The sequence below is a fragment of the Rissa tridactyla genome, chromosome 4 (assembly GCF_028500815.1).
Source record: "Rissa tridactyla isolate bRisTri1 chromosome 4, bRisTri1.patW.cur.20221130, whole genome shotgun sequence".
Lineage (NCBI taxonomy): Eukaryota > Metazoa > Chordata > Aves > Charadriiformes > Laridae > Rissa > Rissa tridactyla.
The window spans coordinates 42,297,276-42,541,068 of record NC_071469.1 but is presented as its reverse complement, the minus strand read 5'-3'; the positions used below and the strand labels follow the sequence as shown (position 1 = coordinate 42,541,068).

General features: G+C 39.1%; 1 protein-coding gene across 18 annotated transcripts; it reads right to left on the bottom strand.

Annotated features, from left to right (window-relative positions):
- Positions 1-522: 522 nt before the first annotated feature.
- SIPA1L1 (signal induced proliferation associated 1 like 1) lies at positions 523-219,867 on the bottom strand. Of its 18 annotated transcripts, none has more exons than XM_054197966.1 (26): positions 219,735-219,830; positions 219,120-219,338; positions 197,610-197,712; positions 195,068-195,127; positions 150,294-150,390; positions 134,264-134,340; positions 76,246-78,066; positions 67,338-67,468; positions 66,502-66,690; positions 58,970-59,144; positions 51,649-51,752; positions 50,920-51,077; positions 46,759-47,335; positions 45,375-45,649; positions 41,690-41,968; positions 32,165-32,314; positions 27,163-27,287; positions 24,262-24,380; positions 21,318-21,757; positions 14,560-14,799; positions 13,310-13,475; positions 9,732-9,975; positions 6,561-6,707; positions 3,951-4,065; positions 3,387-3,468; positions 523-2,619 (listed from the first exon to the last, which is right to left on the bottom strand). In XM_054197966.1, exons 7-26 carry the CDS (start codon positions 77,741-77,743, stop codon positions 2,476-2,478), a joined length of 5,358 nt encoding a protein of 1,785 aa, XP_054053941.1. In that variant the 5' UTR covers positions 77,744-78,066; positions 134,264-134,340; positions 150,294-150,390; positions 195,068-195,127; positions 197,610-197,712; positions 219,120-219,338; positions 219,735-219,830; the 3' UTR covers positions 523-2,475. The 18 variants fall into 18 exon arrangements, with proteins under 18 accessions (XP_054053941.1, XP_054053938.1, XP_054053943.1 ...); XM_054197963.1 differs by lacking the exon at positions 195,068-195,127 and adding an exon at positions 145,979-146,049; XM_054197968.1 differs by lacking the exons at positions 134,264-134,340; positions 195,068-195,127 and adding an exon at positions 145,979-146,049.
- Positions 219,868-243,793: the final 23,926 nt, after the last annotated feature.

The window sequence follows — 243,793 nt, the reverse complement described above, 5'->3', positions numbered from 1 at the left end:
AAAAAAAGCTCTGTTCAAAACATGTCCACGGTCATATCCCAAGTCAACGGAGGAGATCTGGAAAACAAAACAAACTGAACTCCTATTGTTGCATGCTCACAGGTTTGGCTCTGGGATGCTGAAAGCTATGTGTACTCTTGGGCAGATGTGCCGGCAAGGTTGGGTTTGACCTAAATCAGCTTCAATTTTTCCTGGTAAATAATAAACAAAGCACTACCCCTCTGTTACTGTATCAGTCTGGTGAAGCTCAGAGTCACTGTTAAAGGTAGCAAAACCTTGTAAATGGAGGAAGAAAATACATTTGTGCAGTAACAGAAGTAAAAAGACACGGGATGAAGGGCGTGCAAACATACCGAGTAACGGCCTTCAAAGGGATAAAAAGTAGAAAACTGATAGAGAACAAAACTCTTCTTTCGCCAAGCACTGAGAAAAGTGGTAGAAGAAGAAAGCAGAAAGAAATGTACATTCTGGAAAGTCTTAAACAACAAACCCAACAAAATCAGAAGAAAACGGTTTAGAAGAGCCTTTAAAATGAGTTTTATTGTCAGAATTTTACAAGTAGCCTTCAGTGGCATCATACAAGAAGAACTCTGTTGCAAAACTCTAATAAATAGTCTGCCCCAAGTCCCAAAATATTTTTTGAAATAAAATAAAAACCAAACTTAAAAATAAAAGAGAATAAAAGCAAGACTTCAGGATGCTCAGAGATGTTAGCAATATTTCCCATTTACAAATAATATCAGGCATTATATAAATCTCCTTCATACAAGTCATTAAAAAACCCAAGACATTCTAAACCTTTACAAAAGCACTCCAGAAATAGTTCCAAAGAGATCCATTTCCATGACAAAACATTAGAGAAGAACTCCATGGGGATTAGCATCACAAATGAAGTTTGAGGTTGAAGTGTAGTGTGTACTTGCGTGGAGCAAGATTAAAGAGCATGAAAAAAGGATTTGAAAAGAGCATGGAAGTTTCCATGACAAGACTATGCCCGATGATTTTAATCTGTCTATTGGAGAATGTGGTAAAGGGGAGGGAGTGGACGCTCTTGAAATTAACCCCTAAATATACTGCACTTTATGCAAGGCAATATTAATTAGGGTGGTGACTGTATCCTCAGAAGGGAGTAGAAAAGGTTTCTCAGCATGCTGCACAGTTCAATGCCTGTGCAGACTGCGCTGCTTGAAAGTCGTATTCTGAACACCCAAAAGGTATTTTCTGGAGAGGTAACACATTGTGGCAAGTTAGCTGTTCCTTCAAAGAACAAGAAATTAACTTTCCTGGCATGAGGCAGTTTGGGAAATCTCATGCTAGACATTTTCACTGGGGATTGGGGATTTCAGAGCTCCAATCCTATCCCAGTACTTTGAAAAATATACTTCTCTAATTCACCTTCACATATTCCTCTGCCTACCGTAGTAAAGATTTTATAAGACCTCTCGTGTAATAAAACACAAGCTGAATAAACATTTCTCAAATCTGTTGTGATTTGAGAAGTCCAGAGAAATAGAATGGGAGGGCAGGTGCATGGAGATGGTTTATGTGGGGCTTCATGGAAACAAGTCAGGGGAAAGAAATCTTAATCTCTTTACAACTTCAGCCTAAGTCTTCTACACATATGCAAGTACCGGATTCCCCTGGAAGGGAAGGGGACTATACTTAAGCGGTACAGCAACAGTACTCAGTATCTCTCAGCCTGCCTGATACAGTATGAACTGCAGCATGCCTAGTTTTGCTGTTTGTAAAGTTACTTGCAGCCATTGTTTCCACGGGAAACAAAGGCTACCAGAAATGCTAATGCAATAGATGTGTGATAATATGCCTCACCCATGGCTCCCGTCTCTAGTCTCTCTCCGAATGTTATGACGCTGGTTGTACTGTACCATACACGATGGACACGCGTTCTCTGTAAAGTATGGGAAGGTAGCACTAGCAATCAAGCGCAATTTGCTAAGGAGACACCTAAAACATTGCATTACATCCCCTTGTCTGTGGCATACTTCAGAAAACAATGTAAGAAGAGCAGTAAAATAAACATTTCTTTCTAAATTTCTAGATGTCATAATATTTGCCAAAGCTGCAAGGAAAAGCAGATTACCTGAAACAGAGAGAAAGGAGTTAATGGAAACAGAGGCAGATGGAACAGCAAGCCTGATCCCGCCTCCAAATCATTTTGTACATAACAGATAAAGAGACAATGTGCAAAAAATAGACATTCACATTTTAGCAGTTAAACTTTTATTTTACCTTTTTAAAATTATTTACTTTGTTTTTTTCTACAAAAGGCAGACACTGATTGTTGATCTGCAATTGTTCTGAGTGCGCGCAGAGATGCAAAAAAGGGTTACTGGAGGATGAAGGACAGAGAAGTGCTCTGACTATACTTTCACATGTCATGATTAAGGTGGCATTAAAGCTTAAGTCCCAGTAATAATATTCATAACAGATAGTTTCCTGCCCCGTACGCTGTTGTCAGTTCATATCAATTGTGTTGAAAACCCATTCGGTGAATTTCTTCAGTTTCTCGGTTGCATTCTGGGATTCCTCCTGTAACCTCAAGTTGTCTTCCCGCAAATGTTGCACTTCAGCCTGAAGACTGGCCTTGTCCTCTTTTTCCTTAGGCATGAGGAAAAATACAGATCTTAGTGGAAATTTTAGGTCATGCTTCCTACCTATATAGAGAGGCAAGAGTCGCTTAAGAGAGCATGAGTCTCATTTTTTATATGGATTTTTTGTGCGGTAACACATGGTTTTTATATATAAGGGACATCTGTGACATTTCATTCCTCACTTCTTGCTTGAATGAGCATGACTTCTCTATATTACATTCTAATACAGAAGCTGGGTCCCCAAGTGGTGAAATAAAATTGGGCATGCCGTGTTTTGTATGTACAACTGCTGATGGTCAACTAAATAAGGGATAGGAAATACTCCTGCAAATACTTCCCCAGCTAAGAGACTTTTTATCTGACCACAGTAGATCCTTCTTGGACCAAAGCAGGCAGTAAGACAATACAGGAAGTTTCCACAGTAGAAATTATATGTTTAGATAATACTTTCACTTTTCAACATCAGCAGGATATATTTACACAGACTAACTTCAAGCCTTCTGCAGTGTCACCTGAATTAGGAGCGGAGGTACTCCAAATCACCCTCCGAATTTAAGCACAGGAATCAGATGCCTGCTACTTTAGACACTCCACCCTAACCTTGCAATAATGAGAAGTATGGCCTGAGAAAAGTAGTAAAGAAATGTTGTCGTCTTATACAAGGACGAGACTGTCACAGGCTCAGACACAGCAAAGCAGGATTCCACAGTTATTAGCATCACCTATCAGCACTAAATATGTATCTTACAGATTTTCCGTAGATGAAATGTTTACCTTCCTTAAATCCTCTTGCAGCATCTTCAGCAAACCTTCCAGTTGGTCCACTTTAGAGGCGAGAGTTGGAGGAGATTCTTTACTGTTGAAAGCAGGAAACAAGAATATGATTTACTGTCTTCACAGAGGGCAGCTAACAGCCTTGACTCTACCAAGCGGCTTTATGTAGGTATGCACTCAGGTACACTAAGAATTCACAAAATGAACAAAAAGAACCTGACAAAGAGTACATGGGACACATGCAGCACATTAATCAACAGAACAAATTTAACTCATGATTAACTGGGGCCATCCCATCACATGACTTCTCTCTACTTCTACTCGTCATATGTGCTTTGAATTACCATTGCTTTGGAAGCATTCGGGAACATCTCAGACAATAACGGACCTGCAAAAAGGTTCAACTGTACTTACAATTCTTCTATTTTCACTACCCACCACCATCTTCATGAGAACTTATGAAGAGTTCTGTGAAGCCTGAAGATGGCTTCCAAATAAAGATACTCCTACTCTTTTCCTCAGTTTGTAGCAGAGGAAGCCTGGGTATCTGGTGTATCTACTTACCCTGTATAAGGCTTTATCTGTGCAGTAAGCTGGTCCTCAGCCTGGTCACTACTGGAGGCAACGCTCACAGGTCTGTGATTTTCATCAGCAGCAGCAAAGAATGAAGCTCGCTGAACTGAGAAAGCAAACATATAGAGAAAAACAATGGCAGCAGTAATGATCATCTGTTCATGCACAGCGCAACAGCTACACTGCAGGATCTCAAAGCAATCTAAGAAGTCTGTCTCAAGCAAGAGAAGATGATGATATGACATACCAACATCCACTTGACATGAGCAAACTGGCATTTGCAAGTGTTTGTGCCAGGTTCTTCACTGTATGGGATTCAACAAGCGAGCGCTAGCTCTGGCACAGCAGTGGAAGCTCACGCAGATCGTGCATCACCCTCAGGCTAAGCAGCTCTCCCGGAGGGAGATGCTAGGGAGTGCAAAGCAGAGATACCCCAGCAGCGCTCGCAGAGTCCACCCAAGGCCAGTTCCAAGAAAGGCAAGAAGCCAAGCTGGAACAAGAAGAGCTGTGCAGAACTTCCTGAGCACAACTGAATGACACTACTCAATAACTCAGTAACTATATTTAGCTTCCTTCACTTCATAAAGGATCCCTTTTGAGGAAAGAAGAGCTCACTGTGCGCAATTTACAGGCGGCCAGTAAAATGACCAATGTAATTTTTCAGTACCCAAAATTTTTTCCTTATGCCTTAAACAATGTTTTCAGATTGAAACATGAAACCTCTTTGCTGCCTTTTGTCTATACTTTTTTGGCCTGTAACAACTGCTCATCTGTTTTAACACATCTCTAAATCGCTATCACATGAGTTGTGACTGTAAACTACCCACCATCCCTACCTCTGGAGTTTCCTAGTACAAACACTAACATAAACGCTTTTTAGTTTAATAAACTCTCCCACAGCAGCTGCTGGCCTCTTGCTGGAAATAGAACAGTATTGTTTTTTTCTGCTTGGTAAATTTTTATTCTTTGCTTTCAACAAGGCTGAAATTAACATGCCTTGGTATTTGATGGAATTTTTCCGGCTTCTCTTTTTTTTTTTCCTTTGAATGAAAATACTGAAGGTTGGTGTAGCTCAGAGATCCAAGCAGCTTTTGTTTCACCTGACCACGGATATCACTATCTGTAACTTTGTGGGCTTGTGCTGAAGATGCCAGCCAACGACGTAGAACAGAGGTGTCCAGAATCACAAATCAGAATTTAGGCTGCCTGGTACTTGTCAATCCCTACTGGCACCTGGCAGAGACTAGAGACTGGGATTATACTGACATCTGACAGCTGTTCCCTCTCCAAGTCAAATCCTAGTATAACAGCAGTGCGGTGAAGGTGTCAGCCCAGCACATTACCCCAGCTTTTCTTCATCTGACCTGCCAGTTTGTTACCTTCACCACACTGACTCTGTTCACACTTCTAGAGAGAAATACAAGTGAGTTTGGCGTCTACAAAAGCGAGAGATTCAGGTTAATGAGGACAGCCAAATAAATCTAACCAAAAAAGGGGATCTTTTAAATAGAAATTGCCGACCACAGCGAAACGCATTAAAATCTGGGTTTCATCCCTATGTGGTGGTGAAAAAACCATCACTACCAATTCATCTCCTCTTGAGGATAAGACTTGCTTCAAATACTCTTTCCCAAGACTGCACAGCAGAAATATGAGACATGCTGATCCTACAACTCCTATGGCAATAGAGCAGAGCACACATGTACATCTTGAACTCCAGCTTTGACGTGCGCTGTCTTAATGATGTATATGGCTACTACCAGAGAACAGCCAAGAAAGCAAGTTACTTCACAGCCTTCTCCAACCATGCAGAATAACGTCTAAAAGATTCAGGATCAGCCAAAACACTTTGATGAAGGTGGGACAGCGTTTATGCAGAGATTAGGAAAAGGCACTTCTGCTTAATGCACTTAGAAGACTTTTCCATCAGATTATAGTGACTGTAAGGTAAACTCCCTTTGGGCTGAAGCGTATTTAATTTTAAATTCAAATACATCTAGGCAGCTTACAGTTCTCTTCAGTTTACTAAGTGTCAAGGAGATGGAAAGTGCCGTAGGATGAAACGACACTTAGGTGCAAGTCTATGTATTCAGAGTATGCAAAGGGAAGAATGGCAATGGAAAAGGGTATGCCAACAAGGCATATTTCCCAAATTACCTTGGCAGCGCACTTCAGCTGCACTGCAGAAACTTCTTGCTAGTGCAGTAAGCAAGCAATCATTAGTGTGCTCGTAGGCTTTTCCCCTGCTATTTGACTTTACTTTTGCACTTCCGTGCCAGATGTCTTTCCACTCTAGCTGTGATGTCTGCAACTGCTCTGCATGAAATGAAAACTAGCCAGTTTCACAGAGATTTGGCAAAACCGTAGCACAGAGGGATTCCAGTATGAAGAAGAAATGGTATCTGAGTATTACATACAAAGTTTTAGGCTGTTATGAACTGAGTTGCTATTTTAAATGAGCTTAAGCTTCAGACTAAGTAGAAACAGTAACAGCAAAAGCAAAAGTCAATATTAAAAACAAAACCAAAACCAACCCCCCCATTCCTTAATGAAGCATGCACAAAGACCATCTTTTCTAAGTATTATATTCTGAAAGCTTACCTTCAAAGGCTTTGGCAGCATCTACCAAGTTTGACCAGTCCAGATCAGAGGCAGAATCAGGCAATGGCATAAGACCAGGGTCTGGCATAGGCTGCCGTCTTTGCTCCTGGATATCTGTGAGGGAGCTGTCTGAAGCAGAAAACTCTCCTAGAGTAACACAGAACAAATTATGAACTTCATTAAAAAAACTCCCAAATTCCCTTCCTAATGCTAAATGCATCCCTATTTCAGATTTTTCTAGGATAGCACTTTTGGAACCAGGTCTCAGTAGAATGTTTGATCAACTGTAGCTGACCAGATACAGCATGTTACAAGCCAGTTTTCTGAAACAGTGCTCCTCACCAGGACGTTCGGCTCCCTCCTAACCTGCCTGAATCTTTGCAGCTTAGCACATCAAAAGCCAATCTCTGCCTGCCGCCAGCACTGGTACTCTTCTACCCAGCAATTTCTGCCTCTGCACAAGCTGAAAACACTTTGGAGCTCTGCAGCTTCTACGCTCCCTGGCACCTATTTGCTCCTATAAAAATACAAAAACTGTAGTTTTTTTTTCCCTCCTCTCTTTACAACCTCATAAACCAATGGGAGCAGACTTAGGCCTTCCAAGATGAATCAGAACAAGAAAACCCTTAAAATGACTTCCAAAGCATTGCACATCTCAGCAGTTTAGCGAAACCTCGTGATCTTTACTGAAAAATACTACCCACACCCACCCTTAAGTTGGTACATGGCCTGCTATGGAAAAAACACTGGCAAGCTTGAAAGAAGGGTGTAAAGGCCCTGTAATTTTTGTGCAAACTGATGCCTAGCAAAGGGAAACACCTGAATTATTGCCACTAATGAGGGAAAGATTGTGAAGCAGCAATTATCTACTTTATTTCAGTTTACTGGCCGGACAATCAAAAAATGTGCAATGCCTCATCAGTCAGCACATGTGTAAGCACAGAAGCAGCAACAACTTTCTTCCTCATGCCCTCTTGTCAGGGCGTAAAGAAAGTTTTGAAAAATTTGTAGGTGGTATTAGAACAACAGAGCTGTAGGGGTGAGAAGATGGACTGGGCACCTGGGAAGAAGCTGCAGAGAGAAGAGTATAGGAAAGAGTCCATTTGGACCACAGAGAACAGAAATACAGTGTGGTGGGCAGGATACAAGCCCATTGGAAGACAAATGCCACTAGCTGTATTGTTTATTTTTGTGTCCCCCCTCCCCAACAGTGTAATAAAAATGGAACTTCAATAACTAATATAACTTTTTAATAAATTCAGCTAAATAATATTGCTGCCTGGGAAACAATGACCAGAAATGCTACACTGCATTCACTTCTTTGCTCAAAAATCTTAAATTTTTTTTTCTCTCTCTGTGCGTACATTTGTCTGGCTCTGTACATTTTATAAATGCAAGTTCAGCTCAGTACTAACACTGAGGATTCTTGTATTATCTCCCCAGAAGAGGGCAGTTATTTGGGAAGTTCTTAACATGAAAATATTTATAATTAGTGAAGAGATACACAGAATTAGAAGAAAAAATTAACCATTTGAAAAATGTCTTGTTTTAAAAGTGTGAGTTCGATTGTTAATTAAGACAGATGAGTAAATAACATTTTTAGTTCTTTGTTTTCCCTCTTCAACACAAATGAAGGTGCTCTGGAATGGCTGTTCTTTATTACTAAGATCTTTGAATTAAAAGAATTTTGAATAGCTGGAAGCCAACAAGTACTTGTGATATTAAATAGCCAACTCTATTTAATCCTTCTCTCAGCAAAGGCAAGTGTGTGTGGGGGACAATTCAAGTGTCACTCAAATAGCTGGTCCTATAATGATGCAAGTCCTACATTTTGTAGGCAATGGAAAAATCTTATTTTGTTGACAAATGTAGAAAGCTTATGTGCTAGCAGAAGTAATTGGTTTGGTGTGGAAAAGACCATGAGAGTGAAAGGTTTTGTGGTTTTCTTTTGGAAAAATACAGGCATCTAAACAAAAAGAGACCAAGTGCTGCTTTCCACTTCTACTCAGATGGCATCATTAATTTTCTGACCCCAAGCCCTCAGAAGCCAAATCCACCAGCCAGTTAAGAAGGGTAACCAAGACTCAAAGTTATTTTAGTTCATATAAAAACCAGAAGTGAAGAGAGCTCAGTTTCCTAACTCTTATGCAAGAAAGATGTTATGCAGAAACAACAGCTCATGAAAATGTCAGGTTCAACACGGAAAACTGATGCCTGGTGATCACAGACAGATGAAAAGAATTTAAAATAGATTTCTTCAGCAGCCTTCACTGTCAAATGTATCTTGTGTATCTAAATACAGACCGTGCTTAGGACCCACTATAGTGAGTTGAATCTATTGATAGTCTTGTGTTTTCCTCTTGAAACATACTAAAACATGAATAAATCAGAGCAGATATGTACTACTTCAGCAAACATTGCAGAATCCTACACTGTGAGATCTGGCTCTATTTCTGGAAAACACATTTAGTACACATTTCGTTATGAGGTACAGCAGGAACCTGTGAAAATTCCCTTTCTCACCAACTGAGACATTCACAAGCAGCAACACACAACCTATCAGATAATCCTACTGAGACTTTTCAGTTAACTAATGGGGGAAAGCTGAGCGCCTTCTTGACAGCAGTTTACCAAGTAACTTTTTCTTGGTAGCTGTTGATGTGTGCCTAAAATAAGTAACTCGAGTCCTGTAAAATGAATAGGGTAAGGGCGTGAATTTAAGAACAGTTGGTGCAATAAAAGCAGTACGTCCGAATGTCCACTAGTATTTATCCATTTTTATATTGTTCTTTTCCTAATAGTATTTTGTTCCCATAATCCCACACTAAAGGAACCAACATCTGAAGTTGTCACTGGTGGATAACCAGGCACACATTATTTGCCCATTGGTCCAAATGACTCCTGGAAGACATGGTGAAAACTTACAGCCAATGAGGCAAATTTTTATGCTCCCTCCACAAGGTAACTGCATGACCAGTCATGTAGTCTTATACCCACTGAAGCGAGGAAAAAAAATTCCCATCCTATTTTATATTTTCAGGCATTTGACTTGACTCTCCTTATTTTAGCAAAATCAAGATGGAAGTACTAATTGCTGTAATAAACATTATCCCTTGACATGATTCACAAAGGATTCCTTTGAAAGGAAGAAAAAATGGGAAATCCACTTACCATGTAGTGATTTCATTCCCAAAGTATACGATGGTCTCCGTAACGGCAGCGACTTTGGGAGAGAAGGGTATGTGCTGGTGAATAGGACATCATTTGGCATGGCTTGGTCCAAGAGCGAGGCCCGCGAGGTGAAGAAGTGGTCCCTTTGACCACTGTAAATACTCTCATCTGACAAAGTCCTTTGCAAGGCACGCCTTGTGGTAGGAGTGCTGGGAAAGGGAGACTGACAGGACAGAGTGTGTGACTATACATTCATAAAAACAAATAAAAAGAAATGAGAAAAAAAGAAATCAATAAAGAAACTTCTGCAGTCTATGTTGAAATCACTTTTTAAAACTTTTTGTTTTTTTACATAAGAAAGTAAGTGTTAACATAGTATTTTTTTCAGAGTGGATAGGAAAAAGAAGTAAAGGAATCGGCTTTGAAGTAAATTATAACTAAATAACATATATAGGTCGTTTTTAGCCTATCTCACATTCTACTTTTTAAAAACCCTTCAAACTTCTCCTGAAGTGGAAACCTCAGGCAGCCGTATGGGTTCTAAAGCTGACGTGTAGCAGAGATAATGTTTACAGAAACAGACTGAACGCAGCATAAACCAGTGCTCTCCCTCGTGCCTGGGGGAGGCTGCCTTCCTGCAGGCAGAACACCAGCAAATGCCAACTAATCAGAAGCCTCATATTACTGAACAACTAGGAACACTCACCACCGCTTTGATTCTTCAGAAGAATTTGAATCAAAATTAACTAAATAAGTCCCATGAGTAAGAGAACTTGTGCCTTACCCCCACCATCATCCCAGCTTCCTCCATGCTCCACAAAGGAGAAAGGAATGCTGTGGTTAGCCTGGAGTTACGTACTCTGGCCAGTGACAGTGAGCTGCTATCAAAGAACACATAACCATTCCCATCAGCAGAGCCACTGATTTTCATGAAACGTGTAGCAACATAACTATCTCCAAGACATAACATTTCTTTATGGTTTCGTTGAAATCTGGTCCAGAGGCTGTCATGGAAAAATGGCAAACAGAAAGGAAGACCTCGCTGCCTTCATTTACTCTGGTGGCAAGTTTAAACAAAAAAGGAGATAATATGATTTCCAGGAAGAGCGATTAAACATTATAGAGAGTTGCCGATTTGCACATAAAAATAGTTCTTTCTTTTCAGAAAGAGGTAAACAGACGGTACTCTATTCCTGTGATCAGAATCCCACGCTATAAGGTGGGAGAAGAACATGGAGGAGGGTCTATTGGTACTGTACAGTTGAAGACAATCTGACATTTCTTTTGCCAAAATGTTACAAATTTTAATAATATTAAAAGACTGCTGCATGTTTTGGTTGTATGATTAAGGATCAGAAACAATTAAGATTACTTCCAAAAACCTGCTATCATCAAAAGACAAGGAAGGAAAGAGAAGCCATGTCCCACGCCAACTTTCTATTTCATCAAATCCTCCCTTCTGCGTTGCCTCCCGCAGGACACGACCATGACAGTATGAACCTTGCATATACAGTTAACACTAAAAAATGACAACTTCTGATACACAGCTGTCACTATGATACATTGAAAATCAAGCTGCTTTTTTTCCCTGAAATCTAAAAGCTCTATCAGCAGGTTCATGTTCTGATCCAGTGAAATCTCCCAGTACCCGTCCTGAAGTGGCAAATGAAAAGAAAGAGCTGCTACGTCGAGCAGCATTTACTCAAGGGTGGTATAGTTCACTTAGTGTTAAAGAATTAGGAGCTGGAACCACCGGTTAATATCAGACGTTGAGATTAAAAGGCTGCACAGATATGACCATCTGATGGAGTCAGAATAGAGGCAACACAATGGTGATAGAGCAGAGGGAAGAGAAAAAGAAGGGTGACTTGTCTGAGAAGACATAATGCATAAGTAGTAGGTAAGGAGATAAGCAAGGCTAGGAAGATAATAAAAAGATGCACAAGACACACAAAATCACAGCCTAGAACAAACTCTACCAGCAAACAAAGCCTTTGGCAGCCAACAGACAGGAAGGAGGATGATTTTTGGTCTTTGTACAGTGAACTAATGAAGGACATTATAATTCTTTTTCTTTTTTTTTCTTTTTTAACTGTCGAAAAAATTTATGCCATAAGAGCAACTTTTTTTGGAAGATAAATCATGCAGTGGGCAGAAATTACAGTTACTTTTAAAATGGAAAAGATTTAATTTATTCGTGTGAGAGAATGTTATTAACTTGCTGAAATTTAACAAAAGTGTAACCTGAGTTAACATACTTGTTGCAGTCACGAGGAAATAAAGATCAGGGTAAGAATTGATTCACTAACCCCCAAAGCAGAAAAACAACATACACAGACACTTCTCACAGTCTTCAGGTCACCTCTGAACAGAATGGAATTTCTTGGAATGAGAACAATCCCCTTGCTCAAAACAACGAACAGGAGACGCTCATGTTGCCCATGTCCCACTCCACTCAGAACTACCACAAACCTAAGAAAAAGGTATCTCGCCACTGGCAAGGTTTTTTTCTTTTCTCCATCCTCAAAGGTAACATCTGAAATAATCTGTGTATGGAACCTAGCACTTACAAGTTTTAACAAGCCACTTTGGGTTTTTACAAGCAAAGAAAGAAGTTGCAGCTCTCTCTTCTGCATGGTTGCTGTGGAAACCGTTTGGGCTCTAGGTGATGAGCCTGAGCTGTTAAACATTGACTATACGTGGAAACTGCAGAAAGGAAGAAGTTTTCTTCAAAATGATGGCTTTTTAAAATTAATATATGCACTTTTCTGTTATTATACACATTTTGAAACACATCAGGAAATGTTTCTAACTATATATTCTGTATAAATATTTGCTGAAGTTTAGGGAGCATTCTTGGTCCTTGCATAGTAACAGGATTAGAGGCATAAAAGTGTGCTTTTTGCAAGGAGTTTGAATACTGTCAACAAGTCATTGCCTTGTGGTGCAATCAGAGAACAATTCAAATCCGTAAGACAACACTACAGGATTTTCCATGAGCCAGAAGTCCTAAATATTCTTTGCAAGTTGACATACTAGTCTTAAATTTGCACAAAAAACTGTGATAATATTTCAGTGACTGTAATAATGGAACTGTTCTCCAAATGTATTTCTGTGGTAGGTAAGTCTGTGACAAATGGATGACCTTTTGTCTGTAATGAAAATTCAGGGAATGCCTTGCATTCTATTTTCCTGTTATGGGTGAGAATAGAAAAGATCCTATCTGAGAAACTCTTCGAGTCCAAGGCAAAGTCCAACCGAGTAAGCTCTGTATGAATGAACGCTTCAGCTTTGACTGCTTTGAAAGCACTCAGCATTTTCTACACAGAAATCTGAGCTTCATGGCTTTCAGCCTCTTCCAAATTGTGAAGCATTTGCTGTATTAGTTGATATGCCTAGGCAGCAATGAACTGAATCATCACATTCTTACAAAGTGTAGCTTTACACATTTCTATGTTGTAACAACAGAACTATGACTTGCATCAGAAGAGGACCTGTGCAATGCTCTTCAGGTATTCCCAGATTTCACTTAACTGTGACAAGAGATAGCCAGATGACAGACTCTCTCTTTAACATACCTTAAAATTCTTCTGGGACTCAGGTGTTGGGCTATCAAGATCTATCAATTTCTTCAGCTCTTCTTCAACAGTGGACTTGGATGCTCGTTTGGGTGATGCTCGTAAATCTCTTGCTGAAGCACGCAGCCGAGGGTGGGCCATTTCATTGCCATCACTCTGGTGACGTCTTAAATGAAATGGAACAGACACATTCAGGTCTCAAAGCCCTGGGGCAGGAGGCATGAATGAAACAAGAATTATAGCACCCTCAAGATTTCCAAAGAAAAAACCTAGGTAGGGGGCATGGAGGAGGGAAGGAGTTTCACTAATACAGCAGAGCCTCATCTTAATGAATACCTGTTGAAGCAATAAACTTGTTTAAAAACATCAACTAGCAATACACTTAAAGGTTATCATAATAGATTTTCCCAATAAGGGACTGAATTTATTAAAATATTGTGTATTTTGTACAAAACTAAAAAATATAAATGTCTTCAATGAGCCCAAAAGCAGCAAATCCCTAAGTTTCTTTAATCTTTTAACTAGCTTTCTATAAATGCAGTTATCACAAAGATTCACCATCTCCTTTTGACAGCCAGTTATTGGCATCATCTAGGGCTACTGTGCTTGACCCAGTAAGAGTCAAGAAGGGTTGAATAAATTACTTTGAAATGGGTTTTCTGAACCACTTGCTTTCCAAGTCATACTAGACTTAAAAGGAACAATACTTTCGCTAGTAAGCTGTTTCTCAATTTCTCTTCCGAAGGAGATGGTTGCATATTGTAACGGAGAGAGATCTTGGCTTGCTTTAAGCCAGTTAGACTGGATACTGGCAACAATCTTAACAAGGCGACATGGGAGTGCCAAAGAGCTAATGCACAGCACGCTCGGCACTACTGCATGTATGACAGGCTTAAGGAAAACTCAGGCTCTACGTTAAGAGGATTTTTAATATTTGCTCAAATAGCAATTGGAGTACCCTTTAAGAAGTCCCAAGGAAAGATAAGTTTTAATAGGACTGAAATCCATACAGCTCTCTAGAAATGATATAAAAAAAAATTTTTTTACAACTTAACAGGGAACGAGATTAGCTAACTATCAAATATTTAAGCCTAACTGCAGAACTCTAGATTACAGATTAAGTTCTACAGAAGACTAAGCGTTCGATTAAATGGACTTGAGCTCTTCTATACAGAGAAGTGTCACAGATACCAATGCTTCTTTACAATTAAAGCAAATAATCAAAAAAGAGAACCAAAAAACAGTCTTACTTTCTTGAATCCATAAACCCCACTGAGTTTATTGTCCCTTCTGGCTTTTTCCATCCGATCAGATACTTGCTAGTAGCACCCTGGCGAGGGTAGAAAGTCCTAGGACCAGATGAGGAGGAAGAGGAGGAGGAGAAAGAAGGTGCGAGCTGGGGAGAAGTAGCAGAATGAAGCTCCTCTTTAGGTGAGCTTCTGGCACTGGTGAAAACAACTGGGCTGGCAGAATGTCGTGAGCTCATGGTACTAGGAGAAAAACATAATAAAGACAAAATTTGCCTCAAATGTGTATATATGCACCTTGATTTTTAAAGCAGAACTCTGGGCACAAGATGTTACTCTTATCATAGAATCACAGAATTGTTAGGGTTGGAAGGGACCTTAAAGATCATCTAGTTCCAACCCCCCTGCCATGGGCAGGGACACCTCCCACTAGATCAAGTTGCTCAGAGACCCATCCAGCCTGGCCTTGAACACTTCCAGGGATGGGGCTTCCACCACCTCTCTGGGCAACCTGTGCCAGTGTCTCACCACCCTCATGGTGAAGAACTTCTTCCTAACATCCAGTCTGAATCGACCCATCTCTAGTTTTAATCCATTCCCTCTAGTCCTGCCATTGCCCGACATGTTAAAAAGTCCCTTCACCAGTTTCCTTGCAGGCCCCCTTAAGATACTGGTAGGCCACTATAATGTCTCCTCGGAGCCTTCTTTTTTCCAGACTGTACAAGCCCAGCTCTCTCAGTCTGTCCTCATAGCAGAGGTGCTCCAGCCCTCTGATCATCCTCGTGGCCCTTCTCTGGACACGTTCCAGCACGTCCATATCTTTCTTGTAGTAGGGGCTCCAGAATTGGATGCAGTACTCAATCATGGGTAGAGTAGCAAAATCAGTCTGCTCTTCTTAAAGGGCCTTCCACCAATGTTTCATTCAAAACATCTCACATAGTAATGAAAAATTTTGTAAGCAACTTTAAGGATGCAATATACCACCGACCCCTTGTTTCCCTTCACAAATGGGAAATCTAGGGTTCACTGTCATTAGGCACCTTAAAAATAACACAAGAGATTGTAGCTGAATTAGCAAAAAGAACCCAAGTCCAATTTGTTGCTGGAATTCCTGGCTGTGGAAGAAAACATATTCTGAAGGAACTTAAGCAACAGGAAACATCTCTTTAAGACCCCAGAACAAACCAAAGAAGAAACCCACACATCTTTCAAAAGAGGGCTTCCTGGATTTTGACTGGAAAGCAGTTACCATTTGAAAAAAAACCAAAAAAACCAAAAAACCAAAAAAAAAAGACTCTTAAATTGAGAAGTCTGAGCAGGCCTCTAACATATATCACAATTCGTCTAGACAGAAAAAAGAGTTGGGCTGACCAAGTGCAGGTTATTGTTGGAAGATGGAGTGTGGCTTTAGATGGGAGCTACTCTTCAGTTATGCTGATATTCAAAACTGACGCATCTTGCATAACACCAGGAGCACTAGGGCTTAAGACAATATTTACTATAACAACCTTAAAAGGTCAGGCATTTCTTAGTAGAGCTATAGGAAAACTTTGTGTACTGCCTTATTACTGAAATAGCATTTTATATTTGGAGACCAGTTTTCTATCAGCTCTCTATACAACTTAGCCACATTTTCATCCCCATATCCAACACTGCAAGGAAGGAATTTGAAACAGATGGCCCCGCGGTAAAGAACGGTTTCTGACTGAGAAATAAAAATTAGCTGGAAGGCTGAATAAAGTCATTTTTCTTTCTTAGCTTAACCGAAAATTCTTCCCCACTCTTTTCATATCTTGATTAAACAATGCTTTTTCACATCTCTCTCTCTTACTGAAACACAAAAAAGAATTTAAGGTTAAATTTATGTTGCTACCTGGGAAAATAGTCTCACCTACATTTAGCCTTATAGCAGTCAGTTATCTAATCTATGCCACTAGTCTGGCTCCTGCTGTAGTCAATAGAGAAATATCCTTAGGAGGTGATTCTCCTCATCTAAAATTAGGTGTCTCAGATACACAGGAAGAATTAATGCTTTGGAATTACTCCTCACTCTCTATTGACAACAGATGGCGTCTAAAAAGTCACCTTTAACTACGTTTCATTTTCATATGGCTCAAGTTAAGCACCATGAGTCCCAACAGTAAAGTGCTGTGGATTTAATGAGGAGTCCCAGTGGACTGTGGTCTCCCCACCTCAAACAGCACCGGCTGCTGCAGCCCACGCTCCCATCTAATGTACATGGAGGTGGCTGGGAAGTCCCTCACATCAGGGGCAAGATGCATCTCCCCATACGTATGCAGATCAAATGACAATAATACAGATTTTGTATCATAGAATTATTTTTTTTTTCTTCCCTCCATCTGTACATTTGAAAGGCCTATACAAAAGGTGGCAGATCGGGAAAATATAGGAAGAGATTTTCCTGTCTATCAAGCCCATGTATTTGGCGCTGCACATCACAACACTCGTAACGGATATAAGTAAACATAATTTATGGCAAGAAAGCAGAGAAAAATAAGAGCTAGGGGGAGAGGCAGTAAATTTCTCTTCATTCCCCCTTCTCCCTTCTTTTTCAATACCAAAAGAAAACTCCTACACATGCTGAGTAAACCAGCCCATCTGTGAGGCATCACCACCACAAAATTAAACTGCCAAGATTTAGGGAAGATGCACGTTGTTGAAGAAAATGTATGGGGCTTTTCTTTATTTTCTTTTTCATTTTTGCCCCCTTCTAAATACACTCAAGAAGTGGAGCAGTCTTTTGCTTCAGTGTAAGAAACGCGAAGTTCTGATCTTGTTTCAGAATTCTTTAACCTATCTGGCAGTTCTCAAGGAAGTGCTAGTTATGAGAAAACATTTCATGATAAAAACCACCAACAACTAGACAGGACGGTAGTGTTGATCCTTAAATATTACTAGGCAAACAGGGTAAAAAATGATGTTCAGTATGCTCTACATAAAACCTATATATAAAACACATATGTATATATTAAAATAATTATAACACATAATTAGATATAATATTGTGTATACACATTGTGTATTTTAAGTATTATTATTTTAATATTTGTTATAATATGTATCATATAATAGATGCCAAGAGCAGCCCAGCAAATAAGCAAGAAAATTAGCATACAGTTTTAAATACACTTTTCTTTAAAGTGCATTGCATGTTTTGAGCTGTGGTTTTCCAATATAGTATTTTGGGAGGATGCTCTGCTTCAGGAACTATGCACAGACCTGTGGATACGACTGAAGCTTTCCACCCTACAAGTAAAGACAGGCAGGGCAATGGGACACCGCCACACCTGTTAACTGAGAGCGTATCTGGAGAGCGAAAGGCTTTAGATAAAGTCTAGAAAAACTAAATCGGAGCTGGAGCACTGTAGTAGTAATGGGAAGTTATTAAGAGTCTTCGACACCAGGAAGCATGCAGAGGAGTCCCCACGCTGTAACAGACACCTGGATTAGCTTGATTATTTCTGGAAGAAATTCAGTCCTCAGTCTCAGGACACAGAGATAGCCACTGTTGGTCCCCCACCTCCCCATCTCAATTATCGAGACATCAAGGATTAAGGAAAAATCCAAAAACTACATGACAATCTGCAAGAATTGCAGATGAGCCATTCATAAAAGTATTCTACAATCATGAAATAATATTTTAAGTATCTTAAAATTATTAGAAGTAATGAAAAAGATACTTGTTTAGAAATAGTCATGATTTTCCTTTTAGTTTGGTAAGAGGACCATAAGAAGTCATGTAGTTTAGGTGGAAATGAAAGTTTGATTTAATTTTTTTTCCTAGGGAATTCATGCCATCAGCGCATATGGCTTCATTTAATGACATTCAGCTATAATGATTCTGTATAATTACTGGCCTACATAATGCAATTCTCCTGGGATGCTATGAGAAATCTGCACAATCATCAGGAAGGACTTTGGGAATGGGGGTGGAGAAGAAAAATAAAACCCAGCCAGAAGCTCTGCTGTAAAAGTTAATCACTATAATTTACATTTTGCCACCAATTCTCAGGTACAAGTTCTTTTATGCACCATCAAATGATCTGAACGCTAATTATCGCTCCTGTCTTCTACAGACACAAACACTCTAATTTGTGGTTATTTTCTTTTCTTTTGTCACCGAGTTCTTTTTAGGGCCAAATTCCTTTTCTTCTTGCTCAGAAATTCGACTCTAAAGACATTACAGACATTCTGGCATCCACAGGCAAAAGGTAAAGAAGCGAGAAGCAACAACGGATAACAATTTAGAAACTGATAGAGAAACACACCAATTAAGCTGTTCATTTCTCACGAAAAGTAGTCAGTTCAGAATCATCCTTTAGCCTCCCCTCCTTCACCTCCCTGATGCAGGCAGCTGTGGTTACATTTTGGAAGTGCCAGTTCAACAAGCCTCCAGCTCCAAGCTGTTGTGCCTCCATAGAAAGAGCTATGGGAGAGCTGGGAGCAAACAGCTGGAGCCAGGGTCTCCTCAGGCCCGCACTGCTGTTCAGCGCGCAACCACCAACAGAGGATGTCATGAGAAACAAAATGAAAGCTTTTTTAGCCCAGACTGTGCCTTTGCTTTATTGTGAGGCATGAAACACATGTTCTAGTTTTCAAAAATAAGAAATAATAAAGAAGGAACACAAGTCAATCTGTTTTTTTCTCCACCAAAATAAATGATGTGGGTGCAAGGATCACAGTATTTCTCAAGTATCATGCCCTTACATGTGTTCTACAAATTGCTACTACTCCTCTTTCCAAAGAGCTGTGTTCTTAACATCTGATTTTTAAATGGAACTGGAAAAAAGAACCCAATGCTTTTCTCTAGCATAAAGCCTGGGGAACCTTTATCTGGAAATTTCAGTAACAGCCCCCCAAAACCACTAGAGAATCATTTCAGTATCATCACATAAATTAGTCCAAATCAACCAGAGAAAATACCATGTTTGGAGACACAATGCTATCATATAATCAACAATGAGACAGCATCCTGGACTTAAGTTTGCAATCAAATTGAAAAGTATATCCATGGAAGACAAAGATGAGAGCTGTCAGGGTATGCCTGCCCTGCAAAGACAGGTTTCTATTAAATTTTCTCAGCTTTTCTACTGAACTAACCCTATTGGGTGTCCAGAGAAGAGGAAACCAGAACCTCAGATGTACAAAGATGCCATTAGGCACACCTTTACAATAAAGCTTCCAAGAGTTACATGTACATTTTCCAGGCTTCTTTAAGTCACTTCTGAAAAAATCCTTCCAAATGGAAATGCTACTAACAACTTTATTACAATCAGCATTTTGTACAAGAATCTCACATTTAACGCTACTGCTAGTTACATTCAGACAAGTATCACAGGGCACATGGCAAATTCTAATGAACGTTAAAAAAATGCATATAAACATACTTGTCTTAAAATTAAAGGTATAAAACTGTAGATGACCACCATATAGATTTTTACCTTCAAAAAAGGGGCACATGCTAACATTGCCCAAAATCTAAGTAAATCCCTCCGCATAGTTTTTTCTACAGACTTGCTCAAGTCCTTCATGCAAGCACAGCTACTGGAAACACCAGTCTCAAAGACCTGGCTGGGATTTATACCAACTGAACATGAGCTCTAGTGCTAAAAATGGCCAACCACAAGAGGCAGAAAAACAGAGCAGGACCAGCATTGATAGACTGTTTAGTCAAAATTACCATGACAAAGTACATGGAGACCGTTCACTGCATTAGAGTCTCTATGACAACCCCCTATTTGCAGCTACTGTATGAGGAGTTGTTAAAACTGTCTGATAAACATCTAGCCTTGTATGAACGTAGCTTTGCTCGAAACAATTAACAAAAATTGCTTCAGACTTACAGCCTGTAGGTATTTTAGCTGCACACTCAAAACAGATGTGCCTTAAAAATAAAAGTGCAACACGCAGGCTCTGCAAGGCCAACAAATTATGATGATCACACATCTTCCTTGAAAGACCCGTGGTTTTTTCTTGTTGCTAATGTGATACAATATGAGTATTTTTCAAAAAGCGCACTGAATACTTCTTGGGAAATGGGTTAGGAAAATGGTCTAAAATATTTTCTGCCTCTTGCAGCTCTGATTAAATTGTAAAGTGTGTATCTTCCATCTGAGGTGTTCAAGCACATTATACATGTACTTGATATTGCCAATTTTACAAGTGGCAAAACTGAGGGAGAAAGGGAAGGTGACTGCAATGTGTCATACCAACAAGCTTGCAGCAGAATGAGATTAAAATCTACACGCTAGGACTTCCAAGCAACTTGCTCTCAGCCTTGATCATACTGACTGCAGGCAGATTTCTAAACAAAGACTGGGGAAAAAAATGCAAAACATCTGAAACGCATACTGAAAAAGAACCTCATATTAAACACACACATATTAAATATTATGTTCATTAATAAAATGAACTCATCTCCTTTCTGATCCATATATGAACCGCAGTTTTTGCAATATATTCCTTATAAACACATCAGACTTGTCTGTCTTATGTTAGTTTAGTAGCAGCAGTATGGAATATGCTCTCAAAGACATTCTTTATTGTCATAAGCAGTAGCAGATGCGAAGACTAAAGGTGGTCTTAATTTTCAAGCATTCTGCACAGCGAGATCTTTCAAAACACTGGTTAGCATAAGTAGAAACCTCTGTTCAACATCAGTTTCTCACTGTTGATAGGCTAGAGAGTGAGAATGGGAAAACGAGTGCGGAGGGTTCAATCTCATAAGAGGTGAAAATTACCTTGTATGCGAGACGGCATCACTAAGACTATAAGCACTATTCTCCCTCGTTAGAGGATTGGAGGCTGGTTGACTCTTGCTGTGAATATCCAGACTCAGTGAAGACTCGGTCTTTCGGTCTATGTGGCTCTCTTTTTCCAGTGTCCTGTCTGCAATGGAGACCACTTCGCTGGAGCTGTGCCACAGGGGTGCCACCTTCTCCTTTGTTAGCCCCGTACGGGGAGATGTTGCTGCTCCCAGGGAGGCAGTGCTGCCATGGCTAGGTCCGTAAGAAGTGGTATCTATGCCACTGTCGGCTGAAGTCCCTTGAAGGTAGTTGTAGCTGTTCAGCTCTGACTCGGTGCGCTCTCCGCTGTCGTACCATTTCTCATCACTGTGAGCACTGGAGGCATTGCTGGAGAGAGTATTGCTGCTGGAATGGCTGGAGTAGTGGCTGTCAGACTACAGAAGCAACAACAATCAGAAAAACCCAACACTTGTAGGTTTATTTCAGAATTACGGCAATAAAAAAGAAAAGGAAATAAACGATTACAGAAGTCACCACTGCACAAAAGGAGCTCTTCTACCCTTGAGGTATTGGATAGGTACATTGACGAGAGTAATAAACTCTAAAAATTTCTTTCCGACACAATGCATGTGCTCTGTTCTGGGTGCACATAAAAAAAAAAAATCTTTCATATGGATATAGAAGCCATGTCTTAAGTATTCAGGGAAAGCCTGAGTTGTTTGTATTTTGTCTTTACATTATTCTGCTCAGCCCAGTCCAATGAAATTGGCTGAACTGTGTAGACTTTGCCTTTGTTTATAACCACTATAATTAAAAATATTCTGATTTTAAGAATCCAATGTTTTATAACATGAAACATAACTAATCCACAGAAAGCGCACATGTTATTTTAATAATCCAATTACCTATCAAAAGGTTAAAGCAGGGCAAAATAACCACTGCTCTTCTCACCCCTTTGTAGTAGGGTGTATTTCCTCCTTAGCAGGAGCGTTCTTTGCAAATGACCACTGAAATGCCGTTTAACTAATCTGAAATGGTTTTCCAAAAGGCAAAATTGCAAGAAAGGAAGCTTTAATGCAGTGCTTTGAAGTTGTCCCACCAGCGCATGCCAGCGTCTGGCTGGTTTGTGTGTTCTGTCCTCGGTTACAGACAGCTGTTATGAAGAAACCGGAAGCCCTCAATTCCATAGTGGACACCGGTGGAATATCCCATTATAGGAAGAATGTCTTGCCATACACTCATCATTGCTTAGTAGCTCACCTCCCTTTGGGCTATTTATATCCATCTGAATTCCTTAATTTTAGTTTCCATCTACAGAATTTATCTACGCTCTGATCGCCTATATAATCAGAACCAGAGCAGTTTTTTCATAGACAGTGGCCTTGTTTGGTGACCAGATGGCCCAGGAATAAGGGGAGGGATGGAAAGGAGACTTAGAACCACCTTTCCTATTTGTCTGCCCCTGGAGTTTTACTGAACAGGCACAGGCAGAGATCCCAGCCAAGTATAAAAGATCAGATAGTTTCTGTTTTCACTGGAAAAGAGGGAAAACAGACAGTGGATGTACAGTGGACAGAGAGCAAGAAGTTTCAGCATTTGCATTTCTTATTATACTAAAGAAAGAACTGACAGAAAAACAGGCGGAATATTAAGCTGACCTGGACTTATAGTTATCTGCAATTAAAGTTAGTGCTCTTCATTACGAACTGCATCACTCCCCCCCATCCATCTGTCCACATAATAAAGACTTTAACAATGACTAAATGAGAAGAACGCAAGCATTAATAATCCCAGCACTGCACTTTGCACGCAAGCTAATGAGTTATGTATGACATCATTATACGGTCAAATACATTTCATGGAAAACAGGACAATCTAAATATAAAAACTAGTTTGTGCTCCTAAAAATACGAAGACAGGTGTGGTGGTGTCGGGATTTTTTGGGGTGTGTGCGTGTGGTTTGTGTTTCTTTTTTCTTTTTTAATAAATAATAAAGATGTGTTGTTATGAATTAATATCCTAAAAGCAACACTGCCAACTGTATTGAAAGAAGAATGCTGGTAAGCAGGAGCAAGTAACAGGAACCAATTAAAGACTTTCTCACACCTAAATAAATGCAACTAATACTTTCAGCATAATCATGCAACACAACTCTGTATTTTAGCTGACTGTACAAATAAATAAAAAAACACAAGTGATGCAGCTTTTTAGGTAATTTAAAGGGTGGGGGTTTTGAGTCTAGTGACTTAAATAATCTTCGAGACATTTTGAATTTATGACCATTACTGCATTTATCTATCTCTCCGTTTGTAAATCAGGAAGCGACAGTCTCCAAAAGGTGTAAATATCTAACTCTGCAAAGACAGAAAAGCAGAATTTACCACTTAGCCACTAAACAGAAATAAAACAAGAAAGACTTTTTTCCAGCAGGATTCCAGCAGACTTTTCAGACAAAGTCTTCCAACACTGTGCAAGGTAGGTTATGGAAATGAAGTTGCACGAGATGAGGAAAGTGGAGAAAATACAAAACCAAAAGCAAGATCACTATTCTGTTCTAAAGCAGCAGCTTTCCGAGTCTTGCATTAAGAAATATATTAGTAAACTTTAAGTCTCACATGTGAGGCCTAGGAATAGTTCTGCAAACTCCCACAAATCCTCTACTTATCACAAGACAACAGACAAGACATTGCTGTTCAACTGGCAACAAAACTTTTATTAACTAATAAATATTTCAGTAGGCTGTGCTTAGCTTCTGTAGGATTCAGAAAATAACAGGTCTGCTCTACTCCTTCCTCCATGTTCTAGTAAGGAACAGGGCTTGAGGATGTTTTTTCTTTCTTAACTGACACTCTAAATATAACTTTGAACAACACTTTTGGTATCAAGAGCTTATGAAGCATTGAAACATTAAATTAATTCCTTTTTTAGGGTAACTTACATGACCCTGCTTATTTGGAGACAAGTGAACCACAGGATCCTGTCTCATCAGTCTTCCGCTGGGGCTTTCTCTGAAGGATGGCAGTACTTTTGATACCGCTGGGAGATGGCACGTTGGTTCTGCAATACAGCACACAACGATGTACTGAAGGGCACACGCAGTGCAACAAGCTAAGAAAATGCGTAACCTAATTTTACACTGCATTTTTTCCCAAGACTACCATTAGCCAAAAAACTTTGGATACCTAATACAAAATTCATTCCAAATTAAAAAAAAAAACAAACATATTACAACAAGACAGGTGAGTAAGTGAGGGCCCAATTCCTGCCTGGCGTAAATCATTAAGACTTCATGAAAAACCAGCAGCCACCGCCCTGGCTTTTGTTAGAACAACCTGAATGGTACCATGCCCCCATTGTCCAACAGCACTGTATCAGAGCATTAAAACAGCAGAATATTCATTTTTCACAGTGTATTGACATTGTATCTCTACATGCACGTTGCTTGTGGACAAGAGATTAAAAAAACCTGAAGATCCACATTTCCTTAAATTGTATTCTATGCAAGGCAGGACAATAGCGAAAGTCTACAGTGATCACATTTTCTCCACAACTAGTACACATATTTCCTGTCAAAGTTAAGGTGAGTTAAATAAACACTTTCTAACTGAAGAGATAGCAAAAATCTGTTGAAATCACAATATTCCCTTAAAAATTGATGGCTGTGAATGTGGAAACTGCATAGATGTACAAAAGGAATATTTATTAAACTAAACCTGATGAAAGTGTATGGAATTCTTATCGCTGTCTTACATGGACGCTCAGAGGAGTGCTCTTTGACAGTTAAACTTATTTTTTCCCAGGAGATAACTATGGAGGTCTAGAGCGTATTCAGACACAGCCCATCAGGCAGGTAAGTGCCTTCTCAGAGCCCAAGGTCAGTATTTTAAAGAGCCTCTCTGAGTTGTGACTTTTTATATGTATCTTCTCTCCTGTGGTTATGCAATATTCCGCACTGCTAAAAACACTGATTTTTAAATAGAATATGTGCGTATGAACATCAAGTACTTAAGAATATGCATGGAAATTAGCAGTGCTTTCCCCAACGCAACTACAGTTCAGTTTGTTCTCCTTGATCTGCAGCATTACTAGCTTTTTAAAAAAACAAATTAATATTTTTTTAATATTAAAAAAAATATAAAAAAAATTAAAACTTGATTCCCCCGGCAAGTGGTAGCAAGCAGTGTTGGTGCACAGAGAACAAAGGTCTTCTGTAGCTAAGAATGGACGACAAAGGAGTGAGTGTGGGGATTCACTGCACCTGATGCCTTATTTACCTTGAGACAGATTATCCCAAGTGGAAATGTGCTTATTTGGCAAAGAACCAAACTTTCACCTAGATTCACCAGACTGGCAATAAAGTCTCCAGTTAGAGATGCAGCTTCCAACTGCGACTCTATGAATGCAGGACAATACACAAGAGATAAAATAAAGGGATTATGTGTCAGTATGCATTTCTCAGCCTTTGCCAAATGCCAGAGCCATCGCTTCTACCACACAATTTTTCCTGTTCTTTCCTGTTTATTTATTTATTTATTTTGCTAATACGGTGACACCTGACATTGTACAACAGAACTTGCTGGCAGCTCCACGCAGTGCCAGCATCAACACCCAACTGTTGGTCTGCAAAAGTAATGCTGAGCAAAAGATCAGTTTTACATGCATCGTTACCATCACAACAGTATCAAAACATATGCGATTAAAAATCATTCTGTCAAAATCAGAACTGCAGATGAGTATAATCACAGCTTTTCAGTGAGAGGTATGGGGGGGAGTTGTGAGGGAGGGACTGACAGATGGCTCCAATAACAAGGCACAGCTCACTGAGGCTGTGAAGGTATGTGAACAAAGCACATCTCCGGGGCTTGAGGCTGCCATTTGCCTTAAACTCCTGCTGATCTCACTGAACCTTATTCTGTGTTCAACTCTAGTCCATTTATATGGAACAAAAGCTGTGATGCAGTAAAATGATGCTCTATGTGTACAATAGAAAAATTATCGAATTGTTTAATCTATGGTAACAAAGTTAGAAAAAACCAATGTAGCAATCTTGACCACGGTCATCATGTTGGATCAATGTTGTTTGTAGACAGGACATTTCATGGGTGTCATCTCATCGGTATCCACTCAAGTCAAGTCATAGCTGTAGCAAAAGGTCTATGTGCAGAAACTTCAAATGAAGGCTTAACAATGCAAATTCTCAGTACCCAGCTGTTTTATGTAGTTAATATGTTCCCTCAGCTGACAGCTTAATTGCCAACTGCAATGAAAATGTATACACTGGCGGAAGGCGATTACCAAGCTATAGATTTACTTCACTATTTAAACTTTAATTGCATTTTTTACATTTTTGTACATGGTATTTTTATAGCTTCAATGATCAAACAATCAATTTGCATTTATATAGCACCATTTGAAAGGGTGCATCACAAACGCTTCAGACAAACTAAACAAAAATTAAACTAAGCCAAGCCACTCGGGAGAGTAGGTGAGGTCAAACAAGTCCTCAACCAGCAAGACAAATTAGTAAGTGTGCCTACCCAACCTCTTCTAAACAGACAGAGTGTTTCAGGGTAAGAGCATTAAGGTAGATTTAGTTCTGCAATCAAATGAAGAACTGAAATCAGTTCTTTCTCAGGTGATGCTCATAGATCTCAAGGAAACAGACTGGAGAAGCTAGTATATGCTCCAGACCTAATTATTCATCCTGATGAACAAGGTTAACTTTCAAAGACACTGAAAACACGGTGCTTAAGAGGGTTTTCTCTCTGCATGGAGAGATATTGCCAAAGTCACCTTGTGGTTAGCACCACTTGCTCATTGTAAAGAATTAATTACCTACCCATCTGGTCAGCGATACTGTCCTCACTTCTTTGCCAGCTGGGTGTGGATTTGCCGCTACCACCTGTATCGGATTGCGTGTTCTGCCTGTCAATGGAAGCAGGGGATCTACGGCTAATTCCAAACCTGTTGTGACATCCCAAAAAACAAAGCAGTGAGGGATTTATAATGCTTTTCCATTTAATTTTTGTGCCAACTCTCAGGACCCATTTAGCACCCTTAATGTATAAGATTACAGTACACAATTTATTGAGCACCTTTGATCAAGAACATCTGGTTACGGTGCATAGCATTAAAAAAACCACACCAAAACAACAGACCAAAACATCCAGAAATAAAATTATTAGTCTTCATTTACATAGATGTTTACATGGAGAGGTAACCAGACCGTTACACGGTTACAGAAAATTGACCACAATGAGTAAAACTTAAAAGTTTGGATAAAAGCCACATATGGAAATGAGGTGTGTTTATTGGGAAAAGATATCAAGAATGGATCCTTTTAACTGGGAAGGCACTACCTCGAACTAGTCAACGTGAGCATCAGAAAGTTTGTTGGGACAATCCCGTGGATCTCAGCCACTTTCCTGGGTTCTAAGCAAAAGACTAGTAAGGTCATACCTAGGTGACGCAGACATATATACAAACAATATAGGTTCATTTGGCACTGCCAGATATTTTAAATAAGTGTTTATAAAATTGACTGTATTAGTTCTGGATTCCCAAAACCCGGGGGTTATATATTCTGTAAATTATTAAGTTATTTTACCATAAAATAATTTGAGTTGGTTATTGTAAACTAAATACAGTTGTAGGAAAGCAGTGAGACAAGTACACCTACTGCTGTAGAAGAAAGCATACAGAGCAAAAGGAAAACTGCGTTCAATGGACTTTGTTTGCAAATCCTGCTGGATTAGTCAGATGGATTTTGGAAAGTTCAATGAAGATACAGTAAACTCAAGGAGAACGATCTAATGACAAAGGACACACACAGTGCCCCTGTGCCATACCTGTCTACATGCCCTATATGCCTAAAAGCCTGTAAGAATTAAATCTATAATTCTGTATTGCATAAAAATCACTTACAAGTCTATATGAATTATAACTGAGTTCAGAATTAGCAGATCAATCATTAAGAATTTGTCAAGAATAATGCATTTCCGAGGTGCTTTTTTTTTTTTGTACCAGACATACCCTGAAGGCAAAACAATTCCCAAAACTCTACATGCACAGAGTAACACCCAAAAGAATTACGAGCCGATATATTCTATATATATCAAGCAGTTTCTCTATCTCAAAGTGGCTAACGTAATAACAGAAAATAAAATACTCAAACTGTGCTTTCTACTCACTCAACTCGCTACAGACTGCCCCACACGACCTCCAATGTCGAACGGACATCTGCCAAACTGCCAGAACAAGTTCAATGCGGTTGTGCCATTTGAAAGGTCATGTACTTGTTAACTCAGACGAACCCACCAAAGAAACATCGTATGACTCAGAACAACAACATCTCACTCCCACCCCTAAAGACAAGCAGCTGGAACATGCCTGTACATGCAGCACAGCTCCAAAATGCCACATTTTGAAATTCGGGCCTTCTAAATTTTAACCAAACATGACCCTACTTCCCCTTTTTGTTCACCACTCCCTGGTACAGTCAACATACGGTTTGATGAATAAAAAAAAGTGAAGAAAACCTGGGTATATTTGCCTTCTGAATGCAAACAATTTACACTGAAATTGCATGAAGTGAGTAATGCTTTTCCTTTTCTATTCACACGGACTAGCTAGGATTTCACTTAATCAAATACCTAAATCAAACACGATGAATTTGATACCAATTCGACAGGTACATAAAAAGTCCAAACACAACATTTCAAAAGCTGATTGAATCTTTAAACACTGATCTGAGGTAGTTTTCAAACTTTAGGACTTGTATTTTGGGAAGAATATCTTTTCAGGATAAAATAACTAGAAGTTGGTATCTAAAAGAAATAGCCCAAACCCCAAGAAACCTTGGTGTTATGAAATCGTGCTGCACCAATATTTTACTTTCTAAGCATTGTCCTCTTACCTAAACCCCATAATGTTCGTACGTATAAAAGCAGTCAGGTTTGCATTTGGCATATTTTATGGAGTGGGATCTTTTTTTCAAGATTAGAGATACACAAAATCACCACGTTTCTCATTTTATTTCATTAAAATCACTGCTCTACTAATTAAGGAGCAAGAAATGTCTTTAGATGGCTCTTTTTACACGAAGTGGGCTATCTAAAAGCAGGAATAATAAATGCAGGTGGCGCCATATTCTATACTGCTTAAATATATAAAATATATAGTCTAACACGGTATGTAGGAATGAACCCAAAAAACTCAAAGGAGAAATCAATCTGGATTATAAGATCAGTGAAACTGTTTAAATATTCAATTTTATATATATGTCATAAGAAGAAACTCATTACTTCAGTATTTTTTAATTTCGTTTTTACATTCTGCAGCCCATTACTACATATACATACCTTCAGGTAACACAGGATAAGTATACAAAACGCACAGAAATAGATCAAGACCAATCTGGAAATTCTTGAAGTCAGTGAAGTTTTTGCCCATACCCAACTCAGGATATGGACCAATAATCTGGAAGAGGCAGCAGTTACTGCTCTTACCGATGTCTGACAGACGTTGGACTCATACCCATGCTTTCCAAATCTGGCCAAAAATCTATCATGCAACAAAAAAAAAACGCATACACAAATTATGCAGTTGAGATTTCCTGCACTGGGAAATCTCAGGGACTGGCAGACGTAGAGCCCACTGGAGCCTCACCTGGGGGAGATTACCTTCAGGACGTGGTGCCCCCTCGGCCCCTACTCCAGTCCATCTTTCTCTCCAACTTCTTAGCAATTGAACACTACAATCTCTCTCCCCTATTTTAACAAGATATACGGGCTGACTGTTGAACAGCTCTGCCTGGTACATCAAACATCGCTACAGCGCTGCCCTGAATCTGGTCTCTCAGACAAATCTCAACAGAAGACGGACAGGGAACTGCAATGATTTTTAGTAACGTGACACATTACTTTACTTATTGAGGCAAGGGAAAGTTTCCTGCATAATTACATTTTTCATGTTTTCCATTTAGCCTGGTAGAAAATGTTTGGAAAGTCCTGAGTAAATATGATTCGTGTGTATGGACAGACAGTATGAGAGGCAAAATGCTTTTCCTATAAGAATAGAACATAATAGTCAAATAACTGGACTTTAATAAGTGATTTTTCTTTTTTTTTTTCTTAAAAAAAAGCATCCAATAAGAAGCACGCAAAGTTCACGTATTAATTACTTCTTCCATTATTCCATTGAAACAGGGTTTCCTTGCACCAAATTAAAACTTCAAAACCAAAAAGACTATATACGCAAGGTTTCTAGGACACATCTCTGCTGAACCAAAGAATGCTGTAGTGAACGTATGTGTATAATTGACTTAAAAGATGGAAAAGGGTTGGGATGGGTGCTGGTGTGTTCTGAGGCCAATTCAAAACAAAAATCCCAGCGTGTCTGAAAATCCCTTCCTACTCAAGCTGTTATGGTTGTGATGGTCAAAGGACATATGGCAGCAATACCTTTTTTGTAGAGCAAATGACGTAGTTGGAAAAGAGCAGACAAGATATCGGGAGCACAAGCTGCTCTTCAGAATTCAAGGCAACACAAGTGCTGCTGGCATGAATGAGCCTGGAAGTACGCAGTGTATAAAGAGGTTAAGTGCTTTTTCCAGCTGCAGAGCTCTGGACACATTTCTATTTAGTTTCCTTACAGCGAAGTTTAATGGCTTCAGAGCCAATCTCCTAATAGTCAGCATGACTTAAGCACAAACTTAAATAATGACCTGAACAGGCCTGATATTCCCATGAATCAAAGCCTTTATGAAGGCATGCAGCACGGAAGAGAAGGTCTTTTCAGAAAGCCTCACACTGAGCTGCAAGAAGGACAGGGAAGACAAAGCTTCAGTGCTCTGGAGCAAGAAGTAGCCCTTGTTCAAACACATGCTCAGAACAGCATTCTCTGGCCCAACACAGAGCACTGTCCCCATAACAGGCACAAGACAGTGCCTTGTGCTAAGCAGTTCCTGAAAACTACTAATTATTTTTTTTTAAATAGAGAAAAAGACACTTCTACCTTATAAAAGACCCAAACTAGAATGGGATTACACACAATGACCTGCAACGTGCTCAAGAAGACTTCAGAGAGAAGATCTGCAGTGTGAACTATCAGCAGTTTCGACACTTCATCTTCTCTATAGGAAGTAATTTGGAATGTGGTAGACAGCTCTTCTGCCGCCAATTATTTTTTTCCCTACTTGGAGATGCTTGATTTATTGTTCCTTTCAGTGCTCTCTGAAAATGATACAGATTTAATTTCTTCCTCTACAAGTTGCCCCTTACGTTGACACTGGATCACTTCAGAGTTTGAAGATTTCTGGGAAGTTGGAAGAGAGCACCTTAAAAGAGGATGACTCTGAATATGTGAAAAAAATGCCAGCTGTGGATTCCTTATCACTTTTGTGCCTACACATCTGAAGCCTTAGTGGCACTCAACGCTACCTTGCTCCAACTATTAGCACAGACTGCAAAGTCCCAAACAGATAATTTATTTTATTTTAGAATCGAAGCCTGTAAAATGAAGCGATTTGCAACATGAAACCAGTACCTTTACTGAAGATTTTTAAATACATTAAGGTCCCTTTGTATAGTAACCTGAGCTGTTGTAGACTAGGATCAGAGAGAGAGGTTAGGTCGCAAAGGGAAAAGGTGGAAGTAAGGGATTTTTAAAACAGTTTTTCCAAGAAGCATGACGGTGATTTTTGAAAACAAGCATGTTTTTAATGCACATAAACAACAGCTGAAAGGAGGCTGTGTAAGCACTCCTTTAGTTCAATATACAACAAATGTAACAGAGAACAAAAAACCTGCCTAAAAAGAGTACGAAAAAAGTCTGGTGCCTACCCTTCTGGCATAGATTTTTGTCTGTATGTGCCCCCACCAGAGCCAGTCTCACTTGAGGATGATAAGTTGCTTGGAGAATTACGGCATTGTTGCGATCTTGCTAAGGCAATGGATGAGACTGTGACGTACACATCGGAACCGGGAGACAACCTGTTCAGAGCAAATGAACCAGTCAAATCAGCAATACTGAACAGCAACATCATAGCGCAAAGCAAGAAGGACAACATTATGCAAACTGTCACATCAGCAAAGAACATGGCACCATGGAGACAGCAGAAATGAAGTCAGTTGAAGGATCAGACATTTTTCTCTTATTAACCTATTGGAAACCATGGAAAATCAGCTCTAAAAAGCTGAATGCAGAGGAGTAAATGAAGAGAGGCAAGTCTGGGAAGAAATTCCCGACACACACTAGGAAAACACCCCATTTTCTCAAGTCTTGATTTGTTTTTACAGATTGCTTGTAAGGAATAATGAAGCATGACATTCCTCACACAAATAACAAACAGTAAAAATATTTCTAATTCTCAAAACAGACACTTGCCTGAAATTTAAACTAACTGTAGTGAGCCGTCTCTGTGAACTCTTCCAAGAGTATCAAGCTTATTTCTATGCCGTCAAGCTTGTCCATATTAAATCACAAGGAATAAAAAATGTAACGTGATTTATAAATACCTTAACCCCACCCCCTAAAAACTTAACGTTCTAACATAAAAACATCTCAATGTATCAGAACTCTGTTTGAAAATACAGACCTGAGTCACATGAAGCCTTCTCCTGTCGGAATAACCACACAGCAAATAAATGGGCTAGAATTGCAACACCTGTACCTGGGCAGAATGGCTGGAAGCAGCAGGCTTATACTGCTCAACTCGTATATCCTGTTCTGTAGTTAAAGGCTTTTTTAGATCATTTTCTCCTTTGTGCATTTTGTTTCCCAAACCCCAACTGAATTCACTGCTGCCAGCTAGTTCTTTGCTCTACTTGGTGGTAACTGAAGCCATTGAGAACTTCTGCAGTGATTTAAGTGGAATTTGAATTACGCCATCCATGAACATCAAAATCCTACTGTGAATGCAAACCTTTATTCATTTTAACTGGGAAAAATACTATAACTTACACGAGTTAAATAGCAATTTAACTTTTAACATTTAAAAAATGCATACTGACTTCAGTGAAACACGCGGAGTTGTCTCGGTAGACAACTGGGGTCTGGGGATTTACAATACCTTAGCCCAGCTGCCTAATTGGTAAAGGAGTGGCAGATTTTAACCAGCTCTCATCACAATACTGTAAGAGCTTTTAAAATTCAAAAACTCTTTTGAAAATGAAAAAAACATTGCACTAATTAATGTTACTTATGTATGTGTATATATCCAAAGACTGGGTGTGTGTACATGTATCAAATGTGCACTTGTCCCCCTCAACACTTTGCAAAAAAGCAGTAAATAAAGTCTGAAAATGGAAAGAGCGGTAGGACTGGACCAAACATCTTGATCATCTGGAATTTCATAAAGCGCATATGACTAAGAATAACTCTTCTTCCCAGACAAGAAAGGAATGATCTAACACCTGACCATCACAAGTACCATACCAAATCCAGCAATTCCTTTCTAGTCTACCAAACCAAATTGAACTTCTCACATCTATCAAGCAACAATTCTGAAACATTTGATTGCAAAGAACACAGTTCAAGAGTTGGAAACTCGGGGAGCCATAAGCCAAGCAGTTCATTTTCCCAGTGACACTCTTATAAAGAGGAAAAAAAAAAACAAAACAGTTCAGGCAACGAAAATATGTGCTTTCAATAGCATTCACTCACCTGTGTGGGCACACACGTTTAAACTCAATTATGCTTGCAGAGCAACACACAGTTTAAAAGCGTGACCTTTTTTCCCAATACTAAATTAGAATTTATGGCCAGGAAACCAATTACTTCTCGAATAATTTCTCTAAAATTATTTCCTGTTGGAAAATGCTTACATTTTCACTTCAGACTCAGCTATGCCTTTTCTTTACTTCCTGTGCCTTACCAAAAAGTGACAGCACTGTTCAGAAGGAATGTCAAGATTTCAGAACTATGTCATGGAGTTATAACTCATTTACAAAGATGAAAGACCTCGAGGGCAAACAAAATTGTATTATAAATGTAATCTGAACAACAGCACTGAACAACCAGTCAGGTAGGACATCCTGTTATTTAAAGCAGCAATACATTTTGTTGGTACAGGTCACAATAGCACTAAAATCTTTAATAGTGAGAGACATTTAATTTTATGTGAAACATAAATAAGACAAAAGAACTTTAGAGTAAATTAGTTCGAATTGACTTTTTGAGCTGCTTTGAAATCTATTGATGAAAGGCACTTCCCAAGACAAAAGGAGTATTGTGTTAGCAGTACGCCCCTATAGTTAAGATATTCTGTGCTTCTCTTTTATTTATAATTAAAAACCAAACTAAAACAAGCTATTATCTATTTCAAAAGACAGCTTTAAGAAGAAATTCCAAAATGGTTAAGCGCTTGAGTCCCATAATTGAATTTAAAAATAGGCCAAGCGTCCATTGCATTAAACAGATACAATTACATTGCAGACAATTGAACTGGGATTACACCGCGCATGACTTAGTTCTAACAGATCTAGTTCATCCTGAAAGGACTGGTTGAGCCTTGCCAAGTATGGGAAGAAAATCATCTTTTGTGAAGGCAGTGAGTGGGATGGGCATACTTTTGTGTTTAGTATGACAACACAGACATCGAAAGCATCCACCTCGCTCTTAACAAATTAATTTCCATGCCATTAGCTGTAATTTTCCTCACGTCTTCAGTATGCATAGGTATGTAATATACACATCACAAGAAAAACGTCCGTCTGGCACACTTTGTGCCTATGGCCTAAGGCAGTCTTTAGTTACACGACCATACACAGGTGCATTCTCCCTTAGGACCTCTGCCCCATGCACTTCTATTCCGCGCTACACCTTCTCCTGCCAGAGCTGCCCAGCTGGGAAGCAAAGGAGGCAGAAGTTGGCAGAAAAGGAAGGGTGACCTTATAGTCAAGGCATTTCAGCGCTGGCTTTGCAAACTGAATTCTGATCTTGCACTTGCTGCAGCACTCCGATATGACCACTGGCATATTTGTTAAAGAAAATCTTTCATTCATTGTCACTAATTGCAAGTTTCTCAAAGGCCTTATTTGATTCCAAGGCCCGATTTACTTCTGAGCTGAAAACTTACGGAAGCAGCTGAAGTCAATTGAAGCTGTAATTTGAATATATAAAACATTAACAATGCTGGGCACACTTCCAAACATGAGATGCCCAAAATAAGACACAGCAAGTGATTAGAACATAATTTCTGTCTCTACCTTTGTTCTTAATCTGAAGAGGGCCAAAGACATCTCTTCTCACAGAAGAGTTTCGAAAATTAAGTTTAATTAATACCCGTGAAGCATTCAGAAACTACAGTAATGGGCACCACTGTAAAGCTTAGAGGGGAATTAATAATTGCATCTTTACAGGAGGATTTGAATGCCATCCAGTAAATAAGGGATGGAGTAATGAAGAGGAAAATAAAATATTAAATAGCTCTTTTAATGAGCTGCATTCACTGTGTGAACTGAATGAGGCAGATGTACTCTGTTAAAAGAAATTCTCATAATTTAATCAAAGGAAGTATCAGAAAATACAGTTACACAAGAGTTCTGAATAAAATTGCACAGCAAATCTTAATTCTGGCATGCTTACCTTCCACGTGTTTGATTTTTGCACTCCTAATAATACCGCAAGATGTGACAGTTCTCTGAAAACACTGACTCAATGCTCTCATGTTAAATAGGAAACCAAACCGTTCAAAAAGGAAAAAAAGAACATTGGCAATTTTGGGGAAGGGGGAGAGCGAATGAAACAGAAAATGCAGGTATGCTGTCATATTGTACCCTCTCACACCACATTGTACACCCTCTCAAGTACTTTTCTTCAATTTGACCATTGCATTTCAGAAAATATGTATTATAACAAGAAAAGATCTAGACGTAGGCAATGGAACAACCAGAGACAGAAACTGGTTTCCATATGAAGAAACACTGAACAGCCTATATGGCTCCACAGATTATAGAGAATTTTATCATATCTGCTTCAATCCATCCAAACATGAATTATATTGGACCAAGTAAACAACGATTATTCATTATCCCTCGTGACAAAAGAACAATTAGGAGACCTGGAACTATCAAGAGACCAATTAGCAGGCCCCTGGATGAAGAGCTGCCATCCACAGCTGTTAAACACAGCAGTACAGGTCCATCTGGCCCCAGGTGATCTCAAAGTGCAGCCAGCCAGGTGACTGTCCGACCTGGTAAGGATCCTTTCTTTATACCTGTAAGCATTTCTTATGCTTTTCCCTGGTCCCTGCTGATGGCCGCTGCCAAACAGGAGAGATCAACTCTTGAAATGACACAGCGTGGCTCTACTGAGGTGTTTTTGGAACACACGAGTTTGGCCATCCAGCCAGGTGCACCAACAAACCTTTCCTTTTCCACGGCTACATCCAACTCTAGGTCCTGGTGCCGGTAGGAAATGCATAATATATAATCTCATGTTAGTACATGTTTTAATTTGACGAATGTGATAAAAACTTTAAAGTAAGAAATCCTCAGACCCTGTGACGCAGGCAGTGCATGTGCCACAATGCTCACTTGACAGGTGGCAAGATGAGCACAGACACCTGCTTGTTTATACTAGGAAAAACGTCGCTGATCAAAGCTAGGCAGCAGCAGATTAGGATTTTTATATCATGTGGAAACAGTTTAAACTAGAATCTATCTGCAGGAATTAACCCATAAACTACTACTGGTACAGTTACTGTCACTGACTACACACAGGCATCGTTCAAAGAAGCATGCAGGTGTAGGGCAAGACTGTGCTCCAAAGTCCTCAATAAGATTTAGAAGCAGTCTCAATGAGTATTGTTCTGATACTTCCATGCAGTGGAATTTTACAGCCAGTGCTTGACTGCAGTTATGCCGTAATTCAGTTTTCCATTTGGTTTAAAATATTGACTGTGCTCAGAAATTTGCAAGTTAGAGCCTTGAGCTTCCATCCAGAACAGCACTGAAGTGCACGTGAAGTGCATGAGTCCAGCAGCGTGCTTTGCTCACTGGTTCACACTCTTCCCAAACGTTTGTTCAATCAAGTTTTAGTTAAGACTGGTTCCAGTTTACGATAAGTTAATTAAGAAGAGATTATCATCTAACACTATCTCATCTCCTTTCCCTGCACATTTATTTCTTAGTAAGTCTGGAAACCAAGTGTACAAAACAAAAACTGAAAACTGGGAGGAGAAAAAAAAATAATATCAAGCTCTAAAACGACATCTTCTCCAATAACATTAGCTCTGACATACTTCACATATATGTGGTTTATGGTATCACTCTGATATTTATTCTGGGTTATAGGCTTCATAGGGTCCCGTGTGGACTAATTAATGTTGTGAAAGAAGCCATAACTTGGAATTTATTGCATTTGCATTATTAGACTTTTCAGTCTTTAATGTTGCAGTAACATTAGAGATTCATTTTAAGATTTATAAACTTTTGGTTATTTTTTCCTGCCTACAAATATGCACATCAATCATTAATACATTCAAGGACCCAGGATAGTATGAGAAACAGGGAGAATTGAACTATAAGCTAGTGAGTTGGATACATGAGGACAAACCAATAAAGGCAAGTTTAAGTACTCTGCTGATGAGGCAGAGGACTGGGCATTTGTCTGCCTTCTCAGCAGACTGCCAAGCAAGTTACTCTCCCACCTACAATACCAGGTCCCCCAGGGAGGCAAGATATGTTCCCATATATGAAGTGAAGTCCCCCTGTTCTCTGGACCAGTAATGCAGCTTTTATCTGTTTTTAACATTGTTAAATGGACTAAAGTGAAAATATCAACTGGGGCAAAAATTATTATTTCACTCAGTATTCATATTTAGAGACGCTAGCTATACAAAGTGATCATCAGTCAGATATCACTAGTAGGTAACGCCAAGAGGGTTACACCTGTACTCCCAATACTCTGAGAACACTTTGTACTCAAAGAGGGAAACCCTTGTCTGTTAGGCTGGTTTTGTCTAAACTAAATCCCTCAAAACTTCAGGTTTTTTTTTTCTGAATACTTGATATAAGTCATGGATTTATTGCTGATATGTTACCATTAAAAGGAGTACCACATCAGGTCTGATACATCAGAAATATTATAATGCCTCTGTTTCATTCTTTGAAATCCCACCCTCTGGAGTTATGGCTAACGATGGTACCGACCTTCTGTTCTCCTGGGCAACGGCTACCAGCGCTAGTTCCAAAATCATCTCAGATTCGGAACTCAGAGAGACACATGGATGAATTTACTACGGCTTTCTCAGCTGCCACGTCCCTTAAAACATAGATCACAAACTATAGATTGCTGTTTCTTAGTGGCAGACGAGGTCTGCCACCACCGTCACTGCGCCTGGCTCCCTAAATGAAGAACGTGCGGTCAAAAGGCCAGAGCACAGAGGGATAAATGCCAACTCCAGTCTCCAACTAAGTATTAAGATCAAACATCAGCAAATCTGAACTGTAGGTTGGCACCGCAGAGACACAAGTGATAGCTAGTGATATCTAGACCACAACCAAAGATTAAAATTGAGCTTACAGCTTTAATTTTGTACTGAAATGACTTAGTGATGCTGAGCTTCATAGGTAAGTTTCCAGCCCCACTGACACTTCGCTAGTACCTCCTTTTCGAAAGTGAAGCTCTAATGGTAGTAAGGAAATCTAGGCTATCTGTACTGCTTTGCTAATAAGCCGTAATTACAGCTGCTTTTTTTCCAAAAAACTCCTTAAAATTCTATCTAGAACATAAATACTGCAGAGACTGGTTACTGCAAAGTAACCATTTTGTATATGGTGGGGTCATGTTTATAACCATGTTAATGAGGGCCCTTTTTGGATCACAGGGACCACCAGTACAGATTCCGGTACCCATATTATAAGGTTATCCTTGGTCCTCCGTTTCTCCAACCAAGAGCTGAGCAAAGAATAAATCGTAGGGAGCAAAGGCCAGCAGAACACCATCGCTGTGACCTGCACCAGAAACACTCAGATTCCAGCACCTCCTCATAGCTGATTTTTACACTATGGAAAGTATGAAAGTTAGTGGTGTAAAATCAAATGAAACAGTAGTTAAGAGGGCTACGCAAATCTCATCTCTGTTGATTTTAGAGATTTTACACAATGAGAATAGAAGTATCTGAACTTGCCCAAAAGCAAAGGTTTCTTTTATCATGCAGAGAAAATAAAAATGAGTCTTGGAGCAAGCTTAATGCCTTTTTTTCCCCCTCCAGTAGTCCTTTAAAATGACAAAAATGTATTTTTCCTCACTTTAACTGGAAACATGTTACCCTTATGCAGCTGCTATTATATTTAAACTTGATCCAGCCAAGAATAACATGTTTAGCAGACCAGAAAGATAAGAGAGAAGACATTTTTCAGGCATCCAAAAAAATTCCCAGCCAAACTTAAAAGCTACTTTGATAATATACTTTTAAGGATGAAAAAATCCAATAGAACCCTTTTTGAATAATAATAATGAAAATACTTAAAAGAATGTCTAGAGGAGAAAAACCCCAGCTACATGCCTTGAAAATGAAGGAAATGGAAAGTCAAAGTTTCACTTTTTGAAAACAAATGCTGAGTAGATGGAAATTTAATTTTCACTTTGCAAACATTTGTCAGGCCGTAACCCCCCTCTAGAAGCATTCAGTGACTGGCAAAATCTTGGATGCTTTAGGTGTGCGGTGTTGCCCATATAGGATTTTATGCAGAAGAAAGCCACAGTTGTTAATAACCCATCTCTCAGTGCAGCCAAAGGCTCAATCTCCTTGGCACGAGTTGGGGAACAGCCAACTCAAGACTCCAGACAAAGCTCTTTGGTTAATAACATGGAGAGATGGAAGTGCCTGAAAAAAACAGCAACTCAACTGCATCTGATCTTCTGCCACTGCCTCAAACTTTGCCCAGGTATCGCTACGCCTTCCATAACTCCAGAGTGACATTCTACAGCACTGGAGAGAGCAGAAAAAACCCATCACCCCAGCTCCTATTCCTTCAAATTTAGCATCTGCCTGTCTTCAGCTGTAACAGGCAGACATGGCCCGAAGCCACGCAGTTTTTATGTTGGTCCAAATATACCATTAGAGAGCTAAGTCTGGTGTCTCGCTGGCTTCTGCAACCTTTTTCACAGACAAATTTATCAGGTTGTCTGTGAAATTATTAGTGCTTTCAGTGTTGCAAATCTTCTTTTGCAACTCACGCTGATGGGAGCTTTAAGTACACATCTACTGAACTGAAATAAAGCTACAACTGGGGGGGCACTCTCTAATCAGTTTGAGTGCAGAAGTATGATAGTGTCTAACGGTAGCGTCTAATAAAAAAGAAAGTAAGAAAATGAAGTCTTTAGCAACTATTGCAATTTCTTAACAAGGTGTCCTACACCGAAATGTCAATTTCACCTTGGTAGTTTCTTGGTCTTGGCTGTACCATCTTTGAACTGTTCTTTTTTATCCCCAGTTCTTCAAGATGTGAAAAATGCTTTCAGTTAATTCATTAGAACTCTTTAAATTTTCTACAATATCCATCTTATTTCCACTGCTTTATATTTTTCAGCAACGTAAAGTGTGATTAGAATCTGTCTACAGCTTCTTTTTTTTAAGGAATTGTTCAAAATAAGAAATACAAGCTATGAGCTTGTTTCCCTCAACAGATCTCTTTGTAAATGCAGAGACAGTGACAGATTTGTATAGATAATCAAAACAATGGCAGTTCATTTGAATACTATCAAATACATCTTTTTCCATGAAAGAATGAAAATACTGTGACAGGATGTGCCTGATACCTTTTATCTTAATAATAATCACTTTCTTGTTTAAAAAAGACATAACAACAAAAAACCCAAATCACCCTGGAGAAATGCAAACTTAAACCAATCTCTTCTCTGGCCTAAAATGTTCAGAAACTCACAAATCAGATAAATTTGCTTTCTCTGCTTTCTTGCTGTTTAGGTACGCTAATTCTCTTGCTAAACACCCTGTTGGATGCTATTGCTGCCTTGGGAGCTCTAGGTGATTCCACCAAGTCTATAAGCAAGCTAAAATTCTGATTTACTTCTTCAAAATCCAGAAGTCCAGGAACACTTAGATCTAAAACTTCAATTGTAACTCATTTAAAACTTTAATAACCATACAGCAGTTTTAGCATACCACCCAACAAAGGGAAATGTAGCCTAACAATCCCATAATGCTTCATTTTGTGGTTAATCATGCCAGGAAAGGTATTTCCTTTTGGCTACTGTTTCGCTCATATTCATGTTGGCTTTTGGCTCATTAAAACCAAGATTAAAAGGAGTCTTCAGATACTTAGATAATATCTATTGTGCTTTTTTCCAGACATGATTCTGAGCAGCAATGTAAAGCCATTAGTGAAGAACACACGTACCTCCGGCTCTCCAACGGGCGCCCATCACTAGAGATGCTTCGTGGGATGTTGGCTGCTCGTTCTGGGGGTGGCATTTTCCCTTCTCCTTTTCCAGAGGCAATCCTAGATGTTACTGGACTTTGTATCTGGGATGGTACCTGAGCCACATGAGGTCCCTGTCCTTTGCTTGCATTTCGCTGCCATTTGTTATTATTTCTGAAGGGAAATTTGAATTCATACGACATTCCTTCATTCACTTTGTATTCCATCACTGGCATACGGTAGTTTTCTGAAGAACTCCTGGAAATGAAGGAATTTAACATGCTGCTGTAAAAAATAAAATAAATATATCCTGTTCACAAGGATAGAAACCTGAAGACAGAAGCTGAATCAATTCTATGAAACAGTACCTGTAAGATTTTGCTTTTTAGAAACATGTATTTAACTAGTTTTGATACTATTCAGCTGATTATTGGTTATAAAAGCTAAAAAAAAAAAAAAAAATCTGCTAGAAGGGTATCTCCCCTTCCTAATTTAAAGAAGTAATGGGCTTTAGAATTTGCTAGCACACAGACAAATAAGACACAAAATGTTTGTTCTTTTTGAGATAAATCTTCCTGATGCACAGATACCCATGAAAAGACAATATTTCCATCAAATAATGCATTACACTTCATTTTTAAACATCTTTGGCTTTGGAGTATCTCAGCTGATAAATTTGCACATTATGAAAACAAAACACTTGCTAAAAATTGTGGATGCCAAGCCCAAATGATGCCCTCTGCTTCCTGAGGATGTACAGGAACAGGACAGCATAAAAATTGGAGTAAAATAGGACATAAGCTAATGCAGTCCACGTAAGATGCAGGGCAAACTTCCGCATACATTGAAAAGGGGATTTGAAGAGTAGATGTGACCTTGAACTTCGGTAAGGATAATTTTGGTACTTCTCTTGACGAATGTAAATACCTCTACTTAAGTGAATTTTTTATTGTGATTACTTTGTTTATTTACACACATCGTTATCTAATGGGAAAGCAAAACAAACAATCAGTACAAAATTTTCTACTTCTAGCTCTTCCTCTAAGTGATTACACTGTTAGTGCTGAGAGATATCAATATCCCTTCCCAGCTACAAAACAAAACAGTTAACTTGTTATCCTGCTATGCTGACATTAGCAAGTTGTGCGGTCTAATAGGAGCAGACGAAGTGAAAGGGGACGCTGAGGTTCTGCTGTCCACACTACACACATTCTGTGGTTTTACTTTGGTCTATCCTCTAGTCTTGACCTGCAGATTAAGTTAGCAGCTGGAAGGCAGGAGGTGTGCTTCTGAGGCACGTGTAATTCAGCTTCATCTGAAAAGAAATGTCTGTGTGCTCCCAGAGCACTCTGTGATGTGAACCACTCCATGGTAGATGGAGATGATCAGGAGATTTGTTTTCAAAGTCCACTCACAACCTAACTAAAATCTCGATACTCTTGTTTTTTCTGTTCTCTTCCTATTTTAAGTCTCTGCTACTCTTTTCCTAGCTATTACATACTTTAGTTGTTTGGGTTTCTCTTTTTTTTTTTTTCCCCAGAGATAGCTACAGTTTCAGAAGCAAGAATACACAATATCTTCTTGCTGCTGTGTCCTTAACTTCAAGGTCAGCAATCAGTCCACTAAATTAGTTTAGTGGCAATGTTTTAACGACCATCTTTTAGTAGAGATATAACCATAAGAAGGCCCGCCTCTGTGTAGGGCATTAGATTGTGAATCAGGGTATTTGGATATATTTTTGTATCTGCTACTGACCTTGTACATGTGCCTGCTGGCAAGCCATCTTATCTAATGGCACCCCTGCTCTTCCTCCAACTTCATGCCAGCCGATTTATTAGGATAGGGACTGCTTCTCATATGAATGTACTATACCAAGCAGAACTGATCTTCATTTTAGTTACGGTCTGTAGAAGTTACTGAAATACTAAATGACCTCCAGGGGACACAACGAAAGGGCTCCAATTTTGTAAAACTGATTGCCAAAAGAGAAATTACTTTGTGCAAAGATTTAAGTTGAGTCTCTGGTAATGTATGTAGGATAGCTACAAATTCAAGCCACAGTTCCTAAACCTTAATGATCTTGGACACAGCAAGCAGGATAAAGAGTTGCTTTATGAAATTTTATAACTAGGCAATAACTCACCATGAACATTTGCTCACTACAAGACAACAACAAAACTCACTGATGCCGAGTATAGTATTTCAAGAAGTACAGTAATTTGTCTTTCTGCTATGGGTTTGGATATACTAAAGCTAAGCCTGCTTTTGGCTGTACTTAATTTAGTTCAGGAATAATAGGATCTGTGCTTTCCACACAGATTTTTCTGCTCTAATCCTTTTGCTATGATTGCAGCTGAACTTTCCATTTGCTTGGGCTGCTAAATACTGTACAAAAGCTTTCCAAATACCTCATGGGTGACCTTATGCCACTGCTCATTTTAATCCCTGACATGTATTCAATTTTCCAGTGACAACTAAAGGACAAATAAAACTCCTTTTCTCTCTGGTCCTGTTTTGCTACCAGTTGCAAAAGGAGTTAATATGGTTCACAGTAAAAACAAACACGGATTCTTCTTTTATACAAGTACAAGGTCTTTGCTCAGAGACACAATTTCATATCAATGTAATAAATATGCAATGAAGTTTAGCCCCAACCTTAAGGATACACAGATTTAGCATATACCCCTACCAAAGATATTTCCTGATTAGAAAACAGCAGTGTGAGCCAGTCTCTCACTGCAAGGAACACACTGAACTTTGATAACTGTACTTGCTTCTTTTTGGCAAATCTAGCCTAAACCTTGAGCTAGCCTGCAGGCAAATTTAGTCTATTAAAGATCATTCCATTTTAATCATATAGCACTTGCAAGATATTAATACGGGATGTCAGGAATATGGGAATCAGATTTAGTGATGTGGCTGAACGCTACAGACAACTGCAGAGATTTCAGATGGGAACAGAAAAAATTATGAAAAGCTTTAGTGTGAGTTCAGGAAAACCAGAGGGACTTAATGTCCAATTTAGAAAAAAAGCACATATTACTGCTTATTTCTGATCAAGCAACATTTTAAAGCTATAAAAGCAATAATACAGTTGACACAAGCCTCAGGCTTAACGTGGATGAGAAGCCAGAGAGATGCAGCAAGATCTACTACTGAGTAAAGAAGAATTACTATCTGCAGCAATTTCTCTGACCAGATCCACACCTTTGATAAACTCTCATCATTTACAGCCTTACTTATTTGTGAAAGTAGAGAATTTAAGCCTATTCTTAGCTTTCAAGAATTACATCCACAGACATTGCAAACTACCAAGAAATGGGAAAGTAGGGAGGGAAATGTACAATTAATTCTGATGTATCATAAACACACAACTGTAAACAAAAAGGTGTTTGATTTCCATGTTAAATTCCATGGAATTTAAAGGATACATGAGGTTCCTCACAGATTTTATTAAACCGGTATTCAATTAATATTTTGTAGGGTCTCTAGTCTGAATATGGGCAATTTTTCCTGCCCTCCTTTTTCACCTTACAATACTGGATACTGTATTATAACCATGCCATGTTTTTTGGAAGTTACCACTTATTCTGTGGTGTTTCTTTCACCCCAACCCTACAAATCAACATATTATTTCAGCCCAAACATAGCTATTATACAATACCTGCGTGGCGTGCAGTCCTCATACGGAGGGACAATGACGACCTTCACTGTTACTGATGTTCTCAGCAGATCAATCATTTGCTCGTGACTCAGAGTGGCCACAGCCACCTTGCAGATTTCCACCAGCCGGCTGCCTTGTCGCAGTCCTGCCTGCCACGCGTAGCCATAGGGCTCAACGTCTGCCACAATGCCTTCATAGTTTACATGGAAACCAAGCTGGCCCAGACCATTCCTACGCAGAGTCATCTCCACTGTTTCACAGCCCTTAGTCACGAGCTGTGAATTGAAATGAAGACAGAATTTAATGCATGGAGAGACCTTCAGTGCTAATAGAGGTTTAAGGGCTCCATTTTTGTACAATCAACCAACTCTCAAGACAATGGTCGGACACGATCAAGGAATATATATCACAGTCCTGGGTACACAATCAGCTGAAATGGGTCTCATCACTCAAGCTAGAATTTTCAGTAGAGTCCGATTATCCAATTGTCTTGAAATTTTTACTGAAACCATATAAATTTTAGGAGATACATGGCAGCACACAACAGAAAAACCATATGGTGTTACACAAGCATCTCTGCTTTATCTTTGACACTTCGGTAACCAACCAACCATTCCACATCTCCAGCTGTTTGAGCAAACTGTAAGATTACTTTTAGTCAGAATGTGGTGGCAGGCAGCTATCAAGCACAGTAAACTGGGGTCTATGCCAACTCTTCTATGTACCACGAGCATGAATACCTTCAAGAGCAATTTAATAGGGCATGGTTTCCCCTTTTTTCTGGTCATTATACAGCTACAGTTGTGAAATTACAGGAAAGACAGCAAAACATAACACATTCTTTCATAACTTAATTGGATAAAAAATAAGCATGGACAGATGTTTTATAGACAGATACCATGATTCACTGCATTTTATCACATGCATTCTGAGAATATCTGAAGGTTGCAATAGTGATTGGGACTGCACCCTGCTGGCAATGTAATAAGTCAGTCTCAAGGATATTACAGCTTCATTTGAAACAAGATACAACAAGCCTATAAAACAGAGAAGGAAAGGAAAACAAGGAAAAGAAATAAGGCAACACGTCTGTACTTATTGTGTGGGAGTAATTTATGCATCTGAAGGCCCTGCTTTTTTTTGGTTTTAATATATTGAGACATTTTTGACACACACACACACCAAACTGAGGTTTGTTGGTATCTGATAAAAGTGAAAGCAATATTGCATTTGAGAAATAAAAAGCAGGGAAGTATAGATTTCATGATAAACAATTAGAACAGATTTAGGGATCCCAAACATTACTCAAATTGAAGCCTTACTCTGCCATGGGGTGAGAGGAGAAAGCAAAGAAGGGGAACCAAACAAGAGAATACATTCTAACCTCCAGCCTTTTGACGATCTCTTTGATATCATCAATGTTGCTGATGAAGCTCTCCAAAGAAACACATTCACCTCTTTCATAGAATATTTTGATATTTGTGTCCGTTGAAGTCCACCCTATCACATCTCGACAGGAGCAATTGAACACCACGCTTTTCGTGTCGTGTTCAATGAGGACTACAAACTCATTAGAGATGCCTAGGAGACAGTCTATTTCCATACCCTTGCTGTAGTCTTTTGCATGGACACTCCATACAATAGCACCAGAACTATAGATCTCTGCTCCTGGATAAGGCTTGGACTTTTCTTTCTTTTTCGAAGCAAGTGAGATGAAGGGGAACTTGCCAGAAGGGTCAATAGGTGTGTTGGTGACATTCTTCTCTGCCAAGTCTTTCAAGTACTCTTGACGGGTCCTGGTGGCCATCGCACGGAACTTTTCTGATTTATGAGCAGCATTCTCTGCATTAATGACTTTGGCTAGTAAGAAGTCCCTGAACACATTCGATTTAGGAAACGTGACACCTTTTGGAATAGGTGGTCCAAAGGATGGTACATCTCTGGATCTTGTTACAGCAACACTAAGACACAAAAGAAAAAGGAAGAAGCAGAGTGTTCCACTGTATGCAAATTCACCGGGTTTTGAATACAGAAAACACATTTCCTGTTTTCCTTAAGCCCTCATTTTTTCTCTCCTTTTCTCAGCAATATGCCTGTACTTATATTTTATTCTTGTTGGTGTGGAGATTATGCCCCCCTTACCACTTATTTTTGCATCTAGGCATTTCTGAGCCATTCACAGTACCACAGCTTAAAGAGAACTTCAAGTGCAAAATTGTGCTCTTTTGATAAACTAATCACTCACGTATGGCAGTTCTGAATTTTGTTTTCACTACAAACAGAAAATTTCTAATACATACTATTACAAAGGCTATCTTATAATTTAGCTACCTAAAGCTGAAAGGCTCATCTGAAAGCAATGTAAGTGTAAAAATCAATACCAGAAATATAGATAAAATGGAAGCATTAAAAAGATAAAGGCAATAAAGTCGTCTCACAATGCCAGTTTCACCGAGAGAATCATCTTCTGGTGACTGAATGCATATATACATGACACTACTAATCATGTTTTAAATTTCTGGACTGAAAACTGCAGTAGCTGATATGGCAAGCTAGTGATACAAGCAGACTCCAAAAACACTTGAACTAAGAAATTTCTTAGAAGTTTGGAGACATATATTATTAATAGATGCTTCCTTTTTCAACTCTTCCTTTTACTTCCTGTACAAAGTGATGGACTGACAAAAAGACTGCCTTAGGCAATGCCGATGAGGTTAACTATTCTCCCTGGTCAATTCTCTTTTGATACAGAGCGGATGAGAGTTGTTTGGCATCACTGAAGATTTGCCATTCCAGTCCAGTATCATTCACTTAGCAGTCCATCCTAAGAAGAGACTGACCGCTGTACTTCAACAATTTTGAGACAAGAAATGCTCAACAATTTTGAGACAAGAAACGCTCCAACAGTTTGAATATGATTTGCTACGTAGCTATAACTGAATCTGAAAAAGCATTAACTATTTTTGGCCAAAATATCACGGTAATGGAGTTTCATAAAGAAAAACAGGATGGAACTTGAGCACACTAGAAATGTATGTGGTGTTTCATTTGAAAGACTGGTGGGTATTATTTTCACACTTTGTTCTAACTTATCTGAATCCTTAAACATAATCAGAGAAACGCACCCAAAAATCAACAACTGAGATTGCAGAAATACTAGTAAAGGGTTCATTTTGGGGGTGTGGGGGGCACACAGAAACACCAAAAATAAAAATTAAGTTACACAATCTTTAACCCTATTTTCTGTTTTTGGGTGGTGGGGTGTTTTATTTGTTTGGTTTTGTTGGTTTTGGTTTTTCTAATTATGTTTTCTGGCAACTAATACTGAAAGATGTCATCAACTGTTATATTTGCTTCAAATATATCGAAAAGTATACAACAGGGGGTGCTCATGATGCAACCATCTGACTCCTGATCATCTTCAGTGGCCCTAAAGGGTCTATTGTTAAGAGACAGAAGCCTCAGCGTTAAACACAATTACTGGATGTAATGAAAAACTACCAGTGACATTTTGTTTGATTAGGTTTTCAATATCATGAATCACAGGCATAAGAATTTAATCTTTAACATATGCAGGAGAAGTTTTAAAAAGTGAATGATGCTGACAGAGAAGCCAGGCTTTTGAAATATTGTTTATCTTAGTTGAGAGGGAGAATCACTGGCCAAGACAGTGCTTGATTTTATTCCTTTTATGTAGTTTTTAATATAAATTCCAGTACATTTTTATGCTATACGGCTTCCTGTTTTGTCTAGAATTATGAATCTATGAAAGTGTTCCAAATAATTCAGCAAAAAGAGGTCAAATTTACTTTGAAAAGTTTCCTAGAAAAACTTTTCATAATGGAATTCTATAAATTTAAATCAAGTGTTTGCACTGAGAGGATAAGAAAAGAAAGGATTTTAATCTTAAAGACAGTATACAGAACATACAATGCTCTGGCGGTCTCCTGTATCAAAATGAACACCGACACTCACAGGTTTTTCTCATACCCGCTCACCCTCCCCTTAAAGTTTAAGCCTATAGCATCGCTAAAGCTAAAATTCTGAAATTTTATTCACTAATAGCAACCAGTAAGGTTCCAGCCCTTGTGGTTGTGAAGACTTGAAAAATGAAAGCAATTCAGTAGGCTGAAGGTCCAAAATAGAATCCTGAGATATTTAAATTTATTACAGTATAGCAAGTATAAATCTTTCCCATGCCTTTTAAAAGGAAGAAATGGAAAATATGCAGTCGTATTATTTAAAATAATAACCACAAGCAGATCTTTATCTGTGTTTGTAATACCCAAGACAAATGGAAAATGCATCTGTAGCCCTTGTGGATGTATTTCCTACTTTCCCTTTACTTCAAAATCAGTTTCCATACAGAGTAAGAGTCTAAAATTTAAGAACAGGCTACGTCTACAAAAATTACGCAGCAGTGGAATTTGTCAATAAGCTGCCTTAAAATGGGCATCAACATGAACATGTCTGCTCCAGGAGAGTTTAATGCACGTACAAAGTTCAGCATCAGTTCCAGAAGTGCCACGTGAGCTTTACCAAAAACTTAAGGTGAGCAGAAAGCCTTTAAACTATACTTACTTGAAAAACTTGAATATACCACCTCAGACAGTGCAGTCTCAGCTCTTCCTCTAAATAAGCACTTGACTGAATGAAACACTTAGGTGAACGTTTGTCTTTCAGTAAAGACAAGTAAATTCTAAGGCTACCTCATTTTCAAGATAAATACTCTAAATCAATTACTCTGACACCTCATATTTTAAATAAAGAAGCTTTAGAAAAGATTGCTGATATCAGTCAATATCTAAAAATAAAAATACAGTAAGAGTTCAGGACATAACAAAGGTAAGAAGTTTTACTGATCATAAAAAGAAGGGTAACTCAAAAACTTTATTTCTATATGCTTTCAATTTGGTTTTAAAAATATGTTAAATAGGAATCTCATCTTGCAATTCTTTATTATAGTTACTATCCATTACCATTTTCTATTTTAATCATATTGACTTTAAGGTCACACCAAGTTGGTTTTTTTGTTGCATAATGCTCTGGAATTTCTTTGTTGGAATGAAATGAGATATGAAATGAAGGCAAAATATTTCCTAGATCTTAGCTTCTCTCTGAAAGGTTAGTCATACTTTTTTACTGTCTTAATTTCAAAAATGGAATATAAGCCCAGATGCAAAAAAAAAAAAAGAGTGAATTATTAAGAATCAAATTAGAAATATTCTTCTAGCATACTCTTAATGAAGAGAATAGAAAGGAAATGAAAATGGCATTTTAAAACCACTCCCAAATGCTTGATTCTATATGTACATATACGTGTGTGTGTGGACACACATACTGCCAGGACTAATTTCCTCATTGGGTGTGTTTCTTTTACATACTCATATGCGTCTACTTTTTAAAAAGGTTTCTGAATTCACATGACCCAAAATCTCCTCGACACCTATCTTTCGTTATGTTTCCCTACTGAGAATTTAAAAGAAGAATGACACCTCCCTTTGCACTCAAACTCCATGTTTTCAGTGAAACTAGGGATAGCTACCTGTAACAAACGCTGTCAGTACAGGGACCATGCACTCTTACAATGACAAAGACGTGCTGGAAGTGGGATCGAATGTTCTTTGGGCTGAATGGTTGTGCTCCAGGCTCCTGGAAAACTATTGTCACAATATCATTTCCAATATGCCGTTTTCTCAGAAGCTTTAACAGAAAAAGAGATTCATAGGTTAAAACACAGCCTTTTCACAATTTTCAGTTATTTATTTGTCATTATTATAAATTACTCTTGTTCATTTTTTTTATTCCAAATCCTTCAAGCTGGAAACTGAATCAGTTGAAGATTTATATGACAAGTACCGGAATGTCAGTTATTCACCTAATAAATTTCAGGCTGAATTTAATCCTTAAAGTGCAACAGATTTTGCTGCAGAAGGTTGAAAAATCACATCAAACGCACTATGATCCTGTTGACATAAGACATGAACTCCTATTTATGTAACACAGACGTATTACTGACATTATTGCACAGTATTCACATTAAACACTTTAAAAATCAGAAGTATCAAAAGAGAAACTAGCCCTCTCTGTGTCAGGAAGATGAGCAAATCAGATCATTGTAGGTACATCACAGGCAGATTTTTCTCCATAGGACTGTCTTCTATTTAATTATTTCTTCACTAGTAACAAATAAAAGTTGTCCTACATTTTTAAAAGTTCAGCTATTTTTGAGATGGAGGAAAAATTAATTTTAAGTAGGCATGGTCCACCTTACCTGTTGCTTGTTGTTTGGAGTATATGGCAACATAGTGGAAACGTGGAACATAATTTCATAGTCCTTGTACGTTGTGTACAGAGAGTGAGTACCCGTTGAATCAGCTTCAGTTAAAAAAAAAAGAAAAAACAAAAGCATCGTTGAAAATAAAAGTTTTAAAACAAATTTTCGTTATTATCAAAGAAAATCATCAGGCAAGACAAGAATTCCTACTCATCCTTGATCCTAGCTGAAATGTCAGCAAGTAAAAACTTACCTGGAGTTCATTCACCTGCCAAAGCAAACAACATATATAGATGGCATATATAATTTTGCGTACTTTTCCCAATGACGAACTTGTTAGGAATAGGGAATTTATACCAGAAAACCCTGAAGAAAGCCTATTTAAGCATGAAAAGTGGTAACAAAGTCTGAAGTAATTTTCAGACACCACCCAATATCTCAGGCTAACCGGAATGAAACTGAACCGGAAGGAATGTGAAAAGGACTTCAGAAAGGAAGGAAGGCAGATACTGCAAATGAATACCATGCATAATTAAGTATCAATGGACACATAACCCACAATATATATGAAAGAACAGAATAGCTTCTTTTAAACATAAATATCAGGACTCTAAATTAACTGTAACAAAGTCAGATAAAACCTTCACTTAAACAGGTGCTTTATGGATAGGTGCAGTCAAAAACCCGAAGAGGATGGTGGCATGCTTACAGCTGAGGATGGAAAAAGCCCACAACAATGACATTATGATGCTAGTATATTAATCAAAGGTACTCTCACCTGTTTTGGGTTCTGGCCACCCTATTTTAAAAGTTATAGAAGAAAGAGAAGGGATCCAGAAACAGGCCACAAAAATAATTATACGTGGATGGAGAGACTTCCATGTGGAGAGAAAATGATAAAAACTAGGATTATGAAGTTTAGAAAGAAAAAAAGAAGAGGGGATATTATTAAAGTGTTGGATGAAGACAACACTTGATTACAGACAAATTGGGAACTTCTGTTTTTACTTTTTTTCTCTCTCTCTCAAAAAAAAAAAAAGAGACCTTGAAAAATGTTCCATTAATTTAAGTAGTAATGCATTTAAAGCTGAAATAGCGAATATATTCTATTAAATATAACTGCTGTCCACAGTGCAAAAAGCCCGGTTTCAAACAGAATTTTAAAAATAACAAAATTTATATATGGAAAAAAGCATCCTGGTTATTTGAAGTTATATAAACATGCTACTATATTATATAATCCAGCTATTTATAGCAATATATTTTAAAAAGCTGTTAAATACTACACCTTGGCATTTTTTATTAGCAGAGAGATCCTGTTACTAAGGAGATAATAGCTTAGAGATTCATGAGGCATTTACAATAACATAAACACACAATTTATTTACTCAGATTTTGGGTATTAGCTTTGACAAGAAGTTTTCATTTTCTGTCAAATTCAGAATCATTGAATTGAGGTAGCTTTGCTGTAAATGAAAAACCACAACACCATCCACAAAATGAAATGGAAAGTTTCCTACATTACAGCTGAATAGAGATTTTGCATTTCCAAATCATCTATATAAAACAGAATGGGAATAAGGTGGGGGGCAGGGAGATTCCTAGAGTTTTGTAAGAAAAAAAAAAATTCAGTTAATGTTTCAAGGAGACTGGGCTCTCTTTTCTAGCACTCGACATTGCCCTTATGAAAAACTAGCTAACTACTAAATATTTTCCTTTTAAAGCTAATTACAACAGCGCGACAGCTGAAAGGGAATAATTTCATCTTGCACTCTACTGTCTGTCTGATCATTCCAACGCACACTGAAGGAGGCAGATGCACCTGGAAGTCCCCTAAACATCAACAAACTGGCTTTTTTGGGTCTAACTAAATATGGTAATTTGTACATCATCTTTCATCAATAGAGCATACAAAAATATTACAAAGAACTGGAAAGGGGGAGCAGGTGCAAAAAATAAAGGGAAGTGGGTAAGAAGACAGACAGGGGAAGGAAGGCCCCAAAAGAGGGGAAGGGGGCCAAATGGGGTTGGGGGGGAAGAGGAAAAGAATAAAGCAATTCTGACAAATAATATGCCAAAACAACACCTATGCATTTAAGCCAAACTTTCAGCTTTCCTGGACAGACTTCATTTCAGGCAGAAAGAGCTCTTTCTCAGAACAGCACTGGTTCTGCAGACTAAGTAATAAGGCTACAATCCAAGTGACACATTTAATGGTTCCAACTATTTACAAGTACTTCACAGGTTAAATACCTGTTATTCAAATTCAACTACAAAGAGAAGCCTGTAACCATTACGGAGTGCGTATCTTTCTCATCATTCAGATTTCTTTGTTCTTACAAGTCCAGAATACTTTTTCTGAAGTACAACACAATAATTACAGGTGTTTGCTTTAAATCAAATCACTGCCATTGCAGTAAAAGCCAAGACTGTGCACTGGAGTAGTATCCATCATTTCAAGGTCAGAACTGTAAACTAGCACTGCAATCTACTTTGACTTGCTTGTATTTAATGGAGGCCTGAGGGAGCTACAAATTCATTAGCACCTTTTCACACTGAAGACATCCCCGCCTCCCCCCATCAGCTTATGGCATACCTATGGATGCTGCCTTCTCAGTCTTGTCCCATTACTGGACTTTGTTACTTTGCTGAGGACTTGTCTGATCTTCTTTTCCTTCCATCCTTATTCACCTTTAAAAATCCACCTTATTCTTCTCTCCTTCCAATGTTTCTCAGTTATCTTCACAAGGCCTGTCTTAACAGACTCCCATTTAAGTGTTTTTTCCAACACCAACAGCACTCAAAACTGTGACCAACGCCAACAGCGTACTGCTGATAAATTGACCTCACTGAAGCCACAGGACTTCAGTGTCAGCCTGCTTCTATGGCAGCTTTTAAAACCTCTGCACTAGAAAACTGTATAAAAAGCAGTACGAGTAGAAAATCTAACTCACTGTTTCAAAGGGGAAGAAATAAATGATAAAATAAACAATACTAATGAGGCAGGAGAAGGAACAGCCATTGCTAAAAATTGCAGCAGTGCTCGCAATTAAAGGCACGAGAAGAAGTTGTTTCAGAGCTTAATGTTGTTCCCATCTACCTTGGCTGTTAAAATGCCCTGCCTTATTTCTAGTTTCTCCTAGTTATTGGCCCAAATTCAGCACCTGTCAAACCTGCTCTCCTTTCTGTTATACACACGGATTACGCCAAGCACTCATGTTCAACTTCTGTAGTACCCAAGTTCTTTTACGACACTATTTCCTAAGGACAGAATCCTTTATTTCTGCTTCTTAAGCAATCAAGGAACCTCTGACCTTCTTTGGCCACTGGTGTCCCTGCCAAGTGTTTGAGACCCAGCAGCTTCCACGTAGTTGAAAAGATGTTAAATAGTACAAGTTAAGAAGGTAATCGATCTGTATTATTTCATTAGAAACGTTGGGGTTTACTGAAAACCCCTAAATGAAAAGTCAATTTGAAGTCCATTAATTCCCTAAATTTTTAATCTATATATCTTCTGTGCTGTTTTTATGTTCTTTGCATGTCTTAACCAAATGTCATGCAGTATAAACATCTAATACAGAAACCTACCATTATTAGCTAAGTTTATAATCTCATCAAATAGATAGTTCATAAACTCCTACAACTCCCATTAATCAATCTCCTTCATTTCCTGCGCCAACCACTCTGTGGACACACGTGCCAGGTTACCAGGCCTAGCATTACCCAGCTGATCCCATTTACCAATCTAAAATATTGAGAAACAAGACTAAATGAGGGAGAGAGAAATAGAGCATGCATTACAATTAGAAAATAAAGTAAAATGACTGAAGTTATAATTTGAAAGATTACTGTGATGTTTATTACTTTAAAGTGATGCCCATAAACTTCCTAGCAACCGTAGGATAGATGACATTTTCAAGGTCTGTTTCCTATCCAAAGTCTGCAGGCTGCCAGGAGATAGACTGCTTCCCCTCTGGTAATTCTAGAAATACACAAACAAACTTTAAAAGTAGCAGCTCTTTTCCACAGTGGCGCTGGCAAAGATCCAAAGCTAAAGCCCTTGAAGGATCCAATATACTTAAATAGGCTTTCAGTTAATAGGATGCATGAGATTCCTCTTTTTAAAAACTGGCTCTGTTACGGATACTTACCAATTAGGCCCCTAATTCTAAAAATTTCTAAGAACAACAACTGTTCTGAAACTGCATTTTGCTAGAGTAACTTTACTTTTCTAACTTTGCATAAATTAAGAACATCTTGTGAAAATTTCCAGAGTACATACACAAATCAGCTTTCCTCCACACTGAGAAAATCTTCCATCGTGTGTTACATCACGCATCTGCTTTTCATAAGTTGCAAAGTATTGCCAAAGGTACAGGAACGAGCAAAATAGCCTACATAGCTCTGACCTTTCTTGCAAGTTAATGAATAGACATTTGTTTTTAAGAGCATCTTTGCAATCAACTGTACTGACATTAAACAGAATTTTTATGCAGGAAAATTTCCCAAGTAATGAGACCACACGAACTATTTCATGACAGTGACCTCTAGCAACAGAAGAGCAGAGAGCTGGAAAAGGGAGAAGCTCACTTCCTAGCTGTAGACCTAGCTGTTTCAACAAAACCCTATAAACCTAATTCATGGTAAAAACCACAACCTCCTCCCTTTGCAGGCCTTTTTGTGTTAGGGCCAAGGCAGAAAGGACTGACTGATTACTTCGGGTAGCTATTGAAGATGTACCACCTGTCTGTATTCTACCGTTCACATATTCCCCATAACAAAGATGCAGCCCTTGCAGCCATCTCTGGTCTGGCATTTTGCCCACCTCAAGGTGGCTTTTTTTTTTTTTTTTGCCATTTCCTATGCAGAATATGCAATAAGGGTTTCTGAATGTAGCTATCCAAAGAGCTTAGTGTTGTACCCCCAAAACAACACGTTCTCTTCCACCACTTCCAGTCTGTGCTTTGCGTACTGGCAGAAAGGAAAACATAGCACCATCAAGCTATATTATAAAAGTTTGTTGCCATTGTTCACATTTGCTGCTGTCAAAACCTGCTTGTTAAAGAACTCATTTATGCTGTGTAGCCACGTGTTTCCTCAGTGAGCCTGCAGACAACATAACCCAAAAAACTTCAGACAATGTAGGAGTTCCTAAACAGTTCCAACTGATGAGGTCCCAGGCATGTGAGACTGTAAACCTTGAATGAAAGAAAATGTAGGAAACCCTTTGTGAAAGAAGCAGTTTCCACTCAGAGCATTCCCCCTTCCTCTTGTAAAGCTTCTCTATTTTTTGTATTTTTAAATACAGAATGGAGCTGGTAGGTCTACTGGGCAATGTGAAAGACACATCAGCTCTCAACATGGAGTAGAAAACCTTCATTACCAGAAGACAACTCTTAAAACCAAGAGAGATTCAGGCAATTAAAAATTTACATACGTGTCCATTCAAAAGCTGCTACATTGATAGTACATAAAATCAAAACCTGACAAAATTCTCTCCCTCAGTCAGAAGCAACAAGAAGGAACTCAAACATTACTGGAAAATTCTGCTCTTTAAAAGAAAATTTCAAATGAGCTTAAGACACAGTTACAGCTTTCATCGGCATATCTGAGCAGATGAGTCAACTCTTAATCATACAGCATTTACATGTACTAGAAACCAGCGTGTGTGGACTGACACCAAAAGAGGTTTTTTTTTCAGATGTCTTAAATACCTAAACCAGAAGAAAGGGAACAGAGGATTTTACTTTAACTACTGAAAGTAAACAGGAGGTCAAAATATAAAACCAGAGGCTATGAAATAACAAATACTTTATCTGTTTTCCATACACATTTGATTTTTGACCTAGCTTATTTTTACAACTGATAAAATAATGCTTTGGAGCTGCAGAAAAGGAAAACCCAGCCTGACAATTTGTGTAATTCCAGTACAGGCAAGGAAATGCTACAGCAAGAAACTGCCTGCATCTCATCTGGAATCATGTATATAATCCTAGCTACTAAAATTAAGGAGACTGAATTCAAACTCGGACGAGTGCATAGGAAGGTTACCAGGTAATACTGCGGGGGGAGAGCGGGAGCAGAGAAATCCACGTCTCCCATACCAATAAGAGAGACTTGGCTTATTAAGGGTAACATCAGAGGAGACACAACTGCTGTGTGTGCATGCACTCAAGGGAATAACCACAACAGAGAGAATATAAGTATTGCAACTAAAAGAAAGCTGTCTCAATGGTAAATGTGTGTGAAATAGGTATTCATTTAGGTTTAAAACCACAGGAAGTTTTATGACCCTCTAAGGAGTCATGATTAGGCTGATCAAGACAGCCTGAGGAGATGGCAACGTGATCCCTGTGAGAATCAGGACACAAGGCAGAATGGCAGAGCACTAAAGCACAGCAAGTTACTGTACTTGTGATAGGAGATTCATGACAAGAGCACAGTTTTTGCTGCACTGAAGCAGATGAATGCTTTTCAGCTTTCATGAATCGACTCCTTATTTAATTTCCTTCGCTGCAAGTGGGCAAAATAACAAAAGATTTCCATAGGAATTGGTTAGTTCCAATACTCAAAGAAAAGGCCAAAATTTTCCTCTGAGTATTTTTAAACAGATTTACAAATTGAATATAGCATGCACTAGCTGACAAACAGGTATTTCACAAGCTTGAGTCCAAAAGTAGGGAATTTCTTTTATAGATACTGTCATCCAAGATCATCTTTTCCACTGGATTTTTTTTGCAATATGTTTTACTGTTAAAGCTGATAATATAGCTGCCAAAACCAGTTTAATTTCCATAACTCAAAAGAAAAATCACCGAGGGAGGAATACATTTGATAGCAGGAGTAAGACAAAACTGCCTAGAAGAAAAACTACGTGCAAGAGATACAGCAGAAAAGCAACTGATCAACTTGTCAAGGTGGAGTTACATAGATGGGTTCTCAAAACTTTTCTTGAGGCTGCCTATCAGCATATCATTAAAAAAAATTATGGCATACCAACTGCATTGATTACTCTCATTAAACAACACCCTCATGATGGATTTGCAATGCTGATAATGATTCCATAGTTACTGGTTTCTTATTGCAGCTTTGGTGATAATTTCCTAACAAATTAGTACAAAAATTCAGTAAGTATCAGGGTTGAAAGACCAAATGGGTATGGGTCAAATTACATACTTGCTCTGCTTTCACTTCCAATATTGAGCAACTGCCTTCCTATAGCAAAGTGGTGATTTTTAAGACCTCTCTACAAAATGTCAGTTAGCAACCATATGATGCATTTTGTTCACTTATGGGAAAACAAATGAAAAAGCCTTACTCTTTGTATCCAGCTGAGCACGATACTTTTCAAATCCCTTGAGTCGAACCCGTTCTCCCAAGAGCTGAAGAAACTCCTCAAAGGCTGGACCTGCTGATTCATTATTATACATTTCCTCTTCTGTGCTTTGCCCAGCTTTGCAGTACATGATACCCACCTTAAGCTGGTAACTTAACTGCAAAGGGAAAAAGATGAAAATGTTATATGTACACCAAGTGATGCAGCAACTTATTTATTGAATTCACTTCAGAGTTTTTATTAAACCCATAATTCACAAAGCAAAAACCCCACCTAATTACCAGTCTAATTTAAAATGTTAGTCTAGTTCCAAATACTCTCATTGTTTTACACCGTAATTGCCTCGATGATGGCATATTTAATCTGAAGATGTCAAAATGCTTCCTGAATTGAAACAAACATTAGTGTGCCTTATTTTCAGGAGGACAACACTGCAGCAGGCAAATGATGAACGTCTTACACTGAGCCACGTGACAAGTGTTGGCTGAGAAACATCAGGAACTCAACTCTCAGGCTGGTTCCATGGTTACTATCCTATACTAAACCTTCCATGCAGAAGGATAGGGCACAGCATGTGCTCATTTCCATAGTAAGTGACAAAACTAACATTCCCTCACTTCAAAAAGAAGATAAAAATTATTCACCTATCAGTGCATTCATCTGTTAGCAATGTTGGAAGAGTCCATGGCATTCAGTTGGCCTTCTCTGACTTAAAAATGCAGTAAACGAAGAAAACAGCTAAATTGACAAAACCTGGGAATACTTTGAAGATACTATATACCACCATAGACTTTCAAACATATTTGTGCTTTTTGGTTTCATTTTTCCTCTAATTTGGTGTTTGACGTTCCTAAAACAGCAGAAACTGTAGATTTCAATAAAGTAATTTTTTACACAACCATAATTGTGATTCTTCAGAGCAAACTATTCGCGCCAATTCCAAATTGATGCACACACAAAAGGACCACATCTGTGCCCTTTATGTCTAGACGGCAGAAGTTACAGAAGGGAAGAAAGCAGCCATTTACTGCCATCTCCAAAACCAATTTCATAGGCAGGAACTCTGACTGTCAGAGTGCAAAGGAGAGCCTTGGAGTTTATGCATGTAATTCATCTAGTAAAAATGCATACTTATTGCAGGGTAAATAATCTTCCCTCCCATGCATGAATTTCTGCAGAGGCTCCATTTTAAATAAATATCAAGCAGATCCGACAAAGCAAAATCACAAGAAAATCTATCAAAACTGGCATGAGATGTACAAGTTTGAGCTACAGTTTATCGGGAAGTGAAAACAGTTATTTGCAAAGGCACTGGAAACAGAGTGATCTGAATATACTCTGATTTGCTCTCAAAGCTTCTGTCACAGGCTGTGACACAAAAAGTTTTGAAAGTTGCTGGAATGACACACTTAATTAAACTGAAATGCATTAACTTCAACTTATTATATTTACAGTGAGATAATATAAAAGCCCTTAAAAGTGGTCCTACTCTGTCACTAGGACCACTTTTGGAACTTTACTGTATTTTTGCAGCTTTACTGTATTTTTCTTTTACTACCAAGGATCAGTGACGCAAGGGATAAAGTATTAGTAGTAGGAAAATAAAGAGGGAAAAAAGAAGGGTAAAGATCAACCTGGCTTGATTACTCACACTGAAGAAGTTAAGCACATGTAATGATTCACAGTTCTAGGTTGTGTCTTTTTTACCCTCCAGAACGTCCCCCATTTTATCATCTGACACAACTACCTGACTTGCATCTTCTAAATACGTCCAAATTTCTTATGATAAAATATCGTATCTACAGCGTAGAATCACAGAATGGTTTGGGTTGGAAGGAACCTTAAAGATCGTCTAGTTCCAACCCCCCTGCCATGGGCAGGCACACCTCCCACTAGACCAGGCTGCTCAAAGCCCCATCCAGCCTGGCCTTGAACACTTCCAGGGATGGGGCATCTACAACTTCCCTGGGCAACCTGTGCCAGTGCCTCACCGCCCTCACAGTAAAGAATTTCTTCCTAATATCTAACCTAAATCTTCCCTCTTTCAGTTTAAAACTGTTACCCCTCAATCCTATCGCTACACTCCCTCATAAAGAGTTCCCTCCCCATCTTTCCTGTAGGCCCCCCTTAAGTACTGAAAGGCTGCTATAAGGTCTCCCCAGAGCCTTCTCTTCTCCAGGCTGAACAACCCAAACTCTCCCAGACTGTCCTCATCTCAATATATTTCTTATCAAAAAGAAACATTCACAGGCCAACTTCCAAAATTGCAACTGAAAGGAATAATACTGATTAAAAAAAATTATCAATTTTTTGCCTTGAAGTCATGTTTCTATTTCCTTTTCTCTCATTGTTAACTATTTTAAATGCTTTCTGTGTAACTATAAAGGAAATATGCTCTTTCAGCACTACAGACCCAACCAAAAATATTCACCTTGAAGAATGAACACTGCATAATTTGAGCACCAAGATATTAAGACTTGAAGCAAAGACATTTATTGTTAAAACAAATACCAAGCACATGCAAATTAATGTTACAATTTTATTATTATGATTATTTATTTCAACTCCCTATTCACTAAAAAAAAAAAACCAAAGTTCAAAACAACCGTCAGTGTACACAATGCTCAAAACAATCCCGACACAGATGGATGGCACATGCTTTTTTTTTTTTGTGGTGATATATTCTGCATGATAACTGTTTAATTAAGATTTAAATTTTTTCTGGAATCACAGGAGCTACATGGGATTTGCAGGTACATTTTTACGATCTCTGCTTAGCTAGCAAACTACATGATCCCACTCACTGCAAGCTGATTGCCTCACAGAAGCCAAACTTGGCCAACAGGCTATGTGCTCTACAGAGAACCTGGACCAGCTACTGGTGACACGTGGGAAGGGAGGAGAGAGGAGGGGCGCGAGGACGGGTGGCAAGAGGTAGCACTGCTGCTGCTTCTGCCAGAACAACTGCCATCACTTCCCATATCATCAGTAGCAGGTCCCTTCTTGGACCATTCAGGCAACATTTACTTCTCAGATATGCTCTCTTTCCACTCCCAGCGAAATGTTTCATGGGACCACAATGCTTTAGCTGCACTGCTAATTACAGTAGTTTCTAGTAATTTAACTTAAGTTGGGACAAAGAAAAACATTCTCACTGAGCATGCCTACACAATTTAAGCTTCGAGTGGGGGAAGTATTTTTAAGGGCATAAACATAAATGGGATCTGCAGCATCCACGAGCAACCAAACAGCTGTCCCTTATTGCTTCAAAAATGTCAGCCTAAGAAACTAAATAAGGGCTACAGAAAGAGCATGATATGCCTTCTAGCTGTGTTCTTAGATTTGCTGAACTTCAAAAAAAAAAGTTTCATAAGGACAACACAAGCTGGTGTTCCTGAATCAAAAAAAGCGGATCTGAGGGAAGAAAGGCATGCAGTCCCCATTACTACACCTGCTTCTGATAAATCTACGGTCCTTAAAAGTGTATTAACTCCAAGTAAAAGCTAAAAAAGGAGTTGAAGGATGAATTCTGCTGTGGTAAAACTCCTAAAGTAGCAGCTTCATTTTAATAATCTTAAAGTATTTACATATTTATATGTGGGAAAAGTGCACTCCAAGTATTTGTCTAGCACTCAGTGAAAGACAGCAGAAAGCACATCTTGGATTTAACCAGTCAGCAAGTTCATATTATAAATACGGAATTATATTAAAAACTGACTGACGTTTTGCAGTATTTCTGTGAATAAGGAATTGCCATAAAGATAAACTTCTTCTGGAATAAATCAGTAATTGCCCTGATATTCAAATTTTTAAATCATATTTGGAAGTAAACCTAAAGTAAGTTACCATGAACTCTGCATTCAAGGCAAAGATTAGTAGATGGTAATTAGCCAGGAAGCTAGTGCAGCCCTACGGAATGATTGGATTGCTTTTTAACACAGAACCATTCAGATGAATGCATTTTAATAAAGCCAATAAAAGAACAGCTAGATGACAAGCAATGTGGGCCATATGTACAGAACAGCAGATGTTCCCGTGACTCTAGCAATCCAAGGGGAAGTAAGGATCATGCAGCCTGACATACAACACCAGTACAAAATTGGGGCAAGAAAAATATTCCCATTCTGACACTAGATGTCATATTCAGATATTGAAAAAGTTCAAGAGACAGAACTCAGCCATATTAGTGATAAGAAATTCAGAGAAAATATGTTGCAGTGAAAGACTTGAAAAGTGCAATCTGTTTAGTTTATCATAAACAAGACCAACAGATGATTTAATTGCTGCATACAAAAACCTTTGCTGGAAAAAATCTCACACCATAATGACTCTTAAGATGTAACAGAGAAAGATATCAGAAGTCTGGAAGTCGAAAGCAGATAAATTCAAATAAAGAACTGCAAATTCTTAAATATGAAAACAACCAACTGCTTTAAAACCTCACTCAAAATATATAAAAAGAGAGCCTATCTTAATCAAAACTGGTGCACGCAAATTTGCTCACTGAAGGGGTTACTGGGTGAAATTTAACTGCTAAGTCAGGCTAAGGTCACTTTATAATCTTAACTCTTAAATTTACAAAACATCTTGTTTGCTATATCAAACAGGCACCTGTTTGTGCAGTAATCAAACAGTGCGACACTCAGCAAGAAGTGATAAACATTCTGTATACCTAATTAGTGGAGCAGCTGTTACCCAAATTTTTCTGTTAGCTTGGAATTGATAAAAAAATGCAGCTTCTAATTAGTACAGAGTGTGCTTATCTTTTTCTGTTAGAAGTGTCAAACTGTTTCATTACCACACAAAACCAGAAAATACCTTGATGTAGATAATACAATTTTAACTATCACTTGTCCTTAATGATTTTCAAAAGTTCAAGTAGTAACAGAAAATCATACTATACACTATGCTGTGGGAGCTTAATGACATACAGGATATGAAATAAACATAATTTAATCTCACACTTTTTTAGACATAACTGACTTCTGAAGCAAGTTACACTAAATTACTTTTCAAATTAGGTATTTACTGGAAATAATTTTGGAATTTATTTCTTTAATTAGAACTTTTTGCTAGATTTTTTTTTTGTTTGTTTGTGAAAGTCTTCCCATCAGCACTATTGGACTTGCAGACTCTCAATGGGCATATCTGGAAAGTACCGATCCTTGAATCCAAAGGCTCAGTTATGGAGCCATATTAAATTAAATTCCAACTTTGGAAAGAGACCGAAAGATATCCTTGAGTCTTCAAGTGCCTGATAAAGTTGATTCTGGATGAAGGGTAGATTAGGTTTAGGCTCAGATACCAAATCATAAATACTGAATATGTGCATATTTGGAATCACTGCTCTAATCATCTAAGGAAAACACTCAGGCCTCCAACTTACTAGGATCTCATCACGTGAAAGAGAATAGTTATAGTAAGAAGCATAAGCATCTAAAAATTCCGTCCTTCTTTTAGCAGGCTATGTGGTAAACCTCCCTTCCTCAACCTTGTTGTCTGCAGGCTCATCGCAGTGTTGTTCTCTGTGGGAGCCAATAAGCACATGCAGGAGATACAGCTGATACAGAGTATACTTGAATTTCCAAGAGACATTTAACAAAGTTTCCTCTTCAGAAAGTCTTAAAAACCCTGAATAGCCAGGGTACAGAAAAGGAGCTCACTTAGACGCGTAACTTGCTAAAAACCAAAAAGGAGCTGAAGAAAATGATCAGTACAGTAAGGCAGGAACGTGAACTTGGATATACAGTATTTGACACACGCTTTAGCAATCTGATAGATGAAATGAATAGTAAGGTAACTAATTTGCTAACGTTACCTAATTATTACTCTACAGTACTGGAGTTGACAACTGGCTATGAGAGCTACCAAAGGAATTTATGATGGTGGATAACTGGGCAGATGAACCTCTATTCAAGTAAAGCTTGAAGTGATCTATGTGGTACAAAGATACCCAACTTTGTATCCACAGCAACAAGTTCTGACACCCATAAGGAACAAGATCTTAAGCGCTCATGAAAAGATACTTTCAGTGTTCAGTAGTAGCCATAATGAAATAAAAGTATCAGTTAATATTAGAGAGAAGAAAGCATAAGAAAGCATAGCAAACCAAATTTTTTCCCCATTTTCAAAGCTGCACTGTTTTGAAATAGATGTGGGAGAGGAGGAGGGGAACTGGAAAGCTCCAGAGAAAGGCAAAAGCATGACCAGAAGTACAGAACAACTTCTGCATGACAACTAACTAAACTAGTACTCATCAAGCTGGTAAAGCAGAGGGGTAGGATAGAGAGCCCTATAAAAGCCTACAAGCTATCAGGAGCTAGTAAAGCATCCCTCCATGTTCCTCCTGTTCTCATACCCTTAGCCAGGCACCACCGTTGGTCGTGGTCGGTGACAACACTGGGCTGCACCTACCTTGGGCTGACCACAGATAACCAATTCCCGGTTAGCATGGATGCTCTGTGATAGCCACAGCTACCCATTTCCTCATCCTCTTGTATCTTGTTCTTAGTGAAATAGATGAGGTTTGAAACTAACTAGAGGAAAAGGCGTTTTGCTCAAGTTTTGCTTCTGGTAGGTATTTATTTGGGGATTCTCTATCTTGTCCATTTTAACAACCAAACCACAAGGAGGCTGACAAAATCTTCATAATAATCACTTATAAATCTGTTCAGAATAGCTACATGCTCTCCCTTGTGAGGCAGATGATGATTAGACCTTTTTTAATTTTATGATGGCAATGTCAGATTGACAGCAAGAAGAAATAATAACATAGATACTAATTCCATGCAGGAAAGTCTGATCACGAGAAGCAAAAAGGACCAGGAGAAAGAGAGTCTCAGTACTCAGAGCTGTTAAATGTCACTGTCAAAGTTTTTTATCACTTTACTCATGGTCTTTCATATTTTGCTAAGTCTAAGCTATACAGCTAAAGAGCCTCGGTTCCATCTTTAAGACACCAGGGGACTATTACCTAATTGAAAACTGCTCGCATGAAGAAGTGGCGTAGAATATTTTGCGATGTAGCTTGGTTTCAGGGGAAGGAGAAAAAAAAAAAGAAAGAAAAAAAAGACAGGCAGTACCCTAGCAATGGTTGTGCCAATACAATATTACAACAAAACATATAGTAACATGGGAGATTTCTAGTCTCATTATAATAGCAATAAAACAACCAGAACAGAACTCACTCCTCCCCAACTCTCTTTGAAAAACAATCACTTAGTCTCTTTTAAAGTAAATCAGAATGGACAATTGCCGTAATATTAATCTAAAACTTCAGACTACTTAGACCAATTAACTTGATTGCATACATACCAAATGTATATACCAAATATTCTGCAAAACCTGGGGGAAAGACATGCAACAACTCTCCCTACAGATGACAAGCTTTAGTTTAAATGAGGCATTTTAATTGACTGCCTCTAATCACTTAAAACTAAAAGGCAATTTTGCAGTTTATGGCAATAATCTGACAGTTTACGGCAATCTGTCTTGTTCTGTAACTCTGCACTTACCCCTTGTTCATCCAGCTTCATAAGCTGTTCTGTGACTTTCGGCGTGTTGAAGGCCAGCCTTAGGCAATGGATATTCAGCTCAGGAACCACATATTCCAGCACTTCTTTTAGGGGAAGTCCCCTGGCTGTGCAATGCTTTGCAGTTGAAGGGATAGCATCTTCCAGCACAGAGCCTCTTAATGTCATAAGCTAAGCATACAAAACAAAACTAGCTTATATATTGAATTATGCACTGAGAAAGGGTTGCTTAGCAATAGTAGTGGAGCAAAACGTCCTGTTTTTCTAATTCTCAATAAAGACTGAGGACATTAAGTAACTTATGTTGCATGAAACACACTGATACGCAATATGTCACTCACTCTGATAGCTAAGAGTAGTCAGAATATTTCAAATGATTTAACAGATTTAAGTTTTAGAGGAAACTAATACCTGGAAAAGATTAGCAACAGTATTTCTAGCAGAGCATTTCCAAGTAATAAAAGCATGCTTCCCAGGTCTACCTACTGTCACATAAAAGAGTGGAGAAGGTAGTTTTCCTCCTCTTTGTTTGCTTGTAGCTAATAGAGCTCCTGTAAGTTTCTCAAGCTTTAACCAAAACAACCTTCACAGTTTCCTCTGTATTGGATGTTACGGAATAACTCACTCACTGATAAGCTTACTTGTATTCTGTGTAATATAAACATGCAGCATAACTCTGTCAGGAGATTCCTGGATTATGAGTAGTAGAGGAGACAGAAATCTATTATTAATGCTGAAAAGCACACAAACCCACACATACCACCAGGTTTTGCCTGCTGACTTCTAGCTTTTTTTACTATCATTCCTGAACTGCTTACCTCACTGGTTCTGAATATGATCCGGTAGTTGTATTGAGGTCCATTTTCTTTGATTTCCTCTGGCTTCTCTCTTCTTATACTCACAGCTACTGGACCCAGGTTCTCATCTGCCCCAAAATAGTTCCAGTGTTCTTGCATACAAAAAAAAAAAATAATAAAGAACACAGAAATAAGAGATAAAACTCCATCTTAGCTTTTACACTTCAACTGTATTTTCATGCTTAGTTGTTATATTGGAAACAAACTGCCCGCGTAACTAGGGTCAGTAAGAGCATGTCTTCAGTGGTACCAGGATTTCATTCTCGTGCTTCAGCTTTCTAATGAGCTCTGTTCATACAAGAAGGCTGAAATCCAACATTTCATCTCTGCTTAAACAGACCTAAACCAGGATACACCTCTTACATTGGCTTGTATATCAAAATCTGTTTCATTCACATTGAGTACAATGAATTTCCCCCCCTTAGAAATAAAAACAAGGAAGCCAAATGCACCGAAGTGGGAAACTCAACACTCTTAAGTTAAAATGGGAATGGCAAACAATTGTACTTAGCAAAGGATGTAATTTATTTTTATACGGAAAAAGCAAAACACAGTCAAACAAGTTACCCAATTATAAAAGGGGAAAAACTGACGAAGCTGAAAAAGAAGTTACAGACTTGTTCATAATAAAAAAAAAAAAATCAAAGCATAGTACCAAAGAAAAACAGAATAAAGCACAAGAAACATAGGGACTAGCATAAATATTTAACAGTGAAGCGCTGAAGAACCATAGGATTAAATTTAAAGTGCTAAGAGTTGAGTCTAAAACTAGCCTCATTGGGAAGATGGCAGAGAGGAGAATACAGGGCTGGAGAAATTGCTCACTAGCGCAACAGTAGATTATTTGAGATACATTTTTATATCTGTTTAGCTATACACATGTAAAGCCAAGCTTTACATGAAAAAAATATTAGAAGAGTGCATTTATAAAAATTAAAGCTTAACGATTTAAGAGATTGGTGTTGAAGGCTCTTCTGTTGAGCCTTCTGAGTATTATGAACTATCTTGACTGATGACAGAGGTATGTTACCATGAATGCATCAACATATAAACAAAGTTAGGATCATTGAATTGTTTAGATTGGAAAAGACCCTTAAGATCATCGAGTCCAGCTGTTAACCTAGCACTGCCAAGTCCACCACTAAACCATGTTCTTAAGTGCCACATCTACTAGTTTTTTAAATACCTCCAGGGATGGTGACTCAACCACTTCCCTGGGCAGCCTGTTCCAATGCTTCACAACCCTTTCAGTGAAGAAATTTTTCCTAATATCCAATCTAAATCTTCCCTGGCACAACTTGAGGCCATTTCTTCTTGTCCTATTGCCTGTTACTTGGCAGAAGAGACCAACCCCCACCTCACTACAACCTCCTTTCAGGTAGTTGTAGAAAGCGACAAAGTCTCCCCTCAGCCTCCTTTTCTCCAGGCTAAACAGCCCCAGTTCTCTCAGCTGCTTCTCATAGGACTTTTTCTCTAGACTCCTCACCAGCTTTGTTGCCCTTCTCCAAACATGCTCCAGTACCTCAGTGTCACCCCTGTAGTGAGGGGCCCAAAACTGAACACAGTACTCAAGGCGCAGCTTCACCAGTGCTGAGCAGGGCAGTACAATCACTCCCGAGTGTTGCTGGCCACACTATTTCTAGTACAAGCCAGGATGCTATTGGATTTCTTGGCCATCTGGGCATGCTGCTGGCTCATATTCGGCCAGCTGTTGACCGATATCCCCCAGGTCCTTCTGCACCAAGCAGCTTTCCAGACACACTTTCCAAAGCCTGTAGCATTGCACGGGTTTGTGATGATCCAAGTATAGGACCCAGCACTTGGCCTTGTTGAACCTCATACCACTGGCCTTGGCCCATCGATCCACCCTGCCCAGATCCCGCTGCAGAGCCATCCTACCCTCAAGCAGATCAACACTCCTGCCCACTGTGGTGTCACCTGCAAACTTACTGAGGGTGCACTCGATCACCTCGTCCAGGTCATTGATAAAATTGATAAAGATATTAAACAGAACAGGCCCCAGTACTGAGCCCCGGGGAACATCACTTATGACTGACCGCCAACTGGATTTAACTCCATTCACCACAACTCTTTGGGCCCAGCCATCCAGCCATTTTTTATTTTTTTTTACCCAGCAAAGAACACATCCATCCAAGACATAAGCAGCCAGTTTTCTCCAGGAGAATGTTGTGGGAAATGGTGTCAAAGGCTTTCCTAAAGTCTAGGTAGACAACATCCACAGTCTTTCCCTCATCCACTACGTGGGTTGCCTTGTTACAGAAGGACATCAGGTTAGTCAAGCAGGACCTGCCTTTCATAAACCCATGCTGACTGGGCCTGGTCACCTGGCTGTCCTATACATGATGGTACTCAGATGATCTGCTCCAGAACCTTCCCCAGTGCCGAGGTCAAACTGACAGGCCTGTAGTTCCCCAATCCTCCTTCCTGCCCTTCTTGTAGATAGTCATCACATTTGCTAACTTCCAGTCAACTGGGGCCTCCTCAGTTAGCCAGGACCTGCTGATAAATGACAGAAAGTGGCTCGGTGAGCACTTCCGCCAGATCCCTCAGTACCCTTGGTTGGATCCCATCTGGCCCCAGAGACTTGTGTGTGTAACAGGTCATTTCCTTAATCGTTTCCCCTTGGATTATGGGGGCTTCATTCTGCTCCCTGTCTCCCAGCTCAGGATGCTGGGTAATGGGAGAATACCCGATCTTACTATTAAAGACTGAGGCAAAGGCAGCACTAAGTACCTCAGCCTTTTCCTCATCCTTGGTCACTATGCTTCCCCCCAACATCCAATACAGGATGGAGATTCTCCTTAGCCCTCCTTTAGTTGCTAATGGATATGTTGCACGTATCTCAAGTGACAACAACTGAATTCAAACATACAATACCTGATAGTAAAATTTAAGAGCAACTGTTGAAAAACAGAATTCGAGCATTGTACAAGAAAAATAAGTCCTATGTCATCACTTTCCATATGCTACATATCTGCATATATGAATTTATACATGCACAAAAATAGAAAGTTAGAGCTATCTGAAAATTCAACAATTCAAAGAAGAAATGTGAAATTCAGTGGAATGAAAAAAAGATGTAACTGCCCTGAAAGGAAACATAACCATACTGCCTGAACAACTGTATTCTGATTACTTGTTATTCTTAAAATCAGAACTTTAAAACAAGAACTTTAAGAGCAGTCTAATATGAGCTATAGAGATAAAAAGTGAAATATTTTATTATCATCATCATCAAGAACTGCATCTTTAAAGATACTAAAAATAGATATTGAAATACACGCCATCCAAAGCAACGGCAGTCATTTTTCCCAATGAATAATCACTTGCAGTGTTAAAAATTTGAGTGCTATTTTTTTCTGCTATTTCTTTTTAAAATTATACTTACTGGTTCTTGCTATACTTTCCTGCAACACACTAAATGCTTTTAAAGTAGGTGCTCTCTCCTTGTGAGCTCACTTGTGCCCTAGAATCACACCTTTGCTTTCACACAGCTGTCCACCCCTTTAAGCCCTTGGGGGCTCTATTTTATTCCCCAGTATCTGGTATTTCATTACCCTTTCCTCAAAGTTTTCCACTTAATATTTCAGAGCATACAAGACATAAAAGGAACATGCTCACAGCTTTATACAGCTTGCCTTCTACCAAATTCCTCCATGAGTCACCAAAAGCCAATACTCTGCACAGAGGCAATTAAGATTCAAAATTCTTTTAACATCTTGTGGAATGTCCTGTAAATATTGGCGTAAGTTTTGGGTGACTGGTTAGTCATGAGTGGGGAAATTATGAACAAGTTAGACCATCCACGTAAGCCTAATTAAATCTTTATACTACTCCACTGATACGAGCCCTGTAAAAGCCACAGAGATCTTCTGTTGTTTAAAACCCCAAACCATTAGCACCCTAGCTTTTCTTCTCCCTCCATTAAGTAACTTGCTATTTTCAGGACGCTTATAGCTCACCAAACAGTTTATGCAGAGATGGTCAATGCAGATGCACAATCACTGAGAATGTGAGATCAATTTTCTATGAGCACATTAAGCAGCTTCCACAACCTGAGATAGCTTGGCCATCTCCACACTAAACTGCTTCGTGACTTAAAAACATTGATGTAACTTTTAAAGAAAGAAAATACGCTGGTAATACATACTAAGAGGGTCCAAAAATTACATTAGTTTTCTGTACTGAAAACTGCACAAATGATAAAATGTGTGTATCTTGTAACCAGTCTAGCCGGCAATTCAGACGGGGATTTTTCTGAGGATAAATTATTCTACATCTGGAAAAAAAATTAGGAAAGATAGTTAAGAGGATCATTTGAAGCTGCATGAAAATACACATACAATTCTGTATCATTTGATTAAGTTTTTTATCTAGCTCCTACTCATTTTGAAAAACGCACTAAGAAGTGTGAAATTTTACACTTCTGTGCTATTAGGAAGTGTCTTTTATCCTCTCTCCCTTCACTCTACACTGGGCAGTTGTCTTTCTAGCTCTCCTGTACATCTCCTCAGTCCTCTCTTCTATTCACATTGTCCTCTTCTCTATTCACATTTACTACAGGGTCATCCATTCTTCACCTTCGCCTTTATTCTCTTTCTCCTCCTCTACCCCACCTCTGTATTCATTCTGCAACCTACAGTATATACCCTCCTATCTGACTATTTTTCCCTGTGGTACAGAGTTTCTTGCATCTCCACCTGATTTTCCTTGCCTCCAATCATTTTCTCTTTCCTGTAGTAGGAAAAGCAGTAGCAGGATTTAAGTGCACAAAGCTTATTATCCAACCTAAAGGTAGTTAATTCAGAGTTCTATTGTAAAAACAAGGGCTACTTCACAACTATAATTCACTAATTTTATTCCAAACATGAATAGCACAGAAGACAGCTTTTTCCTCCACCCCACACAGAACCTCATTGAAATGAGCACTTCTCAAGCTTGACAGTATTTCATTTAAACTACTGTTGAAAAATTATTTAATTAAAAGACATTCAGGAGACAAATAGCAACAGCCAGAAATTAATTTGTAAATCCATGCCAAAAGGAAATAATTAATTCCTTGCACCTGGTCATTAAAACAGATTATACATTCTTTTAAAAATAGTTAAATAGTTATCATATAATTCAAAAGACACTTCCAGTGAAAGAATTTAAGTGATAATACTCATTTTCCTGGCAGATATTTACAAGTTTCCCTTGCAAAGGAAATCCAAGAAAATGCACTTGATTTTGAGCGAGGAGGGTTTTTTTTATGTTTTTATGATATTTACCTTTGGATATCATGTTCAATTGATGTATTTTGTGTAATCAGACTAGAAGTAAAAATCCCATTTAGCTTCAGAATGAAACTCTGCATCAAGCATTTTCCTCTAATCCTACCGCAGCATTTACAGCGCTGGAAAACTCTACCCAGCAGTTCTCCGGAAGCAAGACAGCAGCATTTTTACACATTAGTCCTATAATGTCTTCAGACTGTTGCTCATGACCAGACTGCTAACTGTAAGTTTTCTGTAAGTCTAGCCACATACTTGAAAGGTAGTGATTTGGGTATAGAATATGCAGCAACTTAAAGCATAAGAGCAAAGGGTTTTTTTATTGGCTGCCAACTGTTAAGGAAAAGCTGACCTACAGCTCATTTGTTATAAAACCAGCTCAGGAAACTATTAACTTCTCAGTCAAGTCTTTCATTCTAAGCCAGTAACTCAAATTTCTCCTAAATTGTAACGATGTTAGCGACTACTGCCTGCTGATGACCATAGCTAAACGGATGCTCTGGGTTCTTTCCATGAGAACTGCAATTCTCAGACACAACTGGGGGGACAGAGAATCAACTGCTCCTCCAGAGTGATACGCTCCCTTTTTTAAGCAGCACTTAGACAAGCTGATGGAAACAGATTTTTAATTCCATATAATTAAAGATTTCAGTCAAGTCACCATCAGCATCTCACCAAATTACCCTGGAGAAATTAAAAAGAACTATATCAATACAATGACTTTTATTCTTTTTTCCTTCTTTTTCTAAGACAAGAAAGATTAATAGTGTGGCTTTTTTTTGTGAGGAGACCTACTTTTCATTAAATCATGCTGACTGGCATCATTAATGTTTTTTAACTGGCTGTTCTTTATTGATATAGTCCCAAATTACCTGCCTTCTTATTTCAAGTCAGAATGAAAACAAACTAAAGGATTACAATTCTATGGGTCATCGCTTTTTATTCTTCACAAGCTTTAGAATTACTTCAGTAGTTCTCCAATTCTATGAGATTTTCCTCGTTTGAGATCTTTAAAAGTTATTGTTGCTGAATCAGAATTCTCTGCTTCATAATTTTAAGACTATAAAACTACCTGAGGCCTGCTGACTTGACTAGCTGATCCCACTGAAACTGTCTTTCATTACTTTCTATTCCATTCATAACATCACAAAGATTCAACCTCCTCTTCAAATAAGGCAGTTTCTGCATCATTACTTGCTTCATGTTATAAAAACTTTCATTTACAACTGCCTGCCTTGATTTTTTTTTTCCCTATAATGCTGCTTTAAGTTTTATCACTATCCCATCTCCTTCAGATTAGTCTCACGTTTGCTCACATTAGTCTCACGATACGCCGGATGGCCAACAAAATGTGTTTGGTACTTGTAGAACTGTGGGGTCTGGGCACATCTGATGAGGTTTCTGAAGTATACCTCTTTTCAGACAAAAACCTCTGGTAGGAACAACACCCCAGCTCTCGCTTGCTGGACTGAACACAAGCACAGCGAATTTAAAATCCAGTTTTAGGGCTTAAGGAAAAATAAAAATAATCACAGCTTCTTCTCTCCCTCCAAACCCACTCCACACACATACTGACACTTTTATATCTGGTTACCCCTCACCAATACCCTTAGGACTAGGTTATGCCAATTTTCTCTATTTCATCTTAATTACGACTAGAAAGAAAAGGAGATATAATGGTGACTGGCACTGTAGTAGCATGACAGTTGGTTTCCCTTAAGGATAAGCCAAACTAATAAATCGCTGTTACTCACACCTCCTTCCTCTTCTGCTGTTCTTTCACATTTCTTACCTGAAACTAGGCTTTGACACTTCTCTGACTGCAAGGAAAGCTGATTTGACCCACTAAAACTGCAGAGAAATAACCAAGCAATGACAAGCAAATTTATTGCGATGGCAAGATTTCTGCTTGGTTAGTGAACTGAACTGGCTTATCAAGTTTTCAGAAAACAAGAGAACTGGTACAAGAAAGGGGGAGGAATAGTCTTCTCCTTTTAGTGATGAAATGCTGTTAAATCAGGCCAGCTGTAACACAAAACTGCACCTTTAGTTGCTCATTGCAAAACTCACCAGAGTGATAAGGAATCAAATCGTTCCAGAGGGAGAGTTAAGAAGGTAATCACAGGCAAAGGTCTCTAATCTCAGGCTCTCCTCTCCAAACGTACCTCATCCTATATTATGCACCTGGTTCACTGTTCTCAGAAAACTAGTATTTTTCCTCACTCTTTTCTCTCCAAAGGACGTGGATCCGCACTCTCAAAAACCATGCAGCAATGGCTACCTCTCAGCCCTAGAAAGACTGCAGGTGTGATAAGAGCCACCCAACCAAGAGACAATGCTGGGAAGAGGCGGCAAGATACAGACATGTTTTGAGGCAAGGGGAAAAATGGGAGATGAGATTATTAGCTGTAACAAGTTTTTTTTGAACTGACCATGACTTATTTTAACCGGACATCCCCGTTGCATTAATCTGTATGAAACAAGCTCTTTTGAGCTGCTTTCACTAAAGAGATGAAACCCAATCCTGATCCATTGGTAGCTAAGGAACAAGCACCCTTCAGGTCAGTCATTAGACCAATCCTGTCCATCGGGAGATACCACAGCAAGGCACACAATCCTGCAGAGAGAATTCAAACTTTAGAGGACTTCGGTCTGCACTCCTTTTTGATCATTTTCAGAATCAGGAAGAAGAGACAATGAGATCTGCATCTTGCAGTGCCAGCATCATTTTGGTGGTGGGGATATCTGGGTAATGTTTAAGTTTCGCTTGTTTCTATAGGTCAAAAATCTTTGATCTGGATTGGGTTTTTTTGTGTGCGTATGGCTGTTTGTTTTTTTCCTGCATACCTCCAATGCAAATTATAATCCTTGGTTTCAGTAGAACCATGTAATAAGAGAACTGTATTCTGGTTTTCCAGATACACTGTTGTAATTGCAACGTATATGTGTGTGTGTATAGTTATGTATATAGTGACAGTTTCTTTCTGCAGAATCCAACAAATCAGACATTTCTTTCTAGAATGATGGTTATAATGAAAATAGTGAGGAAGACAGATTTTCATCTTTATTTATATGATATTATTGACTTAAAATAAGTACACCCCCACCCCGTTTTGAAATGAATGATTAAGATACTAAAATGTCCAAAGATTATTGTAAATGCTAACTTTCCAAGCTGCACATTGCATTAAATCCTCAGCACATCAAGTCTTGATGTGGAGGGAAGAAAGTTCTCATATTTTAAGATTTTATTTCCTTTTTTCAATCTTTCAAATGCCAGCCTCCCCCTCACTCCCATGGACACCAAAGCTGTGTCTCAAGACATTTATGATTTGTAGCCACTGCTAACTGTTATGTATAACAGTACTAAAATCATCAACAACTTTTTACTCCAACACTGCAAGAGACCATTAGACATAGCATGTACTGATTGGTAAAATCTACCATGTTTAAGCACTGATGATTAAAAAAAATACATAATTCTTGCAAATGCTACTATACATCAGCTGAATTTTGTATGTTGGTAAAACAAAAAAATCATTACTAAAACACAAGGAGAAATAAAATTTACCTACCTTTCTGATAGAAGAATTTTCGATAGTAATATGCACCAAGGTCTACATGTTCAACAATGTATCTTTTCACTCTGTCCAGATGTAAAATCAGATTCTCCTTGGGAACTTCCAGAACTGCTACTCCAGCATTTGTGCAATGAGAACTGAGAGTCGACTCAAACGAGGCACTTTCACATCCACTGAAGGAACCTGAATTAGATTTGGAAAGGCTGATCTTCCTCTCCCCTTCCCCACCAATTTCATTACGAAAATAAGGACAACTCATCACAAGTTCATTGCTTTTATCATCCCCCTGGTCCATATTGAGACTTCCTTTTGAATTCAGGTCTTCAGTGCTGCCCATTGGAGAATTGAAACTTGCAGAATGCGACAAGGGGCCAGAGACAAGTGATGCGACAGCAGCAGCAGATGCACCTGTGGTTGTGTTCCTTCTTTTAATGACATTATGCCTGTTGATTGCTGCTTCATTTAAATCAAATAAAATACTCTGTACATCATAATGAGCAAAACACTTTGGGCAAGTCCAAGGCTTGACACTATCTTCTGACCTGTTATCTTCAAGATCTGAAGACTTCCCAAGCTCCCCTTCACCTTTGGCATTGCGCAGCTTACGAAAAATGGACGAATCTCCCGTCTCTGATTTTGAGCGCCTCTTGAGTGGCTTCTCCCTTTCCTTAAAGAGTCTCAGGTTTTCCCTTTGAGTAATAGGTCCATCTATCACATCTAGAGAGAATTCTGAACCCTTGCTTCCACTGGCAATCAGGAGTTCACTGAGCTTAGATGTGGCTGGGCTTCTCTGATCAGATTTTTCATCTTTATAGCCCTTCAGTAAGTCAAAAAAACTTTCCCCTGAAGTTCCCTGCTTATCTATGGAAGATGTGCTGCCATACTCCCTGTGCAGAGACGGTCCAGATTTAAAAGTGGGTGAAATACATTCATCAAAACTATCCACATCAAGCTCACTTATGGTAATGTCACTGTTGCTGCGCTGTCTTATTCTGCGAAGAGCTTTCCTTGGGGAACTGGGATAGACATCAGGTGTAAGAAACCTGGAGTCTAGATTCTCAGATTGTCTGGTCTTGTTTTTAAGTGTGCTCTGGATGCTCTTTAACATGACGGAATCACTAGCATTCAGGTTAACAGAGCTTCCCTGACTCCCAGGACTGCTTTTAGAAGACATGCTGTCAAGGCAACTTGATGTTTCAATATCTTGACTAGATCTGCTTGCTTCCTTGATGTTCTCCTTCCTTGGGGGCCAATCGGCAATCCTTGCCCTGACCCCCATTTTAGGGACTCCAGGGGTAGAGGTAACATGATGGGAACTTTCATTCCGAGGAGGTCCAACTGGCGCCATGACTGCAGATCCTAAGCTGCCGTTCTGTGACCTAAATCGCCTCATATAAAAGTCATCCGAGTGGACTTTTGAGGTGCCATCTGTTCCGACTGATACCCCAGTGGCAACAGCCCTTTCGGTCTGGGACCGCTTCAAGCTGGTCATGATCTTTCAGTATGTTCGACCTTAGTAAGTTCCAAGAGAAAACACACTCATTTCTGCTTTTTAAATGCACAGTTCTCTTTTGGAGAATAGTCTCCAAAATATACAATGGTTGCATGAGATCTTGATCATGGACATTTAAGGACACAGTTAAATGCAGGATGTCTAGAAAATTCAGATATTCAGTAGGTTTTGATAAGCAATAATTTCCTTTAACTTTTGCATTTTAAGTAGCTGCCATGCTCCAATACATTCAAATTGTTTTAACATCACTTGTGCTCCAAAATGTCAGAGTTGTAATCCAATCGCTTATGCTTCTTTTAAGCCTAGAAGAGAAAGAGGGAGATAAAAGCATTAATCATTTCATATATATTTTTTTGTAACTGAACCTATCAAAGTAATAATTACACAGAACTAATATTTCTAACAAACGTGCTTTTAAATCTTGTCGATCATCATCTCAAAAATGCAGAGCTGTGTTATATGGTGCTGAAGAGTTTTCTAGGTATTGTTGGTTTGCCTTCTGAAAAAATACTTTTTAGTTAGGTTAGTGGACAGTTTTACAAAAGGTAAGTAGGGAGCTAATTTCCTCAGCTGAAGGACACATACAGCATACATTTCCTGTAGAAACTATAGAGGAGCCAGATGAGGACTCCAAATTTTGTTTATAAACGCTTTAAAGAATTTACCATTTAAAGGTCATACATCCTTGGTTGCAATTAGGTATTAACAATGTCTATTCAACTTCTCCATTACTGTAAATAACTATGATATGCTAACAAAAAAAGGAAGGAAGTTAATTAGCAAAAAGATTACAAAATTATAATAGAGAGAATGGCTGTCAGTAACATTTATTCTGTGTTTTGCACAGTCTTATTTGCAGATTAGATGGATAGTCCAGAAAGTACGTATTCCCTCTGCCCAGATTTCACAACATGTATAAACACATACTTTCAAATAACTTGAGACAAAAAGTTCCATTTACTTCCCTGGCTAACAAAACACTGTCTGCCACAGCTCCTGTATGATCCAGCTTTACAAAGCCATGGAAATTAAATGCTTTCCCATACCTCATCAGTACCGAAGTGATTACCAAAGCAGTTAGTATACTACTCTTTGAGAAGCTAAAAAAAAATAATCCACAAAACATTCCTTGCTGGTAGAAGACAAAAGCGTGAGACTGTCAAGATAGAATCTTGCATTGCTGTGTACATCCTTTAACACAAAGAAGTTAATAATTTTCAAAGGCTGAACCAATTACACAAAATGTGGCCTTTAAATATTTGCCAAATGTGTGCAGAGAGATGCTGCTGAACCAGCATCGTGTTGACAATAGAGTATTGTTTAGGAATCAAGGCTTTCTGATGCTTCCAGGGAAACTAGTACTTTCTGTAGTCTCTTCTCAAAACTATGGAGTACTTTGCTCCACACTAATTAAATATTAAGCCAGGGCACTTTCTGCCTCCAAAGGCAACATGTTTTAACTTCACTTGCCATAGACAGCACCTCTTTGAAATAGCTGCTATTTATATAAAGCTGAACACATAAGGAAAACTTAAAAATGCAAGTTGAATGCATCACATACAACAAGAGCGGTGCAAGTGATCTAGGGTATTATTGTATTTGCACAGCTATTTACTAAGCACAGTTACTTTCCTTCTAGTTCTGCTACAATGGTACTGCTGAAACAATATTTTTTTTCTACCCATGTAATTAGAATAACTTTAGAAAGGCAGTCTATCCATGCAGCTGTTGCAAAACTACTCAGTTTTCAGCTGTAACTTTTTACAAATTTCAAATGCTCTCCAGTTTAAGAGCTGATCAAGCTGGTGAAACAACTTCATGGACGAATCACATCAAGGAAGGAAAAATGCCAACACTGTGCGCCATCGTATAACCTAATGTTCTGTCTTGTGCTTTTCAACGGCATCATAGCAAGTATGGTTTATGCAATAAACTCTATGAAATGGGAACATTGCATAGCCCTTTCTAAAGAACTATATCGACTTGCTTTTATAGGGAGAATGGAAGTAAAATAGAATAAAAACTGATAAGGATTTAAAGGCAGGAAGACGACAGGCTAAAAGGGTTAGTAAAGGAAGAGTCCAGCTGAGGGTGGAACACAAAACAAGCAGAAGTACAAGTGACCGCTACCACACACTCCTCATAGCCTGCAATGAAAAGATTTCTGCCCTTCACTCTTCCTCTTTCCCCATCAATATCTCTGAAAGAAAAGTATACATCGCCTCCCCCTCAAGTGCTGGTCCTTACAGAAACAGATAACCTACTAGTACAAGTTTCTCATTAACTTAAGGGCAGAAGTCCATGCAGTAGCCCTAAAAAATTCTCAAGCCTGGAGTTAACCATATAAGCTACCCAGGTGTTGTGTCCTGTCCTGCCTCCCCCCAGTTACTTTTTTTTATCTTTAATAATTTCAGGGACAACCATCCTAAATAAAGATATATAGCCATATAATCATATATAAGAAAATAAGTACTCTGTGGAATTTATTCTTGACCTGTTATATGTACGGTACAGTCATTAGTTACACGACAACACAGTACATTTTTCAAAGGAAGTACTTTCTCTGTTCCTGACTCAGCATTAAGGATGTCTCACTTTGGGGACCAGCTGTTTCATGTTCTACAGGTTTTTGCAACCGTCCTTTTTCATCTGCTGTAGCAGCTGGAATACAAGCAATAAATGTTTAAGGTTATAGTTGATACCATACTCTGAAGAACTGAATTCCACCTTTGCTTGTGTCTATTTTTATATGAAATAAGTCACATAAGTCCATTGTTTTGGAGACTGTAACTACCTGTCTGTTGTTGTTTCCCTAGCCTTTCCTATCCCCCTGTCTAATTGGAGACCCGACAGTCTTATCTAAAATGCTTGATTACCTTGAACCAAAAATAAAGTGAGAGTATTATATTTAATAACATTAAAAACTCCAAAAGTATAGGTCCTGAGTTTGCCGGTCACTGGACTTCATAGAAAAGAAATAATAATGGCAATCTGCACTTTAACATTTTCTCTCATATTCATTACTTGCAAAACATGACAGCATCAAAGACAAGGTGAATCATAGTTGATTTAAATGACCAACAGTTACCAATAACCAGATGATATTAAGAACTGTAAAACCTGCAGAAAGTTAAATACTAAGTAGCACAACTGCTAACACAAAATATGTAGTATATTAAAATTAGGTACAACTACAAAATAGGCAGTATAGTACCTACTTCTAAAGATGACAGCGGTAATTGTGAAGAGCAACAATTCCAATTTTGTTACTATTTCAATATAAAAAAAATAATAATTCAAGGTAGAGCTATGAATATCTATACGAACAGACTATGCTGAGGACAAACCAGCATAAGCAAAGAAACTTATGCTTCTCCAATTCATCTGAACTTACAGAAGAAGCCAACAAAATACTCAGATGAACTCATACATATAAAAAGGCGTAAATGAAAACCACATGCAAAAACTTCTAAAAGAGGTACATTTAAATTTAGTAGTGAATATATCAATTAAAAACCAGTTAAGAGATCAAGCTTGGAAAATTAATGATCTGCTTATCAGATTGAATGCACTAACTAGTAAAGCAAGCCAAGTATCTGTTCAAAATAGGCCTCACATTCTTAGGACAAAGTTTATTTGTTATTTTTCACCAGTACCGGAGTACTTTGCATGTGTAGCTCATTTTAAATTGAGGATAAACAAATCTGTTTTCATTCTTTCCCTTTCTATTTATACCTCTCTCATCAACTTTGCTCCCTCCACCAAAACTGGGGTTCCAGCCATAGGACAAAGGACCATTCTGTTCAAACTAAAAGGTCCTTGTAGATCAATCCCAAGACAGTTTTGCAGTCCTACATCATTCTGAAAAGTCAGGTAAGTCAACAGATCTTGATTTATTATTCCTTATGATTGAAGTTAGCCACCAGGAAAATCACAGAGACCTACCAGCCAATATTTCATTCAGAGGCCTTTGGAATACAAAGAAGCAAATATAAGCAGTGATAGAGAAGTGTCTCACTCAAATCAGCTCAGGATGGTAAAGAAGCCCAACTACAGCACACTAATCAGTCTTTACCTTGGATTCAGGTAGCCAAATAAGATAATTCGACATCTACTTGTCCAGATGAATGGAAAAAAGGAGATCGAGCCTGATGCATCAAAATTCACAGACCTCCTATTCCAGTTTTTCCTGGATTTAGTTTATGTGAGATCATGCTGGTTTTCCTTACAAAGTAGTAACTTCACCCACAACCGAGTCTTACTTGAAGGATTTAATAATTACTCTTATCTGCTGGGAACATGCTGAGACTTCAGAATGTGGGATCACAGATGCTAATGATCCTAATACTCGGATGTTGACAGAGATTGATTTGGGGGCACCAAATTATTTATGATGCATAATATTCCAGAGGCAAGACTTCATATTTCACCATCAGCCCTCATTAGAAAGTGTCATTTTATAATTAAAAATTTGGGAATGAGGGAACCAGTTTTCAAATTCTAGAAAACTCTCACTTTTGCCAAGCCTCCATAACCCCTCTCTCCAACCTCCCAGTCAAAACAATATAATACAGTACATGGTCATAAATGCAACATATTACCAGGGATATTTTAAAATACTGAAAACCATAGGATAAGGAGCAATTAATAGCATTTATAGGTGTAACAGCATTTTACAGCAAGTATTTTTTAAAAATGTAAATTAAATCATCTCTATTCCACAGGGTTTACTGAAGTTTAGCCAACTAGGAAACTCTGCAACAAACACACGTTAGCAACAGTAACCTTTGTTAACTTTTACCGGGAAAAGAACTGGCATTGCTATAAAACCTGAAAACTAGTAGCTCCTCTGAAACCAGAAAAATAAATGACAACAATGAAAAATATTTTATGTATGAAAGCTTTACCTATTTGTGGCGTATATTCTTACCTGAATTATAACACAGATCAAATCCCGGGGGAGGAATATTCATTTATCAGCCAATTAAGTCATTATATGCACAAAATAATGTCTAATTTCATAAAATTAATTCCTCGGAGGATAAAAATTCAATTTAATCTTTAGAAATACTTGGCTTTATGTGGTTACCTATTATTAACTTTATCCTTTTCTTCCCAGGATTACTTTCATCATTATAATTGAAGGTTCATCTTTCAGAGCAAGTTTTTATCAACTGAAAGGCTATTTGAAGAATAGTGTTTTTGGATTTTACTACCTTATCAGTTTTATTTTTGTCACACTTAGAGGAATAGCTGGTTTTGTGTTAACTGAATGTGACAATTGCCAGCTCTGCACAGGATGAGAGATGATTCCCAATAGCTTTTCCTTCTCCTCCCCCCACCTCCCCAATTTATGTTATCTGCAAAATTTGCCTCTGATCTACATGTAAGCAAGCCTGTGTTTCTGCCTTTATTTCTCTGAACGTTTCCTCGCTCCCTAACCCTCAGAAGAGAATCTAAGGAAACAGAGTGCCATCTGTTGCCATGTACACAAGGATCAACTGCAATTTTTAATTTTGGAGGGTTTTTTTAGTACTTTATTTAATAGTGCTTTATTCTTAACTTCATTCTCTGCTGAAGTAGCTCGCATTAAAATATATGAACTTAGGCAAGGTTACATTGAATTACTACCATCGGTTTCTGCACGCTTGCAGTAATGCCTTTCTACAGGCAAACACAAGCTTCCTCTGCCACATGGTGAAACAACCGGAGGGCGTGCGGTCACTAGAGAAGGGTGCCGGGGTTGAGCTCACGCGCTGCGGCACTCAGCAGAATTTGCTCGCTCAGGTTTCGAGCCCTGCTAACCACGGTTGTAAACTGTCGGTCGGCTCAGAGCACAGCGAACCCGCTGGCCTCCCTGTGCAGAAGACCATGAAGTCACTCACATTCAATAATCATACTTGCTTGCAGTCAGTGGTAAAATGGTCATGACATAACAGGATGGTAAATTAAGCATAACAAAAGCTACCAAATTGAGACAGATATAGGAACGCAGGGGACAGTAATCCCCTACCTGTGCATTTCAGCACTTTTTGCTCCATTATGTTCTCCTACTTGTTACTCTCCATGTAAACACTTGAATATCTCAAACCAGAATTACGTCTTCTTTTTTCATATCAATTTTGTAACCATTAGCCAAAACAACGATATCACAACACTCAAATGTATAAGTAATTGTTGAAGCAAACCCTTTAAAATCCCTTTAAACTGACGCAGAGAGGGAGAGAGAGAAAAAGGTACCGCATGTGGTCATTCCCACTTCAACACTCACGTTCCATTTTGGTACCAGTGTCACTCATTTAGTTAATTAAATGCAGAATCCCTTTCCTGGAAGCTAACTTACAGGATCTAAAAAAAATACGCTGACAAGTCTTACTGTACATTATACTGTAGTCTCTTCCTGGAAAGAGATTGTTAACAGCAATAGTTTATTTTTGATAGCAGCACTTGCTCTCTAGGAAGCAACTGTAAACCAGTGCCAAAACACAAGAGCAAAATATTTTAGGTCCCAGATACCATCTCTCAAGAGAAAAAAATTTTAGCAACTACAAAAGGGAGTTCCACTTACACCCCCCCATCCCGTTCCTTTTTTAAGAGATGTTTCTCTTCTGTGTTTCTTTTTGAGTTTCTAGCTGTTGATATATTACATCCCTGAGTAATGGTTCCAGAGACAGACTGCTCTCTGCAGTGTGTGGACTCTTGTAAAAGTTACTTATCTGCAAAGCGCCCAAATTAATCATTGACTAACTTCTGATACTGTGAGACTCTGACCTACAAATAGTCACAAAGCAAAACCAAACACAAAAAAAACGTCCAAAACCCAACAAAAAAAGAAACAAACCCCAAAGGAAATGGGCCAATACTTGCTGGTATGGGTATAGTTCAGCCTAACTGCCGTACGTTACAGTAAGCACCACGGATGCACTTGCCTGAAGTTTGCATCCTTGCTCATACTTCCATAGCAGAAAGGCTCGTATGCCACCCTCCTCCTCCAACCTGGTCACGAGTTTGTCTCCAGCACAACTTCGGTACCAACCCAAAGACAGAGCTCAGGCTGTGGTCTCTGTGCTGCAGAGACCTGTGGTCTCTGTGCTACGTTCCTGTCGGCCACACTTGGTGCGCTAGCGCTGGCAGTCATCACCACACGTCTCATGACATCCCACTAACATCAAAGTTGAGGGAGAGACCTCGGTCCGGAAGAGGGGCAAAGAGGGTGTTTAACCTAATACCTCTAAACTTCCTGTTGCTTGTAAGTAGTTCGGAGTGCAACTCAAAGTTAATTTTTCTAATGCCAGGTGTTAGACTGTGTCACTAATTTTATAATAGGATTATTAAAAGATATAAACCCATCATTTTGGTAGCATTTACAATATTTTTCCCAACACCATTTTATTCCTTTGCTCTATCACTGCAGTTGCTTGCCCCTAAACTCATGATTTGGCAAAAGAATTACAAGGAGCTGTTCTGCTGCCTTCATGAAAGTCATCGAGCTCCCAAAACTCCACAGAGTACTGTTTCTCCATAGCCTGATTGATCACAGAGTCATACGTTTAAGGGAGAAACAAATGCAGCTTTTCAGAAGTGAAAGTTAAGTTTTACCTAAAATTAATAGGCTTTATTCCCAGCAACCCCCTTATTAACCTTCTAGAGAGCGTTTCATATTCACACACATTCCTGGAACATGTTCCTGCAACTATTGCTCCTGCTTTCCTTTTTGCTATTGCTTTGTCCTGCTCCAAGTGCTGCTGCAACACTGGAGACGAGAATTAGGAGCAGGGAGATTATTACCTGATGTCCACATGAGGTGGTCCCAATTCCTGCATGACCATCACTCCTTCACCTGTGCCCCAGGCGGCCTCAGCACCAGTCACATACTGTCTTTTCGCTCTAAGCCCGGCTGCTTAGCACCCTCAGCTCTTGCCCTCTACAATCCTTCCTCCTCAACCCAGGGACCCTTCTGCCACACAGCGGCCCTCAACACCGACATCGTCAATTTGAATTTCAGACCTTACTTTCCTCCCTCAACAAAAGCCACTCAAAAGACACAGCTGAGCACCTCATCAAGCAAACAATGGTTTTTTTCAAGCTTCCAAATAACTAATAGCTATTCAATGAATTTGCATCCTTATCTACTGGTCTGAAAACACGAACGAGTCTATTACAGTTCATGAGTTCATGCATATTAGTAAAAACAACAGAAAGCAACTCGAAGTTACATAGATAAAATCAAGCGCTACGTTTGTAAAGTGAAAAACAAGTTCAAACTACCCTTGAAATACAATATTTTGAAAGCAGACAGACAAAAAAATGCCTCCCTATACAACCTATTAAAGATGTCCATTGGTCTATCTAACTGGATAGCATACACAAAGTTATTTTCTCCTAAAAAAAAGGTGTTTTGCTTTTGTGTATAGGTACACATACCAAGCATATTTTTGTATACTTGTATCTACATATATTTACACACGAGATGTTAATGCTATCTCTCAAAAGCAAGTTTGAGTATACTATAGAAAAAAAGTGTAGGAGGCTCCACAACAGAAACGTATTAGGTATTGAGATTATTCAAACTTTGGTCAAGTAAAGACAGCATAAAACTAAAGATACTGAAAATGATAGTCCAGACTATGAAGTCATAAAAGGGCTACAGAGAGTAAGAGAGAGAACTTTTTAACAGTTCACAGGCCTGAGCATATAGGGAAGCATGTAATCCTCAAATAATCCTTGCAAGAAGTACAGCAGCTTCCGCTTCCATAGACTGCAACACTGAGAAAAGAAGTCAATTAAAAACCTCAGACTTGCAAGCAAAACTTGGACAATATTTTGTACTTTTTTTTTTTTAACGACTGTGGGCAAATGGAACATTCAAATTGAAATGCACTCAGCTGCACCCTCCACAGCCTTCCACTATAAATCCTTTTGGAAAAAACCCTGAAAACTCAGTAATATTCTTTCCAACAAAATGCCAATTTACTTTTTTAAAGTGACAAGTTTTGTATTACTATACTTTTAAGCCCTCAAAAGAATACTGGTATATCAGTGTAAAAAAACTCAATTTAAAAGCATAGAATAAAAAAATCAAAAGAAATAAAACCTCCTTAATAATAAAGTAGGGTAAAAGAAAGGGTTTAAAGAAAAGAAAAGTTATAAATATGTTCTTATTTAGATACTACAAAAATTAGTAAGCAACAGATTTTATATGAAAGCAAGAATAACTTCAGCAACTCTTCAATTTCTCATGTTTTCCATTCTTTTCTTTTTTCTCTAAGACCATCAGCTTCGTACTTTGCCTGCAAACATTCAACTCACAGACAGGCAATCCCATTTATAAGCCAGACCCTGGTGTCCTTTCATTGGAAGAGGCTTCAAAGTTAGTTATGTATTAATTTGCAAAGGATTCTAAATCACTACCACCAGTAAACATCTAGACCAGTATTTTACTGACGTTGATGGATTACTATATGCTGAATTTCTCCAATATACTCCACCCCAAAGGGGGAAACTGAACATTGGGTACGTTCTTCTTTCTGGAACCACGTTTTGTGTTTCCTGAAGCATACTTTATGCACACGTACAAATAAAAACTATAAGCAGATGAAATAACATTGGTCTTCAGACAATTAAATTGTTCACGTAGAAGGCATGGCAACTGATTCAGTAAGTCACTACGTATTCTTTATGCGGTGCTTATGGCAACCCCTCTCAGTCCTCCAATAGAATGGCTATTCCTCAACTAAAAAGGTCATGATCTTTGTCCAAAGAACACATTTATTTACTATGTTTATTTTCATTCATGGGGATCATCCCACAGACCAAAAAGGAAAACCAACTTAGGTTACTGTTTGACACACATGTTGTGTACATCTGATCTTACGAGGCACCATAAATCCACCAGAAAAAAAAAAAGGTTTTAGGCTTCCAACTCTTATATAACATAAGCAGGCATGACATCAGAGAGTCATGGGGATAATTCACTTGGCTATTTTTGAGAAAACACATAAAAAGAGCTTTTTGTCCTTTGACAACCACATGTATTTCACATTTATTTCCCAAAATGCCATCTTTATGGCTACAAAGGAATAGACAGCTCAGCTTCCACATAGGACTCTATAGCTTTTCTAGTTAGTTTTCCTGTATATACTTGCAACGCCCTTTAAAATTAAGGCTAAAAGAAACATTATTTTAAGCAAGCCTTCACCAATTTTTGGGGTATGAAAATCTATTGAAAAATATGAATGGGATCCTTACACAACTGAAATTAATTTCTGAGTCCTAGGCATCTGGTGATAAAAATGAGTGTTACATTCATTAATGATATCACCTTAAAAACTGAAAGAGATGTCTGAAGCTTCCAATGTGAAATGCAAAAAACTGATGGCTAAACCAGTAAACAGCTCTAAAAACCTAGCAGGGAACAGAGTACAACTACACAAGCTTTGTACTTTACTAAATGAATGAATATTCCAAAAGGACCCTCCTTTTGCATATGGGAATGTACACAAGAATACAAAACAAAAGACAGACTGGTTGTACGGAAATTATTATTCTACATCTAAAATGTTTCAAGTCCTAATAAGGGTGAATAAAACAGTGTGGAAAGAGAAAAAAGTTACCTGCCAAAATATGTAGTTACTCAGCAGAAATCTGCATGCTGCATAATTGCAACATGTATTGTTTAGAAAATAAAAGCTAGTTATAAATATTTTGGTTGATTCATTTCCTGTGAGCACTGCAGTACGAGTGGGTGTTCAGGTTGGATTTCAAAAGACTTAAACAGAGGAAGAACTCTTTACTTCTGGAAAACCAAGAAAGAGATTTTCATTATTTAGAAATTCTCTCTTGTGTAGATATCTCAGCAGTGACCAACAGGTAGATGACACCCTTTGGTTTCATGATGTAAGTGTGTTACGTTCTATAGTCCTAACATCCACTATGTAGTAAAAGCAATTGAAAACATCCAAATAGAATAGTACCTAATTTTTTAAGATAGCTATACGAGTCACCCTGTGAAGGCACAGAGTTATCTCCAGTAACTACAAAGAGAAAATAATACCTAGCTGACCATATACATCAGTTCTTATGGAGTGATTGTGAAAACTGGTCACAACCCATTGTGTAAGGCAACCTACACCAAACTGTAATACCAGGGAGAAGCAACATAAGTAATTCTGGTCACGAATCCAGACTGTCAAGCTGGCAAAGCAGGATACAAACTGAAAAGAGCAAGCAAGGTGGCACTGACACCTAAAAAACACACTTTGCAATTTAAATAAGAATCAGTCTATTACAAGCACACATATGCCAGCAGTACTGGCACTTCATCCAGACATCTTTAAACAGAAGAGGCAAATTTACATGGATGGTTGAATGCTGCTAGTTATCTCAAAGCTTAAATGTCTGACCTGCCCACTTGTCCATGCAGGTATACCTCAGGTTTCACACCACCATAGATGTCTTACCAACTGCCCTTCAGCCCAAGACCAGTGAATTTATTCTTTAGAAGATTTATTATTGTCTTTTCTGTAAGTTGGGCTACAGTATCTGGCAGAAACAAGAAAAATAAACCTACCTCTTTCTAACTGAATCCCAAAGATACATAGTCCAATGTGTCTACTTGAGGTTTTGGCATGCAAAACTAAGGAAGTACAATGCAAAAAGCCTTTTTGCCTTATGTGATTTTTTTTTCCCCTGGCTATGGTCAGTAAAAGGAACTATCTACATCTGTTCCTGGTTTACATGCATGCAAAACATTTTATAAAATGAAAACAGATTTGTAATCATTTAGATTCCAATACTAAACCTTCAAAAGCAAATTACCTACAGAAAGTACATGTGTGGGCGTATTCCTGTTTCACTGCATCAACAGCCTTAATCAGCCTTGCATACTATTTCTGATTATGGTTCATTATATAAAATCACGTTGATAACAGTTCAGCAAGACTGTTTCTTAACCCTTTCTGAAAAAGAGAAATACCATTCTTGCACCAGTTTTCAACCTTGAGGTGTGCACGTGGGGGGGTGACTACCCCCAGTCATGTGGGACTTTGTAAAAGCCTTAACAGCCAACTTTAAACCACGGGAATCGGCTTGAACCATCCGCTGGTACAAAGGCTGTGGCTTGTCCCTGCGCTGAGCATGGTGACACCTGCAGAATCCTCCTCAGCTCCGCTTGCCACCGCAACCCCCGGGGCCTTGCAGAGCCTCTAGAGAAGGCAGAATCTGAAGGCTAATGCACCTCCCCGCTCACACAGAGCTGAAACGATTTCCACAGCACCAGCTGGAGCCACATCCCTTGCTCACAAGCTGAAAGCCCTGCTAGGATTTCTCAGGAGTTTTTAGAAACACAAACGGTACTTGGAAGCCAAACATGCCTTCAATTCTGCTTTTCAATGCAGCCTTCAATGCTGCATTCTCTTAAGCATGCACACTTTCTTTATTGGTTTTTATATACTCTTCTATTACTTTGAAATGGGGATTTTATCAATATCATGTATTATCTGTTCAGCAGATCAATATCTGAAAACTACTTGAAAATGTCAGCAATTGTGAAGCTTAGCAAATAGTTTCTTGGTAGGATTTCTGATCAGAAAGGGATTGTACCTGTGTTCCACAATCTGCTTGTTGCATTTCAAGATAAATTAGGTCTTGATTTCACCCTGTAAAGACTAAATGATTTTACACTCCCTTCCATTAAGGAAAGCTTGCTCAGTGACATCATCACTGTTGAAAGCAACTCATCTTTCTGTACTGGAAGATAGTTTTTTTCCTGAGGACAATCTTTAAGAAAAATGCTTGTGTTCTATGACAATTTCAGTAGCTGATTCAGTATCCAGTGTGATGTTAGCACTGCTAAGTCTTTGTCATAAAGCAAAATTTCCCCTTGGTTATGACAGCAGCAGCGTAGGGTCTAGTTTGACAAGGATCCTGAGGCAAAATCTACTCCCAAAACCAGGGGTTTGAACACAGGCAAACGTAGTAATGTCACACTTAAATCAGTGCTTTGCCAGTACACAGAGACAGTGACAACACCAGCAGACTTCTAAAATTCAGTTTCTACATACTTTTAAGAACTCCGTTGGTTACCATTATTTCACTCATAAGCCCCATAGTGTCAAGCCGCAGCCTTTGAATCTAAGCAGAAACACAACTGTGAGAGGTGTCTCTCACAAGATGAGACCGAACAAAAGCCCTTTGCAGCCATTGGTGTCAATTTCTGAATTTCCACAGGCTTGGTGAGAAGGCAGATTTCCAACAGAGGAAGAACCCAAGCAGATTGGGAAACCAGAGCTCCCAAAATAATTTATTCTCTTGCTGAAGGAAATCCTCTTCAATACCTACATAAGTTTAAGCCTCTAGGATTTTACACAAAGATGCCAGTGTAACTAAGCTGACTTATGTGCATGTATGTGTTTGGGGGAGGTTTGGGAGCGAAGAAAAAAAATTAAAAAATAAAAAAATCAGACCCCTCAGCTCAATTTGGTTTGTAACCCTCACTAAACCTCCTCTAATCCTCGAGCCTACCACGAGCACAGAAAGAGATTACAGCAGACAAATCTATTTGGAGTAGGTCATATGCAGCAAAAAGCTGTTACACCTAAAATCACTGCATGGCTAGTTCTACGGGTACTTTTTTCTTTTTACTACTTTGTCCTCCATCCTAACCATCCAGTTATCGTTTACCAAAGTCAGTGAGCCAAAAAATTGATTTTTGAGTCATGAGAGATGGCTCAAAATAAAAACACAAATTTAAAACTGCTTGGTGAACACAGATTCCTAAGATCACAGAAATGCTTCAAATACTATAATGAAAATATTTGGTTTTCTTCAAAGTAAAGCTTTTAGATAAATTCCTGCTCACCTGTACTTAATACAGACTTGTCAGAAGTTTCCACTGAGGACAAACGGTCATTCTAGTTGCAAATTTCAAACATCTAAACTGTGAGGAATGAGTAAATAATCTCTCTCTAAAATTAAACACATGAAACGTCTGATACTCTGGAGTCATGCATTACCTCAGAAGAGGGAGTAAAGTTGAATCATTTTTTCTTAATACAACGAAAAAATACAATTACTGGAAGGCAAAAATTCTGCAGTGGAGCAAAACAGATTTTTTGAGTCTTTAGACTTCTTCACATACATAATTAAATGTCTGTTCTTTGTAAACCGTTGCTGTAAAAATATCACCAGAGAATTTTTACAGCCAGACAAGATGTTTCCAATTCATTTTAATCTTTATTAAAGATGCAACAACTGCTCAGGGCAACTCACCCTATTGCATTTGGTTCATAGGCCAACAGTTTAAAGTCATCCTTTCTTACAGGCTAACAGGAACAACAAGTAGTTTAAGAAGAATTCATAGTCCCGAGACAATTTGACTGCTTACATACGGTTTGTAATTCTTTATACTGCAAAGATAGGATTTATCAAGAAAGCAACTGAAAATATTACTGCTACAGAATGTAATATGACATTGGGTAAGATTTCTCACAAGACATTCGTATTACCCATGATGTTCTGGACTGGTAAAAAATTGTTGCAAGTCTCCTATGTGATCATTAAACTGAACATAAGAAAAATAAATACAATAATTCATTTCACAAAAATTAGTAGATAAAAACAGAATAATGTAATGGGGAAAGAAGTCCTGCCTTGTAGATCTATTACAATTCTTGCAAGGAATCATTCCGTATGAGACACATCTGTTTCACGTGTGACTGATTTCCTACATCCTCTAATAAGATAACTTGCTAAAGACTGTGAAAGAAAAAAGGACCATTAGAAGATGAAAGGGAATGTCCTCCTGAATGGCTAAAGGAATAAGGACAGGATACAAGGGAAAGGACTTTCACACTGTCACTTCCAGAGAGTAGAGAGGTTACCAACACTGGGGAACACTGTACACTGTTGTGTACAATCTGGAAAAGACAGTAAGACACCAAAGTCTGCGGATGATACACAGTTATTTGAGCCGGTAACAAAAGATTCAACAACAGCTGGAATGCAAAGAGTTGCAGAGATATCTCTTGATAATGACTGAATTGCATATGTCACTTTATTGCTTCTTCAATGTTGATAAAGAAGAGAAAGAGACATTCTCTAACCATACGTACAGAATGGTAAGGCCTAATCAGCATCTTGTCACTTAAGAAAACGTTTGCAGGTATTGCAGACAGATCTCTGAAAAACCATAGTTCCATGCTCCAGGGCACCAAAAACCAAGAAGAACCTTAGAAATTCTGAAAGGAAAAGGAACGGGGGGAGGGGGGAAGGTAGTTATGTGATATGAAGTCATGGTGTGTCTACTGAAATATTACAAGCAGTTCTGTTACCCTAGAAACAGAAAATTTCAAATAAAGCAACAACACGTATACATAATTCAACTATAAATCTCGTAACCATGACCTATGGATGCCAAGATTTAGAGAACTGAAAAAGTGGCCAGATAAATTAATATAAGAAAAAAAAAAATCTCATAAAGGGTTTCAAGTGCAAGTAGTTCAACATCAGTCAGACTTCTAGAAACTAGGAAAACATACCATTCCCACTTTCCCTATTCATACAAATAAATATAACAGCTGTCCGATTCAGAACAGGTATTTTTATGTTCTTACCTAAGGTTTATTAAACTACCAGGTTTTATTAGTATGAGAAACTAGTTTAAAGGGATAGATGCTATTTATATTACCATCACAGATGAAAAGCAGTAGTAAAGCCCTTGAAGACTGTTACACTGGCATTGGCTATACGTTTGAAAACTTGACTATTACTTCTGTTTTGCAAATTTATCTCCCATAATCAACATGCTGCTCTACTGAAATGTTGTTGTTGTTTTTTAAAAAAAAAAAAAAGTGTCTTTAGGTCAGAGAAGCCAATAAACTGAGGAAGGAAAAAAAAACCCACCAAGATAAGGAACATATTAGGAAAGGATGCCAATGGCAGTTTTGGGGAGGTACTGATTAATATGCAGCTTCTAGAAACTAAACTAATTTCAGAAATAAGCTGACTTCAAAATACTCATTTAAGACCTATTGCTCAGATGTCACCTGTTCACAAGACTGTCTGTCAAATCAGAAAAGAAATAAGCATTTTCAAGTTTCAGCATTTGCAAACGTACGCAATCACAGTAAGAGGCCTATAACTAACAGGATATTTTCAAAGCTAGTTTGAGGACCTTTCCTATCACAGCAACTGCTCTAACAAAAAGCTCTTTCCCTGAAAACCTTGTCTGTCTTTACCCTATTGAAGCTAAAACATGAGCATTTAAGTCAGATCGTCTCTGAATTGTCCCCTAAAGGAGACTTTGGCTCTCTCCTCACTGATTATAGATGAAGTCTGCAAAACCACACTCATTAGGCTAACATTAGCTAGTGTCAGTGGCAGCCTCCACAGCTCCCAAACAGAAGACCTTTTTGCAAAGCCATGTGAGATACTGGGAAGATGTAAATCAAAAACAGAGGAACGGAAAGGTACAAGACTATTTTAACAGTCTAAGAATACCTGGATAATAAGAAAATAAACATAGAACAGAAAGGATGTGCCTGGGGAAGACAGAAACATACTAGCTTTTTTTTCTTAATGTTATTTATCCCATCCATTCATTTATCACAGCTAATAGTGAAGCTACTGCAAAGCTTTCCTTTCTAAAAGAGAAAGGAAAGCTTTGATTTCAAGGTGAAAAGTACATTATATACCAAGCTACATCATCAACAATACCTATCTTAAATTGAAAAATCTGCACATGCCAGGAGATGTTACAGAGCTGTGCACTGCTACTGTGCCATAGTACTGTATTATTTTTTTAAAAAAATCAGTGTATGATGTTGACATATTATAAATGAACTGTGCAAACAGTGCACTGGGAACAGACTGATATTGCCATTTTTCAAACCACGTTGTTTTAGAATTGATATCATAACTTCCCACTCTTAAAGTCATTGCATCAACCCCCACTAACTCTATTTTACTTAACTTCAAGGAGAAAAGTCCTCAGTTCCAAGTATGGAAAGAGAAAATATTTTAGTTGTAAGTATATGTGGAATGTGAACAAAGGAAGACAGTCCAGTGAGAAAAAAAAGCAGAAGATAAGCCAGACACAAGTCACATGGAAAGAAACTGGGATGCTGCATTAGGGCTAACACATGTGAAAATAAAGTTAATGGACCTCCTTCCACTGCTCCTGCAAAAGAACAATGAGAGATTACAGCATCTGGGAATCAGGGAAGAACATCCCCTTGAATATATGTAATATTCTCAGTTATAGGATGCTAAATTTTCCAGTTCATTACATTTCATAGACTGAATATGATGATTATTGCTCCTATAAGAATTAAGTTTTATTGAGATTGGTTACATCTGATATCTTTGTGAAAACTATGCATGTTCCTAGTACAGATTAAAAAATATTACTGAGGTATATAAGAATCTTCTAATTCTTCAGTTCTTACTTAGCATTGTGTTTCCATCTAAATTACAGACTCCAAGTAAATTAAGGCAATCCTATCTGACTAAAGAATTAGTAGAAGAGATCAAATTAGCTTTGAAAAAGAAAGTTTATTTTAAAGTACAGTAATTCAAGTGTCATTTATTTCCATCGTTTAGACGCTGTTTTCATTTTGATACTTTCCGCTGCAGTACATTAATCCGCACTAGTGATACCTACAGAACCCAACTCTCATCCACAATAATACATCCACATGTGTCCTCAAAAAAGTGGTCAGAGGACCCTTAAGACATATCCACAGAAGAAAACAACAGCATCAAGAACAGAGACCAGAGACCTAAAATTGAACTTTACAAAGACGGAAGGCAACCCACAGTGCAGAGATTAAGCAGAAGTTTGAGAAACAGAAACGATGATGAGAACTAATTTTGAAGGAGTGTGAATACATCCAGCAAGATTAGCTTCCAGTTTTCAAACTTAACATGAAAAATTAAGTTCCTAAACAGAAAACTATTCAAAATATTAATAAATAAGGAAAGTATTTCTTAACTGAACTAGTTATGTATTAGCACAACAGCTAAAAAGTACGTAAAACAGTATGAAAAAAAGAACTTTATCATCATTCCTATGTAGGAATGCCTACAAAAGCAGGCCAAAAAATTATGCCCACATTTGTGAGAAACAGAATCAGTGGATAACAAATTACTATATTGTTTTTTGAGCTGCTACTAATATATAGTGATGTAACAATCTGGTGAGTAGTCTGAACAGATGCTGACTGATAATGAGAAGAAGCAGCAGTAGCAAAGTGCTGTATTTCTAGGGTATTGATCCTAACAAATATTATTTTATATCAACAGCCTAACTTCCAGCAGAGAGAGGCTGTATTAGAACATAATTCCTGCAGCTAATGATCAATAGCTAATCAGCAGAGAAGAAAATGAGCAGAGAGAAGCCTTTGGTATGTAGCGAGAATTACCAGATATCTTGAAATACTTGCGCAAAATGAAACACGTTGGCAACAAGAGTGGGGGAGAAAACATCACTTTAGTAAATACAGTATTTTTATGCATGAACTGGCAACATAAATTATTATTATCCTTATCACTATTCAAATCAGAACATAAGTAAGCAGACAGTGTAGTACTACAATATTTTGCAGTTAAAATCAGTTCACATACAGTGGAAACTCTTGAAAAGACTCCTCTGCACTCTTAGAGAAATTGTTTAAGTAGTTTTCAAATGCTCCTGTGCTCTCAGGTAAAAGGGTTATGATTGCAAAACTGAGAGACACTACAAAAATGCAGAGTTCCTGTAAGTGGTTTTAAAAGACTTGATTTCGGTAAGAGGAGGAAAAGATACAGAGACTCTCCCCCCCCCCCCCGCCTTCTTCTGGTTATACTCACAATTGCATTATGACTTGGTGATCCTTTTAAGCAACCTGATTTATCACACACTGCTAACAAGTAGGAATGTCTTTTTCTGAGAGCAGAAAAAGCGTCTAGGAACTAACAGGTTAAGAAGTGTAAATCAAACTTCAGACTCATAAGCACTTGGCTTTAAAAAAGTGGACCGATTTGCTTTCAACCCATACTCACTCTACTCTTCTGCTTAAAAGCACCTTATTGGCAGAACCTGAATTAATATAATTCATCCCCTAACTTGTTATACCTTTAAAATGTAAATGTGGGGATAGGATGAAGATGACAGGTCTTCTACTGTTAAAAAAATGTTTTAAGTTATGTTTTTAGTATAACAAAGATGACTGCAAAGTCAAATAATTATTTGAAAAAACACTTTGTACGCAACCAAACCAAGCATTTCACCAGGCTGTACCACAAAAGAAGTGCAATAGAGAGGTATTAAATTCTTTAAGCAAATGTTAAAAAAACCCCTGTTCATCACTAAGGAACTCCTGTTATCAGCAGGCTATGTTTCTGGCCATACACTATTGTGGTATGCAGCATGCTATGCACTGCTTCTCTGGTGAAGTCATTAGCCAAAATAGACTTCTTAACAGTATGGATTTCTCCAAGGTAGGGGTCCTTTCTGTATCTTTTTACTTTGTAAATAGGAAGAAAGTAAGGCACAGTCAACCATTAATGCAAGACCGAGAAAAATCGAGCGTGAAGGGTTTCACAAGTTCATCTTCCACCTGAGAAACCAACATGCAGGTTCATTCAATGTAATTACACACATTTATTTTCAATATTCTTCTCATTACCTCAAAACCATAGCGTCATTTCCTTTTTCTCCAAAATCAAGGGCCAAAGTTGATTTCTATATCCATAAAATGTTTTATGGATTTAGTTGTAATCCTCAGTAGAAAAAGCAAAACAATCAAGCCCTAGAAATGCAACTGGCATATACAAATGTGCACGCAGCATTAACAAATCAAGAATTCTATGGGGTTTCTTGTGAAGTAAAGACAGAAACTTTAGTCAGTGGCTCTGACAACCCACCCAGCAACCGGTTTTCTTTCCATGCTCCTTCCTAAGCACGCACACTGGAATATAGCAAAGCTTTTCACAATACACAAGAGAACAACTCTGATTCACTTATCAAGTAAAAAGCCAAAATAGAAACATGACAACCACGTATTTGAAAGATGGTGCAATGAATTGCAAAAGTAACCTCCTCCTCTAATACTTCCAAATTATGAAATTAATTTTTCTAGTCTACTAAATAAGGCACTGGAATTCTCTAGAAATGAAAACAGAAAACACTGGTTTGTCCAGTAACCTCTAATTAAACCACCTAACAAAACCTCAAGAATCAGGTGTCCTGCATTGTGAAATTGGGTATTTTGATATATTGCAGTAGGTAAACAAGCATTGTCAATATGAATGTCTCTCCCTGATTACTCACATAATTTGACAAACCTGACAAGGTTCGAAATCAACCTGTAACCTGTTTCAGAAAAAAAAAAAACAACAAAACCCAATGAAACGTACATTTTCAACCTTAATGTGTCATTAGAACTAAATAAAAATGATATAAAAATCCTATTACAGCAATAGGGACATTAAACCTCTCACATATCATGCCACCTTAATTTTTAGGTCCAATTTTTAGTAATCCTGTACTATGTTTTCATCACCATGTATCCACTACTTCAGTGACAGGAGACAAGAACATTCTTAAAAGGCAGTGATATTTCAAACATTTATGGCTATGTGGATGAAGAACTTCCAGTAAGAGGGAAAAACCTCACTGAAACTGGAGAAGAACAGCATGAAACTAAATTTTTTCTCCACCTTTTGCAGAAGTATATTATTTGCTCTGGTTTAGTAACCGAGAAAGAATTTGCTACAGAGATTCCGGAGATTGAAGCACAAGTCCTGTGCACCATTAAAATCCTACTCAGAACACTCACTTGTGAAATCTCAGTAATACATAGAACTTGTGTTGTTATACAATTAGTATCCAAGTTTACAATACATTAACAGCTTTATCAACCACATTTTACCCAATACCCATAGCTCTGACAAGCAAACAGGGAAAAAAAAGGTGTACCAACATTACCTACACTTCCAGATTTTTCCAAACTGAATTCTGTCTCTACGACTCCTTACAAACTGAAAACTTAGGGAATTTCATCATTCGCGGAGTCCTGGAGCTGGCTCCACAGGCCAATTATTTAACAAATGTTTATGGTGCTTTAACAGCTGCTTTTCATTTACAGCAGTTGAGGCAGTTATGAACTGGAGGAGAGCATTAATCCTAATTAGCTTTGATCCCATCACCAAAGAGAGCTGGATCATCACTCTGCAGAAGATTTCTCAACTTAGTGCTTGATTAAGAGTTCCCCTGCTGGGAACTGTGTTTATTTTGAGTTGTTGTCTTTTGCTGCCATAAGCTTCCTGAATATCCACGTGTGTGTAACAAGCTTCTCAGAGACGTAGGAATAAAGGAATCAATAAAGTTACAGAAGTCTCCTGTCAAAGGTAATTGGTCATGACTGCAGTACTCACGAAAGGAGCAGTAGTCTGGGTAAACCACAGGACTAGGGGTAGGTACACGCAAAGCAAGGAGCCTCCGTTCTGCTTTCTACGATCTTTTGCTCTCCTATCTTGCCTTTCTTAAACTCAGTATTTTTTATGTTTTGTTTTGGGTTTGTTTTTTTTTTAATCGGATTCCAACAATGATAAATCAAAGGTAACTGAGGAGTTTCTATGCAACCACAGCTTTTTTTTTTTGTTTTAACAAAGCTCCAACTTTCAAGATTATTGAAGGAACAAACTCCTCAAACACCACTGGCTTCAGAATAGCAAAGTGGACTGAAAAAGGTGGACAAAGCAAAACACTACTATAACCAAGCCCGCAGATGCACATTGCTCGGCAAAGCAAGGCGCAGCAGCATCTGTGGCCACCCAGGATTACAGGTATGGTCTAGCTTTTACCTCAGCGAACGTTTGGACTTTTCTCCTCTACTTAACCACCAGTTTTCACAACAATGTACTCTATCCTGAGAGCTTTGCACCTCTGTCACCGATGGAAATCAGAAGCCAGTTAACACCTAAAGTGTTGGTGCATTTTATTTTTTTTTTTCCTTTTGGAGTGAGGGAGGTGGGGCAAAAGAAAGGGACTGATGGATAGGCAAGGCTGGTCACAAAGCCCTAACTTCCTTAGAAAACCCAAGCTAAACGCAGCCCTCTACAAAAGATTCCCTCAAAAAATGAACTGAAAGACTAGGGAAAGGATTTACATAGTACAAATTCTTGTATGTTGACAAAGAACAGAAACTTCAAAAGGAATACCTGTCAAAAGACCCAATCGAACAATGCCGAAAGGAAGGCTAGGAAATCTTTGCATGACAGGGCTGCTTTTCACATGTCTTTAAAATGTGAAGCCACTAGTTGCTAATTGATAAGAGTGAAGGAGATCCCACCCAACACCTGCTTCAGCAATTCGGTTTAACAGCAGTCCTTCACCAGCTTTGACAATTACTCCCACACTCCCCTGTGAGAGACTAATGGTTTGCTAAAAATAAAACGGAGATTAGTGTCTACAGTGAGCTGCCGGAGATACATGCTATTTGACAGAAGGTGATATTAATCAACCTTGTGGTGTGCTGATGTCCGAACTTCACTTCAAAGGATTTAATCTCACATCTAGAGATTTGTGTGTCTGGGTACAATGTCAGCATGCAATATTACTTTTTGTTCATTTTATTTTTTTCTACAGACTGCATCTTAGCATGCAGTAATGTTCATACTTACGTACTGGGCAGTACTTCAGTACCAACATCAAGTCTTTGCGTAGAGAAGCTGCTAAAACCTGAAGTTTTCAAGAAACCTGAGATGACAAAGCAGGACACAACCCCCCCAAATGTACCAGCAATTCATGACATTTTCCCTAGTACGTGAGTCTTGCCTTTAGCAAGCAGACCAAGACTTACCAAGTCAGGGTGGGAGGGAAGGATGGGGAAAAGAGCAGAAAATAGCTTTTTAAATTTTTCTGAATATGATATACAATATGGTTGTCAAAAACATCACTCAATGGCTTGTATGTAGGATGCAAGTAACTAAGACAGCATCGGCCTTCCAAGAGAATTGTCATCCGTTTTAAATTAAGCTGAATAGTAATGAATAGACCATAAAAGCAACCAATATATAAACGAAAGTATTTTAAAATACAGTGTTCTTAATTAGTTCTGTAAGAAAAAGTCTGACTGTAAGATGAAAAAAAAACTATACAGATTTTAAGGTTTGCCATATGTTAAATACTAAGAAAAGGATCTAAATTTACAATGGGAAATATCTCTTTTTTTCTCAAATACAGAAAAAAAAGGCTCCATGTGATGAGTCAGATACAAAAAAAACAACCCACCCAAAAACCCACAAACAACCTTGAGCTTGTTTCATGGAGGCAAGCCAAACGAACTCTATACTTCAAATCTACAAGACAGCTGACCTATGTCACACAGAAGAAACACTTTAATTATAGTTGCTCTTAAAAGAGAGTGGCCATCATACAAAATGATGACTGCCCTACCTGGGTAAGTGGGTTAGGATTAAGTAAAGACTTAAGAACTACAGGCCTGGATTTCCTCCTCAAAGATGACAATAAAGACATTTCTGTCTGCCTAGGAAGATAAAAATAGCCAAAACTCCATTTGCTACTCAGCTGCATAAACCACATTTTAAAAAGAAAAGGAGACATCATGGATGAGACCACTGGCAACAAATACATCTTTCCTGTATAACTAGAATGCCACCAGATCATAGATGGTGGTGTCAGAAGATGAGGTCAGATAGAAGACATGAAGAAAATACGGGCAACTCCGTAAGAAGAAAAAGGTGGTTTGTCAGAGTCAAGAGAACTGCAGCCCATAAGCTGCCTCTTAACTCAGGCTCCCTTCTGCCACACATTCACCTCCAACAGGTGATGTATAGGTTAAACGAACAACACTACAGCATTTCACAGTTCTTCCCCTGCCAGCACTGAGATGTGATGCCCACATCTTGACTTAATAATTGTGCTTGGGAAAAATACCCACCACTTGCAAGTCACGTTTTCTCTAGTGCCTTTTATTTAGTCTTATAGCTAGGAAATATTTTTAACTTTATCTCCAATATAAATATTTATTAAATAGAAAACTGTTCAAAAGTTATCAGAAACAAGATCAGCAATATTTAACATCAACGCATCATAGAGAAAGGATCTTTCATTATAGGCAAGCTTCAATTGAAAGACAAAGGTATCATGTGATAAGGATATTTAACCTACGTAGGTTTCAATCCCACAGAAACTGTTAGGTTATTTATTTATACCTCAGCATTTACACTCAGGCAAGTACCACTAAATAAACTGGGATGATGCACTGGACACCCCAAGGGAATCAAGGGGGATTTGCACAAGAGGGTGACATGGCCAGCCCAGCTGAAGTGCCTCTACGTGAATGCATGCAGCTTGGGGAATAAATAGGATGAATTAAGGGCTGCTGGAAAGCCATGACATAGTGGCCATTACTGAAACTTGGTGGGATGATTCCCATGACTGGAATGTAGGGATAGATGGATACAAGCTCTTTAGGAAGGACAGGCAGGGTAGGAGGGGAGGGGAGGTGTTGCCCTCTACATCAGCAACCAGCCAGATTCGATGGAGCTCCACATGGGGAAGGACGATGAGCTGGTTAAGAATGTATGGGTTAAGACTAAAGGGAACGTAAGGGAAGGCCATGTTACAGTAGGGGTCTGCTACAGGCCACCTGATCAGCAGAGCCACGCAGATGAGGCCCTCCATAGGCAGATAGAAGTGGCTTCGCGTTCACAGGCCCTGGTCCTTGTGGGGGATTTCAACTGCCCTGACATCTGCTGGAGGGACAACACAGCAAGGCACCAGCAATCCAGGATGTTCCTGGAATGCATTGATGACAACTTCCTCCTCCAAATGGTAGAGGAACCAACAAGAAAAGGTGCTATGTTGGACCTCGTTCTCACCAACAGGGAAGGGCTGGTGACCAATGTGAGGCTCAGGGATAACCCACGGCTGCAGTGGCCATGAAGCGATAGAATTTAAGATCCTCAGGGCAACTAGAAGGATGTATTCCAAGCTTATGACCCTGGACTTTAGGCATGCAGACTTTGATTGCTTCAGGGATCCACTGGCCAAAGTGCTGTGGGACAAAGCCCTAGAGGGAAGGGGGGCCCAGGACAGCTGGTCAGTATTCAAGGATCACCTTCTCCGTGCCCAGGAGCAAACTATACTGACAAAGAGGAAGGCAGGAAAGAATGCTAGGAGACCTACCTGGTTGAAGATGGAGCTCCTGGACACGCTGTCACACAAAAAGAATCTTTACAAGGAGCGGAAGAAAGGACAGCTAGAATAGGGGGCATATAAGGAAGCTGTCCAAGCAGCAAGAGACCTGGTGAGAAAAGCTAAAGCTCAGTTAGAATTGAATCTAGCCAAGGAGATCAAGGGAAACAGCAGAAATTTCTATAGGTATATTAATGGTAAGAAGACGACTAGGGAAGGTGTGGGCCCCCTCAGAAAGGAAATGGAAGAACTGGTGACAAGTGATATGGAGAAGGATGAGGTTCTCAACGACTTATTTTCCTCAGTCTTCACTGGCAAGGGCTCCAGCCACACTCCCGGAGCCACAGAAGATAATGGCAGGGGTTGGAAAGACCTGCCCATAGTAATTGAAGATCAGACCATCTGATGAACCTGAAAGTGTCCATGGGACCTGATGGGATACACCCAGGGGTACTGAGGGAACTGGCGGATGAGGTTGCTAAACCGCTCTCCACTATATTCCAAAAGTCATGGCAGTCTGGTGAGGTCCCAACTGACTGGAAAAGGGGAAACATAATCCCCATTTTCAAAAAGGGAAAGAAGGAGGAACCAGGGAACTATGGGCCAGTCAGTCTCACCTCCACGCCTGGTAAGATTATGGAGCAGATCCTCCTGGAGGCACTGCTGAGGTAGAAGAATAACGAAGAGGTGATTGGGTACAATCAACATGGCTTCACCAAGGGCAAATCGTGCCTGACAAACCTGGTAGCCTTCTATGAGAAGGTCACAACATCAACAGACAAGGGGAGAGCAACTGATGTCATTTACCTGGACCTGAGCCTTTGACGCTGTCCCGCATGACATCCTGGTCTCCAAGCTGATAAAATACGGGTTTGATGGACTAACAATTCAGGGGATAAAGAACTGGCTTGACGGTCCCACCCAAAGAGTGGCTGTCAATGGGTCCATGTCCAAGTGGAGGCCAGTGATGAGTGGAATCCCTCAAGGATCAGTACTGGGACCGGTCTCATTTAACATCTTCATCAGCAACGTGGACAGTGGCATAGAATGCACCCTCAGCAAGTTTGCTGGCGACACCAAGCTGTGTGGGGTGGCTGACATGCTGGAGGGAAGGGATGCCATCCAGAGGGACCCTGACAGGCTGGAGAGGTAGGCCCATGCCAACCTCATGAAGTTCAACAAGACCAAGTGCAAGGTCCTCCATCTGGGTCGGGGCAATCCCAAGCACCGATATAGGCTGGGCAGCGACTGGCTTGAGAGCAGCCCTAAAGAAAAGGGTTTTTCTTGGACGAGAGGCTCAACTTGAGCCATCAGTGTGCACTAGCAGCCCAGAAAGTCCATCGTATCCTGGGCTGCATCAGGAGAAGCATGGCCAGCAGGTCGAGGGAGGTGATTCTCCCCCTCTACTCCACTCTCGTGAGACCCCACCTGGAGTACTGCATCCAGATCTGGAGACCCTACTAAAAGAAAGATATGGACGTGCTGGAACGTGTCCAGAGAAAGGCCAGGAGGATGATCAGAGGGCTGGAGCACCTCTGCTATGAGGACGGACTGAGAGAGCTGGGCTTGTACAGTCTGGAAAAAAGAAGGCTCCGAGGAGACATTATAGTGGCCTACCAGTATCTTAAGGGGGCCTGCAAGGAAGCTGGTGAAGGGACTTTTTAGGATGTCGGGCAATGGCAGGACTAGAGGGAATGGATTAAAACTAGAGATGGGTCGATTCAGACTGGACGTTAGGAAGAAGTTCTTCACCATGAGGGTGGTGAGACACTGGCACAGGTTGCCCAGAGAGGTGGTGGAAGCCCCATCCCTGGAAGTGTTCAAGGCCAGGCTGGATGGGGCTTTGAGCAGCCTGGTCTAGTGGGAGGTGTCCCTGCCCAGGGCAGGGGGGTTGGAACTAGATGATCTTTAAGGTCCCTTCCAACCCTAACAATTCTATGATTCTATGATGCTAACACCTCCTGGCAGTGAGCCACTCATTGATCTCTCCAGCCTCCATTAAAACATCAGAGTTGAAAACGTGAACCACAGATTACACAGTTAAATTTCATGTTTCGTGATTTTTCTTTCCTTCTTCAAGTTCTTTCCTTTAAAAGGACAGAGATTAAAAAAAAAAAAAAAAAAAAGAACCCACCAGAACAACATGACTTAAATGGCCTGCAAGGCTGTCGTTCATCTCTCTCTAAAAAGATTCTCTATAGAGTAACTGTGTAATCCCCATTGGGACAAACAACATCTTAGCAGAGTGGAAGAATTATTTTAAGACCAAATTGGCAAATGTCACTGTTACTGCAGAAATTTCTTTTCAGAACTGCGTGGAGAAAAATATTACCAGCTTGTTCGCAATGAATGTCTCCCACATGATTATTTAGCACGCATGAAAAATAATTTGTTGATTCTAGAGCTTGTATTGATTCCAGATAATCTGCTTCTGCTTCATAAAATACTGATGATATATGCAAAGAAATTCCCTTTATTGTATTTTACCACCATCCAAGAGGTGTCCTAATTTCTATTTCACACAAAAAAGCAAACGCCTACAGAATATACCAATTTATACAGAGTTTTGTATACAATATCACATTTTCTTTTAATCAATTAGGATTCATTTTAGTATCTAACACAATGAAAAAATGTTCTTATTTCAAACTTGACTGCAAAGTTACAGAGCAACAGGGATAAGCTTTTGATGCAAGTACTGGATGTGCCAACCAGGGTTGACGCACAGCTGGATCTGCTATTCACAAACCAGGAAGACCTGGCCGGGGACGTGATGCTCAATGGCAGCCTTGGCTGCAGCAACCTCAAACAGAGGTGGTTAAGAGCCTGAGGGGAAGTAAGGAAGAAGAGTAGCAGAGCACGTATCTTGGACTCTGGAAAAGATGACTTCACCTTACTCAAAGAACTAGTAGGTGTAACCCCATAGGAAACAGAGATCAGCTTGGCTAAATAGTAAAGTGTGACTGTGCTCCAAGGCAAAACAAAACGGTATACAGGAGGTGGACGCAGGTAGAGGCTAGCAAGCAGGAATTTGGAAACGCTGCCCAGGCACATAGGCATTGTCAAGAAATTCATATATGGGAACACCATCACATGGAATCATCAGTACTTTAAGACATCCAAATAACTTGAGACGAAAACAGAATGACTGTAGTAAGTGAAATAAGAAATAAACCAGAATGCTGACAAGAGCCAAAAATTTAAATGCAAGCTTATATCTTGATCCTTATTGCTAGCATTTTCTCCAGGTTTTTTTTTTCCTTTTTTATTTTTTTCCTCCTTAAAAACCGTGATGGAAGCACAATAAGAAACTTCCTACACTGCAGAGTCCAACTCTCAAACCACTGAATTATCTTCCCTCATTTCCCTTGGCCACCCAGATTTCAAAAGTATTCCATACATCCAACATCATGCCCTAACCCTCTAATGCACCCTGACGTACAAAGATACTATATAATCCACTTCAGAAAGACCAACAGAAAAAGGCTAAGAGAAACATATTTTCCCCTTCCCTGCCCAAATTGATTATCCACTCATTTATAGACATGGGTATACCCTTCTTTCAGGCAAAAATCAAACACCCTAAAACTTGATTCCACCTTATATTACTGACCTGTAGCAAAATGTTGAATAAAACATATTTGCTTACAATACTAAAAAAAAAATTACCCCTGAATGAAAAGAAAAAAAATCCATATTACCGTTTAACCTCACAGTGACTGTAACTGACCCACAAAGAGAAAGCGTTCATTTGGACTTTGAGTTGGAATTAGCTATCAGTCAAGCTTGCTAAGAGGAAAAGCCTAAAGTTCATAAGGAACTGGCATAGTAAATCACAGAGAAGGTGACACTGTGGTTGTTTAGATGCAATTTGTTGGCAAGTTGCTAGAAAAACTATGTACACTTTTCTCTTTTATAGAAAGAAAAACAAAACCCAAACAAAAACAGAAAAGACAGCCAAAACTGTTGCAATTACACTGGCAAACATGGCATAACTAAGTTTTCAGAGTGGGCTGACAGCAATGATATACTTTATGTACAGAGATTAATTTTAATTTTTGAAGATGAAGATTACATGACTCAGCCTGTACTCATCATCTCTATGAAGACATCACTCTGCTGCTGAAATGTCAGCTCCTCAGCTTCAGCACCCGGCAAAAATGGAAACACAGCGTTTGCTTTCTTTCAAAACTTAGCATTTTGGCTTGAATTCGCAATAGCTATGTCCTTTCTGGAAGTTTGAAGTTAAGCCAATGCAGCACTCTACCCACCACCAAGTCACACAAAGAAGAACAGATGTATTTCCTACCGTCACATTCTGCTCCATTCAGCTACATGGTGGATTGCTCTAACTACTGTTAAGCCTGGTAAGCGGTCCTGCTCCCCTCACCTTCACAAGCCAGTGCCAAAGACAGAGTTAAGCATACGAACAAAAGCGTTTCCTCATCAGCAACAATACGCTTACTGTTGTTAAAGACAATTATTTGCAGTTTTCACCCTAGCACACTAAAAGGCATAGACAGTACGGACCAGAAACCACTATGAGCGTAGAATACCATTTCATCACTTTTTTTGGGGTAGGTATTTCAGACCAGCAGTTTTCACTAGTGCCTGAAAAGCTGTCAGGGAGATAAGTATTCAAGTTGCAATGTATCACAATGCCATGTTTGTGTAAGCCCTGGTAACATCTCACATAGTTTAAGACTTCACTTTTTTGAAAGACTGACATTAGACATCGTACTCTGCACTTCTTTTTTTAGACGCAATCCAGATTTACACGTTAAGTAAGCACTACGCCTCAAGTTAGCTTCATATTATAAAAAACAAGGTGCCACTCCTAAATATTTCACCACGTTTATCAATTCAATATTTTAGTTTCAGAATAAAAGCCATTAACAGAATTATATTGTGACTGAGGTTTTATTCTACATATAATACACTTTCAAACATAAGCAGCAAAAGAAACTAAAAAAAAAAACACAACCCACCAAACATAAGCAGCAAAAGAAACTAAAAAAAAACCCCACCTCAGCATGCATTTAACGATTACCTTGTGTTGTTATGGTAACTAAATATCTCTGAAGAAGCAAGAACAAAAGGGGAAAAAATCCCACTGCAAATCCTCCTGTAAGTTCTGTAGATATGTGTATTTCCTCCATTGTAGATTCAAAGGAATGTTGTGCGGTATTGCCCTAGCATCACATTTCCCCCGAGATATAGGTAAACATTTTAAAATGCTGAAGGAAATACTGAAGCAAAATTTGATTTCTCTACAAGGAGGATGGCTGCTCAAATCAGCTGTTCCATGAGACCATTAAATTCCCAAATCCAGGTGTCCTCTAAGAGGCTCCCAAGGAATCTCTTAGTGCAATTTCTCTAGAGCCCACAGCTGGAAAATGCCTGAAAAGCTTAGCACAGCTAAAAGGGGGCAAAACTATTCCCTTACAGAGATGGAGTTAGAAAACTATTCTCTACAAAGAAGAAAGAGGGACAAACCAAGACCTCTCTTCCCACATGCTGTATCCCCACTTCCAAAAGTTTTGCTGAAGTTATCCTGATAACTGATATCCAAGAAAAGAGAAAAGCTAATGAACAAAACCCAAAGCAATGCAAGAGTCGGTCTTGCAAGAACTGAGATGAAGTGTCAAGGAGATTTATTTGAACATGCGCATTTATCAACAATTTATGAATGGGGACAGGAATTTAGGATTTTAAGCAATAACCATGGACTCAAATATTTGCTTTAGCCAACCCAGAATAACTTTGAGAGTTTGAGGGTTGAGGGGTGTGTCCTTTTTTGGGATTAGAAGTCTTCAGTTTTAAGTTTAGTATCTCTAAAGCAAGTTTCAGAAAGTTTTTCATTACAGAATTACTAATAAACACATTTGAGTGTCTACATGTGAAGAAAGTTGACCAATTTTCCTGCAGAGGGGAAAATCAGATTAATAGTACGGTCAATAGTAGGAATCAAAAAGAGACTCTGTAAAGACTGTTATCTGTGGATATACTGTTTAAACACTTGAGAGTCTCTCTAGGTAAATGCAAACAATTTTACTTTTTTTTTTTAAAGTTCCTACTTCAGATTATTAAAAACCTACAGTTTAGTTTGAAAGAACAGTACATACATACACAAAAAAACAACCCCAAAACCCCAGAGGTTCATTCTTAGAACTTGACGAATTTTATCTGAAGTCAGTTGAAAGACTTAAGGGACTGCAATCAAGCACTTACAGTGGTGACTCTCAAATACACTTCACTGTAAAAAGCAATGTTACTAACCTTGTCAAAAATGTGATGGTAAGTCATTTGTACTGTCTACCAAGTACTGTTTTAACTACTTAACCTAGTACCTTGCATGTGCTTCACAAACCAGCAATACAATTCATCAGTGAGAGGGGTAAAAATACTATTGTCTTTAACGTTTGCAGCACGTACCATCATCCAACCTACCCAGGATTTTAGTAAGGTTACAACATATTTGCAACTTATGCATTTCATGCTGTCACTCAATGACTTGACTGTGGAGCCATCACATCCCTGAAGGCACAGCTTCAGCCAGCTTTTCCCAAACCATTTAGTGTGCTGTTGCGCACTGTAAGAAAGCATGTCATAGAAAGAGTATTTATTTAAACAACGAAAAAGGTACGACAGCATCCCTAATTGTGACCCTTAAGATACTTCAGCAACTGGAGCTCAGACAGAAAAATGCCAATGACAAATGTAACCTTGAAACATGGGAATAAGAGACAACTATTAATAGAAGGCTAATCTAAAGTCTCACTTTACATAATACACAAAATTGCAGTAAAGTCAAAGTTCACTAACATCTACAATGTACTTCAGAGCTCCATCTAGGTTGATGATGACAAGCATGAAAAATTCTCATAATTTTTAAAGCATTTTGTACCTAGAAGAGTTTATTCTTCAGGCTCTTGAATGCAGCACTTAATGACAATTTGACATTATCAACAGAAAGTTTCACCTGACCATTCATGGAACAGCTATAGCTTGCCTTTTTCCTCCTCTCTTCCTGGAGATCACGGTGAAAACATAAACCTTGTGTCTTTGTGACAGAAGAGCATCTGACCTGAATCCCAATCAAAACGTGCAAATCCTGGGGTACTAAACTCACCAAAACTATAAATATGCTCACACTTTACTTTCACTGTGATGCAAACTATTTTTCAAGGGGATATCTGAGGAAAAGGATAATGACTCAGGTGTGACTAACAGCAGAGGTGCTGAGAGCAAGGTTTATGAATACGCTTATAAATATTTTTCAATGATGAAATTCTTTTTAGGCCAAGATGTTGTGTTACTGGACCCAGAACCGAAGGACAGAAAGCACCATTCTCCATCTCTGGGGCTCACAAGATTACGAACACTGCCCCAGCTGTAAAGCCAGACATATCTTTGATCATTGACATATATATGCCTATTTATTGTCAGCATTTCTCTCAAATTTTGCTAAAAACTACAAATTAGAGTTCTGGAACCCTTTTTAGATCTATACCTCTCTATACCCTTCTATACCTTTTAAAAGATACCATTTTAATTATTTTTTTGGTAGTACAGACTTCAAAAGGCATATTATATTAGTGAAGGATAGAGGGAAGTTAGTGTTTAACTTGACACCAGTTTGGTGGTCCAGGCAATTCTAAGCATATGAAATCACACAAGATAGATTAAGCAAAGCTCACCGACTACTAAAGATTTAACTCAATCTATTAAACTGATTCTCGGTAACCTTAATATTCTTTCAAACCACTACTACTGACCCAAGCTCCCCAAAGGCACTATCTTACAAAGCAATTATTTTCAAAGAACTAAGGTGGTTCTCAAAGCTCTGAGAAATCAGTATACTAAGAAAACGACACCAAGCAATGAAATGGTTTCTGCCCATCACTGAATCACGGAAGATACCATCCTGCCTTACAGTCAGTGCAGTTCCACATTACATGTAATTATTTTACTACCTCCCCTATCACTTGGAAAGGGATAGGATTCTTCATTTAATCACATTTCAAATGGGAGCTTTTTACTCGAGCCATTTAATTTTTTTCTTCATCAAAACATTTACGATAAAGACAGTTTTCAAAAAGAGAAGTGACATAACAGATTCATCACTATTACCTAACTTCTCAATACAACAACCATTAGCAAAATAGGGTTAAGCAATTTAAACTCTGAACCACACCATATAGCTTTCCCCAGATGACTGGAGTTGGACTGAAAATTGAAACAGTGCTTTAATAACCTCAGTGAATCTTACCTTTATCCTATTAAGTGATCGAGAAACCAAGACAACTCTAAAGAGATCATGAAATGAATAACAGAGCGTAGAACTCAAGGGCATAAACAGATTTTTGTCCAGCAAAAGAGTATTTAGTAAAACCCCAAAGGACTCCTGTATCAGATTAGGAGAGTCACTTCAGCCACAACTCCCAGGTGACTCCTGAATTTTCTTAATTTGCTGGAATACTTTCATACAAATTTGAAGAGTGCTGTCCATTACCTAAAGCAACAAAAGCTGGAAAAAGCCATGAAGTTCAGTCACCCTTTTTAGTCAAATATTTGCATTGAATTTGCTATACAAAAATCAGCAACAATTTTTGCTTTTCTCTCAAAAATGTAAAAGCTGGAAAAACTCATCAATTTTATTGACTATAGTAATTTCCCCAGAGACCAGAAAAAAATAGTATTTTATTTTAATTCACACATATTAAACAGCCTGGCTGATTTACGTTGCTAGCAGAATAAATACAGAGGGTCTTCTCCAAGAAAAGTCAAACCTTAGAAATGGAGACTGAAGTCACTCCTGAATAAGAAAACACACTGATTTCCTGTGGCAGACAAATCTCATCTTGGCATGTCACTTAATTTCTCTTTATGAGATATTGGAAGGGTTATTACCTATGATGATCAAATACAGATATGTTTCCAAGAACATTAATGTCTCACATGCTTTAAGGAGATCAAACAACAGATTTTCTAGTGCTGTATTAATAAAGCAATAGTTGCATAACTGACTTGGCTACACTGGGGCAGAAATGTAGGATTCAAGTAGGCTTAGAGCATATCAAAAAGATGAGAGAGAAATCCTTGGGAGATAGAAAGAAGGTGAAATTTCCTCTTATTCACTTGAGGAAAGGGAATTTCTTCAAACTACAAAAGAAGAGTCAGTGAGACTGTGTAAACTCAAAGTCATCCTTCTGAATTAAAACCAGACTCATTAATACAGTATTCCTGAAGCAAAAATTTCAGACCAGCTAGAAAGGAAACAGTTAGGTGGATGTTTCAGCCACCGTTGTGCAACTACACTACCATCCTGTGAGGTATCAGCGAAGTTATGACAGCTCCTACCCTGCAAAAATAAAGTCCTGAAGAGAAGAGGAGACAACCTCCCATCGGCAAACCCTTCCCATCAGCCTGGAGGGAATGTGGAACAGAGACTGATGGCTCCACAGGGTTCCCAGGAAATTTCTGAGACGCTCATCTACTGGAATAACAGCTCAAAACCAGAAACTTCAACAAATCACCAACTCTGAGGACCCTGAAACTTGAGACATACAAAAATTGGCTGATTTGAGGCATGTAGAAACACTCATAATGGGTCTCTTCCTGGGATATTAAGTGCAGTAACAGCCCTGTTTAGAAAAATCAGTCCTGACTCTGCTCTACACCCTTTTAGATGTCTCAAAGACTTGACAACCCAGGTGATGCAGAATTCCTGCATCAAATTGGTAGAGCTGGAGTTGTTCAGCCTGGAGAAGAGAAGGCTCCAGGAAGACTTTGTAACAGCCTTCCAGTACTTAAAGGAGGCCTATAGGAGAGACAGGGAGGGAACTCCTTATGAGGGAGTGTAGCAATAGGATGAGGGGTAACAGTTTTAAACTGAAAGAGGGAAGATTTGGATTAGGTATCAGGGAGGGAATTCTTTAAGGGTGGTGAGACACTGGAACAGGTTGCCCAAGGAAGTTGTAGATGGAAGTGCTCAAGGCCAGGCTGGATGGGGCTTTGAGCAGCCTGGTCTAGTGGGAGGTGTCCCTGCCCATGGCAGGGGAGCTGGAACTAGATGATCTTTAAGGTCCCTTCCAACCCAAACCATTCTATGATTCTGTGATTTGGAAATATTTTTATCTGATATGGTCTTGGACAGGAACGAGCAGATTCACTGACAGTGGAAGAAAATTGTAACAGATACCAGCCAAGTGAATTGTTAAGAAAACCCTAAAAAAATACAGAAATCCCCACCAAAAAAAGGCCTGAGCAATGACGTTACCTCAGAGAACACTTCACAGGCTCTTTCTCCTTCTAAGCATTTCAGACATCTGGTACAGACATTTCTACTCAAGTCTGGTCTTTTTTTCCTGATGTTAAACAATATGCAAGGAAACCCAGGAAAGAAAAACACTAAAAATGGTGTATACTTGAGATGCATTTTCAAGCTTTTAACCATTTGCTAGATTTACTACCACCCTGGCTAACACCGTACCACTGGGAGGCTGGGTGTGTACAGGTGTATGGTTTTGCAGGCCATGGTTCTGTCAATCACAGCAGCATGATGATGCTGAGGGTAACTGCATATACTCAAGCCAAGGAAGAACCGCAGGTGGCTCCTTCCCCTCCTCTTTCCTGACAGTATGTGCTGACGTGCTTTACATATCTAAGCTTCAAGTGCAGGTCCATTTACCCCTGTTAGGCCACTGCCTTCTAGATGGATGCAGAACTCCAGGTTTCAGATGTGAGCCCAAAAGGTCATTTTCAGACACCAAGTACATATCACAGTTTGAAGATCAAATTACCATGCTAAGCAAGGATTCCAAAACCAACAGCATCCTCTTTTTCAACAAGCAATTATATACAGACAACTACAGGATTTTTAATGTTCAAAAAAGACAAGACGATCCATATTTTTAGAACAATGCTCAAGTTTAGCACAGCAAGGCAGGAATAGAAATTGCTTTTAACTCCAGCAGCACAAATGTTTGTTTTAACTGATGCCAAAATTACCAACAGTTTACATCAACAGAAGAATTAACTTCATTTAAAAAAAAAATCTGAGCACAAAACAAACTATATAACCTACACTTGAAATATAATGGAGCATACCATTCACTAGTTTACTGATTTTCAAAACATGCAGGGACACAACCATAGCACAGAACATTCCCTTTCAGGAAAGTCATCACAGATCAGCTCAGACAGCTGATGTTCCGAGTGGGCAGCTGAATCCATTTAGTGAGCACGTATCAGGGTGAGCAACTCTACACCCTACAGAAGTACTGAGCAGCAGCAAGAGGTGAAGCACAAAAAGCAGAGAAAAAAGCAGAGTGTTTCGAAGAGAAATGCAGAAAGCCATGGTAAACTAAATACTAGAACAGGGCAGAAAGTGCATCCAAAGCAGCAAATTTGCCCAGGAATACTCATTCTGTTCTAGCCAGCATAGATATCACACAGCAGAAAATGATAAATGAGCTGTGTGGTATTTACTTAGCAGATACAGCATTACTTTCACGCCAACATAAAATACTTCACCCTGTCTGTAGCTGCCTTCCAAAGCTTTTCCATGTAATGTGAGCTACTCTGAAAAAAATCCATATGCATCAGAATAAGAGTGGCAACAGGAACCTGAAAGCAAGACACGTTCAGTTTAATTGGGAAGCTCCACAAGAGATTAGTACAGCAGAAGAGAAAATTAGGCAGATGTGTTAAAGTACAGTTATTTTCAGGCTCTGTATCTCAAAACCATAAAATGCATTTAATCAAGAAAGTTAACTCTTTGAAGTAACCAGAATTTCTAATATACTCTACTTTTTGAACTAGAGGAATCTCTAAGTTTTAAACTCCAAGAGTGTAAAACGTTGGTATGCCCGTTCAGCATTGTGAACTGCCAAACATATCAATATTTTAAACAAGGATAAACCGTTTTAAGGATAACTCATCACAAAAGGTACTCTGAAAACCACATCTGCAGCATTAAAAGCCTGGATATCAACACCATCTATCATGAAGACTGTCAAAAACTTCTATTACAGAACGTCATTTTAATTGACTACAACTTCCAATTTGAACAGACATACTTGTAAATTCTGGTTTGTTAAAGGAACGTGGCACTGTAATAACAGTTAAAAAATTCTTCTCTATACATTATTCTTGTCATTTCCCATCTTCCTGCCCACCAGACACTGACATTTACTGCAACTCCTGAGAAAAGATTGGGCAAGTGAGAAACAAACCTAATAATTGAAGATGTCAATTCAAGAAGCTTCAGAAAATTTTTTAAGATATTTATATTATACCTATGAAACATATAACATGCACAACTATATTTCTGCACACATATATCAATGTAGATACAAGTATGTAGATGCTATATACATATTTAAGAAAGATCAACTATCTACATGCAGGCAGAAATCCTACATAGCTCACTGGACACCTAAAAGAAAATTCTGGCAAGGAAGAAGGACGAAGACGAACATCATTCTGCAGCAACAGTCCTACAACAATTTCAGTACAGTACAGTATTGGCAAAAACTCCACAAAATGTAATGAATATATTGCCAAAGGGTAAAAAGGTGGCAGATTTTACCAAATATAAAATCATATGCAGGAAGCCAATTTAAGAACCTCTTAAATAAATAAATGAATATTTTAAAACCATAGCTTTGTACATATATGTTAACATATTTACAAAGCTACTTTAGATATTTAAATAAAAGGAGAATCCCAAAAATCTGGTAAGCATCTTTAAATTCAGCCTTCTACAGCAGTGTTGTTTCAGGGAGAATGGTATGAGAAATAAATCCATGCATTTAACTAAAAACCTCAGTAATTTCATTCATAGTCACCTTAATTTTAGTAGCATTTCAGCGTAATTATTAATACTTATGTACAAAAGGATCAATTAAGAGTTCTGACACGGATCATAATTTTTTATTATGCCGTTTACACTGGAACACGCAACTGTCACTTTTCATTTTTCCACTGTGCTGTAAATTTTGCTGTGCCTAATGACTGCTGGAAAAGATCAAGTTATAACACAGGTAACTGCTGAATTTCCTTGCAAAAAGACTGCCTATGCAGTATTACCATTAAAGCCATCACTGAATTTATTACTAAACCACATTAACTTCAGGGATTCAACTATTTACTCCACCACTCCTCACGACCGCCAATGTCAACAACAGTAATAGCAAATCAGAACACCAATTATTTCTTTTTTTTCAGATATCTTTGTATTAAACTAATAGTTCATTGGATAACAAAAAAAAAATGGGAGTCAAACACATCACTTCACATGAGAACTTTTTAAAAAAAGACATTTTGTTTTGTGCAAGGCTTTTCTGAACACTCTAAGCTCCAAAGCTCCACAAGAAGACTGCAGATACACAACCCTGAAGACAGCAACCACTTTTGTGGTTTGTTTTTAGGATACAGAGGAGCCATGTTAGAAAAAGGATTATCCCATAGGAAGATGTGTCAGAAGAAACTATGTAACAGATCAAAAAAAAATGGACAGACTTTTTGATTGTTACTATTGTTTTTCTTTTAACATTAGTCTAATTTAAAAATGGACTCAGACCAAACAATTCTGAAGTGATACAGCCCCGCTAGAAATATCAAATTCTTTTTTTAGTGCAAGATGCCTAAAATACACTAAAGTCCACCTTCCCTATTACCACAAATACCTTCCAAGCAATTTGGGTGTGAAGCATAAGGAAAGCAGCAGCTGTAGGCTAGGAGACAGCTGAGCATCTGGTGGAATCGATTTCCTTAACACCATGACATAACACACGCCATCCATTATAGAGATTATTCACTTTACAGATGTAGCGCGTTTTGTTTGCTGGAATCTACAGTTTCAAACGCTGAAAACTCTCATGGATGAAGCATGTGGTATCTTAGGGAGGGGGGGAACAACATGACAAAAAAACCCCAAACCTCAGACATGCTCTCAAGCAGCTTCTTTAAGATGCACTAAAGCTCTGCAAACACGCTTTCATCAGAACAGCCTACAGGGCTAACTAACAGTCAGTAATCACTACAGCAGCGTGACACTGAGCTAAAAGCAGAAAATGGAAATGCCATTTCCCTATGGAGAAACAACAGCCTCATTCATTTTTTAAAACCTTCATGAAATACAGAGATAGATCTTAACACTTCTCTACAGGTAAAGAAAGGAACAGATGTAGAACAAGGGAGATGTTTTCTTCACTATCTATTCATATTAGCAGCTGAAAGACACCATACTCTGAAGGGCGGACTGATGACAAACAAGACAAGGGTGAATGCTAAATAGCTAAGGGAGAAGTTTTAGGGGAAAAGAAAAAGTTATCTTGCTTTTTGTTCAGTAACATTTTGTTGAAAGATTTGTTTTGAGAAATTAGGAAAGACTCAGTCAAATACTTCCCTAGTTTTGTTGTAAAGACAAGAAAAAAAAAAAAAGAACTGGAGTAATCTGTGGCATGCCTCTTGTGCATCATAAAGCAGCTAAAATTAGCCCTTTGCAGGTTAAACTGTAGCAAAAAGTCGTAAGCATCCAATTAACTTAACAGGAAATGGACTGCTGGAACCAGTGCATAAATACTACAGGGCTCTCAGAGCCCCATCAATATCCCTCAGTTCTGAGTCTGGTATAGTCACCTTCTGGATTTGGCATCTCTGATTATTTTCACCTCCCAAAACTGCCAAAGGTCTGGACTACTAGAACATTCTTGTTTTCTTCTTAACACCATTCCATTCCAAAACTGTTAAACAGCTTTCAGCTGCAGTCATTTATTTTTTTTCTTCAAATTTGTGGGTGACAGCATTAGTCAGAAAATTCATTTAGAAAATTCATTTAAAAAATTAGAAAATTAGTCAGAAAATACATTTTTATTAACAAGACCTCTCAAAAAACACATTAAATATTAGTTTTAAAGTTGCATAAAATGTTTACAAAGATTCTTGTTAAAAGCTTAAAATGCACATTTCATTTAGCCATTAAAAAAAGCAAATACTATTTATTATACATTAAGCACTACTATGCCCCGAGGTTTCTGCTTAGAGCTCTCACATGTAAATGCGACTGATAAAATGGATATGACTTGTTAGCCAAGGCAGAAGCAGCGGTTAGGGAAATGCTTCATCCTCTCTGGGCTGCAGCACAGTATCAGGCTTCTGCTGTTTCTGCTTACGGAGAATTGGTTCCTGGGAGAACGACGTTTAATTAGAAGACATCCACGAGATACTCATTTTACAAACTGAATAATAATGCAAACGGCACAGGTAATGCTATCCATGGAGCACCATAAAGGTGACTTCTTCACTGCACAGTAACGGGAAGTCTCAAGGAGAATGGCAAGGAAAAAAGGCAGATACGGATGCTGTGCCACCACAGGTAGGTCCACATTCAAGATCTCAATGTCCTTTTACTTAAAGCAATGTTGTTTTACCAGTATTTTTTATATGCATTAATTCACACCCCTGCATTTTCTACCCATTCTGTATTACTGTATTATATTACTACCCATGACACGTTTATGCCGTGGCAGATATATTTCCCTCCTCCTTCCTCATAATCCATTGTCCTTTTCTTTTTAAGCCAGTAGCTAATAAAGTCCAGCCTTAGAGATCTTGCTGGAAATGGGAAAGTTTGTGAGGTACCCCAACTAAATATTTCTCTTCCCCAGTGACGAGCTTATGCATGGTAACACATGTCGAATAGCCAAATTCACAGTCCTTTCAAAACGGAGCTCTCTGAGAAAGGAAACAATTTCCTCAGTGCCATGTCTATAAGGGCCAGACATGCACATGGCTCAGAGCCATCAGACAGACTGGGGTTACATCTTTGCTTTTAAACACACAAAAAAAACCACGTCAGACATCAGGAAAGCAAAAAAGGATTGATATTTTGTTCTTAGCCTACCCTTTCTCATACTTCTTGCTCCTTCAATAAAAAAGTAAGCTTAAATAAGTAGTAAGTAATTTCTGTAAACACTTACTTTTTTGTCTGGGCTAAGGACAAGAAGTCAAGATTCACATGGAAAGGACAGCAGCAAAATAATACGCTCCCTCTCCCCTACCATCAGCCATACGGGCAGACGGACTGAAGAACTGATCCAGATTTAAAGTATGCACCTAATTAATGGCTTTATGAAGACAAATTCGAGCTCATTTCTTATCCAACTGAACTAACCACTGGCAGCATTTCAGGGGAGAAGACAGAGGCAGAGGTGAGAAGTGACTGTACAAGAGTGACAGCCACAGCGTGGCTCTGAAATGCTCCTGGAAGTACAATGTGGAACAAATTCCCTGTGTAAAGTATGAAAAGTAGTTAGCTGGAAAGTATGCTGCCTTCCTTCTTCTCCCAACTGAAAACAAAGGTACACTGACCTTCTGCAAAAGACAGGCGGGAAAAGCATTAAGCCTATACTGTTACAGCTGCTTACAGACAGACCTCCTTTCTGCTCTATGCGGGAGAGCATAACCACGTTCCTAAATCCAAGGGTTAAACCTTTACTCCAGAATTCTGCCGCACGCCCCAAGCTTCCCAGGTGGCAGGCGTGCGTGTGCGTGCCCGTGCCCATCCAGAGGGGAGATGGGACCTCATATGGGAACCAGCAGGGCTGGGGGCAGCCGATACATCGCTACACAAGAAACACTCATTAATCTGAGTACTAATTGTCATTCACCTCTATGACACTCGCATGCAGGCCAGAGAAGAGAGATCTCTCACATGGGAGAAGAAATAGCTTGTCAGAAGCTTTGCTTGATGTACAAGCTTTGTGGGGACCACAGCATTTTGCCTGCCACCTTCGGTTTTATCTAAAACAAATGATCAAGTAAAACTTCTAAAACATCACAACCAAAAGACGAATCTGGAAAAGCTGTTGCATTGTTATTTAGACAAGTTTTTCTTTCATATACATAGATTATTACTATACAAATGCTCAATTAATTCTTCAGATAGCCACTTTTTGCTGCAAAATCTCTGCCTCATTCAGTACGTTAATTTCTATAGCTAATACAAGCACTTGGCAGAATTAGATTTACTATTTTAATTACTAAATCTAATATAGACAATAGTTCTTCTGACTTAACTTAAAAATACGTGCTGCAATCAAGACCTTTCCTTGGACAAGATGTGTGCAATTTGAGATACCCTACACACTGGTCCTCAAGGATATTATTAAAGAACTACATTTAGGAAGGGCTACCCCACGTGCTCTAACAAGCTAAATGTTCACAGCAGCAAACCATACCTTTAATGAAACTTGAACTGAGTTTTATATGGGAGATAACTGAAGAGACAAGAAGTCATCATAAATGTAAAGAATTCTATTTATCACTCTTTTAGCATAAAACTGCTTTTCAGAAAAAACATGTATTTTCTTTCAGAAAAGTTTTAAATACAAAGTGGGCATTAACCAACGGCAATCATGCCTAAATGGAAATGATTTAGGCATGTTCTGTTATGCATGCACGTTAAAAAAAAATAAATAATGTAACACATTCATATTCATTTAGCTGGCCACAAGCATTTTGCACAGTTTTCTGTAATGAATAGCAGCCAATGAATCTCTCCTGACAGATGATCATTTTATTTTCATTTTGAAATTCCTCTCAGCTTTGAGGTTTCACTGGAACTTCATTTACTACAAAAAAAAAAAAAAAAAAATCATTGCTTTGCTGTCTACAGCGAAGATGGGATAGCATGTCTGCACAATTGGAAGTGCTGACTGAAGCTCACTCTGCACTAGGTAGCTCAGGTACCAAAACCAACAGAAAAAAAGATATTCTTCTCACCGGTTGTCCCCTATATAATTCCCCCCTTCTCGCCCACCCCCAACTTTCACCATTTCTACACATATAAAGACAAATTCATGAGAAACAATGTAATAATCGCCCCTCCGCACCAGGTAATGTAACCTTCAGTAATATTTGTTACTATTTCCCAAAGATTTTGCACTTTCAATCCTTTTTTGAAGTTACTAAAGCTTTTTTACATTATCTTGGTCTCAAACGTATCACAATATTCGAGCAAAGACAAAACTCACATCATTTTTGCGACTTTAAGAAATCAGTACGTTTAAGTGAAAACGACAGAGATAGCTGATAAAGACGTCCTTTTTTCTGTATCAATACAATAATCTTTAACAGTTTCGTGCTCTTCAAAACTTCTGCAATTCGTTGCACTCTATGATTTCCCAAGAACAGCAGCATTTTCAAATATGATAATACAAATATTTTCATTAATGCAAACAAAATATGTTTTCAACTCGCTTGTTTCCATCAATGTTCAAAATATCTTAATGGGTGACAGGATGAAATTAGAGTTTGACACATTACAAGAAAATGTAAGTGAATCCTTCCTAGAATATTCAGTAAAACAAAACCTAAGTCTTAAAGGTGAAAATCATCATGAAACCACCACAAAGAGATATGCCAACTAAAGGCATTTTAGAGCATAGATATTTTAAACATATAAAAAGGTAGGATTCTTCTACCAAAAAGTTTAAGAAAAAAATGCAAAGCATTTTCTTACAGAGTGACATTCTAAAAATAAATACTTTAAAAACAAAAATAGATCACATATTCTGTATATCTTTAAAAGTCACATTATTGCCTGCTTAAAAAGAAAACCCTCATTAATCTATGGAATAAATAAGAAGCAGAACTATGGCAGCTATAGATCCAACAATGCCACGCGTTGCTGTCTCTCCTAAACAAGTAATACTGAGGAAGACTAATTTCCAATAGACATCTAGTTTGTTGCTGATTGATTTACTACGTGAATTATACTTAAATTGGAGCCAATGTTTTCTCCATGTCCATTAAAGCTCCTCTTTTTCCCCTTCAATACTACCTAGAGTCCCTACTGCAGTCATCCCATGCTTCCAGCTCAAATTCTAATCCACATGGCAGTATTTTTAGTTTCCAGTTACCTTTCTCCTCCTGAATTTTCATAGAGATTCAGTGACTTTCCCGATGTTTTCCTACTACAAGCCCCACCTGTCCGCTCAACCTGTCAGCCATAAAAGGGGTGCACACATAGTGTAGTAACCAGAGTGATAAAGACACTCATCATCCCACTTAGTGACAGCATAGGTATGGAAATGAAACCACAAGAGAATTAAAATAAACAGATGGAATAGAAATACAGCCAGGAGAACCACAACAAATCAACCGCAATGTATGACTAGAATAAATCTCAAATCCAAACAGGCCATACAGCAGCAAGTATGCAATTTGCACTATGTAAGCACAGATGCTACTCAGTCTCTCCTTTTGTTGATGTCTGCTGTAGATTCATTTATCTAACCTTAACTATGCTGCACTAAAATATTCTAAAATGGCATGTGTTCACTATTAGCAAAATTAGCCCACTCTTCCATCAGCTTCACAGTACTCACTGCAACTACCCAGAACTCTTAAGCATAAGCCCGCATCTGAGTACTTTTTGGATGCAAAAATATAATAGTGTGCAACGCACATGCTGTTGTCAACTGAAAATTTCCAGTTTCCTCAAGAAGTTGACTTAAGCACTTCATATAGTCTTATGTAGCTCTTAACATCCTAGACACAGAACATTCCTGGGTTGCTCAATCTGCAAGATCTATTCATTAAACACTCTCAACCCAAACAGCTGGCTCAAGAATTAGATTTCCAGCATTTTTAAACAAACTTTATTTCTTAGTAGCATTTTAGAGGGTTTTGATCCTGAGTAAAGAATTCTTGCAGCCTTTGGAATAAACAGCATCTATTAACGGGCACTTAGCGTCCCCTCCAAGCAGTTAAAAATGAAAGGAATGTTGTTTATCATCCTAAAATAGCTCTCAGTTAAATACTAATCATTACCATTGCTGAAAAAGACAAATTTCAGTTGTATGCCATTTAAGTTCTACCCTTAAAATCCTGCGTATTACAAGTCCTCCCTACCACTGTACTTTGTGGTTTGACATGCATTTTAAAATTCCTCTTCTCATGATTTCTCAATTTCTCAGTTTCACAAAAATATCTTGCATCTCCTTGGAAACCTGAACACAACACAACAAAGGCTGCTGGCTCTAAAGCTTAGAAGCAGGTTAGAAAGAGAACTGCATTCCCTTGCTAGTTAGGATAGGGTTCAACACTTTGTTTCTTCTTACTAATGCATCTAACAAGAATCTGTCTATCTTCCCCATTAATCTTCTTACTTGCCTTCACTGCCGTTTCACTCAAATCCTACCGATTCCTCCACTACTAACTGGCACTCACCTTGAGGTTTAATGAGAGACATGGAGAAAAATGTAAGCAATTTAAGGAGGCTGCCAACACTCCACCAAGAAGTAAGCCTCCCCCTGCAAAACTGGCAAGAATGAGAAGAACTAAGACCCCTTTTGCAGACATAGATAAAACTATAATCTTAACCTACATCAATTGGTTTCTATACCAATCGCTCTTGATCAGCACAGGATATGAAAAACCAGCAGCATTGAAAGGTTGTCTTTTGCATAGCAAAGCAAGTGGCAGGAGTGGATTCATCAGGTGTTTACCAGCCACAGCCCTCCTCCCTCTGTCCCCTGCTTGTGTTGCGGCGCCAGCATCTGCCCCGCTCCTGTTGCAAGTTTGGGAATTGCGGTTTTGATATTAATGTTGCTACTACCAGGAAACAATGTTTGCCCCCCAATTCATCAGTCCTCTAAATACCACTCTAGTTGCAGTAACAAAAAAAAAGAAAAAAGTGCTACTTCTCATTTTGAATGTAGGAAAGCACAGACACCCCCCCTATTCCCAAAAAGGGACTCGTCTCCAGCCTTGTCCTGTGCCACGTTCTGCTCAGAGCAGCACTTTGCTGCAGCACTGCAGCAGGTTTAGTGATGTTTCCCTTGCAAAGCCACCTTCACCAGTACAACAAAGCATATATTCCTCAATAAAAAGATAAAATTCTGAAGGTATTCTCTACAAATTATGTATCTTCAGTGGCATAAGATGAGAAAAATTTTCTCTCATGGGAATCAATGGTGTTTTCTCAAATGAAGCATGGTGGGAAATTGGAATCATCTAGTTACTGCAGTTTAGTTGAAAGCCTTGCAGACAGGAACTAAGAATAACAAGCAGCACAGAAATATCAATATGAAGGGGAAAAATCAGGAAGAATAAGATTCCCTCCCCTCTGCCTCAAATAGGATAGAAAATGGCACACGAAAGGCAGAGCAAGAACTTCCTTCCAGGAATACTACAAGAGCAAGAGAAGGTGTTCAACTACACTGAAAGCTAACAAATTCACCAACAAAAAGGGTTACTTCCTCATACCTCTAACTAAGGAACAGACTGCTGAGGCATACAAGATCACAAAGCCAAAACCTTAGCAGCATTAAAGTGGAGAACAAAAGATAAAATGACATTTTAATATAAAATATTTGAAAACAAAGAGCTGGGTGAGATACAAGTGTTTTCAAGTTTTATGTGACGAGCTGATCTAACAGGATCCCAGAGAGATATACCCTGGACTATACTATTGTCATAACTGCCTATTGTAGATTTTTTTGCATCATCGTCCCAAGCATCCGTTATTACTCATAATTGAAGAACAGATGGTCTGACCCAATATGGCAACTCCTGTGACCCTACATTTATCAGCAGGTGGGGAAATTAAGTTTTGAGGTCTCAAGCAAGCAAAGCAAGATTAACAAAAACAGATAGCTAAACAGGTCTGAAAGCCATCTAGTATATGACACTTCTTGAAAATAATATTCTTGAAGATTACATACGATGTATTTTCCACGATCTCTGTACTGAGAAAACAGCTTTTCATAAACTCCACCAGATGCAAATATGACTTAACTCCAGAAACATAATTACTAAGCTAATAAAAGAATCTTTTTCCACGTTAAATTAGTGAAGCGTAGCTATTCCAGCTGTATAAAAACTTCTAATAAGGTCATCATACACCAGTAAAAGAAATGAAGAAAACAACATAGGCAAAGGAAATAAAACACATAAGAAGGCGTACTTTTGCCTATATGTTTTAAGTGCAGGTTGAAAACTTGCAGGTGCGCTGTGGAAAGCTGCATTCCCAAATCTGATAGCAGATGGAGAAGACAGCTTGAAATAATTAATCCGCACAAGAAGAGGATCTGAGTATGACAGGTATTAGCCAAGAAGGTAGTAGTAGCATATGAAAGAAAGTACAGTTCTTTTCTTTAAGTGAGTAATGTCCCTCCTTCTTCAAGAAATCTTACTGGTAAAAAGGCTGCTCTGGTAGTATGCGCCTGTATGGTTGGTTTCTTTAATACTCTATTGGGGCGGGGGGCTGGAAATAAAGTGGATGAAAAGTTGTATGTTCAAGAGTCACAGGAGCTTCTGATGAGCCTATGTTCTGCAAATGTGCATATCAACCTCATTAAGTTGCTAGGAAATAATTATTGCAACAAAATAAATAAAAGTTTCCCTTCCCACTTAGAAACAGTCACAGGGAATGAATTAATACACGTCCTTAAATTAAAAAGCACCCGAAGGAGACCAAAGCAACAGTGAAGCTGCTTACAAGGGCATTCTGTGTGAAGATACCAGAAAGATGCTCTTCAACCTAACTCGGAAGCAGCATTCATCTGGAATCAGCAACAGCAGACAACTAGTCACCATGAGAGAGCCTCCTTGCAGCACACGCCAGCAAAGCATCTCTTCTATGGCTAATACAATTTTATGATACCATTACCAAGGACAGTAAAGTACTTTGAGCATCCTATACAAATCTTACTAATTTTTTCTAAAAAAAAAAAAAAAACAGACAGATGAGCTGATTTCTTGCACTTGGGAAGTGTAATGAAAAATCTCCAGATTATTCCTCAGAAGGAAAGCATAAGTCTCCAAGACATTTCTAATGTTGCAGATCTCCCAGATGCAGAGAGGAAGGCTGCTCTTATGCCCATCACCCCTTACCTACTAGAAACATGGACATCATTAACCTGCATCAGAGAGAAACTGCTCACAACTTTCTGTATTTGCTAGTTCATAAAAATTTCACCACTTGGGAAGGGAGAGGTGGGGTCACACCATTCATAGTGTTTGATTTTTTTATTTATGTGCCTTTTTTTTTTTTTAAAAGGTAATTTTCACCACAATCTTGGAACTGATTTATAGATAAATAGTTTTAAGGCTGTGTATTAATAAAGCCTTAAAATACACTACTGAAAGCTTTTTCACTGCCATTTTTCTTTTCAGACCATTCTACCAGTCATTTACTTTCTCAAGCATTATTCTCCTAATATTAAAACCTACTTCTAACATAACTTGTAAGCTGTAAAGTGCTCGACTTTTGTATGGCTGTCACTTAAACTGTACTCTCACTTACGGAAGCCCTTTAAATGTGACTGGTTCAAGTCAAACTCCTCATCATTTCGTTACCTGACACACCTACTAGAGCTACAAATTTGGCATCAGGGATGGTAACTCACCAGGGTGCCAGTTAAAGAGCACATTTCACACAATCATTTACCACTGAATAACAACTTTTCTACTGTATACAGAAGTTAAAAAACCCCAAACCTAACAAAAATTCATTCCACTACATGATGCTAAGCATCCCATTTGTGCGTGTCGCTGATGAGGGCACAGGCAGGGAGAGGAACAGAAAAGAACTAATTATGTTTAGCTCAAATCCATTATTTAATCTCATTAATTGAAAAATATTCAAAGGTATTCTTAAACATAGAGAAGTTGACATAGAAAAAACAGATCGAATGGGTGTCCGAAAATACCTTGGGGGGGAAGCGAGTTCAATACATGCAAATGACAGCAATTGAATATATGAAGTCACGCTGTACTGACTTAGTTAAACCAATGTCATCCCTGTGCATGAATGCTCTTCTGCAAGGTTAAGTCCCTTTTTCAATTTATCGTGTTATTTACCAGGAATATTTTTACTCAGGACTGGTACCATCTTTTCTAAATTGTAGGAAAAAGAAAATACTAGACATTCCTATGTATTTTCTACAGTGAATTTATGATTTGACATTCCATAGCATGGACGCACAATTAACTGTGCCCCTATACAAGCTGAAGAAAATACTATGCAGACACCAACTGGTTCCATACAGATTTCTGTATCAATCTAAATATACCTGCATTAAGTATTGAATTATTGGATGCCATGAGAAAAACAGGTCTGATAATGCCACGCTCCTGAAACTATTAAAAGAATTCTTATTTTTTCCAGTTCTTCCCAGTGAGTTTAAAAATACAGAGTAAACAAGCTTGAAGTGTCCATAACAGAAAATGTTACTGAAATTGATTAAAAAGAGGACTATTGTGAAAAAGAAAAAGCTGTGATCACACATTCCAGACAGTCTGGTGCAGAGAGCTGTAAGAAAAGAAAGAGATCTGTAATCATTCCAGACTCCCCTTGAACCCAAGCACCTTTCGGAGAGCAGGCTACATTCTCACCCCATAATAAGGGTTTTCAAACTGACACTGTACATCCCGGTAAGGCAGTACTCCGCTGTGGCCCAGTTCTGATCATTACGCCACCTGCAACATCTTCACCCCCCACTGCCTCTTTGAGGGCATCAATGAAAAGAGAAACAGGGCAACAGACAACTCATCAAAAGAGCTAGAAAGCAGAGTTAGGAAAAGATGAGTTATTAGGACACAAGAAAGCCCTTTAGAATCAAGGAAAATAAACATCTGCAAAAAGGAAAAAAGTAAAAAGTCTGCAGCATGCTCTTTAAGGCAATGTTTAAGAGTACTTAACAATAAAATCAAATATGAATCCATAAGGCAATAACAAACTAATAGTAAAATACAACATGAGCCTCATCTATAAATCTTCCATTTAATATACAAGTCACTGTGGCCCATCCCTTCTGGGTTTTTTAAAGCTTTCTGAGGTCTTCCTCTTGCACACACCACATACACACTCTCTCAGTTAAAACACACTGTTATGCTGTCACAGAAACTGTGCTATAAAACTTGCATTTGAAACTTCTGTTTCTCAATTTGTATTAGCCACAAAAGGTAAATTCTATCTACATTTTATAGCATAGTTAAATACAGATATTGTCACTGGATGCTGATGTGAATTAAGTCCACATTTCTGATTTAGACTACACCTTATTGCAGTTATTTTTAAGGAGGGAGGAATTTATGGATACATTTTTGCCTATGAAAATTTAAAAGGAAGTTCTCCAATTAAAATATTTTCCTTGTGGATACAGTAACTTGAAAAGAGCTATGGTGATACCTTGACAGGCACATGAAAGACACTGACAGCCAGCAGACTTTTATAAAGAAGAAAAGAAAATATTTTACAGTGATAAAAAAATGAAAATACCCATGTAAGAGTATTGGTTATACCCAGTTACACTTGGAATTGCTGTAAACTTGACTGTCATAATACAATGCTGAAGCTGTTTTCATTTTCCATAACAATTTAAAATGCTGCTGCTAAGCATCAAGGAGGTACTTGAGGTGCTAATGTTCTTACTGAGCCCCACTTTGAGGGTTTGATATAAACCTATCATGTCTAACTTCTGTAAATATTAAACACAGCTGTAGGCACTGAAAATTTAATGTCAGTTAAAGCAGATTCAACCCATAGTTTCTGAAAAGTCTCAAAACTTAATAGGAGGCCGACTGGAAAAAAAAACCATCAAAATAAACTTTACAGTAGTGATTTTCACTGGCTGCTGTTTCAGATGGGTATTTGTATATTATTTGCTACAGAAAAACCTTCAAATTCCTACACCTGTGAATACATCCCTATTAGAATAGGTTTGTTTCCATATTCTTCAACACACAGCAACTTAAAGTATCCTAACACTGGCTGGAAAGTAGAATTATCAATATCCATGATTTATACTAATTTAAAAAAACCTCTCCTGTATCTTCACACATAAGGCAGTTTCCAGTAATGTGTACAAGAGCTAAGCAAAAGAATTCTTCTCAGGCTCTTAAGAACCATTCCACCCCCCTTCTCCCCCCCGCCTCAACCATTTGGTCACTCAGTGCTTGGTGTGATTCCCCATCCCTGGGCCACATACCAACCTAGGAGAAGTCAGGCATGAACTGTGCAAGACAAAGGACCAGAGCACTAAGGGAGTGCCTGGCTCCTGCTTCCAGTATCATTTGGAAATGGCAATGACAATCACTCACCACTTGACAGCCAAGTACATCTGTACCTGGATCATGGCCCAAAGGTGGGTGATACCAGATCTAGCAAGTCCTAGACTTGCACAACTGGTGGAAAGTACCAGAATATCCCATCATCCGAGCTGTAACAGAGTGGAAAAATACTTGACAAAAGTCAATTATCTCAGACCCTATACGTAGCGATCCTTGTGAGACCCTGTAAGCTCTTCTGGATGGCAGCAGACTGTGACCAGCATCTCCCCTGAGCTGGGACACTGCTCAGGTAAATGCCTTGAGGATTAAAAGGCCTGGGTGAGCCAACCCCACCTTGAGTCTCATTATCACACACTGAGGAATGCCAATGTATTGGGAGTATTTACTCCAAACTCAAAGAGAGAAATTTTAATTATAGGCTAAGCTTCTCTTTTGTCCATCTCTCCATATACACATTACTTCACTGGAGTCACCTGTTGTGATGGGACCTTTTGTCCTAGCAGTTAAAAACTCAGTTGTGACCCCTCGAGTGGTGTGTGTTTGTATTTTTGTGCTCATATGTGTATGTATTGATTTGGGATACTTTACAGTAAGTTAGTGTGAATCTTGCCATTCTCAAATCTGCAGTTAAGTTGCTGTTCCATTATTTGGTTAAATCATCTTGTAAATGATTAAGTGCTGCTAAAACTTAACTTCTTGATCTACCTCAAATTTTTGAATTGCTGCTAAATCATAACTGTATCAAATATTTCCCTCTGCAACACCGGAAAAAATTCTGGGAGGAAACAGGTAGTTAGCACCAGCTCATGAAAAATTACCTGCCTTCTTTCAAGACAATTTTTCCATGAAGCCCTGATCCAACACCCTTGTTCTCATTAATCAGACACACACCTCTAAGGGCCGAGCTCTGAAGAGCATCTCCAGCATCATGGAGACACACGTGGCTGGGGCAGAAGGGGAACATTCAGAACCCTCTGCACATTTTGCAACCAGAACACCAGGAGCATGCACAACACCAGCTCTACACAATATGATGCAAAAAATACAAACAAGGAAGGAGGAGGTTTACAACTGAAGCTAAACAGGTGCAGCCGCACTGATAAGAAGTCAGAGATCAACTATCATCCTGCCCAGTCTAGGGGAACACCAAGACAACTATATCAGATGCTTCCAAGCTGACCTTCAGATTTTCTTTTTTCTTTCCTTCTGATTATTTTGTTCAGCATTTTTGTAGGACATACTGAATTATTCCTACCCTATTGCTCAATTGCATGGTTATCAAAAATACTTTGGTCTACAGATGATGGACAGTCTCTAAATTCCACTACTGGTTCACACACCACAACCTGAGAACAAACAATGGTAAACCATATAAAAGCAATAGGGTTTTTTTAATGATCTCTTTTTAAGTAAACTTTGGGGTGTACTCCATCAAACTGACAAGCTGTTGGCTGCCCTTGCTTCTTGGCAAGTTGCTCCAGCTAAGCTCATTGCTAACCCATCAAATAATTTGCTTATTCCCTTATGTCTCCAGTTATTTTAAATTGAAATGTGACAGCACAGGCTCTCAGCCATTCTCCTGTTATTCAATACTTTGTACTGTGGCCATTTCCCCAGTCACTGACCTGCTCCTTTGATGTCTTCAAGTTCATAAGTCTGAACTTTTAAAAGTAAATTTAGTGCACTTTTTTTAAAAACTAAAACAGCATGATCAGATGAGATTGTACGTAAGAATTATACTTGTGAAACCAAAATAGTTTTGGTACAAGTACGGAGTGTTTACATAAAGCAAGTGGAAGAAAAAGGAAGCTGGAAGCTCTGCGTTTTTTGTTAGATGCGCTGAAATCAAACCTTTTGCCAAATCCTCTCCCAGTTCAAATTCCTTCACACAAATTATTCCCTATACTTTCACATCTGAAAACCAGATCACTTGAAATACTATGAAATCCTTTTATATAAAATATGAGCAACTAAGCCAATAACTAAGGCGTCAACTTTTTTGTCACTAATGGGATGGGGTGGGGTTTTTTTTTAGACAGAAGAAAGGGTAAAGGTTTCTGTGTTGGACGTTTGAGTAATCTTGCTGCTGTTTGCTGTTTTTACCATTGAGAAGTTTATGCAGTAAGCCATCTACATTTGCCATTCATTCCAAATACCAAAAAGCCTGATGAGAATTTTAAAATCTGAATTATACAGAAAGTAACAGAGCTCACAACTGGCATTTTTATGGTACCACTACTATGACTACAAAATTCATACTCTTGCTCTCATAACCACCAGCCAGCTCCCTCTCAAAGGACAGCTATTACAGACAGTCCCTTTTCTCCTGTAGTGGTCTGCAAACTGATTGCAATTTTTAGAGGGATGAGTCCTAATCCTTAACTGTTGTCTTGAACATTTGGAGGCCATTTTCAGCTATGCGTGCTGCACAAACTGTTCAGTTTAACTACTTTGTTGTTTATTTAGTTATAGTAAATGAAAATCCTTCCTAGTTAACAGGTGAATACAAGGGCCTGTTTTTAGTACACAACCAACAAACATTCTTCCGTTCTTTTTCTACACAAAACTTAGAATAGAGAACAGCCACTATTCACTTAGTTAAAGAAAAACTCATTCACACAATTCTTCCCAAACATTAGCACGTGTACAAAACCACAATTGGGTAGTTGTTGTTACTGAAAGGTAGGAAGAAAAACAGAGTATAAAACCACAGATGTTTCATTCCAAGTAAGCAACAGCACAAAATCCACCCATTACCACTGCAGTTCCCAGGACTTTCACATACAGACCTGCCTTCCCTCTCACATCACAGAGGATGGGAAAGTAGGACTGTCTCTGGCTTGCCCCAAACCTTTGCAATCCCCAGTTACCCAATCTCCCGCAATTTAATAAGCCAGGCTTCTGTATCCCTTTTCTCTCTCACACCCCAATCCCTGTAACTCCAGCCAAACTAGCTAACTCAGCTCCCCGCTTCCAAACTTTGGCCCTACTTGTCTCCTGGTCCCCCCAGCTCAGCATCATTTTTCTGGCTCCCTGAAAGGAGAAAACTAAGGGCTGAGAGGAGAGAAAGGAAATCCCTTCTCCAGTACATGCTACATGTCCTCAGTAGGCCCACCCTATCATAAAGGAACTGCTGTTTTATCAGCTAAACACTGTATAAATTTCAAGAGAGAACAATGGGGTCCTAACAGGAAGGCTCTTCCATGAGCTATATAGCAGCTAGGGAAACATGAGACACCTACATCACAACACACACACGCAAAAGAAAGTAATTATAGTACTACACACAGTCATAACTTTTAATAGCCACGATTCCGGAGAATTCAATATCTCAATCTGAACAGTCTCCTAAAATTATTTAAGAGTGGAAAAATATGCAGCTGTATTCTCCTAGACTTTCATGGTTTTCTGCACTGTGAAACAATGTCGATTGTATGTGTCTGTAGTCTCGAGCTGTCTAAATGCCACCCCATTGATCTCTCCAATCTGTGTTAGGGACAAAACAGATACTGACATCTACAAGGCCCACAGGGGCCCCACGCTGAGCCCAGGACTGCAGTTTAACATTACAGCTTCAGCCCAGTTGACAGCCTGCCGCTGCCAGGAACGTGGAGACTGAATCCTCCCATCCCGTGCTCCATTGCCCCCTTCTCTATTTCTGGCCCACAATCACCTCCTTGCATTACAAACACATTCAGCTTCCAAACCAGTAGAAAACTAACCCAGTAACAAGAATTAAATCAGTCTCTTTTTGCTGAGACGATCCATCAGATCAACTTACGATAAGTGCAAGAGATGGGGAGAGGAGCAGAAGACAGAGGAGTCAAAACTACTTCAGACCTTCAGGGTACTGCTTACCTGTAATGCAAAACTACCAGCCATAATTTAAGTTTATGGACACTTTTAATACATTTTACTATGTTGTAAAGATTTTAAGGACATGCGTATGCCTTCCAAGTTAGAGGAGAAAAATCAGAATACAACACATACATATGGAAAACTCCTGTTCAGCTACATTGAAATTAGCCTGCATTATAACTCTCAAATGAAGGTCTCCTTGTGAGTGCAAAAGACATCGAAGTGTCAACTTACCCCACAAATTCCTATTGAATAGCTGTTTGTGAAGCTGCTTATTTCCCTGAAAACGTACGTTTCTGAACTGGGAGAAAAGTCTCGCAATTCCTCTTACTCAAGCTGACGCAAGCTTTGTTATAAGCATGCATAGTCATTTATTCATACACAAAGCACAAACACCATCACAGTAGCCACACTACTGCTGACCCTACATTATGAGTTTCAGAAAAAAAATAAGACCAAACACAATGTTTAAGGAACTGATTAACATATACAATGTGTCCACAGTGTAAAAATCATTATTTCTAGAAAAGAGAAGCTTTGAAGACTGGCCTTCCTAGTATTCATACCTAAAGAAGCAAATACTTCTTCAGCAACCCCAGTAAACCCCTACTTTCACGATTCCATGTTAAACAATGGATTTAAGTGCAAACAAAGATCTCAATGGGTGCCTATCTTCGTCTTCACACAGCTAGATATTTGCACAGATCTGCTTAGCTGTACTCCTCTGACAATCTAACTAGTTCTGAGACTGCTGGCAAACCAAGTTAAGTAGGCAGCTCAAGGCCCTACCTTTTCCTGCTGCTCAAAATTTCTAAACCAGAAAAACAAATCAATCCCTTAACTCTTCTCCAATATGGTTCTTACAATCCAGAGGGGAGCTTTTGGCTTTCATTCCCGTACTTATTCCCAAAACACAGCTGTAAAGTATAAAAATCAATTAATCATGTTTTGATATAAGACAGCTCACCCAGACACTACACAGGACAGATTTACTATTCTTGTCATTAAATAAAACAGTCAGAAATCTCCAGAGACTTTTTTTTTTTCCACTAATGTTGACAGAGACGAGTACTGCTTTTATTATCGCTGTCTAAGCTTATAATAGAAGTATACTATTCATTTCACAGAATCACAGACCAAAATGACCAAAGCAAAATAAAAAAAAAAAAGAAACTACCCCTGAGCATGGATCATTATTCTCAATTATGAATCATGAAAACCATATTACGTACTAAAACCACACAGTTTTTAAACTATTTATAGACTTCTCTGTACACACACGTTTCTACTAATGCATTCAATTAATTCATACTAGGAATTTGATATTCATAGAAAAGAGCTCCACTTACAGAAAGATGGCTCCTATTGGAAATATCACAGGCATTTGAAGAAGGGCACAGGAAATCTCTCTTCAAAGATGCAGCAGCTGGTAAAATAGAAACAAAACTAAACAAAATATAAGGATAAAATAATTTGTTTCAGACTTAACTAATTCAAGATCTAGGCAGCAAATGTGTTGGAGAACAATATTCCTGAAAAAAAGAAGCTCCCACTGAGAGCATCTGCCACAAAACCTCAGTAGTATCACACAGCAGTACTTCCATGGAAGAATGGTCCAAGCCATCCAGGACTTATAAAAACCAAACAAGTAGTTATCTGCGTTTACCCTAGCCCCAGAACCTCCTTTTGTTACTCATTCCTGCTCACTGCTTAGAAATCAACTCCTCCCACCTTTCCTTGTCTTGTTCCTTCTCTCTTCTACTAGCCCCCCCTCCCCCTGCTTTTTTTAAAAAGTCTGTGGCTCTTTCCTTCCTCCCCTCGGAGTGGCCGGCCCGGTCTCCCAGCCTAGTAGCATCTTCTCCTTTCTTTCCGTTCTCCAGCCCTCTGGTATTTGAGCCACAACTGTTTCCTCCCTCTGCTCTGCACTGGATGCCAACACAGACAGCACTACCAGTACCGAACAGATTGTCCCCGCGCTCTCATTTCGGAGACCCACAGCTCATCAAGGCTGATATTTCAGAGGAAAGCGATGTGAGGAGAAGACACCCTCGGGCACTGAAGACACACACTGAGGCAAGCTCAGGTGCCCCACTGAACCCTGAAAAGTCCAGCCAGGGCTACAAACAGTGACTGAAGCAAAACGAGGGTCCTTCAGCAAACTTCGGTGCCAGGAGAGTAAACAGTGTGCGAAATCTGTCCAAGCTAAAAGCTTTTGACAAAAAGGGCTTAAATTGGGAAAGCCTTTTTTTTATTTTTCTAATGGTACAACCACCTCCCTTTAAGTTACAAACGATGGGACTGCTAGAGCTACTCATCTAAGTAACTGTAGTTCAAACTAAAAAAAATAACCATTTTTTTCCCTGCCCTGTAAGCCTCGGAGCTCTGACCAATGAGTCAAGATAGTACTAACATTTCCGGATGGCATTTAAGGCAAACGATCACCAATGCAGACCTGCCTTACAATACACCAGGCTGTGAAACTCAGCAGATTAAGGACTGACTGATGAGCAAGTCTGCCTTCTTTTCAGCAGGGCAGGACAGAGCACATAGCTGTAGCCAGCCAACTCAAGATACGCTACCCTCACTCATCAGGCAAAGTCACTCAGAAAAGGATCATTTTTAAGTAGTACAAAATCTCATGAAAACCCCAATATAACAGTTTCAAGAACTAAACTGTACAGTGTCATCTTGTGTGGGACAGTTTTATCCAAATGCATCAGAACCTGTGCTGCAACACAACCCACCAGGAAATATTTGATTAGCTGAACTAAGCCAGACACCTAAGAGAGGCCCCCTGTGCTAAACGAGGCAATACAAGCGCGTGTGCTGTGCACTGGAGTTCAGACTTCACAAACCCAACCACTCTCACTATTCCTGGGTGAAACACCCTCAAACAACCATCAAATCAGCAGATGGGGGGAGCCAAGACCACCCTCTCCAAAGGCAGCACCAGCTTAAAAGCATTCAGTGAATTAAGATGTCGGCCAAACTCAAGGATGTTCTATGTAAGTTAATAATTATTTCCATTTGCAACTTCTATTGTGTAAGCTACCTACTTTGTCCTCTAATGGCTTTACCAGCTGAGGTTTTTGGTTTTGCTTTTTTAAATCTGCTTGGAACTTTCAAGAAAACAGAACAACTATAACTACAATTTGAGTAGCAGGATTTATTATTTCAACAGCTGTTCACAAGTGAGATTAATTCCACTAACGATGGGGAAAAGAACATAAATAGAAAAGAAAAATCAACCTTCACTCAAAAGCGTAACATTTTCCTAAGGTCAGTAACATAATTCTGTTGGCTTAGGTCGTGCAATTTTTATTTTTAGCAAATATCCTTAAATTTTCTTTACAGTTAAAAAAAGCAAACTAACGCAAAACTGTGCTGTGCAACTATGTTTTTTGTCCTCCGGTCATTTGGAATTATTTTCTACTTGTTTCACACTTAAAATGCCTTCCCAGACATGACAGATTAAACAGAAGCCCATGCATCAAGTAGAAGTTATCAGAAAACCTACAGGGGAAAAAAAATACTAAACCAGATTGAATTTGCATCTGTTTGTCTTCCATTGCACTTCATTGTCTTGATTTTACCAGTATTGTCTATTTCATACAATTAAATAAAGGAAGAGATACAATATCTGCTTGGAGTAGCGGTTTTGTGCTGTTTGAGGGATGTAATTGTCAGAACCAGTAAAGGATGTTCAATACTGGTTCAATAATTCACAGAAGAAATTTGGCAAACAGCAACCATTTAGGGAAAGAGACATTAGAGATTTCTGGATAGTCTCCAGTCACCGTGGCTTCAGCTTGCAGCACATGTAGCTGTGCTACGGTTATTTGAACAGAGTTTTTGAAGCATGGTCCTTTACTAAACGGTTCCAGTCATCACAGGGGGAGACCTATCGGCCAGGCAGTCCCAAGATCTATATTACAGCATACATTTATAAGATACCTAGCAATACTGCATGTTGCTGTAAGTTACAGCAAGTCTGCTCAAATCTCGGATATAGTACAACAAAAATAGTCACATAGGCTACTCATTTGCCTGGCTTTTTATATCTTTGCAAGCCAAGAACCTCCTTCTCTGCGCTCTTTTATACCGTTCTGACTCAGGCAAGAAGACCTTTAAGTCAGTCCTAGTCTTGCCCAGATAGGAACTGCAGAAAAACATCACACATGCAAGTAGGTGGTTCGCAATACCAACACAGAATTTGTTACTCCCTCCAAGTCTTCCCAAGTGAAATACCAGTCCAGCAAAGCTCTGCAAGACAGTTTTGGGGGTGGTGGGCTACAAATCGCACTCACATACAACAAAAAGTGAGGAGCATTATCTTTTTAATTTTGAAAAATAACAACACTGCTCTCAAATTCATTAAGAATGAGTTACATAATGGCGGCTTTTCAATAGCATGCTGGCTTGCACAGCTCACGTCTATTCTGGATCTCACCCGGGCCATCAAAGTCTACAAAGAAGGCTAAACCTATGGTGGCACATAGCACTGTGAGCCAATTTTATAATCTGGTCTAAATAACAAGGGATCCCAATACTCTAAGGCTCAACAGGGAAGTGGCAGAAAGTTTCCAAAAGTAACACTCAAAATACATTCTCCTTTCAAAAAACCCTGATCTTTCTGTAAGAAAAATTAACACACAGTTTTATCCAGCGGCTTACAATAATGTGTACTAATGTATATAAATAACTAGTCTAAATAATTTCTAAACTATTAGTGATTTGCTTTGAGAACTAGTAAAACACAGATCTCAGGGCAATATGAAACAGGGTACGTGTCCTTTAACAAAAGTGAAGAAGTGGGAAAAGACTGAAGAAGTGGTAAGACAGAATTCTGATGCTTAGGAAGATTTGGATATATCGCTGGGGGAAAATGAAGAGTGGTAAAAATCCATTTAAGTTAGAGGAGAAAGATAAATCACAGTCAGGAAGCCATAAAACCAGTAAAATATTCTCCCTTGGGTAAATGTCTCAGTGAAGCAGCAGGTGACACTTCTGATGCTGTTCAGTATGACCTAGAGATCCAAAACAACCAGTGCAGATAAAGCATCATAACTCCTGGGAAAAGAGAACTAAAGCAGTGGCTCAGTATAAAAAACAGAATCCATTTCAGGTTGGTCCAGTTAGAACTTGACCTGCAGTAGGTTTTGCTTCATATTTTCATTATTAATTCAGGTGACCAAACAGATGCCCCTTTGTGTGCCCCGGTGGAGGACCTCCTGCAGCAGGTGGTGAGGAGGCTGCATAGCATCAGGGAGGTTGAGGAGGAGACAGATAGCTGGTTCCAAGAACAGTCTGCATGGACCGCCAGCCAAACAACCAAAAACTCCCCCACCAGCACACACAGAAGGGGAGAGAGGCCAATAATGCAGAAGAATGGAAGCTTACGATGGCAAGGACCAGCACAAGGAAGAGACTTCCCACGAAGCCTGAGGTGCCCTTGCAGAACTGCTTCACTGCTCTGCAGGCTGAAGAAGAAAGACCTGTCACATCAGGAGAGACGCTGGAGCTGACTAAGGCAGCCCGATCTGCTCCCCATATAACCACCAGTGCAACTAAGAAAAGGCAACGGGTGATAGTAGTAGGCGACTCTTCTGATAGGTACGGAGGCACCCATTTGCCAGCCTGATGCACCCTCTAGAGAGGTGTGCTGCTAACCAGAGGCTTGTATCACAGATGTCACTGAGAGACTACCAAATAAAAGTTAGTTTATTACTGGATTTAGAAGTCTGTACCTGTCCAAATACAAGAAAGCACCATCTGCTTTATATGAAAACCACAAAATATTGGCCTGATGTGTTACATTTTATATCGATCATATTCTTATAATAAAGAAAAATGACGCTGAGGTTTCTCCTGTTCTTGTTTATGACAGATCTGTCATTAGTCTGTATGCTCTTATCAATGTAACTCATGCACTAAAACACACACTGCAAAAACTCTCAGGCTAATAAAAGGGACTTAAGAAAATATTTACTAAATCTGTTTGATAATACAAGATATTTAGCTGACTAATAAGGAAATTTACAATGCTATCTTACACTCAGGGTCATCATTGGGTGGACTGTTCAGTGGATGAGGAATTGGTTGGATGGTCACAGCCAGAGGGGAGCAGTCAACGGCTCAATGTCCAGATGGAGATCGGTGACAAGTGGGGGTCCGTACTGGGACAAGTACTGTTCAGTATCTTCATTAATGACATAGACAGGGGGATCAAGTGCACCCTCAGCAAGTTTGCTGACAACACCAATCCGAGTGGTGTGGTTGACACGCTGGAGGAGATGCCATTCAGAGGGACCTGGACAAGCTCAAGAAGTAGGCCCACGTGAACCTCACAAAGTTCAACCAGGCCAAGTGCAAGGTCCTGCACATGGGTTGGGGCAATCCGTGATATCAATACAGGCTGGGGGATGAAGGGATTGAGAACAGCCCTGCTGAGAAGGACTTGGGGGTACTGATGGATGAAAAGCTCAACATGAGCCAGCAATATACGCTCTCAGCCCAGAAGGCCAACCTCATCCCGGGCTGCATCAAAAGAAGCATGGCCAGCAGGTCGAGGGAGGTCATTCTGCCCCTCTACTACGCTCTTGTGACATCCCACCTGGAGTATTGCATCCTACTCTGGAGCCCCCACCATAAGAAGGACATGGACCTGCTGGAGTGCATCCAGAGGAAAGCCATGAAGATGATCAGAGGGCTGGAGCACCTCTCCTATGAGGACAGGCTGAGAGAGTTGGGGTTGTTCAGCCTGGAGAAGAAAAGGCTCCAGGGAGACCTGACTGTGGCCTTCCAGTACCTAAACAGGGTCTAAAGGAAAGACGGGGACGGACTCTCTGTCAGGGAGTGTAGTGATAGGACGAGGGGTAACGGTTTTAAACAGAAAAAGTATAGATTTATACTTGATATTAGGAAGAAATTCTCTATATTTCTCCACTACCTGACAAATCCATAGCCTCTACATCTTGCAACACAATTTGCAGTTTCTTTGTATGTGTCTGTCTTCAAATCAACATCCAATCTGACTCTTGTCCCCAAAATTTGAGAACTTTATTTATCTGTTGTTAAAGAGTATCCTATATAACCAAAACATTCTCCAAGATCATCCAGATACGCATGTGCCACTAATAAAAATACTAATTACACATCTCTCAGAGGACAATGCTAGATTACAAGCAGAGCCAAATTATTTAGTGAACATGGGGTAAAAGTAAAAACAAGGTAGTAAAAGCGAGTCTATCATGACTAACAAAACTACCAAAACTCAGCTTCTTATTGATTTGTGCCCTATGCTTCAATGCTTCTTCCATCTCCACATCTTAATACTTTTAGCTCCATTCCCCGTGAACTGCTCACACCGTACACCCCATCAGGGCAATACATTGGAGTTCTCTCCAATCAAACTACCACTCTGCACAAACTATTCAGAACTTAATATAATTGAGACATGTATCTATCCATCAAACTGATGGAAATGAGAAGGTTCAAAAGCTGTTAGGAAAGCGTAGACATCATTAAAGCAAGTTTAAAAAACAGCACATATATACAAAGTAAGAGCATTTCTGTCGAGCATAGAAATTGTTTGTTTTAAACTTCCCCTATCAAAAGTATCTCAAACAAATAATAGAAAAAAAATCCAAGTATGTTTTATTTGTTCACCTTTGCAATGATGTATTTCCAAACCCTGAAGCTACAGAAGAAAGCATCTTCCAATTATTTTTTTCTTCTGATTTGAATTATCTATATTTACAAATTCAAATAACACATACTGGACATTTACTCTGAGTATACATTACGCTATATGCAGAAACATTTTTATGTGTACAATCAACTGTTTTGCAGGAAAAAACATTTTACAGAATTTCTTTCTCAAATTGTTAAATGTCTGTAAGAGTTAGATGCAGAGAAGTCAGTAGCATGGCAAGTGGGACACTTCCATGATAAAGAACCACATAGAAAAATGAAGGAATGTGAGTTTGTCGTTTCCCTGAATATAACATATGAAGAGCTGCTGTAAATGATGAGACAGTGAGCAACATTTATCATTCTGCAAAGCAAAGACTGAAAGGGCAAGCTGTGCCTGGCAGTAACTGAACTGCATCAGCAAAGAAGTACTAACAGCTGTACGGATTTCACAAATACTGGCACCTCTGTACTATCACACTGTAACCAACACTGAGAAGACACAACCACCACCACCAAACATGACACCTGCCACGTTGCTTTTTTGTTTCTGATTTCTGATTAATACTTACTACCAAAAACATTTCAATCTAGTTCTGCAGTTCCTTGTCAGAAGTACTTGCTGTACAAACACTGTTTTTCAAACACAAAATCTGAAATAGCAGGTCTGGTGCACTTCTGCTAAAAATAAACTAATACTGTAAGCCATGAAGCTAAACTGTAAAAAAGCAAGCAAATACAGATTAAGTAAGAAAAAGATGAAAACCTTTTTTTATGCCTATACAGATCAGCCAAAATAAAAGGCATGAAGGAAAGATATTTTTAAATTCATATTGGCCATGATTAGCATGATCCTGAGCTGCACTGACAATCTGAAGGCCAAGCAAGAGATGCTATTAAAATGCCTCACTAGTCAATTTAGAACTGGAGCATAATCACTGCACAGGTATTAACACAGAACAAAATTGTTTTATAGGTAAACTGTATTTGTAGTTGAGATGACAGAACAGACAGAAGTCTCTGTAAGGCTCGTAGCCAGACGACCAAACCCAGACCACGGCCTCAAGGGTTGGTTCTATTTGAAAAAGGGAATAGAAAGGTGTCAGTCCTCCATGGGTTACCAAAGGACAAGGAAGAAAACCTGTCATATTTTTGCCATAATGGAATTATGGTCAAAAAAAGTCTGTCCGGAAAAAAAAAACAACCTAGTAACTGTAGTCCTTTGGTTATAAAAGACTAAGCAGCATTTGTAGCACCTTAAAATTTTGGCTAATGGTGATGATTGTTAACACCTTCCATACCAGAATGTCTGAGTATGTATTAATATGCTCTTCCAATTTCCCACATGCACAGTAAAGCTTTAAGGGTCTCAAAAGGTTTCTTAACATTGATTTGCTTCAGAATTCACTCATTTAACAGAAAGGCTAAATCTCCACTTCCATTTAATAGGCAAAATTAGAAAACTGGTTAAATCCTGATTATATAAAAACGTTAAAAGAAGGTCAGCCACAATCCTCTTTGCTCTGTAGATGAACAATTCCAGAAGTGACCGTAGAGCACCGAGAAAAATGCAGAGCCATATTATTTGGTGAACACAGAGTAACAGTAAAAAAAGGTAATAAAAATGCAGCAGGCACGCCTTTGGATATGTAAGCACAGGTATTATTCATCTGGGGTAAGCATAGGAAAGTTTAAGCCCTAACCAGGAATGCAGGGGCCCAAAACTTGGAAGATTTTACATGCTGCAATGATTCACAGCTCTGAAGCACCCACCATTAGGCGACTGTACCAAACAGATAGTCAAATCTGATAAGCAGACCCATTACCAGTACTACCTGGCATTTCTCAATTCCTTGCAGAATTCATTACACTGAAGACCACGAAGATATCTGTATCCATCAATTTATACTCCAACTCTCATCAACAAAAAAAAAAAGCCCATAACAACAAAACCCACCCACAGACAGCATTAGGAATTATTCTGGAAAGAACGCTGGTCCTTTATCATACCACTGTATAAAATTTCTACCTTCATTACCAACTGCAATTCTGTTCTTCCCAATTAAAGATATTGCAGAATTAGAACGGATAAGAGAAAGGCAACAAAGAATAAAAATTCCCTGATTCAGAAAGTCCAGAGCTAGAAGTCACCAGACAATAAGTTAAGACTACAAGTTAAGACTACAGCTGCAAACCTGTCCTAGATTCCTCCATTTACATCTGTTGCTGTGCCCTCTGAGGCAGCACCACTCAGCCAGAGAGAACTTTGATTTCAACAAATACAGTAAGCTAACTCTAACGTTGGATTTCTGGATGAAAGACAACAGCTAAGATTTCAATGTATGAGAAAATGCAACCAACTTGTCCAAATATTTAACCTGCTCTTTTGAATATCTTTACAGTATCTATAAAGATCATCATGAGCCTCAACATTCTTTTCTACATTTTAATAAAAGCGAAGCTAAAAAAAAAAATCCCAATTAGCCTTTACTAATGAAGAAATGACAACTGCTTTGCAGAATAATCCAAGAGAGTGTGCTTGGCCCACAACTTAATTCCACAGCAAAATTATATCTACCTTTACCTGCTCTTCTCTTTCAAGTTTTCGGTCATACCAAATCTACCTTTGCTTCCCTTTTATAGTCAAGGACAGATGCAAGGAGCAAAGATTTGCAAGGAACACACGTCTGTCTCCCCTTCACTCCCTCACAGCCAAGCATGTAAACACTTAAAGAATGCTATAAACTTGTGATTCTAAATTAATCCCAGCTGGGAAGGTGCTCAGGCCCCAGTCATTTTGGAGCTCATCCTCATCCCAAACAACCTCCTCCCAATAGCCAATTATTTTCAGAGAAGAGAGGCTAAGGCAGAGTTACCCCTTCTCAGAGGAAGGAAGGGTGCGCTGGTTCCCAAATTCAACCTTTCTGCTCAGCCAGCCTCTGCAAAGAGCTCCAGCACTGGTGCCAGAAGGAAGGAAAAGAGAGATAAAAAGAGGTGGTTTTGCTGAAGAAAATACATGCCTAAAAGCAGTAGAGAAAATAAAGGAAAGAACAACAGAGTAAAAGAAGAAGAAAATGCACAAATAAAAAAAATATAAAACTTAACTTGGAGTTTAAACAATGATAATTCAGTGCTTCCTCATCTCCCAGAAAGTCATATCTGTACTACTACATATACATGCACACACTTATAGCACCTCTGGGCTATGAGCTTTACAAACACATTACCAACAGTGCAGCAGCACGAAGAAGCAGTGGCTCTGCCCCTAAGGTAAGAAGAAATCAAGGTATCAAGAAATCAAGAAATTGGAGCCATGTTACACCAATACTGACAAGGCTGGTTTAAAAAAAAAAAAAAAAAACAAAGAAAAAAAAAATGTTGTCTTTTCCAGTTGTTCTTGTCACAGCTACCTAACCAGAAGCTTCCAAACAATTTCAAATGTGTGGGACCAAGTAAACAGGTTGACCCAAACAACAGATGAGGAAACAGCTTTCCTGCCTTTATTTTGTGTGCTTACGGAGTGGAGGAACTAAAGGCACCAAAGCCTGGACAGGCCAGCACTGCTCTAAACACATTCCAGAGTTGTTGACACGTCCAGACACTCAGCCATCCTCACACAATCTGTGAAGGTTTGCACACACACAAAACACCCAACAGCAATGAAACCAAAAAAAAAATCCACCACACCACAATTTAATTCTATCCAAGCAATTTCTCAACTTTAAAAGACTTTGCCAGCCTAGGTTTCACAGTTTAGAGAAAATTCTCCACTTGTATATATCTAAATATACACAGATCCAAAAATTTAATAAGAAATGTCACTCCTCCCTCTTTCTATTCCTATAGAAGACGTAACAGGCATGGGAGAGGTTGCAGCTCAAGCACATGTTAAGACTTTCAGCCTACTCCTGTAAAAAGGCCACATATAAAGCCGAAGCTGAGTATTCAGCTACGCTGATGAGTTAGAAAATTGTTTGCAACTTCTGCAAATTATAAGCTTCCTTTGTTTAAAAAGATACAATTATTTACATATGTTGAAAAAGACTGAGAAAAATAAGGTATTACTGGTATTACAGGTCAATATAATAAATAGCATAGCTTCAAGGTACCAAAGAACCATATCAAGTCTTCAAATATGGAAATGATGGTATGAACTAATGAATATTACATATATTCATATAACAACATATAACAAGGCACAGAGACCAACATGCTAAAAACCCCTATACCAATTAAGATTAACAGGAAGCACTGTTGATTAATTGCATAACTACTAATGTGAAAGCTATACAGCATCACACACATTATGATATGTATATACATGTATGCTATGTTATATACATAAAAAGACATGACTAATGCCTCATGCTGATGGGATCTGTAAAGCTAGCATCTACTGTGTAGTAGACACTGATCTTTATCTTTCATCAAATGGAGCAGAGTTAAGTTGTGGTCTTGCATTATGCATAAGCAGTGAATACAATTAGACTGAAAAGTAAGCTGATCTTCTCTGATCTCAAGTGGAAAGCATGAACTCTGATCTTCACAGGTGACAGCTTTGTGCATTACTCCAGTTTACTAGTTAGCTTCCTTGAATCTGCATACGCAATGGAAAACTCAGAACACATTGCTGTGGCTAATCTTATGCAATACACTAATGCATAAACAAGCATGAATATCAAATAAGAGAGCACAGCAGTTATGTTACTTTGTTTGGCACAGAGAAACTGCAATTAGTTCTTTATTTTACAGTTCAAGAAGGATGCTGAAAAGCTGGAGGAAAAAAATTAAAATGCCTATAGGAAGAACACAGAGAGGAAGAGAAGGAAGGAATTTGATCTCTCATCAAGCTGAGAGATAAAAGAACCACCAGTGACTGGAAACTACACATAAATAAAATCAGGCTAGAAATGAAGATTCTTTTGTTTTCAGATAGATGGAATCATTTACGTATTGCTCATTTCCAAATTCCTAGAAATCTTTTCACTGAAACTGGATGCTTCCCAAATAAATGTTATATTTCATCTTTGTGTATTTGTTCTGAAGCAGGAATTTAGGAAATCTAATACTCAGTGCAGTTGTAGTTGCACATGTTCTCAAAACACTTAACAAAGAAACCAAACATTTTCCATCTACAGATAAAAAAGCAGAGAAATAACACCGGTAGTCAAGGGCAGCACAGGAAGAAAGTTCACAGTTCCCAATTCCAATTATGCTATTCTACAGACCCTTCTGTTGGGTTTTTGTTTTTTGGTTGGTTTCGGGGGGGTTTTGGAGAGGAGGTGGGGGGTGTTGCTGGGTGATTTTTTGTTTTGTGGGTTTGTTGGTTGTTTTTTGTTTTTGTTTTTTTTTAATTCAGTCTGTGAACTTACTTTTTTTCCTTCTTCACAGATTCCACTTCTGTTCTGTGTCTCAGATTTAATAGCCAATTCTTATTGCTAACCTGCAAAAATGAAGAATATTTTACCTGCAGAAATCTGTTGCTATTTAAGTTGAAGCAGAGCACGTAGTACTTTAGTAATACGCAAGCTGAGCCATGCAGAAACTCAAAATACCAGGGTTGCTCATTCTTCATCAGCCAATCTCACAAAATGTTACAGGATCAACTACAGAAATCATCTTGTTTGTTAAGCAGTGTACACTTGTAATCGTATTTAGTACTAAGCATATAGTTACTAGGTCTAAGTTATACTACATTGCACATTTTAAAGGTAGAAGTAAGAAAAATTCATCCACAGAATAACATACATATTTAATCTACTAACAGCTCTCCACATTTATGCAAACTACAGAACTCAATAATATGAGTTTTACAAAACCCACTCAATTTCCAAGGCACAGGATTGCAGTGATTAAGCACCCAGACTCCCTGACAGCCTCAAATAGGTTATGCTAAAATCCATGCTGTTAAATCCTTACAATCTTTTTTAATCCAGGCAAGCTAGATTAAAGCTAACTTGGGTGTGCCTAACCATTTTGAGATCAGGAAGTTTGCAGACATAGCGTATGTACTCTCATTCTTGGCCTGCCTAGTCAACAGCTGCCTGTAACAGCAAAGAAAGTGAATCGTTACAATCCATACCACTAAGTCGTCAGTCATTCTGGACTAACAGAAAACTGCAATCAAAGCATAAAACCCTCGCCAGTTTACAGGTAGCCAAAAATTAATGGGATCCAGGCTCTTCTCTTTTCATTCACTCATATACACTTGGTTTCTGAATATACAATTCTTTTGGTATCATACACAATGAAATGAAGGTGAGGCTTTTCTCATTAACACCCATTTCTTATTACAATGGACATATTTAGCTATTAAGAACATTATCTAGTTTTGTTGAATGCTGCAGTTGCAATTCTCCAGTTCTACAGTACATTAAATAATCTTCCAACTATCACATGCCAACTTCTGGTAATTCACTGCACTGTTTTTAAACACAGAAAAGGTAAAAACATACTAAGCGCTTTCCATTTCTTTTCCATTTAAAGATAGTAACTGTAGTTATCATTGCAATACCCCAGTACATAACCATTACAGAAGGCAATTGTTAACTTGTGAACATACCCGCATCAATGAGAGTATCTAATACCCCTATTCCGTTTGTGTCTCAGGTGCACTGTGTGCACAGGTACATGGATGCACACAAAATACGTACATGCACTCCCCAAGCAACACTTAAGGAGGCCAAGACCGTAAGCACTAATTGCAGGGGGTTTTCCCTAACTTTCTTCAGATTCCTCAGGGAAACAGCTTGAAGTACAGACCTACACAATGCTAATAACAGAAACCATTTGTATAATCACCAACTAAACCTTGGGGAAATTTCTGGAAAAAGAATAAATATGAAAACCTGCAAAACTTAAGAAAGGAACACAACTCTGTACACCTCCTCCTGGCCATTCAGAGAAACGGTACCCAAACAGCTGCCGTCTCCCATTACAGGGAACACAGCACTACGTACCCTTAAGCGCATCTCTGTGAAAGAGCAAGGATGTCGGAGGCAAAACCTTTCCCACCCTAACCCACCTTGCGCAACCAGACCATATTATCAGTGATAAATGAAGCCACGGGGCTTCAACCTGTCAAAAGGAAAAGAATAGTACAGGTAAAACCAGCAGTTTTAAATGCTATCCTACAAAATATAACTTAATATCAGCATCAGCCACTCAGGCACAGGGACCAACCCCTCCTCTTCCTTCCCCCCAGGCCTCATCTTTATTTTAAGTCCAGGACAAAGAGAAATAAGCAGTTTCAGGCTAAGTTGTATGCAGAATTTTACAAGTTTTATTCTGTCCGTATCAACAGAAGAATGTGGGGAATCTAACAAAACTAAGTTTATGGTGCTGAATGTCTTGCACCTAAATATCTTTACAAATCCAATTAGATTCCACGTAAGCAAAAATCAGCTTTATTGGAGCACGTTACTGTTTCAAAAAAGCTACCTGTTATCACGGATATGCTTTACTAAAAAGTTTAATTCCCAACTGTAAGACTTTTCCATGAATTTCAGTAAACGAGACTGGATCTATGGGACCATGAGCTTATGAGCTCATAAACAACCAGAACTGTTACTAGTGCAACAAATGAAGTTTTAAATACAACTTTGTAGACATAGACTTGTTACAAGCTGGAATTTAACGATTTTAAAAAAATTCCACTGGGAAACAATTTCCATTAGTGAACAAAAATTCCACATGTATAATAAAAAGGAACTTACACTCTTCAGTACGTATTTCAGTGGTATAACATGGTGACGCCATCACTGGCAAAATTAGTTTAATTACTTGGATGTTCTTTATAAAAAGTATATGACAGAAAAACAACTGTGGAATCCAAACATAACAAGGTGGAAAAACCATTCACTTACTTTCCACTAGTAAGTTAAATGAATAGCCAAGAGACTGCGTTTACTTCATCACTCAAGACAGCCCTTTTTCACTCACTGTCCATGCCCCACTAAAGAGTGTTCAGGATCAAAATGTGTCTCTTGAGACCACAAACTTCAAAAACAAAACAAAATAAAATTTTGTATGGTGTGGTGGGAAAGAGACGGACGCAACATTTTCTCCTCTATCTGTAACTTTTGAGAGCTACATATCAAAGAAAATCACAATAATGATTCTTTGTAAAAAGATGGTGCCAAGTGAAAAGGTAAGATGATTCCAGGGGAAAGATAAAATAATAAAAACAGCCTTTTCCAAGGGCTCCTCTAGAGCCATGAGGAAACATGTTTGTTTCCAATATCTATGTCCTCTGAAGGAAATGTTTTCTTGCTACAACAAATCAAACCTCAGAGGCTAAGCAGTCCTCCACCAACACAATGCACTTTTGCTGACAGATTTCAGAAGAACAGATGTAAATTGACGCTTTCGATACAACAACATTGTCCAAAACAAGTGCAGCAACAACTACAGGGCAGATCCTCTCAAATAAGAAACCTATTTGTTTCTTTAGACATCCCCCAGACTGATGAACCAACGTTACAAGGGAGGGCTTTTTCTTTAATAGCAACTTTTATTACACCACTTGTCACTTCCAGAGTGGACTTCCTTTGCATACCTTACACCTATAGCTTTCAAAATGTGTTAATAAACAGATCCAAGTCTACTCAGTGGAGGGAGCTGTGTTTCTGCTGCCTGGTTGCAAATCAGTTTAAACTGATCTAAGTTCATGTCTCAATGCTGTTCTCCCTGCAGTCCTTACCAAGTATTCTGGTCGCCTCCATTCAGGCAGTGCTATGGCTTACACAACACATTGAGTTAATTCAGGAAGTCAATTTGTTTGTAAAGAAATCCATTCCTGCCCATCTTTGCAAAACCAACACCAGTGCTCCCCATCCCTCCTCCCTCCATCCCCCAAAGTCACACACTGCAATTTTCCAACCTTCTTGCACGAGATCATTACACACCTGCAAAGGACTTGCATTTGATACAAGGCAGAAGCCAAAGCTGCGCAGGCAGATCTGCAGTATCTCACGCTTGCAGTGTACCTTTTATCTTTTCACAAACTCCCTAAAAGTAGATTATATTTCTCTGTGAAAGGATAGATCATGTACTAAAAGCCAGTAGAATCAGGCACATTCAGAATAATCATCCCCTTTCTTCCTTACAACACGAGTTTAGTTTCACAAGTAGATTAAAAGAAACCACCTACAAAAACTACTGTGTTTTAGAAAACGTGACAAAACCAGGCATTCTGTCACATCCTGAACAGCGTCCAACCTGCTTTGACGAACACTTCTACAAATACCTAGTAGAAATTCCCTGGAGGTGTTCAAGGCCAGGCTGGATGGCGCTTTGAGCAGCCTGGTCTAGTGGGAGGTGTCCCTGCCCATGGCAGGGGGGTTGGAACTAGATGATCTTTAAGGTCCCTTCCAACCCGAACCATTCTGTGATTCTGTGTGAAAGGGGATGAGGGAGTAGCCATCTAGTCCCCTTTCATCTCTCCCTCCTGAAAAAAGCTCTCACGTATAGAGGACACATTCAGCAACAGACTGGGACACAGTCTGGCACTCGGAGGGCAGCCAGCCTACCCAGGTAAACCATCCTGCTGGAGACCACCCCCTATATATTCTGTAAAACACTAACGTGCTATCAGCAGTCACTAAGCCAACAATAATTTTGTGGCAACTAGCACCACTCCAAAGGGTGACTGTCAAACGATACAGAAAGTGGTGCTTGCTCTCTTACCTATTCAAATTCCTGAGAAGGCAAGCACATGCAGCTTTAGCAAAAACTCCTGGTGGCTGTCACGACCAGATTCAGATGAATCATAGCACGGTGAAACCTAGAAGCAGAAAGACCGTGGGTATGAACAAAATTTGACTGGGAAACAAACGGGTCAAGTCTTTTTCAAAAGGTAAAGGGTATTGTGGAAACTGTGCTTGTAAGAAGCCAAAAGCAACAATGAAGACTTAATAAAACCATGAACCTATGAAGTTTTTGCAGCTAACTTACTCATCTGAGAGAGCCTGCATGAGAAGTTTTCCACTATAACAATCCCAACCCTTCTTTTATCACTCTTTCTCTGAACCAAGTCATTTTCTTCCAGAACACATTCTGCCAGGCATTTGGAGATTCCATTTGGTTACACCTGAAATAAAGGGTACATTTCGCAGTGCTGTGGCCCACTTCTTTCCTCACTACTCAACATAAAGCCACACATGTCAAACACAAAGGAGAGCAGGAATGGGTTTATCTAAGTTACCAACTGCCGTCCTCTAAGAAGTCTCCAACTTGAAAAAAGTTTCAGAGCTGGTCCTTCCTATTTACCAGGTCCTGTAACGAAATCTGTATTGTTTCAGCATTAGCTTAAACATCTGACCTCTGTCTATTGCTACAAAAGGCTTACATCTGTATATGACAGGAGCCCTCTAAAATTAGACCAGGCAAACAGATGTAACCATGGAGATTTATGCTGGAGTCCCGAGAACTCTGCAGAGGCACAAGCTGGAGGCAGAGCACACACCACCAATGAATTTTTGTCCTTCTCTACTCCCACCAAGCTCACGTGTTAGAGGAGATATGCAGTGAATCATATCAACGAGACAGATTAAAACCCAATTCTAAATAAGGAGACTGGAGAAGACCTAGATCATTTCTTCAACCTGGTTTTCCCCAATCCAGTTCACCGCATGGCTACGCAAGCACTTGTGCTGACGTGAGGCAGAAAAGGCACGGGACAGGATAAGCAGATGAGGATGGCTGCTTTCAGCCGCAATGCCAGCTTAACCTGCACATAAAACCATGGTACAAGCACTGATTATTTTATAATAATGATCTCTGAAATTTGATAGGCTGATAAGCAAATAATTTTAAGTCACCCATTGCTATTCTCCCAACAGTTATTTCTAGGTAGAGTTGAATGAAGTTTGAATACTTGGTGGCAAGAACATTAGCATCAACCAAATTCTTAAAGAAGTGCCAGACAACATTATCAACAGAGCTCAAGTAAGTAATTACTGCTATCTTCCTTTAAGCTATTAAAAATAAAGATTTCAGGCTTATTTACAAAATATTGTGTGAAATTAAGACCTTGGAAAAAAATGAGGCATCATCAAAAAAGCTGCAGTACCTGAAAAAGTTGTCATCAAATGCAGCAAAAGCAGCTTCCAAAAAGCAGAGAGAACTAAATTCATGTTTAAAAAGGTAACATTCCAGGAAGAACTGTATTTTAACTTTCATATTACCAACAAACTGAGCCTGTCTCTTTCAAGTAGAATCCCATTCTAATTTTGGGGTAGAGAAGTTCAATTATAACTCAGTCAAATGAAGCAAGCAAAAGGTTTAAAATCTACCTGTTTGTGATTGCTACTGACATTTTGGCAAGTCATATGGGCAGCAAGTAAATAAATAATTTCCACAGATGGTGGCCTTCTGGTCAAGACATTTTCCTTGTTTTATTTAAGGTGAAATTCTTCACCTATTCAAGCATTACTGAGATGCATCGTAATTCTAACCCAGAACTCTCCATTTTCTTTGGTGTTAAATTATAGACAAGCTATGTAAAGTCAACTTTTTTTTTTTTGTGAAAGATTGCCTGTGAAGCTCCATTGTGATTGGGAAGGCCGCCTACACAGCAGAGAGAGTGAGAAAAAACACACTTGCAGAGCTGAAAAAACATCGGTGTAGGCGTACCTAAGGGGGGGAGGGAAGAAAGAACTTGGTTCTGCTGAAAAAGGCTATTTTCTTACATCACCCTTGAAATCTAAAATGTGTTACTTGAAGAGAATTGAATGTTTTGTTTGCTACTTTCCAGATGTCAATATGCAGTACTATAAGCAACATGAGGAAACCTTGCAGATCCATCCCCCTGATTTCAGAATCCACCACCTACCCAAGGAATGCTTCACTTCCCCACTTCTCTGCCGCATCCTGCAGAAGCTACTCTCACAGAGCAGCAAGTCACCTGCAGAACAGCAGTTCAAAGCTTTAAAAGCCTTATATAATTAACAACATTAGGAAGTACTGAAATTGTAACCAAAGCCTTTTCAAAAAAAGGAGAAAGAGAATGCTCCCTATAAACATTAAGAATAACTAGCATTTATTCTCAGCAGAATCTAACAGTACTTGAAAACGCTGAAAAAATAGCTACGAGAAGTTCAGATGTTTTTTTCTTATAGATGCTTGAAAAAAAAAAAAAACCAACAAAAAAAACAACCCCAAAAGGTTTTCCTCCCAAGCCTGCACAGACTTCACTCCATTCATCTCCCAAGAAAAGCAAGCAGGCCTTTTGGGATGTCCTTTTAATCAGTGGAAAATATCCTTCTCGGTTTTCCTTAGGAAGGCGATACACATTATTACTTCTAAATAAAGTAGTCTACATAAAGTGTTCTTGTGCCATCATAAAGCTATGAAAATATTTTTAATAGGCCTGTCTTTCCCTTCATAATGAAAACAAAGGCTTTTGACATACATGTGTTAGCTGATTATTACTGTAATTACTAGCAGAGGAATGAAGACAGCCAGGACAAGTTTCACCAATGAACTTCAACAAACATGAGATGATGCACTGCAGGGAAAAGAAGATGCTGCTGCACCCATGGCGTTGGACACCAGCCTGCAACCTATTTTGTGAACCCCAGTCACAAGGAGATGGGACTTCAGTACCTAATTCCCTTGCGTGTTCAGGCTGGTATGTTTAAAGCCCTGTGCCTAGCAGGTGAGTGAATTCCTGCACCCACAGTATGCTGCCACAACGGAGAACAGCCCACAGAGCAGTACTGCTGGAAGGACACCTCCAACCACAGCTTTCACAGGGCTCTTAGTTTCATCTCCAGCCAAACATATGCTGTCACTGAAGATGCTGAATGCCAGAAACTGATAAAAAACATTACTACAAAGTAAACTCCATTCTTAAACATCTTCTCAACTATATGACTGCTAAGCACTAATGGCTATTACTCCTACACATCAGAAACACAGGTAAGACTGGGTTTTAAAAAGCACCAACCCAGCTAACTTGCACAAACCTATATGGCAAGCGATGGCAGCACACTTAGAAATCACAGCTAAGCTCCCAAAATTACTCTTAAAACACAAGACAGTTGCTCCTGAAACTCGCTGAGGCACAAATTCTTCTGGGTCAGAAAGGCAGGAAAGGATAAGTATGAAAGGGAGGTATAAAACTCAGCAGCAGCAAAACCTCCAGAAAAAAGGAGGATCTGGAACAATGAATATGAAATAGTGAAAAACACAGAAGCAAGAAAAGAAGCAAGGCGATGTAGAAACAGGTACAAAAGAGTCTACAAGAAGTAGTATAAATTGAAATCCCTTATTCTAGGAAAATTGGAGTCATTCATTATAAAAGAAGGTATACAGACTCCTATTAAATTTTGAAGTTATAGCCATCTTGACTTTCACCCTGTTGAATAGTGAAATGCTATTTATGACCCATTAATAAAGTCTCTCTACATACTAATACATGTATAATTCTAATAACCCAAAAAACGCATGAAAATACTACACAACAAATGAATCACATACATAGAATTTGCATCCTAATAAAGTATATCCTTCCATGCTCGGCTTGTCAAGCTAAAGAACATTTGCTTCAAGAGTTACTGCCAGAATAATCTGATCTCTTGTATTCTTCCATAAATTTCACTTTTAGGTAAAATTAAGTTTTATTTCTTCTTAGCGAGAACAGAACAGCTCAAGGTAGTTTGGAAGGCTACCTTTTACTGTCAAACTCTAAAACCTCCAGTCAGACTAAGGCTATTAGGAAAGAAAAAACCCTAGAAGAGCACGGAGGGCTGTCAGGAGATTCTCTGTTGCTGCTAACATCAAAATTCAAAGAGAATATTTACCTTTTCCTTTTCAGACACTAAACCTTCATGAATTTCTCAGAGATAAGCTACTAACAAGGAAGAAAGCTGAACTAGTGAAACCTTTTTACCTTCTCATACCTTTTTGTAAAATAGTAGTATGGAAAAAGAGATCTGAAATTGAATTATACTTCAATTTTTGAATTAAGGGAGATTCAGCTCAGACGGGGGGGCGTGTCTGGATTTTCTCATTTTGTGTTGGTTTTTTTGCTCTCATCAAGGATAAACTAGAAGTCTGATGCAGATTTACAGCATGAGACAAATTCAAATACCTTTGACATCGTAATTACACAGTATCAATCAAAATTAGTAACATTGCACTTAATTTATTAACTCTTTTGCTCCCCTGTCAACAGGAGTCAATTACTGTAATACTTAACATTTTTCTCAAAAGGGGTAATTGAATAAGATTTCATTTACTTTCATTTCACCCAAAAAGGCGTCTTCTGATGTTCACATCATCATTTTAGTGCAGTAAGCCATAACCTTTCCTTATTATTCAAAACTAGCACGGCTTACGCACTTTCACACTGGGGCCAGTTTTTCTAGCCACGCAGCATATGACTGTAATAGCATATAAATGGCTTTATGTTTACCTTTAATATAATTCCACATCCTGTAAGTAAAATACCTGTACCAAGAAGATACTGCTGACTGGGAATAGCTTCTCATCCATGAGCTAATGCTTTTGTCCAGTGCTGAACTAACCAAAGTGAAACATCAGAGAATTTATAGAGCACAACCATGAAAATGTGAACTTCGGAGTTATTCCTGGCAACAGTAAGCGCTTTACAGTAAGGAATGCAAATACTTAAGTTCGAAATGGAGAAAACCAACAACAAATGCAGACAAAGTCCACTTCCCCCGTCCCCCCTTACAGAAAGTAGTGACCCATCCTTTTTGCTGTCCAATATTCCTTCTTTAAAAGTTACGTTTTTCTCTTCGGAAAAGTTCTTTTATTGTTTGTTTTTCAGCCTAGCTCTCTGTCACAGCTAAGCTATAAGACGACCGCATTTTCTACCATCGAAGAAGTTACTGCTGTCAAGCAAAGAACTAATAATCTGTGTATGGCAGAAAATACTGGAGGAGCAAGGATAAAGGGCAAATTTAGCAAAGAATATTCAAATTCACAATTTGAAAGCTCACTCTTTTTCTGTTCCCTTCCCTGTTTCATATGTAATTTCAATCTATTTGACTGCTGTTAAAAGAAATGAAAAACTGAGCTGGCGTCTTGACTGACTTCTGCATTTGGAATTTTAAAGCTGCCTGTCATTGGAAACAGAGGAAGCATCATAGAGGATATGCCGCTGCTAGGAAGCTTTCCACTGATAAGGGTTCAAAGTGCTTTGCAGATAAGGTAAATATCATTAAACCAAATACAAATAAAGGGAAATCAAGGCAAAAGAAAGAAAAGTTGTTGTTCAAGGTCATCCAGCAGCCAATTGTCAGTCAGAAGTATTACTCTTCCAACTTCTAGCCAATGGCCACAACAACTTCTCTTTATATGAAGGCTTTCATCAGCACTTTGATGAACTGATAATACACAAAATGTAAGCAACGATACATTTGCTAGACAAATTAGACGCCCTAAACAAGAAGGCAGAGAACTGCCTAACAGTGCACAAACTAAAAGCCATGAAGCGCCGTTACTGAAGGGCACCTGCACACACTGATCCAGTGGGTTTCCATTGGCCTGTACCAACATCTGTCAACAAACAAAACATGAAATCAAAGTTCCCCAGTCTTTCAAAATATACTGGCATATTGCAGAAACTCCACTATTTTACCCTTTACCACAAAAGGTGTTTAAGCCAGGAATATCCAAATGCAGATTTTGGTTAACTGCATATGTTCTGTGAGCACCACTTCTCTAAGCCTCCAATCCCCCCTTCACAGCACAACAGAAATGTACACCATACCTCTGCTACAAAAGGAAGCTTCACAATAGAAGTTGTATAGATGTATACTGCCCATAAAATTCATTAAAAGAGGCATTAACTACATCACTATATTTTCAAAAAATCCAAGAGCATATGAAAAATTCCACTCCATTGAGAATTTATTCAGTCTTCAAAAGCTTTGAAACGGTGTTAAACTGAAAATCAGAGTCATCTCTAAGAAGTTTCACACTCCATAAATCATATCTTCTTCTATTCCTAATTTAAAATTCAACTATGATAAAAAGACAATTCTTCAGCTAGAAAGTTTTTTGCATATGTAACCAAACTTCTGCTTTCCTATGTTACCAGCCTTTCTTCAAGGAAAAGAACACATTCATCCATGCCACCTTTCGGATTAAGAGGAACTCATTATTTCCATCTTACTGAAGAAGAGAAAAGTAATTCAAGGTATTCTCCCCTCCTGCACGCAAGGTTTCCATTTTCAGTGCAGAAGTCCCTGTTTTGCTTGCATTTCATGGGAACTGATAATGCATTCTTCCATAAAACACAAGCACACTATGTCTCCACCCCCATTTGACTCACATGGCAGACCTGGTAATTTCCATTAGAGTGGGGGTTTCTCTGCCCATTCAAGGAGCTTCACGCTCTTTGCCAGGTTAAGATAAAATTTAAAAGGGTTCTTTGCCTGTTTTCACAGGAAAATTACAAACGGTTTTGTACTCTTCTCAGTAGATAGCTCATTTATCCGCATTTCAAGATACACTGTTCTGTAAACAATAGTTCACAGTCTTATCCTCTTGGTCACGCAACTCTTCAGGAAACAAAACCAGCATTTTTCTGTCTGTTTAGACAGCATCAATATTATTACAGCTTACATAAAAAAGTTTTGTAAAGAAATTATTGAAAACAGGCACAGTCTAGTGATCTGACCACAAGTCTAACGGCTCTGCATAATTCAAATAAGCAATTTTACTTGTCTGTTCTGCAATTTTCCCATTAATGAAAATAATATTTACTTCACAGGGGTCAGAATGATTAATTTCCATGAAGAGCTTGAATCTAAAACAGAGGGTAATTTGATAGATCTCTGAGGAGAGAGTGTGAAGGAAAAACAAATTAGATTTTATATTCATTTTCAAATGAGGAAAATATTTGAGTTGCAGCACAACCAGCTACTTTTGCATTTCCAAGAATATTAGCAAAATTACACACAATAAAGAAAATTCAATGCTAATGTAACTTGTCTCATCAAACTACATAGAATCATAGAATTGTTAGGGTTTGGAAGGGACCTTAAAGATCATCTAGTTCCAACACGCCTGCCCTGGGCAGGGACACCTCCCACTAGATCAGGTTGCTCAATGCCCCATCCAGCCTGGCCTTGAACACTTCCAGGGATGGGGCTTCCACCACCTCTCTGGGCAACCTGTGCCAGTGTCTCACCACCCTCATGGTGAAAAACTTCTTCCTAACGTCCAGTCTGAATCGACCCATCTCTAGTTTTAATCCATTCCCTCTAAGTCCTGCCATTACCCGACATTCTAAAAAGTCCCTTCACCAGCTTCCTTGTAGGCCCCCTTAAGATACTGGTAGGCCACTATAAGGTCTCCCTGGAGCCTTCTCTTCTCCAGACTGTACAACCCCAGCTCTCTCAGTCCGTCCTCATAGCAGAGGTGCTCCAGCCTTCTGTGTCCAGCTATGAACAGCGGCAGACTCTTCAACAACAGATTTTTATCTGAACAGAAGTTTTGGAATCTGCCATCATTCTTGTCCATTCCAAAGTTGCCACAGTTTCACTAGTAAAATGAGATTTAACATTTTGGGAACACAGTGCCCACCTATCCATGGGAAGGAAGGGAAGAGAGTTACAGAACACGCTGAACATACTACTTTTAATAACCCAAACCAAAAGAGAAATATAAGAAAGTACCTCATGAATCCAGAGACCATTAATATAGCTAACTATTAAGGACTCATGAAAGTCTATGCCCAGCTTCAACTGCCCAACTCAAGGCCAGAAAAACTACCCAGTCCAGAGTGTACTACATAATTATTCAAACACTATTCTTAAGGTGGTCTCACTATTACAGAACCATTTGCACCCAAGCTGACCAGATATAGCTGAGAATCTGGTTCACACCTTTTCTTCTGTTGTTAAAAATAAAGTGATTTTGAATGTCTGGCGCTCAGCATAGGCTTCTCTTACTTGTCAGGAAACATACAGAAGCATGAATTCACAAATATGAACTTTTCATGCTTTTTTTTTGTGCAAGAAGCACTAAGAAATTACTTCAGGCAGATTACTTTGTGTATTTTAAATTAATTTCTGGAGTATGTTTGATAGATACTCAAAAGTCTTAAGAAAAACTGCCTTTGTCAAAGCAATTATGGCCAGAGTGTCATATGATACATACCACCTTGACACAGACCCTGATACTGGATGCATCATCATTAAAAGTACCACGGTCAGAAGGTAAATAAATAATTACAAGATTTAAGATTGAACCCAAGTTAGGGGATGTGTACAGAAGGAAGATAGGATTTTTTGCTATTATTCTTGGCAGAGGTAGGGAGCTAAAATACCTTATTTGTTTATCTACAAGTGCTAGAGTTAAAGCACTTTGTAACTAACACCCTTGGATACAGAGAAAAATCCATTGTTGAGCAACTCACGATCTCAACAGGAATACCAAAAAGCTAGACACAAATTGAGATTTTACACCTCAGTGAGTATTCATTAGTACTGGGGCAAAAACATAACCTAGATGTAGAAGAGAAGCAAAATAGTGACTTAATGTAATGCCGTAGCATAAAGGTGATAATGTAGATTTTGTTGCGGTTTTTGTTTCTTTAAATGCAGAAAACTGAGTTTATTTTTACTTTACAAACAGATACTCTAAGGAAAGGTTCACGAATGTTAGTAACTGCAAACCTGCAGCATCAGGCCAATGTAATTCATCAGTAGTTACCAAAATTGCAGAAGCTAAAAAAGGCGTGGGGGGAGGCGTAACACTGGCAATTAGAGAGGCCAGTAAATAATTTAATATCCACCACCCCCCACCCCCCCTGCTCCCCAAGCCACAGAAACCCTGTGGAAGCAGCATGACACCTCCATCAGCAGCAGCACTCCTCCAGGAGGCAGCCACTGTGCTCTTGGCAGCTCATCTCAGCCTCAGCAGAAGCACCCTACTTGCCCACCACCCAGAAGCACCCACTATCCATGTCTGTTTCTTAATCAAATACACTGTGTACACCAGAGATTTACATTAAAGAGAAGAAAAATCTCTAATCTTATGCCAGACTAAAAAATTCAAATATAAAAGAATTAGTAACATAAGCACAAAACCTCTACCCATGACTAATGATCATTTCTTTTTCAGCAGTTTCACAATCTAAATAGCATCTTGTGCTCTAGTCCATTTGAGTCATTGTCCATCACAGTCAAGAATACAGAGGAACAAATCAATTCTTCACCTGCTTCCTTATATCCTTTAGGGCAGAACATGACTACTCTTCTAAATAAAAGCCTTGAGAAAAGCCTGTTGCAGTGATTCATTCAAATAAACATGCCTGCAAAGGTTTACATTCCACCAGCTGAATGTAAAAATAAAAAGTGACCATAAATCTTGAGGGAAAAAATTAACAGACTGTTCTTTAGCTTTTCATAAAAATATCTGTCTGTTCCTATCAGACAACTGAAGTGTTGCACAGCTCAGTGAGCTGTACTAACAGGAGAGATAGAAATCAGCTCTATTAGCTAGATGTTATGGACTCCACAACACATGATGTTCCTTTGAATACATACAAGTATTTAGTAAGAAAAAAATATGGTTATTCTCTTAAATTAAATAAGAACAAACTCAGTGACAAGTAATCACTCTGAGATACTGTCCACATTATTCCTATCTAGAAAAAAAACTTGCATGCATGCCTGCAGTCAAAACCAGCAAATTTTATTTAAAATTTTTCAATTTCAAGATTAGCTTAAAAATGTACTGTCTTCATAACACACAAAACTTCAAACTGTTCCACAAATAGGAAAATACTTTAGAGAAAAGACCAGCTCAGCTGCATTGTGGCTATTTGAATTAACCACCAGCAGATTATTCCTCCCCCTCCCCCCCCCCCCATGTATATAAGATTATTATATGATCCTTAACGTCCACTGGCAGTGTCTATGAAGAGCCTAAGGCAGGCCTTAAATGATTGCACCCAATCCTAACAACGTGACAGTGGCATCACTACAAATGCATGATGGTTAGCTCCTGATGGGATTAGGAAAAGCATGGGAAAGAAAACATCAGTAATGCATCACATGGAATTCAAACAATCTAGAGCAGGGACGTGGGGCACAAGCAAACTTTAACAAATCCTGCTTATAAAAAACCAGACATACCATAAGTGGCAGCTGAGTTCAGAAACATCCTACTAAGGCCATACGGGGCCAGTCCAACCCATTATAAAGCATGTACACGCCAATGGAGGGGGAGAACTCTCTCCCTCCCTTTTTTGGAAGTGTTACCTTTCAGCTGGATCAATCCCTCACTTCAGCCCCCCTGCAGCTGCGCACAGCTGTAGCAGGAGGAGGTAGGGAGAAGCAGCCCAGTTGGAGCAGGGGGAGGACAGAAGCAAGATGTGCCCTTCCAGGGGCTGCACGGGCTCGTGTCAGGCTGGCATGGCCACAACTCCGCACCCTGAGCTTCCAAGGAGGAAAATTCCAATTCTGCTATGAAAATACAGATCCTATCCAATATTGCTACAACAATGATTACCAAGACAGAGGGCTGAGCTGCGAGACACACGAAGAAAAGATCTCATCCTACTGGCTTTATCAGTTACCCCAGACAACTATTGATCAATTTTGAGGAACAAAACACCTGAACTTTAGCTAAAATATTAATTTTACCACATACAAGCAAGCTTAAAATCTGTCAATACACTCCAAAGCTAGGTTTGGATATAGCTTGACTCTTACTCCAAGAGATTCAGCAGAAGCATTTGAAAAATACACAGCAGATCTAGTTTCCACACACGGCAGAGTTTCCTTTTTTAGCATGACTAATGTAAGGGGAATTGAAGATGAGCTTCTGCAGTCCTAATGTCCCATAGATGAGAGACAAATCAAATCAGCCCAGACTGGTGCACTCTGTTAATGGACCTTCTCCTGACCTATGGCAAGCAATCTCGTAATTCGTATGAGGAACTGCTCTGCTGAACTAGTTTTTAGAAAGGTCACAAATGGTTATCTAGCAATTACATTCAAGAACAATTTGCCGTCCAGTTTTAAGTATTTGGAAAATACAGTATTAATGGCATGTTACATAGAAAGGTATTTGAAATTCAGAATAGAGATCCCCCATCCCATATATCACTTCATTATTCGGGTACAGAATTATTAGGAGTGGTAGTTTTGACTCAGTAAACAGAAAGGTCTTTTCCTGACAAGGGAACATTTCCAAATCTAAAGATATGTATTTTTTATGATATTTTAGAGGGTACGACATACTTTGTAAGATGGTGACCCAAATGGACTTCCCCATCGCCAGTATCTCAACCACTACAAGAACATAAAGCCAAAGCATTAAGAAAACAGCACCCTGCTGCACAGGGATGAGACCACAGGGAAGCAAACCCATACTCTGCACAGGATTGCAGTCATCACATGCACACAGCACTCTCGAGATGCATAGATTTTTTAACACATTTCTAAGAATTTCTGAAACATTATCTCCAGATAGATTAGTTGCACACTGCTTACCCAAAATAGCTGGTAAAATACCCTAGAAAAGCAGCCAATAATAACACAAAGTTTTCTCCAGAGCAGAACAGGCTCCTATCATGCTTCTCACTCAGTTCTTTCCTTACATCACAACAGGTCTCATACACAAAAATGTTTTCATACACAAAAATACCTTGATCATAAGCATTCCTCACATCTTCCTGGCTTTCTGAAATACTTTGGTGTCAAAGCACTGGTAAGGGTTCCTTTCCTCATATCTCGACTCAACACATGAAAACCTCTCATATCATGAGCCTCACCCAAAAACCCAACTGTTACTTGAGTGCACTTTTCCAGGCAGAAGTGTTTGCTTTTCCCCAAAAGAATGCTCCTTGTCATCTCTGTCCTGGGCAGCAGGCTGCAAACATGGTTTCGCTAAGGAGAGGACAGGAATATCAACACAGCACAAGGCTCTGAAGGAAAACTACCTTACCCCAAAGAATGCCACCAGGCTAGTGTGTGCTCACAGATTCGATGCTTTGCCGCCCTTCTCGCTCAAGCACGTGGCTTAGTTCTGTGTTATACAAGTTACAGAAAATAAATCTTAATATGTTGCCAATCAAGTCTTTACTAACTGTGCACAGTAATTAGAGGAAAACTATTAGAGTCCATATGAAAGAACCATTTCAGGAAAAAGAAGTAGCTGTAATTATGAGCTTCAGAGGTAATTATCAGAGGTAATTAAAGAACGTCAATATAACTAAAACAAAATACCCCTTCAAAACAAAGGTAACTTAAAACAACAACAAAAACCCCTTCACCAATTAGCACAAGTCCTGAAAGCCTTCCTCCCTGCAGCAGACAGGGAGAGGAAGGGCCAGAGACACCTGTGAGGCCTGGGGTGACCTTACCCTCTAAGCAAAACCAAGGTAAACTCTATTCCAAGTCAGTTCACACCAAGAAAAAAAAACACGCCTAGTGTAACAGAAGACTAATTTGGCTGTATGTTGCTGAACGCAAAATAGATCTAGCTATTGAGAGAATATTATAGGAACTCTGCTCTAAGAAATTGTCTACCAGCATGTGTCTGCTGTGTTTACACTTAATTTTTCTGATTCACATTCACTAATTTGGCAACAAATGTGCCTAGATCTAGAAGTAAAGGGGAAGAAATGGGAGAACCTGTAAGGTGCCAAACCCCTTACTTTAAGAAATTACTGGCTGAAGCTTACTCTCTTTTTTCAGATTTTTTGGTGGACTTCAAAGAGTTTGTAAGTATGTTCTTACATTTGAGAAATACAACCTAGGGCTTTCAAACAACTCACCTTTAACTACAGCTGTTAATAGTCTCTTAATCACGCTTATATTCACAGCACAAATACCACACTGCAGGACTCACAAAGGGGATTTTTTTGCTGCTGTATTTTTGTTAGGTTCATTTCACAAACCATCTGTTTCTTTGTAAAATACATACATAATGGGCTATCTGCCTTAAAACAAGCTCTCGAGTAAAAGGTCCTACCTTCCTCCTCCTTCCTTTCAGGCCTTAGTTGGCAGATGGTCAAGAGGATGTTTATAGTAATAGAGGATGTTTATCAACCAACCTTCATAGGTTAAAGAGGCTGGTGCCTTAATAAAAACATTTGACAATGCCTTTTAGCAATCCAAGTACTGAATGTGTAATGCATTCAAAAAATTTAATTAAAAAATAATTGGAAAATAGTGCTCCTGCACTCACATCTGCAAAGCTGTCGTCTTACACCTATTTGGGTCTACATCACCCAAAATACAACCTTCACTCAATCTCTGTTGTATTTAAGCACCACTTTAATTCAGAGTAAGTTTCAACAATACTCTTGGAGTTAACAGTCCCCAATGACTTCAGGGTTTAAGAACAAAATACTTATGAATTCCTGGTTGTCTTCATAGTGCAATTCTGATTAAACACCCTGTTGTTTTTTTTGAAGACAGAAAGCTTGGCAAACTTATTTAGCAGGTTACAGTCAGAGCTGCATAAACTTCGTAACACTAATCACAGCAAAACAAAAGCTATAATAGCATACTGGATTTGCATGGGTTACGGAAGACGCTGTTCAACGTTACAGGCCAGGACTAATCCATATTCTACGTATAACTTGCTTGAATCTTCAAGCATTCCTTCCTTATGACACTTTGTGAAATAAGAAGAATTATTGCATTACGAGAGGTATAACCAAGGTAAGCAAGCTGAGGGTCAGATGGTCTCCCACTGGGGACACCCAGCCCCACTTCAGGCTCCCTCCAAGGCAGCCAACCCACAGCCCAATACCATACACTTCCACACATGCAAGATAATTGTCAGCGTTAGGGGATCATACTCCATTTTGTGCTATTTGTGCATTTTAACAAGATTTCAGCTAGTCCTCCAATTACTCACTAATGGAAAAGAACCATCTTTTAAAAAAACAAAACAAAAAACCTCACACACCACCACACACTAAGGCCTGACTCCCCAAAAGGATGCACTTCCCCAAAAAAAGCACTTGAACACAAGCATCCAAGTGGCACACCAAACCCTAGTTTTGCCCTTCAGGGTTAAGCTGTCAGACTTTAATTCCATGCTTACATTAGTCTGGAGCAAAGTGGGAGCTGCAAAGGAAAGAAGTCTTGGCTTTTCCCACTCTCTCAGCCTTTTTACGGGCAACCAAAACCAGCTGGTGACATGGTGAGCCACACCAAGAGAGCCAACTCAACTGGAAGCTGAAATGCCACCTTTGTCAGGTTAGCTTTAACACAAGGCAGTTTCCAGCCACGTTCACTGAGTGGCTAACAGAATGCCCATGCTAGCAAGAGGCTAGGGGGAGTACAAAACGACAGTTTTTGGCAGTAACTGAGTCAATTCAGGCTGGATTCAAATTGCCCAGGCGGCTACAGTATTAATCATCTAAATTTCCACAAGTCATTTTGCCAAGCTTCTGTTCCTGTTGAGAATTTTTATTATCTTATGCCTAAGAATCCCTAAACAAGAAAATTGGATCTGGGCTTTTAAACAAGATCCTCTTCCATCACACCACCAGGTACACCAGGGCCTAACTCAGCACACCCAACACACAGCCATCCAACCACAGCCTAATAAAAGTACATCTCACAGAGGTCAAGAGGACTACGATCCACATGAAACAATTACTACAGACATAGCTAGTCAAAACTTCAGGAGGGGGGATGGCAATACTGGTTATAAAGGGTAAGCAAGCATTTCTCAGATTTGAGATAGTGTAATAATCGAATTCCCCACCCGCCCCCGGGCATCTTTTATTTTTTTTCTTCTTTAAATCAGTAGATCCAAGTCCTGCAATATATGAACTAAGACTTACTATACATTGAGCTGACTGTCCACAAAGTGACAGCTCACAAAAACCTCTACTAAAGACTTTCACTTTTTAAAGATGTTAAACTGTATTTTATCTCCTAAAAACACCCCCAATATTAATAAAATATTGTTGTACATTTTTGTATTGATTATATTAATATATATCTACAAAGAAACTGCTAAATAACTTCCAAACTTATACACTTCTAAAAGAAAAATACCATCTATAGAAAGCCACAAAATAACGATAATTGACAGGTTCAGCAACTTTCAAACTGGATTATAAACATAATTGTCACACATATACACCATACTAATTATAAATATCTCATATATTTTGCTCTAGAGAACAAATTCATGTTTTTAAAACAAGGGAAATCAAAAGAGTATTAAGGATTTTTAATTGTCTGTGACCTAGCAAGGATAACTAGTGTACTTTTCACTGGGTATCATTCTTACTGATTGGAATACCAGTAATTTCCCTGTAGACCAAAGCAGATCTTATCAAATGACTACTATGCCCTGAAGAGGCCATAAATTAATAATGTTATGCAGTGACTTGATACTGTATGGGGGGAGGAAGAGGGTGGAAAAAGAATACACATGATGTCAATGAATTGCAATTTGCTTCTGAACAGTATGCTATCACCAATTTCAGCAGCGACCGACAGATGAAACAGGTAGATGACTTGCAGGCTCCCACGTGAAGATACACAGCTCTTAAAAGAAAGTTTCCACGCAAGTCACATCATCTCAACGCCCTAGTATCTAGAAGACATCGTTAGCTCTGCAGTTACTGACAGCAAGTTACATCTTTTAAAGAGTGTCTTGGCTTTTCAAAGGGAAGCAAATTAATCTGTAAATTTTAAGCCTTGAAATATAAAGAATTGAGAGCATAGCTGCTGCAGTAACAAAGATACAGAAGGCCACCTAAGCAGCAGATGCACTTTATCAGGGAACCAGAAAATATGAAATCTGTTCCACGGATCAAGATATATACACAGAGACATCTGTACAGTTCTGTACTCATCTGTGCTCCTAGCGAGAATGATAGATCCTAAAAAGAATGGCAAATGAAGAAAGATAAAATCAGGTATGCAGAAAACAAAACAAAAAAATAATCAAAAAAGCATGTTTGCATATTTCAAAGTTATAACAATACAGGATTGTGTTTAACAAGTATTTGAAAACATTCTGTAAGTACCCTCAATAGACAACTCACATCTGTAAGAACCATTACTTATACTTGAGAACTTGTATGTAGGTATCTGAAGGACATGCACTGACCAACACATGTACCAAAAGAGAACATGATAGGTTAAGTGAATTATTGATGCTTCAGAAGAACAAAAGACATACCAGGACAACACAAACACCATGCAAGTGAAGAAAACACCATATTTCTTATATTAGATGCAGTCACAGGGAAAGATCTGGAAACATAGGAGGCTCTTTCTTACATAGAAAGGAGTCTCCCAAGGAATAAGTTATCATGCAAGCTAACAGGTCTCAGAAAAAAAAACCTTCAAGCTCCTGCATTACCTTACTCCAATGTTAGGTGCTCATAGCATCTTATTCCAGCAGGTCTGGCCATAACAGAGGACTGGATTCCAGGGAACAGGCAGGGATTGTATATCATTTGGATAGGAGGGACACTTTGGGGCCGTATTAACATGAGAGCTACTTTAAAGAAGTGATCTATGTAGAAACAGGGCATTAAAGATACTAAAATATCTCACCATTGTGATAAAAGTTACAAATCCAGAGTGATCAAGAAAAAAAAACAACAGGTTTTTTTAGGTGCAAAGACTATAGCATATATAAAACAAGTTGTCTCTCAAATCTTCAAGTTTTTCTTATTTTGTTGCTTATACTTTTAACACCTTTTTCCGAATGTTTCACATCCAGTGCTTGATGATGAAACAAGCATTTGCTTTGTTCTGTTTTAAGGGCAAAAAATGCTGGGAGTTAAGATTAAGGACCTATACAATGCACAAGAAGATACCAGATGAACTTTGTAAACTCAAACGGAAACTTTGCCAAAGAGATCCATGTATGATCTTCCGGCTGCACGCTTTTGGCAAGAAGAATGATTGGCCCTCATGAGAAGACAGAAGCTGCAGCTCACCTGTGGTCTCAGCTGCGGCTGGAGGTGAAGCACTCAGTCCGCCTTGTGGGAAGAGCACTCTCCAATTTCACTGGGCTGGAAAAACGATGTTTCTTTCAGATACCTTTTGCTTACATTTGCAAGCCCACATATAAATATATTCACGCACAAGACGCTGATAAGTCAGTCCAGAAGTGGTGGATATTTGCATTTCAGGTGCCCCAGACATTTCATTCACAGCTCTCATTTGCACCCTACTGCAATCCACGTGGCTGTTGCTGCTCAAGTCATTTATAGTAACCAAGCTACTCTCACCACCTTTCAAACTACAGGCTGGTCAACTATCAGTTCACCACCAACAAAATCAAGCTTCTTTCTACATCATGCTATTTCTCACATCCAAAGAAAATGTTTATAAATAAAGAGGCTTTTCTTCCCCAGATATTTTTTTCATGTAACCAAATCTACATTACGTTGACTTAAATCCATGCTCATTTCTCATTTTAACAGACTTCCTAAAATGTAAATAAAATGCACACTGTCATCTTCCTTTTAACCGACAAAATAAAAATAGAAACAATCAATGAGTGACTGATTTTGGAGGGCATTGCAGGACACTGCCGTGGCTTATTTATATTGACTCTTTTTCCTTCTGGGGAGGTGAAAGAAGGGAAATAATTATTTGAATTCTCATGCAATCCAATCCAATCAGTTTTACTCAAATATGTGCATATATACAGGCATTACTATCACTGTAGGGGAAAAAGGCTAAATATCAACCAGAAGTCACACAAGATTATTTTAGGACCAGGCTCATTGTGTCATTCTAACCTGTAACCAGAAATTTAAAAAACACAGCAATTCAAAATACATCTTTTTGCCATGCAGATAAAAAAAAAGAGGTAAAATTCCTAACTCCAAACAAAAAGGCATTACAATAGCTGGTGATCATGGTCTTTTCTCCCATGAGTAAGCAGACAAATCCTAGCACCAAACCAAAACACTGAAATCATAGCAGCAAGTACTGGATTTGGTGAACTTGGCAAGTCCCATAGCTTGTTGTCACATCTAGAGAGAATACCAGAACTGAATGTATAAGGTATGAATACATTAAAGCCTGTAGATTTGGACAAACAAAGCAAATAAAAGTATTGTTTCTAATAATGCAGAGGTAATTGGGCAACTCTGGTAGACAACATTAGTTAAAAAGTAAAGTTACAGGCAACTTTACATATACTTTACTCAACTAGAATCTCATGTTACCAGGCACACCACCCTGCCTGGCTTTACACATCCGCAGCAAGGCAAAGATTGCATTTACCAAAATTACTCCTAGTCATACAACACAGACAGTGTTGCCTCTGAAGCTTTATGCCTACCACATGATGATCTTGCCATTACCAACAAAGCCACCGCTGGGAATGGCACATTGTAAACCAAGCAGGAATTTGGAAACACTTAAACTTACACATGTAACAGACGAAAGAGACAAAAACTACAAAGAAACAATTCTGCAAACCAAGCTCAAGGAAAAAAATCTTACCAGTCTCAAGGGGAATGCTAGAGTTTAGAGATGGAGTATTTGTACATTGCAATGTTTCTATAAATACCTCCTTTTGAACAAAGTGTCTGATCTTTCTTTCCCTCCAACTTGTAACATGATAAATGCTGTCACCTTAAAACGTACTCTGAGCTCAGAGAAAAGGGGACAAGCCTGAAAAAAAGCAGGTTGAATTGGAGCAAGTTGTGAAACAGTACACGGAGACAGCTACTTGCTAGCTAAGTGTGAAGACTAAATCATAGATAAGTCCTCCTGCTTTTAAAGAAAGCGCTCATAAGAGTTACACCCTGAGAAACAATCATCATTTTTTTAACACATGACCTTTATAAAGGGTTAGATTTCCAGGTCTCAATAGAAAAGGATAAGGAAGGAAGCTTTGCACTGAACTTCTGGAACAGGCAAACAACAAGAATTACACAGCATTCATGTGTGAATATAAATTAAAGGCTACTGCAGGTTTTTGGCTTTTGTGGCTGGTAGAACTGGTCACTCGGCTTATCCCAGATTAAATAAAAGCTCCAGGTACAGATAACTTCCCTGCTTTGCAACAAGGGAATCCAGCGCTCCAAGAGATTTGCCAGTTGCTCTTCACAGTTCCATTACTGTCTCAAAATCAGAACAGAACACAAAGTGTTAACAGTTCCTAAACTGGCTTCCAGAAACAAGAAAAATTCAGGTCAGTTTCTGCCTATGAAACCTTAGGTAACAATGCTACTTAACCCTCGACAAACTACCACTTTACAAAATCCAGATTAAAAAAAGCCAACGGACTCCTGCAATGCTCATGAGTAATTTTACTTACAGGAATATTCTTGTTGAAGCTAACTGGACTGTTCACAAATTAAATACGTGCCCTCATGTTGCTACCATCAGGAACTAACGTTATTCTCAGGGCAGATACCTTTTCTTAGATAAAAAACAAACTTTAAGTGATTTCACAATCTTAAAACAAGTCAGTTCTGGTAGGGGGGAGATCCAAAATAGAACATGTTATTTCAATATTCTCGTGCTCATCCATTTGTATGACAAATTAGCTCATCCATTTGAAGCAAATATTAAAGGTGACCATAAAATTATCATATTGGGGTTTGAACATAAAAGTATGCACTAACTAAAAAAAATCCTAAACCCCTCCCAAAAAATACCTGCAAATCAACAGACAATAAGCAAAAATATGTATACCTGACTTGAGAAAACTTGCATGAAGTTTTATTTTGCAAACCTGTTCACAGATGTTGTCTGGAGTACCTTTAACATATCCATTTATTCCTTACTAATACTTTGTACTAGCGATTCTCTGCTTCAAATTCCAGTTAAGCTTTGCTACTGACTGTTAAGGTAAAACAAAGTTTCTGCTAAACTGTATAAAATGGAAAATATTGTAGAAGTGAACAATTTTTTTTTCCTGTTTGGTCAAAGGAAAGCATCTTTGCTTTGAGTAAGCCCTAGGTAATTAGAATATTGTAGAATATTAGGAATTCAGAACAACTTTCAGGTACTCTGCTCAGGAAATTCTGCCCATTCTCAAAGAAAAAAGTTGCTATTTTATAGCTAAAAATCAGATACTTTCATGGTGAGTTTTCTTCTTTTTTCCAACATTGCTTACATTGTACTAAGACGACAGAATTTAGTCCCACCTGACAACAAGGATCATCAGAAATGCAGCCAAAACTGTATTTGTAGGACAGAGAGAGTTACAATCACAAAATTAGCCATTTCAGGTAAACAGCAATGCATAAACAAGGGTGTGCAAAGAATAAAGAAAGAAACTCAATAGCCACTGCTCTGCAATGTTCTTTCTGCATTACCACTATCATGGAATACCCAATCACCCATTCCTCAGTACTAAGGAACTCTATATAATACATAAAAAAAAAATATTCCCAGGATGTCCCAATTCTGTAAGCAGGAAAAGACTGCACCAGTTGTCTATCCAAATCTGAATGTTCTGTAGCAGGATTCAAACCAGTGAATCTGCCGGAAGACATCTGTAAGAAGACACACTGAGCATAAAACCTACGTTTCCATTTTCTTATACTCTGTTTTTTAAACCTAGAGTGGGAATGCAAAGTTTTTACTTGAAGGTGTATTTTTAAACATAATCTGCCTCCAAATTTGAAATACTAACAGAGAAATGCAATACACTGATTTTAGCTACTTCAACCAAAGCATTTGTGGAAAATACCATCCCCAATCCTATTTTTTAATGTACAACCCCCACCCCCCAAAAAACCAACCAACCAAAAAAAACCAAACACAGACCAAAAAAGACCACCCCAAAACCATCTCAGACATATTGCCTAGTTTTTCCTTTATAAGGATTAGGTTTGGGGGGAAAAAAAAATATTAGTAAGTAAACAAATTGAAAATGAATAATTTACAGTGCAGTCCAAGGAAAATATCACCCTGTCTGAAAACCAGTGTATGCTGGGCCTTTTACGAGAGGCTGAAACCTTCTAACTTGTTTTGCCAGTATAAAAGGGCTCTTTTATAGCTGTTAACCAACAAATGAAGCAAGGAACATCTCATCACTTCCCCATCCAAATCGCTCCTGGTTGAACTGAGAAATCCACTAGCCATACCAGACAAAACGCGCAGCACTCTTTATTGCTTGAGAACAACTTTCACATGCCTCTCAAGAAAGATTAAATTTATCAATAAAAATCCCACTTTCTGTGATGCCATGCTGCTATTGGTCCCAGGTGTATGTTCAGAGATAAGCATAGGTCCACCAGTGTGGCATAAGAAGGGCTAACACAGCCGCACTGGGATCACTGGGGCAGCGATTTGCTCTGGCTCATGTATGCACAGCTGCACCTCTCCCTCTTCTCTCCTCGCTGGCAGCTACACCCAGCCCCGCATAAAAAAAGATTCAGCTGCATGCCACTGTAGCTAATATTTTCAGATTGTGTTTGTGGGGTTTTTTTATTATATTTTGGGTTTGTTTTTTTCCCCCCGATAATTGATTCCAGATTTTGCATTTGTAGACGATAACTACAGGTTCCTTTTCAGTCCTACAGTCCAGGCAGCAAAGGGTAAAAACAGATGAGCTAGGAGATACTCTTCTAGTCTAACTCAGATAAATTAATGAAACATCATGAGCGGGAGTTACAAACCCCTGATACTCCCTCAGCATACACCCTGGGTGTGTCCATCACATCAGTCAGACCTGGCACTCCCCATGGTCGCAGTTCTGATCTGAAATTCAAGAGCAAAATTGTTGTGGTTGGACAGAAATGAGGCAACAGAGACTGCCATATTCAATTTTCTTGCCTCACCCTTAGAAGATTTTGGAGCAATGACAGAGCTGTAGGAAGTCGTGCGAGAGCACTCCTAACTGCACTGGGCTAACTTCCCTCTATGGGGTCCCAACAGTGCAAAGCACGCTCAGACCAATCTCATATTAATTGGGTTTGTATATTCAGACCTTGATATTCAAATCGCCAGAATTTCATTGAAGTCATAGCCCTGTCAGTTAGCACGGAACCTATTCACAGTATGTTTTAGAGTAAACAGATGAGTCACTGAAATCATCATGTTCCTTGATATTGTCGTGCATTTCAAATTCCCTCCCTGTTCATGAGAAAAAGCAAACAGGTTAGACAGATGAATAAATATACCTGTTTGACCACAAATAAACGCATGCCTACATATCAAGTGCCAGTATTTCAATCTCCTTTTAAAAAGGAAATCGGTATCTCACAATATGGAGATTCAAATACACGTTAAAAGATGACTGCTGTGGTCCTTCAAAACCCTTCACCTCAAAATACTTAAATCAGTATCTACATAGGAATTCTAGCGATCAAACTACAAAAATGCAGGTAATTTAAATAAGCCATTAGATTTGGACTGTGATAATCCTAAAAGCAGGATAGTTAGTGCAGAAGACTAGCTTGAAGCCTCCACCAACTTCAGTTTCTTTCCACGCACCATCACACTATGGATGATTTAAACTCCTGTATCACTTGGGATTTTTGTCCCTATTTCTGAGAAATCCTGCTCTTCTCCATTTAGGAGTAACCTAAAATGTGACCTATTTTTTTCATACCCACACTACTATGACCATTCTGCTGCAGTATTGTAGTTTTCCTTCTTTTGCGTGCTTTTCTGCACACCTCTGAAGAAACCTTCCAGAGCAGTCTCTATTCCCAACTATATTATTTCATTGTTGTATCACTTATAACAAATGGTAAGAACACATATTTGGAGAAAAAAGCACACGTAAATGGCAGAGGAAACAGCAACAAGACATGCCTTTCAACAAAATGAATGAAAAAATGCTTAAAAGCAACAAACTCATTTGGAAAAGGAGCTACAATAAGGCCAACTTTTAAGGCATATAGACAAACTGAGTTTGGAGATACTAAAGAAGAGGGGTGGAGTTTTTGTGTTTTGGTCTTGAAGACACCATATGACTGTAGTTGTTGCAAAACTGTCAGTGAACAAACAGATCAGTCAAGCCCCCAACCCCAGCACATGACTAAGTATTTGAGTGTTTCAGTGGTTATTACCAAACTTTAGCCCACAGATAAATAATCTGCAGACCAACCATACAGCCCATCCATAACAAAAACAAGCCAAAAATTTTTGAAATGCAAGTGTACAAAGACATGTTTCCACAAGAGACAGGGACATCCTGTAACAAGGATACCACAGGGCAGCAAAGAGGCCTGAAACTGTGATTTGCAATTGCTTTCATTCACACTTCAGAACCTGAAGATTTCTGCGTATTTCCTAGAAAGAAGTTTTGCCAAAATGGGGAATCCAATGCAATGGCTTTATTTCAAGGTGCATCTTATCCAAAAAGCTGACTAGAACACCCTGCAACTGGCATGCATTTTCTTAAGGAAAAAAAATAATAATTAAAAAAAATTGCACATTTCTTTTTCAATGGCATGTCTGACACTAACATGAAGGACTGCAAGACACCTTGACAGTAAGAACCTCACGGAAAAGAGGGAAGAATCAACAGTTTGAGAACTCCCACATTTGGAAAATGACAGAAAACACCTCTTATGGAAAGGAGGGGGGTGGATATCAAAAACTGAAGACTATTTTAACCACCAGACAGCTTGTTTTTATGAAAAAATGTATTGTATCAAACGGGTAATTTTACCCACAATATGATGAAATAACATTTAAAGATTTATTTACAAGCAGAAACTCTTTAAAATTATTGTCTGCATCTCTAGCTTCCAAAGTTGTAAGAATAGATGGGAACACAATGCCCAGTGTTATAAGCTTAACATGTATCCACAAATCTATAAAATCTGGATTATAGAAACTTTTGCAATACCCAAGTTAAACAGAACACTTCAGAGCTTTGCCTCAGTCACCTGTAAAAGACAGTCTCCAGAAATGATGTAAAGGTATGATTAAACCTCCTCCGTTATAGACAGACAGATTCTTTCATCTTGTAACCAAGGTTTGAATCTGGGCTTGGACACCCACATCTGGTCACAAAGGGGATGTGCTCTTTCTTATTACTTAAGTTTCAAAGTTTCAGAGTACAACGTGTTTCCTGGACTACGTTTTTTTCCCCCCATAATATTAGCTCCCTAGAAATCCCAACAAAAAAAAATTACTGCCAAATTAAATATTGTTCTCCAGCTTAACAGCTTTCCTTTCTTTTGGAATATCTCTTGGCAGTTACGGTTGACATGGTCACACCTACACACCTCTGGAAGCCGGACAGCATGCTATCACTTCTTTGAGCACCTAATCAACACAACCGGTTCCTCTTTTAATAATATATACTGTTATTTTCCAATTTCAAAAGAATTAGTGAAACCAATCAATGTCTTATTTGTAAAAAGTTAATTTTACTGTATAAAAATTACTCTTCTTCCCATGGATACAAGAGGAAAATACACTAAATGGCTATTTCATTCAGCATTTCTGTGTTCACCTTTAAAGCAGAGAATAGAAAGAGCAAGGATAATGTGCTATGCGAGAGGAATCTTTTTATGTAGCTCTTGGCTCAAGGAGGGATTTCCTTCATTCATTCTATTTTTAAAAAATCCATGAAACAGGGCTGAAGCTCCAGCTAATCTTATTTCTTTCAGATGTCAGTTCAGAAATAAGAGGAAAGATTTGCTTTCAACTTTGAGCAGCTCAGCTTGCAGGTCCCTCCCTGAGAGAGGCTTGGCTATTACTCACATCCATCCAGCCGCAATGAAGTGCTCCAACTCCCCCTCAATGTGACGATGAAACCCAAGAAACGCGCTATATAATCACAATGGCAAACACCAGAAGAAGGATGTGGGCATGCATAAATACAGCACATCACGATTCTCTCTTCTGGTGAGCTACAAAATCTCACATAACAAGTTATGCCACCTGACTGTCTAAAGGCAGTTTGTCCTCAGCCAGTCAGACGGTAAATTAATGCTTTGTCATGCCATACCATACAGATTCACACAAAAAAACCCACCACCCTCAAGATGATTTAGACGGTACAGGGTAAAAGAGTTATGTCTGAATAGTCACAGAGCGATTGAGGAACGTGAACACCATGCTTAGGAACAGCAGCTACATGAGATACAGGGTGTAACATAAAGGTGTTTAATTTTATTGTGAAACATAGTACTTCTGGATAGATTTCTGGAATAAGAGTATCAAAATGTTTCTCAAGGGGAATAAAAATTGCCCATGATTGTGATTTTAAAGCACACATAGCAAGAATTAAACACTATTAAATACTTCTATTACCATAGTGCATAACAAATTAAATCAAAGTAGGGCCTATTTTGTATTAGGTGCAGCAAAAACAAAGACAGTTCCTGAGATAATTACCTAAACTACTTGTCGCACTGTGAGGATTAGGCAATTAATACTGAAACTGTGTTGTCTCCGCCAGAGGGAAAGATGCCATATAGTTAAGGATGTACAAGTTCATTTTCTATTGTGCAATGCCTTGTTTGGATTGCTTGTTTCTATCTGATCTGCATAAATTCTGTAAAGTTATCATTTAATTATGCAGTACGCAAATCCCTATGCTTCAGTTGGTTTAAGCTGATGCAGTCAGAGCACAGGAATTCATCGTCTCCCTAGTAACACACACCTGATCCAGAACAGACTCAGGCACAGGCACAGCAACACAAGCAGGCAAAAGCATTTTCTGGAAGTGACTTTAAAAAGACCTTACCCACTGGTGAAGGAAATCTGCTCCAGATGACTAAATTCATAGCCTTGGGCTTTTAAGCCCTCCGCTCCAGCAATGCTCAGTGTGTTTTGCACCAATCTAAGCCAAACTACTACACCCATCCTTGCTTGGTGATGGTAAAAATCAAAACTGGCCAACTTTGTCATCACACCAGGAGCAGCAATCCAAAGGAAGTTACCCACGGCTAACTTAAGGCATCCCTGAGAGCCACCTCACCACACTGTGACCTGGTGCTCCTCAAGCACCACTGCCTGAAGAGACCACACTGCAGGACACTGCCATCCTCTGCCCTGGCTGTTAAGCATCACTGCAGCCCAGCTCACAGCCCAGTTCCCATACCAGCAGCAGTCGTTGACCTCATTTTCCCTTTAACTATGACCCCTGGATAACTACTGACAAATATTGCTGCTAACATTCAGGCAGAACATTCAAGTCCTTAATGTCTCCTGACTACATCTAAAGTTAACTGAAGGGGCGGGGAGGGAGACAGGAATATCAGTCCAGGGGCACCATGAGATCAAATGCCATGCAACTTCTCACGCTGCCTGAAGGTGAACTTCTTCAAAGATAACATTTCCCCCGAAAAGAAAAGATGCAGCAGGACTGCAATGCATTCAATACATTCAAAAGTCCTCTGAAGTGACAGCATCTATTTCTACATATGTAGTTTGAAAAAGAATGGGAACAAGAAATACAGAAAAAGTTCAGATGATTGTGCTTTGTTGTTGGGAAGTACCACAGTCGAGCACCACAGACTCCTCCTAACCTCTCTAGCAAAACAGATGTTGCTAAGGGTTTTTTTATATGCAAATACCTCACCTTTAATCAGTTATAACAGATCTTGTAATCAAACTCTGTTCCAATATTCAAAATTGGAGCCTTTATTTCCAAGAAACAAGAAAGCTGCTATTTCATCATCCATCCAATTAACAGAACTGTATTCTTTTCTTACAAAGGCAAAAAAGAAAAAAAGTATTCCTTTCCCAACAACTGGTATACAATTTCTCAGCAAAGCTGCCTCAACTCAACTCTATTAATCGAACTCAGGTGCAGGGTTTTCTTTCCCCAAAAAAGGGTGCAGCAGAGCAGCTGTGAAAGGCAATATATTGATTATGACCACCATTCATGATGTGAAAAATTAACTGTCAGGAGAACATTTAATGAATTAGTTCTGCAAACACATGAAAAATACTCTTTCAACTCCAATACGCTGAGTATTTACAACCCCCTAAAATTATCCCAAAGGCCAAATTACTTTACAAAATTAATTAGTGAAAAATCCCAGTGAACCAATTTTTACATGTATGCAAGAATCATAAAGCACATTTTTTCCCCTTCTGCTATAAGTAGCAGCTGTCCTATTTATCTTTCAGGCTTTTACTCCACATGGGGACTGTTTATAAACAAACTTTGACAGAAGTGGGAGAACGTATTTTTAAGAGGCTCAAAAAAAATAATAAAAAAAGGACTATGTGCTTCAACAGTTTAAGATGAGCATCAGAAAATAACCTTTTAAAAGAGCTATATAACTTTCATATTGTTTTGATCTTATCCCCATAAATGCTGTTGGCTAACTTAATTTAACTACAGAAAGCCAGGTTACCCTCTGGGAAAATAACAGATTAGCCTATGCTTACAAAAAGTGATTCTTTGAACTTTTATTTTTATATATATATATATATATTTCACCTCCAGAAAGACTTCCCCTCCCCACCGCCATCTCCCACAAAGCCCTCCCCTATAAGGCTGTATTGCCTGGCAAATAAGACATAAAAGTAAAGCCCAGCTGGCAGTTATTTGGCCAAGTGATAGAGCATGAAACAGCAGGCAATCAAAGTACTATAGTGAAAGAGCTTAATGGTTATACAGCTGCAGCGTGGTTTTCACACCCCATCTCAGAGTCACACAAAATAATCTGCTGGCCCTGCTGCCATGAAAGCAGGTGTCATTTCCTTGAATAAAATAGCAAGATTTAGCAATATTCAGGTATTTGTGAACCGTAACAACTGAAGCAAATAAAGATAACACCGGATCCCGGAGTTTTCAAGCTCCCGTCATGACAGAGAAGCGCGGTTCCCTCCTCTCGCAGTTTCTTCAGCACTCATTTCTACCACCCTCTCTTGGAGAAGACATTAAAGAAGAAACATAACAACAATCTGAATGAAATATCATCAGTTAAATCCACACACACACCCCTAAACGGATGAAGTCAGATTAATTCAAGTCACATTAGCTAACAGTTCGCTATCGCCACAAGCCATAACCTGACAGACAGCTTATTTCCCCTCCACACCCCATCCTTCTGGGTTACCTCTCTGTGGCTTAGCTGATTTGCGCAGTGTCAAGTCCGACACAGGCTAACACCCTGAGACGGGAGGAAAGATGAGGTACTGGAGAAGCAGTTATGGAGGGGTTTTCCAACTCTCTCATAATGGGGTTTGTTACTTATAGATATATATTGGCACATCTGATATCACTTACAAGTAAAATCTAACGGACCCTACAAAGCACATAAACCCTAAAGAAAAAGGGAACCAAGACACACAATGCTCACAGACATGGGGTGGAAAAAAGGCTTTATGAAAAAGCAAGCAGCAATGGTTTTCAAAGCAGAAAGTTAAAACTGCACAAGCCCAGCTTTCACGGGGTTTTTTTGATAGGTTATCTTTAAAATCAAAAAGTTCCTGACTCTGTTTCAGAGGGCACAAACACAGTGTTTCCCAGGCTCTGCTGAGTCTCAGGCTTTTGTTCTGACAGTAGCTTCAACCGACTAGCACTTCAGACTTGGAGTTTAATCAAAAGACGTTCATTTTTTAAAAGATGACAACATTAATATTACCTTTCAATTTCAAAAAATGGCAAAAGACTACAAGACAAAATAAAAAGAAGTAACGATTTTCCAAGTGGGCCCACGAAAGTTTCTAACAGGAAGAGGAAAATTTGTGCATTAAAATTGTATGAATACTACCCACGTTGCTCATGAGGGAAAGCTAATCTTTCCCTGTTAACATTCCGTTTTTAAACATTAACAAACATTTAATTTTTAAAAAGCTTGTTTGGTGTTATTTGGTACACATGAATTTTGGCCTATGAAACTGTTCAAGTTTACAAGGAAGCATGCCTTTCAGTGTAAACAATTCCATTTTAAACACCTTATGACTTTTCATCATTACACAAGAAGTTTTAAACCTTCTGTTGCATCTTCCTAGGTTTGCTTCCTGGTCGTATAGTGTTGCCTCAAGACAGAGCTACTGCCCAAACTGAAGTTCATAGTCTTTTACCAAGTAGTTGATGCACACAGAGTTCATTTTCTCCTACCACTTTATCAAATATGTCGCTTATGTTAAACTTCATGAAGGGAAAAAAGTGCAAATATTCCAAAGCCAATTTTACTTTTAAGTTGCTAAGACTGTGAATACTTTTCATGTGATGTCATATTTTCTGTCCGTTGTCTTCCTTCTCCTTAACCTGGACTTATCCCATCTGAAAATAACTGCAACTCATTTGGTTTTAGTGTGCTACACAATTGTTTTATGTTAACATCGGCTAGACTTAAGCATTATTGACTATGTTAATTGACAAAATTCAACACAAATTACAGCACTATCTCTGTTAGTTAACTAAATAAAGCTTATAAGGAAACTTCCTTGGTTTTGTTTCCCAGAAAAGGAAAAAAAAGCATGGAGCATGGAAGCCAAGAATTACAATGCAAATGAACAGGTTGATAAAGTATTTTAATGTCACATAATTTATTACTGTTTAAAAAAAATAGCAAGAGTCAGGAAGAAGGTATAAAGTTAAGCCAATGAAATGGTAAGTGATAAACTTCTAATTGTCTCTTGGCCACCAGCCTCTGAACTTTGGCACCACTGATAATTGTACAACGTCTTGAAATATGAGTTGGTAATTACTGTTGGTCTCTGTATACAACAATTCCAACATATCAGCCAAATCTTTCATCAAGAATGAATATGCCTTTTGTTTTCTGTAATTACTATAAACATTGTCCTGACACTGACCAAGATTTCCTTACTATAGAAAACCTATATATTTTTTCACAATAGATCACTCTGCTTTTCAATTCTACCAGGAGTAGACCGAGTCCACCACGCTGAATGTGCTGATCATTACGAAAAAGCAGTCCACGTCCTACTGCAACAAAGAATAAATTTTAAGTAGATTAAAATGTGAATCTACCCTGGAACCCTTTTTCACCTCCACCTGAAAGAAATCCATAACCCCCTGTTAACCGTGCAGGCAATAAGAATGTTAGCATAGCAGAAACAGCATGTTTTGGCACTCTGTTACTAATAAAATGGACAGGTTTTAAAGAAGGTTTGGAGTTCATTCAAGAGAAAAAACCCTGCTGCTGTTACCCTGTTGTCACAACCTGAAAGAAAGAACATAAAGCCTCCCTTACAACAGTTCAAGTTAGAGCTTTACAGTCTAGTTTACCTCCACTTTCCTCATACTCTTCTCCTTCTGTTGCATTTTCCATTTAATTTTTTGCAGCTACTTGAAAATTCTTGCTTCACCACTCATATTTTCCATATTAAGAGAAAGGTTTATTCCACATTCTATGTATTGACTTTTATATTCTCTGCACGAGCAGAAGGGTGTCTTACATTTTTTTCATATGATAAAGGCCTGCAGAAGTATTGCCAGATACATAAAACATAATGGAGTCTTACCTTCAGAAAAATGTGTAATGGTGTCTCTTCCAGCTAAATGGTGTCTCTTGCACGCTAAATTAATTTTTAACAATTTTAAGTGCTATTAACACTCTGAAGAAAGCAGACATGCCAAGTCTAATGCTGCAATTTAGATTTTTGTGAACTAAATCACGTGGCCAAAATACAATCTAAAACTGCCTTCTGGCCTCTAATTCAACCACAATACATGTTTATATTACAGGATTTCTACCCTTACCCAAACCCCCTCAGAGAAACAGTCTGTGAAACTGTGCCACTATAATGGAGCTGAATGTTTAGCAGCTAAACCAAAATGTGTTTCACTTCAGACAAAGAAAATTGTACTGTGACGAGGAAGAAGCTGAAGGGTTTGGGTTGGGGTTTTCTTTTCTTTTTTTCCAAGAGGTTCATATACTTGAGCTGCTTCATTTCTTCACCCACTACAAAGACATTGTTTAAATACAGTATAAAAAGTAATATTGCTGTGTGTTTCTCAAAAACACAAAGGCAAATTTACTGGAGAAAGCAAGAATTTATTGTTCGGTGGCAAAAACTTAGGATTTTAAAAAGATTAAAAACAAGACCTTTGGAGAGTAAGTTAATATTTCTACCAAAGCAACCTGTTCCTTCTCTCAAACTGCACTGGTGACAAAACTTCTGAAGAGGAAAGTCTCCTGTTTGTCACAAGCCTCCCACAGGTAAGCTCCTATAAAAGTGATGATTCTCCATTATTAGTTTTTCATTATATTCCAGCATTACTACTGACAAAAAATGCTACCATGCACATTAAATGCTTGCTAGCCCCCTGCATTCAGCTGACAAACCACCCATGATTTCTCTTGCAGAAGTCTTGCTGAGAGAAGTACTCCCTGGTCAGCACCTTGGTAGTTAAGTTTCTAACTTCTCCCACCGGCTTCTGCCTCTAGCATGTTATTTGCACCTACTGGGTTCCCTCTTTTTTTTTTTTCCAAAATACCAAAAAAATTACAAACACAAATTCTTCAAGAAGAATTCCACCTAGGGCTCTTATTTCAGGCGGCACATTTAACAAATACACTTCACCGCCCTGTGGCATGTGACAGATGGCAGAGCAGCCATCTCCACTTCTCTGCTGGCCAGCTTCTGCAGTGCAGCATCCTTGGCTCTCCCAAGCAAGTCTTTCCACCACACCTCCAAGAAGTCTCCTACCAAATCCCAGCCCAGATTGTCATCCACAGCTGCCAGGGACACCTCCTCAGATGAATCTGCTCAGGAACTGCTGTTGCAAAAAAAGCTGGGTGCATGGTTAAAGGCAAAACCTGACTAAAAACCTACAGCCAAGAGGTTACTATGTTAAATGGACATCAGAAAAAATGGAGTGTGGGGAAAATCAACATCTGAGGTTCAAAACCAATATCCACTCAAATTTTAAACTTAGAGGAGCAGAGTGCTGCTCTACAGTTGTATGAAGTTAAGCAACTAGTACTGAAAAGCTTGACAACAAACAACTTCACCAGTTACTGGTCCCTTTAAAAAAAAAAGCAGCAAGTTTTCATGGACTGAGTTGTTATATACCAGCTGCAAATGTTGGTAATAGCAGAATACAGCAAAAACAGTTTAAATATTAAAAAAACCCAAAACCAAATAGCCAAAACTGCATACATATGGCCTTTTTCTTCCTCCTTTTGGGTTTGGTTTTTTTTTTTTGGTTTTGTTTTTGGTTTTTTTTTTTGAAGGTAGATAGGCTTCTCTCTTGTTTTGTTATTGATTTGGAGGAGCTAAAGATTAGAGGGAAGCAGCAGAAGAAATGATGTTTAAATGCATTTGAAAAAGAACAAAGCCTTAAGTTTTCACAATGCTGCAAGAATTACATCGCCAATTTTCCTCCTCCTACCCTCTATTATTTGGTGTGATATAATCACATATTACATACAGTCATTAATCAAAAGCTTCTCAAAGCTTTTCATAAACATCTAGTTAGGCCTTATAAAAGAAATAGTAGTTTTCCATCTTTCCAAACAAAGACGACTCACAGACAGGGACCTGACTGAAGACAATGCCACGTCTCAACCAGAACTTGTGTTATACATTCCTCACTGCTGTGCTACCCGGAACTCACCTGGGTGTTCTTCCTGGTCTCTCTCAGAGAGCTCTGAAAACATTTACTATACATATTTAAACATACACTTTAAAACTATTTACCAGACCCATCTAACTGCAGAGAAACTGTTGAAGAAAGCTGCAGGGTTTTCTTTGTATTAGGACCAAAGCATCTGAACAGTGCTTCTAAAAACCAGTGTGGCTAAAACAAGCTCCCGAGCCCAGCAATGCACATTAAGATTTGTCAGAACTGAACATGCCACAAAGGACATTAACTTCAGGTTAAGCTTTCAGACCCTTCCTTTCCTTGAAAGCATACCACAATGAAAACGTGCCTGTACAACAAACATATACCCAGGCTCCATTTCAGCAATATTCTGATGAATATTTGGGCCCTTTAAAGGTCCCGTCCAACCCAAACTATTCCATGAACCATTCTAATATAAATCAATTAACACTACATAAAATGAATAATTGGGAACATCAAATCCATCCCCTGCATGTGAAAACAGTAGAAGACAAAGGTTGTATTTTGAAAACAAGGCCCTTTGTCTTCCTTAGACATGCTATTATCACCTCTGCATACAATAAAAGCAACCTTAGTTGTCATCTTGTGCCCTACAGAGCAAGCACTGAAAGAAGAATCTACTCAAAGCAGAAAAGGAAAATCTAACTAAACTTCACTGTGCAAATCCAGGTCCCAGGCAAACTTGTTTTGCACCCAGTCAGTTTAGCTGGGGATATTAATATCCCAAACCACTTGCTTACAGCCAAGGATGACATGAGCGAGACCTAACCTACTAAGGGCAAAATAAGCCAGACAGGTTAGGCAAAGAGTCAAGCCAGCCTATCTTAGATAGACAGCACTCGCACAATCCCTGCAGCTGACATTGGGAAGATGGGGAGGGGGAACTATTTGGTGGTGGGATGAGCACAGAGCTTTTTTCAAAGACACCTTTGGTCTGTCTCGATGCGGCGTTTTTTCTCCAAGAACATGAGAAGTCATACTGTGATGGCATGCACCAACAGGCGCAGACATCTTTCTCATCTGCACAAAGGTCTAAGATGAGGAATTGTAGGGTAACACTAATGAAAGTATCCAGCACTTTAAACCACTTCACATCATCCCACCTTCATAAAATTTTCTCAAGACAGGCAGAAAGTAGTCTCTAATAAAGCTTTGTATAGACAAACTCTCATTTTCACCATTCTATAATGTTTTATACTTTAAAAAGAACCACATGCCCAAAAGTAATTTACCAGATATTAAACTTAAAATTAAAAGGCAACACCCTTTTCTTTATGGTGACCTGACAAAGGTGAACAAATTAATAAAACTTCAAAAAAGGCATAATAAAATTTACAACATTCACTACGCTATAGTCCAAGCTATTATTAAATAGCTAGCATTGCAGTTGAAGATGCAATATGCCAACTGAAAGTTTAGAAATACTTTTTATAATAAATTGAAATGCAGTTAAAACATGATAAGACATGAGGAACCCAAGGAAACAAGAAGCTCATTTATGAACACAAGCATCTCAGAACAAGCCTAAGCATCCAATCTTTATTTCACTCCTCACTGCTCCTTATCTATTCACAGGTAGAGTCTCCCAATACCTGTAGAAAAAACAAACTTTCAATCATGAGTGAGCTACTAGGCAAAGGCAAATCTTTTGCCTCCAGTTCCAAAATAGGCAGTAGCTTTGACAGCAAACTGTTTGCTACAAATACGGGGGGGGGGGGGGGGGGGGGAGGCAGGGGAGAAGTAGCTAATGCCCTTCCATGCCAACACAGAGGTCAGATAACCCTGGATATAGCCCTGTCTGTCCCACACCACCACTTTAGTCACTTTAGTCTTTTTAGCTTCGTGACAAACTAAAGCCCTCGATCCTCCTAAACTGAGAGACAAAACTGTGAATTCCTAATGCAACAGTGCATTCAACACCAGTGACTGAGCACATTTCATTGCCATTTTTTAAAATAGGGTAAGAATACATGATGTTCAATAATCCAATTATGAGCATCTGCACCATCTTCACAGTAGCACTTGTGTCTACACTCTGGAAAATTATTTTTAGCATATTCACTTAGAAATCCATCCCTATCTTTTCTGTTTCTAGTCTTATGTGCTACTCTGTATCAACTGCAAGATTTCATTATCTACAGGGCTGGACACACAAACTTTAGCAATTTATTTTAGAAGAAGTAATTTTATATTTTTGAAATGAATATGAACATTAAAAGAGACTAAGTCATGTTCCACTTCATAATTACTCATTTCTATGAACATGTGTTGACATTTTTCAGCATATGGCCATTTTTTCTAAAGCAAAATCTAAGTTACATTTCATGTAAGTGACTTAAGCTCTTTCCCAGCACTCATGCTTTACTCTTATCTCTACCAGACACAGGACTGCAAGATTTCCTGATAACCACCCACTTGGAAGCAAGGGATAGAGAAACCGACACAAACCCGGAGACATTCTGCCATTCTTACTTTGCAAATAAGTGTATTTGGTGCTTAGAAGAAGCTCTACTGAATAGCCCAATTGCTCTTCGTTTTTTGGTTTTTTTTAAAGTATAAACAGGGAAGGAGGAGGATGCACATCCAGTATTACCACAACACTGTCGCACCTCCTTGTCCAGGTCACATCAGCCTCCTACACAAGACCCTCCTTCCCTTAACAACACTTACATGCTGTGACTTTTTGTCTGCTTTACACCTTTCTTTCCGCAGTCGATCACACTCTCCCTCCCCACCCCACCCCCCCGTCTAACACACTACTCATTTCAGAAATATTTGCTAACTTCACGCTTACTTCTAGTTTTTCCTCTAGCTCTCATTTCAAGCCATCTGTAATAAGGAACAGTCCAATAACTCACTCTCATCAAATCTTTTTATCATAAGATAAAAAGAGAATATTAAATGGAATGGCATTCACAAAATTGATGACAATCCAGAAATGTAAACAAATACAGGACATCCTTTCCATAAGAAAGCCAAGGAACAAACAAAGTTACACAATGCATTTTATAAAAAGCAACATTTAGTGTTTAGTGAAGGCGCGATACAGCAAACTTTTACAGACGTATAGCAAGCAAAACAAAATACCAAACAGGAATATAAAGAAAATAATGAATTAAATACACAGAAATGCTGTGTGCCTTTCAAAAACCAATTACAAATTTGATACAATTCTTTTACAGACTTTTACTTGAGTACATTCCCTCAAAAATACACTGTAATAGACTGTACAAAATAATACATCTCTCGTGTAGTTTAAAATGAAAACCAAAACTTTTAACTTTTTTACTTTAATTGCACAGGTCCCATTAGCCAATACAGCATTTTCTTGTCTTATGGATTTTTTTTTAAATAAAAAACCCACAACCTATCATAGGTCTCTGCTTTCTGGAAATATCATGATGAGACACAGAAAGGAAGTCAATGCAACAAAACTACAGAAGATATCTCAGATTGTTTTTAGAAAGGAGAAAAAGGAAGGAAGGAAAACAGCTATTCAGGCTTAATTTTTACATAGCTTGATTATTTTATTATATTAAGAAGATATGCAAAAGCAAATTTTTATGACACCACAAGCAGTAAAATACTGAAGTTTCACACTGCACTGCTTGGCAGAAGATGCTGCATCTCAGCCACACAACCTCAATCCTCCCTTGTGTCCACAGTAGTATGTGGTAAGCAGCAAGTTGGATCACTTTGCTGCTCTGGCCAAGAAGCAGAAAAAAAAAAATCCAAAAAAAAAAAGAAAGTCTGCGCAGATCCATGAGCTGATGTGATTCACTGTCTACATGCCTACCTATTTGTGCTATTGCAAGAAAGGTAAGGCGAATGCTTCAGCAGAAAGAAATTACGTAGCGGCAGTGCAATTTTAGGTTGCTCCCATCGTGACGCCTCACCTGATGCAAGGGATCCTGTATTACTTTTGGCTGAAACCAAAACTACACAGAACATTGTCCAACCGCACGATCTGAGAGAGTTGCCTTTTGAACATGATGCACATTTAGAGAAAGTCTGGAATCAGTTCTGTAACCTACCACAAAGATCAAATCTCATTTTCAATACAGCTTTTAAACTTAATTTTATGACTCTTTGCCACATTTTAGCTAAACTACTTTTTTTGCTCATGGTTTCAGAACAATGCATTTCCACTAGGGAAATCAGAATCTGTATTAGAAAACTATGTAGTAGGAAATGGGATATTTAATGAAAACATTATATTCTCAGACATTTCAAATCCCATTGCATTCATGAAATAAGTTATATGATTTGCCTTTCACCCCATCTTTTGTGCTCACAAACTGTAAGTGCCTTATACAACTACCACAAAACACGACCTTAGTATTATTCCCTCTTGAGGTAGCAAACCAAATGCTGAATTGCAAAGCATCTAAAAACACTTAAAATTCTACTTAAAGACAGCAGCCAAATAGCTTAATAGAACCAAATAATACTCACTTTCAAAATTTCCTGCTTACTCAGCAAACTACTGAAATGCTTAATCTTGTTTTATTTTTGAAAGAAATCACTCACAAATTTCAAAGTATTTTGGAAAATGTTAAAGTGTCTAAACGTGAAGAAACATCAAGCAACTGCTGGCTTTTATTTTTCAGCATTTCTACACTGAAAGACTAACTTATTTAATGTTTTTTAGAAAAATAACAGACTGAGTATCGTTGTTTTTTCCATCTACTCTTTGTGGCTTAATTCTGGAATCAAAAATTTTCATCCAAAGGATGGCATTCATGCTGCCAACCCACATACACTTTTTGGCAGGCTACAAAGAAGTCAGTGCTCCTCACAAAGCAGCTCTGTGCTACGTGGTGACCAATGCCAGTAAAATAGTACCCCAAAGCGAAGCCTAGTATATAAAATGTATGCAAGCATCAGAATCCATACTCTGAAAATTCATTTCACTTGATGAGTAATAGTCTTCAAAGGCCTTGTAACTCAAAAGAAAAAAATTTACAGAGTCCGTGTCACCCCACACTAAATTTTTAACTGGAAAAAAAAACCACGAAAGCATGGGAAAATACAAAAACCACTCACGGAGAGCATGAACAAAAATAGACTGACAATTCCAATGCAAGTTATTTCTCTCTCACATGCCTTTAAGTAATTATTGCTTTCAAAGCTCTTTGTCTATCCTTTGACATTGGAAACAGATGAGGAATTGTATCTTGAGCAGAAAGGAAGATTGGTTCATAAAAAGAATAAGAACAGCAGCACCAGAGGTCTGTGCATTTTTTTTTTCCCTTACAAATGCATAGTAAGTGATAAAAGATTTTCAGCTCAGCTCATCTTTTGCAGAGTAACGTACTTCTGACAGGACCATTAAAGGAAACATGGTAAGAGAAGCACTGTCTTCTGTTCCCTGCTTCCTCAAAAGATGATTCCCTGAAATCCAGTATTTCCATGCAGCTGAAAGCTTAACTCAGCTCAAGCTATTAGATGGACTTTGCTTCTCAGATTTCTATAAACAAATACTATTTTCAGGAACTAATGGACTTTGTTGATTAAATAGACTCATTAACCAGACATGAGAGTAAATAAATTTTATAGGTACAGTATGCAGCAACTCTTTTCTAGAGTATGAAGACCATAAGCACTCTGAAATATGCATATACACATATATAAAATACATGGTTATATATGCTTAAAATAATATACATGATTATAATAATGTAGAAGCTGGCCATGGTGGAATAATGTTTAGCACATGAACCAAGTTCTCACCTTGTTTTGCATTACTACTTTGCTGTTTTAAATTCATACCTGGTTTTTATGCATCTATAAGCCAATTGAATCTGGATCAAACTGTTTGGCTCCAGAAGATCTTCTACCCCTACTCTACGCTGCAAAGCAAAAAAATTACCATGCTAAACACAGGACTGTCACAAAGAGAAGGCCGGCAGTTATATACCAGGGGAGTAAACACCAGCTCAAAGCACATGTTCATGGTCACCAGCTGTACCACACATTAAAATAGTCTTCTGCTCATCATCCACATTGAACTCTCATCAACTCAAAATTTCCTCGTGTAAATATCTGTATATGTGCATGAAATTATGTTGTGTCAACAAGCCGTCTTAAGAGGTCGTAACACTATTTTGTGAGATCAGATTTCTGCTTATGGGTTATATTTTTTTTTTTTAAGAAGTAAGCCATTGTTAACAAAAGGCAACAATAAAGTAACTTATATTTGCCAAATACAGGTTAAGACACTAATCAGAGCAAATGTACAATTGTAAATAAAAATGGCTATAATAATCATTCAACTATTTGCATACTCAAGATTAAAAGGTATGTTTGAAACTTCCCCCTCAGAAATTAGAAAAACTTTTTGTGAGGCTGTTAAGTTACAACCAATTTAAAGTTTCAAATAAAAAATTCACCTACCTCAGAAATGCAAAGCCTGAAAAATGAAATAAATCTAAAATTGGAATTCTTATTACCAGTACTGATCTCAACATATTTTGTTATGGAGTACAACAAAAAAACCAACAGAAATAATCTTTGGTAGTATATCCCTGTTCTACATTAATCGGTCATGGCAATAGAGTTTTGCTTTTAAATTCATCTGATAATGAAACCTTTCCAAACAACTGAGAATACAACGCTGCTGTTCTTAAGTAGTCGGGAGGCTTTAGTACAGTATACAGATAAGACCCTGAAATATCAAACAGACCTGTTCCTGATTGTCAGTGGAGATGAAGGGCCATATATGCTTAGCCAGCTTCAGGTTTTATGATTTTTACATGTTTACAATTCCCCCCCACTCCCTGAGTGGACTACTTCAAAAATGCTTTAGGAAGAAACATTATTTTCTGTTTTACTAACTTCGTAATTTCGGAATCTTACAAGCTATCCCTAAAATTTAATATGTAGTTTTAGAAGACAAAAATCCTTAGACTAAATCTTTCAACCTCACTAGCCAACTGCAACTTGCCAAGGGAAGTTCAGAAATAGAACCATTCATTAAATAAATGCACTGTTCTGCACCAGGCAGCCCACAGAGATTCAACTGCAATGCTAAAACCTGTAGAGTGTCAACTACCATGATCAGGTACCTAGTGAGGCTTGACCTCATCCACAATTAAAATGTGCATATACTATACTTATTTGTTTTCCTGAATGTGTCAGGGATGCCTCAGATTACCAGAATTCATTTCAAAATATTAACTAATAAACTAGTATCTTCCTCAAGTACAAAAAGTCTGCAAAAATTTCTTTACTGTCACGCAAAACTCCAAATACTAAGAAAAGTCTTCTTGAATATAGTTTCAAAATTAGAATTTTGTTTTATTATTATAACCCATTACACACAATAACATAGCGTACTGAGATAATACTGCTTCTGGTTTTAAAACTAATATTATTGTAGAAGTGTAACGGAAATGCAATTACTTAGTTACATTAAGCTAACTACAACAAAGAGAAATACATTTCAGTTCTTTTATCAGTGAAGAAGCACTATGCAACTATGGGTTTAGTTATTTTTAATGTAGGTTAGTCATATCACACTCCCTACTTCCTCCCCCAACATTTAACAGGAAATAAATAGTAGAAAGTAGTACTGCTCTTTATAACAGGGGAGAAGGTGGGGGGTTTTTTTTGCATACAAAAATACAGTAAGTATTCATCAACGATAGTAGGGCTTTACTCAAAATCCAGGCACAGCATGTAGCTTCCTAAATTTTATATTCTCCTAGATTACCCAAAATTACTCCGTTTCAACAAATAGTTGCAGCCAGGTAATTTGGAGGGACCATTTTGCCTCCCAGTAACTTCCTGGGTGAAGTAGTTAATTCACAGATAATTTTCAGTCCTTTGCAGTAGTTAATTCACAGATTATTTTCAGTTCCTTACGGCCAGCTTGCAGTTTATGCTCAGTCTGCGGTTTACATGTCACCACCCTATTCACAAATTGTCACGACTAACAATTAGCATCAGCAGAGCAAGTCAGTGGCAATAAATATCTTACAGGAACCTTACCAGCATCAATTTCAAAATAAAAGATAGATACAAGTGAGCTAGTATTTAATTATGGAAATTTACCTATGAAAGTTTTTTGGTGTGTTTTTTTGGTTGTTTTTGTTTCCCCACTTTCATAAAACTAAAATATTCAAGTATTGTCGATAGATATATCATTTATCTGCAGACCACCTCATCTATGAAAGCTGAGGCAGATTCTTAGAACTGTTGTTGAACTACAGCAGAGTCCCAGGACCTACCTGCGTATGGAATATCAAAAGTAGTAAAGGACAAACAGTAATCAAAACATAAAGCAGGTAAACAGGCGGCATTCAGGTGCACAGGTGAACAACATGTCCAGTTAGGCAGTTTCCTATCTTCTTCAGGCTTCAGACAGACCCACATTTGGTCACTTCACAGCAGTTCTACGAGCTGGCACATTTTTATGGAAACTGTCATTTTGTGTTCTAGCACTCGAGCTGCCATTAAAGCAAAGTTTGGCTGATCCATTAAAACAGCAAAGAACTTCAAAAATAAAAATGTATGTTTGCTAGCTATCTGCAACAAAGATTTGGGAAATAAGAATTCATTTCAAGGCAAAAGAAATACCACAGGAACCTACAGAACAACAGGAGAAGCATTATTATATTTCAAAGACCTACTTATTCTATTCCTGAGCACCAATTATGTTGCTTGAGAGAACAACACTTATCTATTTTCGCCATCAGGCGCTATTTTCTAACTATAAAAGCACCTAGAAATAAAAGACTAGATGCTTTGGTAGAAAGCAATATAGCCACTGGCCACAGAAAAATAAAAACCATTCTTTGTGTACAACTAAAAGCAGTAAGTGTCCTTGTTATTCATATGATTTCATGCCCAAGAACAGGTCAGAAAAGAGGATTTTCTCTTTGTGGATACCAACATGAAACTTTGGAAAATTTGTTTGGTTTATCTTGTATTCAGGTAAATTTTTTCTGCAATACTAAAGAACACACTTACCTCAGAAGTAAGTATCACAGAGCATCATAGTGTACTTGCAGTTAATTTTCAAAAGCAAAATGAGCTTACACGGAACATTATCATCCACGAAACACTAATTACGTTAGGATTATTATGTGATTTTTTAGAATATCATTCTAGAATTAACATATATCACTTGAGACACTATCAGAAACAAGTTAATTCATGTACTGCTTCACAAGTATTATATTTGGCATTTTACAACCCCAGAGCCCAGCCAACAGAGATTTACTATTTTGTATGTTATCTAGAAGTCTCAGAGAAACACTTCTAAAGGCAAACGGACTAGAATTGTTCTGAGTATCTTCTCCTTGCTATCTGAATGTTAACACGATGCCTCTCAGATATCCTCAAAATCTAGTGCAAATGAATATTTCACACTACCACACTGGCTCTCAGAGCATGCATAGTAGCCACCTCTCTACGTAGCACAGCTCTGCCACTGGGTTACTGATAGGTCTAAAATATATCTGTGTATTTGCAGCACATTGATTTCCCAGCAGGGGAGAAGGTGAGGAGTAAAGTGTAAGGAAGGTGGCACCCTGGGAGACTTCCCCACCACCTGAGCCCAGAAACAGGCACAGCAAGCTGCCTCAGCTGTATCCCAGTACTGCCTGCACAGGTAAACTTAATTGCAGTCGCATATTTTATTCAACAGTTTAAAGTGTTCAAACAAAAGAACCTGTTAAGTAAAGCTGAGATTTACAGTACTTGTTCCTTTCAAAAACTTCATTAAATCAGCTTATTACACAGCAACCATGAGGAACTGTTTACAATATATTAAAAATGCACCTTCCTAAGTGTAGCAAACAAGTTGGGGTGTGGTTGCCTCACAACTGGCAGGGAACACGTGTCTTACAAATATTTCCAGTTCTACTGTGCAGCAGCAGCTTGGGTTTAAGGCAGCACAATGCAACAGGTTAAAACGCATTCAGAGTTATCTCATGCCATTGCCACAACTACAAGGTGTGCCTTTTGGCTCTGCTAGAGACACTCTTTATTATTCATCTTACTTTGTTTGCCTGTTCAAAGGAAAACATCATCATTTCTTCACAATAAGTTATATAGTAAAGCACTGATTTCCATAAGGAGAAGTCCAATCATTTAGGATTTGCTCAAGGAGGCAATAAAAACTATTCAATGTAATAAATCCAAACAGTTCAAGAATATACATGGAAGCTTAGAACAGCAAGATCTCTCATTGAAGGGTTTTAAAGAAACCAAATTCTGATAGGATGACAGCATGACAAATTACTTGGAAATTATAACCAATAAACAAATACAAAGTGGGAGGAAAGCAGAAGCAATAAGGTTTTTAAAAATGGTGACTAAGGGGACAAAAAAGAAGGGAAGAGGATGATGCACTGATAACCTTTCTCAAGGATCTACACTTCAACCTATGCTCATAAACATGGAGTAAAGTGCCAGACACAGAAACTTCTGTAAACTTTGCAAAGTTAAAAAGGTTGAGATTCAGATTCAAAATTATCTGTAAGTCACTGTGGATAGCCACAGAAGGTTTGCACAGTGACGGGCTGATTGTGAAATAAAGTGTTAGATGAAATCCACTGGCAATAAATGCAATAGGAAGGGATAAATAACCTCAAGTGAATCTATGTATTAACAGGTTTCATATTTGTTGTTAACCCTTCAGAAAAAGATTTTAAGCCACTATGCATAATTCACTGAAAATATCAGCTTTACACAATCAAAAGAATTGGGATATTTTAGAAAGGAAAATAAAACAGAAATCATCACCACATACAATTACTGCGGTTCTTCTTGACTACTGTTTGTCACTCACATTGTTCAAAAAGATAATAGACGGACTAGAGAAAGTGACAAACAATCAGATACAGCACAGCTTCCATGCAAACAAAAATTATGGGCAATTATGGCCTTGGGGGGATAAAAAAAAAAAAAAAACACCAAAAAAACCCCGACACAGCTAAAATCATGAAAACAAACAAGAAATAATTATCCATGATACACAACGACTGATGAAATCTCAGTAAGATAACCAGAGTTTAACAAGAAACTTAAGAGCATTTTCTTCTCCGCAATATATAGTTGTGACCACAGGACAACATAAAGGTCAGAATTATAGTTTGAATCAAGAAGTGCATCCACTGAAGATCAGGCACTTTTTAATACAACACCCCAAACGTGTCATCTCTAGTGCTGGTAGTCCTGAAGCTAGTAGAACACAGCAAAAATAGCTGCTTACTGCAATATACTGTTTTCTTAAGTTTTCCCGCTCATATTAAAAAAAAAAAAAAAAGGGGGGGGGAGGGGCACTGTTAGGTACAGTTTTAGCAGTATTTCAGACTTAGATTTAACAGTCCCAAAAACTGATACATGTAAAATAGTTTTGATTAATAAGCATCTAAATCACTTTCAGATTACCAGAAGTGTTGTTCTCTCATTTTTCAGTACATACGCTATTTGGCATTTCCTTCAGCATTTCCAGAACTACTTCTTATTAAATCAAAGTTTTCTAGCCACCATTTGGGGCAGGGGAGGGGTGTGGAATGTCACAAGGGTCACAAATGAGTCACCTGAAACTACAGACTAGCAACCCAAGCTGAACAACATACTTCATTAAGGAAGCCCTACAAAACCTGAAACAAATCCCACGCATTCCTGTATCTTCAGAAGATTCATATTAGGTTGAACAATGCATGTAATGGAAAAAGAAAAGGTTTAAAATAAAGCCTGGGATACTGACAAGAAGTTAAGATTCTTTTTCACACACCAAATTTTCAACTGCTCAAGGCTTGCATTCAATCCTTACAAACACCTCTTATTTGTAAAGCACATAATTTAAGATTATGCAATTGTGCTATGGCTGCCCCAAAATATTATGTGCTGAAAGCACCATAGTGTTTACAGACGAAGCTTGCCAAACAACCATTCCATTAAAACCACAACTCAACCACTACTTGAGCTAAACTTGTTCGAACTAGACTGAAATACAGATGTAAAGTATTATGTTCATACTAAATTGCAAAATAAATGCCAGGAAAACAAAAACAACACACCTGTTGGAATGCATTCACAGAAGCAATCTGCCAGGCACAGAGCTGGCACTGATACCTATGCTGTTGTAATATAAATTTGAAAGAGGAGAGAAAAAAGCAGAACAGTAAGTTTCATTACAGAAATACAGAGAAAATTCATAAATACCTCAGAACACTGAAATGAAAAGGAGTGACGCACCCCCAACGCAGGGAAGAAAAAAAGAAAGAGAAGAGAACTAAGGAATCTATCACCTATAGATTTCAAGTACAGCTTAAAACATAACAAGATTATTCTCATCCAACAGCTGTATTTTGTGTAAAGAAAGCGACTTTGTCTCATCCCAGTTTCTAGCGTCCAAAAATGACCCACAGCAGCCTCAATTAACAACCTCATTGCAGAAGGATATAAAAACAAAAGAAGTACAGAAGAATTGTCGTGGCTCTGAATTCTCTCAGAATGAGACAGCAGCTGCACTACACTTGCAAAGTTGCATTTGTTACAACCGATGTTCTTTTTGTTTTACAAATAAAAGTTATATTAGCTTTGAGACTTCCAGATAAGTGACTTCCTTTTCCAGTTTGCTTAGCTACTCTTTAAAAATATATTTCCTAGCTTTGCTGGTCTTTCAGAGAAGGCAACATATAAAGACCCAGAAACACCTAAAGTTACCACACTATTTTTAGGATGTGGTTTGATGAGCAAGTTTTTTGGTGTAGCTTCTTGCCTCTCTACTGCCTTCTCAATCGTGCAAGCACGTACGAGGTGGAGGGGGTAAAGAGACAGCAAAATGATTCAGTGACTTGTGCAGCAGTGACATACCTGGGAGGGAGGCCCAGAAGCAAAATCTAGACAAGTGCAGAAAGCAAGGACTCCATAAGCTGTCACCGCCAGTGAAACAGGCCAGTCACAATGCAGTTTCAGGTGTAGATCTGACACATAAGGCACCCTAGTTCATCACTAAGTATGTTGTGAGTCCCTTTCCTAGACTGTCAAACAAATAAATTCGGGAGACACATCTCAAAATCAAAACTGCAAAGGAGAGCAAGTGAAATCCTGGCCTCTAAAACGTGCACTTAAGCACATTTCAGTCTTAGGTGCTTATATGAGTGTAGAGCTTTCATATTAAAAAAAAAAACAACAAAAACCACCAAAACCATATTCTTTCTTAACCACGCATTGCTCCTTTGGGCACATAAGACTGGCTCACTACCATTCAGGAAAGAGGGCCATTTGAAACACAATAAATTAATGGGGGATATCTCTGTATAGTTTAGATTAGGTAGCAATTACTAAAAAGTTTTGAAAATTCACAAAATACCTTTCTATCAAAACCAGCCCAAACTGCAATTAAAGACAAAGTATAAACCATTTTAGGGAAGAATATCTGAACTCATTACACTGAAGGGCATTTCTAAGTACTCCTGAAAGAAGCTATTAACATTTTCAATAATTTTCTAATCTGCAAGGAGCAAAGAGGACCTAAACTATCGTTAGTTTATCTGTAACACCACAGTGTATGTTAAAACCACCTTTATTCTTCCTTCAGCTGTCCTTGTTTTAGGAACCATGAAAAAATCCACCTGCACACGGGCATATTACTTTCCCCTGCTCCATCATGTCAAGCACAGAAACTCTTCATGTTTATAAAGAAAAATGAAGCCAAATCCCCATTAGCATTGCAGGAATTACATTACCTGGGGTAGAAACAAAAGAGCTTTAAAGTTACTGTACTAAGTCAACTTTGCCATGGGATGATCCTTCCTGTCCACCAAGATCCTTTTAAATTCCTACGATCTATTTTTTAAAAAGTCATTCTACTTTTGAGTCCATTAACAACATAGAGCCCACAAGAACAAAAGGTCAGAAACTGTTACAATGAATCACATGCAGCTATGAAGCTAATAAAGTCATGAGAAGTATCACAGAAAAATACAGCTATGGTTTAACTATAGACTCTGGAATAGCTCTTCAAAAGAAAAGGGAGGTTTCGTTCTCAGCCCACTTCTGTTCAAGCCTCCTCAAAATGTTAGCTTTTTACTGCATGCCAAAAAATTATCTGGCAAAGCTAATATCTGACAAGGAAAAAAAAAATAAGCTTTTCAAATTCAAATGAAATGCATTTTAGGGTATTTCAAACAAAAAGTAACTTCCTGAAGTTATTACTCCGTAATAGGTATGACCTCTATATACTAAAACCAGTTTAAAAAATGCTCTGCTTTCCCCAGGTTTCATAGCCAACACGGCACTTGACTTTATTAGAGTTCAAAACAAACAGATGCCAAGAATTTCACCTCCTTTTCTTCAACAAGCTTAGTGTTCTGCCACCATATTATCTGTTCTGTGGAAAGCACTCTATGTCTTCCACTACCATTTTCCAGGTTTAAGCATTCAGAACGATGATATTTCACCTTATGCTGGAATGGAAAAAGACTGAATTTGACTGCTGTCTTTACCCTTCATAATTTCCTTTGTTCTTTCCACTTACACAGCAGAAAGCGGCACATTCTGTATTACAGTAACCAAATATCCACAAAAGAAAGTTTTATGCAAGTCAGTTCTTACCGTGCTTATCAATTCCTTTAGGTAGCTGCAGGTTCATAAAAATCTTCAGATTTTCATTCCTGTCAGAGTTAATATCTGGTCAAGTCCAAAGAGTGGTTTTCACCTAAAAATACATCAAAAGTTGGATTTTATGGCAACAGAGTCACAACACTAACACACAAAAAAAAAAACAAATAACCTTTTTTTTCCAAAGTAAGTATTCTAAACTTGTTCTCTTCTTCTGTGAAAACCTTATCAAGAAAACTTTTAGTCCCAGTTGTAACCATATGAGGAATTCACAGAGTGAACTGATAAACCGAATAAGACTACGTGGCAAGTTCAATTATGGATGCACCATATGCTTCAATATTCCTTTAGGTATAGAAGAGGAATCAATTTGTGCAATTTGTTCAAAAGACAAAAAGCCCTTTTGGCAAGATCATCCTTTAGCTGAACAATCAGTTTGAACAGTTGCCTGCTGAAAACATCACCCATTAGCATCCCACAGTAATAACAGTAACTTAAACAAGGACAGGAGTAACACAGCTCTGAACTACTTGATTCTTCTAAAGGAATAGATATCTTAAGATGGCAGGAGAACTTGCTAGATCCGAATGTTTATTAGCAGAAATAAGCTTTGTGGCTCTCAGCAGTAGTACAGCAGTAGCCTTAGATGTACAGGGCTACTTCAAGTTTTGTAACTCAATTTCCCTCTTACTTTACACATGAACAGAACTGCAAGTAGATTCTAAAAAATGAAATGCTTATGTCCCAGCAAATGTATACAGCCAAGAAGCTTCTTACATACAACTTAACTGAAAGCCATTATCACACTAAAGTACGAATATTACAAGCATTAATAATATTTGTTATTAGCCTCAATTTAAAAAATATGGAAGTGTGATTACACCTGGAACACATGTTGTAATATCAGAATATATTGTAATATATTCTGTAATATATTTTACTTCTCCTTTTTCCAGGCTGGAGTTAAGGTTTATCTTTCAGAAGATGCGGTGATCAGTACAATCACACTATAAAACAGTATGCCAAATCAAGTAGCATTTCTTCTTAGTAAAGGCTCTCAACCAAAAGACAACCTGGTACAGGTATAGAGTTCAACAGCAGCACATCACTCCTGCCCATTAATTTCTCTTGTCTTCCAGCGCTCATTAACCAATGGTTCAGTTAATTAGCGTTTGATCTATTTGCTTAGTGTGGATGTACTTATGCAAAGTGGAATTTAGCTTTTAAGAACAGTCTCCGTTTTATCTACTAAAACACATGAAAACAAAGACTAATCAAGCTAGTACTCTGTATTATGTATTCTCCCACCAGTGAAAATGGAAATAATTGTCAAAAGAATGAAACTCATTAATTGAAGCAACTCTTACACAACTTTTCAAAAGCATCAACTTAAAAAAAAAAAAAAGAAGCATCAGCAATGCAGACTACCTGCCCACAGAACCTTATGTTGCCTTTGGAAAAAAATACTAGTGCCCCACAAGGACCTTCCGCTCCTGAGCGCTAAACCAATTCTCCTGTTTTCTCAAGGAATTTTAGATCAGTCAGATGAAGTCACAAGCAACTAAGAACACAAATCTACAATCCAAGTGTGAGAACCTTTAAAAACAGGCATTCCTTAAGAGTTTCATGCATGCTGTACAGGGAAGGCATTCAGTTCTGCCCAGGCTGATGCATTACTTCTTGTGCAAGGGGTATGACAGCCCGGGAGCCTCTGCTCTCCAGCTGCTCCCGGGGAAAAGCACTGCACGTGCTGTCAGACAGAGACACACCAAACCTTCTACAAGCACATTGGCATGGGAAGAGCTGCACTACCACGCTGCACAGTTGCCAAGGTAGAAAAGGCATTTTACCAGGAATTTCTCTTTTTTCCTGGCAGCTTTTTTTGGGGGGTAGGGTGGTGTTTCAGGTTTTTTGAGGGTTTGTTTTTTGTTGGGTTGTTTGGGTTTTTTTAGGGTATGGAAATAAAAAACGAAAACAAATTTACATTTGCTAGATTATTTCTTTAAATTTGCCAGTTGAGAAGCTAGAGACTAAAGAGACACAGGACTGCATTCACGTCGGCTGCAGTTGCTTTAAAGCAGGTTTAGCTTCCATAATTAAACCTGCATTTGCTATATACTGAAAAGCAAGTACAGCCAGCAAGATCTTCAAAGTCAACCTTCTTAGCAAAAGCAAAAATGAGCCAACTTCCTAACTCACATATTCTGATGAAGACATATACTAAATGTTTATCTGGTATAGACCACTGTCATAGAAGAAAACAATGACAGAAAGCAGTTTTACAATAACTGCCACTCATATGCAAACCTCCTTCTCCCAACTACAGACTGGCTTAGGCTACAAGTCATAAATATTTCTTGTCACTCTAACAGTTTGGCACTAAGAATAACAGTTTTAACAGCAACAATAAAAAAATGTTTAATAATGCACTTATTGGCAAAGAAAGAAAAAATAATTCAAGTTTACCGTACTGCAATTTTCTTCAGCTCCGTCCTACCAGCAATTCCACATACACAACAGTTCACACAAAGGAAACTCACGTCTAAAGTAACAACAGTTTTATTTCCCTTCCTCTTATTTTCATCTCCCAACCCCTCGTTCCTCAAAATTCAAATACCATTTATATTTTGTGACATCCAGGACACCAGACAGACCCTCACCCAGAAACAGTAACATCTCTACAGCCTCTGGTATAAAAGCCACCCCTATTTCATATAAATTAAGGCAGAGACCCCCCCACCCTAAAATGCAGCACTGCTTTCTGACTAGATAATCTTTAGAAGTCCTTTCCAACACAAACCATTCTGTGATTGTGAATGACACGTATGAACCAAAAAGTAGGTTGCTACAAGTTTAGTGAGTTTTAGTTGACCCACATCTACTATAAATATTATTTCAACAGTAAGGTTAGGAATCTAAGCAATAAAAATGAAATCCATCAAAAAAGCAGAAAGTACCACCGTTAGCTATAATAACATCTTAGCTGATAAGCCTTTTTACTTCCAGTGTTATTTTAGAAGCTCCTGACAAGTGAAGTTTCTGCAATAAACACATTGAATAGTTTCAAACTTTAAGGAGCTTGTAACCATAAACACCACAGCTGTTCTTTTACTTTGGGTGACACGAAGAGAGCAAAGAGGGGGGAAGTCAATGTTCACCTGAAGCTGATATGAAAGCAAACTAAGAAAAAACAAAGTAGACATGCACTACTCCGACAGTTTTAAAAAAACAGACTAGACAAGGCTTTGACTGCAGTTTTAATACGGAACACTCTCACGAACAGTGCAGGCTTTTACAAGTTGTTTTAAAAGAACAAATTGTAGTTTAGAAAGCCCACGCCTGTGACTACAGAAAGCAAGCTGCAGGTGCATTAGAAAAATAAGTTTGTCCTGTACAAGTGGTTAAAAAACCCAAACCTTCCTAATGCGAATAAAATACACTCTAAGAGGTAGAAAACTGGAGTTAGTTGAAACTCCACATGACAACCCACATAATTTCATGGCAGATTAAAATAATCATTTAAATGATCCAAGAAGCATTCAAATAGGCACTGTTTACATTTTTATCTTATCTGTGTCCACTGATCAAATTAACAGAAAAAAAGTAACATTCGCAAGATAGTAAGAGTGGCTCAATTAGACATAATTACGCCTGATAAATTTTTTCCCATGAGGTGAAAGGCAAGACAGCTGTCACAAGCACAGGCTGCAAGCTCACTTGTCCTTACGTCCTGAAACACTACTTGGTATCTTAAAAACAAAGCTAGTGATCGAACCTGCTGACAGCCCACGGCACAAGTTCTGCAGTTGCCAAAATATAATGTTGTGCAGGTCCCAGCAAGTTTCAGCTAAAGTTACTCTTCAGCCAAAAATCTAAGTTATATGACTTGAGAACATTACCATAGGAGAGGTCTGAACCTGAGCCAAGAGTCTGAATTCTGGATGACCTGGACTCCGCGCCAGGACAGCTTCTATCGCAGCCAGCTCCTGCTCTGGCAGCACCCTACAGCCTGCTAGATGTCACAAGCAATGCGGTAAAAGATAGGAGTAGCAAGGACAAAGTGTCTTTTCTCATTGGTCCACGTGGAAGATTGAGCAACCCTGGACAAGAAGATATTCACTGTCTCTTCTCTGTTCCCCACCACCACTTTGTTCCCCTACTCACTGTTTCAGAGAATGCCCGCTTTCACATTTCTCCCATATGCATTTTTTCAGTCATGACTTTTATTGATTTTAACGACGACAGGTTAAAATCTAGTGCAAAGCGCATCCCTGCATGCAGCTCAAACAAACAGTAATTTATAAATTGAAAGCTGACACTAAGAACAAAGCGGGCAGAAAACTACTTTTTCCACTCAGACAACCACGATGGTTTGTTTCATGGCTGGCTTGAAGAAATACAATATAAGCCAATACAGCATGCCACACAAGGCAAAATACATCAGTAGGATAACTAAAACGATATGCAACTACCCAGTTCAATTTAGGAAAAAAAAACCACAACAAAACCGAACACAACTTCAATGAGCAGAGAAATATATTGATTAAATTTGCAGCTGCGTGAAACAAGTTTGGCTACAAATTAGAAAGTCTACTTCAAGCCAGACAATGTAAATTAGCCTTTCTGGAAACAGTGATATGCTAAAAAAATGATTCGATCAAAGGTTCCTCATGCGTCTAAGAATAAAAATAGACATTTCTGAAAATACACTGTCTGAAGCTGTAGGGAAGATTAAGTTACAGTGTTTGCCTTGCAGTGCTTGTCAGTACTCTGCATAAACCCAGCAAGTGACACTTCTACACGGCACCAGTGAGACCTCAGCTGAACGAGCTGAAGCAAGTTCAAAGAGACCACCAAGTGGTTAGGGGGCTGAAGTACACAAGGAACAAGGACGGGCTAAGACACCTGGGTTTGTTACTCCGGAGAACGCTTGGTGGATCCTCTGGCTTTCTACATCTACCTAAAGGAAGATTATAGCAAAGACAAAACTAAAGTCACTATCATTGTACACCTCCAATTTATGGTGGTCATGCTGAGTGTGGGGGGTTGGACCAGATGACCATCTTTCAGCCTAAATCAGTCCACAACTCTGAGTTCCCCTGAAGAAGTTCAGTCCAGACTACAGTACTGAGCTTTTCTGAAGGTATGAAGATTAAGCAGTAAACTGTCTTCTATGCATTCTACCACCATTTTCATACAAAAAAAGATGCTGCATTTCCAGAAAAGAGAAAAAAAGACCTCTAGCAGACTCTGACTCACATGTATGCATCGAAACTAACACTTTAAATGCCAGTTTCAGACCTAAAGCATGTGTGTCAACCTGCCACAGGAATACTGGACATTTCTGAGCATACTTGCAGAAGGACTACATCACCTGCTTCTACAGGCCAGCAAAACATCTATGATATAGATGATGTTCCTTAATAGCTTTTCAGAAAGCGTAACACATTAGATGAGAGCTGTATCAGACTAGTAGATCCAAAAGTGAATTTGTCATTCCATTCCTTATCTAATGGAGAGATCCAATGAGTAGCGTTAGCTTGCAGTTGCTATGTAGCTCACAAACAGAAAGAGAACAGAAGTCAAACAATAAAAGACAATTTCTGAATAATGTCCTGGAGAATCTTTTCCCTTGAGTCCTGACAGACACTGTGCTGAAGCACTGTCCAGAAATATCTAGAACTAAAACATGTTAAACATCAGAAACATCCTGTAAACATAAAAAAAAAATTACTTTAAAGGTGACTGAACACTGAAACAGGTCACACAGACAGCCTGTGGAGTTTCCATCCTCAGAGATGTTCAAAAGCCAAGTGAGCAATGTCCCAAGGAATCTGCTCTAGCTGACCCTGCTTTGAGCAGCAGGGTTGGACTAGAGGATCTCCAGAGGTCCCTGTCAACTAAGAACACAGAATCATTGAGGTAACTGAATCTGCAGAGTCAGTGAAGGTTAGCCTCCATAAAAACGTGGGAGTCTGTATATCCACATCCATCTGCAGAATCTGAGCTATACTTGCATAGTATTTTGTTTGATGCCTTTAGACATGATCGTATCATAAATTTAAGCTACTGAAATTCAATAATCAAGCCAAGGAAAGACTCCTCAGCTTGTGGAAGATGTAAACAGAAGACACTCCTAGTTCACTGCACATGAAAAAAAAAAAACAACAACACTAAAAGGAACAAGTATCTCTCTCTTTCTAAACACTGCTGATAAATGCTGCTATTGGAGGGGGGGAGGAGTTTAAATGGAATGCCTACGATAATAAATGGAATTTTTCCTGACACACATCAATTAAAAAAAAAAAATCAGCTGAAGCCATGTCCTTAACCATTTTGTCAAAAGTTTCCCACCATTACAACAGTTGAATCACCTCACCTTGCCCTTTTTGACACTATGAATTCAGGCACATTCTGTAGCACCCATGACACTACCTATGAACCTTGGCATCTCCTATTCTGTTGGAAACTGTCCTACATGAATTTTTTTGAGTATAAAAAAAATACACTTAGTCACAACCCTAGAAGTATATGTTTCCCCTTTTTCCAAAGAAAGGTCAAAAGACCTCAAAATATAAGACCAATTCCTGTCTTGAAACAGAAATAGCAGCTCATAGTAGAATCAGGTCAATTATTGAGAACTTTGAATATGTAAAAGCCTTCAGAAGGAGATTCAATTTCCAAGTCACGTCTAATAAGACAGATCCAAATAGAACATTTATGATCCCATTAAAGTCTTTTCCTGTAATGTCCCCCCCCTTTTTTTTTTTTAAACATTCTCAAGATAAAAAGATTTATGGCTCTATATCTATCAAAATACTTTAAAGGAATTCAAGAAAGAATCTGCCTCACTAGGACATTTTTCCACCCCGTTTACGAAATTAGAAATAGGCATTCATTTTGGCATAACATTAAGAATGGATAACGAACAAAACAAAGATAAACGTAATGCAGATTAGCGTTTACCACATCTAAAAGCATCCTTCTGTAACTTCGACAATAGTGGTTGTACAATGCATGCAAAGAGCATCTCTTTAATCATTCAAACACTGAATAAAAACAAATAGTATTTTAAGTTACTAGTTACAAATAAAATTGTAAAGTAAACTTTCTCAAACATTTGTAGAGCTAAAGTTGTCAGGAAGTTACAGAAGATGAAATGCTGAATTCACAACCATCAACAGCAAATCTCTGCACTGCCACATCATCGACCATGGTAAGTTTGAGTCAAATGAGACTTTGGCGCATGAACAAATTTTATCAAGTGTGGCAGAACATGACACTAAATTGGTTTCAGTCGCAGGAAAGTGCATATCTAATCCAGTACAAAATCATAATTGTCTAAATAAATAATGCGTAATGCAAATAAGTCATGATGCTACCTGGTATGTATTTTATTTTTGCTTTCATTAAAGCAAAGAGAATAGTTTGAGATCAATACTTCACGTATGACCACTGTACCTTTTACCCAGTATTTGGAGTCCTAAAGCCCTGCTTGTAGCACTTTCTAACCTTAAAGTAAGTTTGAATACGTTATTACATATGCTTCCCAACAACTATCATAGCTTTCTGTGCCATCTTTCTCTCCTCTTTTCATCAAGAGGAAAGTTAAAAGCATTATGTGTCAAAGCAGCTCTACAGCCCAACACACCAGTGCCAATTGATGCAGAATGCTGAAAAAGGTTAAGACTTTTTGACAGCCTACTATCACCTGAACTGCAAAACTGTGGCATGGCAACTGAAAAAAATGAGAAGTTCTTATCCTAGAGAATTCATGAATCATTACGGTCTAGTATTAGGCCTTGCAAATAGTCAGTGCAAGTGAAGAGGTTAGTATTCTCAACTCCTGAAGGGAAGAGGGATCAAAGATCTCTGTTCTCAGGAGCAACGGGAAGAGAAATGACAGTTTACTGAGCCCAGATTGCACATCATATGGCAGCTACTCAGATCGAGAGGATGAAATGCAGGGTTGAGAGGGACGAAGAGGAGTCTGGCCCAGTTACTGCTTCACATGGTGCTGCAGTCATAGACAACTGAGGTCAATATGCAGCTTATTCAAAGACATTCCTCTCTCAGATGCATATAAACACTTCAGGTTTCCATCTCTAAAAAGGGATAGATCTCATGTTGCAAACCTACTTTGTAATCAATCCCAAGTTTAAAATAAATCATTACAAATCCTGCTTTACCTGCAGCCTTATTATCCAATGTTCAAAAGAATCAGAAGTGCAGAAGATACATTTCTCAAAGTCAGGATATCCTCTTTGGATTGTCTCCCCTACCACCTGTCCAGTGACATTCGAAACAATTAGCTTCTGCATCCCTTGACCAGGTACCAAATGAACCAGCTTGGCTTCTCAAACAGAACAGGAAGAATTTGGACAAGAAAAATGCTGAAGTTTTAACTGGTCAAACAAGCAAAAGCAAGAACAAAACAGTATTTCATACTCATCTCATCACCTCCTTTCAACAAAGCCTTACAACACATTTGCCAGTAAGCACCAGGCAGCTGAGAGGAAGCCAGGAGCATCTGGTGACACTGACTTGGTAGGACTGTGAGAGGGCAGGATGCCATTCACATCTGTGCTCCTCTGATGGATCTCAGGTGTTCGCAGAAGTCTGTGGGATGAGCCTGGCCTTAAAACATTCACCTAGCTGAGTAGCACTTGGACAACATTATTCTTGAGAAAAGCTGGTATGAAAAGGCTACTGCTAACCAATGTTCCATTCTTCATCAGTAACAGTTATACTTGGAGGGGGGAAGACATTTGCCTGATAACAGAGTGATTTCCTCCACCAAAAACTCCCACAAAAGCAGCTCACACAATAGCAGTATGAACAATTCAGGGGGCTGGGGGGGTTTGAATAGAGCTCATAGGACACTTACCAGCAGAAACTATTAAGCAGTCTAAATACTCTAATCACTACAGTTTAATCACTACAAGTTCCCATGGCATTTTGTCTCTGCACTTTATTTTTTGGAAGGAAGACTTAAGAGAAATCCATACAGAACAAGTAGTTACATGAACTAAATAAACCTGGTACTTTCAAATCTCCCTCTTTCAAACTTGACCAGATTTGATAGCTCCAGCTGAAGTTTCTCCCATACAATTCTGTTTACCACACAGCTTCTCCGGTGACTAACATCTTTGTGCATGCTGCAGCTCTTGCCACTGCTGGGACTCAATCTCACCCACCTAGCAGTCTTTTTATACAAAGCCTGTTGGACTCCACATGTGCATAAGGGGCTAGAACAACAGCCACTGAATTAAAAATACTTAGGAGATTGGGGAAAAGAAAGAAGTGTTAGAGAGGAGAAAAGCAACAGGCAGGCACACACAAGAGCATAACCACACAAGTTGGTTTCCATAGGAAACCAAAAGCTTCAAGGGCAACCTTGCCTCAAACCTGTTATCAGAAATCTAGGATACAGTGACTGTGCAATCTCAGCAGTGACTGCCATGCAGCACAGACACACAAGCTAGCTCTGAGATAAAGAACACTATCCACACATTTGCTAAAACCAGACGAAAACTAAAATGGAAAATTTGTAGGAGTGACGATGTGAGGCACATCGGCCGACTCTCACAGGGCACAGTGGCAGCAGACACTTTCTCTGAAGCACAGCCAGGCGGTACCTCACATGTAACTTCTGAACACAATTCTTCCTTCCTAAACACAACTTGAGAGTCCACACCAGATATTAATCCTGATTTAAAGGAACGCTTTTAAATATATTTTAATGGTGTTAGATTTGACAGTTTCTACACATTTAATTTACTCATTTCATGTGCAGTCTGTTTTATTCTTTTTGCAATTTTCTCTATTGCTACAAGTCAAGATGCACAAAAGTTCACTAACATAAGCAATTAAAATCCAAAGCATTCTATTCCAGTATTACTTTAATTTGTAGCATGCCAGCTATTATGTTGGCACCATTGATCTTCTGACCTTTGAGCTAAAACCGCTGGACTAACACCAGAACCCTGGCAGCCACATTAGCACAATGCTGTCCCTGAGCTTGGTAAACCCTACAAAGGAGGAAGGCTAGTTAGCTCGTATGCAATGCTATGCTACTGCCATTAAATCCTATTCGGATGCAAGCTACAAACTCAGCACAGTGTCGCACTGTACCATGTAGTCACTGTGAGCTAAAGCTATAGCAACAAATAAAATAAAGCCAGGGCACAGGTCTGAGCACTAATCCATAACTGTCTGTGCCAGTAAACTGTTATCCCATTCTTCAGCACGGTTTTGTTCAAGGTTATTAACAGACATTGATGCACAGGAGATACCACAGGGCTAGGGACTGTTCCCAGCAAGTAGTAGGGGTTTGAGCCATGCAGAGCCACACTTCGGAGCAGAAAATGGGATGCAGACAAGTGCAGACATAGACACTAGATGCCTCAGAGCTGGCTCAAGAGTCTCCAGTACAGCTTTACAGCTAGGTATGAATAAATTCGTCCATAGTAAGATGAAATCTAAAGCCCACGGCAGCTTCTGCTCTGAACACTATTACAGATTTCTCATGTATGTGTTCAAACTACTTGCTCAAGGGCATCTACATTTCCTTATTTCACAAAGTCAATGAGGTAAACTAATGAATGAATGCAAGGCACTGATATTACAGTAATGTCACATCAAAATACAGTCTCATTAGTACCCATAAATGAGTGAAGCATAGTGCACTCAATGCAGAGCAGCACAATTATCATGCAGCTATGCTGCAATACAGTAGCTATGCAGATGATCCCATATTTTACCTAACATGTCAGATTAGGGCTCTGGCCCTTTCCAGTCTATGAAAGTACAGACACAAGTATAAAATACTTACCTATTGTCAATGTTGCAATTACCCTGCTTGATTCACTTCCCCCCCCCCTTTTTTTTTTTTAAATCAAGTTAGGTAGTATGGTCTAAAACTAAGCTGGGGGGTGTGTAAGGAATCAAACTCCACACAAAAATTGTTTCTGCCACCAGTAGTAACAATTTACAGAATCTTCCCCACACATACCATTTATTCTCCAGCAGCCTTTCAGATGCTGAAGAGGAGCAAATCAGATCCTATTAACTTTACCAGAAGCAACAGCCTGCTCCTCACATGTAATCATGAGATTGGGACAACTGCATTTTATTCACAAGAGAAGACTGGTCTCAAAGCTGTACACTGCTATTAAAGCAGTCCCTCCTCCTGCAGCCAGGTCTCTGACCATCTAGTATCTCAGAGAGAAGAGGTAACTGAGACCAGGTGACCTGTTTCCAAGGGGCAGCTACAGCTCAAGGGGGACACCATAAGCCCTTCTCAATTATCGTTCTTCTGGGGAAGAGTTAAGCAACTTTTCAGTACGACTATTCAATGAGATAATGACAACAGCTCAATTTCACAAGCAGTTTTATCAATTTTGCATATGTTCATCTTAGTGACATTCAACACTAATTAACAAGGTTATAAACTGAACAGCAGTGGCACTTCAATAGCATCCTAGATCTTCAACTCCAAATTTTGAGTACAGGGATAACATAACACATTGCCTTGTGACCCAGGGTGCCAGTATTCAGTAACCTAACTGAAGTTTCCGTGCATTTCAAGAGCTTTTGGCATCTCAGCTAAGTACCAATGTGACAACAAAGAAGGGGTTACAGCAAACAAGATCGCTACGGCTATTAACATTTTAAAGTCAGAAACTCGGTGCAAACAGAACAGTCACTCAGCACTAACACAAGATTCACAAAGAAAAAACTCACCACCTTTAGAAAGACAATTTTTCTACCTGGCAAAATTGCTCTGAGCCTCTAACATGGAAACGTTTTTGTACCTCCTTTATCAGCAAAAAGAAAATAGCACAACGCAGAAACCAACCGCTATTTAAGGGTATTTTGCATTATACTATGCATACAATTACTTCATTTTCAAAAATACTGTTAAACAATAACATTAAATGACTTTACCTGCAAGCACATAACACCCACATACTGTCGCAGAGCCAAGAGTTTTTAATGCCACCTGTAAAATGTTACTGAAATAGAGCGGCACCGTTCCGTAAGCCTTTCTCTTCCCGATAGAAAAAAAAAGTGAATATGAAAGACCACACAGTCAGGTACACTTGTCTATGTTATCCTCATGTAATTTATCTGTTGCAAGCAATAAAGTTCTAATGTGTAGCTAAGTTTAAAGTAAGAATTAATTCTAGCCATGCTTTCTGACAACACCTGGAATAAAAGCTAGGCATACTGGAGGAAAGCAGGATTCAAATTCAAGAAACTAGCCACAATTTTAAGCGTTTATCTTCATCTTTATAGCTGTGCTGATTCTTCTCCCACCTCTCTTCAAATACATCTTCAAACTCTTCTCTCACTTTTAAAGTTAGAAAAATCACAGACATCTTTGGACCCTTTTTTTCTAAATTATAACACTCAGGAAAAAGAGGAGGGAGAAAAAGAAGATATGATTCATTTGTTCATACAGTTTCAGCTACAATATTTAAACATAACATTGAAAAATTTATTTTTTCAGTACTGTTATCTACCAAAAAGCAAGTATCAGTCATGCTTATTCTGGACGCTTTAATGCCATATCAAATGGAACCTCATTGTTCTGCCAAAAATCTTTTAGTCCTCCGCGTTAGCAAAACTGACAACCACAAGGCAAACAACACTGCAATCATTTACAATCCCTCCTCATCTGAGCCTAACTTTTTCTGTCTAAAAGTCAATGATCTAAAAATTCTTATTGTTATTACCCTCTCCGCCTTCCCTAAAGCCACAACACTACCTTCCAAACTGTTCCAAACAAATAAGTGATCAAAGTGCTACTTTATTTTAAATCTGTCCACTAACTCTCCATTTCATCAATTATTTTTTCAAGTTTGATTACCTCTTCCTATTACATGTAACGGAAAGATGAAATGAGGATTTTATCTGCAAATTCCCTCTTCAACTGCTCTTTAATCTCTCTCCTTGTATCAGTTTGTGAGGCCTGTCTTATTTAGCCCCAAGTCACTTAATCCCCTGCCCCAAGAACCTGAGGAAACCTGTCACCTAAAGTTAGACTGCATCATATTTGGGAATAGTTGGCAACTACTATAAATTGCTTTGAGTTTTGTGGGGGGTTTTTTCCATGGGGTTTTTTGTTTGGTTTTGTGTGTGTTTGTGTTTTGATTTTTTTTAAGCAAAGTGCAGGTTTACAAAAAATAAGGAACAGCAAAAGTCTCCCCTCTCCCCCAGCACTTCAGACATTTTCCATCTCTGGGCATTTCATACTCCACAACAGGCGATGTTTACCCTGCATACAATTATTTTTCATGTGGCCAGCTCGGCACAACTGCTAAATTGTCCTGAATTGAATTGACTGTTCCCCCTGCCCCAATTTTCAGAAGAGATGCATTATATCTCTTAGTTAAAGAGCACATTCACAACATTTGCACTTTTGCCCTTGGCAGGCATAAAGTTGTTGGCAGTTTGAGGCAAGTCATTACACTTAAGATCCAAGAACAAAAAGATACTTCAACGATGCAAGAATGGAAAACCTCAGTTCAGCTGCTCAGGTATGTAAGCACTGACTTACATACTAAAAAACTGAGATTTAATGATGCCAGCAATCAGCAGATAATGACTAACTTCTGTTAAAATAACAGTGATGATCACCCTTTGCAACATTTAATTACTGCATATTATCATACCTTTGTTTTACTGAAGATGTGCTTTAAATTACCAACAAATTTTAAAGTCTTTACTGCATCAACACTATATACACAAGTGATTAAATCTGGAACGTACAGCACACTGTTGCATGTTCACACCCAATTCTAATGCTGTTGTTTGGAGACAGAATAATCTCTTCTGTTCTCAAATGTTATCTAGTGTATTAATTAACCTTAAAAACTTTCTGGCTAAAAATAGAAGTACAATAGTACAGGATTAAAATAGAGGAAGTCCTGACAATCTTAATACATGATAAAAAAAAAAAAAACAAAACCAAAGCTATGTAGCTCTGCAGATCTTCTGGCTTTGCCTAGATAGGGAGGCAATTGTATAATAAGGCAAGAATTAACTTAGGGCTCTTAAATTATTCCATGGAGCTTCTCCCACAGTTCAGATTGCAAAGTGGAAGTGTCAGGGGCAGGCAATACTCCAGAGTATTAATGGACATTCATTTCACTGCACAGACAAGCCCTAAAAACCCACAGAACTCAAAATCCCAAAAAGGCCTTTCCAATTTCAAATGAATGGCATGTTTTAAGATTACATCAGCATTTTTCTTTTGTTTATATTAACAAAGGCATCCTAGCAAAGATTCTCCTACAGTCTCTCTGTATGGCAACGCAATAAGCAATACTAGATTTGGGACACATGAGAGTTTCCAGAGTTATGTCAAGTACGAATTGATGACTACCCTGCAAGATGCTGCAGAAGTCAACGGGGGAAGGTTAAAACAAACTGACTTTCTGTCAACACTGCCTTCTTCAAAGGCTCCAGAAGAAAGGAAAGAGTAAAGAAAAAAAACATCCAGGGAAAAGACAAACTATCTAAATAGCTTTTACATAAGTATCTCCCTTCTTTTCTCACTTCTAAATGTTTGCTTTAGCAAAAGCAGAGGGAAAGCATCAGGTTTCACTCTTTATTCCAGCTGCTGTATAATCAATACAGTGCAATCTCTTGAATTATTTTATTACGATTCATGCAACAAGCTGTTAAATACATTTACAAAGTAGGAGATCAGTGCCAGTATCATGTCATTCATAAAGATATGTTTATTTTCAAGGCATGAGAACGTTAAACCATAACTTTCTTCTGCACAATTATGCAGTCCTTCTGCATGGAATGAAAGCATAAAATCCAGTTTGAAAAAAAAAACAGAGTGGTAGAAATCCCAACTGCATCCAACAGAAGCAGGGAAGGCCCTCTAAGATTTATCTGGTGGGGTCTGGTATTGTCTTCTATTTGACACATGCAAAAATATTCCCAAAGTAATGTCAAGCATTTTAATTTTCAAACATTAAAAAAAAATTAAATCAGATTGGTAATTCAGAAAGTGAAGAGAGAAAGCTTGTCCTTCAGAGATAAGAACCATAATGACTTTCGTGTAACAGTAACACCTTTAAGCCTGCAGTTTGAGTTTCATCACCCATTGTCTCTTTTTTTTATTTTTCAAAACATGTAGACAGAGCCATGCTATGCTTCAGAAATGTAAAAAAAAAAAAGCCTGATTTTTGCCACAGTTTCTTCAGCAAGAGCAAATTAGGTCTGTGGCCCTGCCAAAACACAAACATTCAAGATGTGTATGTTTCCTCTTACATTGGCCTCTTGTGAGAAAATAAATAAGTGTTTCTACTTTCTTGCATGCCCACAGATAAAGGAAATCAAGTTTCCTGTTGCAGGTTTGCAACCTGAGAGCCAGCACTAGGAAGCTGCGATAAACTGACACCGCCGGTAGTGCAGCTACCCAAGCAAAAGACATGTAATGGGCTAGATACTAAAGTAAAACTGTTTCACATTAGTACTGAAAAAAAAAAAAATATATATATTTGGTATAAGGATGGTCTTGATTTTTAAGCAGTGGCCTTTGAGTCTGCAGAGCACAGAGCAGCTTGACTCAGGAGCCCAACCTCCAGCTCCGAGCAGGGCTGACTTCCATGTTGCATCAAGTTGCTCATGGCTTTGTCCTGTCAAGCTTCAGAAGTCTCAAGGATGGAGATTTACCAGTCACTCTGGGGTGGTCTGTTCAACGCTTAACCATTCTCATAATGATTTATTTTAATTTTTATAGTCGTTTTGGTGTGCATAAACTGGATTTCTCCTAGAGGAAATTAAGCTAGAAATCTCTCCACAGAAGTTCGCCAAATGTGGCACAACCCTTAATGGCCATAACGGTCCAAACCAACAAACCACATCTGTGTCGGGTACATCCAGTTTAGGAGACCAGACTACATTCTGTCTGACGTAAAATTACTGAAATACTAACAGTGTAGATCCGGGAGACTTGCCACCCCCACCTCCAGCCAGAGATCCACTTCTACTCTGCCAAATTATTTGCTAGTGCAAGACCAAGTGACAACACCAAGCACATAGACAGCAATGCTGAAATTAGATGAAGGAAAAAAGCACTGTTTGGACCAGAAAGAAAGGAGAAAAAAAAGTTATAAATCAGAAAATTATAATCTTATATTATATTATTATATATTATAATGTAAAACACCAATCATCACGGATCTGCACCAAATACTTCTATGACAGTGTGAAGTACAGTTAGGATTTTGAGTGAGCATGAAGTAAGACCAGTAGCTTATTATGAGACAAAAAAAAAAAAGAACCAAACCAGACAATACAAAAATACAATTTCAATCACTTCAAAAAGTCCCAAGGACATGTAAAAGCATTTTTGGGGCTACGCAACTTTTGATCAAATCAACAAATGTAGGTGTTTAAAAGCGTTTGTTAACTCTTAGAGAGAACAGTCTGTACTACCACCACCAAAAAAGCCCAAGATAGCTATCAGAGATGCTGACGTGAACAACTGGCATACAAAAAGTTCTGCTACCACAGCGGTTGTTTTGCAGATAATATCTGCCGCTATTAAAAAAACGTTCTGTATTAATCCTATTTCACATCACATCAGCATACAATAAGCCTGTCATTTGAATTCAAAGGTCGAAAGACAATTGGTTTAGCTGATGGTGCTGTAAAATGCATCACGACTCGAGAAGCGAGCTGTGCTACAAAAGCAGCCCTTGGCACCTCCTGGAACCCCACCATCCACTGCACAGAGACAGGCAGCAAAGCAGGCTACAGAGCAAAGGAAGATGCTTGGCAATTTCCCCCACCCAGAAAAGTAAGCATTAAAATTCACAAAAAAACACAGCCAAGTACATTAGAAAGTAACTAAGTCTCCTCCCAAGCATATTCAACAGGCAACTTTTCTCTATGTTCAACTTCTGTCCCATGCTTTCTAACAGCCTGCAATAAGAGTTTGTTTTCTGCTGATTTTGGCTAGTTGGGGCTTTTAATCCACTACATCATCAATTACAAAAAGTAAGATATATTTCAGGGTTAATTTGAAATGCCTTCACCAAGATAAAAGTCTTAACTTTTACATCAGCATGTTTCTCTCACAGCTGCAGTAAAAACCAGTCTCTCCAAGGTCTAAATGAGTATTTTGAGGTAAAAAAATTGTTACATCGAAAGGTAAACAAACAACACAAAAATTGAGAGAAACACCACCAAAAGGTTTTTGAGCACTGAAGGTAAACCACACGGAATCACGAAGAACAATCCAACTTTAAAATAATTATATCCTATATGCCAGTAGTTTATTTAAATTTTGACAACTTATGAAATAAAAATTGGGTCTTCAAAACACATTTCACTAATCTTTAATAACATCAATCTCAAGAAAGCATTCTTCCCTTTCTACAGAGCCCAAGACGAAAGGCAAAAGAGTATTAAAACATCAACAAAAAAATTCCAAATGCCTCTCAGGCCTAAGCATGAGCCACTATTCCCAGTGATAACTCTTCCTTCTGTATTATCCTTTTAGATAACCCACATTCAAAAAAGTTGTTCTATACAGTCATGCCTTTATCAGGAACTTGATCTCTTTCTTCAAAACAGACATCCATCCACTGTGCAGGGAACAAGAGCTACTGCTTTTACATTGCAGCATCCAACACAAGATTAAGTAGTACTAAGAGATGAAGCCACGATTGGTTTTGATCGTACTAATCAAACATGGGTTTGCAAGAGAGGATCCTCTTACTTTGAAACAGCACTGAGGAATACTCAGCGATCATGCAATTCACCAGCTATCAAGATTATGAAAAGTGTTATGTCGCCACATTCAAATGAAGTGCTCTTTAAAACATGCTTCCATAAAGAAAACAAAGACTTGTAAGTGCTTCGTCCCACTTAACATAAAAGACATGTGGCAGAATCTAAATCAAACAACCCACCCAGCAAACTGGTGCCACAGAATTCAAAATTAAAGAGATTGAGACAATGACATAATTTAGCTTTACATATGCAAAAACGGATGTCTAAAACCATTCTATCTGCTGATTCATGTTAAAAACCACAGTTAAATAACCAAGCAATTCTTGTGTCTCAGCAACTCCTAAAGGGTTTCCCAAAGTTCAGAGTGCAAAACTACTACCAAAGCTAACACTGAAGCTGCTACAGATTGTGTTAGTCTTGTGCTGCCAGCTGTGTAGGGATTAAAAATCATAATTAGTCAAAACCACAAAAGTAGTTATCACTCAGCCTCATCAATGGCCGTATTCTGCAGGTTTACAACTGTGCCTTCAGTTAACCATTGCTAGTAAGGTTACACTCCCAGAAAACACTGATTTGCGTTCATTAAATAGACCCATAAACTCTCTCAACTCTCATAGACCCATAAAATCCCACTTTCAAATCACAGCTCCAGGACTTTCCAGCTTGAGAATCCTCATTCCAACATTAAACTGAACTCAGTGAAACAGAAAGTTCAAACTATTTAAAAGTTGCTATTTAGGGGCGATATACTTGAAAACAAGTCACCAAAGTCCTATCTCCCTGGAAACATAAAACAGAAGAATACATTTTTCCCTCGCTTACAGAAAGACATTTAACATATGCATTATTTTACATGCCAAATCAATAAAAGCCTAGCAGATTTTAGAACACAGGTATTTACACTGATAAAAGAAATAAGCAACCACCCTTACTATTATTTCTGTCAAAACTTCTTGTTAATAAGTTAAACAAATGGGTTTCAGAATAAGTGAATAAAATAAAAATCTAAAAGATGGATAATGAAGTAAACAAAGCAAAGATAAAAGAAGATATTAAGAGATAATCAAATCATGCCTTATTGGCTTTTTAAATATTTAAATTAAGGAGCTGCTGAGGAATAAAAGGAATCTGCCCGAAGCTAAAAAAGCCAAGGAAACAAGAGATCAAAACTGTCTGCCGACTAGCCACCACGTAGGGTCAATGAGAATAAATTTAAACCCCTGAAAACATCAGCATTAGGGAAACCAACTTGTGTGACTGAAATTTTCATGAAGACAGAAGCTCTACTTCTTTACCCCATAGGGTATCCAGGATTTCTAACCAGTAGCAGCAAGAACTCAATAGCTTGCAGCAACCCCCTTGCTGAAGGGATTAAACTACTGATATGGAGAAAACTGTTCCTTTCTCTTCTCTACAATAGACACACTATAGGACAAAGCAGATAGAGGAACAGAAAAGAAATTCAATTGGGCCTCAACCCTTTCTCTAACTAGCCTACCTCCCGTTTTCCCAGTGTATTTCCAAAGTTATCCTCCTTAACTGGAAGAACATGACCTTACTAAAATTCAAAATAACTAGGAGGAATATTTTATGTTCTTAAAATTAAGTTTTCTTCTCCTACCTTAGAAATAAAAAAATGTGTTCAGTAGCAGAATTAATCATTTTGAAACAGACATTTTAAAGGATATATCTGAGACACATTTACAAAACTGAGAGGACAAAAAGAGCTACATAAGAACAAAATGCTCTCGAGGCAGCAGCAGAATGCTTATAAGCATGATAAAAAAAGTCTCCTTGAAAATCTTGGGAGTGGGGGGTGAGAGGCTGCATTTGGACATGGTTTTTAAAAGAATAGCTATCCAAAAGTTAATCCCAAACCTTAAAATAACATTTTGGATGAAGATAAGAGGGAAGAAGCTCTTCAAACCTAGAACCAATAATCTATGACTGAAATGACAATCATTTTATTACAGAAAAAAGCCAATATTAATTACTTGTCCCCATATTAAGTTTTTATTCTTTATTGCCTTTCATAATCCTGTGTCACTGCCTACCTCTACACCTGCTAGCCTTTTTAGTCAAGCAACTTCTTGCAGCCCTACAATAGTCAGAATTCACATCCCATTTTGCTTCTGACTTCATGATCTAAGAGGTTTTACGAACCACAACTGAAAGCTAAGTATGCCTATCCCAAGCAGCAATGCTAGAACTAAGCATTTTATTAGCATCAGTAATACCTTCTTAATACACTGTTGAGCAACTAAGTGCACATCCTTTAATCAACTGGCCATAAATAAACCTTGTTTAAATGGGGGGGGGGGAGGCAGTCTTCTGTCCCTAGCTACCTATCAATAAAGAGGAAATATAGTATTTACATAAAATATTCAATCATTAAGCTTTTCTTTTTAGCTTTACTTAAATAGAACACGTGTTTTTATAACTAAGAAAAAGATAAATCTGAAGTTCCCACACTGTTTCTGGATTAATAACCGGTATGGTGTCTGATGGCCTAAGGCATAAAAGCCTTGACAGTGAAACACAACTTACAGATCTCTCTCTGCAATTACAGCTGCCACAAACTTCTACCTTAGTACTTTCACCTGTCTCTCCCACCACTCCAGCTGAAGAGGAAGGGAGGCAAGCCCAGCAACAGCTTCCAAATAAATAATGACCAAACTCTCCATCAGAGAAAACACAGATGCTTATTATCCAGTTAGTACTTGCAGTACAACAAGCAAAAACTGAGGGGGAGAGACTGCTTTCCCTTTTACAAAACTGGTTTCTGCCTTTAATTTAAGGAAACTAATGCTTAATTCTCACAGTTAACAAGCAAAAAAAAAAAAAAACAACCCTCAATCAAAATTCCACCGTGAAAGGACTGCTTTCTAAAGAAAACGCCAATCCTGGTTCATCCATACAGATCTGGAACCTAATGAAATCTGACACCTTTACTCAGAAAACAAATTTGCATTGTATTATCAACTAAGACTCCATGCTCACAGATGCACTTCATTCAGCATGCAGTAACGGGTTCATTAAAGCAGCATCACTAAAATTTTTGAAAGCGATTTTGCAGGCAAAATTTTTAAAAGCCATCTCATAAGCAATAATATCCAAAAAATGCCTCGGTATTCTTCTTTCAGTAACAAACATGCCTCCTCCATCTAAAACATACAGATGTTGTGGTCAAGGTTATACAAGGAGATCTTCATTAAGTTGAGCAATTCCCATCTTGTATCACCGCTTTACCAGACACGAATGGGTGAATTCCTCATTAAAGGAACTGCAGCTGCATCGCAGTTACCCAGTGCAAATAATAGTTATTTTTAAATATACCACGAGAACGTTAATATCAAGACTTCACGCAACAGAAAATGGGGGAAGAGCAGAACAAACTCAGCTGAAGAAGGTTATCCCCTTCTCTTCTACCCTACCTTGCTTCTCCACCACCATCTCTTCCTCCCTCCCTGCAAGATCCAGGCATTCCCTGTTCTTCCACTTTTCCGGACTCCCAGTGAAGAAATCAACCATCCGCAAACATTTTTTTCCTCCTCCACCCCCTCTCTCATGAGCCGAGCATTCGGAACATCCCCACCGGCACTGCCTCCAAATTACCTAATTGTTATCATTACTGTGGTCTCCGCACCGGCTCGAAACAAAAAACAGCACGACTACACCCTCGCTGGCTATAAAAAGTAAAGGGGGGTGGGGGGGGAAGAAGACTGAAGTACAACTTACAGCGCCGAGCGAGACACAAGTTATTTAGGGAGCCGTGAGGGCGAGCCGCCGGCCGCTCCCGGGCCCGCGGGGGAGCGCGGCCGCCTCCGCCGGGGACGGGCAGCGCGGGGAGCCGCTGCCGCCGCCGCGCGGAGCCGAGGGGAGCGGGCCGCCGCCTCCCTCCGTCCGCGCCTCCGCCGGGTCGCCGGCCGCGCTGCTCCCGCTCGGGGCTGCCTTACCCTGTAGGGAAAAAGACACAAAATCCGGAAAATAGCACCCGACTCGGCTCGCTCCGGGGGAGGGGGACCCGCGCCCGAAGCGGGGCTACCGGCAAGGCGGCGAGGGGGGGGCGGCCCCGGGCAAGCGGCTAGGCACGGAACGGACGCCCCCCGCCCGGTGGAGGCGCAGGACTCCGGGACACTTTCGCCCGGACCGCCAGCCTTCCCCCTCGCCCCCGCTAACTGCGGGGCGACGGCCCCGGCTACCGGGCAGGGGGCCGTTCCCCCCACGCACGCACACCCACCCACCGCCTCACTCACTCACCCCCTCGGTCAGCGGCACGGCGGCGGGAAGGAAGGGGGGACGGAGCGTAGCCCCGCCGCCCACCCCGGCTCGGTGCTCCCGCTCGCAACTCACCCAACAAAGTTGCCGCGGCGGCTGCCGGCGGACGGGCTAGGCTGTGCGCGGCTCTCCCCGCCCGCGCCCGGGATGAGCTCACCCCGCTCCGCTCCGGTCTACTCCGCTCCGCCCGCCGCCTCAGAGCTCTCGCGAGAAGGGCTGCCCCGCCGCCCGCCCGCGCTTCGGCGGCGAGGGGCGGGGGCGAGCGCCCCCCCGCCTCCTCCGCGCGTTCCTATGGCAACGGCCAAGCGCCGGGCCTAGCGGGCGGCCGCGGCCTGCGCCCGTCCCGTCGCGTCCCGCTCCGGCCACCCCTCGCCGCCTCACCCTCCGGGTCGCTGCGACACGGGAGACCGGCGGGTCGAGCTGGGCGGGCAGCTGCGATGCGGTGCGTGTCTGCCCCGGAGGGCGGCAGGGCGGGGGGAGACCGCGGCGGCGGCAGCCCACCGTGGGCTCAAGGCGGCCCATGGGCCGCCCGCCTCGTGGCCCGGGGTCGACGGCGGGGTACAGGACCAAGGTCGCTCATAACAGCGACCGGTATGTGTGGGGTTGGTGCCTAGACAGACTCCTTGGGGCATGCCCAATGCACCTTTCTGTTGCACCTCTCAGAACTTTCTGCATTAAAATGCTTCCCCCCCCCCCCCATTTTCATCATTGCATCCCATTCCAGCCTCCTGCCTAGAGACCTACAGGGAGATGGTCACTGTAGTTGCTGACACACCGGCAAAACCTGCTGGTGCTATACAGATAGTATATATCGAGCTCTTTTACTGCCAAATCAAATTGGATTCTCTCTCTAGATATCCACCACAGACAACAAAAAAATTAACCATGTGAGTAGGCACATGAAAAAAAATGAGCATACATCCACGTCACCCCTTGTTCTGCAGGAACACTGCTCTGTTTCCAAATGGCCAACATTTTGAAGCCAATCAGCTGTGGGTAGCCCTTTCTGAATGCTCTGCTGTTTGTCGTTATCATCCTTGGCTTGACAGAACATTAACAATCTCGGTTAAACCAATGTAACTGAAGCTTCCCCTGAGCTGTCTCTGAAATTAGGACACCCCAGAAAACATCTCAGATTCGGGCTGGCCACGTTCCAGCAGCGTGCGGCATGGTGATAGCTAGAGCAACCGAGCTGTGGGGAGCAGCTGCTCCACTGCCGAGATGTTAGCTTCATCCCCATCCACTGTCCAGGAATGTCTGGACAGCAAAGACCAACAAGAGTTACATACAGATCCAAAAGGCTCACCATGTTCTGAAGATGTTCCTAATGGATCTCTAGTACTGATTTTTAAATCCTGAGTGGATTTCCAGAGAGCAATCACTCTCTTACGGGTCCCCCAGCTTGAGGTGATGTCTCCAGCAGGTGTTATGGGGTTAAGAAAACCCTCCCTATCTCAACTTGCTAAGTAGTAGGAACTTCTGGATGGGTGAAGAACAAATCCCAGTGCTGCTCTGGCATGGAAAAAAAGATAATTTGCAATCTAGAAAAACAAATAGGAACATTTTAGGTATTTAAATACCTTTATCAGTCATCTGAAAAGCTCGGCGTATTTTATGTGAGTGAAAAGTTTTTTATTGGCAGCTCTAACCCCACTCTTACAAAGGGAAGTCCAAAGAGGCTTACAGTCCTCAGGCATATGCACACAGCAGTGCTGGATGTGACTGCGGCATCAGGGACTGTGGTGCGCCATTATTGAATTTGTCTTCATCAGAAGAATTCAGATAGTGAAGCCATGGCTTGCAAGCTCTTTAATGAGGTTAATGAGGCTAGCACATTCCCAAACCGTTTCTATGATCTTCCTTCACACACTGCTGATGTGCCAGATCATAAGATGAGGGAGATACTCAGAAGGGTCACGCAGGGAGGGAGAGGCTCTGACACCAAGCGCCAGCCCAGCCTACGTGCTATCTGAGATGAGGCTGCGGTTGGAGGCCCACACCCTTGGCTGTGGTCCAGGGCTGGAGCTGCCTCCTGCTCCCTGGGGCCCTGCCTGCCCTCTCTCCCTCAATCCCAGGTCTAAAAGGTCAACATCTGGTAGTGCAGGGGTCCTGGCGTGGGGGCTGCCGGCATAAGGAACAGCCGAGACCCTCTTCTCACCACATTCTCCCTGCGCGTGGTATCTAGAGCTGTGGTTAAGGGGGGCAGCAGCAATCAGGAGCGATGCCTGTTCTCACAGGTCTCAGGATATCCAGAACTCGTTTATTTTCTTTATGTGGAAGTACAAATATTTTGGAGCCTTTATAGTTAACCAATAATTAACTAGGTTGGGGGGGGGAAGAGGAGGAGAATTTAGAGTTTTCTTCCTACCTATATAAGGAAGTCATCAGGATGGCTGATCTAGTATAAGAAGGACAGAGGGGTTTTATTCCAAAATAATTACCTTGCCTCAATAGTGCACAATTAATTCCAGAACAAAAGGACTCTCTTCCTTTTGGTAGAGTTCTCACACATTGACCCTGCTTGACGAGCTGTTACAGAATGAAGAATGCAGAGTCGGCGTTCCAGTCAATTCCCTGTGTAGACAAGCCCCAAGAACCCCAAGACTTTCTGAATGCCAACCCTCCTTCTGCCACTAATTTGCTGTGTTACCGTAGGCAAGTCACTTCATTTCTGTTTTAATATTCTCCTTTAAACAGAAAGAGAAAATGATACAGTTATTTACCTCAGAGGAGCGAGGTGAGTGTAAATTAATTAACATTTATGTTGCTCTCTGAAGGTTTGGTGTTATGAAAGGGTAAGCAGTGGGACTGTTTCTGATTAGGGCTGGCTGGAGCTCCTGGAAGCACAGAGAAAATTTGACTAAGAATCTGCACCGCCCTGAAACAGAGCACTTAATTTATTCATTGATGAACAATGAACATGTGAAAGTTTGTAGACAGCGCACCCTTCCAAGAAGCATTACAATTTGGATATACAATGCACCAGAAAAATGGATGAGGTAATTCACGTAGAGATAATTTGCCAGAGCCCAACATCAACGAGTTGCAGGATATGGAAAAATTCTGTATTTTCATTCATGGTCCCAGGAAGTCAGTATGTGCGGGGAAGGTCTTAGGGTCTTAGAGTATTTTCCGGCATTATTGGCTTGGGGGTTTTAGAGGATTGTTTTTAATATGGATCATTTCAGTGATCCGGTTTATAACACATAAACAGTTACATTGCCATAAGAAAGGCCAGTTTTGCTTTGGGGTACTGGGGGCAGGAATAAGAGGCACCTTCTTCAGTCAGCTTTGGCAGGAAAGGCAGCGTTTTGTGAACTATAAATGCTGTGTTCTTTTTTCACTCACTAACAGACCTTTTCTGACATGAAGTAGATATAAACGCTCTCTGACTTTACCAGTTATAACTCTGTGCAACTCATACAGTCAACTTTGAACTCTCTAAGGGACTTCACAGGCATTTGAAAGCAACCTTTTCTGCAGCTTACAAGAATTCACCCTGAAGTGAGTCTGTTCCATTTAATTGGCATGGGTAATTACTAATTGGGCATAAAGTATTTGAAGTCATTAAAACTCAAGATGAGAAAAACACTTTATACACTATGTCCAAGTGGTGACCAGTGACAAGTGGCGTTCCTCAGGGGTCGGTACTGGGGTCAGTGCTGTTTAACATCTTTGTTGTTGCCATGGACAGTGGGATTTATTGCATCCTCAGCAAGTTTGCCGATGACACCAAGCTGTATGGTGCAGTTGATAAACTGGAGGGAAGGGATGCCATCCAGAGGGACCTGGACAAGTTTGAGGGGTGGGCCTGTGTGAACCTCATGAAGTTCAACAAGGCCAAGTGCAAGGTCCTGCACATGGGTCAGGGCAATCCCAAGCACAAATACAGACTAGGTGGAGAATGGCTTGAGAGCATCTCTGAGGAGAAGGACTTAGTGGATGAGAAGCTCAGCAGCTCAGCATGACCCGGTAATGTACACTCGCAGCCCAGAAAGCCAACTGTATCCTGGGCTGCATCAGAAGCAGCGTGGCCAACAGGTCGATGGAGGTGATTCTGCCCCTTTACTCCGCTCTAGTGAGACCCCACCTGGAGTACTGCATCCAGCTCTGGAGACCCCAGGACTGGAACTGCTGCAGTGAGTCCTGAGGAGGGCCATGAAGATGATCAGAGGGGTGGAGCACCTCTCCTATGAAGACAGGCTGAAAAACTTAGGGTTGTTCAGCCTGGAGAAGAGAAGGCTCCAGAGAAACTTTGTAGTGGCCTTTCAGTACGTAAAGGGCACCTACAGGAAATGTGGGGAGGGTCTTTTTATCAGGGAGCGTAGTGATAGGACGAGGGGTTTTGGTTTTAAACTGAAAGAGGGGAGATTTGGATTAGATATTAGGAAGAAATTCTTTATTGTGGGAGTGGTGAGGCACTGGAACAGGCTGCTCAGAGACGCTGTGGATGCCCCTTCCGTGGAAGTGTTCAAGGCCAGGCCAGATGGGGCTTTGAGCAGCCTGGTCTAGTGGGAGGTGTCCCTGCCCAGGGCAGGGAGGTTGGAGCTAGGTGATCTTTAAGGTCCCTTCCAACTCAAACCATTCTATGATTCTATGATTAGTTAGAAGTGTGAAAAAATGTATTTTTTACTAAATGCAAAGAAATGTTTCTGACTGTGGTATATTTAACTTAGTAGAAATATTGAAGAATTTCTTTTGAAAAGGATTTGAAAAGAAAGAAAGGATGCAGGGGCATTTGCAGCAAAGCAGCAGCATGGAAGAAACTGTGTGGGTGAGCCTGGAGGCTGGTACAAAGGGATTGTTCAAGTAGGAAGTACAAAATGAAATTATCAGTGTCAAGTATGACAGGCCAGAATTGTGACCTCTCAGCTGTACATGGGCTCACAGAGGCACCCATCCACATTGCCGTTTCCTCCTGCCAAGCCTGTCTGTCCTGCTCTGCAGTCAGTAGGCTCTTTCTCATAATTTACAAGTATCTGCGTTATTCTTATGCATTCAGTGGACTGCCAAACCACTGGAATAGAGAAGAGAGGCCCAGAAACTGTACTAATGGGAGCCACTTACTACCTAGACAGCTGTATAATCATCAGAAAAGAAATTGCGAAACACACACTCAGAACATGTCTCAAGTCTGCATTTATGGAGGCGCTAATGCACATAGACATTACTTTATGAATCAAGAAGGCTTTTCAATAGTAAAGGCACAGTTAATAACCTTGACTAATGTTAAAAAAAAAAACAAGCACATTTTATTTGGATACACATCAGGATACTTAAGAATGTTATTTTGGTGTTACCTTTTCTTTTTAATTCAATACCTGGAACAAGGACATATCTGGTTAGATCGATGCCCACTAACTCAGCATTATGTGTTAGTAGTTGTAGTACTACAGGCTTAGGAGAAAGTGCAAGAAAAGTGAAGGAAAATTAGAAATTTTCCTTGTCTCAGAAGAAGATAATGCAAAAGGGACATTTTTGGAGACAGGGTTCTTCTGTTTCAAATTTTCAAGCAATGCAGTACAATGTCAGTCATAAAATCATACAAGTCAAGTATTTAAAAACAACATAAGCAGAATTCCAAAGTGCTTTTGTAGGCTGTATTTAACACAAAGCTCCCCTCACATCTTTCACCCCAAGATTAGGGGTGAAAATTCAAACACTCAAAGTAATAAATGCCAAATGCCATCTGCTTATAACTTTATTTCAGTTTTCTTGGGCACACACGCTCTATAATATAAATTGCAATTACATGGTTATACAACTTCCTCCTCAGTTTCTCTGAAGCCTGGTGAATCAGAGCACAGCTCCACACCTTCCTTTCTGCACACTGTTGTCCACTGCCTGTGTTGCCAACTAGGTTGATCTAGAGCGTTCATCAGAACAGAATGTTTCACAAACAGAAACATATGCATTTTTGCCCCTTTCCTGTAAGGTGATATTATTAACCACATTTTACAGATCAAATAGCTAGCACCTGGTTTTCCAATATGGTTAGCAAGGAAGCACATCTTTTCAAGGAAGCACATCTCCCCAGGAATTCACTTGTACTTATGAATCCTGCCCATGGCAGGGGGGTTGGAACAAGATGATCTTTAAGGTCCCTTCCAACCCAAACCATTCTATGATTCTATGAATGCTTTTGCCGATCAAACCCAGGCACCCTGGAGTAAAGCTGTGGCTTTAGCGACACTTCAGGACAGCATACATAGGCACTACTAATGGAAGTAGATCTGTCTACTCCAGGCCCTGCTCCTTCTCCCTCCTGGCTGCTGGTTCCTGCCCCTGAGCTGCCCCAACCTTTGTGCTGCACAGATGTTCATGGGACTCAATGGCCAACTGACTCAGGAGACCGATGCAGCTAGAAACTAACCCAGCAGGAAGAATACCACTAGCTTGCAGCCAGATGCTCAATTGTAGCATCTGCTTACTCTGGGTAGAAGTGATTGTTGAACTTTAGCATGAGTGGCACAAAAACTTTAGTTAAAAAATTTGGTTGAAGGACTAGACTTAAAGAGAAAATTCACAGAAGCTGGAATAGAGCATGATAGGGATGGAAGCGGTTACAATTCCGGCCCAGCTGCCCTTTTACCTTGAGACTACTGAACTTTTCCCAACCCTTCCTTTCTTAACCACCTGTTTCCCTGAGGTCTTGCTTCTTTGTGCTTCTCTGGGCTGTTCTTCACTGATGGCACTCACACATTGAGTTCAAATGTAATATCTAAATTGGCATTCCTCTTCATAGCTTTGCTGAGCAGCTTGTAACTAGGGAAGGAGGTCCATTTTATTCTGCAAATGAGTGTACTATTTCAGACAAGTCAGCTGGAGGGAAGAAGTGTATGTTGGTTCTTGCTCCAAGGGTTGTTTCTATCTTTTATGTAGAACGCATTCTGGATGATAATCAGAAATAGTCCAAAGACACTGTCTCAGGACTAACTTCTATGCTCTTTCTCCAGAAATCTATGCTCTTTCTCACCAGAAATCCTGTCTTCCTTTCTAGGAAATGGCGTAATTTCAGCAGAAGTCATGCAGGACATTCTTATCAAGAGCAGCTCACAACAGCACGCTTATGGCATGTGTCTGGGAAGTGGGAGATGTAGCTAGAGATTCATCAGGTCCAGAGAGAAATATAACCCTAATGCCCCATATCCTGGGCAAGTTTTGTCCAGGAAGAAAAGAGCAGCACCTGTTCTGCTGGCAACATCTCAAAATGAAAGAGTGACCTTTCCTTTCTACTTGTAATAAGCATTTATCTTCAGCAAAGGATTCCAGGTTCTGGGTACTAAGGAATGGAAGTATCTCCTAGTCTTATCTTGCGCTTTAATAGCAGACTCATGTAAAAAGAGAGGAAAACAAAAAACGGTATCCTTAGTGATGTCTAGTAAGTTTAAGCAGAATTCTTAAACAAACTTGAATGGCTCATTCTGAAGAAAATACAAAATAAAAAGCCTTCAGATACATTTCATTTTTGTATGTCCATAATTCAAGGTGACTATTTTCTAAACTATTTTATACACAATTAGCCTGAAATATGGTTTTCTAGCTCTCAGTTTTCTGAGCAAAATATAAAATGACACAGTTATTAACCTTTGGGAAACCTCTCCTACACACAACAGAATTAAATTCTACAGAAAACTGAATAGCATTGGGAGAAATTCCAAATGACTTACCACTCATTTGTTTGATGGATAGTTGGGCTAGCTATCACTTTTTACAGAGCTGCCAATCACTGGGAGTTCTGGGATATGTTCCGAGAACTCTCTTAGAATCACAAATTGCAGTCGCAGGCTTCCGTGGCTTAAATCATTATGGAAGAAACAATTACTTTGCAGAGAAAGAGATAGTACTGTTTCCAAGTGAGGGTAATGTTGTGGTATCAGTGGCTTCAACTTTTCAGTAGAGTAAGTTTCTTCTTCTAATATGACATTTAAAGAGATGTTATCCGTTTGGAAATCTGCTCTGTGTGAAGATTTCTCTGCTGATGTTGAAACTCAAACTGAGATCACCATAATAGATAGAGTGGGGGAAATTGTTATATCAGTTTGTTTATTCTGCATTTGGCAACTCTCTGAATACTCAGTTTCATTCTTTCCATAGCAAAGGGTGTTAGTCATTCTGTTGTTTGTCTGAAGATTTCATATGGCAGGAGGAAGAGGGAAAACCACTTTGTAATTCTTGAAATCCAAAAACTGACGAAAAGATTCTGGAGTGTGGCTAAAACAGGAAATTATTTTCTGCACTTTTTTGAAAGGGTTAAGCCACCTATAGTTACTATGCATATTATAAAAGGCTATTTATTACTCACAGGGTACATTAAGTCAACAAAGCAAGCTATGCTAAGTAGCTGTACTTGTATTTTGGTATAGCTGCTTCAGTTACTCAGCTGTACATGGCTCATGCTGGATCACCATGGGTCACTATGATTTTTCTGTAGCTCTCAGGCTTGAATCCCACCTTTTCTGTTAGGAAAAGACCTTTCCATCTTGTGTCCACTCTGTCAACACAAAGATATGGGGGGGGGGGGGGGGGGGGAAATATCAGAATTTCTTCTCCCCCCGTACCCATTCCATAGGCTTTCCATAAACAGGGGGACTTTGCTTCAGCCATTACTCTTGCATCCTTAGGTTCCGGTTGGCCTTTCTAGCTCCACACGGTCTGAAAATCTCATTGCAGATTTAGAAGATTACCTGGAAGAGACTGATAAACTAACATCTCGTAAGATCACTTCTTGCAGTCCAAAACTCAGTATCCACTTTCCTCTTCACTTGTTGCGTGTGCTTCAGGTGCTGTGAAGTTATCTTCCAGATATTCTGCCAAAGAAGCCTCCACTGAGTACGTTAGAACTGCAATTGCAATTCAACTTACAACTGCAATTGTAATTCAATTTAAGAGCAAACAGGAAACTGAAGTAATCTTTAAAGGATAAGCTCAGGGATCTGTAAAAGAAAAGTGCCAGGTATATACACTTTTTTGCAGTTTATAGTTCATATGAAATACATGAAAAGGGAGAATTGCAGTTTTGTCTTGTACCATAGAACTTCTTCGCCATAAGACTCCTCAGCATGCTGTAAGGTTACAAAAATGTGTTGCAAGCTTTGTATTAACTAGTTTGTTGTAATAACACCTGTATTAACCTGTACCTATAGCCAGCATAATTGCAGAAAATAAGAAGTTATTTAAAGTAAATCAATGAGCATGTAAGTATGATGTATTACTTTTCAGTAATACAAGTGCACTGATATAGATTTATTTTTGCTGCTAAGGTGAAAAACAGAAGGGTTTGGCCTAGCCCAGAGCTCCTCCGTCTGCTGAATCATGGAAGATTTGAAAGTATCCTGTGGCCTGAAAACAAAATTCTCTGGGGGGATCCTCTTGCTACTTAATAAACCGTTTCTTCTCACGGTCAAATATGTAGCCTTGCCTATCTGTCCTTGTTCAAGTTTCCCAGAAGTTTCACAAGCAGAATCAATAAAATATTTTTTTTATTGTAAATTGTGGTTTCAGAGTACAGAAATCTGGTTTGTTGATATAAATGTTCATTCAGTGCTGAATGGTTTTTAAATTTGCCTATACAATCATACAAAAATTATTTACAGGAGGAAGCTCAAGTGTATTTGCGTAAACTTTAGATGGATGTGGCTACAGAGCTTGTTGAGTATGAATATCAGACTGGGCTTTGAGAGCCTGAGGTACCGACAACATTTCAAGACTATCAAATCATAGTGTTATTAGAACCTCAGGAAAAAAGCACACAGGAGCTTGTAAAATGGGGCCTGTCGCAATTATCTGGGGGAGGGAGCTGAGAAAAAAAAATTGCCTGGAGACCCTGTTTTAAGAAAAAATCTTCTGCAATTGCCAAAGGACTAATGAACTATATCAGAATGCCAGCCAAAGCCCTGCTGCCAAACTGTGCATTTCATTTCGGTGGAAGCAGGGAATAAATGTATTTAAATATTTTCAATTTTCAAAACTGGAAAACAATGGACTTCAAGAGTCAAAAGTTTTTAAACTGTAGAAAAGGTTATCTTCAATTTTCACTCAAGAAAAGTTAAAAGACCTACATAATGCCATACAGAACCTATTCAGCAATCAATAGGGCTATTTTGTATGTATGTATATATTCCCCTCAATTAAATTTCGTAGAAAGAGTTCATGATATTCTTAGCAGTTCTGGTCTAGAGCAGCTGCCCTGCTTGTACTTCAGGCTGTTGTCATAACTGTAGAATTCCCTGTCCCAGTTTCTGGTGAATAAATCCTTATGTTTCTCTCTCAGTTTTCTGAAAACCCTCTTGGGATTAAAATTGAAGTGTGTCTTTTTAATGAGACATCCTAGTGACATCATTGCACGCCCCATCTCCAGGCTTTACATCTCCCCTCACTTTGAATGGCCTGAAAACCTAATATTTTCAGCACTGGCTCTATAGGTATTTTGAGTTTCAACAAAATATTATCCTTCTTTTCCAAATTTCAAGCTTTTGTGTTTAAAAAAAAAAAAAAGCTCAGGATTTCACATGCCATTTAGCAGACTAATATATGCTCCTTCAGTTGCTATGTCCCTTAAGTCACCTAATGACACAGACGGGTCTGCTGATCTATGCTGCACATGTACTGCAGGACTTCCTGTCTTGACATCTCCCTTACAAGTTTTATGATTTTTGCCTTCTTTTCCCAATTTTAATTTTTTATGGCTCATTTCTGTACTTGAAATACATACAGAGCTTCCATTCTTGCCCAGCGAGGGAGGTATTTCAGTTAAATTTGCAGCGGTTGTTCTTCTATGACATTGTGTGGTGGACTTAGTTTCTTTTCTGTAAAAAAACATAACCTAGTTGAATCACAGTAACTATGACTCATTAATCTGAGACATCTGTTGATAACCCCTGAAGTCACTGTATTTCAACACTGCAACAATTCATAACCCTCACACGAAACAAACGGGGAATAAAAAAGTTACTAATCCATTAATGTTCTGGCCTCCTGTGATCTCTAGACTCAATAGAAATGTAGGCATATTGTAAAAATGAGGTAAGCGTTAGTTGTCTAGACATCCTATATGTGGCCATTCTCTGTGGTAGTTGCCCTGGGGTAGTCATTAGAAAATCTGTATTTAAGCAGATTAAAGTTCCTTGTAAGTGGCGTCGTTGGCAATGCACTCCAAATTGAAGGCAATAGCTGTAAACGCAGCAGTGCACTTCTCCTAGCTTGTATTTCTTGCCTAGATACTTCAATGGCGTTTACTGAGATTGGACTTTCAAAATTACAAGAAATCAGTTTCATGTGCCAATACTTTTTGCCCCCTTTTCTAATTTGCTTTCCCCTCTTTATTTCACATCTCTATGACCTATTCGTTATAACTTATTGACAGATATCATAAAAATTCATTATTTTTCTACTGGGTCACAGCTTGAAAATTCGCTTATATTAGTAATTTTAAGCCTTGATGAGACAAATATAACAATTATGTAAAGAACAAATACCACTGCGCATATTTTCGCAAGCAATCAGATAGTTTATGATTGTACATGATCGTCACAACTGAAAATGCACATGCAATAATTTTGCAGGTTTTTCCTGCTGCAAATCCTCCAGCATTTTTTTTTTCATCTGTCTTTATTACCTCTAAGAAATAGGGAGACAAAAGTTGTTCACTGAAATCCATCACCAGCATAAAATTTGACTGACAGGGGTTTTGGAGATTTATGCTGGTTTAATAGGAATCACATTCCTGCTCTAACGTCAGAGAAACGCCTTCGGTTAGAAAACAGATATGGTTGCCGATGGAGGATTCTTTTCTGTCTGCTTTTAAATAGGTCCCTGCTGCCCTTTTAAAAATGCAAACATGCAATTAATGCAAGCACATACAGTGAAATATTCCTGATGTTATCTTCCAGATGAGACCTGTAGCGCTGTGTTCTGTGTGGATATTAAACTTCCCAAAGCTCTTCCGACTCTCTTCAGTATTTTCACAGATGTCTTTGGCTCAAATTTCCTCTCTTACATTGTATAATATTAGTTCCATATCAGTCTATACCCTTCATTTTGCAAGTGGCTGTATCGATCTAGGCCCTTTTTGTGTCAATATGCACAAACTGTCACAGCTTAATGCACATGACGGCTGGGTTCAGCAGGAGTCACTACTCGTCTGAGCCCTGGCAGGAAGAGGACCGGGTTTGTACAGTGCTTTGTGGCTCTTGGCACACCTTTACCATTTACAGTAATTTCTTATTGTCAGTGAAAGGGTTTGTAGGTAAAATGGTAAAGCTATATGACACAAGTAACCTTGCTGTTGAACATACACAGAAGCCAATCTTGTTTCTGTCAGGGTATTTCATTTAAACTGTATGCAACCCTTGCCAGTCACTCCAACATCAAAGCCCAGGACCAGGCAAAAACACAACACACTTTATCTGCTATTTTTTGAGACTGTTATTATCTCTTATGGCTGGTGGTTTGAAAAATCATATTTGAAAAAAAATCAAATATTGTCATTAACTCTGCTTTTATGGATTGGCCTCATTGTCTGCGCATAGCATTCTGTGCAGCTACTGCAAAATTTGTTTTCTGTTATTTGATTTTAAGAATGCTACCTAAAGAGTAGCCACCTCTGTTGGCTGATCAAGTATCAGTTCTTGTGATAGAATATCCTCTCCCATCTCTTTCCCCACAGAACAGACAGATGCTTAACTGTAATTATTAGCAGCCCCACAGAATTTAGTATTTGTCCTACAGCTCATGTGCTCAGGGTTCAAGTCACTGTATGAAGCTGCAATGGGAAGGCTCGACTTGAGGCTTGCTGACAGAGACATGTGGAGGAGCAACAATTTGTGTAATTCCTCTTTCTTTGGACTGACCAAAAAAACAAACCCGAAAAGCTTACAAACAAGGTAAAGAATGCATGCTCTAGGTGATCTTCAGAGGTCTAAGAGCAGTACTAGCAGGAATCAGCTTCTTTTCCAATGGAAACTGCTGCAACTGTTGCCATCACAGCAGACTTTTTGCTAGCTGGCCTGGTTGATTGTGTAATCTCCTCGACAGATCCTCTCAACGCTGCTTTAGCAATCAGCTAGCTGCAGGCGCTTACCATGAAGGGCCATGTTAAATCACTTGTCTTCCCTGATGAGCCTGGCTTCCCACCACTCTCAAACTCAGTCTCTCCAACATCCTGCTTTCCCAAAGCACTGCTGATGTGACACTAGATGAGCCAATATTTGTTCATTTTGTTTAATGTTATTTCTGTTATCAAACTCCTAAAAACACAGCCGTAGCCAAGAGGATCTCATGCTTGAATTTAAGCGGCCTGATTGTCAGTCACACAAAGATGCCTCTGTGGCTCCTACAGCCTGAAAAGTGGGAATAAATGACATTACCAGAGCGCTGTAAAATGGGCAGTTCAGGGTTTACAGGAGTCACGTCTACAACGTGATCTGATGCCATGGCTTAAAACAATATGGGAAAGCAGGAAAGGCAACAGTCAGATTGGAAAATTTTGTAAGACCTAATAAGACAAAAACAACCTTCGAAGGGAGAAGCAAGACTAGCAAGTGTCCAGTTATCACAATAAAAGGTGTCAATAAGCAAAGTAGTAAACTTGGATAAACAACGTTTTGAAACTGTGTATTACAACCTGGTGATAGTAAAATTTACCCAGCGATTATTCATTTGGCATCTTTGTCATGTACTATTATGCCACCAGCAAATGAGATATTCTGAATATCAGGTTGGATTAACAGAAATCCCATTCATCTTAAAGAAAACCTCTTGTGGGCATCACATTCCTGAAGAGCGGTGCTATCGGCCACAGAGGATTGTTATAAACTGTTGGAATGGGCATCTGTGTAATGTATTAGTGGAGGCTTTAAATATATCTCAGCAGGGTCTCTAAAGGAGATAGCGTTTCATTTCCTCTGCTGTTTGAATCTTCACAACTAGTGCAAGTGAGAAATCCCTCATTGGATGTTTATGCGAGGTACCTTTAAAACCTTCCACTGCATTGTGCATTTCAGCAACAACCAAAGTACACAAGCACCTCTTTGCAATGCGCTGCGTATTACGAACGTTAGCCACAGGTGTGAAGCTACGTGGCTGTCAGCTAGCTGGGAGCCCCGTTATGGAATCCACCATCACGTAAAGATATAAAAGTAGTGTCTAAGCTCGTCATTCTTCTACAAAGATGCAGCCCTGTTTACTGCGATCTCCACACCTGGCCTTGCTGTAGACTACTTTACGGTATAGCGTCCTTTGTTGTATTACAGGAACTGCAACAGAAATAGGAAACTGGAGCTCTTTGTCCAGAAACAGCCTTGCTCTCATTGCAGCACACAGGAAGGAGGCAGGAGTGAATGTTGCCAGTAGCTCAGTTTATCCCACCATACATCTGAAATGCCCTCCTGCATCAATATCGCTGAGTGAATTACTCTTCTGAAATCAGCTTGTGCCAATTCTTTCCGCATACCTGCTTAATTCCCTTGAAACCTCTGCAGCTCAGTTCTACCTATCTTACCACCGAGCGTTTCTTTTGCTGCAGACAATCCCATTGATTTCACTAGAATATCTCCTGGGATCAAACCCTCCCCGGTTTAAGTAAGAATGGCAGACGCTCTCTCTAAACATCTGCTGGCTGCTGGAATGGCTCTCTGATTACAAGCAAGCAATGCCAATGAATGTAAAATTACTTATCAGACAAAAAAGAAAAAAAAAAAGAAAATATTTGAAGAGAGTTACACTAGGGTTGGGGGAAGGATGGGAAGGCGTTTTGGAGAGATCACAAAGACAACATTGTCAAAAATTGATTTGGCTTATTCAAAGTACTAACATATGTGATTGTGAGAAATTGTAAGATTTCAATTCCCCTATTCAGCTTAGAGTTTCTTTAGATTCTAATTACCACAGCTTAGAAGAAAAGAAAGCAACTAACAGAAAAAAGTGACCTTTTATGGAATCTTGGCACTTAAATCCAGTAAGGTTTGAGAGCGTTATTATAAGAGTTTATTATATAAAATAATACTAGTAGCATTTTATATTAAGTAATTAGGACAAAATTCTCTTAACTGTGTCAACGGATGTCACCACTGAACCACCTTTGACCTAGAGGGCCACTTGTGATCTTGGAAAAATGTGTGCTTTGAACTGGAGAGGAGAAATATTACATTCTTATTACAAAACTGCAATGTGTCCTCGGACTTTGTGCTGAAGGTTTTGAAATGTGTGATTTAATCAGCCCTGTCACTTCATCAACATGCTAGAAGCGTGGAGCCCCTCACAAGGGTGCACCACCAGGTAAGGTGTGGACCACCAGCTTACCTGGAGCAGCTCGAATGTAACCCAGTGGTGCTGCAGGCTGGGGTTGCCTGTTTTGTGCTGTAACTGGTTCCTTGTGTCCCTGCAGGCTGCTCGGTGTTTCTCCAGGGGAGTGGAGGCAGCAGCAATAGTTGCCTCCCGTATAACGTAAGGAGGTCTTACAGAAAGCAACATGGAAACCCAATTGGTTCAGCCAGCAGTGAGGGAAAGAATAGCAAGAAAAGGAGCAAGGGAAGGCAAGGAGAAGCTGATTGTCCACTGCAGACCTGTCCCAGCATGGCTGATCTGCACTGAACTCATCCACTCTGGTTCCCAAAAGACTGTGCACTAAGTGGTGCTGGTGTGAAACACAGCAAGGATGCCATCAGAAGCACAGCATGCATGAGCTAGTCCTCTTCTTCACCACCTTCCTGGGAGGGGCAGGAAAATGGGGACAGTCACAAGAATCAGCTGTATGAGTTCTACACTGTACCCTGAGAACACTACCAGTGGTCTTGCAGATGGTTTCTCCTGCCTGTGTGTTCAAACCCGTGCCCATAAAAGGATAGGAATGAGAGAAGGAATCTTACCCATGGTATCGACCTTGCGGCCTTTTCGTCAGCCCAGTGCTTTGTTGCCACATTGGCAACAGGTTTTCACCTGTAACACACAGCCAGAATAAACGCTCCTCCTGTGCGGCGAAGCTGCTGTGCCTGGCAGACACGGCTGTTACAGGGACCCAGGCTGTCGCGCACCACAGGGCTCCTCAGCCCTCACAAGACAGGACAGAGATTTCAAAGGGTTTTGAAGGGCAGTTTGCTCCTTCACATACAGAGGAACTAAATCACCAACAAGGACTTGCAAAGACATGGTAACCGCTGGCCAGAAGGCAATTTTATTGCCCTCTGAGATGAGACTTTTCCCCCCATTGTGTGTGACATGGCTGGATTACTGCCTCTGTTGCGGCATCTGCAAAGTTTGGTATCTTCTCCAATAAAGAAGGGCAGACAGTTCTGGAAAGTTCACCTCTGAACCCCCCCAACACTTCAAATACCATCCATATACCCAGATCAGCATAATGAAAACGGCCTTTCTCATTCTATCGGGCATTTGAAATTCATATCCAGATTCTATGGCTTGAACTCATCTCGAGTTATAACGTGTAACATAATAGACTAGCATGTACTGCTCTGTCTTTCCTTTGATAAAACAACAACAACAAAAGTTAAAGAATGCCTGATTGAATCAGGCATGAGCTTCCCACGGGATAAAATTAAACAGCATTCTGCTAGTCCTGCGAAGTAAAATGCATCAGTTACCGTTGCAAAGATTTAATCACGCAATGCTGGAAAAAAGCTCAGCAGCATGCATGCCACAGCAATATTAAGAGAAAACTCAAAGCTTAGAAATACAAGACTTTTGTTTAAATAAAGAGGAATTCACTTTTCCCTTTCTGTCTGATACTGGAGATTTCTTTTTGACAAGACAGAGTTTTGGGTTTTTTTGGTAATAGGAGTTGATGAGGTGTAAGAAGTTAAAAGGAAAATCTCACTGTTTCCATTCCTTCAAAGCCCTGCATTAACTGGGAAATCGGCCTGTTACTTGTCCTATCATCCGTTTGCAGAAGTTCATTACTTAATTCCCATTCATGTCGCCTCTGTGGAGAATAACAGGCTGATGACATTTCAGTTAATCATAATCTTCCCCTTCTGTGACAACCTGCCAGCAGCCTTTTTGAAAATAAACTTGCAGAATGAAATTTTTTAAAAGAAGGATTTTTCTCACCCTCATAGAGAAGGGAAAACTGACAAGACGAATACGTGAGAATATTTCACAAATGAAAAAAAAAAAAATTCTGGATTTATTACCATTTCCCTCTCAACATTTTATGTGCGATTTCATTTCCTGGCAAATTGTTATTGACATAACTTTACATTTTTGCCTTTATCCTCTTTAGAATATCGGACTCCTATTGCCTCTGTAATATGCTTACTAGCAAGAAGTTTCCATGGACTGGGTTGATTATCAGACAGCTATAGAAATGCAAATAAAATCATGCCTTTGTGGGTGTGCATGCATAGAGAAAATCCCATGTAGGGTAAGGAAGCAGGAAACTTTAAGATCTCAAGCCATTACTTCTAGCCATCTCATATGTCATGCAGTCTAATACATATGGCCATTTTTACTGGTACAGCTAATGTACCAGTAAAGGAATGAGAAATGGAAGAGTGAATTGGAGATGGAAGGCTTGGAGGGTTTGCTGGCAGCAATGGGCTCACAGAAGGCATTGCCAGCAGTTGAACTTAGGTCATGGAAGGTGTAAGACTTGGGTGGAGGCCACTGAAACCCAGGGAAATACTGTAAGCTGGAGGCAAAACCACAAGCAGGCATCGCTGACAAACAAAGAAAAAAGTCAAAGGCGGTCTCGTCCACAGTGACAGGTTTTGTGAAAGTTCAATCAAAGCTGCACAAGTGTCAGCACCATTTGTTCATGGCAACAAAAGACAGGATGTTGAGCTACCTGGAAACAGCCTATCTTGTAAACAGCTGCAATGTCATCAAGAAGAAATTCACGTTTCTTTCAGCAACTGCATACTGCCAGCTTAAAGTCAGGAAGAATATCCATGGGTAGGGAAAGTGAACAGCTCTTTCATTAACACGGTTATTTAAACTACAATGTCCAAGCAAAAAGGGCTTGTCTCCTTCCTGAAGGCCAGTCTGCACTTGATCTTTTTAGAGGTAAAAACCCCACCTTTGGAGGCAATCTAATTTTTAACAGAATCTCTGCCCAAAGGGATGATAATGTAACTAACTCAATGGTAATTCAAACTCATTATGTGTCTCTTATAGATAAAGTCAATGCCGAACTCCAAAAGTTCCCTAGAACATATAAAGAAATTAAGACTGGCTACTGCAGCAGAAGTAGGTGGGGACACAGACGGGTTAACTGGAAGGGGGCATCGCAGTAGAGAGGCAGGAGAGACCATGTCAATCCAGACGCCACTGTGGAAGCTCTCCCTGCCTTTTTGCAGGAGTGCCTGGCAAAGCAGCACCTCCTGCCTCTGCAGGGCTGATGGGCAAGGCCAAATAGTCTCTTGAACAAGCTTTCATGTCTGTACAGAGTCAGATCATAGAATCATAGAATGTGTTGGGTTGGAAGGACCCTTTAAAGGTCATCTAGTCCAACCCCCCTGCAGTAAGCAGGGACACCTTTAACTAGATCAGGTTGCTCAGAGCCTCATCAAGCCTGGCCTTGAATGTCTCCAGGGATGGGGCCTCCACCACCTCTCTGGGCAACCTGTTCCAGTGCCTCACCACCCTCATTGTAAAGCACTTCTTCCTAATGTCTAGTCTAAACCTACCCTGCTCTTGTTTAAAACCATTGCCCCTCGTCCTATCGCTACATGCCCTTGCAAACAGCCCCTCCCCAGCTTTCTTGTAGGCCCCCTTCAGGTACTGGAAGGTACAGATGGATGGCAGCAGTACCCTTGCACAGGGAAGCAGTGGGCCTTTGTCAGCAAAGCAGAATCACCTGCTTATTTATGACAAGAAGAACCAATAAAGAAGACTGTACATATTCCACTGGCCTGGGACCAGTTAGGCTGAGAAAAAGTGAAGGAAAGAGGAGCAGTTGTTGCACGACTGGTAGAAAGACAACTATGGCAGCTTATCTCTGATGATGGTGCAGTGTCACATCACAGCTAAGGACTCTGGGGGACTGAGATCCTGAGCTCTTTTGCAGTAACTCCAGAGCCTACAGGACTGCAGACACACTTACAGCAATATTATGAAATCCAGCAATTCGCTCTATCCTTTCTCTAAGAGACAATTTCCATGTGAAAACACAACCGTTGTTGTCTCCTGATCCTGCAGCATGCACCCTAGTATTCAAAGGTCTTATAGTGCTGACTTCAGAGAAGTTCAGTCTTCTGCACTACAGCAAAAGCACATCTGATTATTGCTAAGCAGTTACTATCTGTAACTACATCTTAACTCGTGGACAGCCGTTGCAGCATATTTTTTTATACACCTCATTGCAGGGGGGCAACTGCACACATCAGTAGATAAGGAATTCCTTTGGACACATTGCTTAGCACCTCTTCTGTATAAGAAAAGCTTTTTAATTAGGTCTTTTGGAGAGATACAGCTCACCAAACCAAAAAAAAGTGGGTTCTGATGAGGGAAAGAACATACAAGAAAACAAGATTATGCAGGTCCACAGAGAACATCCTGTAATGTCTATTTTTTCCCTCCAGTGTTGAGTTAATATAGGAGGATACTGTCAGTTAGGGGACTACTTATTTTGCCTGAACGTATGTGGTATCAGCTCCACATTTTCATGCATGAAAAGATCAACATTTATTTGCATTAATTGCAAGGATAATTGGTTGATTGGTGCATATCTGCTTTGCTACTTCCCCCCCCCCTTAGAAATAATAGAAAAGTCAAAGACAGTTGCTTTACAAAGATTTAGACAATATTAGCATTGAAATGTATTTCTTTCAGAGAACTTTCATTCCAGCTCCTTCTGCAGTGGGTAGGAAACTCACACCCACCACACACCACCCCCAAGGTCTATCTGACTTCTTCACACAATGTACAGTATAATCACTCTGCACTTCCACTACAGAAGGTGGCCAACCGCGTGACTGGTAACCATAGCAGCTGCAATAACCCCAAAAAATTCCAATGCTGAATGTATGCACAAGTCTGTTGCTTTAGCATCACTTTATTTGCCATGAACAGCATCAATGGGTATGCCTCAAAATGTCCCAGTGTTTGATGAGGTAAGAGATGCTGTTCATCACCACATGGAAGACAGCATGTCTCACGCAGAAGAATGCTTTCTGTCACTCTCTTGACTTGTGTAACGTCTAGAGATATTTTTCTGGAGCTGTGATATCAGGCATTCAAGCTAGGATTTCTATTTCTTATATGGGAAAGATTGGTCCTGGAGATTTTCCATGCTGGAATCGCTGGTCTTTTTCCTGTCATGTGTTGAGTGTTGCCTGCCAGGGACGAAGAAGTAACGACAAGCAATAACATCTGATTCTTTCCCAGTAACAATGCCAAAACACAGTATCTGGATACCACTAGCTGTCTGAATGCTATTAACTCTTTCAGAAAGAATAAGTGAACTTTTCACAGGTGGGGCACGTGAGCAGGGAATTTCTCCCTTTCCTCTCCCTCATGGTCACTTTCCAGCTGATCTGAAGCTTGGGAGAAGGTCATCCCTTGGAGGAGGTTGCAGCAGGATCGGGCTCTCCTCCTAGACCATCCCACCTTATGGGATCTACCTCCCCAACACAGCCCTCCCCAAGGACCTACAGACTCTTGTTGATCTGATACATGCAGCATCTCTGGTCTGACGCTTCTCTCTCCATTACTGGAGTGAGGACATTGTGGATATCGTGGCACACCAGTGCTGTAGAGCAGAGTGAAGGGGGAAGCAGAGTAAAGGCAAGAGCAAAACCAAGCGCAGTGCAGATCTAAGGCTGTTGTTGTAGATATTTTGACAGAATATCCTCTTAGTTTTGGTAACAAATTTACTACCTTGGGCATTTAGAAGTCCGTTAGCATTATGGTGCTGGTATACCGTCTGCTATCTAAAGCATTCAGTCCCCGACAGTATGTCACACTTGGACATAATCCAAAGCCAGTGACAGTCTGAGACCTGTGAGTTATAAAGCCAATCCCTGCATGCCTATTTGTATTAGAAAGCTCACATTTCAACCCAAAGCCTGAAAGCAAGATATACCTCAACATGCAACAAATTACAGATGACTCATGAAATCTGAGTTCAAGTCTTCTGGATTCCAGCACAAAAAGCTACCACCTAAGCAGCTGCTTGGCTGAAGATTTCCTTTCATCTATGTTTTTTTAAAAAGCAGTGCCCTTGAGAATATCAGGAGCCTCAGAAGAATCTGTCCTGTTATTTTCAATATATTTTGTTTAAACAGAGGAAACACAGCAAGTACAGATTACTTAGCAAGTAACCTAAAACAAAATTTAATGCTGCAAATACGGTCGTGGCAGAAATCTAGAGTGCTCAGGTAACATCTTTATAGGACAGACTTGTTTTGCTTTCTTATAAAACAGTGGAGACATACAAGAACACTTGGCCAGCACAGAGAACAGCTGACCCACACACCTCCAGAAATAAACACATGAGTTGCTACAGTTTTGGTTAAGGTGCTGTAGCTATTAGTTGCAATAAATACTTATCTTTGCAGACTAGCATAGAAAAAGCTTACCAGTTGCAACCTCTCTGTTGGTTTGCAACATCCTCCACCAGTGTAAGCCATAATTTGCTCTCAGGACACCAAGACAGACATGCTCAGGAGAACATAAGGACTAGAGCTGCCTCCTTCCTTCACAAAGGCAAACGAAGGGCAGGCACCCCACAAACCTCCTTCCCTGTTAGGCAGAGCATTGGGGGCAAAAGTGAACCAGGAACAACAGGCTGGAAGGGGCTACTGGAAGAGCCCAACAGTCAGGTTTCACAGACACCTCATTATTTAATCCACTTCCTGGAGGGATCAGCTGAGGAGTGATTACACCGATTGCTCATGCTGAGAGCTCCCTCAGAGGCTCACCTGAGCAACTCGATCACGAATTTCAAACCCTTCGAAGGATCTCTGTTTCAGGCAGAGCACTAGCCATGCCATGCCATGCCGGAGCCTACCTAGTTTATTAAAGCTTGGGATGATGACAACCCATACTGCTATGGATGAAAAATTAATTTTATTGTTCCCATATATATTTCATTATTTCTATAGCATAATAATTGAATGGTAAATACCAGCATTTTTATAAGACTACACAAATGAAAGATCGCTTACCTTTTCTTATTATGTGTTTCCATGACTCTCTTGTGTAAGTGCTTTTATTCCCACAGAACAACAGGCTCTCCGTTGGTTTTTAATTTTGGGGAAACAATTAACTTAGCATACCATCTTTTCTAAGAAATTTAGCCAAACCCAAGTCCTTTATTAGAATTAGATTTCCAGTCAAGAGAATTATAATTATGTCTCTTCTACCCAGACATTTTCTATTAAGGCATGACTCCCTTTATTCTGCTGTCTTCCACACAGAGCAGTAATTATTGGGACAATAAAAAAAAATAGATAGTTTTAAGTTTTGCGTTTTATTGAAAAAGTTTATTACTATACTGATACCTCTTCAAGACCAAACCTATCTTGTAAAATTGCACAGATTTTAAATATCTGTCAGTATATGTGGTGTCACTAAGCAGTTTGCATGTAGTTAGACAAAGTTGGTAACAGATGTGCTTACGTCAGCTCTGATAACATTCATAAACTCATTTAACAGAGACTTCATAATGTCTGCAAAATGATATTCAAAAGTAATTACTTCCCTTGCAGCATTCAGTCTGTCTCATTGTTGAATATAATCTTCACATATTAGTATATTACACATTTGGAGAGGAATTGGTGAAGTAATTGCTAGTACAGTCAGGAGTGATCATCATTCATTTTACACTACAGCCTTGCTTTAAAAGCCTGGCTTTTAAAAGGACCAGCCAAAATAGGTAACCTACATGTTAAAAAAAAAAGTGTGAGAGATTCAGATATTTTATAACTTGGTCGGTTATGAATAATGAGTAGGCTTTCTATTTGTAACACAGTACACACAGCTATGGGAAATTATGGCACCATGCCTTCCTTTAATTTGATGTTGCTGGGAAAGGCTGTGGAAGTTGGCTTAGCATCGATTTTTTAACACTCCAAAGACTCAATAGATACAGATGCACTTTTTAGAAAAGCCACAGGAAATGCCTGGCTCTTCGTGTGCTTGTTGCCATTGCGCGAGGAAGCCTCAACAGTACAAAGCAGAGAAGCTCTGCATCTGGTAACGACTTTGGAAGATCAGACCTGTGATCAGTTGCTGTGATCATTAAGCTGCTCTTTTACCTGTGTATCTCTTCTTCCTGTACATGCTCTGTAATAAAGTGTAGCAGGCTGTTAAGGATGAAGAGCAGTGGAAGCAATTCTTGCTCTTTCACTTGTAATTGGGATAAACCACTTGTGACTGTAACTCACTCGGCGATGCAGTGATTCACGCGGATCATTCTGTTGAGTTTGACTCAACCACCAGCTCTGAGTGAGACAAGCCATCTCGAGCCCCTTCCTTCAGAGGAGAGAGCAGAGTGCGGAAACAAAACTCCTGTCCCCCCGAGAACAGAGCAACAACCTGCCGTGATGCCTGTTCCATACGGCTCCTCACGAGCCTGCTGTGGGGGTTTCTGTGACCTTGGTGGGATTGCAGAGGTCGCCTGTTCCTTTAAATAGAGCCCCACCTGGGGCCGGCGAGCGAGAGGAAGCTTTACAATGGCTGTAAAAGCATTTACAAAACATTTAATAAGATTTCAGAGGGTGCTCTCTCCTTTTTTATTTTTTAAATTTATGAACCATTGGGAAAAAAAAAATATCAGAAATTAGTGGTTTAGCTCTGGCTCCAGTTCCCACATATGAGGGTTAGAAAGTTGAATTCTGCTCAGCCTTCCTTTCACTTGAAGGATTAGCCTTCAATTACATACTGCTAAAAAGTTAATCATTACTCTGTTTCTCTTTGTTCTTGATTATTAGATATTGATTGCATTGCTTTTATAGTCAGCCTATCCTCTTCAGTTCTCCGAGTTGGATTTTCTTCCTTCTGTGGGTGTGTTCTCCCTCCCTCACCCCTTCTTGCATTGCAGGAGGATTTGCACATTGTTAATATTATTTTTATCACATTTCTCCTTGCTCTCATTTTAAAAATAATTTTTGCTACACGGAAACTATCTTACAAGCTGACCAGACTAAGCTCTAGTCCGTGTTCCCAGACCGTTGTTCCCA

What these genes read in the sequence shown, in the direction of transcription:
- SIPA1L1 (XM_054197962.1), bottom strand. Translation starts at nt 77,743, where the DNA reads ATGACCAGCTTGAAGCGGTCCCAGACCGAAAGGGCTGTTGCCACTGGG. An exon ending in AAAATTCTTCTATCAGAAAG is followed by an intron (nt 67,469 to 76,245) that starts GTAGGTAAATTT and finishes TTTGTATGCAAG; the next exon opens with AACACTGGAACTATTTTGGG. An exon ending in GGGAATGAAATCACTACATG is followed by an intron (nt 6,708 to 9,731) that starts GTAAGTGGATTT and finishes GTGTTACTCTAG; the next exon opens with GAGAGTTTTCTGCTTCAGAC.